This window comes from Ovis aries, chromosome 3, assembly GCF_016772045.2.
Source record: "Ovis aries strain OAR_USU_Benz2616 breed Rambouillet chromosome 3, ARS-UI_Ramb_v3.0, whole genome shotgun sequence".
NCBI classification, from domain to species: Eukaryota; Metazoa; Chordata; class Mammalia; order Artiodactyla; family Bovidae; genus Ovis; species Ovis aries.
This window is the reverse complement of record NC_056056.1, coordinates 90,281,419-90,557,690: the sequence shown is the minus strand read 5'-3', so window position 1 is coordinate 90,557,690 and position 276,272 is coordinate 90,281,419. Positions and strand designations below refer to the sequence as shown.

The 276,272-nt window shown below is 39.9% G+C and overlaps 2 protein-coding genes across 14 annotated transcripts; one reads left to right on the top strand and one right to left on the bottom strand.

Annotated features, from left to right (window-relative positions):
* The first annotated feature begins 51,308 nt into the window (after positions 1–51,308).
* Positions 51,309–166,720, top strand: RASGRP3 (RAS guanyl releasing protein 3). Of its 13 annotated transcripts, none has more exons than XM_060412272.1 (18): positions 51,309–51,544; positions 120,632–120,764; positions 125,430–125,464; positions 125,554–125,744; positions 126,993–128,980; positions 129,727–129,858; positions 131,397–131,544; positions 133,027–133,200; positions 133,588–133,704; positions 135,676–135,951; positions 143,513–143,590; positions 147,853–147,969; positions 151,722–151,837; positions 154,579–154,726; positions 160,355–160,391; positions 162,566–162,691; positions 163,031–163,395; positions 164,938–166,720. In XM_060412272.1, exons 5-18 carry the CDS (start codon positions 128,976–128,978, stop codon positions 164,944–164,946), a joined length of 1,848 nt encoding a protein of 615 aa, XP_060268255.1. In that variant the 5' UTR covers positions 51,309–51,544; positions 120,632–120,764; positions 125,430–125,464; positions 125,554–125,744; positions 126,993–128,975; the 3' UTR covers positions 164,947–166,720. The 13 variants fall into 13 exon arrangements, with proteins under 13 accessions (XP_060268255.1, XP_060268254.1, XP_060268259.1 ...); XM_060412276.1 differs by lacking the exon at positions 51,309–51,544 and adding an exon at positions 72,060–72,138; XM_060412275.1 differs by lacking the exon at positions 51,309–51,544 and adding an exon at positions 85,350–85,409.
* Positions 166,721–183,050: 16,330 nt separating this feature from the next.
* FAM98A (family with sequence similarity 98 member A) lies at positions 183,051–198,581 on the bottom strand. Its single transcript, XM_027966936.2, has 8 exons — positions 198,454–198,581; positions 195,095–195,243; positions 192,829–192,963; positions 189,130–189,314; positions 188,027–188,107; positions 187,373–187,489; positions 184,939–185,106; positions 183,051–184,843 (listed from the first exon to the last, which is right to left on the bottom strand). Exons 1-8 carry the CDS (start codon positions 198,504–198,506, stop codon positions 184,175–184,177), a joined length of 1,557 nt encoding a protein of 518 aa, XP_027822737.2. The 5' UTR covers positions 198,507–198,581; the 3' UTR covers positions 183,051–184,174.
* Between the last annotated feature and the right edge of the window lie 77,691 nt (positions 198,582–276,272).

Genomic DNA, 276,272 nt, shown 5'->3' with positions numbered 1-276,272 from the left:
CTTAGATATCACTCTGTCTCGCACTGAATTCTTTCTGGGATGAGACATCAAGAACCTGAGCTTCATTAGGTTCTGAAACTAGGTATTGTGGGTTTTGGCTGGGTTCAAGTCCCAGCACATGGGTTCAGGTCCCAGTCTGAGGTAAACAGTTTCATACCCCTGACACAGGAGTTTCTGCGAGAAGTACAAAACCATTTGTTCTTATAACCTCTAGAATGCCACTCGTTAAAACCTAGGGAAGATCTTCAAAAGTGTTTGTAGATAGATCTACAAAATGGGAAGCCATGGGTCTAAGCATAGCTAATATTCAGAACCTGATAGGAATTTCAGAAGAAGTATTCTCCCCTAAACTAAATGAGGAAAACTAAAACTTTGCAACATAAGTAAATGGGTCCTTGAGTATCACTGAGGTAGCCTCCCAATTCTTTGGGAAAAAACAAACCTATCCTTTGTTTACAAATGTAGTTATTTACATGACCAGAAGTGTATCCCCAAAACTAATCCAAAGCCCACCAATCTTTCTACCACTCCCAAAACCTTCTCAGTTAATCTCAAGAGGCATGTAAGTATTAAACAAAGGAAAAACAAAGTCATCCTAGAAAAAGCTTACATGTATCTTTGAGATACAAACATCCTGTCTGGTCTTCAAAAGAACCCTCACCTCTGCTGTCCTAAAATGCAAATTTTAAAAAGAAAGTAAAATAAATCTTGTTTCCCATAAATATTAGTTTAAAAAGGTTTGGCCATCTCAGTCCATAAGAATGGTTATAATTTTGGGGGTTTCAAGCTAAAAAAATATTACTGGCTTAAATCTGTGTTTTCCGGGTATTAAAAAAAAAAACCTTCTCCTTAAACCAATTATGACTTAGAGTAATTTGGTAAATTATACTTCTGTAAGCAGAATTTAAACATTTATTTTTTTCTCTACCTATCTGATCCTGCCAGTGGCATATGCTTATCTCAAAGCCACACATGTCCAGGTATGCACGGCTGGTACAGTGAAACTACAGACAGGTCATTAAATCAGTTATGGCTCCTTTGATCACTCAATTATTGCAACTGGATTACAACCAGTTATACTAATCATTGTTTTAATTTGTTCTTTGTTTCCAAACTTTGCATTGTTATCTCCCTGCTACACTGTGTTTTTGTCAGTGTTGTAAGCTGTATTACTTATATCCTGTCTAATTTATGAGTGTTGTTTCTTACAGTACCCAGTATGTAACCAAGCCTCCAATAAAACCTCTATGGCTAAACATCTTGAGGAAACAGATCACATGTACAACATAAGATAATTGTAATAGTGTGATTCTAGGTATGGGAAAAGGCAACAAGGGGAAATGTCTCCTGGATCATAGACAAGATCCAAAGAATCCCTATCAATAGGAGGCTAATCCAAAACTTAGCACCTGGAGTGGCATATCAAAATTTTTCTCCTGATCTGGGATGAACCTCCCAGTGACACAGGACAAAATATGATCATGAAACATCTCCCAAATCTTGGTTAAATTTCTTACCAAGAGGACAGGATCTGAGGTAGCCCTCTAAAATGAGCCAGTGAGCCCTGAGGAAACTCAGAAAGGAGAAAAGTACCTGGTATCCAGCAGCCTTTAGACTACTGCTACTCCCTATGGTGAGCCCTGAGGAAACTTGGGATACAGGCCCCAGATAGCAGAGGTGCATATCAAGGAAATGATTTCAGTAATCCCAGATGCTTAGATCTTCCCATACATAGAAAAGCACTGAATTCCTTAACTTGAGGTATTGCCTCCTGGGGTTGAAGTCCTCAAAATTCCCACCAAATAAAACCTTAACTTTTAGGTTTTAAATATTTTTAAAGTCTACAGGTATAAAATAGAAACTTCCCATATAGGATCAGAAGAAGTAACATTGGGAACACTAGCACCAATGGCAGACATTGCCAGGGAGATTCATCTGATAAGACACAACCAGAGACAATTAGAATGGTCATTGGCCCTTTTTTTCCCCACAAGATTATGGGATGGACAGTGACAGTGGGGAATTGTTATAAGGAAGAATTGAGTCCATGTTGTACCTGTTTCTTTCATTAACTTTTGCTTCTCATTGCTTTTGTTCACTAAAAGGATGCTGTCCATACACAATGGCTTGCCTTGGGGAACCCTATCCAATCTGCCTGACTGTTACACCAAAATGCCTTTGTTTAGAGCCCTGTCCACCTGTGGATGGCTACAGGAAGTAAGAAATTAACACCTCCCTGTCCCAAGGCTAGCTATTCCAGGAGATGTTTTTAAGATTCATGGCCATTTAAACTTTACCTCCTCACCTCTCCCCAGCTCCCACCACCACACACACATCATTCTATAAAAGATTCTGGCATCCAGACCCAGATAAGATGGTTATTTTAGACATGAGTCTGCCATCTTGGGAGTTGGCTTTCCAAATAAAGGTGTCTTCCTTGCCTCAACATCTCATCTCCGATTAATTGGGCTGTCGTGCAGTGAACAGAATGAGCTCAGACTTAGTAACAGATTTACAGAAATCAGTTGTATTTCTTTACACTAACAATATCAGAAAAGGAATGTGAAAAAACAATACCATTCAAAATCACACCAAAAAATGCTTAGGAATAAAGCTGACCAAGAAGATTGAAGACTTATGCTGAGAACCATAAAATATTAACAAAGGAAATTGATGATTCAAAGAAATGAAAGGATACCCCATGCTCTTCTATTGGAAGAATTAATATAATTAATATGGCATACTACCCAAAGTAATCTACAGATTTAATGCTATCCCTATTAAATTGCCCCTGACATTTTTCACTGAGCTAGAGTAATCCTAAAGTGCCACAGCAATCCTGTAGAAAAAGAACAAAACAGCAGGTATAACCCTCCAGACTTCAAATACTTCTACAGAGGTACAGTAATCAAAACAGCATGGTACTGGCACAAAAACAGACATATAGTTCAATGGAACAGAATACAAAGCCCAGAAATAGCCCCAAGAATATACAATGGAAAGATTCTATATTCAGTATCCTATGATAACCATGGAAAATAATATTAAACAATAATGTGTATATATGTAAAACTGAATCACTTTGCTGTACAGCAGAAATTAACAAAGCACCGTAAATCAATGATACTCCAATTTTGAAAAATAGGAGCACCTAAATATATAAAAATAGTAACAGACATAAAAGAAGAAATTAATAGGAATACAATAATAAGAGAATTTAACACCTCACTGACAATAATCTTCCAGAGAGAAAAATCAGTAAGGCAGAGACCCTAAATGACAAAACACTTAGACTTAATTGGTATCTATAGGATACTAGGTCCCAAAAAAGCAAGAACACATTCTTTTTAAATGCACGTGGAACTTTCTCTAGGATAGACCACAAACTAGGGCACAAAACGCTCACCAATTAAAGAGGGTAGAAATAATTTAAAGAATCTTTTCTGGCCACAATGGCATAAAACTGGAAATCAACCACAGAAAGAGAAACAAAAAAACAGCAACGTGAAGATTAAACATTCTACTAAAAAACCAATGGCTCAAAGAGGAAATTAAAATTTTCATACTAAACAAAACCCAACAAACCTCTAATCAAACCTTACCAAGAAGAAAAGTGACAGGACTCAAATACTGAAATAAGAAATGAAAAGGAGAAATAACTGATACTGCAGTAATACAAAAAAACACTATGAATACTATGAACAGTTATATGCCAACACAATGGACAACCTGGAAGAAATGGACAAGTTTCTAGAAACATACAGCCTGCCATAACTGAATCAAGAAGAAAGATAATTTGAACAGACTGATCACTAGATCTGAAATAGAATTGGTAATTTTTTAAAAATTCCCTGCAAACAAAAGTCTGGAACCAGATGGCTTCTTTGGAGAATTCTACCAAACATACAAAGAAGAACTTATACCTATCCTTTTTGAATTCTTTCAGAGGATTGAAGAGGCATCACCATCACCCTGATACCAAAACCAGACAAAAGCACTCCCCCAAAATTATTACAGGACCATATCTTCATGAATATAGATGCAGAAATCCTCAATAAAACACCAGCAAACCAAATCCAACAGTACATGTAAAGGACTATACACCATGATCAAATTGGATTCAACAAGATTGCAAGGATGGTTCAATACACGCAAAATCATTGAGATACACAACATCAATGAGACAGAAACCACATGTTCATCAACAGATGCAGAAAAACCAGTTCATAAAATTCAACATCCATTCATGATAAAAACTCTCACCAAAGTGGGTATAGAAAAAATATGTCAATAAAAACTGTTTATGACAAACCCTAGCCAATATACTACTCAATGATGAAAGCTGAAACACTCCTGCTAAAACCTGAAATAAGACTAGGATGCCCATACTGCCCCCACTTCTATTCAACATAGTAATGGAATTTCTAGACTTAGCAATCAAACGAGAAAAAGAAAAGATATCCAAATCAAAAGGGAAAAAGTAAAATTGTTAATACAGGCAGGTGACAAGATAATCTATATAGAAAACCCTAAAGACTCCACACAAAAAGTATTAGAACGGATAAATGAATTCAGTAAGGTGGCAGAACATAAGATTAGCATACAGAAATATGCTTCATTTCTTTACACTAATAAAACATCTGAGAAAGTGTTTTAAAAAACTCCACTTAAAATCACATCACACAGACACACACACAAAATGCTTAGGAATAAACTGACCAAATAGGTGAAAAACTTATATGCTGAGAACTATAAAACATTGATAAAGGAAACTGAAGATGATTCAAAAGAAATAGAAAGATATAGCATGTTCTTTTGAAAGAATTAATATTATTGAAATGGCTATACTACCCAAAGCAATCTAAAGATTTAATATGATCCCTATCAAATTACACATGACATTTTTCACAGAAATAGAATAATCCTAAAATTTATATGGAATCACAAAAGCCCCAGAATTTCCAAAGCGATCTAGAGAATAAAGAACAAGACTGGAGGCATAACCTTTCCAGACTTCAGAGAACACTACACAGCTATAGTAATCAAAACAGGATGGTATTGCATTAAAAAAAAATAGATTAATGAAACAGAAGAGAGAGCCCCCAAATTAAAGCCTCACCTACACAGTCAACAAAGGAGGCAAGAATACAGTAGGGAAAGTCTCTTCATCAAGTGGTGTTGGGAAAGCTGGACAGCCACATATAAATCAATGAAGTTGAACACTTCCACACAGCATACACAAAAATAAACTCAAAATGGCTTAAAGACTTAAAGACATAACACCATACAACTAGAAAAGCAGTAAAACATTCTCTGACATAAATCATAGCAGTATTTTCTTAGCTCAGTCTCCCAAGACAAAAGAAATGAAAGCAAAAATAAATAAATGAAACCTAATCTAACGTATAAGCTTTGCATAGCAAAGATTAGGAGAAATATTTGCAAACAGTGTGACCAACAACAGTTTAATCTCTAAAACACAAAAACAGTTCATACAACTCAGTATCAAAAAAACCCCAAACAACCCAATCAAAAAGCGGGCAGAAGTCCTAAACAGATATTTTCCCAAGGAAATATACAGATAGTCAATAGGCACATGAAAAGATGCTGAACATTGCTATTTACTAGAGAAAGGCATGGAGAAGGCAATGGCACCCCACTCCAGTACTCTTGCCTGGAAAATCCCATGGATGGAGGAGCCTGGTGGGCTACAGTCCATGGGGTCATTGAGGGTCGGACACAACTGAGCGACTTCACTTTCACTTTTCACTTTCATGCATTGGAGAAGGAAATGGCAACCCACTCCAGTGTTCTTGCCTGGAGAATCCCAGGGACAGGGAGCCTGGTGGGCTGCCATCTATGGGGTCGCACAGAGTCGGACACAACTGAAGCAACTTAGCAGCAGCAGAGAAAGGCAAATTAAAACTGCAATGATGTGTTGTCTCATGCTGATCCAAATGGCCATAACCCAAAAATGTACAAATGATATATACTGGATCGGGTGTAGAGAAAAGGGAATGTTCCTACACTTTTGTTTGGAATGTAAATCAGTACAACCATTATGGAGTAATGGAGTATTACTCATAAAAATAATGAAATACTGCCATTTGCAGCAATATAGATGGACCTAGAGATTATGATACTAAGTAAGCCGTACAGAGAAAGACAAATATGATATTGTTTATAAGTGGAATCTTAAAAACATGATACAAATGAATTTCTATACAAAACAAATAGACTTACAGACATGGAAAACAAAATGATGATTACCAAAGGGGAAAGATGAAGGAGGGCTAAATTAGGGGTTTGGGATTAACATATACACTACTATGTATAAAGCAGATAACCAACAAAGACCTACTGTATAGCATAGGGAATCATACTCAGCATTTTGTAATAACCTATAAGAGAAAAAGATCATGGCATCTGGTCCCATCACTTCATGGGAAATAGATGGGAAAAGAGTGTCAGAATTTATTTTGAGGGGCCTCCAAAATCACTGCAGATGGTGACTTCAGCCATGAAATTAAAAGACGCTTACTCCTTGGAAGAAAAGTTATGACCAACCTAGATAGCATATTGAAAAGCAGAGACGTTACTTTGCCGACTAAGGTCCGTCTAGTCAAGGCTATGGTTTTTCCAGTGGTCATGTACGGATGTGAGAGTTGGACTGTGAAGAAGGCTGAGCGCCAAAGCATTGATGCTTTTGAACTGTGGTGTTGGAGAAGACTCTTGAGAGTCCCTTGGACTGCAAGGAGATCCAACCAATCCATTCTGAAGGAGATCAACCCTGGGATTTCTTTGGAAGGAATGATGCTAAAGCTGAAGCTCCAGTACTTTGGCCACCTCATGCGAAGAGTTGACTCATTGGAAAAGACTCTGATGCTGGGAGGGATTGGGGGCAGGAGGAGAAGGGGACGACCGAGGATGAGATGGCTAGATGGCATCACGGACTCAATGGATGCGAGTCTGAGTGAACTCTGGGAGTTGGTGATGGACAGGGAGGCCTGGCATGCTGAGATTCATGGGGTCGCAAAGAGTCAGACACGACTGAGTGACTGAACTGAAATGAACTGATAAGAGAAAAGAATCTGAAAAAGAATAGATACATATGTATAACTGAATCACTTTGCTGTGTACCTGAAACTAACACAACATTGTAAATCAACTATATTTTGGTTTTAAGGAAAGGACACTGCGGAACACTGCACTAGAATATGACTGCACGGGATGAGCTGTAGACACGAGGCTGGCAAAGCAGTCTGAAGAAACTTAAGTTACAGTGTTCTGTGTTGCTCTGCTTTGTGGAAGATCAAAAACAGAGAAAACATGAATTGGGAAAGATTTTAGATGAAAGATGAGAATTAGTTGAGCATATGAATTTAAAATTACTGTGGAATGTGTAAGTGAAGATATTAATATTAAATAGGCAGTTAGGAAATGGCAACCCACTCCAGTATTCTTGCCTGGAGAACCCCATGGACAGAGAAGCCTGGTAGGCTACAGTCCATGGGGTCGCAAAGAGTCGGACACGACTGAGCAACTTCACTCACTCAGGCAGTTAGAAAGAAGGTTTGGAGAGCAGGAGAGAAGCTAAAAGATTCAAGTTGCAGGTTTTTTGGAGTCCACCTAACATTTTACGTGGTAGAGGCACAGTTATAACATTACATAAGAGTACAGTTGACCACTGAACAATGAGGGATTGGGGTTGTAACCCTTCTGGAAGTCAAAAATCTAAATATAACTTGTAGTTGGTCCTCCAAACTTGTGATTCCTCCATATTTGCAGATGCAACCAACCCTGATGGTGTAGTACTGTAGTATTTACTACTCAAAATATATATGAGCAGACCCATGTGGTAACTGAGTTTTTTAAGGAACCTCCACACTATTCTCCATAATGGCTGCACCAACTTACATTTCCACCAACAGTGTAGGAGAGTTGCCATTTCTCCACACCCACTCCAGCATTTATCGTTTGTACACTTTTGAATAATACTCCTTAGGCTACGTTTTGACAGACATTCCTATAGGGAGAGATTTCTCCTTGACCCACAAAGCCTTATCTCTGTCTCCTCGATTATCCTTAAACACCTAAGATTTTTATTTAACTTAGCTTTTAATGAGTTTTACTATGAAAATGCCTTTGTGCTTTTCTAATTATAAATATTTAAATCACAAACTGCCCATCCTCACCCCACCCTTTTTGGATCACTGCAATCTATCGCAAATATTACAGTTTCTTCCTCAACATGCTACGTCTTTTTTTTTTTTCTTCCCAATATCCTTTATAGTGAAGTTAAGTAGCTCAGTCATGTCCGACTCTTTGCGACCCCATGGAGAGTAGCCTGCCCCAGGCTCCTCTGTCCATGGGATTTTCTAGGCAAGAGTAGTGGAGTGGGTTGCCATTTCCTTCTCCAAGGAATCTTCCTGACCCAGGGATCGAACCCAGATCTCCTGCATTGTAGACAGATGCTTTACCATCGGAGCCACCAGGAAAGTCCTAGTATCCTTTATAGACCTTGTTATTTCTGTCCAGATGCTCTGCCCTTCTCTGTGGCCAAGTGAATGCCTACTTTAGGACTCAGCTCCAGTGATATTTTATCCATAAGGCTTTTCCAATTCTTTTCAGTCAAAGCTACCATATATGTTCTTTGCCTCTGCTCCCTTAGCTGTCCCCTCCCATGTTACCACACTGCTTTATAATCATTTTTCTTATGAGTTGGCAAACTCCATGTTTTAAAATTTTATTTTTATACATTCAGTTCAGTTGCTCATTTGTTTCTGACTCTTCGTGACCCCATGGACCATAGCACATCAGGCATCCCTGTCCATCACCAACTCCCCAAGTTTATTCAAACTCATCTCCATTGAGTCAGTTATGCCATCCAACCACCTCATCCTCTGTCATCCCCTTCTCCTCCTGCCTTCAATCTTTCCCAGCATCAGGGTCTTTTCCAATGAGTCAGCTCTTCACATCAAGGGCCAAAGTATTGGAGTTTTCAGCTTCAACATCAGTACTTCCAATGAACACCCAGGACTGATCTCCTTTAGGATGGACTGGTTGGATCTCCCTGCAGTCCAAGGGACTCTCAAGAGTCTTCTCCAATACCACAGTTCAAAAGCATCAATTTTTCGGCACTCAGCTTTCTTTATAGTCCAACTCTCACATCCATACATGACCACTGGAAAAACCATAGCCTTGACGAGATAGACCTTTGTTGGTAAAGTAACATCTCTGCTTTTCAATATGCTGTTTAGTTTGGTCATAACTTTCCTTCCAAGGAGTACGCGTCTTTTAATTTCATAGCTGCAGTCACCATGTGCAGTGATTTTGGAGCCCCCCAAAATAAAAAGTCAGCCACTATTTCCACTGTTTCTCCATCTGTTTGCCATGAAGTGATGGGACCGGATACCATGATCTTCGTTTTCTGAATGTTGAGCCTTAAGCCAACATTTTCACTCTCCTCTTTCATCAAAAGGCTCTTTAGTTCTTTACTTTCTGCCATAATGGTGGTGTCATCTGCATATCTGAGGTTATTGATAGTTCTCCTAGAAATCTTGATTCCAGCTTGTGCTTGATCCAGCCCAGCGTTTCTCATGATGTACTCTGCATATAAGTTAAATAACCAGGGTGACAATATACAGCCTTGACGTACTCCTTTTCCTATTTGGAACCAGTCTGTTGTTTTATACATTAGGCTTAATGAAGAGTGCTTGTGCTCAGTCACTCTGTCATGTCTGACTCTTTGGGACCCCTGACTCTGTAGCCCTCCGGACTCCTGCTTGTCTGTGGAATTTTTCAGGCAAGAATACTGGAGTGGGTTGCCATTTCCTCCTCCAGGGGATCTTTCCAACCCAGGGATCGAACCCATGTCTCCTACGTTGTCAGGAGGATTCTTTACCACTGAGCCACCCAGGAAGCACCTTTTAGTGAATGACAGGCCCTTAGTAATGTTTTTTGAATTAATAAGAGACATTCTTAAGGGACAAACTCTGCACAAAAGGATTACTATTATTGGATTCCAAACTGCTGTGCCCTCTATACCAATGGTTGACAAGGTAAGAGGGAATTGCTCCTGAGGAGTAAACTATTATTTAGATTTAGAACTTGAGAAAACAAGAGAATTCTCTCTTCAGATGTTGCGAAATCTATTTTAATTTCACAACCTTTGTGAACTACTTGGGGCACTGATGAGGGTACTGTTGGGTGCTTTTGGTTGGGTGTTGTTGGGTAAACTTTTTCACCCCCCTGCACAATTGGAGAATAATTTGTTGACCATAACAGTTATAACGCTTTTAACCCTGAAGGATTAAAAATTTTAAAAAAGAACAATCACCAAAAAACCTAGAGTTATGATCCAGCAATCCTACTCCTGGGCATTTATGAGAAAATAGAAAAACTAAAAGATACATGCATCCCAATGTTCATAGCAGCATTACTTGCCATAGCCAAGACATAAAAATAAACTGAGTGTCCATCAACCAATGAGTGAATAAAGAAGATATGTTATATACATACACAAAATGGACTATTACTCAGCCATAAAAATGAAATATTGCCATTTGAAGCTAGGTGGATGGACCTAGAGGTTCATACTAACACTTCTTATGAAGTGAAGTCAGAGAAAGACAAATATAATAGGATATCACTTATAGGTAGAATCTAAAACATACAAATACACTTGCAGTACTTAAAGAACAGAAACAGACTCAAAGAAAATGTTATGGTTACCTAAGGGGAGAGGGGGAGGAATAAACTAGGAGTATAGGATTAAAAGAAATACCTTATATATAAGAGAGATGAACAACAAGGATTTACTGTATAGTATAAGGAACTATATTATCTTGTAATAACCTATAATGGAATCTGTAAAATACATATATAAATATAACTGAATCACTTCACTGTACACCTGAAACAGTACTGTATGCCAACCATACTTCCAAAAAAAATGTACAAAAAAATGGACAGAGGACCTGAACAGACATTTCTCCAAAGAGGAAATGCAGATGGCCATGTGCCGTCTTTTCAGGCACATGAAAAGATGCTCAACACAGCTAATCATCAGAGAAATGCAAATCAGAAGCACAATGGGGTATCACCACATATCTTTCAGAGTGGCTTTCATCAAAAAGAATAAAAATAATGAATGTTGGTAAGGATCTGGATATTCTGTTGGTGGAAATGTAGTAAATTGTTGTAGCCACTGTGGAAAACTGTATGGATATGAATTAAAAAGAAAAAAAAAACAACACTAATTCAAAAAGATACATGCACCAGTGTTCATAGCAGCATTTTATATAATGCCAAGGTATGGAAGAAACCTGTGTCTATCAACAGATGAATGGATAAAGATGCAGGGGTGTGTGTGTGTGTGTGTATATATATATATATATATATATATATATATATAATATATATTGGAGGAGGAAATGGCAACCCACTCCATTACACTTGCCTGGAAAATCCCATGGACAGAGGAGCCTGGTAGGCTAGGGTTCAGGGGATCGCAAAGAGTAGGACACGACTGAGTGATAGGTTCTAGGTTCTATAATGTGTATATTGTCAAGGGCCAGCATGAGGAACTCCGCCCATGGCAAAGGTCATGAGGAAGGAGGCTTGGCATACGCAAAGGCATGATCAAGCCTCAGGAAACCCCCTGTTCCCGAGCATCTACCCCCCAAACCAGAGTCTGTTTTATGCTCTCATCTACACCTCTGACTTTACGGGGGGCTCTCCCCCATCACCATTTCTCTCGGAGAAGGAGTTAACGTGCAGCTCCAAGTCAATAAAAATTCCTGGGCGTGACAAGAGTGTTTCAGCTTACGGACTCCTCTGAAGGTTATCTAGCCTGCCTGTATAGGTTCGTCCGGCCACATGTGATTGTTTACAGCCTCCCAACCTGAGAGGCATGAGATGTTTTAGACTTACTAAAGGCAAATTCCTTTGGGAAGTTGGAAATTGTCAGTATAGTAGGTTGGTTAGGAATTATATTGGTGAAGGGTTTTTTCATTTGTTGTGCCAATAATTGCTGCTAACTACCTGCCCTGCCCTGGGTGGGACAAGGATGTTTCAGGTCAAACCTCTCTGCTGACAGACTAGCTTGTGTGACAGGATTATCCATATTCCTGCCACTACACGATTGTTTACTACCTCTCAACCATAAACAGCACAGAGAGTTTGAGTATTTTGAGAGTCTTAATTAGCATAGAATGTGGTCCACTGGAGAAGGGAATGGCAAGCCACTTCAGTATTCTTGCCTTGAGAACCTCATGAACAGTATGAAAAGGCAAAATGATAGGATACCAAAAGAGGAACTCCCCAGGTCATTAGGTGCCCAATATGCTACTGGAGATCAGTGGAGAAATAACTCCAGAAAGAATGAAGGGATGGAGCCAATGCAAAAACAATACCCAGGTGTGGATGTGACTGGTGATAGAAGATCTGATGCTGTAAAGAACAGTATTGCATAGGAACCTGGAATGTCAGGTCCATGAATCAAGGCAAATTGGAAGTAGTCAAACAAGAGATGGCAAGGGTGAATGTCGACAATCTAGGAATCAGTGAACTAAAATGGACTGGAATGGGTGAATTTAACTCAGATGACCATTATATTTACTATTCCGGGCAGGAATCCCTCAGAAGAAATGGTGTAGCCATCATGGTCAACAAGAGAGTCCAAAATGCAGTACTTGGATGCAATCTCAAAAATGACAGAATAATCTCTGTTCGTCTCCAAGGCAAACCATTCAATATCACAGTTATCCAAGTCTATGCCCCAACCAGTAATGCTGACAAAACTGAAGTTGAATGGTTTTATGAAGACCTACAAGACCTTTTAGAACTAACACCCAAAAAAAGATGTCCTTTTCATTATAGGGGACTGGAATGCAAAAGTAGGAAGTCAGGAAACACCTGGAATAACAGGCAAATTTGGCCTTGGAATGCGGAATGAAGCAGGGCAAAGACTAATAGAGTTTTGCCAAGAAAATGCACTGGTCATAGCAAACACCCTCTTCCAACAACACAAGAGAAGACTCTACACATGGACATCACCAGATGGTCAACACCAAAATCAGACTGATTATATTCTATGCAGCCAAAGATGGAGAAGCTCTATACAGTCAACAAAAACAAGACCAGGAGCCGACTGTGGCTCAGATCATGAACTCCTTATTACCAAATTCAGACTCAAATTGAAGAAAGTAGAGAAAACCGCTAGACCATTCAGGTATGACATCAATCAAATCCCTTATGATTATACAGTGGAAGTGAGAAGTAGATTTAAAGGACTAGATCTGATAGAGTGCCTGATGAACTATGGAATGAGGTTCGTGACACTGTACAGGAGACAGGGATCAAGACCATCCCCAAGGAAAAGAAATGCAAAAGAGCAAAATGGCTGTCTGGGGAGGCCTTACAAATAGCTGTGAAAAGAAGAGAGGTGAAAAGCCAAGGAGAAAAGGAAAGATAAGCAACTGAATGCAGAGTTCCAAAGAATAGCAAGAAGAGATAAGAAAGCCGCCTTCAGTGATCAATGCAAAGAAATAGAGGAAAACAACAGAATGGGAAAGACTAGAGATCTCTTCAAGAAAATTAGAGATGCCAAGGGAACATTTCATGCAAAGATGGGCTTGATAAAGGACAGAAATGGTATGGACCTAACTGAAGCAGAAGATATTAGGAAGAGGTGGCAAGAATACACAGAAGAACTATACAAAAAAGATCTTCACGACCCAGATAATCATGATGATGTGATCACTCATCTAGAGCCAGACATCTTGGAATGTGAAGTCAAGTGGGCCTTAGAAAGCATCACTATGAACAAAGCTAGTGGAGGTGATGGCATTCCAGTTGAGCTGTTTCAAATCCTGAAAGATGATGCCGTGAAAGTGCTGCACTCAATATGCCAGCAAATTTGGAAAACTCAGCAGTGGCCACAGGACTGGAAAAGGTCAGTTTTCATTCCAATCCCAAATAAAGGCAATGCCAAAGAATGCTCAAACTACCACACAATTGCACTCATCTCACATGCTAGTAAAGTAATGCTCAAAATTCTCCAAGCCAGGCTTCAGCAATACGTGAACCGTGAACTCCCTGATGTTCAAGCTGGTTTTAGAAAAGGCAGAGGAACCAGAGATCAAATGGCCAACATCCGCTGGATCATGGAAAAGCAAGAGAGTTCCAGAAAAACATTATTTCTGCTTTATTGACTATGCCAAAGCCTTTGACTGTGTGGATCACAATAAACTGTGGAAAATTCTGAAAGAGATGGGCATACCAGACCACCTAACCTGCCTCTTGAGAAATCTGTATGCAGGTCAGGAAGCAACAGTTAGAACTGGACATGGAACAACAGACTGGTTCCAAATAGGAAAAGCAGTACATCAAGGCTGTATATTGTCACCCTGCTTATTTAACTTCCATGCAGAGTACATCATGAGAAACGCTGGACTGGAAGAAACACAAGCTGGAATCAAGATTGCCAGGAGAAATATCAATAACCTCAGATGTGCAGATGACATCACCCTAATGGCAGAAAGTGAAGAGGAGCTAAAAAGCCTCTTGATGAAAGTGAAAGAGGAGAGTGAAAAACTTGGCTTAAAGCTCAGCATTCAGAAAACGAAGATCATGGCATCCGGTCCCATCACTTCATGGGAAATAGATGGAGAAACAGTAGAAACAGTGTCAGACTTTATTTTCAGGGGCTCCAAAATCACTGCAGATGGTGATTGCAGCCGTGAAATTAAAAGACGCTTACTCCTTGGAAGAAAAGTGATGACCAACCTAGATAGTATATTCAAAAGCAGAGACATTACTTTGCCGACTAAGGTCCATCTAGTCAAGGCTATGGTTTTTCCTGTGGTCGTGTATGGATGTGAGAGTTGGACTGTGAAGAAGGCTGAGTGCCGAAGAATTGATGCTTTTGAACTGTGGTGTTGGAGAAGACTCTTGAGATTCCCTTGGACTGCAAGGAGGTCCAACCAATCCATTCTGAAGGAGATCAACCCTGGGATTTCTTTGGAAGGAATGATGCTAAAGCTGAAGCTCCAGTACTTTGGCCACCTCATGGGAAGAGTTGACTCATCGGAAAAGACTCTGATGCTGGGAGGGATTGGGGCAGGAGGAGAAGGGGACGACTGAGGATGAGATGGCTGGATGGCATCACGGACTCGATGGATGTGAGTCTGAGTGAACTCTGGGAGATGGTGATGGACAGGGAGGCCTGGTGTGCCGCGATTCATGGGGTCGCAAAGAGTCGGACACGACTGAGACACTGAACTGAATTGAATTAGCATAGGGCTTTTCTCATTGTTGAGTCAACGACTGCCGCCAGGCCTCCATATCCTTAGGCACCTGGGAATACATTAATCAATGTATTTGGAATATAGAAAAGGAAATATAGTAGTTTTTAAGGTTAGCAATACTAGACTTTTTGAGTTAATAAATTTTCTCTTTTGTAATAGATCACTGTACTTTGTGATAAAAACTGTGTCCTTGCTATGTAAAAATGTAACTATCACCATCTTAAGACTAAATAGATCTTAAGGGGAACATTGTGGAAAGGATTTTCATTTGTTGGGCTGATGTTTGCTGCTAAATCTCCATAGTCCCTGTCCTTATAATGAATATAACTAACATATAGGAGAAATAAGTATTAACCTTTAAGCATATAGGAGAAATAAGTATTACCCTTTAAGATTAATCATGTTAACCTTGGGTTAAATAAATTCCTTTCTTCATTGTAACTCGCTATACCCTAACCCTATAGGAATGCAACTTTATTTGGAGGGTGGTGCCTGGTTTAAGAAAAAAATACCTTTGGAAAAAATATGTTTTTTGCTTATCAGAAAGAAAGGGTCGTAAAATGTCAGCAGGTCTCATGGCCAGAAGATGATGTAAAACCCCTAAGACTTTTTTTTATACATTTATGTGAAGCACCTGATTTTGATAAAGGTCAGGAGTGCTGACCCCTGCGTGACTCTGTATTCATCCCTATGTGTAACAAAAGGTATATAAGCAAACCCAAAAATAAAGAAATTGGATCAGTTTCCAGAAAGACTGATTCCCTCATGTCACTTCTTTCTTGCTCCCCGTTTTTCTGGCTGAATTCCCATCTGGTGCATGGGTACCCACCAAGCCTGCTAATTTTGCCTGGGCTTCAATGCCTCCTCTCCTTCGGGAGAACAGGAAGACGCCTGCGGCCTACGTAGGTGGTGATTGGTATTCCATGTAAACCAAGTTATTCAGCCTCTTTTTCTCTGCTAATTTTCTAATCCCTCTCTATCTGTAATTAAATAAGTTATTTCCAAGGACGCCGACTCCGTCCCCACCTTCAAATCACCCTGGATCCACCGGGGCTGGACCCTGGCAGTATATATATATATATGACACAATGGAATATCACTTAGCTGTAAAATAGAAATTATGGTATTTGCAACAATGTGGACGAACCTGGAGGTATCATGCTAAGTGAAATAAGTCAGACAGAGACTATATGATGTCACTTTGATGTGAAATCTAAAAATACAACGAACATGAATATAACAGAAAACCAGCCAACTCACAGGCACAGAGAACAAGCCAGTGGCTACCAGTGAGGAGAGGGTTCAGAGGTACCAACTATCGTTTCTAAAATAATCTACAAGGATATATTGTTCAACACAGGGAAGAAAGCCAATATAACTTTAAAAACTTAACTTAAAAAATTGTGAATTAAGTATAACTTGAATTGTGAATCACTGTACTGTGAACCTAAAACTTAAATATTGTAAAATTATAACTCTAAAAAAGTTAAAATTTAAATAAAAATAAGAAACACAGATGTACAACGTATGTTTGCTAGGATACAAACAGACTGTTTTACTTAGTATAAAATTCAAGTTAAATCATGTGTAAACTGGAATGACTTTCCCATACCTCAATATGTCAAAATGTCTTCCATCAGTTCAAAACTTAAATATTATAAAACTAAACTTTAAAAAATAGTTAAAATTTAAATAAAGATAAGAAATGCAGATGTACAACGTATGTTTGCTAAGACACAGACTGTTTCACTTAGCATAAAATTCAAGTTAAATCATGGGTAAACCAGAATGACTTTCCAATACCTCAGTACATCAAAATTTCTTCCATCAGTTCAAAACCCAAATACTTGAGAGGGCTGAGACATCTGTACCTTTTTCTTTAGCACCTTATGGCCTCATTAAACCAAAAAGCTTGAAGTCAAAACTGTATTTTGGGAAAAGATAGGATAAATTGAGAGAGTAGCACTGACATATATACACTTTGTTGTTGTTGTTGTTCAGGCGCTCAGTCGACTCTGAATCGCGTCTGACTCTCTGTAACCCCGTGGACTGCAGCACGCCAGGCCCTCCTGTCCCTCATCATCTCCCAAAGTTTGCCCAAGTAGTGGTCAGTCAGTTCAGTTAGTCGTGTCTGACTCTTTGCGATCCCATAAATCACAGCATGTCAGGCCTCCCTGTCCATCACCAACTCCCAGAGTTTACCCAAACTCATGTCCATCAAGTGAGTGATGCCATCCAGCCATCTCATCCTCTGTCATCCCCTTCTCCTGCCCCCAATCCCTTCCAGCATCAAGGTCTTTTCCAATGAGTCAACTAAAATAGCTAGTGGGAAGCTGCTCGGTGCTCTGTGATGAACTAGAGGGGTAGGATGCGGGGTCAGGGAGGAAGGCTCAAGAGGGAGGGGATATATGTATACATACATCGGATTCATCTGTATATCTGTATACATACATCTGTGGTATACAGCAGAAACTAACACAACATTGTGGAACAATCATATGCCAATTAAACAAACATGCAAAAAAACTAAAAAAAAAAAAAGAAGAAAACACTGTGTTTTGGTCTGAGGTGTCCTTGTCTTACCAGCAATCAGAATATCATCCACAAACTGGAGCAGGGCTCCCTCATTAAGTGTCCCTCAAATCTCTTGCCAGGAATTCTCCAAATATTGTTGAGGAACTCGTACAGCGTTAAAGTGAAAGTTGCTCAGTCGTGTCTGACTCTTTGCAAACCCATGAACTATACAGTCCATGAATTCTCTAGGCCAGAATACTGGAGTGGGTAGCCTTTCCCTTTTCCAGGGGGTTTTCCCAACCCAGGGTTCGAACCCAGGTCTCCACATTGCAGGTGGATTCTTTACCAGCTGAGCCACCAGGGAAGTTCAAGAATACTGGAGTGGGTAGCTATCCCTTCTCCTGACCCAGGAATCAAACCAGAATTCCTAAGTCCCCACAGTACTGTTTACCTTTTGTATCTAGACCTTTCCATTCAAAAGCAAACAACTCCTGGGATTCAAAACTGAAGGGTATACCCAAAAAAGGGAATGGGGGATTTCCTTCAAATTCAATATGAAAAACCAACAAAAATCTCTGAAGAGGGTAGTGAGCAGAGTGCATGGTTTAGCAACTACTGGATGAAATCTTCTAGAATTTGATTATTTGGTCTCGAGTCCTGCAGAAACTAATATTCATTTGTGCCTGGTTTCTGGACTGGAGTACAGTATTGCAAGGTGACCAGCAGGGACATATTAAAACATATTCACGCCAGTCTATGTCTGACGCAGGATACAGCATGCTTGGGGCTGGTGCATGGGGATGACCCAGAGAGATGTTATGGGGAGGGAGGTGGGAGGGGGGTTCATGTTTGGGAACACATGTAAGAATTAAAGATTTTAAAATTAAAAAAATAAAAAATTAAAATTAAAAAAAAAAAACATATTCAAGAAAGTTGGTTAGCAGGGGTTAAACTCCAAGCTTTGCCTGCTCCTTTAAGTTTGGAATTTTTGCCCCAGAGTTAAGTGTAACTTGCACAGACAGAGTCTCATTGATCTCCCTGGACTTATCTTTATTTATTTTTTATTTTACTTTACAATACTAGACTTATCTTCTGTAGTATCTCTTTGAGAGTGGTTGCTAACTGTTTTCTTTGTGGCTGGAGCAAAAGAGTCCATGATGCATAAGCCTGCTCTGGTGGTACTTCAATGTCCATTCATCCAGGTACAAATGTTAACTTCGCATTTAGTTAGTAAATCTCATCCCAGAAAGGGAATGGGGCATTCAGGCATGTATAGAAAGCAAGGTTTCAGATGGGTCTCCCCCTTTGATGGTCTAGCAGCTGGAAAAAGGGCTTTTGCAAGATTTATCTGGATACTCCAGTTACTAACAGTCACAGAAATATAGAAACCTGGGTATTTACTGATAAAACCAAATAAGTGGTCCCCCAATGGATTGGAAAGTGCAAAAATTGATTTTCTACTATCATAGTCACCTAGGGGGCCGTATGAGAGGTACTGATATACTCTATGGGATTTAAAGGAACCCCTGGACCCTGCTGTCATTCCTGATCACTTTCGTTTTCATTTATGTGGGTGTCTGATGGCTTCCCCAGTGACTCAGTGGTAAAAGAATCTGCCTTCCATGCAGGAGACAAGGGTTCAATCCCTGGGTTAGGAAGATCCCCTGGAGGAGGGCATGGCAGTCCACTCTCTAGTATCATTGCCTGAAGAATCCCATGGACAGAGGGGCTTCGAGGGCTACAGTCCCCAGGGTCACAAGGAGTCAGACATGACTGAGTGACTAAACAACTGATGTGCTACCTGTTGTTTACCTTCGAGAATCTTATTTAGGATGGGACAGTCTCCTTCCCAGGGTTCCTTCAGTTTGGAATATGCACTGCCCCTATGGGCACCCCATTCCAGTGGAATTGAGGGGCTTGGGGCCTCCTACTTTTACTGAGTCCCTTGTGGGGGTCCCTAATGGGATCTGGCTCTACCCTGTGTTAAGACAGCTGCAAACAGAGTAGCCTATTTTTTTCTTTTGCTCCTGAAACTGATGGCTGCCATTAAAAACTTTGAAGGCAGTTTCAACAAACTGAGATGAGACAGGCTGAAACCTGGGACCCTTTGCTGTTGTACTGACATCTGGACAAATGTCTCCTCCAGCAAAAAAAATACAGAGAAACTATAAGGGACTAAAAATAATTTCAATTGGAGCAAATTATAGGCAACACATAAAAAGACCAAAAGAACCCAAATGCCTCTTCTGAAGAACCAGGAACAAGAGCAGGGTACAGTGAATGCCCCTTGCACACATTACCACCAAAGGCATGGGCAAACCACCCAAGCCACCCCTCCAACCCAACCCCTGGGCACACCCCTACCCTCATCCCATATAAAGAACCAGCTCGCCTCTTCTTGCTGCTGCTGCTAAGTCGCTTCAGTCGTGTCCGATTCTGTGTGACCCCTTGGACGGCAGCCCATCAGGCTCCCTGGTCCCTGGGATTCTCCAGGCAAGAACACAGGAGTGGGTTGCCATTTCCTTCTCCAATGCATGAAAGTGAAAAGTGAAAGTGAAGTCCCTCAGTCGTGTCCGACTCTTAGCAACCTCATGGACTGCAGCCTACCAGGCTCCTCCGTCCATGGGATTCTCCAGGCAAGAATACTGGAGTGGGGTGCCATTGCCTTCTCTGTGCCTCTTCTTGAGGAGCAAGTAAAGGAACCTGTTACTTGTTTTTACTCCTTGGAGCTGCAGCAGGAGTCTTAAAAAGCGCTGTCTCAGGGTGCAGCATGCTTGGGGCTGGTGCATGGGGATGACCCAGAGAGATGTTGTGGGGAGGGATGTGGGAGGGGGGTTCATGTTTGGGAACGCATGTAAGAATTAAAGATTTTAAAATAAAATTTTAAAAAAAAAGCGTTGTCTCAATTTCTTATCTGGCCTCTTATCAATTTATACTGATTAAGGAGGCCAAGAACCTAGTCGGTAAGAGACACAGGCAGTCCTAAAACCCCTCCACCTTGTGCAGTTTCTTCTGTGTATGGGGTCCTCTCTGGTGAACAAAAGTCATTAACCATATTGAAACTCTCTAGTTGCCAAGGAGAAGAGGATGGGAGGGTTGGATTGGGAGTTTGGGACCAGAAGGTGCAAAAACTATTACATATAGAATGGATATACAACATGGTCCTACTATATAGCATAAGGAACTATATTAAGTACCTTGTAATAAACCATAATGTAAAAGACAAATATAAATTCTCTGGGCTTCAGGATCTAGATCTGTATATTGCCTATAGGATTTAAAGACTTTTCTAGAAATTCTGCAAGATCCTAATTTGGTTTCTGTTTTACCTACTGTACTTTATTAGGATCTGTTAACACAGCTACTCTTGCAGCAACCAATATGGGTTGCCAGGAGTTTCTTTATGAAGCCGTCTTGCCTTTGGCTTTATCTAGCACCGTTATACAATCTTCTGAATGGAGGAGGAGGTTATTTAATACAGTTTGAACATTTGCCTAGGTTGGGTTGTGGTTTGAAAAAAAAAAAAAAAAAAAACAGATGAAAATAATGTTTTCCATTCTCTTTGGGTCTCTTGACATGTTCTTCCAATGAAATAAATCTAAAGCTGAAAAAGGGGAGCGGACCCAGGTCAATACCATCAGCTGCTCAGTCTCAGCATTCATGCTGACTTAATGGATACCTCCCCACCTGAGTTTGGGTAGCTCCCTAACAGGTATGAGGGGACAAGACCACTCTTTCTCCCCCTTCAGAGACTAGGGTGGGAGTAGGGGATACTCAGCCTTAGGTTCAGGCCCTTGCAGCAAAGTAGCATTGTGTAAGGTGGGAGGAGGAGCCTTCTGAGTGTTCAGCTGAACAAGCAAGTCATCTTTCTTTTCATTAGAATCAAGAAAAATAGATTTGCCTTTCCTTCCTGTTGGATCATAACCTTACCTTCTTTGCACACATTAATTTTGATACAACATACAGGACTGTACATAAGTATTTCATCCCATTTTTCTCCCCATTTGCAAAATACCTGTAGTTGTAAAATTGTATTGTAATTTAAGGGCCCATTTTCAGAGGGTTTTGCTCTGGAGGCCAAAAGTTATTGTGGCCATGCAGTGTTACCAGAAATACCATTTTTCTCTTTGCCCCAGATTTATAATTGAACATTCCAGTTTTGGAGAATGCTGCAGAGAGGGCTGCAAGAGGAAACTGAATGGACATTTCCCTTCTTGAAGGAGCTCTGCTTCCAGATATCTCGGCAATGAAAGCTTTCTAGTGGGCCCAGCCAAGGCTATTTATTCCCCAATAGCCAGTTCTTAACAATTCAAGCAGACACAAACTGACACATAAAAACAAGCTGGAAACCAAAAAGCAGAGCCCCAGACCTTTAACCCAGGTAATAAGTAGCTCAGCAGCTGTAATCTTGTATGCTGTCTGCCAAAATCCAGGCAGAAACAAACTTTTTGCCCAGTTGGGCCACCAACCTACTATGTAGTCAGAACTGCAGACATTTTAAAAACAGGTGCGATTCTTTAACGAAGTTACTCACACGAAGGACGCTTCCAAACGCGCACCCAGAAACCCGTTTCTCTGCCCCAGGACGAAACCAAGCTCTGAAGGTCCACAGGAAGTCACCGGAGAAAGCCAGGGATGGCTCCGGAACTCATGGACGAGGCAGCTCCTCCAACTCATTCGCAGACTCTTGGTACCGGCCAGGAGCGAGGAGCCACGGGTGAAAGGTCCCTATGAACTTCCCTCCTAGACTTGCCCTCACCAGACCTATCACCAAACCAGGTTAGTTTTGCACAGCAAGTCAAAACGTGGAGACACAGAGCTCTGCAGCAAAGGGGCCTTGATGGCAAGGCAGCCAAGCAAGGAAACTGGAGAACAAATCTCAAATCCGCCCCCGGGAAGACAGACGCTTGGCATATCTGACATAATGAACAAAGAATCAGAGAGCATAGGCAACATCACCAGCGTGGGGAGCAGCGATTGGGGAAAGGTGCGGCAATCATGGTCATCTTTCTGCGCAGGCCCAACTAAGCAAAACCCTCCGCACTTTCAGCCCATCAAGTGAACGCTTGCGCATGCCTAGTTGAAGGATCAGTAGTCCCATCCTGTATTAATCAGTTCAGCTGACAAGTTTCTGGAAAACACCTCGGGCAAGCAGCTTACTATCAGGCTACTTGCCACTTGCAGGGCATGCCGAGTATTCTGTGGCAACAATTAAAATGGCCTTGATTGATCAAGGCAGGTTACATGTGGAATAGATATAACTAGTGCTTACCCTCATTTCATCACCAGCTTTTCACCTGTCTTTGAGAGCGGAGGCCAGCGGTCATTAGATGCGTACCAGTTATCTTCCAAGGCATTTACGAAGAGGATTTTTCTTTTTTATAGGAGATTCTAGCAGAGTCGGGCATGACTGGGTGACTGAAACAACAAAAGCATAACTAGAACATGCTGTGCTTTCTTGCTGTGGGCAACACAGAATCTTTAAAAGGACCCTGTGATTATCCTGATGCTTCCTCCCCGCAGACTATCCGCTCCACACACGTATTTACATACGAATTCACTGAAGACTGCCCAAGAATTTAGATTTATCCCCCCAAAATGACTCTGAAGCCAGGCACACTCCCAATGTGGGCCTCAGACCAGATATGTTTCCTGAAAGAGCTTTAGAAATGCAGAGTCTCAGGCCTGCAAACAAGGTTCCCCAGATGATTCCTCTGCATATTACATATTCAAAAGCACTGTTTTAAAGAAGTGGGTTGTTTTGTTTGGCTGCGTATTGGAATCACTTGGGAAGCTTGAAAAACTGATGGCCCTATCACCAGAAATTCTTAATTAATTGGCCTGGGGTGCAGTGGGATTCTTACTCTTAGAACTGTTATTCTTTGAGTGATGTTCCTTTGCTATGAAATAGGGATAACTTGCTGGAGAAGGTGATGGCACCCCACTCCAGTACTCTTGCCTGGAAAATCTCATGGACGGAGGAACCTGGTGGGCTGGAGTCCATGGGGTTGCAGAGAGTTGGACACGACTGAGCGACTTCACTTTTCACTTTCATGCATTGGAGAAGGAAATGGCAACCCACTCCAGTGTTCTTGCCTGGAGAATCCCAGGGACGGCGGAGCCTGGTGGGCTGCTGTCTGCGGGGTCGCACAGAGTGGGACACGACTGAAGCGGCTTAGCAGCAGCAGCAGGGATAACTTGCACTTACTACTGCACAGGAGTGTAGAAGGGATCAAAATAAGATCATATAGGAAAAGCTTTAGAAAGAAAGATTCATTGTGTGCAGATAAGGAATGATTGCTCTTTGCCCCATGTCACTAAACACTTTAAAACCTCAACTCTTCTACATGATCCTTTTACTTCAGCAAAGAATTAGTCTGGGTTTCTTCTTCTCTCTTCCCTTCTTCAGCTGATTTCTTCCAAATCTGAGGGCTCCTTTGGATACACTTTCATTTAAACTCCGCGTATCTCTAGAATCTGGAAATGCTATTCCTAACCCCGAGACTGAAATGATTTTTTTGGAGGAAATTGCTGCAATGGAGCATCAGAAACAGTAGATCTTGGAGGGTCAAATGAGAAAAGTTATATGTAAATTTAGAATTCATCTAAACCTCCAGAGAAAAAGACATGGTGTAGCACAGGGAACTCTGATCAAAATTCTGTAATTGATGGGGAAATTTTCTAAAATGGGAAAAGAATTTTTTAAATAATACATGTATATGTATAACTGAAACACTTTGCTCACACCTGAAACTAATACAACATTGTTAATTTCAAAAAAGGCACGGGATTTTGGAGGCAGAATCAGTGTTAGTAGGTGTGGGAGAAAAGTAAATTGACTGCATGAGTTGGCTGTGTCATTTGAGAGTTTAAAGTATTTAAAAGTATTAAATGTTCAAGGTTTTCTTGGATCCTCTCTTTCCTGGAGAAAAATGGCCACGCTAACTCGTATAATCTCAAGTGTACCCAAGGCTTTATTCTCCCACCCCGAATGAGATCCTGAGGCTCAGCTAGGGCCCCTAGGAGGTTGGCCTTCCCAACAGCGTAGCAAAGTCCTGGTGACTGAGTGGGAATAGACCAGAAGCCCTGCTCCACCATGCAGCCACACCGAGCTAATGGGCAGGCAATTCCTGGATAGGTGATAGCCTCTGTCTAAGGACACCCACCTACTTTTCCTGGGACACCCTTCTTCCCAGAGAAGCCATGACATTGAGTTCAAGGACTAATAAACTGTATGAGAAACAACATGTTGACTAGAAAAGCAGTCAAATCATTCAGTCCAAGAGCCAGTTATGCTTTTCAAGCCCTAATTGCAAAATGACTTAGCTGGACAAGGGCTGGGACACCTGCAGACTACTTTCGCTTTTGGACATTGAATTGAAAACACTGTAGTTTATACAAATTGACTACAGAGTAGTTAAATCTCCTCCAAAGTCTTCCCAGCCTGGTTGATGGAGCAGAAACTCACTTCTTGAGGTATATCACTGCTTCCCTCCTTCTCAATGCTTTCTCCACCTCCTCATTAGTTCTCTGGACCAGCACTATCTCATAGAACTTCCTGCCGTGATGGGAAGGTTCTACATCTGAGCTGTCCCGTGTGATATCCACTAGCCACATGTGGATACTGAGGATTTAAAAAGTAGTACAACTGAGGAATTGAGTTTGGGATTTTAACTGCTATTAGTTAAATTTAAATAGCCACATGTGGCTGAGAGTGGGTAACACAGACCTAGGGTCTGATCATTCACTGGCCCTCACACTCTGAGATGATCCATTCTCTCCCAATTCTATTCCTCAACCTGTGGTTTCCCAGTGAAACATGGGAAGAAAGTTGTTTATGGCAAAGAAAACAATGTCACTGTGGCTACAACTGCCCTCCGAAGCAGATTTACAATCAATGTTCAAGAAAAATAATAAATGAGCACACATAAATCATCTTGCCTTACCTTCAGAGATCACTGCATACATTCACTTCCTGCCATATGTAATCAATCATCTTTGGCCCAGCAGCAAAGAATGGCAAGAAGAGGATTAGATTCCTGAACCCTGTAGAATGAGAGCCAGAGATGCCTGCCGAGACAGAGAAAACTCCATCTCTAGCTCTTCCGGCCGCTATTGCCATAACTCAGGTGTTCTCCAAGTGTGAGCCCCAAACAGGGGCATTGGCATCACCTGGGAACTTGGTAGATACGCAAATTCCTAGTTCTACCCCATACCTACTAGATCAGAAAGCCTGGGCTTGCAGCCAGCAATCTGTTTTAGCAAGCCCTCCAGAAAATTCTGATGCATGATAGTTTGAGAAACGCTGCCATAGATAACCCATCTGTTGGGTGCCCACCAGGCTCCAGAAATTGTGGGACTTCTTTCAGGAAGATGCCCTCCTATGCACACATATTGAGATAGGAGCTCAGTTTCATTCTCTTTTTCCTATTTTTCTTCCCCACTCCACCATCTTTTTGTCAGTTAACTGGCCTAAACTTCGCCCCCCACCAAGTGGGCCTAAAATAAATACCTTTTTTGGCACCTCGTCCAATAGGTGTTTTATTTACTGATGCTCTACTAGAGCACACCACTAATTATTTTTCATACATTTCACATTTAATCATCGTAACAACCCTGTAACCTGAGTATCAAGAGGTGTTGCTGGAGCCAGCTATTACCAGCTCATGAGAACTAATTGTGTATGTCTATTCCCAACCCACTGGTGGCTAGAAATTGGCCATGCTGAGAGTATTTACACCACAGAAATTGGCAAATGGAGAGTGAATTGTTAAGCATTTACCAGTGTACCACTGAATTAGCCTTTCTTATAAAAGAGGGAAATAGGATCAAGGAGGCTGAGTTGGCCAAGATTGCATATATAGGAATTTTAACCCAGGTCCTGTAACTCTCAAACCACCCTGTTTTTGGTACAAGGCTCTCCTGGGGATACTTGAGTTTGCGTCAGTCAAATGGGAGTCGGGGGCATCCAGAAGGCACCAGGCTCAAAGTACCCTTGTGTTGGGCAGAAAGGGCTCTAAAGGCTCAAACTGATACAATTTGGTGGGGGTAGAAGGGGAAATCTATTAGTTAGAAAACAATAAAGCCCTGCTTTCAAGGACAGCCTTAACTGTTTTTCCAATCAGTCCACTTTAAGAAGGTCTTTTATGCTGAAGTTTTTCTTGGCTTCTCTCTTAGAAAAACTGGCCACACTGACCTGCAGTGATCTCAAGTTTAACAGGGATCTGCTCTCCCATCCTCAACAGGATCTGGAGACTTAGACAGGGATTTTGATAGGAATTGCACTGAAGGTGTAGATTAATTTGGAGAGCAAATTAAGTCTTCCAAACCATAACTATGAGACATCTTTCCATTTATTTAAATCTTTAATTTGTTTCAACAATTTTATGTAGTTTTCACAATGTAAACTGTACACTAGTTTGTTAAATCATTCTTAAATATTTTATTTTTGATGATACTTAAATGAATTGTTTTATTAAGTTCAATTTCATAGAAAACACAGTGTGTTTTACCTGTTGACCTTATTGACGCTACTCCCAGCAAAACACTTTCAGTCCCAGCACATCTGCATTAACTCTCCCTTTCTATGCTATCCACTTCTGATCTCCTTTTCCAAACAATAAACTTGCTATCTATTGATTCTTTGTTCTGTGTCAAGCCTGACATCCAATTTTCATGAGACTGTAACTCCATCTCCATGTTACAGATGAGGAACTGTGGTTTGGAGAGGTTAAAGAAAGGCCCAGGTATCCACAAGAATATTACCCAGAATATCACCTGTATTCCCAGGCCATAGTCCCTTCCACCATGCCTGAATAGCCCACAGTCTTGCATACTCTTGCTTAGAAGGAAAACATACACTTCTCATTTACAGCAGGAAATTTAAGTGAGTGTAGAGGAGATTCTCCTGCAGAATCCCTTGTTGTTTAATCACTCAGTTGTGTCCAACTCTTTGCTACCCCATGGACTTTAGCCCACCAGGCTCCTCTGTCCATGGGATTTCCCAGCAAGGATACTGGAGTAAATTGCCACTTCCTTTTCCAGGGGATTTTCCCAATCTAGGGATCAAACCTGCATCTCCTGCATTGACAGATGGATTCTTTACCACTGAGCCATCAGGGAAGACCTTCAGAATCCCTTAGGACAAGTCTTCTATCAGACTCATGGTTACTTAGCATTAATGAGTCCCAGGTCACAAAGGCTGAAGCAGGAAGTCAGGCTCAAGTGTATATATCTTACTCATTCATTCCTTCAATAAATATTTACTGAGTACTGGTAGGTGCTGGGCAGTATATGAGGTGCTAGGATCCAGCAGCAATCTTATAAACAACATTCCTTATTTTCTTAGAACTTCCATTCTAGTGAGGAGACAGTAATATCAAGTATAATGTCATGTTAGTGAAACTCTCTAAGGTTAGGTGGAGAGTGATGGAGAGAGGTTTCCCATAACATTAAGGAAGGCATATCCTGGAATTATATTTGAGCAAAGGCCTCAGAGAAGTAAGGGCGTGAAAAGCCTGCAAATATCTTGGGGAAGGAACTCCTCTGTCTTAGAGGAAGTACAAAGAACGTCTGTTGTGGGAGTCTGGGGAACTTTGGGGCCAGCAAGGCCAGTGTGGCTTCAGTGGAAGGAGCGCTGGGTGGGGCAGTAGGTGATGGATGGCTTCAGAGAGGCAAAGGGAACTCTTATCCTGTAGGATTTCAGGCCTGGGTAAGAAAGTGTTCCTAAGGAAGCACCTAAGATTTTTAAAAAATTCTCCTTCAACCTGTAGGCATCTCAACTTTTCATCCCATTCCCAGACTCAAATGCCCTTAAATGATGAATCATTTTTCTGCTATTTGTTGTCAAACTCCTCTTCCTCTCTCAAGGGGTGATCCCTGCTGGTTCCTTCCCCTGTGGCTTTAATAGTCCCCTACAGATTATTCTGAGCTATAAAAACCCTGGGGCCTCCTGCGGCACACACACAACAGGATGTCACGTTGCTCCTGAGCCCCAGGTGGAATGTCCCGCTCTTAGAAGAGAAAACAGCCCTTTCCTCCCACCCTTTGGAAACCCAGAGAGAAATTGCAAGGGGTGGGTCTTGGGAAACACACCCAGCAGGGTCCATTTTAGCCCCTTTCCTTTGAGAACCAGAAGTGCCTACCAGGTGGTATCCTTGAGGGGTTGTGTCCGTCTCCTCCACAGGTGGGCAAGGAACAGAGGGAAAGCAGTTGAAAGTGGGAAATGATTTGTATAGATTTTATCCACATAGAATTGGAATGACACTAATTAGCCTCAGCTAAGATTTTAAAGGCCAAAGAAAATTGTCATTATTTCATCTTTCCAATAAACATGGGCTCAATGCTTATTTTACCAGGCACTGTGCTTGACCCTGGGAAGACAGACATGAGTAACTTGTAGTGCTTGACTCCACAGCTAGCTCAGAAGATGTGAGCCAAACTAACCGTGTTACAACAAGGTAAGTAATTCAGTAGAATCTAGACCGCAGTGCTGTGGAAACAAAGAGGACCCAATTGATTCGGCCTGCTATGCGGGTGGGGTGGGATGGTATAGAGACTCTAGGCAGAAGATGAGCTGATTGGTATTGTACTGGCCTTAAATTTCGCTAGGGACAAGAAAGCAACATCACAGCCACTTCACCTGCCCTTCCTTAGAGCTCTGAACTTGGAATCTTAGACTACCTTCCTGATCCTGATATCTGGCTCTTCCACAACTAACTACGAGACCTTGAACAAGGCTCTGTACCTCTTATAGCTTTGTTTATTTCATCAGTAAAATGAGCTCTGAGGTCCCTACCATGTCAGAACTTGTCTAATTCTTTGATTTCGAGAACAAGATGGCAGAGGAGTAGGTGGACATGGAGTACATCTCTCTTCATGGATACATAAGGAATATATCTTTAAAAACAGAAGTGCATGCAGAACACCAGCTCAGAATGGACAGGAGTACCTGATCAGAGAAAAATAATAATATAGACCCACGCAAAACTCGAAGGACAAAGGAACTGGTTGGGGGGGGGGGGGCGGGGAGCATGAGTGTTAGCAGGACTGGACCTGCCCTCAGCAGGTGGGGGAACTGAAGCAGGGGTCTGGTCCCCACATCAGGACAATTGTCTGAGTCAGAGGAGAAACATTTAAGGGGGGGAATAAAACAGCTGATCTGTGGCAGCCTAAATGGAATGAGAATCAGAAGTCCTTGCCACAGCCATACATACCCTAGACAGGGATGCAGGTCTCCTGGAAGGCACAGCAGCTAGGAGCTGGAATTTAGGGATCGTGCAGCAATCCCACGGAGAAGGCAATGGCACCCCCACTCCAGTACTCTTGCCTGAAAAATCCCATGGATGGAGGAGCCTGGTAGGCTGCAGTCCATGGGGTCGCTAAGAGTCGGACACGACTGAGCGACTTCACTTTCACTTTTCACTTTCATGCATTGGAGAAGGAAATGGCAACCCACTCCAGTGTTCTTTCCTGGAGAATCCCAGGGACGGGGGAGCCTGGTGGGCTGCCGTCTATGGGGTCGCACACGACTGAAGCGACTTAGCAGCAGCAGCAGCAGCAGCAATCCCAGGGCGAGGGCTGCTGTTGACTGCTGAGAGATGGATCAAGGGGATATGAAGGAGGAGATTGTTGTGCAAAATGCCTGTGGAGGAAAGCCAGGCAGCCATGGAAGCAAGGCGATACTGCTGAGTCATGTAGAGGGGGTGGAGCCATCACCTTAGCCTCTCTCTCCCTACATGCCAGCACTGGCAGCTGAACAATAGAGGCTGGCCTGCCAAATGCCTGACTCTCTGAACTACAGAGTAGGACCCCACCCAGGGTGCTTCTTTAAGTGACCGATGTGCCAAACTATAGAGTAGGACCCTATCTTTGATTTCCTTTTATCAAAATGCCTTCTGTTTCCCAGTCTGAGTTTTTGCTCATGTAAGGTGTGAGCACATCCAAGATTCCCTATTGGTTTAGAACACCTTAACCAATCTCAAGTAAAGTCGATAGAAAGCTGGGTGTTTGTATGCTCCATAGATGCATAAGAACAAGTGATGAGTGTTCTAACAATACACAGGCATCCTGAAGATTAGACCTTCAACATTTAGAAGACTTAATCTGAAAAATATTGGTTAGATCCTAAACCCACAACTTTATGATGAAAAGTTTCAACTTTGCATTTGTCAATGTGAGAAAGGAAGAGCTTCTTTAAGTACAACTTAAAGGGTCAAATTTTTGAATGATTTTTAGAAGATTTAAACATTTTTGGCTATCTGTGCAAATTTTTCACTGAAGGTGACTGTTACAAGTCTGAGAGATCAAAGTAAAAGTCTTGATAAGAATTGCAGGCTGTAATTTAAAAGATAAAACATGAAAGTTTACAGCTGCAAGCTCAAGTTCCTCAGTGAAACTTTGAACAACATTTTATTAAGAATGGTTAGGAAAATTGTTCTATATACTTAATATCATACCTGCCACTTCATATTTTATCTTTCTTAAAATGAATACATGTATAATATAGAAAAATCCTAATGAGTTTTTTTTTCATCATGCTCCACTTAGAGGCCTCAAATTTCCTCCCTCTTATACCAGAGTGCCAAATAAATACCTGTGAAATAGGCACGATGCGTGGCTCTATTTCTGACCTCTCCATTCAATTCTGCCACTTTCAGTTTATCTTTGTGTCTGTGCCATAGTGTTTTCATTACTATAGCTTTTTCTTAAAGCCTTCATTTTTGGTAAAGTCAATTCTTCCACCTTTTTTTTTGGGAGTACGTTCACCTTGGCTTTTTTTTTTAAATTATTATTATTAATAGACTTTAGGAGCAGTTTTATGTTTATTGAAAAATCGAGAGAAGGACATAGGCTTCTTGTCCAGTGAATTAGTTAAGACCTCCAGTACAATACTGAACTGTAGAATGGTGGGAGCAGGCATCCTGATTTGAAAGAAAATCCTTTTTACTGTCATCCTATTTAATATGATGTGTGCTTAAATGTTTTTATGTATGTCTTTCATCTGGTTAATGTTCCTTCCTATTCCTATTTGCTAGGGGCTTAATATGAATATACATGTTGAATTTTATTGAATTATTTTGCCACTGAAGAAAATATCCCTTTTGGTTTTGTTATCAACAGAAACCTCATGCAACTTAGGAATAAATCTCTAAGTCTGAAATATGTCTGAACTGGCCTCTGTTTGGAAGGAATATTCAGTAGGTCATCCAAGAAATCCAGGTCCCATAGGATTCTAAAAATGTTCATTGATTGATTGAGATAATAAAATCTTTTATTATTCTTCCTTTAAGCAGGTAACTAAGTTAGCCAATTACTGGATGTTATAACTTGTCTTCTCAAACTGTATACAACTCCAAGTATGTACTTTGGTGCAAAATTAAAAGCATGATTACACTGCATTTCCAGAGGGGCTTGTCTAGGAAATCTTCAGTTCAGAGGCATAGAACAGCCAAATGTAGTGTCCTAGCACCCAGGAGGCACAGAGGTACTTTATTTCCTCTGGCAGCATGTATCCTCCCCACACCATCCCTCAATGTACGCATATGAAAAATGAAACAGCCAACAACATAGAGAAGAAAGAAGGAAGGGCAGAGTAAAAAAGCAGAGAGAGACTAGCAGCAACGAGATCTCTTAGGAGAAGAACACAGAGATACTACCTCAGAGCAAAGTGGATACTGTCCATCTAAGAGCCTTGCTGTAATGTTAGTGTCAAGCGTTTGCATTAGAATCCATTAATTTTTCTTCTGTTGTTTATAGCATACAGTCAGCCCTTCATATCCACAGGTCGTGTATCCTAACATTCAAAAGTTTAATCCTCTGGGATATGGGACCCACAGATATGGAGGGCCAATGGTCCTATGTCATTTTATATAAAGCGTCTGAACATCTGCCAGAGTCCTGGAACCAGTCCACTACGGATACAGAGGGACAACTGTACCAATATTCAGTGAAATGTTTTCTTTTACTGTAGATATGAGTGTAAAGTGGGCATTCTTTCCCATTTATTTTCTTGTTTTACGTTTTGCACCAAATTCTTACTGACTCCTTGGCTACTGTAAAGGAAATTATTCTTAAGTACTCTGTTTTGCTAGTTGATTTGTATTCGTTTGTGTAAAAATTTATTCAAATTTATTTCATGTTGTCGTTAACATTTGGTTTCCAGTATTTGTTGGAAGACTGTATTGATATCCTTCTATACAGTATTCCATTTGAGATATGGGATTTCATTTACCAGTAAATTTGTTGTTTTATAGCCTACTCAGTACCAAATGTCACTGATATATTTCTTTTTAATCGTGTGAATGTATACTTTTTCAGTTTTAGTAGAATATTCATGCATAATCAAAATCAATCATTTTCATCTATTTCTGTATATAGACTACTGTGGCTACAGAACCCCTTTACAAATCTTTTTAAAACAAGTGAGATGAAAACAGTTTCAATTTTTTCTCCCACAGTCCCCTCCACCAAATTTTATTGTAAAATTGGCATATGTCATCTGTCAGTAAATAAATGCATACTGACCTTTTGTTGTATGCCAGCTTCTCGCTTAGGTCTTTACACCATTATGAATGATATAAGTGGAGCTTACACAGCATTCTCGGGAGGTGGTTTGGGATTTTTTTTTTTCGTCTGTTTGTTTTTTGTTTTTCATTTTTTAATTTTCGTCTGGGCTGGTTCCTGGAAGCCAGCTGCTCAAGCCTGTGGATATAAGCAAAGCCCGCTGTCTCCTCCAGCCCTTACCCACTGGCACCTCTACAATGGACTACGAACCTGCAGGAGAAAGGACACAGATCTGGGTGGTGCTTGTTTTTAGAGTCAAGGAATGACATCACTGCCAGTGATTATGACTTTGGACAAGCCAGTGTGTGGGCTTGGATTTACAGCACAGAAAGGTCAAACTTTGGTTAACAGGCCACATCATTAGCACACAGAGAGCACTATATGTAAGGTTTAAAAGTAGCAACATTAACACTTTTATGAGCTTCGTGTAAACTGGATGGTGTTCGTCAAGACCAAAAAGTTTGCTTTATATAAAACTTACATGATATGCTTAGGCCAATTATTTTTTCTTTTATTCTAAATCTTGTGATAGCATTTCTCTTTTTTTTTTTTCCCTCCAGTGGGCAAAGGCTCTTGCTAGGTTAAAATCAATGAGTTGGGCTTTGGCCAATTCCCTATCTTTTTTCCCATGGGCTCAAAATAGTCGGTCAGGGTCTTCCCTGGTGGTGCAGTGGTTAAGAATCTGCCTTGCAATGGAGGGGATGTGGGTCTGATCCCTGGTCAGGGAAAAAAGATCCCACATGCTGCGGAACAACTAAGCCTGCACATGCCAACCACTAAGCCTGCATGCCTCAGCTAGAGAGTCTGTGCATCACAACAAAAGATCCCACGTGCTGCAACTAAGACTCAATGCAACCAAATAAGGAAACATTTTTAAAAAATAGTCAATGTAGGAGGTCACAATTAAAAGAGCACAGATAAAAGGATGACTTGGAAATGTCCAGTGGGACTGAAAAGTGAATCAGTGACGTTCACTCTCTGTAATGGTATGTAAATGGAGTGAGCTAGGGAGAACAGAGCAGGTGATTGGGGTGTTACCAAGGCAAGGTCTCTAATGGGCCAGATTCTCTCCACATTGAGCATACTCTCAGAGTAAACTGGTTGTTATGGAAGCTTATGAATTCTTAAGGACCACAAGAAGACAAAATGAACTTATTACTTTAAAATCAGGAAAACATAATACAAATTTCATGGCAAGTTAGCATTGCAGTTTAATCGCTAAGCTTGAATGAACGGTATTTGGGTCTTTGCAATGGAAAACAGGGATTAACGATGGGCTTTGAACAATCTTTGTCTGAGAGCATGACCACTGGATGGCAGTAACAATTCTTGGATGCCCCCCGCCCCCCGCTGACACCCTTTTTCCTTCTTTCCCTTCTACTCATTAGCTGGTCATTCTAGTCCACTTAAAAATGCCTTCCTTTTAGAGTTAACTTTTCCCACAACACCTTAATGTGATATGCTTGTGACTTACTAGGCTGAAGTTCAAAAATTTTTAAATAGAAAAAGGAAAGACAATTATGTGTATTATGGTCAAAACAGGATAAAGAAATCTGGATGCCAACAAAAGTCAGGCAATTTCTCCATCATTTAAAGTCAATATCCAGTCTCATTTAAAATATCAAATTATTTCAAAAGTGATGAGATATTGTTTATACGAGGTATCATAGGGACTTCAAACTTCTAAATGCTATGGAGAAAAAAACGGCCTCAAAAAAGGACACAGGAGTTATCTTTTTACTGGTTACCTTCAGAATTGAGCAAAAGGTTATACAGTCCCTAGAGTAGACTTTCAAAATCGGACTCGTGGGCCCTCAAAAGTCTCCATATCCAAAATTGAATTCATTATCTCAATTTACAAGGTCACCTATTGACTCATTCATTTACTAAAATATTTGTTGAATACCTACAGACTGGGGCTGAGTACTGGAAATATAATAGTACCCAAGGGATTCTGAATCTCTTGGAATGGTATTAGGTCTGGTCATTTTACTTTGGTATTTTTAAATTTTGATATAAATTCAAACTTTCAGAAAAATTGCAAGAAGTCTATAAACTCCATAGTTTTTACCCAGGTTTTCCAAATATTTCCATTTTGTCCTATTTTCTTCTTTTTCTCTGATCCTCCACCTCTCCGTGCACAATTTTTTAAAATCATTTGAGATTGAGTCGCATATATCATGTGCCTTCATTCCTGTTTTTGCCAGTGTATTTCCTAAGAACAAAAACATCCTCTTATATAAACACAATATATTATGATCAAACTCTTGAGAGTCCCTTGGACAGCATGGAGATCAAACCAGTCAATCCTAAAGGAAATGGAAAGACTGATGCTGAAGCTCTAAAACTTTGGACACCTGATTCGAAGAGCCAACTTAATGGATAAGACACTGATGCTGGGAAAGACTGAGGACAAAGGGGATGACAGAGGATGAAATGGTTGGATGGCATCACTGACTCAATGGACATGAATCTGAGCAAACTGCAGGATACAGTGAAGGACCAGGAAGCCTGGCTTGCTGCAGTCCATGGGGTCGCAAAGAATTGGACACGATTTAGGTATTGAAGAATAGTTAAAAAAACAATTAAAACCATTTTTAAAAATCAGGAAATTTAACACTGGTACAATCCCATTATCTAATCAAGAGTCCATATTCAAATTCTATGATCTGCCCCGATGATGTTTTTGTAGTAGGTGGGTTTCTTAGGAAGCAAACTCTGGGTTGGATATTAGTGTGGAGAAATTTTTATAGGGAGCACTCTCAGGATTGGGCTTCCCTTGTGGCTTAGCTAGTAAAGAATCTGCCTGCAAAGTGGGAGACCTGGGTTCAACCCCTGGATTGGGAAGATCCCCTGGAGAAAGGAACGGCTACCCACTCCAATATTCTGGCCTGGAGAATTCCATGGACTGTATAGTCCACAGAGTCGCAAAGAGTCAGACATGACTGAGTGAATTTCAATCTCAGGATCAACATCATGGAAAGGAATAGAAGGAAGCAGAATTGGACCCGGGAAAAACTTGCACTGTGATGTAATCTCAGCAAAGGCTAGGCCAACCCTTTAGGGACCCTGAAGCTGTGATGCCCTTTAATGTTGTCCTGGAATAAGGTGAGGGATTTGGGTCTTTATATTATACATTGATTAGTTATCAGATTTGAGCTGCCCTGACAAAAGAAGCATGGGAAATTTGTGCAAGCAGAACTCTCCAGCTTATGATAATTTCTGATGACCATCAACCAATGGTGCCATCAGTAGCTGGAGGAATGTACTTCAGTCTTCTAGTGGACAGAGTGGCAGATCAGATCTTTCCCTACGGCTCACCATTTGCACTACTCAGATCCACTTCATATAAATTCTGAGAAGAGTTCTTCCAAGATTCTGTTGTATCTCTTTTCCTCGGGGAAATAGACAGACAGTTAGGGATAAATTATAGCCCTGGCTATAAGCAGTCGGAGCCCAAGCACTTGGGACCAGAACTAATATTCATCATATACTACCCATTCTAGATTGCCTCATTCTCAGCCACTGCCTTGCTGAGTAGATGGTTTCCCTGTTGGCATGACTCAGATCTTGTTTTGAGGCCTCTGTGCTCCTGATCTCCACACCTTTCTGATGTATGACTGCTGTGCTTATCCATATATCATCAAGATGAGCAAAGGAATGTCAAGAGGCACTGCTTATGGATCGACCATAAGTACCATCACCTTCTTCTCTGTTGCATTATGTAGAGCAGCCCTCCTCCTTCTGATGATCAGGGTCCTCACTTTGAGATGGCTGGCAACTTCAGAATCCCTCATGAGCATCTGTTTTCTTGGACCACCCCTGCCACTAATGCAGGTTAAGTTTCCCAGGAAGCAGACCCATCACACGGGAACTGAACGGGGCCATGTTCTTGGGAAACATGCCTGTAGAAGGGAAGAGAAGAAGGTGTTATCAGGCAGGAGAAGAAAATGGATTTTCAATCTCAATAGACTTCCTATCTCCTTACAATCTTGTAAAGTTCTACTGTTTAAATGTTTTCAATCAAATTAATCACATCAGTGGCATCAAGTAGTATCATGGGCACTTCTAGCCTCAATTTCTTCACTACCTTAGCTATCCAAGGGATGAACACTGCAGAGATGAACATCCTTGTCAAGGTTTCCTAAAATCCTTATTTTATTCCTCGGCAGGAATACCTTCATTCTTCTGAATTCAGTGGCTCCACTTCAATGGGTTTCCCATAAAATCTTTTTTTTTTTAAATTTATGAAATCATTTATCACTAGGATAGCAATAGGATTTTTCAGTACTATATTTTAAGTGCCTCACCAAAAAAAGAAGTTCTTTGGGAATGTAACTATTGAAATGGAATCTAACAAGCACCATAAATGGAGACATGTTACAAACATTTGTACTATCACCCAAATGCATGGCCAATCCGTTCTAATGTTCGTTTCTTCGTATGTTCAGCAATGTTTCTATGTGACTTCCCTAAAAATGTGCTGACAAAGAAATGCTTTTGAATTTGTTGGTCCTTTGTTTTATAATTATTTCAAACAGTTTTTACTGTGGCAAGAACTAGAGACCCCGATGGTTCGTGACTTTTGTTCCTTAATTGTTAATTGAAGGGCCTCAAGAAAGGCTTCTAAGCAATTATTAGTAGGTTTCATGAGATTTGTCAAGAACTAGGTTTGTTCCATATAACTTTAAGTATCTCTGAAAAACCGCTGAAGTTTGTCTTCCTGTTCTGAATGCTTAGCTTTTAAATGTCTGGCTAATCACCGGAATTCATAGTATTACTATTTAATATCTCAGGACATAATATGCTAACCAACTACCATTAATGGAGAAGTCCATTAATATAAGTGGATGTAAACCATATTTCAAATGGTTTTCTTGAAAACTTTAGATTTGGAGGGATTCCTTCTTATATGTGCTCAGTCACTCAGTTTTGTCCAACTCTTTACTACCCTTTGAACTGTAGCCCACCAGGCTCCTCTGTCCATGGGATTTTCCAGGCAAGAATACTGGAGTGGGTTGCTATACCCTCCGCCAGGAGAACTTCCTGACCCAGGGATCAAACCCATGTCTCCTGCACTGATTCTTTACCCCTGAGCCATAGGACTATTCTAATTACAAATGTTACTTCTTTTTTTTAAACCATAATGCAGCTGATTTGTACTCAAAGTAGAAAGGTTTGCTCTGCCATTTTCTTTAAGTTCATTTAGCCGTTAACCTTCTATTACCTGTTTCTTTTTTGAAGAAATATTTTAAAGCCATTTTTCCAATGTGAGTGTTAACTTAGTTAAAACGGAGTTATTAGCTGAAACTCCCCTTACTGGGCAGACATTATTGGAATGTCTGGAAACCTGCTAGAAGCAATCAATTGACTGAGCCAGGACTATCATCCCTTTGGCACTTCTTCCTCCCTAGGATACCTTAGAACCACTGAGTCCTGGGAATTAAAATTATAGTCATTAGCATACCCTGACTAACGTAACATCAACAGCAGGTTTGAAACTATGGGGTCCTGTTAAGCCATGTCTCCCCATTCTGAACATGTGCAACTGGGTTTGTTAACATCAGTGTAGAATTTTACTTTTGTGCCTACTCATTTCACTTTCTGTCATTTGTCCTTTTACTTTAGCCTATCAAGATCTTTTGAAATTCTGATTCTATCATCCAGTATGGTTGCCATCTCTTGTAAGCTTGCATACTTTCTACATCTTTATTCAAGATTTTCATATGTGTATTAAGAAGGATATTTCTTTAAGACAAAAATAAAACAGTACCAAAAAAAGCAACTTCCTTCTGCTCCAGTTGCTCAGCCCCTGGGGCTGACAATGGCAGGATGGTGTAGTCTGTATTCTCTACACAGGGTTTCCTGTCAAAGGACTTCTGCATTTCAAAATCAGGCAACCGAAGTCAAACAACTCTTCGAATTTTTGTTCTCAAACTCCTGCAGTTCCGAGCTAGAGTTCTTCAGAATTCTCTCTCCATGTTCCTAATCACCAGCTCCACCCTCCGTTTGCTCACAATTCCCTTCTAAGAGAGACATTTGAATATTATAAAAGTCTTTCCCAGATTTGCCTTTTAATGATTTTTTTTTTCCAATTAGGCAACAAAGCTTCTTTAATTCACTGATATTCCACATAGATTCTCTAAGCGGTCTGAAGCCAGTAAGACAAAGGAAAAGGGAAAATTCTAGGATGACACCAGATTTCTGATTTCAGGGGCTGCTTTGAAGGGAGCTAGTGCTTCTCACCTACTTCCTATGAAAAAAAATGAATGGGAAAGAAATGGAATCCAATCTTAACATGATGAGCTTGAGATGCCCAGGAATACCCATGTGGAGATGTTGAGCCTCCATGAGATGGACCAGTCTGGAGCCAAGATAGCCACCAGGATTAGTGCTCTGCCGTGTGCAGATGGTAATTCTGAAGACACGTTGAGTATGTGCTCTCACAGCTTTGGTCTCAAGGCAGTTCTGGTCCTTGCAGTAGACATGGTGGGCCAGAAAGGGACACAGGCAAAAACTGCCCTCTTCTTCAGATATATCTCACTCTGTGACCACAGACAACATACATCAGGAATCGTTTTGCAAGCTGCCTTTGGAATTCATCAACCCCAAGTGTAGACAAATGGGGATTGCTACCAGAAGAGTTAGTTTCCGTATTCAGCCTACATAGCTCCAGCGGCCAACTGTGAGCTTCAATAGCTGGTTGTGGTCACTGCTCTCTGCTGCCACCTTCTGGTGGGCACATTGTTGTTCAGTCTGTAAGTCCTGTCTGACTGCGACCCCAGGGACTGCAGTATGCCAGGCTTCCCTGTCCTTCACTATCTCCCTGAGTTTGCTCAAATTCATGTCCATCGAGTCAGTGATGCCATCCAACTATCTCATCCTCTGTCACCCCCTTCACCTCTTGCTGTCAATCTTTCCCAGCATCAGGGTCTCTTCCAGTGAGTCAGCTCTTTGCATCAGGTGGCCAAAGTATTGGAGCTTCAGCATCAATCCTTTCAATGAATATTCAGGTGGTCACAGAGTTGTTTGTGTATTGTACAGGGGCATGTCACATTACATATGGGTACTGGTCTGAGCAGCGCACATCTGCTACTGGGAAAATGAGACTGGCCAGCCAACACCCACACAGATCAGAACAATCAGTGCCCACCTCCAGGTTTAAGCCATAGTAAAATCAGAGACGCCTAATAGCATCAAATTTTTCATATATGATTTGGGAGTAGCAATTGAGTTGGGAGGGGGAGCTAGGGAGTCTCTCATTTAACTGCTTTTGTATACCAAGAATTCTATTTTTACTTAGATGGTATGCTCATTTGGAATGACTTTGGGTGTGGAGGCTAATAAACGTCCTGGGAGCTTAATGGCCCTCTTAAGACACCCTTTGTTTCCATGACTTGGACCACCACTCTGCTATGAAGGCCAGGCCATAGCTTAGGGAGCCCAATAACCTTTAGCCAAAGTTACAGACCTCTCAGGCTTCCATATACTTCCCAGACTTTCTTTTTCCTTCTCAGCCTTAAGATCCTTACCACACCCAATTTTTAGCAGGAGGCTTTGGTGGCTTAGATGGTAAAGCATCTGTCTACAATGCAGGAGACCTGGGTTCGATCCCTGGGTCGGGAAGATCCCCTGGAGAAGGAAATGGCAATCCACTCCAGTACTATTGCTTGGAAAAACCCATGGACAAAGGAGCCTGGTAGGGTACAGTCCATGGGGTCGCAAAGAGTCGGACACGACTGAGTCACTTCACTTTACTTTACTTTTTTCATCACTGAGAGGAGAGAAATGCGCCTCTGCACCAGGAGAGCATTTTCATGTTATATGGCATTTGACTCATGTCCTTGCCCGGTAGGAAGTTATTGTTAGAATTTGAGTATAGATAGGGAAATTGATATTTGGTTTAAAGGTCCTCCAGATGGTAAGCAGAAGTAGAATTTGAGGCCAGGTGCCTCTGGCTTCAAAGTATAGGATCTTTCTGCTTTTTCCATGCTTCCTTTCCTGAAGCAGGGCTCAGATGAGCTTCAGAGCCACCCCAGCATATACAGTAGAAGATGTGTCTAGTCCTCCAGATTGATTAGTTTAATGCCTTGGAGGACACCTGCATATACCTTCTTGACTTCCCTCAGGGCATCTCCCAACCCTCTTGGATGCATGCATGCTAAGTTGCTTCAGCCATGTCCAACTCTTTGTGATCCCATGGACTGTAGCCCACCAGGCTCCTCTATCCATGGAATTTCCCAGGCAAGAATACTGGAGTGGGTTGCTGTTTCCTTCTCCAGGGGATCTGCTCACCCCAGGGACTGAACCAGCATTTCTTACATCTCCTGCATCAGCAGGTGTTTTTGTCTTTTTTTGTTGTTGTTTTTTTTTTTTTTTACCACTAGCACCACCTGGGAAGCCCCACCCTGTTGGATAATCATGGTCTGCTGAATCCATTAACCATGGCCCTTTATAACTGCTAACGGCTCTGTATTTAGACTACTGCCTTTGACATTTGGGCTTCCCTGGTGGCTCAGAGGTTAAAGCGTCTGCCTCCAATGCGGGAGACCTGGGTTTGATCCCTGGGTCAGGAAGATCCTCTGGAGAAAGAAATGGCAACCCACTCCAGTACTCTTGCCTGGAGAATCCCATGGATGGAGGAGCCTGGTGGGCTACAGTCCACAGGGTCGCAAAGAGTTGGACACGACTGAGTGACTTCACCTCACCTCACTTTTGACATTTAATTCTACTGACACCTGTGCCAAGAAAGCAGAGACCCGCAGTGCCCTGGGGCCTGCCTCAGCCACTCCAACCTAGTGAACTATCCCGGTGAGCTTTATCACAGATCTGCTTATCTCTCAAGTCTGCCGCAAATTTTGGAAGTGGCAAATATCCCTTAGTCTTCATCCCTAGTCTTCATCCTCTGACCTTCTTCTCAGCTACTTTCGTCATAGCCCATTTGTTCCCCAGAGATGTAGGAGGATTATCTGGTATCTGACAGTGACTTCCAGGTGGTATCTGGCTTCGGAGAGCACATGTCTCTGGCACCCAACACCCATAGCCAGAAGGCCAAACTGTATCAACTCACTTCTGGAAAATGCCTCTGCTTCTGCATCCATCTGTCTTTGCTTTGCTCCTTCCTTCTGCTTTATGATCTCATTTGAAAAACCTCATTCCTGGTTTTGGTGTTTGGATTCAACTCTACTTGCTGTCTTTTCCTTAAACCCAACACCGTCATAGGATCATGTTTTAAGAATGGCGACTTCATTTTAGAAAGCAGCATGGTGGTTGCCAGGGCCTGAAGGAAAGCAGAAAGGGGGAGTTGTTGTTTTAAGGGTGTAGGGTTTCAGTTTTACAAGATAAAAATTTTCTGGAGATCTGTTTCATGACAATGTGAATATATTTAACACTTCTGAACTTTACACTTAAAAATTGTCAAGTCTGTAAATTTTATATTAGGTGTTTTTTACTGTAATAAAAAAATGCAGAAAAAAAAATTTTTTTTAGTGCCCAGAAAAACCAAATGGTCTCTCCATCCTTACTTTTTCTGAGAAATACAAATTCAATTTGCTACCAGTAGGCACACACTGGGCTTCCCTGGTGGCTCAGATGGTAAAGAACCTGCCGGCAATGCAGGAGACCAGGGTTCTATCCCTGGGTTGGGAAGATCCCCCAGAGAAGGAAACGGCAACCCACTCTAGTATGTTGCCTGGAGAATTCAGTGTACAGAGGAGCCTGGTAGGCTGCAGTCCATAGCGTGGTAAAGAGTCAGACACGACTGAGTGACTAACACTTTCACCTTCAGGCACAAATTAGAACTGGTTTTAAGGGAATTTTATGCTGTAGCATGTATTCCATATGGAACCTTGATGTTGGCTACAACTGTAATCAGAATTCACACAGTAATTACATAACCTGACCCTTTGGGTCACTCTCTTGTTTTAGTTAAAAATATATGTTTTGACCCCTGGATCATGGGTTCTGAAATTTACAGACTTATTATATATGTGTATTCCATGGCTTACTCTAGACCTATAGAATTAGAAATCCTCTGAGTCTGAGGCCCAGAAATCTGCATGTTAAATAAACTCTACGTTACGTTGAAATAGGCTGTTACTGTATCACAGTTTGAGAAATTCTGCTTTAGAAGGTATGCTGCTTTTAAGGCAAAGACCAAATGTTTAATTTTTTTCTTCTGTAGGCTCAAGCTCAGAGCTTTGTACTCAGTAGGGACTTACATGTGGTTGCAAAAATACAGTTAAAAAAAAAGAAGCATTTTGCTGGACTTGTCCAAATAAAATACAATCTGGAGCATGTGGATTATTTCAGAATTAATTATGCATTAATATGTATTTGAGCAAGCCATATATAATAATAAGGAGCTATAATGTGAAGCTATCTCCAAAAATGTGGTTTTAGTGTTTTGAAATCCAGCCTCTCAGAGCCTCTGATCTCATAGAGCTCTAAAAAGTCATTTCCTTTTTTGAAATTTTTATCCCTCTTCAGCCTCTAGATGGAAATGAAGCATTCCTAGTTTCAACCTGACTTACAACTTTCAGTGTGTTCTCAATGAAGTGTTAGAGAACATTTATAATGTTCATTTCATTGTGTAGTCTGTCCACACAACTGTGAAGATACTTTTTAACTCCATATGTTTTAGAATTTAATGTTTTGCTGAAGGAAAAGTTTCATTTATCTAGTCAGCAAAGCAATTCGGAGTTGCCTCATTCAGATTAAATTCATAATTTTATTTTTAATAGCCATTTACATTTTGATATCACAAGTAGATACAATGGCAGTCTTTTCACTTAGAAATTAATAAGACAATTTCTTCTTCATATTCTGGAGAATTTTTGCCCATTAGATGGGTGGTTAGATAAACGTCTGTAAAGGATCTCTCTAACCCCTGCTAAAGTCTGTGAATTTATATTGCCAAAGTAATTTTTTGATACACTCAGTATTACTTGGATGTAATTTGAAATGTAGTTTGTTCCCCAGAGAGAACATACTTTTAGCCCCAAGTTTGCCTGTACAAAAAGAATTGCCGATAGTTTTATCTTTATGTGTTTTTAGAATGGCATCATGCTTTAGAAATATAAACATCCAAATAGAAAATCAAAAATTAGATCAGATAGTAACCCCCCAACTGATCTATCTTTTAACTTTTCTAATGGACTAATCTATTATGCATGCTCTCTTCCCCCATAAGTCAACAGTAGTAACACAGTGGTCACCAAACACCTTGTATGCATGCAACCAGGACTTGTGGCATTCCAAAGTCACAGAAGCTTAGAACTGAAAGGACCTCAGAGATGGAGCACGGCTTCTGTGCTGGCTCAGATGGTAAAGAATATGCCTGCAATGCAGGAGACCCGGGTTTGATCCCTGGGTTGGGAAGCTTCCCCAGAGAAAGGAATGGCAACCCACTCCAGTATTCTTGCCTGAAGAATTCCATGGACAGAGGATACAATTCATGGTGTCGCAAAAAGTCAGACACGACTGAGCAACTAACACAGCAAACAGCAGAGATGGAGCAGGAAATTAATTAGGTTACTGAATTGCTGAATAGCGTATAATAGTGGAGAGATAACATGTTTCTCTCTTGAGGTAATGTATTTCTCACTGCTTTGAAGAAGGAAAAATTATGAAATTGTTTTGTCAGGACTTCCCTGCTGGTCTGCTGCTGCTGCTGCTAAGTCGCTTCAGTCATGTCCGACTCTGTGCGACCCCATAGACGGCTGCCCACCAGGCAAGAGTACTGGAGCGGGTTGCCATTGCCTTCTCCACCCCTGCTGGTCTAGTGGTTAAGAATCTACCTTCCAATGCAGGGGAAGCAGGTTTGATCCTTGGCTGAAGAACTAAGATCCCGCATGCCCTGCGGCAACTATGCCCATGAACCGCAACTACTGAGCCCACCACTAGGGCAGCCCATGCTCCACAATGAACGGCTTGTGCACTCAATGAAGTAAAAAAAAAAGAAAAAGAAATTGTTTTGTCCATTCTGCCTGTGAATGACACTGTGCTCACTCTCCTTTGGAAATCCACCTGGTATTGTGTCTACTTACTTCGTCTTTCTTGGTTCGGTATCCACTGTGGCAGACAGACTAGGGCAGCCCCCATGATCCTCGGCCTCTTGGGATTCACACCCTTTTATCCCCTTCCCCTGAGTAAAGTCAGAACTAATAGAATGCAGCAAAGACGACACGATATACTGGTTGTGTGTACGTGATGACCTCACACGTGACCGTAAAACATCTTGATAATAGACCTCCTATAGCTTGCCTGGTCAGATATGGTTTAGCCCGGTCCACTGATTCAGAGTCTTACAAGGATCCAATCAAGTAATCAGCGGAAGCTTTGGTCTCATCTGAGGCTTGATTCTGGGGGAAGGGGCTGTTGACAGCTGCTCTGATTGTTGGCAGCCTCCAGTCCTTTGCATGCTCTTGGACCTAAGGCCTCTGTAGCTGGTTGTTGGCGGGAGACTACCTTGCCATGTGGTGCCCTCTAGAGGCACTCACAACGTGGCAGCTTGCTTCTTCAGAGCCAGCGAGGGAGAGTCTTTGGGTCATACTGTATACAACCAGAAGACTCAGTTATTTTAACTTGCTTCATCTAACTGGGGTGAATTTGCACCTGCAATTTATGTTAGGATTCTAAAACTTGTGACTGTGTTTACCTTGACAACATCAATATAAATACAGTTTTTTCATTAATTGCATAATCATACGGTTCACACTGACTCTTTTATGAATTCAAACTAACCTATTGTATAAGCAAGGAACCTGTATAAACTATTAAATCAGCCACCAACCTACCACTTGACCTTCCTTAGACCAGAGTGTCTGCCAAAGCAATAAATTTTACCTTGGAGGGGTAAATCAATTTCACTGCCATGTTCTATCTCCTACTTCCTTCCCTTCTTCTTTCCAAATGTTGCGCAAAAATGGTATTTGGGCACCAAATCTCTTGGGTCCCATGATAACCTCCTTCTGTCTTCAGAAGTGTGCTGTGCATGGTGCCTACACTGACCTGCATTCTTGTCTACACATGTTCCTCCCAGGGATGGCTTTGTTCATCCTGATTCCATCAGTGATCAGCTTCACAAACACAACTGACAGAAACCATAACATGAAAGTGTCCGTATTTTTAAACTAACAGAAAAAACTTTACCACAACACCAATGAGAATTTCCTTTGGCTATTATGATATCAGATCTTAGCCTTGACAAAACTGTAAACTCCAGGCATTCATTACTGGAAAGGTTCAAGATCCATCTTTCTGTGGAAACTAGGGTTGCTTCATCTTAGGTGCATGGTGAACTGACAGAAGAGCAATCAAGGCCAAAGTCAAATTCAGTGAGGGAAGTCTGGTTTAGATTTCCCCACTGAATTTTTAACCAAAGCTGCACTTCTGCTTGGAAATATTGTGAATGGTTTGATTTGTGCCAGGATTACTGTAATTTTGCAAGGTAAATTTAACATTGTTAGATTAAGTAAAAATAAACAGCTGACGAACAGAATTTACAGAGGTTAATGGAAAAGGTTCACGTTTATCCCCTTAAATCTTATAATTCCTTCAAAGAGTTGTTGACTTTTCTATTTTATTTTCATAATGTAGAACTCCTTCCTGACTTCCCACCATCTTTTCAATATTCCTGCTAAAATGTATAAACCCATCCTTTACTTATGTTCTTTGGACTATTCATTCCAGCAGCTCTGATATATTTTTTATTAGTTTAATACAACAATTCAAGTCAAAGGAACACAGTTCCCCACAATTTGATAGCACCTAGAACTTCACTTTGTGAACAAAGATAGAATACTTTAAGAAATACCTACAAGGCATCGAGACTCAGATCCATGCAATGCATTGGGTCATTTGAGAAATAATATGCAGGCTTTTTTCACATCTTCCCTGAGGACTTTTGTTTGGGTTTCCTTTACACGGTATACATTGAAATTCTTTGTATTTGACTGCAATTAAAAAAAAAAAAGTATTTTCCTCCACTTGCAAAACCAGAAGAAATTGGCACATTACTTTTCCTCATGAGGTCTTTGACTTTCTCCCCTAATGCCTGTTAAGAGAGTCTACTGCTAATTTTAGATTAAGAGTACAGAGCTTTTCTGTTTCCATAAATGTTTTAATGCTTCATTCCCATAGACAGGCTATTTGGGGAGCTCTGTGAAGCTGTTCTTCTTGAGAAGTAAAATATTTCCCCACAAAAAGAGAAGGGAGGTTTCCAGTGAACAATGAAAGCCTGGTGAGTGTACTTGGAGCTCCTTAGAAGAGTTCATTCTCACATGGAGAATGGTTTGCTCCCAGAAACTTATTCCCTGCTTGCCAGTCCTTTTCCTGCCAATGTCAACGCGTACACCTTTCAGCCACTTCAATACACTGCAGCTGTTATATCCTGACCACCATGGACTTCCTTCTTCCTTTCTGCTACCTCAACGAGGTCATTCACTCCTTTCTCTCTCTCTTTTTAAAAGAAACCTTTTCCTCTCCATCTGTGCCTGGGATGCAGACACTCTTGCTTTTCCCTCATCACTTCTGGCTGAGCTCATTGTTCAATCTATTGTTTCTTACGGATAGGGGTTTGCATTAGAAAACCATAATCAAATCACTAAACAAAAACAGGGAGTGGAATGTTTTGTTTGCATTTAAGAGGCTTTTCATTTACTTTTGTCATATTTTCTTTATTTTGTTAACATTCGTATTTTCAAACATCCATATTAGTAAAGTCTGCTTTGAATTCGTCCATTTTAACTATGGGTGCCCACAATGAGACAGAGATTTTGTCTCTCCCTTAAATACCATCAGTTTGCTCTTTCCACTGCTTTTGCCCTGCTTCAGGTAGCTCCTCAAAATTAACTGGGAAATCAATTCGACTTTTTAACCTTTATGTGTAAAAACTCTTATGGTATTATTAATCGGAGTCACTGGTATGGTGTTTAAAGTTACCCTTATTTTTCCATAAAACGAAATCATTTGCCTCAAATCTTTTTATTTGTATTCATGTCTTATTTTAATTGAGGTATAATTGATATTTAACATTATATTAGTTTCAGGTATACTACATGGTTCCAAATAGGAGTATGTCAAGGTTGTATATTGTCACCCTGCTTATTTAACTTATAAGCAGAGTACATCATGAGAATCGCTGGGCTGGAAGAAGCACAAGCTGGAATCAAGATTGCTGGGAGAAATATCAATAATCTCAGATATGCAGATGACACCCCTCTTATGGCAGAAAGTGAAGAGGAACTAAAAGGCCTCTTGATGAAAGTGCAAGAGGAGAGTGAAAAAGTTGGCTTAAAGCTCAACGTTCAGAAAATGAAGATCACGGCATCCAGTCCCATCACTTCATGGGAAATAGGTGGGGAAACAGTGGAAACAGTGTCAGACTTAATTTTGGGGGGCTCCAAAATCACTGCAGATGGTGACTGCAGCCATGAAATTAAAAGACGCTTACTCCTTGGAAGAAAAGTTATGACCAACCTAGATAGCATATTCAAAAGCAGAGACATTACTTTGCCAACAAAGGTCCATCTAGTCAAGGCTATGGTTTTTCCAGTGGTCATGTATGGACGTGAGAGTTGGACTGTGAAGAAGGCTGAGCACCGAAGAATTGATGCTTTTGGACTGTGGTGTTGGAGAAGACTCTTGAGAGTCCCTTGGACTGCAAGGAGATTCAACCAGTCCATTCTGAAGGAGATCAGCCCTGGGATTTCTTTGGAAGAAATGATGCTGAAGCTGAAACTCCAGTACTTTGGCCACCTCATGCAAAGAGCTGACTCATTGAAAAAGACTCTGATGCTGGGAGGGATTGGGGGCAGGAGGAGAAGGGGACGACAGAGAATGAGATGGCTGGATGGCATCACTGACTTGATGGACGTGAGTCTGAGTGAACTCTGGGAGATGGTGATGGACAGGGAGGCCTGGCGTGCTGTGATTCACGGGGTCGCAAAGAGACACGGCTGAGCGACTGAACTGAACTGAACATACTGGTTTGATATTTGTGTGTATTAGGAAATAATCGCCACAATCAGTCTAGTTAACAATCTGCCAACATTCATGGTTACAGAAAATTTTCCTGTTAAAATAAAATGTTTGTTTGAAAAATATGTAGTCCTAACACAACATTATAAATCAAGTAGGTTTCAATAAAGAATTTAAAATATGAAAAAAAAAAGAAAGAAAATTTTCCTTCTTGTGATGAGGACTTTAAAGATCTACTCTCTTGGCAACTTTCAAATATGCAATATGGTATTAACTCTGGGCTTACCTGGTAGCTAAAGAATCTGCCTGCAATGCAGGAGACCCCAGTTTGATTCCTGGGATGAGAAGTTCCTCTGGAGAAGGAACAGGCTACCCACTCCAGTATTCTTGGGCTTCCCTGGTGGCTCAGAAGGTAAAGAATCTGCCTGCAGTGTGGAAGACCTGGATTCTATCCTTGGGTTGGGAAGATCCCCTGGCGGAGGGCATGGCAACCCACTCCAGTATTCTTGCCTGAAAATCTCTATGAACAGAGGAGACTGATGGGCTACAGTCCATGAGGTCACAAAGTGTCAGGCATGACTGAGTGACTAAGCACAGCACATTATTAACTCTGGTCACAAAGCTGTAATCTCAAATACTTTTTAGAGGGTGGGATATTAATAAACAAAATAATTCTGTAGACTGATGCTTCTTATCCTTTAGTGAGCATGAGAATCATCTGGAGTTAAAACACAGATTGCTGGGCCCAGCCACGGAGACTTTGATCACAAAGTGCCACTGCTTCTTGAAGTGTTACCAGTGGAAACCAATGTAAAGAGAAGCTTGTTGAGGTGTTAAGTGTATAATCATTAACATGATAGGTAATCGAATCCTATGAATTCTATGTTACTACTTATTATTTAAATAATAGCAGTTTTAAAAACTTTATCCCTTAATAAGTTTTTAAAGCATGGCATACACAATATAAACGTTAAAAAAGGCACAAAATATGTATATCAGAAATTAAACTGTTCCTTCTTTCCAGATCTCCACACCCACTTTGAAGAATCAAGCATGTTTAATATCTTGTTAGAGTATGTGCACTGAACATTTTGCAAGAAGCTGGGAACTGCCCTCTATCAAATAGTTTATGCCAGTTTCTACTTCCATCTACTATTATATGGATGCTTATTTCTCCACACTTCAATAGTATCGAACAATATCCAAAATTTTGATCTGCCAATGTGACATGTAAAAAATGGCATCTAATCTTTATTTTACTTTGTGTTGCATTAAATTATGGCAGAAGTTAAACAACTTTGAGTAGCAAGACTGTGGGCAATCTATTAATTTTGTGCAAAAGCTGATTGGTTTTTAAATTCAACTTCATGCTTTCATCCAAGCAAAAGTATCTGCTTTTCTTGTTCACCTCTGGTTGAATCTTGCTTCAAAAAGTGCTGCTTCACCTCCTTTTGAACATAAAGAACAACTATGGTAACCCTCCTTGTCTGCCCTTTTCCTCCTTTCCCCCAGGAAATTTGATTTTTTTTTTCAGACAATCTTTTGAAAAATGAAGGCTTAGATGTAATTTTTTTATGGTCTGTATAGAAAATAATACATCTCCAAACCCAAGCCCTGCTTACGGAAAATGACAGCTGACAGCTAAACGGAGGTTATAGGAAATCAAAGAAAATGTTCACTATGGTGCAATGTACCAAAGCTGAATTTTCCTTAAATTGTTTATTGGTGCTCACTTGAAAGAAACACACGCACACACACCCCTAAGACTGCTTTTTGAAATCAAATGTATTTCCTGCCTTCTTCTTTCCTCTGGACTCTTACCACCAGCCTATTTATAGCCCAGGAAAGGAAAAAGCACCCCTGGAGGCAGGAAAACTAAGTTCAGAAAGAATAGGAGGAAGTGTGCCTGCCATTTAGCCAAACAACCTTTAATTCATTGAGCTCAAAGCTTAGCGGCTTCGCTGTTGTCGTGAGGCGTAAACAGCTCGCAAATTAGAATTTTTTTTCTCTCCCCACGTTTGAATTGGATTTGGGCAATGGAGATGAAGGCAGCATTTTAGAAGAGAGAACAGAAATCTCTAGGTGTTTAGACACGTGCAAGAGGAACTGGTGAGGGGTTGGTGAAGCAGACAGGAGAGGATGAGCTGGAAATGATTCCATGCCTGCGAGTTAAGGTAAGTGTTCTTTTCAAGGCAGTCTGCTGTTGCGTCTCCGTGCATATCAGGTGCTATGGAGATTAGCCGCGGATGGTGTGTATAATTTGAGGGCAGAGTCTCTTGAAGAGCTCATGAGCTTTGCTTTTATCGCTGAAGAAATGGGGAAATTTCTTTCAGCCTTAGTTGTGACATCTTCGGTTTTTAACAATGTTTTAAAGTTATTGTTTCTTTAAAATAGTTTTGTCTCCACTAAGTTTTCTTTGGTTTCTTTGTCACCAGAGGATTAAATAGTATAAATAATTTCATTGAAGGTCATTTTTGAAAAATCATTTCTTGATATTTGTCTGTTTTTCTATCCTTTTCAAAGTACCGATTAATATTCCACATACCAATTTTTTGGTTTTAGAATACATTGAACAGAGAAGCCCTCAATCAAAAGTGGTCTATTTTAGAAAAGTTATTTTAACTAAAATTTAAACTTTGTATAACATTCAGTGAAGATTGAATTTTTTAATGCAAAGCTTTTCCTAAACATGCATTTTCAGACTAAGGAAAACCCTCTAGAAGCATTAAAATAAAAAACCCAGCACTTAATAGCTCCAGTGATAGAAAGTGTTCACAATAATTACTTACATTTAAATTATTATTTCAAAATATTCATTCAACATATATTTTCTGAGTGACCTGAAAAATCGTTCCTGGGTTTGGAAGTGGAAAGGTCAAAAGGGAATGGATTATATCCAAGAGCAGCTGATGCCGCCCACAAAAACTTGGAAAGCTCCTAGGGACATTCCAACTCTTTTAACATTTTTTTTTTGCCATCACACAAGTACGTTTATTTAGATGATCCACCGTATTTGCATCCCCCACTGATTATATTCACAAATGTCCTGGAAAAACTTGATTAATGTTTCTATGATGTCAAACAAAGGAATAAGGTTCTGGTGGTTTATTGAAAAGAAAAAGCAGAAGGAAATGTGTCGCTGTTATTTTGGTTTATCCCCGTTTGAGATTGGTATGTTTAGAATCTGTCCTAAGAAGATAGCAAAACTGGAAGCCAGAAAAGCTGAGCCAGCCAGATTGAGACTAACGCAGGAGGCCAAGGCTGAGTTCTGTCTCGATGTGGATTTTATTGCCTGTTCTCCTTCCTGGAAGAATTTAAGGGTTATTTTCTTCTGATTAGAAAATTATAATTCATTCCATGGAAAGAGCAAAGTATAATATCCTTGAGTAGAAAGAGCAATATTTCTTAGTTAAAGCTAGGTAGTAAAAAATAGAGGGAAATAAAATTAATCTGGACAAATATGATGAGTCTGAAGAAACAGAACAAACTCTTAGCCCTTGTTTCCGGGACACTCTAATTCTGCAAAGTCCTGAATTCAGTGCTGAATCCATTTTATTATTTCCGCAACATAAAGTCTAAGGTAACCTAATTAATTGCCATTCCATGCGGGTCTAGTGATAAACACTGCTTACAGTGATTCTGATTTCTCTGTGTATGTTGAACTTTTTCTTCTTGCAATTTCAAAACAACATTCTCATTTGACATATTCGTATGTTTACATTATGAGAATAAAATTGTTATAAACACTGTTGAAGACTTAAATAATAAAACTATGAGCTATGTATTTTATTCTAAGAATATGTATCTTTTCCAATTTTAAAAGTTCTGTTTTTAGTCGTTAGTTTCTGGATGCCCATAGATGCTTATAAATGTATCCATGAAGTGCCAGCTATTTAAAATAGTTATCTTGAGAATTGCTTAATAGTTTCACAGTTTTCTTGATGTATTCTCAAGTTCCTGAGACTATAGTATATTATTGTTGTTTACTCACTAAGTCATGTCCCGCTGGGACCACATGGACTGTAGCCTACAAAACTCTATTCCTGGGATTTCCCGGACAAGAATACTGGAGTGGGTTGCCATTTCCTTCTCCAGGGGATCTTCCCTACCCAGGGATTGAACTCGCATGTCCTGCACTACAGGCAGATTCTTTACTACTGAGCCACCAGGGAAGCCCATAGTACATTACTAGAGTTAGCTAATTCTGAAAACAAACAAACAAACAAAAAGCCAACTCTTTTAGCTTCTCTATTAATTAAACAGCCATTTATTTCTTGGCTTCCAGCATAACTCCTACAACCACTATGTGTTTACAGGTTACATAGTATAGCCACCACTTTGAAATGTAAATGAGATCAGATTGCTGAAGAGATAGAGTGGAGTTTTAAGAAAGGTAGATTTCGCAAAATCCACCACTTGTAATCCACAATTTGTAGGACGTATTGAAGGAGGACGTGGGGAGAAGCGTCCCACGGCCAGGCAGCCATACCCACCTGGCCTGATGCTATGGGAGCGTCATGGGTCTGTGAGCACCTTAAATCCAGATTAGTGACCTCTGGAGTTTCTTTTTCTCCTATACTCTTACCCCTTCACATCCTATATTACAGATCAGCAGTAGCACCACCAAAGCATATTTATTAAGTTCTTCTACTTATAATCTCTACCTTTGATAAACTCAACATTAACTTGGAGAGTTGGAATTATACAGAACACAAGGCATCCTGTATATGGAATCAAATGAATGATGTGGATAATGGTTACAGGTAAGGAAGTTCTGATCCTGGCAGGCTTCTTGGAGGGAAGAGGTTGAGCTGAGACTTGAAGGGCAGATCTGATGGGTATGGCTAGAGATAAAAGCCTCCAAGAATGGAACCTTGTGCATGGGAAGAGATAGGAGAGTACTTGGGTTGCCAAATGAAATATAGGATTCCCACTGAAATGTGAATTTCAGATAAACAACATATACTTTTCCTAGTAAGAATATGTACATGAGGTCTGTTGCATGATATATACAAAGTATATTTGTTGTAGGTCTGGTTCACATTTAACTGGGAGTCCTGTGTGTTTTATTTCCTAAATCTAGTCACCCTACCAGGGAACTCTGTGTCAACCAGCTTGATAGGAGCAGAAGCAATGCACATATGGAAAAAGTGAAAAGTGTCTGGAGGAGATTGAGGTCAGACTGTGGTGGGACAATAACGCTAGACTAAGGAATTTAGAATCTAATTTGAGGATACTGAGGAGACACTGAGGGTTTTGAAATGGGAAATGACATCAATAAGATCTGGTCATTCAAGTCAGGACCTGCTGGGGTAAAGAGAGCAGCTCACCGAGGTCTGGGTGCTGGTGACGAGAGAGAGAAAGAAACCAGTCACATGAAGACATGTTAGAGAACAAATCCACGTGTCTTGTAAACTAATTGGGTGTGGATCTGGGAGGAGAGGAAGTGTTAGAAAGGATATTATGTTTAATTTAGAGTCCATTCAGAGAGACAGTCAGAGATAGCAGCAGGTCAGGGAATTGGTGAGGGAGGCAAGGATTTTGGTCTCAGACATTAAATTTGAAGGAATGGTCGGATAATCAGTAAGTGAACACTGGAAATGGGAAGTAGCTTAGGAGAAAGGTAAAGGCTGGAAAGAATGACAATGCCAACACTGATGGAGATTTTCTTTATGACAAGCCTTTTTTTTTTTTTTTTAATATCCATTCTCTATTTAATGCTCACAACTACCTATGAGCAGACTCCATTGCCAGCCACATTGTACATATGAGAACACTGAGGCTCAGAGAGGTTAAGTGACTTGTCCACAATTGCCTGGTTAGAGACAGACAATAGAACCCAGGTGTCCATGTGCTCAAAGCCATGTTCCTGCTTATTCCCATGGAGAATGTTGAGTATCTTCTGTGGATTCACTTCCTCCATCTACAAAGATCTAAAGGCACAATTGTTCATGCTGTAACGCAAATCTTCTTCTTCTTTTTTAAAAGTTTATTTATTTAATTGGAGGACAGTCACTTCACAACACTGTGGTGGCCCCTGTTGCATGCACATCAACACGGATCAACCAGATGCCTGGTCTTTGTGGCTCACTGCGGTAGCCCTCAGGATTCTGCACCTTTTGGTTAATCTCTCTGAGGAAAAGGGAATAGCTGATACACAGAAAATTTATCATTTATTTATTTGTATCTTTATTACCCAAATTGTTTTTCCCTTCAGTGCCTTGTTTTTAGATGTTTCCTCGGTTGTTTGGTGAAATAAAAATTACCCTGAAGGGAAAACAGGACGAAGGGTGTTAAACTCCTCTCCCTGTCTCGGGCTGCCCTCTAGTGGCAGAATCAGGTAACAACTCTTAGCTCAGGTCTGGGTACCTTAGCTCCTTAGGAAACCAAGTCAGAGTTAACAGAAACATCTGTGGGCTCCTGAAAGGTTTGGAGGCTAGTTGTGCTAAGGGATTCTGGAAATGGACTTCATAGAGTTACTTACACCCTTCCGGATGGCTGGCTTGAAGGGTATCCTGTTCTGGATTTATTAAACTTGGTAATCATTAAAGGTATTTCACTTGTTTATCCTGTTAGGAAAGAAAAAGCTGAAAGTCTCTCAGCCATGACTGACTCTTTGAGACTCCGTTGACTGTAGCCTGCGAGGCTTCTCTGTCCATGGCATTCTCCAGGCCAGAATACTGGAGTGGGTTGCCATCCCCTTTTCCAGAGGATCTTCCCAACCCAGGGATCCAACCAGGGTCTCCTGCACTGCAGGCAGATTCTTTACCATCTAAGCCACCATCAAGTTTGGTTATGAAATTTTTAATACACAATTGTGCCTTGATTGTTAAGAAAATTTCCTAGACCTTTTATTCTAAATGTTTATTTAAAGATACGTCATATGTTTTCTATTAAAATATAGTCTATCTTTTAGGAATGTATCCTAAGGAAATATTCATATATTGAGACAAAAATATATGTAAAAGAAAGTTTGTCTACTTGAAACAGAAAAGTTTTGGAGAATATAGAAAGTTGGGGAATTGACAAATAATAGTCCATAATATGGAATTACAAATAGCCATTAAATTACATTAAAATATTTAATGGCAACTGTAACTGTTTGTAGTAAATGTATATATGAAAAAGAAAAGACAAAAATGTTATATTCGTGGCACGATCCCATTTTCTTACAAATTATAAATGTATATATGAAAAAGAATTAAGAACTAAAAATCTATATACTAAAATGTTAGCAGTAAGAATCTCTGGTCAATGGGGGGAATGGTGATTTTTATTTTCTGCTTTCTCTCTGGGATAAGCATGTACTACTTTTATAATCAGGTATGAAAACCAATATGTTTTGAAACAGTGGAGAACTAAGTCCCGATGCTCTAATTTCTTGCTTTCATGACTGACAACCAGGTTTGTGCTAATTCAGTCCCATTTAGGCTTCTCTGCCCAGCAAGGAGCTGTATCCTGTTTGTGACAGCATAATTCATTGTAATGGAAAAGATTATGATGCACTAGTCTGGTCTATGACTTCACTGTATTCACTGGCAACGGAAACAAAGACAGACACTTGTTTTTTTTTCATAATTGTTTTAGCAATAATTGACAATTGGAGGAAATGAATGGCAGAAAACAATTATGGGCAGACAAGACGGTCAGCAAATCAGACTGGGAAATGCAATGGGGCCCGTCTTAGTTCTATTTGTGCAACAATTTCAGAACATTACAAAGATATTATTGTTTTGTTTTCAGCCTACTTCTGAAATCACTATTGTTTTTAGTAGCAGTTACACAACTCTTTGCTGGCAGCAATGACCCCCAATGTGTTTTAAATTCAGCAAACTGGTAATCGCACATCAGGGATTTGGGACTGAATTTTTTATCTATGTTAATATTCAGGATCAGTGTGAACTTCTCAATGTGCACCATGTGTCAGTACTCCTATAATAATAACTAGCCCCCTGTTGCCCATACACAGGCTCTGACAAGCCTTATTTTCCAGTAAATTAAAAAAAATCAAATTCGTGTTTCTATTTTCTGTGAAAAGATCGCTTGTCTTTGTTTTAGCAGCAATGGTGAGGGAAACAAAGTCAAAACAAATGAATTCTTGATTCACTGTCTTGTTTCCGTGCTGTGAAATGAGTACAATTAACAGAGACTGAGATGAAAATGGATGTGTTATCAGCCGGGAAGGGGCTTCAGTAAGGCAGGTATTACATACACTGCAGTGACGTTTATCTCAACCAGTGGCTTGTGTAGCTAGACATGACTTAACTGTCCTGTTGGGTATTATTAAATGTTCGGATGAAAACACTAAACACGAAGGAGCTGCTTTAACCTTTACTCCTTTACTATTCTCCTCTGATTAGTCTGATTTGGAGTAAAATTCTGCAGCAGCTCTGACTTCCAGTCTGAAAGACCAATTATTGGTCACGTGACTTAATGAGGCCGCCTCTAGACCAGACAGTGTCCACTAGAAATGTAAAGTGAGCCCCAATGTGGGCTGCATGTGCCGGTTTATGTTTTCTGGTGGCCACGTTAGGAATTTAAATCGAGTCAGGTAAAAATTAATTTTAAGAATCTCATTTGTTGAACCCATTATATCCAAAACATTATCATTTTGACTTGCAATCAATATAAAAGATTAGCAATGAGACACCTTACCTTCTTCTTTGGTACTAAGTCTTTGAAATCCAGGGTGTATTTTATGCTTGCTACAACTCTCAGTTCAGATGGGCCTATATCATGTGCTCAGTGGCTTCAGGTGCCCTTGTGGCTACTGTATGTAGTGGGCAGTGCAGATCTCAACAGCAGAGCTTCCACGGCTTCATAAATGGCCTGTGAGTTTTGGACTGTGAGATTCCGCTATCTGTTCAGGACTCATAGTCTTCTCCGTTCTGATGCACTCATTAGGCCAATCTCACATGGATCAGCTGAAAATGAATAACTGAAAAGCAAGCAAAGGATTGACACTTTCTGACTTTTGTCCTCTTAAAACAATCCAACTGTTTGTTGCATCAGCTGGAATGTTGCCTAACTATAGATTCCTCAATTGAGAATAAGGGTGAGAGGTTTTAAAAAACTCTCAGACTTTGAAATCTGGATTATGTGATTATAAGAAACTTTATTTTATCATGATGTTTCCAAGTGAATTTAGGCATGTGAACAGATGACATTACACAGCTTAAAATAAACTTCTAGAAAGCATTATAGATACTCTCTTAATAATGTGTACAACAGGACAAAGAAAGAAATCTTTAGCAGTTCTCATACGCACGCATACACAGACTTCTACCATTGTGACCATTTCTGATGTCTTCTCTGCATTCTGCATTGTCTTATTTGAAGGGGAGGAAGTGTGCTTAAATAATCTTGTATAGCTACTATGCCCTGGGGACTCTCATGCCAGTCAGCTGGAGTGATAAAGATAGCCCTGTGTGCTAAGTATGGAGATGCAAAAATAGAACTGATGGAAGTGGATAGAACTAAAAGACACTGTAGTTTTTTAAGGCCCCGCCAACGGCAGAGACCTGGAAACAAGGGCTTCTGAAGTCCTGGCAAGGAGTCACAGTCAACTGAAACCATCATATTTTAGGTTCATTGCTTACCCCATGAAGGTTTGGTTATGCAGCTAGACTTAAGACAATCAGAAAATTCTAAAATCATGATAAAAGTTAAAGACATTTAAAATATAAGTAGTAACCATCCATTGCATGATATATAAATCAGAAGTGTTTCAAAAGCGTATTTTTTAAGAATGTTCTCGGTTCCCTGAATTGACTTTCCATTTTTCCCAAAGAAACAAAGTTACAAAGAGTGACTGGTATGTGCGCCTAAAATATCAGATGGTTACCGTGAAATCATTACAGTGTATTTAGAATGTACTGCATTAAATTATTGTGCGTTATTTCTCCAATGCATTTACAATGAAATATAATTATTAACATTTTGTTTCTACATTAATACATTATACCATACAGCACTATGTTGATAATTATCTTAATACAGTAATAATATATTAATAATTAACCCAAACAGGGCTTTCCAGGTGGCACTAGTGGTAAAGATCCCGCCTGTCAATGCAGGAGACATAAGAGATGTAGGTTTGATCCCTGGGTCAGGAAGACCCCTGGAGAAGGACATGGCAGCCCACTCCAGTGTTCTTGCCTGGAAAATCCCATGGACAGAGGAGCCTGGTGAGCTACGGTCAGTAGGGCTGCAAACAGTTGGGCATGACTAAAGCAGCTTAGCATGCAAACAGCAAAATAGTATACCGAATCAATTTACAGTCTCCATCTACCCAAAGCAAAAGCACTGATGGAGAATCTAGGAAGTGTCGGGAGCTCTATCAGGTACCAGGACAAGCATAAGAGATAAATTGTATTTATTTTGTTTGCCGTTGTCAGTAGGACAGCAGCTTCACTAGAGAAGAATGAGGAAATAGATGGAATTCTTTCCTACAGAGACAGCCTTGTTATCTGCGTTAGTCCTAGGTGGAGAAGACCATTTCATTTCTGTGTCTAATTTTAACTTCTTAACTTTGGATTTGCCTTTTTTTTTTTTTTTTTTTCCGTCCTTAGGACCAAGGACCTCTCTTCAGGGTGTAGCCACAATTAGGAGCTTTTTTGGTTCCCATATAGGGCGTGATTTTCCTAAGTCACATTTGGCAGAGAGGTAGAAGAGACGAAGGTGAGAGGAAGGTTGTGGTGAAAGAGAGCACGGGGCCGCATGAGGAAGAGCGTTCGCCAAACTGGCTCGGTTCTCCTTGCGGGGTGGGGGCAGGGGGAAGGCAGAGGGGAACCAGGATTTGGATCATTCTGTGAATTTTCCTCTGCAGCTTCCAGAAGGGGAAAAGCAGGGGTGGAGGCCTGTGCAACTGACCTTTGCGTGTAGAGCGTGCTTTCCAAGTCAGGGTTTTGTATCTTGGTGAGCGCCATAAACTGCTGGATTCTGAGTACTGCCGTTGCTTTTGGTCATCACTAGCAAATGAGAAGCAGGTGCAAGGTCAGGGATTAACTGGCCTTTAGGTGAAGTCAAGGAGTCTGGGACGAGTGGGGCCACTGATTGTGCCCACAAACCAGCAAGAGAATTCAGGGAAGTACGGGTGAGTTGAAATTACCCTGTTCCTCCCTTCCCGTCAGCACTGCTTCTGTGTTTGCTCCTTTTCACAAGGACTCACTCCAGGGGACTTCCCTGGCAGTCCAGCGGTTAAGACTTCGCCTTCCAATGCGGGGTGCAGGCTTGATCCCTAGTCGGGGAGCTAAGATCTCATATGCCTAGGGGCCAAGAAACCGAAACATAAGCAACAGAGCAATATTATAATTCAATAAAGACTTAAAAAATAGTCCACATTAAGAAAAAAAGTCTTTAAAAAAAGGTGGGGGGACTCACTTGAGCTGATTTCCTTTCCTCAGAGTCTTCTATCCACAGGAGATTGGTTGCAAGACCCCTCTGAGGTACCTCAAGTCCTTTATGTAAAATGGCATAGAGTTTGCATTTAATGTAAACATCCTCTACTTTAAATCAACACCTCTAGATCTTGTAATACCTAATACAGTGGAAGCGCTGTGGAAGTAGTTGTTGGTTTGTGGCAAATTCAAGTTTTGCGTTTTGGAACCTTCTGAAAAAGTTTTTTTGAACCCACAGATACAGCATAACTGACCGACTGTAATCTGTCTTGGGGGTTGTTGTGACTTTATTGAATTAACATTTGTTAAGTAGAATCCCAGGTGTAGGATGGTAAGCAAAACACAAGACCATAAGAGAAACTGAAATAGGTTTATCATGAAGATGTACATGGCAGGCCTGAAGGGAGAGGTCAAGGAAGGGGGCAGGCTCACGACCTGGGGCACAAGCTTTTATTAGGGTGGAGTCTGTGGGTAGACTGCTTTGAGGTTCCTGAGCTAAGCTCAATCCAAACCCCAAAGGCAGGATTTTGCTAAATTCCACGGGGTGTCTTAACTTAGTGACACGGAGGAAGGCTCTTGGAGGCTGGGGAGACTGCTGATCACAGGGGTTATTGGGGAAGTTATATGGGCTCCCTTGATAGCTCAATTGGTAAAGAATCTGCCTGCAATGCAGGAGACCCTGGTTCAATTCCTGGGTTGGGAAATCTGCTGGAGAAGGGATAGGCAATCCACTCCAGTATTCATGGGCTTCCCTTGTGGCTCAGCTGGTAAAGAATCCACCCGCAATGCGGGAGACCTGGGTTCGATCCTTGGGTTGGGAAGAGCCCCTGGAGAAGGGAAAGGCTACCCACTCCCAGTACTCTGGCTTGGAGAATTCCATGGACTATATACCCCATGGGGTCAAAAAGAGTCGGACATGACTGAGCGACTTTCACACTTACCAGGAAGTTACATTTGCCTGTGGCTCTTTTGGCTGTTTTCTAGGGCACACCCTTGCGTGGGGGGCTAGTGTGAATTTAAGGCACCCTGCAGGCCTCTTTAGCCAAGCAAAATGGATGCCAAGGCAGCAACACCATGGAATAGCTTTGGTGAACACTTGCCAGAGGACAACACACTACCTGGGGTCTTAGCCAAGTTACGATGAATAGAAATACATTCAAAATAAGCTATATTGGTTATAAGAAAAAAGTGTACCTCACAGAAGCACAGGAAATGAAGCTGAGGCTGCCGGGGCCTCCACCCAGAAACCAGCTGACCAGGGGCCTGGGACCCGACAGGAGAGCTTGATGGTTCCGAACCTCCAGTCCTCCTGGGAGGTTCTGCTTCTCTCTCCCTCTGTCTCTCTCTCTCTGACTCCCTCTCTCTCTCTCCAGCTTTCCCTGTCTCACCAAGCACAGGGAGGAAGAGGATGTCCATCTGTGTGAATGTCCTCTGAATGTTCAAGTGCTGGTCGTTCTAAATTCCAGACTCGCTTGTAAAAAAAAAAATCTGATTATCCGACTGGCCTATACTTGCCTCAGGTTTCAATATCTTGTCTAGTCATTGATGGCTTTGGGAGTGGAGGTCACAAGACTAATCCTGCGGATGGGGGCAGTTTTCAGCAAAAAGGGGCTTGAGCTGGGATGCCCCAAAGCTGTTACACACCTGGCATTGAGGTGTAACAGGGCTCTTGATTTTTTTCTGACCTCTCTCTCTCTCAGGCCCTAACCAATGTGTCTCCTAATTTTCCATGAAATTGCCATGTATTTTCCCTCTCTGTAGACTTTTCCTGTGCTGACCTGGCCAGTTAGGGTTATGCCACCCCTGTCCTTTCTGTCAATCCAAAGCCTCTGTCTGTTTCCAGACGCTGCACAGAATCGCTCTCTTTGATAAAACTATTACCAGTCTTATGTGACCTCACCCACTTTCAAAATACTGTATCACACGGTCTATTGTCTAATATATTTCATCACATGATGTTTACTGGTATTTCTTTCACTTATTCAGCTATTATTTGACTTTATAGTTAACTTTCCAGGAATTTCTTCTCTCTTCAACCTAATTATGAATTCCTTTAGGTATGAGCCATGTTTTGTTTTTGCTTTTCTAAAACTCCCTCTGGAGTAGGTCAGTGTTCAGAGAAGCATAATTCACAATAGCCAAAGAGTGGAAACAACTCAAGAGTCCACCAATAGATGAATGGATAAACATATAATGGTATAAAATGTTTGATGGAATATTCTTCAGCCATAGGAAGGAATCAATTTCTGGTATATACTGCAACATAGGTGTATGTTGAAAAAAATATGCTAAGTGAAATAATCCAGATGCAAAAGGAGAAATATATAATTTCACTTAGGTTAAATATCTTGAATAGGCAAATCATAGAGACAGAAAGAAGTCGTTGGAGGCTGAGGACAGGAATGAGTGGAGAATTATTCCTTAATGGTTATAGAGTTTCTAATACGGGTGGTAAAATGTTTGTGGAAATAATGGTGGTGGTTGCACAACATTGTGAGTGTGGCAAATCCTACTGAACTGTAAACTTAAAAATGGTTAGGGTCAGAGTAGCCATTTTTTGTTCCATATATCTTACCACTATTTAAAAATAATAACAGTGCAATATACTGAAGTCATGAGTTGTATGGTATTTAAATTATGTCTCAATAAAGCTATTTTTTAATAATAACTTCTGGGAACCAGATACTATGTATAATAAGTGAGTGCTTAAGTAACACTTGTATCATTTGTTGTGAGTTAACATAACATTATTATTTGCAATGTGAGATTCATTAAGACACAAATTTACATGTGATGGAGAGCAGGTGTATTTCCTCAGTTATATATACACCAGATATAACACGATTGCTCTGCACTTGGTTCTAAGGTAGGTGTTGAGACACATGTCAAGTGCTGTCCAGGTATGATTTGAGACCCTAAATTCTTTCAATCATTTTTACCTTTTGTGGAGTACCTGCTATAAGGATTACACACCAATATATGAATTTTATGTTTGGTGAAAGAATAAAAATATTAACAAAGTATAAAGTAATAGAATTTCCACTCATACATATATATTTTTCTGCCACCAACCAAATATATATATTTTACCATCTCTAGGGATTCATTCTTTAGGGATGAGACATTGTTTTCCAAATATCTGCTTTTATGACAATATATTATAGAAGAAGTTGATTTGTGAACTAGGTTCCTGCTTCTCTATTCTCTGGTCATTTAATAAAGCTTGTGTGGTTTCAGTCTCAAAAAAAGACATATTGTTGGTAAGATGGAACATTGTGCAGCCATGGGAAAAGTCATGTTTTAGAGGAATATTTGATGACATTGGAATCTTTAAGAATATTGAATGATGTTGAAAATATTTATAATACTTAAAGAGGCAGACTAAAAAGCTATCAGTTCAGTTCAATCGCTTAGTTGTGTCTGACTCTTTACAATCCCAGGCACTGCAGCACGCCAGGCTTCCCTGTCCATCACCAGCTCCCGGAACTTACTCAGACTCATGTCCATTGAGTCAGTGATGCCATCCAATCATCTCATCCTCTGTCGCCCCCTTCTCCTCCCGCCTTCAATCTTTCCCATCTTCAGGGTCTTTTCAAATGGGTCAGTTCTTTGCGTCAGGTGGCCAGAGTATTGGAGTTTCAGCTTCAGCATCAGTCCTTCCAATGAATATCCAGGACTGATTTCCTTTAGGATTGACTGGTTGGATCTTCTTGCTGTCCAAGGGACTCTCAAGAGTCTTCTCCAACACCACAGTTCAAAAGCATCAATTCTTTGGTGCTCAGCTTTCTTAATGGTCCAACTCTCACATCCATACATGACTACTGGAAAAACCATAGCTTTGATTAGATGGGACTTTTGTTGGCAAATAATGTCTCTGTTTTTTAATATGCTGTCTAGGTTGGTCATAACTTTTCTTCCAAGGAGCAAGCATCTTTTAATTTCATGGCTGTAGTCACCATCTGCAGTGACTTTGAAACCCACCAAAACAAAGTTTCACTGTTTCCACTGTTTCCTCATCTATTTGCCATGAAGTGATGGGATCAGATGCCATGATCTTAGTTTCCTGAATGTTGAGTTTTAACCCAGCTTTTTCACTCCTCTTTCACTTTCATCAAGAGGCTCTTTGGTTCTTCTTCACTTTCTGCCATAAATGTGGTGTTATTTGCATATCTGAGTTTATTGATATTTCTCCCAGCAATCTTGATTCCAGCTTGTGCTTCATCCAGCCCACCAATTCTCATGATGTACTACTCTGCATGTAAGTTAAATAAGCAGGGTGACAATATACAGCCTTGACGTACTCCTTTTCCTATTTTGAACCAGTCCGTTGTTCCATGTCCAGTTCTAACTGTTGCTTCCTGACCTGCATACAGATTTCTCAGGAGGCAGGTCAGGTGGTCTGGTATTCCCATCTCTTGAAGAACTTTCCACAGTTTGTTGTGATCCACACAGTCAAAGGCTTTGGCATAGTTAATAAAGCAGAAGTAGATATTTTTCTGAAACTCTTTTGCTTTTTCCATGATCCAGTGGCTCTTGGCAATTTGATCTCTGGTTCCTCTACATTTTCTAAATTCAGCTTGAACATCTGGAAGTTCACGGTTCAGGTACTGTTGAAGCTTGTCTTGAAGAATTTTGAGCATTACTCTGCCTGTTATAAATTTTATAAAACACAGGAAAGATATGAATTATTTGCCTGTCTCTATGTAACAAGTCACTCCCTAACCAAGTGCCTAAAGGGTGGGTTGCAATCAGGCATCAGGTGAGGCTCCAGTCATCCAAAGACTTGATGGGAACTTGAAGACCTACTTTTGAGGCTGGTCATGCCCATGGCTGAAAAGTTGGTATTTACTGTTGGCTGGGACCCCCAGGTCCTCTCTTGTGGGATTTCTCTGTGGACTGCTTGGATATCTTCATGACCTGGCATGTGACTTCTGAGTGAGAAATCCTTGACTAAGATGAAAGCTGAAATGCTTTTTATGACCTTGCCTTGGGCATAACACTCCGCTATGGCCCTTGTATTCTAGTAGTCATGCGGGGCCAGCCCTGAGACAGCGTCAACAAGGACTACAGAGGGCATGTGAGGATCACTGGGACCATTGGCAGGTGACTGCAAATACACACTGAAATAAAAGTTTTAAGAATGGTTAGAATTGATCTTATTTTTGGGGGGAGCTTTACTTAAAAAAAATTTTATGGTGAAGATACACAAGTTTTGGAATCACACACATCCAAATCAATGCAAGTTATTTTTTCAAAACCACAACTATTCCAGCGAAGACAAACTCATCCCTGATACCTTGGTATAAAGTTGGGTTATCTATGCTTTTCTTTCTCTGATATAATCCTGTAATTAAGGAAAGGAAAATCTATATCGAAAGAGGAGTAGTTTTGAAATATAGGGCACACGACTGGGAAGATGTGGCCAAAGTAGAGAGCCTGGGGTAAGCATAGCAGTACAGGGGTCCCAGAGCCAGAGAGACATCACAGAGGGTTAAGAATATTATAAAGAGTGACAAGTGCATTGAAGAGACCTTGAGCTTGCAGGTAAAGGTGGGTTTAGCATACACTTTTACTTACCTCTGCTTCCTTCTGAGAGCCTGTTAAGGCAAGATCAAAGGATTTGGGTTTCTTAAAGTCACAAATACACTATGACAATATTTTGGAAGCTGGAAAGTAGATGATGACTAATTCAATAGTGGAAACCAGATAATCAACCCAATTTGCCCTGGTTGTGGTGGTGGTTTTAGTTGCTAAGTTATGTCCAACTCTTGCAACCCTGTGGACTGTAACCCACCAGGCTCCTCTGTCCATGGGATTTCCCAGGCAAGAATACTGGGGTGGGTTGCCATTTCCTTCTCCAAGGAATTTGTACTGGAGAACTCTTCAAAGACTTGAGAATTAGTGGCACCAAGTACTGTTAACATTGTAGGTGAAGGTGAGACTAAAGGGAGGGAAACTGGTTGAAAATCTTCCTAGGAAACAGTTAGATTCCCAGGTCCTCTCCCCTGCTTTACACAGTACCATGATACCGGAGGTTTACTCTCTCAAGAGGATAAAACATAGGTGTTTATATTGCGGGACCCTGGTCTTGGGATGAGGTCCAGCTGCAGGTAGACACATTCTAGGTAAAACCAGAGAATTATTTAAAAGTTGAAACCCAGCCCTCTTCTCCCACTTGACTCCCAGAACACAGTAGGCAAAGCAGAAAATATGATTGCTAATAGGTTCTGGGTTTTATATCTTAAGACTTGGCGAAAGAAAAAGAATGTTCTGGCTCCATGTCTGAAAAATATGGGGAAGGGATCCATTAGGTTGGGGAATCAATCTGCCTGAATCAGGTGCCTACCCCTGAAACACTCCAATTTGGCCAAAGTGAGAGAGGTACTATGACTAGCCCGGTTAGGATCACATGCCCATCCCTGGGCCAGTGAACCTTGCTCAAAAGATCAAGAAGTTCCAAAGGTCATAGGGCCAGATGGGTTTGTGGTTGAAGAGGGTGATAGAGAATGGGCATATTAGAGAGACAGTGTCCTAGATGACAACTAAAACTTCTCAGCCTCCTCTGTAGGAGGTGATGTCATGTAAGGAAAGGACCACAGCTTAAAATTCTTAAGTAGTGAGAAATGAGTACACTTTACATTTCTACAATACATTATGGGTTTTCAAAGTACTTTTTCTCTATATTTATTTCCTTTGTTTTCCAAAAAAATCTGTGAGACAGATATTGCTATTCCCACTTTCTTGATAATTAAGGGGGACTCATCATGGTAAAGGTGGTGGCCTCACTCACTATACCTTAACTAGATGAAGGCAGAGCTGGTATGAGAAATCCTGTCTTTTGATTCTTAGTCTTGAGCAGTTTATTTTTTAGCATCGCAGCGATCAGCCCAACATCACAAACTCCTAGATGACTGAGCAGGGAAGGACATTTGGAGATGCTATGTACGGGCAATAAACTGCAAGACTGTCCACAGTCTCCTATCGTCTGACCCACAATTCCCCTGCACATCAACCCCAACAAGTGTAAGATCAACAGAGGCTGGGAGAGTATAGCCAAATGCACACAGCTTGAAGGAGCCACATGACCTCCTTTTGGAACAAGACTAAATAATTAACTTCTGGGGAGAATTTTCCATCTGTTTTCCAGATAAGATTGATTAAAACGCAGTTTCAAAGATTCCATGAAAGGATGGATGAGCTGCGCCTTCTGGCCTGGTTAAGTTTGGTTCACACTCCTCTGCAGGGTTCCAGCTCCACCACACGAGGAAGGCCACTTCTTTACCTTCAGACCTCCTGGGGAGAAAAGGAGTGGAGGTCCCGGATGTGAGCCCTACCCTGCACTGAGCACTTTGCTCTAAGTAGGAAGGGTGGCACCTTTGCTGCAGACCAGCTGGGTAACAACCTCATATGCATTTTATTTACCGTTTTGATGAGGAAAGAGCAGGGAAGTGTATTTCTCTTTGCCAGTTCTTGTCTCCCACTTCACTCATGCTCTTTCCTCCTGATCTAGTTTTTTCAGTTCCCTTTGTTATTTTTAGTATGAAGAACTTTCATTCAATCACTTTTAAGGCTTCAGAAAAATAGTTAAAAGAAGTTGAGTTGGGGAGCATTGTCTGATCCTCTTATCTGTGTGTGTAAACTCAGTCCTGAGTATTCACTGGAAGGACTGATGCTGAAGCTGAAACTCCAATACTTTGGCCACCTAATGTGAGGAATTGACATTGGAAAAGACCCTGATGCTGAGAAAGATTGAAGGCAGGAGGAGAAGGGGACGACAGAGGATGAGATGGTTGAATGGCATCACTGACTCGATGGACATGAGTTTGAGCAAGCTTCTGGAGTTGGTGATGGACAGGGAGGCCTGGCGTGCTGCAGTCCATGGGGTTGCAAAGAGTTGGACACAAATGACTGAGTGACTGAACTGAAACACACACACACACTGTTGCACACACATATCCGACACCTGGGGAACTGAATGGATTAAAAATGGATCCATCTCTTGTTTGTTATTTAATGATAGTCTTTGCATTTTCATGGTGAATTCAGACAATTAACACTGTGGTTCTTTAGGTATTTCTTATTTTCTATTTACCATTCTTTTCCTTTCCTGCTTTCCTTTGGATTTTTCAAGTTTTCTGTATTCCAGTTTCTCCCCTCTAGTGTTTTGAGCATAATGTCGTCTATTTCTTTTCTTTTAGTAGTTATACTTAAAACTTTAAAAGCATATATTTGATTGAGCAAAGCCTAATGTGAATATCTTCATATTAACATCCTAACATCTTCTAAATAACATAAAGATATCTTCTGAATATCATGTCTTAGAAGCTTGTAATTATGCTCTCATGCTCCCATTTCTCATGTTATTACAGTTGAAAATTTTAGCCCAATATGAAAAACCAATTTTGTTGAGGTATAATGGATATATAATAAATGGCACATAATAAAAATATACAATTTGATGTCTTGGCATGTATATATCCATAATATGTATCACCACAATAAAGATAGTAGTCATTCACTTGAAAATAAAACTCTGATCGAGTTCACACACGAACTTACCTGGTTGCATGTAAACTTGTTTTACTTAAGGAGTTCTGTCACTTCTGAACAGAAGGAACTGAGATAATCACTGTTCATCCAAGCCCACTAGGCATTCTGCTAAATTCTTTACGTCAATTGTTTCTCATTTTTTTCTTTCTTTTTCATTAAAAAAACTTCTTAAAATTATGAAATATTATAACACATTTACAGAAGACTTGGAATAAATGGAACAAAGTTACATATAGTTCCACTATATCATTTCTTTATTGTCATTACTTTTTAATTATATAAAAAAGCAGGTTTAGTATAAGTGAATATACTCAATATCAAATGAATAGTATAAAAGAGGGAAGACTTGCAATCCTCTTTTTTTGTTCAGAATAGTTACATGTTTATTGCTGGTTGTTACTGTAGATATTTTCTATGCAGTTGAAAACACAAGTACATTATGGAGATTTTTTTGGCTTAAAAAATAATTTACGCATGCTGTTTTTATACGGCTTGCTTTTGTCATTCGTTACATCAAAGCCATCTTCCCATCCATCCTTCTCATGGCTGCATGATTTATTCAGTGTTGAATTAATGTATTGTGATTATTTTGATCAGTCATCACCAACTCAATGGACATGAGTTTGAGCAAGCTCCAGGAGATGGTGAAGGACAGGAAAGCCTGCTGTGCTACTGTCCATGGGGTCACAAAGAGTCAGACTGAGTGACTAAACAGCAACAACCCCTTGGTTTTGGTTGTTTCCCTTTTATTGTTGTTATTATAGGTGTTGTATTAAACTTGTCTTATGTCTAGAGACGACAGGAGACTTCCCTGTAGCTCAAACAGTAAAGAATCTGCCTGCGAGGGAGGAGACTAGGGTTCGATCCCTGAGTTGGGAAGCTCCTCTGGAGGAGGGAATGGCAATCCACTCCAGCATTCTTGCCTGGAGAATTCTATGGACAGAGAAACCTGGCAGGCTATAGTCCATGGGGTCGCAAAGAGTCAGACATGACAGAGTGACTAACACAGTATGTCTATCCTTGTGCATTTATTGAATATTTTTATAGGATAAAACTCTGAAGTGCAATGCATTATTCCAACCCACATAGCCACCCTTTGAGCTGGGTATTATCATTTCCTTTTTACAATTGAGGAATCTTACGCAGGTCTTCCTCTGCTTACAATGGGGTTATATGTCCCAATTAGCCCAATATAAACTGAGAATATCACAAGTGGAAAATGGATTTAATACACTGCACTTCCTGAACATCATAGTTTAGCCTAGCCTAACTTAAACGTGCCGAGACCACTTACATTAACCTACAGTCAGGCACAATCATTTAACACACAGCCTATTTTATACCCAAGTGTTGAGTGTTTCATGTAGTTGATTGAATAGTGTATGGAAAGAGGAAAATGAATGGTTGTAGAAGTTCAGAATGGTGTTAAGTGTATGGGTTATTTCCTCTTGATCACTCAGCTGGCTGGGAGTTGCACCTCGCCACAGCAGCTCAGCATCACTAGAGAGTATCAGAGTGCATACTGCTAGCCTATTGTTGTTCAGTCACTAAGTCGTATCCAACTCTTTGCGACCTCATGAACTGCAGCACACCAGGCTTCCCTGCCCTTCATTATCTCCCAGAGTTGGCTCAAACTCATGTCCATCGAGTCGATGATGCCATCCAACCATCTCATCCTTTGTCACCCCCTTCTCCTGCCCTCAATCTTTCCCAGCATCAGTCTTTTCCAATGAGTTGGCTCTTTGCATCAGGTGGCCAAAGGATTGGAGCTTTAGCTTCAGCATCAGTCCTTCCAATGAATATTCAGGGTTGCTTTCCTTTAAGATTGAGTGTTTGATCTTGCAGTCCAAGAAACTCTCAAGAGTCTTCTCCAATACCACAGTTCAAAAGCATTAATTCTTCAGCACTCAGCTTTATTTATGGTCCAACTCTCACATCCATACATGACTACTGGAAAAACCATAGCTTTGACTATGTGGACCTTTGTCAGCAAAGTAATGTCTCTGCTTTTTAATATGCTGTCTAGGTTGGTCATAGCTTTTCTTCCAAGGAGCAAGCATCTTTTAATTTCATGGCTGCAGTCACCATCCACAGTAATTTTGGAGCTCAAGAAAATGAAATCTGACAGTTTCCACTTTTTCCCCATCTACTTGCCAAGAAGTGATGGAACTGGATGCCATGATGTTAATTTTTTTGAATATTGAGTTTTAAGCCAGCTTTTTCACTCTCCTTTTTCACCTTCATCAAGAGGCTCTTTAGTTCCTCTTTACTTTCTGCCATAAGGTTAAAACTTAGAATTCAAAGCATGATTTCTACTGAATGTATATAGCTTTCACAACACCATAAAGTCAAAAATTTGCAAGTCAAGCCATCATAAATCAGGGGGTGCCTGTACTTGAAGGGTTAAGTGACTTATTCAGCTAGTGAGTGACTGATTAGGGAATGAGCATCCTGATTTTCCAGTTCTCCAATGTGCCAAAATCCTCACCGCTCACTGTACTGCCTCTCCTCCTACTTTGGAAAATGGCTAAAAAAGAAAAAAAACTTATTAATGTTGGAATTGTCAGGAGGAAAACTGGGGATTTTCAGCTAATAGTAGTCCTATGGAATTAGATTGCAGGGGACATATTTTAGGCAACTTAGAGTTTCACTTGGCTGCTCTGCTGAGGACACTAATGTCAGAGTTGCGGGGCTATTTTTAGCAGGTTACTTTTAAGCACCCCTGGAGGGGTTGTGAAATAACCTGTCTTTCATAGGCAGCTAGGAATTGCTTGCCTACATTTTTGTTCTCAAGGAAAGGACACAGATCATCTAGGCCAGTAAGTTGGGTCAAAAATTGGACTCATGTTTATTTTACTTAACAAATGTGTTCTTGAATAATATGAGTTGAATTTTGGTTGGTCGAATGCCATTTTTAATGAACCAGGGCACACACATTTCTTGTAATCCTGCAATGAGTGGCTTTCTAAAACAAAGAATGCTTTGGTAATGTGAACAATTTTCCTTTAATTCATGTTGAATAGAACTTTTTTTTTCTTTCCGTTGGGCAAGGAACTCTATGCTCAGTTGCTGGTATCTTAAATTGTGTTGGCTGGATATTAGTTAATGGTCATGTGGAATATTTATGCTGTTAAAATACAGACTAACATAGTCCAAACTTTCACTCCAAAATCCCAAACCAAATGACATGGTGAAACTATACAATTTAGAAGAGGTGGTTTGTGATAAACATCTAATGCCAGAAAGAGTGTAGTTGTAGACCTGGGGTGCTCCTACTGTTCTATTTGGATTGCGGGCCCCATCCCTCCCTCACTGAGATGGCATGTGGAAGAGCTGGCCCTTCAGTTACTAAGGCCACAGTCCAGAAAACAAGATAGAAATAAGTGAGGGCGCTCCTGACCCTTTTCCACCAAGTGCTAATTTCTAGTCCAACATTAACATTTATGTTCTTCCTAACATATCAGTTCATTTTTGCTCATACATTAAAAAAAAATCAATCAGCAAGAGATTCTGCAACTGGAATGGGCTCTAGAGTTCATGGAATTTTTGGTGTATGCAGATAATAAGGGTTGAAGTGAAGTGAAAGTCATTCAGTCGTGTCTGACTCTGTGACTCCCTTGGATTGTAGCCTGCCAGGCTCCTCTGTCCAAGGAATTCCAGGCAAGAACACTGGAGTGGGTAGCTGTTCCCTTCTCTAGGGGATCTTCCCAACCCAGGGATTGATCCCAGGTCTCCCGCATTGTAGGCAGATTCTTTACCAACTGAGCCACCAGGGAAGCCCAAGAATACAGGAATGGGTAACCTTTTCCTTCTCCAAGGGATCCTTCCAACCCAGGGATCAAACTGGGGTCTTCTGCATTGCACTCCAATACTTTGACTACCTGATGCAAAGGACTGACTCATTGGAAAAGATCCTGATGCTGAGAAAGATTGAAGGCGGGAGGAGAAGGGGACGACAGAGGATGAGATGATTGGATGGCATCACCTACACAATGGACGTGAGTTTGAGCAAGCTCCGAGAGTTGGTGATGGACAGGGAAGCATGGCGTGCTGCAGTCCATGGGGTCTCAAAGAGTTGAACAAGACTGAATGACTGAACTGAACTCAACTGCATTGCAGGCGGATTCTTTACCAGCTAAGCTATCCAGGGAAGTGAGAGAAATAGATTCTAACTCTTAACTTTGGCCAGTTTTAGTGATTTGGCTTAATATGCTTTGGTTTTTTTTAAAAAGTTATTATTCTACATGAAAATCAAGCAAAATATTCAATACAAATGATTTAGTTAATATGCCTGGTAGGACAGGATTCTGCAAATGAATAATCTTGATCCTCTAAGTTTACAATTATCAGTCTTTTAAAGGCCTTGACCCTTGCATTGCTTTCAGTTTAGTCTTGGGAAAATAAATGAGAGTTCAGAGCAAAATGAATAACTTTGAAATCCCAATAATTCCATTCTGGAGATCTATACTTTGGAAATAAGAGCACCAGAAACTAAGATGTATGTGCTAGAGTGTTTAGTGCAGCACTGTTTATAGAGACAAAACACTAGGAGCATCTTTAGTGTTCAGCAATAAGGTGAATCGGAGAAGGTAATGGCACCCCACTCCAGGACTCTTGCCTGGAAAATCCCATGGACAGAGGAGCCTGGTAGGCTGCAGTCCATGGGGTCACTAAGTCGGACATGACTGAGCGACTTCACTTTCACCTTTCGCTTTCATGCATTGGAGAAGGAAATGGCAACCCACTCCAGTGTTCTTGCCTAGAGAATCCCAGGGATGGGGGAGCCTGGTGGGCTGCCATCTATGGGATCGCACAGAGTCAGATGCAACTGAAGTGACTAAGCAATAGCAATAAGGTGAATAAACTATATAATTACAGTATGAAGGAGTACAAAACTGTTAAGAAAATAAAGTATGTTACTGATATTGAAGCCAGTATATGTAACCATGATACACTGTGATGGGGGAAAATAAAATTACAGATTATTTTTTAATGGACAAATAGAGCCCTATGTGTGTATGTATGCATCAGATGCATTTCTCATAGGTGTGTGTCATCTCAGCGAGAGAGAGGAGTTCTACAATAACATATTTTATTTATTTTTTGTAGTATTTCCCTTACATATATCTGTATTTATCTGTGATGGGCATTATTGCTTTTTTAAGTTTAAATATTTTGTAAGTTAAAAAATTCACACAGGCATCTGTTTCTCTTATAGTGTAAAAGGAAACAAGAGCATTCTTCCAAGTGATAAGGTAGTTTTCCTGACCATTAGAATATATATTTTTAAAAAAGTGTTCATAAGCATTCAAATACCTATTGAAGCCTCACCACTTAGGTTGCTATTTTCAGCTATATTAACCTATGCTCTCCTGCATTGATTGCTCACTACCATGTGTTTATTTCCACAAGCCAAGACGCTGTGGCTGACTTTCTTACTTCCTATGGTTCTATTAAGGAAACAGCACCCGCCTCTCAGCTCTGACCCTTCCCCTGTACTTGCCTCTCAGTTTGAGAGTTTACCACAACATAAATGGATCTATTGCCTTTCACTAATAAGAATGGCAATCACCAAGAAAAGCCCTGAGAACAAACACTCCTTATTTAATTAAAATATGAAGGAAAACTGGAACCGTTGCTACCACTTTTTAATGTGCTTCTAAAAGGGCTTTCTTAGTTGACCCCCTGTGATCTGCAAATAAGAAAATCCTATAGCAAGAATGTTAGATCCTCATTTCGCAGCAGGTTCCCACTCTTGTGGTTGCCTTTTTGTTTTTCCAGGAAGTCCTAGAAAGGAATATCTTATCCAAAGGCATTCTACGCACAAAGGGTATAAGTAAGCCTGAGATGCAGTCAAAAGTTTCAGCAAAGAGAGTGCAAGTAAATCATGGCAATATTTGATCAAGCGTATGATAAATGGAAATGAGGTTAGAAGCTCAGGCCTCACAGATTTAGAACCTACAGGTGGTGGTGGTTGGATTAAAGCTTGGGCAAGTAGTTTGGCACTAAAGACTGGAAAATAGGACTTGTAGTCAGCCAGCTGGGTTTGGGTAACATGGTAAAGTAAAGAGCAGAAGTGATTTAAGTAAAACATTGACACTGGTTAGAATTATGTATAATTTTGAGCAAATGGATTTGGTATCAAAATAGTACGGCTAATGTATAGTATAACCATGGTGTAAAAATAAATTCATTCATTCATTCCGAAAGTGTCCACTGACCATCATCTTCCAGCCCAGGCCAGCGGGCTGTGATGTGAACTCAGGACAGCTTAGCAGATTTACAGGAGTCCAGCAAGGGCAAAACAACGAGAGAGTAGACAGAAGTGGGTCCGAGGGGTCCTATAGTTTGCATATAAGAATAAAAGGATTTGGAGTTTCTAACTATGCTTTTCCTGTGATTCCTAGGAAGATCAAATTGTGCCCCACTTCGTGCATTTGGCTATCACATAACAAGAAAAACAAATAAATTTGAATATTTTCTTTGCCTCATTCATCCCTGAATCAGCTTTGTGTTTTATACTTTGATATAACAATGATGCTGACACAAATAGGAAGGAAACCATAAATGTGAAAACGGCCCTTTTATTATTTTCTACATACCAAATGGTTCTCAGGAAAATGCATTGGGACAGCCTTGGGGATTTTATCTATTTATATTTATTTATCTGCTTATTTTTTACTCTAAACAACTTTTTTCAAGAACTAAAAAAATTCTGGAAACTGCAGTGGCATTTTAGAAGATTTAAAGTTAATATTATCATTAATCTGTGGTATATAGTGATGAGAGCTTCAAAGACTGATGAAATTTGCTGTCAAGTCAGGGTTTTGAAAGAAGACTCAGTGGGGGAAGTTATTGTATAAGCAGTTATGCTAAGTAAGGTATTTCGTGCCACAAATACTTAATTTTCCTTCCTGTGTTTTTTTTTTTTTTTTAACTGAATATAGCTTTAGCTAGCATGGTCTAAGAAGCTACACTAAGAGATCCGAGAAGCTTAGATGGAGGGGAAAATGTTGCCATTAAGATAAATTTAAACAGATTGAGTTAATGCAACTCTACCAATATGTAATGTGTTTTTAAAAAGTAAATGAAATTTTATAGAAAAGAGGGAAAAGAGAGAAGAGATTGGCAGGAAAAAGAGATACTTAAAGGGGAAGGCTATTTTTAATCTGGATTGATTTGTACAGAAATTCCTCCTGGGATGGTGCGTAAAATGGGGGCACAGGGGATGAGGTTTGAGGGCACCTTCTGTTGAGGCCTCCTCTGCTAGAGACTGTCCTTATTCATTCTCCTCTTTGTTTTTCTACAGCCCTATCTCTAGTTTATGAATGGCTGGCTTCCAAAGGCTCACTTGTAAATCAGTTATTGGGAACTCAAGATATTTTCAACCCAGAGAAGTATTATGCACAGAAACAATGGTTTTAAAAAATATTTCTTTTACTTATTTGGCTGTGCCAGGTCTTAGCTGTGGCACTCTGGGTCTTCACTGCTGCATGTGGGATCTAGTTCCCTGACCAGGGGTTGAACTCGGGCCCCCTGTGCTGGCAGCATGGAATCTTAGCCACTGGGAAGTCCTAGAAGCAATGTTATAAATGCCACTCAGTCTAGCAGACTACCTCACGACCACTGAACCACTATCACTGGCTGAAATAGCACACGTTTGCAATGCACAAGGGTAGCAGGCTACTGTTGTGATGCCAATGATTAGATCTTAAAGTGCCATGCAGTTTACTTGGCTATAATGCTTGAGGATAAGCAGGGTAAGCTAGAAAAGGACAAGCAAGTCTCTGAAAACTTCTCTGACTGCCAAATCATTTTGTGGGGTAAATGTGCAGGGTTTGGAGTCAGACGGTCACATTCAAAATGTCTCTTTCTTTGCTGCTTTCGGAGAAGGCAGTGGCACTCCACTCCAGTACTCTTGCCTGGGAAATCCCATGGACAGAGGAGCCTTGTAGGCTACAGTCCATGGGGTTGCTAAAAGTCGGACACGACTGAGCGACTTCACTTTCACTTTTCACTTTCATGCATTGGAGAAGGCAATGGCAACCCACTCCAGTGTTCTTGCCTGGAAAATCCCAGGGACAGAGGAGCCTGGTGGGCTTTCATCTATGGCGTCGCGCAGAGTTGGACACGACTGATGCGACTTAGCAGCAGTAGCAGCAGCTGTGGGCAGGCTAGTTAATCTTGTTAAAGGTCCTCTGGGGATAATAGTATCTCCATAGAGCATTGCTGTGAGAATTAAAGGAGCATTTTAAGCAGGTGATAATTTGTTATAAACTATTAACAATATTAAGAGATGCTGATTGTTGTGATAAATATTTGTTGTTATTCCTTACATATGGCTTTCTACATGTTCCACTTTTCTCCTGGAGGTATTATAAACCTTGAAGGTAAGAGATTTTTGTCACACACTTTGATGAATCCCTAAATGCAATGCACATTGAACACAAGACATTTTATTTTCTCATTTATTGACTATGGTTTACTTAGTTCAAGGGCTTTGGCAGTTAAAAACTCTACTCTGATTCTTCACAATTTCCTTCTACTCTGATTTTTCACAAGTTCTCTCTGTAACTGGCATGTAGTGTGCGTGGTTCTTACAGCTGATTGTGATTATCAATGAAAAAAGGGGGAAAAAAGGGAAGAACAAGGTGAAAGAAGATCCCCTATAATTCTTAGACAAATGGTGGAAGGGAAAAAAAGGAGATAAAGGGCCCCCAAAGTAAATGTATCTGAGGAAGCAATGACCAGGTAGAATTTACTAAACCCAAGAAATACAAGAGTAACATTGCATATGAGGTTCCCTGAAGATAAGGTGGGGTGAGGATGCAGCATGGCGGTGGGACCTCAAGTTGACCAGCAGGTGGTGTGTCACCAGCTTGGAGCAGCTTGTATGGAGCCTGGCACCTAGCAGATGGATGGGGGGCAGCTGGCAGGGCTGAGTAAGTAAGGGTGGTGGTGGTTCATGCTCTCTGATCTGGGCATGGGATGGATACCATCTGGGAATTTCTGCTTGTGGGAATGCCTCTAATAGGCACAAAGGCCCATCAGGATGTCTCTGAGAAACTGAATCCAAGGTGCTTAAGCCAGGCCATGTTTCCCTCCTCTTCCTTCATCCTTTGAACCTCCTTTGAAGTAGTTCCACCACTTCCGGTGACTTGCTGTCAGTTATTACATCCAGGAGCACCAGTTTAGAGAATCAAGACTTAGTTGGGAGGAAGTGGCAGGCTTTGTTAATGGATGGGGAGGCTTTCCTGCTCTGGGTCCTTTCTTCTTAATCATGTTTCTTATCAAAGGCTTTCTCTTGTTCATGTAGATGATTAAAATACTTCAGTATGTTTATAAGCCTAGTATACTTTTTCTTATATAAAAAAGATCTCATTTGAAAATGAACAACTGCTACATATTTATCATGGAAACACTAGAAAAGAGCTGATAAGCAAAAGAAGGGGGGGAAACTGAATGTGACCTCAACTCCCAAAGAAAACTGCTGTTAAAAATTGGGTGTCAAAAGTTTCAGTTTTCTATATGCTCACATATTTTCTTAGAAAAGTGACATCACACTGAATAAATTGTTTTGTAATTTGTGTTTTTCACTTAATCTATACCAAATAGTTTCCCACATGAACATATATTGACATTATTTTATAATGACTCCATAGTGCTGCATGTTATGAATGTGTTATAATTTATTCTACTACTTTTGGCACATAGATTGTTTCAAAATTTTCACTAGTAGAAACAATGTTGTTAAAAACACGCTTATATATGAATATCTATATTTTGGGGCTATATCTCTAAACACAAACTGAAGAATTTTAAAGTATACATATTTTAAAAAGCTTTTTCTACATATCACAAAATTATCTTCCTCAAATGTTGTAGCAATTTATATTCTTGCCAGTAGAGTATGAAGGTGCCATTTTCTAAACCTCCTGCCAACATTGGAAAGTATCAATAATCCATCTTTGTCAAGTTTTTAGAAAATAAATGGTATCCTATTATTGTTTAGCTTATATTCATTTTTAGGAAACAGTATTTTTCAGATGTGTATTGGCCATTTATATTTCTTCCCTTGTGTATCATTTATAATATCCTTTGTCTTGTTGTTAACTGTAAGTGCTATTCATACGTTAAGGCTCTTAACCCTTTAACATACAGGTTTCATTTTTTAATCTCATTTTGACATTTCTGATTTAATTTTGGTTATGGTGGGGTTATTTCAGATGTATACAAATTTTATTCATTTAAATAGTAAAATTTTTTCTTTATGATTTCTGCTTTTCTGATCATAGAATAATTTTCTCAATAAACATATTTAACCATGATTTACATGATTTTTAAGATTATAAAAACAATTACATCATTTTCTCCAAGTGTGTGGTTTTATTCTCATGTTTCACTCTTTGGTCCACTAGGCATTTACTTTGTGTATGATGTGAGGTAATAATTACATCTTTATTTTTCCTAATAATTAACTATTCAACCATAATAATTTCTCCCCACTAAGTTTAAACACCATATTTAACAGATAGACATTTTATTATAGTGCTTGTATTTATAGTTCTGGGCTTTCTGCTCTGTTCCATTGCTCTGCCTCCCTTGGCATCAGTAGCAAACTATTAAATTCCTGATTTTTTCTTGTTAGCCTATTTAATATCCAGGACACACCCCTTCATTGTTTTCTAAAAATTTCTTTACCATTCTGTATTTCATTCTTTCAAATAAACTTCAGGAGTTCTTTTTTAAGCTGTTTGAAAAATCTCTTTTGAGATTTTAACCAAAAATTAATTATATTTATAAATTAAATAGGGAAAAATTAACATTTTGACAATGTTGAATCTTCTGTTCCAAGAAAATCATATAACTTTACTTATTGAAATATTTCCTCAATATAGTTTTATAAATTTTAAAATATAAGTTATTCACTTTTTTGGTCATTTCTAGAAACTTTGCTGCTATTAAGCTTTTTTCCTCCATTATGTTTCCCAACAGTTTTTGTCTGTTTTATGGGAAGTTCTTTTATTTTGTGAATTTGTTTTTTAACTGTTCACCTCACTGACATTTCCAGTTATTTAAAAACTTTTTAAAAAGCTAACTCTTTTGAGTAAATGATAACATGTACAGTTTAGATAATTCTGTCTCCTGCTCTTTCATGATTCTTTTTTTAGTTTCTTTTTCTTATCTGGTCCAGAATAGTATGCTAAAATAAATGACGGTAGTGATAATGAGCATTCTTTTCTTGTTTGTTTCTGGTTTTAATGTTTATACTCCTAGTATTACACCTTGAGGTATGATGCCTGTGTTTGGTTTGGGATACACAATCTTTATTGTGCTAAGAAAAATTCTCCTATTCTATTAATTTAAAAAATTTATAGTTTTATCAAAAGACTTGTTATGATTATCTATTGTGCTAAATCAAAAGTTTTTTTCTGTTGACTTATTTATGTTACTATGCTAATACATTCCTTAATTTTGAGATATTTTTTTCATCTCAAAGGTTAACTATGTTTACACAGGAATTTAGCTGTGGTTTCCTTTATTATGTTCTATCAGTTTGTTTGTTTGTTTTTAAATCAAGAGTATTATGTTAGCTTTCTGTTATTTTTGTCCACTTGAACATTTTGTAAAGCCTGGGAATTGTCTGTGGCTTCAAGCCACAAGAGAACTTGATTGTATGAGTAATTTGGACCAAAAAGTTTTCTTGGAACAATTTCTTAATACCTTTTGCATTTTCCCATGATTATTGATCTATTGTTTTTTAACTTCTTCTTAAGTCAACTTGTCTCTGATTAACTCTTTTGCTTTGTGCATACTGTTTGATATGTGGTGTACTCATTACTGAAATTTCTAAGCGTTCTGTAATTGTTTTTTCTTCTTTTCCAATCAATGATTCTTTTTAAGACAAATTATAAATCTTTCCAAGAGCTTGGCTCTTTTCTGGCTTTTGTAATTGTTTTACAGTTTTACTACAGTGTTGTCAAAGAATGTGGAGAAAATAATTTCTTTTGGGAGGAAATTGCTTAGGATGGTTTGATGAACTAATATAAAATCTATTTTTGCAAACTTGAAAAATTATCTTCTCTTAAAGGAATAGGCAGATGACCTTTCTCTTCAGTCATTCATTTATTTATTCAGCATGGTTACAGCCACATATCTCTTATATATCAGACACTGTACTAGGCATTGCAGGATATAAAATGAGTAAGTTATACGCTTTCTCTAAGGTAGTTGAAGTTTGGATGCAGCATAGACACGTGAAGACCTAACTATAACACAGAGTAAGAAATGAAACAGCAGTGGGAAATGCAAGAGAAAAATTCAAGCCCAGTCACAGGTTCTGGTAATATAAAGGTACCAAAGCCACCGCCATGGCCCCTGAGAAGCTTTTAGTGTAAAAACAATAAATAGACTGAAGGTAGAGACAGGCTTTTGAAGGCAATGCAACTAATTAGGAAACTGGTAATCAGTGAAGACGCATGCAAGATGTAAGAAAACAGGAAGAAAGGAGGGGATTTTCACATTTAAGGGGCAAGTAGAAGAAAAGTCCACACAGGAGGCTGAAGGAAGCAGGAGTAAAATTTTATAGAAGTCACGGGAGAAAATTTTAAGGAGTGTTTGGTGAGTTGTGTCAAATACAGCTGAGAAGTTGAGTAAAATACAAGGGAAACCAATAACTTTGGTCTTTGGTGACTTGGGGGAAGATTTTATGTGTTATGTATGTTTTTACTAAAAGTGAAACATAGGCTATTTTAATGTTGGAGAAAGATAACTGACATGTGTACTTAACGATTTGCTGTTGTTACATTAAAACTGTAGATTTGTATATTTATGTAGTTTCTCTATCAACATTCCTGTTTATAGCTTTTTTCTTCTTGAGCTATATAATCTTTCTGTACTTTGGATTGTCTTGATTTGGTCAGAATTTTGATACATATTAGTCACTTTTAACAACTAATTTTATTTGATTTATATTATAAGCTTTTATAGTTTTTGAATAAATCTAGCCTGCTTTCCAAGGGACTCTCAAGAATCTTCGCCAACACCACAGTTCAAAAGTATCAGTTCTTCACCACTCAGCTTTCTTCACAGTCCAACTCTCACATCCATACATGACCACTGGAAAAACCATAGCCTTGAGTAGATGGACCTTTGTTGGCAAAGTAATATCTTGGCTTTTCAATATGCTATCTAGGTTGGTTATAACTTTCCTTCCAAGGAGTAAGCGTCTTTTAATTTCATGGCTGCAGTCACCATCTGCAGTGATTTTGGAGCCCCCCAAAATAAAGGAGATCCAACCAGTCCATCCTAAAGGAGATCAGTCCCGGGTGTTCATTGGAAGGACTGATGCTGAAGCTGAAACTCCAATACTTTGGACACCTCATGTGAAGAGTTGACCCATTGGAAAAGACCCTGATGCTGGGAGGGATTGGGGGCAGGAGGAGAAGGGGATGACAGAGGTTGAGATGGCTGGATGGCATCACCGACTCAATGGACATGAGTTTCAGTGAACTCCAGGAGTTGGTGATGGACAGGGAGGCCTGGCGTGCTGTGATTCTTGGGGTCACAAAGAGTCGGACACGACTGAGTGACTGAACTGAACTGAGCCTGCTTTCCCTAAAAAAAAAAAAAAAAAAAATCATTTCAGTGAAACTGATGGAAGAAGCCAGACTGTAAGCAGGTTGAGACTTAAAATGGGATGCAAGACCATACAAGTATTTCTCCAGAAGTTTAGTCATGAAGGGGATGAATGGATTAGTGCAGGAGTTAAAGAAGCAAATGATCAAAAAGGATTGTTTTTAGGACACAGAAAACCATGAGCATATTTAGATAATGAGGAGGGTGAGAAGGTAAAGTTGTTGGTGAAAGCATCCTGAACAGGTGGGAGTTGCCCAGTGAGACCCAAATCCAGTAGGTAGATGGCCTCTGATAGGAGGAGGGCACCTCTCTTTGAGTTGAAGGAAATGATTGGTACCTGTAGACAATATGGGCATGGAGGTGGGATCTCCCCACTTCTCTTCGAGGCTGAAAGGTGTCATTGGAGAACCTTCCATCACACTCCTGGACCCTATTGGGAAGGCGTGTTTGCGATCCTGGTCTGCATCGACAGTTTGCTTCAAGGCTGTGACTTAGGGTCCATCCCTTTTGTTCCTCTCTGCCAACAGAAGGATAAAAGTATTTCCTTCTTTTGTTTTTCTGGAGTATAGCTGCTTTACAGTGTTGTTTGTGCTTACCTTTCCTGAAGCTGTTTTTTCTATTGGTTATTGAAGGGTTTCTCTCTTTCATTGACCATGTGATATGCAATAGATCACCAGGACGATTAAGAAGTCAGTTACAAGTAAAGTAACTGATGGATGCCATCAGGTCACAAAAGTTTCTATAATGATAAAGTAATAATAAATCAAAGTAATATTTCACATGTTCAGTAGGCCTCCTTTTCTGTTTCGGGTTAATGATGGTCATATGAACTCATGAGGAAAAATTGCTTATGAAGCTAACATGTAATTCAGCACATTGTATTCTGATGTCTTATTTCTGTTATTAACTTTGAACCCTTAAAAAAAGATACATTTTGAAGTTTAAAAAAAAATTTCATTTGGACTTTGGGCTCTCACATGTTGCTAACAAATGAATCCTCTGAAAGAATGGCAAAACTGATGGGTTTTTTTTTTTTCATCCTTTTCTGATTTTCTGGAAAAACATTTTATCTTCTGTACAGAGGGAAATTTCTGGTTTGACAAACATTGTAAATAATTATGAGACAAAATCCAGATTTGAAAAATGGCCTACACAGGCTCTTCTATTGAGTAAGATCTTTTTTATTAAAAATCAAGGTTGACAGTTTAACATACTCATTATGGTTCAGAAATCCCCTGGGGCATTTTAACCTTTTAAAAATCTTTTTTGGATGTTCACTTTGCCGAAAGGGCTGAATCGCCGTCATATCTCTCCTCTCCTCTGCTCAGGCACAGATTTGGGTAAGTGTCACTCTTACCACAGCTTGGGTCAGATGCCCAAGGTCAGAATCTGTCCAAAGTCAGATAGCTTAAAGGCTTTCTTTGCAGAGAGGGGCAAAGAAGAAGGGGGGTGGGGTGGTGGGAAAATCAGCCCAGGTGAGAAATATGAATTCAACAAAGCACTCAGGATGGTTTGCCACTTTCGTGAGCAGCATAGGAAACAGCAGGCTGGTCCCATTTCCTGGCATAGCAAAGGGGGCAGCAGTACATCTGCAGAGTGCTTTGTGAATTTCTATGTCATTTCTGTTTCCACTCTCATTCCCTCACTGATAATCTCAACAGTGCCACCAAATGTTGACACAACCCAATAGATAACTATGCGGAAGTTTGGTCTCAAGTGCCTGAAATCATTTCCATTCGCTTTTTAGATAAAGCTGCATTTGCTATTCCTCATTAAGCCTCCACACATCTGCCCCTCAGCATCACGGGACGTAGCAGCCCTGTCCTTTAAAATTAAGCCTAAGCTTTCTTAGACTGCTTGTCTGCCCTCCTCGGAAGAGTCCACTCAGTTTGTGGCTCTTTCAACAAACTGGAGCCTGGGATGCTGAGAAAATAAAACCAAGATGGAGCAGCAGATGGATGTAGACTAGGGACACGTGGAAGAAGAGCAGCTGCCACCAGCTGCACTGCTGGGGTCCCTTCCTCTTGCTGTTCAAGTGTCCCATTGAAAACCTGAGGGAGGTAAGAGAGCAGACGGACTGTCAGCCTACCCCCTGCCACCTCTTTCCCAACACAAACACATCAACTTTCCACTTGCAGTGACCTGCTCTCCAGGGTGAGTTATCAGCTGCTCGTGTTTTGTCACAAAGGAAAACAAATGATGGAATGTGCTGCTCTACATGCTAATGCACTGGCTGAGCCAGCGCACGGGTTATGAGACGGTGTGCGAATTAGGAGAATAATGATCTTCAGTTTCTGACCTCCTGGCACGTAGTGGTATTTATCAGGAGGTGCATGTGACTGGTTAAGACACAGCCACAGCTTGAAGGAAACAGCTGCTCGCGGAGTGCTCTAGCACTTGGCAGCTGAGCAGGCAGGGCTCTCATGTGAAGTATACGCGACCAACCATCCTGGTAAGTAACTGGAGAACTTTCTTCTGTATGTGTGTGTGTGCGTGTGTGTGTTTGTGCGCACACGCTCCTGTGTGTGTGCAGCTACACACATGTTTTGCAAGCCGCTGACAATTTTTAATTTTGGTTTCCCTCTGGTACTAAAGGAGATATTTTATTTCTACCTGTTGCTAATAGCCATTTGTATTTTTACTAGTCTTTTTTTTTTTTTTAAAGAAACTGTTCTTTTCAGCAGCATTGTTTTCTAACTTTAAGGATTAGTGAGGCATATGGCTTGATTCCTATCTAGGAAAGAGCAAGTTTATTTCCTGGAATTTATAGTTTTAATGGTACATGACATTTAGTTTCAAAGCCAAGATTCAGTTTCTGAAGTAGAGACTATTGACGTGAGTTGATAACTAGATTGGATTTTCATCAGTTTTTACCACTGACGCTTGAGTCTTAGCATTGAAAATATTGTTTGAGAAACAGCTTGTGAATCAATTATATGTGCAACTGGACGGTTCTTAGTCAAAGTTGAAGACTGTCTCATGTAACTGTATAAAAATCTTCAATACAGAAAGCTAACAAAATAAGACTTAGATTAGAAATCATATTTAGATTTCAGACATGCTTTCTAATTCATGGAAAGATAAATTTTATAATTCTTTTAATTTTCATTACTTTACAGCTTTTCTAACTCACTTCTATCACTTTACAGCTAAAATTTTTAGTCGTCCCTAGTCTTCCTTATTTTAGATAAGGGAAAATTCCTGTGTTTTTGATGTAAACAGCCGTTCTTCCTTGTTTACGACCCAGATTACAAAAGTGTTTTCTGAAGCTAATTATCAACTCTAGGGGGCCTGGCATCCAACACTGAGAGAACTTGTTCTTTCTTTGGTTCATTTGGCAGTAATGGGACTTGGTTTCGGGAGGGCAGTGGAGCAGGCGCAGTCCTGAAACAAAGCTTCCGTTTCGGGGACTTGTCCTTGCCTTGTTGTCCCCAGACAGCGATTAAGAAAGGGAAAGGAGAACAGGAGAAGGCAAAACCTCTGGAAGTGCCAGGTCTCTGACTCAGACCCGTGGGGGCAGGTAACCAAAGAAGTTCCTTTTTCTGGATTGCCTGGACATTAAGGGGGGTGGGGGCGGGGGTGCACAGAGTGGTGTTTTGATTTGAATTCTGACCAAAGAGTCAGTTTTGCTTGTGAGAAACCCAGGCCACCCTGAAGTGTGTTTCTTTCCCTAAATGACTGGCAGGTTGTCATATAGGCTCAAGTTCTCACGGAGAATGGATTGAAAATGACACGCTGATTCTGCCCAAGCTTCCCTCAGTGCGTTTGGCCTTGAGTTGCCACATCAGCCAAAGACCTGGGGTGGAAGCAGATTCAGTCGCCTGGCTAGTCTGGCATTGGGAGAGTTCCCCCTTTATTTCTTTCGAAATATAGAAGGATTCACAAAACCTGGAGTGTCCAGTAAGGAAACAATGTTTCCAACTCCTTTGTTCCTCTGTTTGCCAGTTGTGCAAGGTCCTTGGGTCGGCGTGTGGCCACATGGCCCAGCGAGTTCTGTCTGACTCTGGGGCACAGGCTACCCAAGGAGCCATTCTCTAGGGAGTTTGTTTCTGGTGTAGTTCCCTTTTTCTGAAGACTGACAGTAGAAAGCAATACTCAGGTGAAGTCAGAGTTATAGAGCCACCCACCTTAAAGTGCTGCTGCTGCTGCTGAGTCACTTCAATCATGTCCGACTCTGTGCGACCCCGTAGACGGCAGCCCACCAGGCTCCCCCATCCCTGGGATTCTCAGGCAAGAACGTTGGAGTGGGTTGCCATTTCCTGCTCCAATGCATGAAAGTGAAAAGTGAAAGGGAAGTCTCTCAGTCATGTCTGGACTCTTAGCGACCCCATAGACTGCAGCCTACCAGGCTTCTCCGTCCGTGGGATTTTCCAGGCAAGAGTACTGGAGTTGGGTGCCATTGCTTTCTCCGACCTTAAAAGTGAGGGGTATCTAAATGGCAGTCTGATTATTCTTTGAATTATGAGTGCTGAATTTTTGAAAGCCTACAAATTATTGTATAAACCAATGATATCTTGACTTTCAAAATAGTAATATCAGAAAAATAGAAATAATTCTTTTGCATGAAGACAGTATGTCCATAGAACCAAAGTTTTGTGTGTCTCTGTGTGTGTATTTAGTTAGTTAGTTTTTAATCAGAGCATAATTCCTTTACAGTGTTGTGATAGTTTCTGCTACAACAGTGTGAATCAGTTATATGTATACATATTTCCCCTCCCACCTCCCCATCCCACCTCTCTAGGTCATCACAGAGCACCAAGCTGAGTTCTTTACACTAGACAGCAGTTCCCACTAGCTAGCTATTTTATAAATGGTAGTGAATATATGTCAGTACTGCTCTCTCAGAACCAAAGCTTTTAATGTGCAATTTAATGCCTTCATTTCAAAGATGAGGAAACTGTAGCACATTTATCTAGGTTCCAGAACTAGTCAGGGGCAGAGCTTGAAAAGATGTCAAGGCTTCTACTATCACTACCGTCCTAATATTAGCACTAATGATTATAGGGCTTCTCAGGTGGGACTAGCGGTAAAGATCCCGTCTGCCAGTGCAGGAGATGTAAGAGTTGTGGGTTAGATTCCTAGGTGGGGGAGATCCCCTGGAGGAGGGCATGGCAACCCACTCCAGCATTCTTGCCTGGAGAATCCCATGCACAGAGGAGCCTGGTGGGCTACGGTACATGGGGTTGCAAAGAGGCGAACCCAACTGAGCCACTTAGCACCCACAGTACAAAACTTATAACATAAATTTATTGTGCACTTGCTGTGCCAAATATTGTGGTGAGCAACTGTGTTTATGTTCATATAATTCTCACAGTAAGTCTACGTGCTTTATATAATTATTCCAGTTCTATAGACAGAGAAACTGAAGTTCAGAGACTGTAGTCACTTGGAGATACATGATGCAGGCAGAAGTGATACCAAGATCTGACTCCAGAACCTGCACATGTTAAACAAACAAAAAAAAAGGGCAGTTCATCTGCTAATCTCACACACTGAAGCGTAAACCTCATGAAATGCAAATGAGACTATTTCAGCACAACACGATTAGACACACAATGTGCGTTATGGCCTTTTCGAACTCTCCGTGGCAGGAAGGGTGAGGCTTCCCGTTGTGACAATCCAAGCACAGGCAGCGTAGCAGCTCTGACTGGCAGCGTGTTTTTCTCCAGGAGAGTGGTTCCCTGATGGCCCGCGCATTGGTCAGAACAGCCACTGGGAGCTTTATTATTACCCAGGAATGCACTGCTCCCGCTGCCCTTGCTGGCCTTTTCCTCCGTTTTTCCTGTCACTCCTTTCCTTTGGGGGACAGCCACTCCACCCCTGCCCCACCCCGAACAGCCAGCTTAGTGGTCATAACGCTAGTGTCAGTCCTGTTCATTGTGCGGCTCAGCCTGGAAGGCGGGTTGTTCAGAGAGTTCAGGACTAGAAGGCTGTTCAGGACTAGAAGCAATGCAGTTCTTCCCTCTCTTTGCTCCATTTGGAGGGTGGGGGAGAGGAGAGAGGTGCTTGTCTCTGCTGATTGGAATGCTCCCTGGCACCACCATTTGCCCGAGTGCACACTCCTCCCCCCACCTGCCCCATTTCTAAAGACTGACCTTCTCACTTGTGGCCCATGAACCTGTGGTTTTCCTGGGTCATCAACCAGAGACAGAGCCCCGAGAAAAACCTGCTTCTCAAACGCTTCTGAAAATTTAACTCTCCATATCCTTCCATGTGGTTCAATGTCCAAATGAGGGCTGGTGATGAGAAAGATCACTGAGTGAGGAGCAGAAGGGTCTTTTGGTTAAGCCGGAGGAAAGTGAAGTAAGCAGACCACTCAGGCGTGTCTTTGAGAGAGTCGTCAATGTTTTTTCACGGTGGTTATAACAAGATTATATCTTTTGAAGACCAAGCTATTTGTAACAAGAAGAGGGAATTTTTCACCTACTTCTCACCTGCCTGATCCTTCTAAACCTAAGGCCAGTTCAAGAGCAGTCAGCAATACAATCTGCTAACCCAGAGCCACTGGAAATCACCTCCAGTTCTTAGCAATCGGTGTGGTCTGGTGGGTGCCACATGGGGACTCCTGAGATGAACTTAGAGGTGCAGCAGAATCTGCAAGTCACACTCCAGAGACCTGCTTTGAAGCAAAATAAAGTGATTATTTTCCTGGGGTCTTTTACACAGAAACCAGTTTGGTGATGGCAGTGCTTGTTTCGTCTTTCTCTTTCTGTCTGTTTTTTTTGCCAGCTTGTGTTCCAAAGAAACTCTTCCCAAAGAGTTAACGCCCTTGGATGCCATTTCCGTTTGTATTGGTTGCTCATTTGCCCTCCCTGGAGTTGTTTAGCTGTTTGTCTGTCACATTCACTTTGTTTTTATGGATTTGAAAGTCTGGGATTTTTGCTGCTTTAACGGATCACAGTGGCGTATGTACCTCTGGAGTCTGGTGTTATGCGGATTCCCTGTGTTTGCCTCTTCTTTGAGAGGCTTTGCTGTATCGAGAAGGCAAACTCCTGCATTTTAATGGAAATCTTCCAGCACTAGACACTTTTCTTACACTTTGCCACAATCCTATGAAAGCAGGGGTGGGCACCATCACCGCTGATTACAGTGAGGAAACCGAGAATGAGAGAGAGTGAGTGACTTGTCCGTGGTCACAGTACCAGTAAGTGACCAAGCTCAACTAAGTCCCCCGTCTTCTGACTCTGGATAGTATCCATTGTTCTTTATAATCATAGGAATATAGCTTGTGCTGTATTCTCATGGGTGGAAGGTAAATGGATGACTGATTCCTGATGTGGCATTTAACACGTCAATGATTATGTTTCCAAAGTCTTTGGATATTTGGCTTCGGCAATAGGGTCAGCTTAGTTACAGACACAATAGTGTTTGTTTTGGTCGTATTTTTTAAAGGAACTTGGTGGTCATTTTCCTACCCTGCAGACCCAGTGTGGTTAAGGTAGAGTCATATCAATTATAGGAGAAGGCAGTGGCACTCCACTCCAGTACTCTTGCCTGGGAAATCCCATGGACAGGGGAGCCTGGTAGGCTGCAGTCCATGGGGTCGTGAACAGTTGGACACGACTGAGCAACTTCATTTTCAGGCATTGGAGAAGGAAATGGCAACCCACTCCAGTGTTATTGCTTGGAGAATCCCAGGGACGAGGGAGCCTGTGGGCTGCCGTCTCTGGGGTTGCGCAGAGTCGGGCACAACTGAAGCGACTTAGTAGCAGCAGTAGCAGTATCAACTATGGCTTGATGTCATATTCAGCTTTTAGGAGGGCTCTTGTTGTTTTTTAGATTAAAAAGTATAGTCTGATGTCCGCTAGGCACTCCCTTTACCCAACGAAACATCAGCTTTCTTGGAAGTTCTACCTGGTTATATAGTACCTTTATTCTCATGAGAAAAAGATGTACTCTGACCACCAGGCACAGTGTCCCTGTGATCATTTCCTTCTGCCCACAACTGAGAGAGTCTTAGTTTGTTAGACTCAGTGAGAATCCTCACTACTAGTTAATTTTCTGTGATAGCAATCCAGTTCACTGTATAATCACTATGTTCTCAAGGTCTTAAAAATGACAGTGTATGGTGTGTGATGACTTTACTGCACAGCTCTGCATTTTGATGGCTTGAGCTTAGAGGCAGAGAATGGGGAAAACAAGTGAACAGCTTTTCGACAATAACAGCTATTATGTCGTTTCTTTCCATAGTTGCTTTTTAAAATTATGGGTGTGAAAAATAGCCTTCCTCAAATTAAAACATCCTGAAAAACATTTAATTCATAAACTGATTCAAGGATATTTTTCCTTGGTAACTATGGTGTAATACTCAATTTTCTGTACCTTTCAATAGGAGGAAAGGGGAAATTTTGTTTTCAAGAAAAGAAAAACATGAAAAAGTTGATTTAAAGGCTTACATTCTTGGGTTTCAGTCTATGGACTCTGAAGTAATATATTGATATTAATAAACCTTATATATATTAGTAAACCTTAATGCTCCTATTGTAAGTGATGAACTTAAAATATTCAACTCAATATATAAATGACATATGTAGCTGCAGTTATTCCCAATGTATTTTATGTTTCTACATGGTCAAATTAGTCATTTTATTTTCTGAAGACTTCTTTATGTGCCAACTGCTGCCCTGTCTTCGCCTCACTTAGTGTTGCTTGGGTGAACCTGTCCCTACCTCACAAAATGTTCCAAGACCCTTGCATAGATCATTAGTCCATTGGTTTTCTTTAGTATCATAAGTATACTTAGAGTTTTGTCTTTGAATGTGTTCCAGGTATAATCTTTATTTTTTTTAGTTGAAGGATAATCACTTTACAGAATTTTGTATAATTTTGTAGGTACAATCTTTGATCGAGAACTAATAAGGGAAAAAACTAAGTTCACAGTTAATTACAGAATTTCATTTTAATCACCACTTTACTGATGCTTAATTGCTGCCAAAGTGGCGGACAAATAACTGCATTTGAATGTGTCTAAGTGATTTTAATCGGTTCTCTTTTCCCCCTCTTGAGGTATTTGTGGTAGTGACTTTAGCGGTTGATGAGCAGGCTAAAAGGAAGGAGAAGAACTCAGGCAGAGTCCATCAGTCGGGCATGGGATCAGACTCCATTTTTTTTTTAATAAAAAAGAAAAAGGGACTGTTTAGTTACACCTCTGATTTGTTTTGAGAAAGTAATATTCTTACTTTCATCCAGCAATTCAAAATGGGCTGAACCAAATTTCTGTGGAGTCTTTTGCTTAACTTCACTTTCGGAAGATTCCACTTAAAGGATTCCTTTTTAGGAACTGATGTCCTGGTTTTTTAGAACTCTTTAGACCTAGGATCCAAAGAAGGCGATGGCACCCCACTCCAGTACTCTTGCCTGGAAAATCCCATGGGCAGAGGAGCCTGGTAGGCTGCAGTCCTTGGGGTCGCGAAGAGTCGGATACGACTGAGCGACGACTGAGCGACCTCACTTTCACTTTTCACTTTCATGCCTTGGAGAAGGAAATGGCAACCCACTCCAGTGTTCTTGCCTGGAGAATCTCAGGGACCAGGGAGCCTGGTGGGCTGCTGTCTATGGGGTCACACAGAGTCGGACAAGACTGAAGTGACTTAGCAGCAGCAGCAGCAGCAGACCTAGGATCAAGGAGCTAGGAAAAATGAATGTTATTTTCCAGCTACACTCTAAAAACTTGCCTGTGACTTGGAAGAATGAATGCTCTCAAATCTCAAGTTACTGTAGATTTCTGAAGCTCACAGACTCCACAGCAGTTTAAAGCAGCTTTAAAAGAGAAGAACTGAGTATAATTTCCTTATTTGGTTCTGGAAAACTCATACCATGAGTTCAATTTGACTAAACTTTGGATTCTGCTCCACTTACAGTTCTGCTTTTTAGAAGTAGAAAGAATTTCATTTATGCATGGAACCACTGCCATTCAAAATCCTGTGAGCTGACAGAATATTTTAGAGATCATTATTTTCTTATGGCCAGGATAGGGCTCAATCTGAATGGTGCTGTTCGAGATTTCTCTGTAGTCTCTTTCCAATCATGTCACTCTGATTCCAAGATGAATATGTCCCTTCCTATTTTCCTCAGTAGTAGGTATTTAAACTGAATCTGCTACTGCCAGAAGAAAGAACCTGGTGTTTATTTTCACAACACCCAGAGGTAGATAGTATTGCTGAGACTTACAGAAGAGAAAACTAAATTTCAGGGAGGCTGAGGACCTTGTGCAAGGTCACAAGGCAGTGAGCAGTAAAGCTGGAGGCCCCAGTCTTCCTAGAAGCAAAGTGCATGCCTCTTTTTAATCTATCATACTGTCTATATCTCTATGTTTATGTTAAAAACTGATGCTCACTGTGGAAAAGGCATCCATTCTGGAGGGTCCAGGTTCTGCAGTTTTGGTCGTGCCCAATGCGTAAGTATTTCTGTTAGAAGCATGCTGCAGGACAAAGCAACATCCTAGTAGTCTGGATTCAAGCTTGCGTTCTGCAGTCTCATCCTGTTTCCGTTGTTGAGGTATTCCCACAGCTGTGGTGCTCTGTACCTCGGGCAGGGTGCCCTGCAGAGCTAAGCCTCTGGTAACACTCAAAAATCATTGTATAATCTCAGATGATGACAGGTTTAAAATAGATCATGACCACAGGACCTAGCTAATTAACCAGCAGTGACAGTCTGCTTTACATGGTATTTGGTTTTTATGAGAAATGACATAATATTGGCACCAAGAGGGGCATTCATATTCACTCTATAAATTGTTTCTTGGGGCCATGATTACAAATAGAGAGAAGGGCCAAGCAGAACTTGAAGCAGGACCTGTGGAACACATAATATCTCACTCTATTGTAATTCTCTAAGCTTTAGCAGAAATACTACCTTCAAATTCTCTTTGGAGGCTGAAAGAACTCTGATGGACGTAAGCCGCTGATGGAGTTATTGTGTCAGAATTGAGTCACTGTCTTTTTAGCTACAAGGATGGCCAAGAAATGTGTCAGGCATTAAATCCTGCAACTATTTGGAATATTCTTACACATCAAGCTTGTGGAAGAGAGGCTAAGACATTTGAAAGATTGTGTAGAGTTGTAATCCTCACATTTGGAAATTTCACTCAACTAGAAGTTATTAAAACATGACTAAGAACATTCTAGTTTATGGGACCTCTTATGTGAAAGTCAGAATCCACATCCGGATAACAAAAGTAAAAGAAAAATCAAAGTGTGTTTTCCTGTGATTTATTTGGCAAGTATTTTTACACATATGCTTTGCACTGCATATTGTACAAACATACATTAACAGCATACACTTTACCCTACAGGATATTACCACCTAGTAAAGCAGACTGATATTTAAAAAAAATTATTCCACCAAACATCTTACAACACACAAATATTTGTTCTAGAAAAGAGGTTTCCACAGAGTTCAATAGAAATCTGGGAAAAGGAGATGACTATATCAGATTAAGTCAGGGAAGGTTCCTTAGGGTTAGTGACTTTTGAAGAGGGTATAAAAGGATAAGTAGTCATTGTTCAAAAAGGAAAAAAAAAAAAACCCTATATTTTGAAAGACTCCTTTCAGGAGTTATATTTCCAATTTTTCAGTTATATTTCCAATTTTCAGTTATATTTCCAATATTTCCAGGAATAACATGGAACTTGGTAGAGCTGAATCATAGGGTATGTGTTGGAGGAGGAACTGGATTCAAGGCTCAGAGATAAGGTAGTTCCAGATGGTCAAGGGTAATATTTGCCCTTGTGAAGCATTCAGATAGTTTTGAGGAGAATTTAAAGTTAAGAAGTATTTTTATTATATAAAATTTCCAACATTACACAAAAGTAGGCAAAATTATATGATGAACCTCCATGTGTTCATTATTTCATGTTAACAATTTTCAATGGCCAATCTTGTTTGATATATATCCCTACTCATGTTCACTCCTTCTTAGTTTTGAAGCAAATACCAGACATCTCATCATTCTACCTGTAAATATTTTAGCTTATATTTATAACAGGTAAGTTTTCTTTTGAAAAAGCCACATTATCATCAATACATCTAAACTAAGTGACGAAATTGAAGCTTGTCAATAAATGCCAAAGACCAATAAAAGGCTCCAGAGAGAAGTGTGAATTAAACTAATGGCGAGGATGGAAGAATTTTCAGAATGTTTAAAAAGTGAAGTTGATAGTTCCTGAGAGCAATTGGATATGCGGGTGAAGGAGGGGAGGGAATTGAGAAAAAAAATTTGTGGCCACATGGCATCTGGGATATTAGTTCCCAGAGCAGGAATCATATCTTAACCACCTGACTACCAGGAAAATCCCTGAGAAAATTTAAACTTGTATTAAACTTGTGTGAACCTGGAGATTTTAAACTTAGTGCAGGAGACACCGGAGACAATGGATTGAACCCTAGGTCAGGAAGATCCCCTGGAGGAAGAAATGGCAATCCACTCCAGTACTCTTGCTGAGAAAATCCCATGGCAGGCTACAGTCCATGGGGTGGCAAAGAGTCAGACATGACTGAGCATACGCACACGCACAATCGGCGTATGAGAGATGTGAGAGCTGGTCCACAGAAAAGGCTGAGTGCCAAAGAATTGACAACTTCAAATTGTAGTGCTAGATATATTTCCTAAAGGAAATCAACCCTGAATATTCATTGGAAGGAGTGTTGCTAAAGCTCCAATACTTTAGCCACCTGATGCAAAGAGCCAAGTCATTGGAAAAGCCCCTGATGCTGGGATAGATTAAAAGTAAAAGAAGGGGGTGGCAGAGGATGAGATGGTTTGATTGCATCACCAACTCAATGGACATGAGTCTGAGTAAACTCCAGGAGATAGCGGAAGACAGAGAAACCTGGCATGCTGCAGTTCATGGGGTCACAAAGTGTAGGACATGACAATGACTAAATAACAATGATCAGCATATGAATATGCCAATAACTGATACAGTTTAGGCATTCCATGAAAAGCCATTTAGACTGATTCTTCATTCACCGGAGACTATTGGAAACAAATACAAAAATGTTTTCCTATTACTCTAAAACAAAGCTTTGAGACTTGGAATATTTGGAGTAATTTTGATTGCTTCACCTTAAGAGAATCATTAGCAAAAATTAGGAAACAAGAGAATAGCATCTAAACTGACACCTCTTCAGTTTATCTATGATTAATAGTTATAATATCATAAAGACTAATGTATGTGACTTATTCACCAAATCCCCAAACACTAAAAGTTTGAAAGGTGTCAATTTAAAATAATGGGAATACCTAAAAAAACAAAAGTTTAGGACCAGACAACTTCACAGGTGAGTTCTACCAAACATTTAGAGAGGAGTTAACATCTATCCCTCTCAAACCATTCCAAAAAATTGCTAAGAAAAGGATACTTTCAAACTCATTCTATGAGGCCAGCATCACTGTGATACAAAAACCGGACAGCAGTATCACAAAAAGAGAAAATTAGAGGCCAATGTAACTGATGATCACAGGTGCAAAAATCCTTAACAAAATATTCAACAAACAAGTGGGATTATCACAGGGATGCAAAGGTTTTTCAATATCTGCAAATCAATCAATGTGATATACCATATTAACAAACTGAAGAATGAAAAGCATATGATCATCTCAAAAGTCGCAGAAAATGCTTTTGGCAAAAGTCAACATTCATTTGTGATAGAAACTCTCCTGAAAGTGGGCATAGAAGAAACACACCTCAAGGAAGGCCATCTAAACAAACATATGTAACACACCCACAGCTAACATCATATTCAACATTGAAAAGCTAAAAGCATCTCCTCTAAGGTCAGGAACAAGACAAGGATGTCCACTCTAGCCACTTTTATTCAACATAGTGTTGGAAATCTTAGACATACATAGCATTCAGACAAGAAAAAGAAATAAAAGGAATCCAAATTGGAAAGGAAGAAGTAAAACTTTCACTGTTTGCAGATGACATGATATCATATATAGAAAATTTAAAGATGGCACCAGAAAGCTACTAGAGCTCATCAATGAATTTGGTAAAGTTGCAGAATACAAAATTAATATACAGAAATCCGTTGGATTTCTATACAATAAGAAAGTGAAATTAAAGAAACAATTCCATTTATCATCACATTAAAAAAAAATACCTAGGAATAATCCTACCTAAGGAGGTAAAAGCCCTGTGTTTGGAAAACTCTAAGACTCTGATGAGGGATATTGAAGATGACACAAACAGATGGAAAGATATACAGTGTTCCTGGATTAGAATCATGAATATTGTTAAAATGACCATATCACTCATGGCAATATACAGATTCAGTTCAATCCCTATCAAAATACCAGTGGCATTTTTTACAGAACTAGAGCAAATAATATAAAAATTTGTATGGAAACACAAGACTATTAGTGGAAATGTAAATTGGTACAGCCACTGTGTAAAGCAGTATGCAAGTTTCTTACCAAATTGAAAATAGAACCACCATATGATCCAGTAATTCTACTCCTGGGTATATATCCAAAGAAAAGCAAAAACACTAAGTCAGAAAGATAAATGCACCTTAATGTTCATAGCAGCATTATTTACAATTGCCAAGAAGATTTGGAAGCAACCTAAGCATCCATCAACAGATGAAGGGTAGAGAAAATGTGGTGTGTGTGTGTGTGTGTGTGTGTGTGTGTACATATCTATACATGGTGGTGGTGGTTTAGTCACTAAGTCGTGTCCAACTCCTGTGACCCCACGGACGGTAGCCTGCCAGGCTCCTCTGCCCATGGGATTCTCCAGGCATATAGATAAATGGACTATTACTCAGCCTTAAGGAGGAAAACATTTTGCAGCAACACAGATGGACTTGGAGGGCTTTATGCTGAGTGAAATAAGTCAGACAGATAAAGACAAATACTGCATGACACCACTTATCTGTGGAATCTAAAAAATACAACAAACTAATGAACATTAAAAAAAGGAGCAGACTCAGAGATATAGAAAACAAACCAGTTGCTACCAATGGGGAGAGGGAAGAGGGGAGGGACAATACAGGGATACAGGATTAAGAAGTACAAACAATCATGTATAAAATAAGCTATAGGGATATATTGTACAACACGGGGAATATAGGCAATATTTTAAATAACTATCAATGGAGTATACCCTTTAAAATTATGAATTACTGCATTGTACACTTGTAACATAATATTATACATTAATATTACATATCAATATAATATTATCCCTTTTTTACTTCAATTAAAAAATTAGTTGACTGTAAAAGACACAAAATAAAGTATAAAATAATGGAGAGAATTTTTCACATTTTATGATGACAATGTTCAAACAAAAAAAGTTGGAAGAATGGTATAGTGAACATCTGTGTGAGTGTGTTAGTCGCTCAGTCATGTCCAACTCTTTGCAACCCCATGAACTACAGCCCACCAGGCTTCTCTGTCCATGGAATTCTCAAGGCAAGAATACTTGAGTGGGTTGCCATTCCCTTCTCCAGGGGATCTTCCCCTGCCAATTCAGTTTTACCATTAATAATTTCCTAGGTTTGCTTTTTCACATATCTACCCAAATACTCATTCCTCTGTTCATCCATTGGTCCATCTTTCCTTTCCAGTGTAATTGTAGACAGCAGTTCACTCCACTCCTCAACGCTTTATCATACATATCACTAATGGGAGTTCAGTGTTTGTTTATGCAGAATTGTATTTTACACAAGAGATATTGAGCTTATACACTTGTTTTGCCAGAAGGAAAGGCTGTGATTCAAGAAGGATTAACACAATTCATGGCTGATTGTTCTTGGGTTATTTATAAAAATGAAAACACTTTGAGAACCTCTTGATCCTCAAAAGTTGTTGCCGTATGGATCAGACACACCCTCCCACAAAACAGCCTTTGAGGCACTGTCAAGTATTGACTTGGCAAGAACACCTGCCTCTTAGTAACTGTTAATTGGATTTGAATGAAAAAAAAAAATGACCCCCAGAAGCATAAGCTATTTTCCAGTAACTGACAGAGCTGGTAGGAGAAAAAAAAAATAGTTCTAATTGTTCTTCTAATAGTTTCACATTGAGCATCACTCTCTGCCTGAAACAACTCTGCAGAGTAACAAGGCGACAGAGTAGATGATTTATAAGTAAAAACTGTAACACAAGCAGTGCATTCTATGTAGCGTCATTCTGAGAGTATTCAAGGGGAATCAGTACTGGGACAATGGGAAAGGAAGCCAACTGTTCTCATAAAATAGAATTCTTTATTCACATATTAAAAAAAATGCCTTTGTTCATAAATGTTTATCCTCTGATATCCTCCAAAAAGAATTAAAACAGCTTATGATAAGCAGCAAAAAGAAAATGAAACTGAAAACGATTAACATAGGAATAAAACAAAGGCCAAAATAATGCCAGTCTAAACCAACCTAGATAGCATATTCAAAAGCAGAGACGTTACTTTGCCGACTAAGGTCCGTCTAGTCAAGGCTATGGTTTTTCCAGTGGTCATGTATGGATGTGAGAGTTGGACTGTGAAGAAGGCTGAGCACTGTGGTGTTGGAGAAGACTCTTGAGAGTCCCTTGGACTGCAAGGAGATCCAATCAATCCATTCTGAAGGAGATCAGCCCTGGGATTTCTTTGGAAAGAATGATGCTAAAGCTGAAACTCCAGTACTTTGGCCACCTCATGCAAAGAGTTGACTCATTGGAGAAGACTCTGATGCTGGGAGGGATTGGGGGCAGGAGGAGAAGGGGACGACAGAGGATGAGATGGCTGGATGGCATCACTGACTCGATGGACATGAGTCTGAGTGAACTCTGGGAGTTGGTGATGGACAGGGAGGCCTGGTGTGCTGCGATTCATGGGGTCGCAGAGTCGGACACGACTGAGCGACTGAACTGAACTGAACTGAACTGAATACTCTTAATGAAATACCACTGTGCCAACACCAGGGCAAAAATGAGATACAAAATGACTAGCCCTTCAGAATAAGGTTCAGGAAAAGCCAAACTGAGTGGTTCACAACACAAGCTGACAATTAGTGATGTATCGACTTGTCCGTCTACTTGTGTGTGGTTGGTTTCCCTCAGTAAACAGTGCGCTCCACTGGTCAAGGATCTGGTCCATTTCATTCATCACTGGATACCCAGGCCCCGGCACAATGTCTGGAAGGTAGAGGTGTGTATTCAGTTGATATTTGTTGAGGCAATAAATAACTCAGAATTTGGATATTGAACCTAAACAAACATTCTTTTTTCCTGACAAGCGTCAGGCCCTTATGCAGTTAGAACCATACTTTTAATTAGATTAAAAGACAACATTTAAACATCAGTGGGGAGAGGAGGGGAGAAAAAAAACCTGAAGATATTTAATAAATATGTGCTGATTAATGGATAGATTAACATTTACTTAATTTATTTGTATTCTAATTTATTTAGTTATACAGAAATAGCACTATTAACTATTTTTACAGAATTATTTTATAAGGCAAAGTTAGATTATTGCCTTTTAATCTCCTTTGAAGAAAGACATTAAATATGTACAAAGCCTCATTTAAGATGGTGCACAGGTTACATGTACTATCAATTTTTTAGCCTAAGAACTGCATTCCACTAATGTCCGAACTCTTGAGGTTTGTGAGCCAACAAAATGTCATTGGTCTAAATTGTTATACGCCCCATTTGAAAGGACACCATTTGACAGTGTTTTTGTGAAGTGGCTGGAATTATATCATAGTGTATGCAGCCTTAGAGCCCTCTTCTCTGCTGCCCTGCCCTGTGGGGAGTGTCCTGTGAAGCAGGTGGACCCCCAGCACAGAGCCCACCCCCACTACCCTGGCTGATGGCGTCTGACCAAGGTACTGAAGGGTAACAGAAGTGAACGAAGTGGTGAAGGAAGCAGCTTCACAGAGAGGAGTAGAGGTAGTACTTCTAAACCTTGATGGGGCATAGACGCTTCTGCAGAAAGGAAACCGAATGTTTTTAAACTGGATTCTAAGCCTAAGGTTGCTCGTGGACTCTTAGGAGAAGGTGAAAATTTCTACTAATATACCTCAAAGTTTTGTGACTCTAAAAAGCTGGTGGTGAGAATCAGGGAATGATTTTGTGTTTTCTCTTCTTTTGCATTGGACTACTTAATCTGCTTTAAGATATAAAAAATAGCATCAGATGGTGGATCCTCAGGGAATATTGATTTTCCTGTGTCTTCTGAAATCCTCTGGGCAATCAGTCTCTGTGTGTTTGAGCAGTGATTCTTAAACTTTTATTGATCAAAAGCCCCTTTTAAAGCTCGTGGACAAACACAAAATTCTACATATGATGCCAGAAGTTTTATAGATCTCTGATTCTTGGTTAAGAGCCAAGAATGGACTGAATGTGTGTCCACCTCAAATTCATATGTTGAAGCTCTAACTCTCATTGTAAGTATATTTGGTGATGGAGCCTAGAAGAAGGTAATTAAGGTTGAATGAGGTAATAAGCATGGGGGCCTAATCAATAGGGCTCTACCCTTATAAGAAAAAGGTCCTCTGTCTACCATGTGAGGACATAGCAGAAGATTGCAAGTCAGGAAGGGAGTCTCACCAGGAATTGGACTGGCAGCATCTTGATCTTGGATTTCCTACCTTCTAGAACCATGAGAAATTTCCTTTTCTTACCCCTGTTTAGTCATACTACACAGCTTGTAGAAACTTATTTCCCTAGCCAGAGATTGAACCGGTGCCTCTGGCAGAGGAAGCATGGAGTCTTAACCACTGAACTACCAGGGAATTCCTAGAACTATGAGACCTTTCTGTTTAAGCCACCTAGTCTGTGATATCTGTCATAGCAGTACAAGCAAACTAAGACAAGTCTCTATGGTAGAAACTGGTTTTCCCCTCAAAATGTCTATAGTCACTGGTCCATGAAGGAGTGGGCTGGGGGAGGGGGCCTCCCTAGGGAGCTCACTTTCTGTGTGTGGAAGAACCACACTTTGGGGTGTATGGAAGAGGCCTGGACGCACAGGGACAAGATCAGCTGGCAGCACCATGCCTGGCTCTCTTTGTGCTCTGGGCTTCATGAGTCCACACTACAGAACAAAGTCCAAAGGCCATGCAGAAAAACCACAAGCTCATGCTGGGCGTGGGCCTTTTCTGTAGGCGCTCCTTCATATCACTGGGCATGTTGTCCATCTTAGCCCAGCAGTCTCCTTGGATTTCTTTTAAACATTTCATGAGGCAGGTATCCTCCTGAATACAACAATCTCATTTTGTAAAGTAGAGAAATCTTTTTCCCCAGAGTTAAATTTGGGATCTCCTGAGCCAGGAACAAACTGATAGGAATGTGGGAAGCATTTGCTTCTTTAAAGTCCACTTGCCTTGTCATCATCCCTCTTGAAAAAATCTGCTGCTATCTGCTGTGAGTGGAATCAGAGGACAAGGACAATGAGAGCTGTTTGGTCCTAAACCTGGGAGAGCAGAGACAGTCTCAAAGCCTGTCGTGGTGTTGAAGGAGTGAGTTTAGACTAGAGGAGTAGAGCATGTAGAGTTCTTTTCTGGAAGAACTTGAAAAGCCAGGGACTTCCATGGTAGTCCCGTGGTTCAGAATCTACCTGCTAATGCAGGGGAAATTACCTGGTCTGGGAAGATCCCACATGCTGCCGAGCAGCTAAGCCTGTGTACCACAACTGCTGAGCCTGTGCTCTAAGAGTTACAAGCTGCTACTACTGAAGCCACTGAAGTAAGAAGCCCCCGCATGATAGTGAAGAGTAATCCCCGCTCTCTGCAACTAGAGAAATCCTGCATACAGCAACGAAGACCCAGCAAAACTAAAATAGATAAATAAAAATTAAAATGAGAGAGAAGCCAAAGTTTGAGTGACCAAAGGTAACCAAGAAAATACATGGGGTTCCATGTGATAAGAGTAAATGGCTGGACAGTGTTCAGGATCAAGGCATCAGAGCCAGAGAGCCAGCTGTTTGTACCAAGATGAATTTTGAGTTCCAAGACTCCACCTTCTCAATTTCACTTTCACTACACATGTTTACACCTGATCTCTAAGGTACCCAGAACTGCTTCTGATGTCCGGTAGCCACCAACTGGGGATTTTAGCTTCCTACCAAAACCCCCACATCATTTTAGACCCCTGAATACAAAAACTAATTTCACAAAGGGAGACAATTACATTGGAATAGTTTTTTGCAAAGTTCAAGTGTCAAATTACCGTGAAATCAGAATGGTGAGCAGAAATTCCACAACTCACAGCAACATCCATGCTGATTCGTTTCTTCATATCGACATGGCAAAGAGCTGCTTCTTATCAGAAAACTCACACTTTCTTAAGCAGATACATTAGTTTAAAACAGCCTCTGACGCATGTACTTTTTATGTCCCAGAGAACCCGACTCACTATGAATCTGGATTCTATGGAAGCTCTGCTATGATGGTGTCTTTTCCTTTCTCTCATTATCTTACTGTTAAAACTTGGGTGAATTGTGCTATCTTTTTGACCCTGGGCTTCTCCTTTATAAAGCGCGGTCATTAACCTGATAAATAAGAGGTTCCCTTGAAAAGTGGAAAAACATGCCTCTGTCTTTCCTGCACCACAGTCTATTTCTCTATTAGAACTAGAGAGTTTCTCTGAATAGACAAAAAAAAAAAAAAAAAAAAAAAACTCTCTCAGAAGACTTGAATGAGCAAGATGAGGAAATCAGGTGTTTAGAGGTCAACCCTTGCAGCTGCACTGACTAGTAAATAACCCTCGCCCGGTTGCTGGTTTCTCTGTTTAGAATCATAAACAACAACAAAGGAAGAATACCAGCTCAGCTTGTATCATCACTAGTTATCCAGGTGATTCATTATCTAAGGACTGCAAAAGATCTTGGAAATTATCCACAGGAAATTATCTGAAAAGTCTACAGTGACCTGTGAGTTACTCAGATCTGACAGGGAGGAATACGCTGTTGCTGGTTGTAGTCAACAAATCCAAAGCAACAGAGAGAGGAAGTGGGAAAGAGTGAAACTGGATACTTGCTATAGTGTATGGAATCTGAAAATGCATTTGCCTCTAAGCATGTGTAGATACATAATTTTTGTATAGATAGCCCTGTATACATTCTATTTTCCTGTAATCGTTCCAGAATCTACAAAGTAAAGTGTTGAGAGGCCTTGGCACCAAGTTGCCATGCTCTTTGGGAATCAATAGTGTACATCTATTTTGTTGATTATGAGAACTTTTTGGTAAAAGAAAATCACAGAAGTCTGACAGGACTTCTCTGAGTTTGGTCCCTGGTCAGAAAGAAAAGATCCCGCATGCCTCATGGCATGGCCATAAACAAAAGAAAGAAATAAAAACACAGAAATCTGAGGAAATTGCCAAAGTTGGAGGTAATCTAGATATTTTAAGCACATTGTAAGTGAAAATAAAGAAGATTTTATTAGCCTGACCACCCTTGACAAATGCTGTAGAAATCCCTAAACTTTTATTTGGGCAAGGATTGTCTTGCAATCTGAACTTACTTTTTGAATGGAAATAGGCCAGAAGGCATAGGAGGTGTCTTGTGATTCTTCCTTGTCCAGTCCACGAATAGGAACATTCTAGAGTCCTTCTTAGCATCTGTGATGTCAGTGAGTAGCCTGGTGAGCCTGAGATGGGGACTTGCAAAGGCAAATGTGTGCAGGGCCAAGAAGGGACCAGAATGAGTGAAGTGGATGAGGGATAAAAAGAATTATTTCTGTCTGGGACAAGTGGTATTTCACTTTCCTCTTAAATGTCTTAATATAGTGGGAAGATAAATGGCCGTGACACTTGGCCTCAGTTTGGGGAGATGGTAGAGGGTAGTGGGAACTTTAGGGAACTTTACTCCTCAGCTCCAGCTACATGTTGCCTGGTGGGAATGCAGCCCTAAAACCAACAGATCTGATTTTTCCATAAGAATTGAGAAAACTGGATTTTTTAAAGTGAAAGTCTGGACTTGTACATTTTTACAACTAATTCAACATATTTGCAACTTTGTGAGAGCCAGTCCTGTGTGCAGAAGCCTAACAAAACTACACCTTCCAGTTAGATCTCTGTAGGAGGTCACTGTTTTACAACCTGCTGATGCTGAGTGATTAAGAACTTGTTAATGCACACCATCTTCACTTTGGAGGAAGAAAGCCTAACACTGTGGTTTATTATTTACATGTCTTTAAGTAGGTTTTTTATAGGTAATGAGAAGAATGCAAAAGAGAAGGGCATTTGAGGGACTTCTCTGCTGGTCCAGTGGCTAAGACTCTGCACTCCCAGTGCAGGGGGCCTGGGTTCGATCCCTGGTCAGGGAATTAGATCCCACAGGCCACAATGAAGATGGAAGATCCTATGTGCTAAACTAAGATCTGGTGCAGCCAAATAAGTAAATGTAAAAAAAAAAAAGGGGGGGCATTTGAGAACAATATTTATAATGTGTATATGGCCACTATACTATCATATTTAATTGTTGTAGCATCAAAACCAGAATTATTACAGAAAGGATCATTTTCTGTTAGGACGTGCAGGCACATCTATGTGAGATATTGCTGATGTCACACATGGCACTTGATCAGTCACTTTGATGCTAGTATGAGTCTCAGTAAAAAAAGAAAAAGACTAAAAAACTTACTGGAAAGACTCAGTTTCTTCCACAAAATATGGAGATTTAGATACATCTAGATGACAAAAGGAATAGTAGATGTTTGGCACTCTGTAGACAACACATTATTGATTTAAAAAATTCTTGTTCTTATCCAAAATCAAAATTAGATATTTGGAAAGAAACTATAATACCTAAAAACAAAGACACTTTTTAAAATAAAATCTGGGCTTCCTCCACGTTGTTTTAGATGCATGAAAATAATACATTTTGGGTCTTGAGCATTCTTTGATTTTTCAGTGAGATACTGCTTCAGACATCCCAGTATTGTCCCCCAGTCAATGATGGGTTTTTGCCTTTATTTCCCAAACTAAGTGTTACTACATTATTATGAAGTAGTAAGTTAATGAGAGATTTAACCATTTTCTTCTGTATTTTTCTGCTTTAAAAATGCCATAAATAATTTATGTTGCATGTAATAGGGAGAAAGTATCTTTTTGCCTAAGTTCTTGGTAAATACCTTCAGGTTTTATGTGATTAATAGTTAAAGAGTGTCTAAGATAAATAAATAAATACATGTCCAGCTTCCTGGACTAGTAATAAGAAGCAAGTGTTGAAAAAAGTCACTGAGTATGAGATATTGTGGTGAGATAAAGATTAACAAGTGCATAAAACTATGTGAGCACGCGGACTTGTGAAATCCCCACAAATTACCGCAGAAGCCGATGAGGTTCTCGTTCTAATTTTAGCTCCCCGCTTGGTTTTACTTACTATTTCAGCTCTTCAGCACCCTTCTTGTGATAAGTAGATCCATCAGCAAAAGTCTGGGTGGAAATGTTTTTGTGTAATAGCCACTCTCAAGAATTGTTTTTAAGGAATTAGTAATCCAACATTTATTTCCATTCTGCAGAAGGATGAATGCAATGTGAAGACCTGGGTCCCATTCATGACTCTTTGGTACATGCAAGATATTGCTGGCATTTCTATGTGTGTCTACTAAACTCTCCTGGCTCTTTGGGGACATGTATATATCTTTGTGGGGATTCCCAGGTGGTGATAGTGGTGAAAAACCCACCAACCAATTCAGGAGATGTAGGTTTGATCCCTGGGTTGGGAAGATCCCCTGGAGGAGGGTATGGTAATCCACTCCAATATTTTTGTCTGGAGAATCCCCTTGGACAGAGGAGCCTGCCGGGCTACAGTCCATGATGTCACAAAGAGTCAGACATGACTGAGCATGCGTGGACACATTTGAAGCCTACATAGACATACAGAAAAAGGCTACATTAGATTATTTCACATGAACCATCAGAGAGGCTTTTAGTTCTGATCCTGAGAACATGGTATTCTCTCTCCCTCTCTCCATGTTTGTTGAGTGAGGAAATAAACACATAGGGACTTTAACTCCAGTTTTAAGACCTCACCATTCTGTTGGCATTCCTGCTCTTTCCACACCTATCTGCTTTTTTCAATGTCCTTTTCTCTGCAAACAGTGCTGTTTTCTCTGATCAGTGAAACCTCACTTATGCTTTAAGGCACAATTTAATTCTGTGAGTCAGAACTTGTTTTTACTTCTCTCGTGATTCTTTCACAATGCCCTGTGTCATAATTTCTGTTCATATGTATCCCCTCTTTAGACCCTATGGTCTCTGTACCTGACATATACTTGTACCTCTGCCATGGTGTTAATCACACTGTCTGGCACAGAAGTAAGTATTTATGAACTAGATGAGAATGTGACTGGAAGAAATATTGGGTGTATTTTTATTCTCTCTAACATAAATTTGTACTACTACAAATCTGGAAGCATGTCTTGAAATTTCATTACAGGCATGATAATATAAAAGAAGTAAATTCATTCAATAGTCCAAAGAAAAAGCTTGAGACAAAAGTAAGATTAGAGAAGAAAACTGGAGAAGAAACAAATTTGAAGCTTAGAGACCATGTTGGAAGACTATGGTAGCAGAGAAAGATAACCATATATGTTATCAGACATGCTTCTGTGTTGGGGGCTAGAAAGGCAAGAAGACAGGGCCTACTTCTTAAGAATTACTGGGGAGACAGAACTACTGAGTAACATAAACCATACAAAGCCTAAAGGAAGTCAGTATGTTGGATGCCATAGTCTGCCTGGAAGAGTTGGGAGGGAGGAGGAGAATTCAAATAGGCATCTGAAAAGTGAGTTTGTGATTGCCATGCAGACATACTTGGAGGAGGAGAGCCATTCTAAGAAAAAACCAGTATGTGAAAAGCATGATGTTTTAGTTCAAGCTGCTGTTAAACCATATCTTAGACTGTGAGGCTTAAATAACAAACCACACTCATGAGTTAATTACCTCCCAACAACCCCATCTCCAAAAACTATCACTTTGAGGATTAGGGTTTCAATATATGAATTTGCTGGGGGATTCAAACATTCAGTCCCTATCACATGGGCATTAGGAAAAAGAAGTTCATTTTACAACAAAAGGTAAAGTGGAGGTGAGGAAAGAAGAGTGAGGGAATAGGTGGACAGAGTGAGGGCCATTCATTAAAGGCTTTGTATACCAGGGCTTCCCTGGTGGCTCAGAGGTTAAAGCGTCTGCCTCCAATGTGGGAGACCTGGGTTTGATCCCTGGGTCGGGAAGATCCCCTGGAGAAGGAAATGGTAACCCACTCCAGTATTCTTGCCTGGAGAATCCCTGGCTTCTCCATGGATGGAGAAGCCTGGTAGGCTACATACAGTCCACGGGGTCACAGAGTCGGACACGACTGAGCAACTTCACTATTCACTATACCAGGCAAAGACTTTTTATTGAGCAGATAGGGAATGGCGGAAGAACTTTGAATAGGGGAGTTATGTCGTCAGTCTGATAATTCGGAAAGATTGATTTGGCACCAGTAGAAAGGAGAGAGAAACAGGAGGTAAGAACTGATCTAGAAGCCTGATGAGGAAGCTTTCTGTGGACCAAGGGAAAGGTTGAACCCAGGAGGGGCAGTGGCGAGGAGAACATGTGGAGGTATATGAGAGAGCGTCTGGAGGTACATGATCAGTCTTGGATATGGAGGGATGATGAAAGGAGGCACTAGGCAATCTAGGGTGAATCCCAAGTTTCTGGCATGGAATACTGGAAGCAGGTGGAGCTATAAATCAGGGAAGGAAATACAGGAAATACAGCAGTTTAGGAAAGTGAAGAGGACATATTTTTAAGTAATTAAAAATTAATTGGTATAATTCACATACCGTTAGAATCTACCTTTTGTTTTTTTGTTGAAGTATAATTGTTTTGCGATGTTGTGTTTGTTTCTGGTGTATAAGGAAGTAAGTCAGCTATGTGCATACCTATATCCCCTCCCTCTTGAGACTCCCTGCCAGCCCCCGCCCCGCCTCTGTAGGTCATCATAGAGCACCGAGCTGAGCTCCCTGTGCTAGACAGCAGCTTCCCACCAGCTGAATCTATTTTCTAGAATCTACCTTTTTAAAGTGCATTTTTAGCATATTCACAAGGAATTTAGAATATTCCAGAACATTTTCATCACCCCCAAAATGGAACCCTGAAGTCTTCTCTGTCACTCCCTCCTCCTCCTTTCCCAGCCCCCGGCACCTGCTATGAATGGTTTACTTTCTGTCTCTACCTGCTAGATTTGCCTATTCTGGACATTTCATACAAGTTAAATTTACAGTATATGGCCTTTAGTATCTGGCTTCTTTTACTTAGCATTTTATTTAGGTGGTTTATCCTTATAACTTGTATCAGTACTTCATTTCTTGCTATGGCTAAATAATGTTCCATTGTATAGATATACCTCATTTTGTTTTTCCATTCGTCAGTTCATGGACATTTGGGTTGTTTTTACTTTGGGGCTATTGTGAATATTACTTCTATGAATATTTGTGTACGAGTTCTTTGTAGACATACATTTTCAATTCTCTTGGGTATATACCTAGGAGTGAATTTTCTCGACCATATGGTAACTCTATGTTTACGTTTTTGTGGAACTGCAAAACTGTTTCCAAAGTGGCTGCTTCATTTTACATTTCCACTGGCAACGTATGATGGTAAGAAATGCAAACTTACCCTGAGGTTAAGTAGAACTCTCCTGGAGTCACTCATTAATAAGGAGCAAAGCCTAGATGTTACCTCAAGCGTGCCCCTCTCCAGAGTCCCCTCTGTCCTCTATAGGAGGTGTCCCCAACCTCTGGGATCCGATACCTCTTGGCCCGAGGTGGAGTTGATGTAATAATAATAGAAATGATGTGCACAATACATATAATGTGCTTGAATAATCCCCACACCACCCCTCCCACCACCACATCTGTGGAAAAATTGTCTTCCATGAATCTGGTCCCTGCTGCGAAAAAGATGGGGACTGCTGCTGTACAGTACACCACATAGCTGGAGTCACTGATGCAGAGGTGCTGGCTGAGCCTTGTGGTTGTGGATGAGTTTACATGGAGAGTTTCAGGCAAAATGGAAAGGCATGGAGACTGCAAACCCCCAGCAGTAGAAGATCGTGCACATCAGACTGGGAAGGTGTGACCAGAGGCATAGGAGGCAAATCAGGGAAGAGGAGATGGCAGGAAAATCATCCAAGGGGAGAATTTCAGGGTGAGTGCCGTCAAGAGGTAACACACGCGAGACAGCAAAAGAGACACAGATGTATAGAACAGTCTTTTGGACTCTGCGGGAGAGGGAGAGGGTGGGATGATTTGGGAGAATGGCATTGAAACATGTATACTATCATATAAGAAACGAATCGCCAGTCTAGGTTTGATGCAGGATACAGGATGCTTGGGGCTGGTGCACTGGGGTGACCCAGAGGGATGGTATGGGGAGGGAGGTGGGAGGGGGGTGCAGGATTGGGAACACGTGTACACCCGTGGCAGGTTCATGTTGACATATGGCAAAACCAATACAATATTGTTAAGTAAAAATAATAATAATAAAATTTAAAAAATAAAGCATAAAAAAAAAGAGGTAACACATGGTAGCTGAGCCTTGCTATAACTTGTGACAGAACGGACTGACTTCTCTACCAGAGTGTTTTTGGAGAGGTGTGGGGGTGGGGAGTGGAGGGAGAATTGATTTTGACTGGCTGAAGAGGGGATGAAATCAAGCCAGCAAATTCTACTTGGCCGTGGAGGATGGGGAAAGAGGAGAGATGGCCAGTGGAAAGCTTGTGTTCTTTGAGGCTGGGAAAGACATTTCATGTTTACTTAAACTGCTAACGATTTAGTTCCAGTTCATCAGTTCCTCTCTTGTTTTATAACTGTGCCAACAAAATCCTTACTCCCATTTCTTTGCCTCTTCTAACTCTTTAACAGTGACTTTGTAAAAAGCTATCTTCCTCTCCCTCTTTCTTTCCCCTCCTTTGTCTAACTAAATATATTTATCATTTTCATGTTTCCAGAAGTTACACAGTTTCTGAAGGTTGATTTGGCATACAGAGCTTCCCTTGTAGCTCAGTCAGTAAAGAATCTGCCTGCAATGCAAGAGACCTGGGTTCGATTCCGATAGGGAACCAGTGCTGTCGACCTCTAAACTTCTTGAGAATTCCAAAAGTTCTTTTTAGTATTTTTGACAGATCCCCACCAATCTCCTTCTCCCCCATGTGTAAATCTACTAGTAATCCATTTGTGGTATTGTTCTAAGGTGGAAATACATTCTAAATTCTGAATAACACCTTTTCAAATATAGCTTAGGACATTTCATAATTTTAGGACTTCTTTTTTTTTCCTGTTTTGTTTAATGCCCTTAAAATCTTTTCAAATGAAGGTAATTTTCGGTCTGATGGGGAAGGCAGAGTAATGTTATTTCTCTCATGTTAGGGATGATGAAAGTGAACCTTCGAGAAATTAAGTGGGGCCAAAGATAGGACTGAAATTTACTGTTCACTTATGTTTTCTCTTTTGTTGGTATGTACTGAAATTAGTTAATGTCTTAGATGGGAGGAAGAGATATCACCACCTCTTGAGATTTGTTTTTCTTTGACAGAAAGAAAGAAACATTTACTGTAGCAGAAAAATCTGAAACAGAATCATTAAGTGGTGCCTTCTAATTATGGGCTTCAAGCTGTTTATATTTGATTGAGAATACAGAAATAATTCTTTTAAAAGCATTTTGGGGAGGTTGCAATAGTTTAGTTTTAATTGGTTCCAATAAAAAGTGTACCTCCAAATCCTTGATTCGGGAATAATTTCAAACTGAGACTTGGAGAGAGTGGGACAAATTAAGAGAAGAGCATAGAAACATATACGTTACCATACATAAATAGATAGCAAGTGAGAATTTGCTGTGTAAAACAAGGAGCTCAACCCAGTGACAACCTAGAGGGATGGGATGGGAAGGAGATGGGAGAGGGGTTCAGGAAGGAGGGGATATGTGTATACCTGAGGCTGATTCATCTTGATGTGCGGCAGAGGCCAACACTAAAGCAATTGTCCTCTAATAATTGTATTTTGTTTTATACTTCTTAATATTGTACAGTTATAATCTTTGATAATTAAAAAAATAAAAATAGAAGTAAAGTTTTCATAACACTAAAAAAAAGAATGCTATAAGCATATGAGTTTCTGAGCAAGTGCAAAATGTTTTCACATATACATATAGCTGATTCACGTTGCTGTACAGTGGAAACTAACGCAACATTGTAGAGCAACCATACTCCGATAAAAATTAATTAAAAAATAAATATAAACCAAATGGCAACCCACTCCAGTATTCTTGTCTGTAGAATGCCACGGACAGAGGAGGCTGGCCGGCTAAAGTCCATGGGGTCACAAGAGTCGGACACGACTTAGCGACTAAACCACCACCACCAAAGTTTTAAAAGAAAATTTCACTTGTATGAGAACATTGTACAGTTCACTTGAAAAGGAGAAATTAACACTCCATCTTCAAGTAGGTCTGTATCTCTGTAAACAAAATTAGCATCAAAATGGTATACGAAATCTAGTTTTTAAAGCTTATCAGTGTAAGTAATAAAATTAAATAAATAATAATAATGATAATGATCAAACGTTGTACAGTCCCTATCTTTTTGTGGTACAGTCATTACTTACATGTTTTTTAAATCTTCAAAATTCAACTCATACCTGCCCAGCCTCAATCATTTTACTCTTAACAGCTCTTATTCCAAATACTGTCTTCTGTGTGTTCTTATTCTTTTTTCATGTGATGCTAAGTTTTGATAGCAGATTGGTAATATCCATCTCCTGCGCAGTTCTAAAATCATGCTCGTAATCCTAGCCACTTTGCTATCTGACACCAGTGAATTTTTCTGGTGTTTTCTGTTTTCCTTTTGTGACCCATAAACTTAGTACTCTCTGGTGTCCCCTCTTTGAGGAAGCCTTCCTGAATCTCTCTGGTTAAATTTGGCCCAATTCCTAGGCTCCTATAATGTCTTGGGCATATGTTTTTGATACGGGGCTTAACACTGTTTTATAATAACCAGTTTATAATGGGTCTCCCTTACAGGGATGTGGGTCTTTATGAACAGCTCTTTATACCTTCAGCCCATAGCACAGTGCTGAACATTTAATAGGTAAGTAGTAATCACTGGCCTTTTTGCTCAATCAAACACATGCCTTTCTGTGAAAGCATGGAGACAATTTGAAGGCAATATTTCATTGTGTTATCTTCTTGCTGCATTCCTTTGTAACAACTTAGGACTCAGGTTTTGAAATCCTCTCCCAGTCCCTTCAGAGACAGGCAGCTTCCACTCCCACCTTATAGGTAAGAGAGAGATTTTGTCCTCCAGGCCGTGTCTTCTGTTCACATTCTCTTGCTCTCAGTGGTGGTCTGTGCAATGTCTTCATTCCTTTGGAGGCTCTTTTGTATAGATTCTGTTTCCTGAGATTGTCAGTTGAGTCCCAGTGGGAAGATACCTGAGTTTCACTTAACCCATGCCAGTTATTGAGAATGTCCTCCTGCTCCTGGTGGGTTCACAGGTATGAGGATGTTAGTGTTGGCACCAAGTACTAAATGGAAGTTAATAACTAGCTCAGAGCTCACCCCACAAGACCTCCTTGCATTTTCTTTTGGTAACAAATAACAAAGTTTTGTTGTTGTTGTTCAGCCGCTAAGTTGTGTCTGACTCTTTGCCACCCCATGGACTGCAGCACGCCAGGCTCCTCTGTCCTCCACTATCTCCTGGAGTATGCTCAAATTCATGTCCACTGAGTCAGTGATGCCATCTAACCATCTCATCCTCTGTTGCCCCCTTCTCCTTTTGCCTTCAATCTTTCCCAGCATCAGGGTATTTTCTCAGAGTCAACTTTTTTTTTTTGGCTGCATTTTATTTATTGCTGGATTTCTGTGGTGGGGCCTGGCCTTCGAGAATTCATTGGGTAAAGTGCTCAGCTCAGTGACTGGATTGTAGTACCCAAAAAGATGACTTCCTCTTCCTCCTCCATCGTCATCATCATACACTCACTCTAAGGTAAATAAGCAATTAAAGGGTAAGGGAATATGACTTTATTTCAAGGCATTTGGAACCAGGTCTTTCCAAAGTACTAGTGCCACAGACAGGATTGGTATGAATTATTGGCATCTTTAGGAGAAGAAAGTATTGATCTTCAAAGAAAAAACCCTATTTTCCCAAAGTTTAAAGTGTTAACTTCTGAGCTAAGCATCTCCTATTTCTGGGTCTTATTTGGGGGATATTTACAATCTGAATACTAGAGTTGCCATAACCCTTCTGTGTGGGTGAACATGTCCATCTAGAAACCATCTGACTGCAAATGCCTAATATGTGTATATATTAATACTCTTCCATGTTCGTCTACAGCCAAATGCAAGGAAAATACCCCCTTGGTTTGGACTTTGGAGTTTACTGCATTTTTTAAAGTTTTGGTTTTTTATTGAAGGATAATTGCTTTACAATATTATGCTGATTTCTGACAGACATCAGCATGAGTTAGCCATAGGTATACCCATATCCCCTCCCTCTTATCACCGTATCCCACCCCTATAGGCTGTTGCAGAGCCCCGGTTTCAGTTCTCTTCCATTGCGTTTATTGCTAGAACTTCTTCAAGACTTTAATTTCTCATTCAACTCATGTCAAGTGGCTGCAAATACGTTAGTCTGGTTGTCAGTACTAAATACTGTTAACCAAGAAAAATAAATAAAATACAGTTTAACCTTTTTACCAATACTTATTTGTCACAGAAAAATGCTATGAGGTCTTGTGAGATGAGCTGAGATGGTCATTGACTTCTGTTCGGTGTTTGGTACCAGTGAGTCCCTAAATTGTCGAGCTTGCTGTAATAATGATTGTTATTCATTTTCAGACAATAGTGCCAGCGACAGAATGCTTAGAAGCTAAGCAAAGGGAACAGTAAACGTTTGTTCTAGATAATGCCTAAAAATGGATCTAATAGGCAAGCATTAGCAACAGCTAACATTTGTCTGGATAGTGAAAAGAATATAAAATTTTGGAGTCAGATGGACTTATCTCTGCAACTTAACTAGTAATATGATATGGACAAATAATTTCACCTCTCCAGGCCTCAATTTCCTCCTGTATGAAATGGTTATAATAATACCTAGCTTTCAGGGTGTTATAAGATTTAAACCTAATATAGGTAATTTCCCCAACATTATGTCTATCACATTATACACTCCAACAAGTAGTATTTGTATAAGTTATTATTATTTTGCTTTCTAAAATCCAGGGCAACACTGATTATTAATGCTCCATTAATTTAGTAAAAGCTCTTTGTAGGAAAAAAATAAACAAGCAAAACAAATAAAAATTTAAAACCCAGGAAAATCTCATTGTGACATTAAATAAACCTATCTAAGTCAAAAATGAAAAAAATTGCTGTTATATCTGAGAGATTCAATATTATCCATGACTATTGCTTCTGGTCAGTCTTTAATAGAATTTAAGGGAATATTGATCCACTATCTGTAAATGTGGGATACTTTCTTCTATGGGTCATCATTATGGCCCATTTGAAATGCTTTAACTTTGCTATTAGCACTAGGCTCATTTTCTAAGCTCATACTATCACTTTCTAAGTTGCTTTATGATAGAATCAACCCTGACCATGCTGGCAATGAGACTTTAACAGAGCACTCAAGGAAAAGTAACTGATTGGAGGAAATAAAGTAGAGAGATAAGTTCCAAGAACTCAGAGTTGACGTTGAAAGAAATGAAAAAGAAAATTAAAACAAGACCAGCACAGAAATAACCAAAGAATGCTAAATCTGAATAGTGAGCAACAGTAAATTAGTCTTGTGACACTATTACCTTTTAAAAATAATGTACCCCAGTGGTGGATTCATGTCAATGTATGGCAAAACCAATACAGCATTGTAAAGTAAAATAAAGTAAAAATAAAAATTAAAAAAAGAAGTGATTGACAAATATAAATAAATAAAAATAACAGATAATGAAACCACTGGAGATTGTGCATGGTGGGTCTGAGACACACAAATCTTGACTAGAAAGGTAGAGAACATGGGAATGAGTGGCTGAGGTTGAAGTTGCCAGAATGAAATTTCCTGGAGCAAGTCAACGTGTGGTAGGTAGATTATTTCTTTATTATAGTTTCCTTTCCAATAGTATCTGTCTCCATCTTCCCTGTTGTAAGCAAAGCTAGGTGAGATGAGAGTCCCATGCCCTCATGTGGAAACCATCCAGAAAATGCCAACCATGCTTTAGCTCTGAGGTTCATACTTACAGAAACTTATGTGACTAGATAGCAGTAGAAACCCATAATTGCCTGCTACATACAGAAGATGATCAATACTTGATCTTCTTGTATTGACATGAGTAAGTAATGTCACCCAAGGAACAAGGAGCACTAAACTTCCTCTCAAAACAAACTCCAGAAGAGAAAATCAGCCTTTTATTCTTGATGAAAATAATCCCAATACTTCTGGTATCTTTCTTCTGATCTTATACAGTATCTTTTGCTTATTTTCTCCTCTGGGTAAACCTCAAATCTGCTTCCATCAGACCTTCCAGTGGATGACCTTTTCTCCTTCTTTTAAAGTAAATAGAAGTCGCTAGACAGGAACTTCCTTGACTTCCTGCTATCAGAACTGTATCTATACCTGTTTTTTCCTCTTCCATGCCTTTACATTGAAAGAGGCAATCTTCTGTTTTATCCAAGGTAAATCCCTCCACCTGGGCACAGTCCATCACTGTTGTCTTCCCAGAGACCTTGTTATATAAGTTCTTTTTCTCCTGCCACTTAAATTTCCCTTTCCACTGATGCTTAGCACTTAAGCATGTAACAGATATCCAGAAGCTAACTCAACATTCCCCTTAGGATGTCTCAGACATCTCTAACTCAACACATTCAAAAATGCACTCATTGATTGCTGCCCTCTCCATGAACTTCTACTCCCTCCCCCATTCCTTAGTTTCTCAGTCTCAGGGAAATGGCCTGTAACCCAACCAGATGTCCAGCTGGAAATCTGGAAATTATCCCTGATTCCTCCTTTCTACTCATTCCCCATGGCCAACAGATCAGCCAATCTTGTTGGATCTATCTTCAAAATATGCTCTGTGACCAATCACGTCTTTCCATTTTCACTGCCACACATTGGTTTAGATAACCTCTATCTCTTGCATGGATAGTTATAACTGACTATGAACTGGTCATTAGTGTAGGTCTTTACTAATTTCTCCTCCATATTGCATCTGGAAGAATCTTTTAAAAAATCCAGATTTGATCATACCATTCTCCTACTCACTTTTAAAACAATGGATTCTCATTACCCTTCAGATAAAGCCCAAACTCCTTAATATAGCTAACAGTACTGTTCATGAGTTATTCCTATTGACCTTTTTAGGTTCATCTCTTGCCCCATCTTCAATACATCAGTCATTCTAAATATCTTTTAACTTTTCTTAATTGCTATCATCCTACCCACACTCGGCCTGGCTAAAACTCCTCTGACTCTTAGACTGTCTTAGTGCTCCAGCCCTTCACAAGATACTTAAATTTCTTATTTAATTCTTTGCTGGAGTATAAGAGCAAGAATTTGAAAAGACCCTGATGCTGGGAAAGATTGAGGGCAGGAGGAGAAGGGGATGACAGAGGACAAGATGGTTGGATGGCATCTCTGACTCAATGGACATGGGTTTGGGTGAACTCCAGGAACTGGTGATAGACAGGGAGGCCTGGCATGCTACGGTTCATGGTGTCACAAAGAGTCAGACATGACTGAGCAACTGAACTGAAGAGCAAGAATTATTTTTGTCTTGTTTATCAATTTATCCTTCCTTTTGCTTGTCTCCAACTTTTTCTACCAGCCACTCAAGTGTACCTTGCTTGGTATCTGGTGTCTAGTAGATACTCAGTAAGTATAGGGTTAGCCACAATATTCATTTGGGTTTTTCTGTGCAATCCTACAGAGAAACCTAAAAGAACTTTTGAGCCAATGCAATATTTGTCATGATTTCCCTGGTGGCTCAGATGGTAAAGAATCTGCCTGCAATGCAAGAGCCCCAGGTTCAATCCCTGGGTCAGGAAGAGCCCCTGGAGAATCCCCATCCACTCCAGTATTCTTGCCTGGAGAATTCCATGGACAGAGAAACCTGGTAGGCTTACAGTCCATGGCGTCGCAAAGAGTTGGACACAACTGAGCAACTAACACTTTCACACTTAACACTTACTTACAATATTTGTCAAATAAATTAACTATCTTTCATAGTTTTGTCATTTCTCTTATTGAACTCAATAATCTTGATTCTACTGTGGAGTCTCAGTGAATATAATCACAGTACTTTTAAAATTTCATGTCTCTGTAGAGAAAGGAAGATTAAGCTTGAGTGTTGCCAGAATTACAATTGCCGTGACACCTTAGTTGTTAAAACTTAAAGTGTAAAAGTTTGTAATAACTACTGTTCATTTTAGCAAAGGATTTAGGCTTTTGGAGCAATTCCCTTGTCTCCATATGAAGGTCATATGAGTGTGGGAACATACTTATGGTTACTTATATATTAAGACCATATCTGCCATTAGGAGGGAAGAATCTTCAAGAGATTTCATTTGTCTTTTCTTGCAACAGAAGTAGTGCTATAGACAAAACTGTCTTTGGAAGTTCTAATATGGCCAGTATAATTGCAACACTATTCCTTGAATACTTACTAGATGTAATATTTCACCTTATAAATTCTGCAATCCTACAGCTACAGGCAACCAACCTTTGCTGTTATTCTGGCATGTTTCCTAGACGCTGTCTGGGAGTTTAGTCTACCACATCTTTGACAGTCATTACCTTACTTTAGCTTCAGCACTTTCAGGAATGGGATTCCGTTGCTGATGAGGCCACCTGCCCCTGGATGCCCTAGCGTCACAGTATTTTTTTTCTCCTGTTTCCTTCTCCTTTCTCTAAATTAACATCTTTCTTCCTGTACTTCTAAACATTGATCTTCTATAATACTTCACATTAAGTCCTCAACTTAAATGCTTTTCAATATGAGAAGGGAAGAGGAACTGTGTACAAAGGGAGACACCTTCTTGAGCACCCAGTTTTTGCAAGATTGACGGCCTTTTATGTTACTAAACTTCTAACTTCTTACTAATGGTATTTCACTCAGAGTGGTAATTACATTTTACTCAAAGTAGTAAAACTCGCCCCATTTGTCTGATATTGAAACACGATTTTGGAAAACTAAATGCTCTGAGTCAAGGGTCTGGGACTCTTAAGATCTGTCCATGTATAGCTTCATGGAGTTGGCTCCTTTGCACAGTCCCTGACATTGAGAGCATCATTCTTATTGCCCTAAGCCACCTCACAAGGATTTTTTGGGTCTTCACAAGTCACATTAATGAAAATCTTTTGCTGCATGAAGACATCATGGCCTTTGGAAATCACACCCAACAGAAGTCTATTGTTCTTTTGAAGTGAGACTTTCTCTCTTAGAAAGAATTCAAGCTCTGGGGAAATTTTGACTTACTGTGTCCTTTTCAAACTTGTGAAAAATGTTTATGCTGGGGAGCAATGAATTTCACTGAAGCCAGAGAGTACCTATCAACACAAAAGCAAGTCCAAAACCATCAGAAGACTAAACAACATGGAATAAAATAACACTGACATTCTCACTGAGACTGTCAAGAGTGATTTAGAATCAGTTTCATGATTACCATAACAAATTGTTTTAGAGATTTACTAACATTCAAAAGTCAATGTTTGGAAATTCTTTTTTTTTTTTTTTTTTTAGTTTTTTTTTTAAATTTTAAAATCTTTAATTCTTACATGCATTCCCAAACATGAACCCCTCCCACCTCCCTCCCCATAACATCTTTCTGGTCATCCCCATGCACCAGCCCCAAGCATGCTGCATCCTGCATCAGACATAGACTGGCGATTCAATTCACATGATAGTATACATGTTAGAATGTCATTCTCCCAAATCATCAAAAGTCCGTTATACACATCTGTGTCTCTTTCCCTGTCTTGCATACAGGGTCGTCATTGCCATCTTCCTAAATTCCATATATATGTGTTAGTATACTGTATTGGTGTTTTTCTTTCTGGCTTACTTCACTCTGTATAATTGGCTCCAGTTTCATCCATCTCATCAGAACTGATTCAAATGTATTCTTTTGATGGCTGAGTAATACTCCATTGTGTATATGTACCACAGCTTTCTTATCCATTCATCTGCTGATGAGTAACCTACCCATAGATGTATATCTGAAATAAAACAATATTTTATGTTGGGCATAAATTTTGGTTTTGTCACGCTTTAGGTGTTTTGGGCTGCATAAGGTCTTAGTTGCAGCATGCTGGATCTTCATTACTGCGTGGGCTTCTTTCCAGTTCCCTCAGGGGCTTAGTTGTCTCATGGCATGAGAAATGTTAGTTCCTTGACCAGGGGTTGAACGCACGTCCCCTGCTTGGAAGGTGGATTCTTAACCATTGGACCACCAGGGAAGTTCTCCATACTTGTAGCTTTTAATTGGCTGGAATTTATTTTATTTTTAAAAAACAATTTGATCTTAAAAATATCATGGCACCAAATAACTACTTCAAATGTATTGTCTTTTTAATTAATTTTGTGGGTGATGTTTAGACAAAAATCTCAAACCCACTTATAACTGAAGGGTTTTGGAAATGCTTTCACGCAATGGATTATTTGGGGCTCCCATTATTTAACTCTGGGGATTTATTTCTGTTCTTTTATCAGGTTCTCCAAAGTACTTGTTATTTGTGTTGGATAAACCAATTCAGCAGACTGCATCCTCAATGCATTTGCCAGTGATGAAAACTGCCCTTAATATTCTTTCAGGTCTGGATATCTATCTGTGTAAGACCAATAGGTAAGTATTTCTTTAAGCTACTATAGATTATGTAAGAAACTTGCCAAAATAATTATGAGAGGAAAAGCTGAAAGAAACAGTTGTTTGGATGATGAAATTGTGGATAGTGATTTTTCTTTGCTTTTTCATTACTGTCCTATTTTAAATGATGAATGTATATTGCCTTTGTAATAAAGAAACTTTACTTTTGAAAAAACAGTTGTAGACACAATAATATCCACACGAATGAAATGAGATCTCAGGTACGTATGCAGGTGATAGAATTCTAAACAGGGACACAGGCACATCTACTGATTGCAGAAACAGATTTTAACTGGAGAGCCTTGTCCATCTGGCTTTCATGTACTGATTCTTTGCAGATCACAAATATAACTCCAAATATGGTGACAGGTTTTTTGGTGCCAGATTACTTCTAACCCTCTGGGGAAAGTCAATACCTTCCCCAGACAGATTAGCTGAATAATTTTGGTTTTGACCTCAGAATTAGTTTAATTAATCTAGGTTGCTTGGTTCTAAGTAAAATATTTGCTCTTCATTAGCAAGCATTAACAAGATAAAAGGGAAAAAAGCCTGTTTATTGAGGGCAGGAGGAGAAGGGGACAACAGAGGATGAGATGGTTGGATGGCATCACCTACTCAATGGACGTGGGTTTGGGTAGACTCCAGCGATTGGTGACGGGCAGGGAGGCCTGGCGTGCTGCAGTTCATGGGGTCGCAAAGAGTAGGACACAACTGAGCGACTGAACTGAACTGATACAGGAAGGTAATCAAACTTGTCAATTGTCCAGTGTTGACTTTTTGTGGGTTTGACAGAATTTGCATTAAGAAAATCAGAAAAATTCTGCTGCAAAATGTCCTGGAAGAGGTACCAAGTTCTTATTATCAATGGAGTATAGGCAGATACTATCATGTCTAGAAAGCTGCAGAAAATCTAGAAAACTTCTGTTCCAGTAATGTTTACTAAAAGCTGCTACTAAACTAGCTATAGTTTAGTAGCTTTTAGTACTAAAACAAACTAAAAAACAACCTCTTAAAATTTTATGGTATCCACTCTTCCAAATATATACATATTCAAAGACCAGCTTTTTATCATTTTTATTTTACTCTTTCTTTATGCATCCATTCACTCATTCATTAATTCAGCAAATTCTTTTTTTGAGAGGTAAAGTCTTAGGAATTAGGGAAAATACCAGAGAACTAAGACAAAAATTCCTGTACTCATGGAGCTTATGTATATAGTGCTAGAAAGATTTAAATGCAGATGAACAAATGTATAGCATCTCAAATGGGGGTACATGTTATGAGGAAAAATAAACCCAGGAAGAGAGATGCTGCTGCTGCTGCTGCTGCTAAGTCACGTCAGTCGTGTCTGACTCTGTGCGACCCCATAGACAGAAGCCCACCAGGCTCCTCTGTCCCTGGGATTCTCCAGGCAAGAACACTGGAGTGGGAGATAGGGCATGCCAATTGGGAGGTGGGCATGGAGAGAAAGTGTTGTGTTAAATTATGGTGTTCGGGAAGGGTCTTACTGATAAGGTTACTTTGTTAAGAGATGTAAGAGTTGGTTCTGCACTACTTTAACAATCCCATTTCACAAACCCTTTGAGTATCAAAGTGGCTCAGCACTGAACCAGTGTTTCTGTTATTTTTATGACATGTGAAATGATTCTTTTGATGCTCTAAGAGTGGTACCTTTAGCACAAGACTGTGTTTCCACTGGATTTATTTAGCTGGTGAATAGACTCATTCAGATGCCAGTCTTCAGTGGCATCGTTGGACCTTAGGCTTGTTTTTTTCTTTTCTTTTCATTCATGTGTTTGCCTTCTGAAGTTGACTGTGGGCCCACCGAAGGCAGGGATGAGGTGATGACGAGTTCATCTTGGTAGCCACAATGCCTTGCCTAGTGCCTAGCAATTGTCAGGTGCTCCGTGACTACCAAGGAATAAATAAACTTTGAGAGTAAAAGAGACATTGACTTTAAACAGTTCAAGAGGTGAAGCCCAAATGGCCACATTTACCTGCTAAACTGTCCAAAGTGGATAATTGTCTTACATCATGATGACGTCTCCATTTCTCTAAGCCTTGTATGGAGCTGGCATCAAGGACTTGCTCTGTAAAATAAAATGATGGTGTGTTTCCTACAGGGACACTTTTGGCATAAGCATCTCTGAGAGGTTGTTTCTAATCCCACTTTCCCCATGCCGTTGCTATAAAATGGACAGTTCTCAGGACCACGTTTTCCTTCTACCTCTGTGACAAATAACCTGGTTTATATCCTCTTTTTGAGATGGTGTGGAGTGCTATTTTTCACACTAGATTGGGGGGCAAAATTATGACAGCTCATGATGTCCGCACTTGGGAGAGCAATAAAAGGGACAGAGGGAAGCCAAAAACTATTTTATAATGGAGTTCTGATTCAAGGCTTTAATAATTGTATGGCTTTAGACCAGCTGTCAAATTTCTGTGAATCCCATGACCTTGTGTCTATACTGGAAATCATAATTACTACCTTATAGTATTGCTATGAAGGTCAAGTTGGATAATATATGCAAAACATCTGATATAAAACCTGGTACATAATGTGGATGTTCAAGAGATTATTGTTAATCTTGTTATTATTGTTATAGTATTTTAATACTTTTAATAACACTATTAGAAAAGTTATGCAAATTACCAGTTGTTCAACATTTACATGATCACATTTATATAATCCTCATTAATATATTTGTACTTTAAAGTTTATCTCTCTATATATACTTGTAGGGGCTTCCCTGATAGTTCAGTTGGTAAAGAATCCACCTGCAATGCAGGAGATCCTGGTTTGATTCCTGGGTTGGGAAGATCCTCTGGAGAAGGGATAGGCTACCCACTCCAGTATTCTTGGGCTTCCCTTGTGGCTCAGCTGGTAAAGAATCCACCTGCAATGCAGGAGACCTGGGTTCGATCCCTGGGTTGGAAAGATTCCCTGGAGAAGGAAAAGACTACCCACTCCAGTATTCTGGCCTATTTAATTCCATGGACTTTATAGCCCATGGGGTCGCAAAGATTTGGACACGACTGAGCCACTTTCACTTTCATATACTTGTAATAAAATTAATCCAAGTAATCAGTGAACCATGAACTTCCAGATGTTCAAGCTGGATTTAGAAAGGGCAGAGAAACTAGAGATCAAATTGCCAATATCCACCGGATCACCGAACAAGCAAGAGAGTTCCAGAAAAACATTGATTTCTGCTTTATTGACTGTGCCAAAGCCTTTGACTGTGTGGATCACAATAAACTGTGGAAAATTCTGAAGGAGATGGGAATACCAGACCACCTGACCTGCCTCTTGAGAAACCTGTATGCAGGTCAGAAAGCAACAGTTAGAACCGGACATGGAACAACAGACTGGTTCCAAATAGGAAAAGGAGTACATCAAGGCTGCATACTGTCACCCTGCTTATTTAACTTATATGCGGAGTACATCCTGAGAAACGCTGGACTGGAAGAAGCACAAGCTGGAATCAAGGTTGCTGGGAGAAATATCAATAACCTCAGATATGCAGATGACACCACCGTTACGGCATTAAGTGAGGAAGAACTAAAGTGAAAGAGGAGAGTGAAAAAGTTGGCTTAAAGCTCAACATTCAGAATACGAAGATCATGGCATCTGGTTCCATCACTTCATGGGAAATAGATGGGGAAACAGTGGAAACAGTGGATGACTTTATTTTTCTGGGCTCTAAAATCACTACAGATGGTGACTACAGCCATGAAATTAAAAGACGCTTACTCCTTGGAAGAAAAGTTATGACCAACCTAGACAGCATATTCAAAAGCAGAGACGTTACTTTGTCAACAAAGGTCCATCTAGTCAAGGCTATGGTTTTTCCAATAGTCATGTATGGAGGTGAAAGTTGGACTGAAGAAAGCTGAGTGCCGAAGAACTGATGCTTTTGAACTGTGGTGTTGGAGAAGACTCTTGAGAGTCCCTTGGACTGCAAGGAGATCCAACCAGTCCATGCTAAAGGAGATCAGTCCTGGGTGTTCACTGGAAGGACTGATGTTAAAGCTGAAACTCCAATACTTTGGCCACCTGATGCGAAGAGCTGACTCATTTGAAAACCCCTGATGCTGGGAAAGATTGAGGGCAGGAGGAGAAGGATGAGGATGAGGATGAAATGGTTGGATAGCATCATGGACTCAATGGACATGGGTTTGGGTAGACTCCGGCAGTTGGTGATGGACAGGGAGGCCTGGCGTGCTGCGGTTCATGGGGTTGCAAAGAGTCGGACATGACTGAGCGACTGAACTGAACTGAATGTTTATTATAATATGCTCCTGAATGTCTTTATCACTTAAGAAAATAAAGAAATTGTAAAATGTTGTAAATTCTTTTCAACTGAAAAATAAGATGTTATTTAATAGGGACCGTTCCCATAGTCTGGAGAAGGAAATGGCAACCCATTCCAGTATTCTTGCCTGGAGAATTTCATGGACAAGGGAGCCTGGTGGGCTACAGCCCATGGGGTAGCAAAGAGTCAGACATGACTGAGTGACTAACACACACACACACATTCCCATGGTCTCAGAGCGTTATACATGCTAAGGAATAGTTTAGCAGGCATTTTGCCATCATGGTGATTCACACAATCTCTTACCACTTTGATAATTTTCTTGCAGAAATACAGAGTAAATGGAAGTCATTATCTTTTCAGGTAGGAAAGCCATGCTTTAACTCTAGTTAAAGATATGTTAACTAGTCTGGCAGAACTCTAGTCTGATATTTTTTCTTCTTGTTTTTTAGATCCCTGAGACTTTAGGACGGAGACCACCACTAAGCACAGACATCACCCGCTTGCATAATTATGGAGATGATCTGTATGATGTTGAAAATGCCCCTAGTTTTTTGACGGCAGCACATAACCATGGGGTCAAGCGGACTTGGGAAAGCAGCAACATTAGATGAGCTGCTGAGCACTTGCATTGAGATGTTTGGTACGAGCCTTTCTCCCTTGTGTACATCTTGCTACTCTACCTCCCTCAGTTGAGTTGCAAGTGTTGCTATGGAACAGAAGTCAATCTCCATACATTGGTATTTGGGACTTCCCAGGTGGTGCTAACTGTAAAGAACCCACCTGCCAGTGAGGAGACGTAAGAGTCGCAAGTTCGACCCCTGGGTTGGGAAGATCCCCTGGAGGAAGGCATGGCAACCCACTCCAGTATTCTTGCCTGGAGAATCCCATGGACAGAGGAGCCTGGCAGGCTACAGTCCATGGGGTCGCACAGAGTTGGACATGACAGAAGCGACTTAGCACGCACTCACACACCTTGTTATTTAAGGCCTTTTTATTAACCCCAGTCTGTCTCCCCAGTATCATCGCCCCATGCGTTTCCTTCCTTTTACTGTCCACAGCTAATACCCAGACATACTATTCACTTAATGTTTCTGGAACATTCCCTGAATCTTTCTGCCTTTCTGCCTGTATCATACTCCTTCACTGAAAGTCTGCTTCAGGCCTCATTTAAGGTGTCATCTCAAATCTTCATAGTATCATTTCTGTACTCCCCAGTCAGGAATGCTGACTGTTTCCTCCACTCAGCATAGCCCTTTGCGATTTTTTAATGGACATGGTACATGCAGCTGTGATCCTTTCTTGGTCCTTTGGCTTAGACATGTGTGAATAGCACAAATCTCCTACATTCTGTGTTTGTCTATAAGTCTTATATCTCCTCCATAGTTGTAGACTTTACAGCTATCTGCTTTTCATGTTGTCTGACTACCTTAGCATTTTGGATTATTCCTTGTACAAACAGAATCACAAAGAAGTTGTTTGTTGAATTGATTGTTTTAGGAAGAGTTAAACCAGACAGAGTAGGGTTGCCAGATAAAATACAGGATGATCAGTTAAATCTGAATTGCAGATGAGACTCATTTTTGGTATAAGTATGTCGTAAATAGGGCATGGGACATACTTGTACTAAAAAATTCTTTGTGGTTTGCCTTAATTCAAATTTAACTGAATCTCCTATATTTTTATATGTGAAACTTGGCAACTGTACACCAGAGGAAGGATGAGACCTACCCACTTAATTTGCAAGGAAATACCAGAAGTAGGAGGAAAATGATAATTGAGTCTACAAGAACTTTTTGACACTAATGTTTCTCTACTGATATTAGAAAAAGAGAAAAGTAGTATGTGCTATTGTCTCCTCACCTCTTAATCTTCTTTTATTTTTTAACAGATGACAATGGAGAGCTGAATAATAGTTATTTGCCAAGAATAGTTCTACTCATGCACCGATGGTATTTGTCTTCCACTGAATTGGCAGAAAAACTTCTCTGCATATATCTTTTTAACTACTGTGTAATTTTTACAATCATAAATCAAGTTCTGTACTTAGATGAGGTGTCTAACCAAAGCCAGTAAATTAAGATGAATAAACAGTCTTCAGTCAGTTATCCAGCTGTTTTGTGAATATATATAGCTGTCTAGACAAAACATCTGGATGGCTGACCAAATAGTTGATTATCCATCTGAATGTTTTGGCTCTACTTGAAAATAACCACTTGATATGAAATGAAACAGGAGCTGTAGCCTGAATGTTTCTAACTTGTCTTAAACATTTCTGCTGTTAGTATAATGAAAGAATATTTAACACTGATTCAAGAGTTACTTTATTCCTTTTAGGAAGGCAGAATGGTGGACCTAGAGGATACAGTTTAGACACATGGAAATGCCGGCCAGAATAATATGATCTGGCTCAGGCATAAACACCACCTAAATTTTCACATCGTCCCTTGCTGGTGAGACACAAGGAACATTCTAGCAGGTTTATTATAATCTGTTGATTGACGTTCATTTTAGATTTTCTTCTGATACAAAGGCAAAGGAAAAAACCATAGTTAGAAACCCCATTCTATAATAAGGACTTTTAGCAATCCACCACTTTTGTGCATGGTACAATTCCTAAAAGGTGGCTAAAAGCCAAATGACTGAAAAATGGCTACAAAATAGTTACATACTTATAGGGAGGTTTTAGTCCCTGAGATCTAATGTTTACTACGGGTTCCTATAGTCTCTGCCTGCTGCAAGCCCAGGGGTCCTGCAGATGAGTGAGAAGCCTTGCAGGGCAGGGAGAGCCTGAGAGGGCGTGGGGCCACTGAGTGTTACTAGGGCTAGCGGGGCTTCCATCTGCTTCCTTAAAGTTTCCTCCACTTTCTGCTTCTTCACTCCATCATCAACCATCCCCTCAACCTCAGACAGGGAGTAGGTGTTAGAGATGAGAAGGGAACATTCACCCTGAACAGAGGTCCCTGGAAATGAGCAATATCTTAGTACCTTGTGGTCCAAGGATTCCACAGGTCCTGTTATTGAAAGGTGGTATGTAGAGAAGGATGGAGGGAACTATTTTAGTCTTGCCCCATTCCCTCCTTAGGGTCCAAAGACTGTCCACAAAATGTGCCCACAGACAGTATTCTCATCATCAGTATGTCCACTGCTATATGAAACACAAATAGAAAGGGGTATTTAGATACAGTAAAGCTTACTATCTGAAAGCACAGATTGTATGAAAGTTGAAACCACCTGTGAATTTACATTTCTCTAGATTTTCCTCTCTTTGGATTCCCTGCTCACTGCATATCCATGGTACTTGGCATTTGCATGAACTCAATAAATATTAGCTTAAAAGTATGAATAAATAGACTTGAGACTAAATAACTGCAAGATGCGTATATTAATATACCCCAAAACGACGTTTTCAAATACTAAAGAAATTAGAGTACTTACATACGCCATTAATCCTACGTATAAAATCTTTTTGGCTAAAATGGTGTTTCTATGTACTATTCATTTTAAATTATCTATAGTTAGTAGTATATTTGTCATTACAGTTGACAGTCATCATTTGGCAAGTGCTCAGGAAGGTAAAATTCACTTTGTAAGTGGCTTCTCTTCCAGACCAAAAAAATACATCTCAGAGCAATAATACATGGCGCTAGTTATTTAGCACTGATGTCATCAGAACCCACTTTTCTCCCCACGTGAACATCCATGTCACCCTAATAGTATAGTCCTCTTCTTAAGAATTCATCTAAATTGATTAAACAGCCACAGATCTGTGCAAAGGAAACAACGTGCAAGGATTTTTTTCCTTAACTAGTGTACCTATCGAAATGCCAGTGGAGAAAGCTGTGATGAATTTCGATTAAAGATCTGCTACTTCATGAGGTACTTAGAAATTTAATTGTCTTGTTTCTGGTTCTGGAATTATTGACAGTTTTCTTTTCCCTAAACTACAGACCTAATCTGACAGTAAAATGGACTCAAATCCCCCTTTTGTTGATTTTATTAAAAATGGCTCTCCTCTGTTGCTGGTGGCTTCTCTGATGGCTCAGACAGTAAAGAGTCTGCCTACAATGCGGGAGACCCGGGTTCAATCCCTGGGTTGGGAAGATCTCCTGGAGAAGGAAATGGCAACCCACTCCAGTACCCTTGCCTGGAAAATCCAATGGATGGAAAAGCCTGGTAGGCTACAGTCGGGGTTGCAAAGAGTCAGACACGATTTCACTTTCACTTTCTGTTGCTGGGGGCATAGAATTTATCTTTCTTTTGGACTATCAAGCAGTGGTCAGTGTGTTTAGGGGATGAAAGCAGCTCTGAGAAAGAGTGCATCCATTTTTTTCTACTCCCTCGCTGTACACATTCCCACCTACTTGCTATGAGTTGGGAGAAGGGTTTCTTCTCAGCTGTGGTTCTAGAAAGAAAGAGACTCTCAAAGTAGGAGTGGGGGACTTGGGTCCTTGATTGAAGCAGGGAAGAGCAAGACTCAACACGATGGATGGGGGATAAGAGATTGCTAATTTGAGGTATGGTCTTGAAGCATTGTTAAATGTAATCTGTAAAATGACACCATAGTTTCCACAGAGATCTAGCTTGAAATCTTCTGGTTGTCAAAAATACTTGATGTCTTTCAGGTACTGGATTGTGAAATTTCCTGCAGAGTTTAATTTGGACCTTGGTTTGATCCGTATGACTGAGGAATTCCGGGAAGTAGCTAGTCAACTGGGATACGAGAAACACACCAGTCTCATCGACATATCCAGCATGTAAGAATGGTGCAAGCTTCTTTCAAATATGATGAGTCTGCTTTTTGGGGGAGGGAGTAGTGATGATCCCACTTGACCTTAATCAAGGTGTGCTTCTTTGAGGAAAGCTTTGCTGCAAAGAGCACAGTCCCGCTGGACATAGTTTATCTCTCCAAGCTTCAATTTCTGTGATTGTGAAGTAGAAATTGTACCTCTCTCATGGGGTTATAACCCACTCCAGTGTTCTTGCCTGGAGAATACCAGGGACGGGGGAGCCTGGTAGGCTGCCGTCTATGGGGTCGCACAGAGTCGGCCACGACTGAAGCGACTTAGCAGCAGCAGCAGCATGGGGTTATAATGAGCATCCAAGAAGTACATGAGATAATATGAGAAAGTATTTGACACCTAATAGATGCTCAGTACTTGGTTACTGAATCTCGTCTCCTATGCCCTTGCCACTGTGGATCAGCACTCTTGCCACTATGCCCTTGTTCTGTGGATCAGCAGCTCTGCATTACCAGGGGGTGGGGGCTCAATAGAAACATAGAATCTCATGCCCCACCCTAAAGCTGCAGAATTGGAAGCTCCATTTTAAGAAGATTCCCAAGTGGTTCATATGCTCATTCAAATTCGAGATGCTCCGTACCATGGTGCTTCTCATGTCAGCCTGAGGCTGTGCAAATGTGGACCATAGCTGTGCCATGAACTGATTAGCTCAGTAATCAGGAACTTGGTGCTAATTAGGCTAGCATTTCGTATTACTAGCTAACTTTACAGATAAAACTATTTTAGGGTTGTAAGTATTATTATCCGTATTGAAAAAATATATACTTTTGTGTCCTAGGCATTCATACTCTAGTCTCTTTTCCTAAAATGCTTCTTCAAGAGTGATCCATGGTGAATGGTCCTGGAATTATTAGGGGTGTTGTTAAAAATATAGATTGTTCAGCCCAACTCCTCTACTTACCAGCTATGTAAGCTTGGATAAATTTTTAACCTCTTTGTGCCTATATTTTCTCATCTATAAAATGGGAGTAATAATAGCAATACCTGATAGAGTTGTGAAGATTTAATGAATTAATACCTGTGATCATAGTGGTGCCTGGAACATCAAGTGTTTGGTAAACATTGATGTTAAAAAATAGATTATTCAGATTATTCATTCCTAGTAAATCAGAATGTCTGGTTCTAGCCCTCTGTTTTTATAACAAGCTTTTCAGATAATCTATGTGTTGGGGACCATATGGATTTTGGTGGTTTCCATCCCAACTACATATTGACAAAATCCCTCATGATTCAGACCTTACTGCTCACAAGAAAGACCAAGTAAGAGATTCTGGATCAATCCATGCAAACCAACCCTGTCTGGAGAAACAACTCGAAGATTATGTTCTACTGGCAATGGGTCAGTGGGTTTCTCTTCAAACACGAAGGATAGGGCATGTATTTTGCACAAGTCCCTGGAAGCAGGCAAAGAGTTAGAGAGTCAGTAGGTTAATAACTTCCATTGAGTGAAATGGGCTTTCAGCACATTGACCAGACTTGCTTTTCTTTCATAGTCCTTCCTATGACTGGATGAGAAGAGTCACACAGAGAAAAAAAGTATCCAAGAAGGGAAAAGCCTGTCTGCTGTTCGACCATCTGGAGCCCATTGAATTGGCCGAGCACCTCACTTTTCTGGAGCATAAATCTTTTAGAAGGATCTCAGTAAGAAACTGGACATTTATTCTTCCAAGGATAACAACCTCCATGCCAACTTTCCCAAGAGCTGCATCTTCATACTCTGAAGTGTTGGCAGCCTCTGTCACTGTGCTCCTCTGGAAAAGTGCCCTTAATTCATAGGAACAATCACTTTTAACCAAAGATAAATATTATCCTGTCTTTCTTTTATGGCTCAGGAGCTATATTTCTGTCGCTATTTTCAATGTCTCCTTTCATAGGATTAAAGCATGATTTTCTAAATACTTGGTGGAGATTTAACCATTCAAGGTTTATTTAGCTCCATTGATGTCTCCCAAGTGAATGCATTTGGCTGGGCCCTTCATTTTGGGGGGGGGGGGGAAGAAATATTTATTTAGGTTGGGATTTGTATAAATGGCTAATTATGGGTATAGGTTGAAATTAGGAACTGTAAGCTTCCTGAAGAATCTTAACATTAGGCTGTTTCTTTCTCAGGGATGGAGATCCTGGATTAAATATTTCTTTCTTACTTTGTCTTAATAGAGTTCCTTCTCTACGACCCCTTCCTTTCGACTGTGGTCTCTTCCTAGCCACCTAATCACTTACTCGTTTTCCATTTGTTATACTATTTCCACAATTAGTCACAAATAGCCTTTGTCTTTGTCTCACCAAGCTTTGGGCATGTCACTCCTTTTCCAAGATGCCAAAGAATGAATTACATTATTGCTTGCAAAGAAGAACATGAGGTCGGATTTCTGAAAGACTGATTCTTTTCACTGAGTAATCCTCCTTGGAGAGGACCTTTTGGGTCCCCACAGGCAAGCCCTGAGAGGAAACCTTGTGCTCTGTTTATATGATAGGAGGCTCTTGTGTATTAATATCTGATGACTCCCATGCTGACTTCGAGAAAATGTGTCTGTTTTGCAAAAGAGTGGCCTTACTTCAATTACTATTTTTTTCTCTTTTCTTGAAAACAATTTTGCAAACTTATTCTGACTTGAAATTATGATCGTTATGTTCATTTCCTCTTCTTTAATGCATGCCATTGTATCTCAAACTTGCCCAACCACTGAAATTACCAGTAGTGGTGAAAAATGGAGATTCTTAGATTATTCCTCTGGAACAGTGATCCTTTAGGTCTAACAAGTTTCCTGAAACTAGTGTTTTAGCAAATGCCCCATGTGGATCTTAAGACCCAGCAAATTTTGGACTCACTGGAATGTGACTTTGAGTCTTGTCCCTTGCCCTCCCCACCAACACTATGGTGTGTAATAATTGTGTGTCTGTGTATGGGAGAGTGAAATGCAGTGAAATAGCATGTTAAAGGTACAGATATAGTCATTATTCATAGTATATTCATATGTGTAAGATGCCATTATAAGTGTGAAATGAAAGAAATAGTGATGTTGTTGGGAAACATTGTCTCATCTATGTTCCGTGCAACATTCTAAGTTATGATTTTTCAAAGACTCCATTGTAACTCAGAGTCTCTGAATCTTCCTTTACTAGTTCACTGATTACCAAAGCTATGTCATCCATGGCTGCCTGGAGAATAACCCAACCTTGGAGAGATCTATTGCTTTATTTAATGGAATCTCTAAGTGGGTCCAGTTGATGGTTCTTAGCAAACCAACTCCTCAGCAAAGAGCAGAAGTTATCACAAAGTTTATCAATGTTGCCAAGGTATGTATGTCTGTTAATTAGACTGGGATTCTTAAAGGATTCTAGATAGTTGTTCACTTGGTTGAGAAAAGTCATTGAAGAAATTTGGAATTCACAATGTAGAAGGCAATTAAACTACCCATAAATGTCTAATGAACAAATATACTTCTCTCACACAAGAAGATTGCTTTTAATTGGCAACACTTGGAAGTATTTAATGTAGCTATTTTCTGTGAAAGGATTGGTATATGTTTCTAGTGAGTTTTGTTTGTATTTCATTTTGAATTGATATTGTTTTTCCTACATCCTTGTTATTAAAATTGTATATGACTTCATCTGTACCACCAAAAGGTGAGAATAATTCAAAAATTGTTACACAGTATTGAAGTTAACATTTTTTAATTGCAGAAGCTCCTTCAGCTCAAAAATTTTAACACCCTGATGGCAGTGGTGGGAGGCCTTAGTCATAGTTCCATTTCCCGGCTCAAAGAGACCCATTCTCATCTTTCTTCAGAAGTTACAAAGGTACAGTGAACCAGATAATAATCCCAAGTAACAAATTTGCTTGGAAATTGTTTAGAGGTAGGATGATCCTAACAAATGTCACTCAGAAGGGGACAGTTTTTTTCTTAGACAATAGGAGGTTATAGCCATACCTCCTGGAAAAACAGAATAGAAGTGACAGCAAGCGTTCAATACAAATGCTTTTAAACCCCATTAACATATTGTAGTTGTAAATATTCAAAAAATATGTATTTGGTGCTTACTATGTGATCAGTATTATGAAATACATGAAGGTTATAAGGCAAATAAGACAGATATCATTCCTATTATCCACTCCTCAAATGAAGTCATTGAACACTTGCTCTCTTCATAGCACTGGATTCAACATGGGGGAAGATACAAAAGAAGAGGGAGGGGACCGAAAGAAATCTTTTGTATAGAAAGCCTTCATTTATAGCTGAGTTTCCAGGAACAAAAATAATTTAAAGCAATGATTGTTTCCCAAACTGAACTTTTTCCAGACCACAATTAAATATTTCCTTATGAAGCAAAAAAGAACATTTCATCCTTATGAAAATATTTCTCTGTAAAAGTGTACTTTGCTGTATCATTAAGGACCCTTTCAGCTATAAGTTAAAAAAAAAATCTTGAAATTGTCTAAATAATAAGGAAATGGATTGTGTCACATACCTGGAAAGTCCAGTGGCAAGGCCAAGTCCATGCATGGGCTGATCAGAACTCTGGCTCAATTGCTCTGAATTCCGCTTAGTGTGAGGTTGTTGTTTTTGGTTTTCATCGGACTGATTTCCCTCCTGACTGGGTTGTCTGCAACAGTGGAAAAATTTTGCTCTTTTGTTTATGAAAGTTGGAGGTAGGGAAAACCCCTCTTTAGCTTTGTCCTCATGGAATAAAGGCCTTCTTTTTTTAGGCAGATTGGACCATCTCAAATCACACGCCCACCCCTGGGCCAATAACAGTATCCAGAGGAATGCAACATGTTGATTGGCTTAACTCTTATTCCTGAACCAATCATAAATCAAGGGGATGAAATTATGATGATGGTAGATCAGAACCTATGCTTGGACTTGGGCATGGAAACAGCTCCATCTGAGACACATGGGAAAGAGTATACTAGTCACCTTAGGGTCTATTAGGAAGGTCTGGTTGCTGTTAGACAACCAACAATAACTTGTTCATATGAACAGGAGAATTTAAGACACAGAAGCACTGCTGACTGACCTCAAACACTGTACTCATTTCAAGTATAAAGGGGCTCATTATGTGTTTCATTTTCCTTTAGATTAGTACTGAATTTCCAGTAGAGAGCAAAACATGTTTTAAATGTGAAAATAAGAACTCAATGGAAAAAAAATTGAAAAAAAAAGATAATTCAATGGAGGCTCATAGAGGCTTGGAACCACCAGTGTATACTGAAAAATTTTTTATTCAAACTCCTCTTTCTTGCAGAAAAAGAAAGCTAATGTCCCTAAAAGTGAAGTGACTTGCTTAAGGTCACCTTCTTACTTAGTGGCAGAGTCCAAAACCACAGCTATCTCACCCATCAATATGACTGTTCCTGCCCCTGTCCCTGTCCTGTCCCCTTCAAGTTATATCTCAAATGCAACTTTCTTGGAACTAGGAAATTTTAATATACTGCATATGTTAATATAATATATGCTTATTTTTCGGATTGTAATATTTCCATGAATTATTAAATACTTATATACTGATGCCATTTAACATCTCAACATCCCTAGTAGGTAGGCAGAGGTGTGGGCTATTTCTAGTTTGTAGCAGAATGGAACAGGCTGTGCAATTCATAGTCAGGTTTTCTAACTTTCTTTTTCCTGGTTAGTATCTCCCTGCATCAATGTTGGTGCAATCCATACTTCTCTTGGTAGCAGAGGAATTTCCTAGCCACACACTGTTGGGCCTGGTGGTGGGCAGAAGGGAAGGCCGTCTGAAAAATCTATTTTTCCATCTGTTCCCCAGAACTGGAATGAAATGACGGAACTGGTCTCCTCCAACGGCAATTACTGTAATTACCGCAAGGCTTTTGCCGACTGTGACGGCTTCAAAATCCCAATCCTTGGCGTCCACTTGAAAGACTTGATAGCAGTCCACGTCATTTTCCCAGACTGGACAGAGGAGAACAAAGTCAACATTGTGAAAATGCACCAGCTCTCCGTTACCCTGAGTGAACTGGTCTCCCTGCAGAATGCCTCCCACCACTTGGAACCCAACCTGGATTTGATCAACTTGCTCACGGTGAGTTCAATGGGCTGGAGCTTGTGCTCCAATAGACTGGAGCTTGAACCTCACCTCCCAGGGGATGCAGGAAGATCCATGCCAGCAGTTCACAATGAGGGCAGGGGAGGGGTTGGATGTGGGGTCAGTGGTTGGGAAGAAATCTCAAAGGAGGAAGGGTGGGGAAGCTACACCTATAACCTGCGTAAATTCAGACTGTTAAATATGGTCTCCAAGCACAGAAAATTCCGTTTGCTTTGAAGGTCCCAGTCTCTGCCCCCACAGCTCTGGTTTCTGGAGTTCTTAGAGAGGCCCCCCAGCTCTGTCCTCAGGGCTTCACAATCCTGCATCACACTAATCTAATTCATCACCCCCTTCGCTATGCCCTCAGCTCACTGGCTTCTCTGGATCCTCACCACATTGCTGTAGCTGAAGCCTGGAGTAAAGCAGGAACCTCCTCCAAGATCTCCCTGCCCCGACTCCCACCAGCCTCCCCAAATCACCAGAGGCACTTCCCAGTCTGGCCCTGGAGGCCCTTCCAGACTTGCTTTCTGACTCTTAGTCTCTCCTCGTTTCTGATCACCTGATCCTGCATCACACCTGCCTTTGAGGAGTATGGGGCTTACACTTTCCACCAGTAATTGCTGCCTTCTACTTTCTGGCTACTGCATTTTCTTGGAAAATTCTTTCCTTACCCCTCCATCCCACTCCCTACCCTGCATCCCATGACTAGCTTAAATTTAAATGCCTCTCTCTTTATTTAGATGTTCTCAGGGAGCATTCTGTTTCCCTCCAAAGCAGTAATGCATCTGACACCTGTGTTGCCCTTGCACTTTGTACTTTCTTATCTATAGGAGGTACCACTTGACATTAGATTTTTTTTTTCCTGTCTACTTGCCTTATGCATTGCATGTCCCCAGCACCTTTCATAGTACCTGGCATATGTAGGGGCTCAACAGATGAACTGAATGCTATAATTAGGAATGATGTCGGTTGGAAGAAATTAACCCACTTCTCATCATTTTGGGCATTAGTGGCACACACAGTTAGCTGGTCTCTAGGTCCTAGCACTTTTAGATACACAGGTGTGTAGAAGAGAATATTTCCCATTGGCTGCTTCTTTGTCAGGGGGGAAAGAGGCATAAGCAAATTCTCTCAGCTTAGCTGAAACAAGTGGAGGAGTAACTTCCTTGTTTGGGTTTATGACACTGTAACATTTGAAACTTGGCTGCAATACTGAATTAACTACTTCCTTCCAATGGCCATAGGAAATGAAAACAACAATCCCTCTGAAGCTCTGAAGGGCTAAATCCTCTAGGGCTGCTGCACTGGAACAAGAGTATGGTTCCTAGACCTTCTCACCCACTGTTCCTAGAACACATAATTGTCTACCAAAGAGTTGACCCCCTAGGTGTAGGCAATAATGGCAGCTGCCTTCTTCGTATAAAGCAGAAGTGGTCAACACACAGAAACACAAATCTCTTGGGGTTCAGATTGTGTGACAAATAATAAACACACAGACATTCTCACTGGGTGTGGGGGGAACCTCACAATCATCCAGGCACCTGCATTTATTAATCATTTGCCATGTAAATCTGTTTCTATGAATAAGTGACCAGAGTTGCAGCCCCAATCAGACTGTGTAAACCCCCATACACAGGTGATGTCTGCAGACCAGTCTCAGGGTGTAGCCGAGGTTTCAGGTGTCTGTGTTCAGACTGTCTCCCTGAGGTAGAGGATAGCTTCACATAGCAGGTGCCTATACCTGGGCAGATTCTCATCTGGAAGAAAGATAATGATAGAGTAGGGGAAATAATTTTTAATTGTAAATGCAGCAAGCAACATCATGACAGAGAAATCTTAAAGGATTTTGAATGAAATTTTGGGATGCTGATGGAAAATCTGAATTCCAGAAGTAAAAGCTAAGAAATAATTGGATTTTTGCTGAGAAGGAAAGAAAAAAGAAAAAACCTCAATCTCTAGTTATCTCTCTCTCTCAGAAATTGAAGGAAAATTTAGAAGCCACCAGGCATCATATTTAGTCAGAACAGTGGTAGTAGAGTGTAGTATCCGGGCCAGAATCTCTGATGGGAGATAATAGCTGTTGACCTTGCCTCTGCAGTTTTTTAGCTTTGTCTCCTTCTAACTGACTTTGGGTTTTTTTCCTAAAGAGTTCTGTGCTCATTTGTGAGGTCTCACCCAGTTCTAAACTTCTGTGGTTCTAGATGTAAGGAATGGTGGAGCCTTGGGACTAAGGAACCAAATGTCAGCCTGATCCCGTGGTTCCAGCCCAGCACGCATCAGGATAGCAGATTTCCAGAGATGAGCACAATCATCAAGTCAGTTCCTACCTAGAGCCAAGAGCCTTACTCTCTCCCCACAACCAAGGAGAAAGTTCAGTGAGTTCATTCTTCCTGGCCATAGGCAGCTTAATCTCCTCAGAATCAGGGTGGAGGAGGCTCCCAGGAGGCGTTCACTGGAGCCCAGTGAACATTTCATGAACCACATTCATGTTGGGATGAGAACCGTATGATTGATCGTATGATTGATTGGCAGCTGCCCAAATGCATGTGAGGTCATTCTTAGGCACAGCATTGAAGGAGTGATTCTTTCTGCTCCAAGACCCTAGCTCAAGTTTCTGCCTGAAGTGACTGCTTCTAAATATGGCCCCTGGTGAGGAAGCTGATATCAATTGAGAGCTCCAAAATAAGGAAAAGTAGAACTTTTAAGTTCGTCAGCAATTCCTATGTATCTGCCCGCTCTATGTATAGCAATGCTTGAACTTTCTGTAGTAATTGATTCCAGTTTTCACAGCACTTTTCACATATATTGCCTCAATAGATTCTCACACACACCCTGTGGGTATAACATCACCCCTGCTCCTTCCTGTTTTAGAAATGAAGAAGCTGAGAATCATAAAGGACAAAAAAGCTTGCAAATAACCAACTTCTGAATCCCCAGTTTGGATGTTTCTCTCTCTCACGCTCTGATGGACATTTACTCAGTAATGTGGGAATATTGCTGATATTTATTTTATTTTGCATCTTTGAAAATTAAATAATCTCTCTTTTCATAGGCTTCAGTCATATCCAACTCTTTGTGACCCCATAGACTATACAGTCCATGGTATTCTCCAGGCCGGAATACTGGAGTGGGTAGCCTTTCCCTTCTCCAGGGGTTCTTCCCAACCCAGGGATCAAACCCGGGTCTCTCGCATTACAGACAGATTCTTTTCCTTTTTTAATATAAATTTATTTATATTAATTGGAGGCTAATTACTTTACAATATTGTGTTGGTTTTGCCATACATCAACATGAATCTGCCACAAGTGTACACATGTTCCCCGTCCTGAACCCCCCTCCCATCTCCCTCCCCACACCATCCCTCTGGGTCATCCCAGTGCACCAGCCCCGAGCATCCTGTATCCTGCATCGAACCTGGACTGGCGATTCATTTCACATATGATATTATACATGTTTCAATGCCATTCTCCCAATGTAGACAGATTCTTTATCAGCTGAGCCACAATGGAAGCCCAAGAATACTTGAGTGGGTAGCCTATCCCTTCTCCAGGGGATCTTCCTGACCCAGGAATTGAACCTGGGTTTCCTGCATTGCAGGGGGATTCTTTACCAACTGAACTGTGGGGGAAGTGTGTAAAGAACAAGTTAATTACAAAACAAAATCTATGTGAGCAGGGACTCTGTCATTTTTTTAATCGTAACTTTAGCCCCCCAAACAGCACTGGGCACATGAAGGAAAGGCGACCATACCACCAAACTGCTGTGATTTGGCTTATTCCCTGTTTGAGGGAAGATCTAGAGAAGACCCTTTCCATTGTGATCCTAATTCATGTAACCAGGAGCTTTCAGACTGAGGCTTCTTGTTTCACAGTACATGAAATAGTCTGATTTTTTTTCATAGTATTTTTAGATCTATCAGTTACATTTACCATTCTGAGTATATGCAAATAACTGGAAAGCCCCTGTATTTTTACAATCGAAGAAGAAGAAAAGAAGAAGAGGAGGAGGAGGGAGAGGAAGAGGCAGAATTGTAAAAATTGTGAATGGAGATAATTTGATGATCAAGTGTGTGTTGTTTTACAATTCTCCAGTCAAGGCAATGTCAATCCTAAGATGCAGACTAAATCCACAGCTATCTCTGCTGATAGGCTTGGATGTAAAAGCAACAACCTGAAACAGTGACTCAAAACATTTTTCAGAAACAACCAAACTTAAAATGTTAGATGCAAATAAAGATTTTTGAAATCCCATTGACAAGCTGCCTCTAGTATTAAAAAGGTGTGTAGAAAGTAGAACAGGGCCATAACACCCAGCGGAGATCCAAGAAAGCAAGTAAGGTTGTGACTGGGAAAGCAGAGAGATGGCAAGACTGACCCAGATGGCAGCTCTGTATTCGTGGTTGAACACTGTGGCATTTGGCTGCTATAGTTATTGGAAGCCAAACCCTGCAGTTCCCTTCTGTGTGACCCTCTAAAACAAACCTCAGTGGACACATACTATCTTGTTTAATCTTCCCAACAAACCTGGGAGGGAACTATTATTGATTCCCATTTTACAGATTGAGACAGACCCTAAAGGCTAAAACTAACACAACATTGTTAATCAACTACACTCCAGTAAAAAAAATAAATAAATAAAATAAAGAAAAGGTATTGACTCTCTTAGGTTCATACTGCCACTAATAAATGGAAAGCAAACCTTGGAAGAAGACCAAAACATTTCCATCATGGAGTCAGGTATCTGTTCATTGACACAAAAAAATCCCCCAAAGTGTTCTGTATCTTTTGAAAGAGCATCTCCCCTACTTGGTGTGTGGCATATTTAGGTGTTTGGTTGGATGTTCTTGCACTGCCATCTTCTCTTCTCCAGCAGATGCCAGTGCCATCGTTACAGGAGGAGTCAGAAAGACAGGAACATACTCATTAAAGCCTGGGTTAACTCCTGATATCAAGTAATTCAGAAGGAAGAAGTCACTCAGTTTTCTAGGTAGCAGTCACAGTGCAAGGTAGCAAACTAGGACAGGGATTATGGGGGTAGAAAAGACAGGTATGCTCTTTGTTTTCATGAGGCTTAAAGATCAGGAGAGTCTTCTATTGTGGAATTTATAAAATGGTCAGCAACTTTTCATGGCAGATGTGCTTTATTTGACCCACAAGAATCATAAAAAATTTTTATTATTAGATGCCCGTGCTTAAAATGGTAGTATTTCATATAATGGTCCAGATTTGTGACTTCTTTTGGTAAACTGGAAGATGTGGCAATTGTTGTCAGACTGATGACAATTTGCCTTAGCTGAGTAGTGGCTGTCTCCCATTCATCAGAGTTCACACCCACCCCCTTGCTTCCCTAACCCAGAGATCCAGTGTCAAATTCCACTTATCAGCACAAATTTTTCTTATTGTTGGGCTAAGAGGAAAGATCTCCAAGTTAATCACATTGCAAAACTTTGTTGCCAAATACTCCATCGTACCAATGTCTCTACCATAATCTCCCTTTCACACATCTTCTTTCACTCAGTTATATAGTAGTCTGGCTCCTAATAGCATTTGTTTGTGACATGGGGCTAGTTCCTCTCCAGCAAAAACTCAGGGCCCCTAAAGGTAGAAGTGACTGCTTTTCAGGGGAAGGTGAATACAGAGTGCATTCTTTGTGAGCAGGATTTTCCTGATCTGAAATGATACTAGGGTAATTTTGTAGTAAAGTCAATTGTCAATTTTATTATGCTTGGAAAAAACTTTTAGATGACAAAGTTTAGCTAAAGCAATACATGATCAGATGTGTGAAATTCTTAACTTAAATGTTATGTTTAGTAGGTAGAGTAGTGACTAGAATGGTCCTCACCATGTATTAGGCAGCCGATAAATATTTGTTCAATGAACGATGCAAGAATGCCGTTTTATAATGCCAGCTGCTTCTTTTTTTAAAATGAGATAAAACAGAAAGATAAATTCTTCAAAGATATCCTTTGTCTCTGAGTTTTCTCTTGCTTCCTTCTTTCTCTTCCCTCTCATTCCATACCCGTACACATTAAGCCTTTATCTAATTTATCTAAGCCTGTTTTTAATTGAGTTTTTAACGTTTGAATTTTTTCGTAAGTAGAAAACTATTTAACTGTTTTGGCTGTGTCGGGTCTTAGCTGTGACACCTGCGGGATCTTTCTTTGTTATGTGCGTCTTCTCAGCCTGGGTGGACTCTTTAGTTGTGGCATGTGGGCTTAGTTCCCCAACCAAAGGTCGAACCCGCATCCCCTACGTTGGAATGTGGATTCTTAACCACTGGACTACCAGGGAAGTCCCTAAGCTTTTATTTTTAGATGAAATATATTAAAGGAAAATTTCATGCTTAAATGGTCAGAGAAAGGACAGGGCACATGGTTCTCTTCCCTGATGATGCCATCCATGGTAGGATTCATCTTCCCAGTGAAGGGCATGTATGGGAATTATCCAGGCGTATTTAATTCTTATGAATTCTGTTTTAGGTGAATGAGACCATGCATTTTAAGGTTTTGTAGATTTTTATCTGTATTCTTCAGTCTTGGTGTATGTTGTCATCCTTGCCTACCCTGTTTTTTCTCTGTATTTTTCTAAGTCTTCCCTTGGAAGGTCCCAGTTTACAAATTCCTCTGTGAATCCATTCTGATCTTTTCAGCCTTCAGTGGTCCCTCCACACAGTAACAAGAGTAGTTTTAGTAGTTGTTACAATAACAATGACAGCGACAACATCGGATTACCTTTCCTGAGATTTTACTGCGTACCAGGCCCTGTGTGAAGCCCTTTACCTGCAGTATTTCACTTGATCCTGATAAAAATCCAATTAGATAAGGGATTTTTGTGATCTTTCCCATTTTACAGAAGTGGAAACTGAATGTCAGAGAGAAAGTAACTGGTTCAAGGTCACAGAGTTAACCAGAGACAGGCTTAGAATTTGAGCTCAGATCTCCAAAACCTCTCCGCCGTGCTTATACACACTGCTCCATGAGAACTTCCTACAGCGCTTGGGGTGGGACAGCTTCCTCGCATTTAGCTTGTATTGCCTTTTGTTGATATGAATATATCTTTTTGTGTTCAGGTCCTAGTTATTCAAATAAAGTGTCAGGCCTTTGAGGGCATAAATGACTTTATACCATTTTGTACCACCAGAACCTAGCACAATGCTCGGAAATAATAGAAATCTTTTCATTGCTGCTTTATTTCTACAGTTCTCTAATCAAACCTCTTAAGACAGTGCTGATTCCATTTCCAAGTCTTATTTTATGCACTTGTCCTATTCTGTGATATCAAGGATTCCTGACCTCTGGCTCTGAGGAGCTTGGTTCTTAGTAGCTGCTCAATAATTATTGAGAAATTGAGTCCATGGTTCTTATATGCTGATGACCACACTAGGTTTAACTTTTTTCTTTTTGAAATTTCATTTTCCACCTCTGCCATGCTATCTTTTTAATGTTCTACATTCAGCTGTCTACATTGACCCCAAGCATTTGGTTTGAAGAAATTTCGGCAATGTGAATAAGTAAATAAATAATTCAGCATTCTGATTTATCCCTTTTAATTTGTTGTAGCTTTCTCTGGACCTCTATCACACAGAAGATGATATTTACAAACTATCACTGGTCCTGGAGCCTAGAAATTCTAAATCGGTAGGTATTGTTTTCTCTCTGAGGATTGGTGACAAACACCATTATTTGTCATTTACAATAATTGCCCATTACAATAGTGCTATGTGGTCTAAAGATTGAGGAATTTAAAAAATCTATATTCTCATTTTACCAGTGGAACAGCTTAGCCTTGACAGATAATTATCTCTTCACTTCACAGGCTAACAAAGAACATCATTTCCAATTACTCTGTTTTATTCTTGATCTTCCATGTTCCCTCTGAGAACTACCAGCATATAGGGCTAAAAAAAAAAAAAGTGGTAACAATAACTCGACTTAATGTTAAAGATCATTCTGAGCCTTCCAGGCTCTTTTAAAAGCCTATTCAACATAAAATTATCATAATTCACAAATTTCTCTACTAATGATTGACCCAACTCAGAATTTCCATATCTTCTTTGGATAGCGCCTCACTTAATTGATAGTTAACTCTTAGTAAAGAAACATTATACAATGAGTTGAAGAAATTGCATTACTGAGTGTACACTGCTCATTACTTTTAGCAAGAAGACTGTAGCTCAGCTATGTTTTACACCAGGAAGAAAAATATCAGGATGAATATGAAATTTACAATAAGGATGAGGTTTGCGTGATGAAGAAAAAATTTGTCTGTTTCTTATATATATATCCTGAGATCAGTTTTCTTACAAATGTCTCATTCATTACCTCCATTCCAGTTGAGTTCTGTGGTGTGTTGCCAGCAACTCTAGGCTCTAAGTCTGTCCATCTATTAATACCCACTACAGTTCTGAACCACTGAATTGAAAGAGGCAGAATGACTGTGAATGCTGTCCACAGGGAAGGCCAGGTGGGAGAGCATAAACTTGAGTCTGAGTCAGTTGGCCTAGTAGCATCTGTTCTTAAAATAATGAGTGGTGTTTCCATCACTGTGTTCCTCTCGCTGCCAGTCCCAAGAGGCTCATCTTCTGGGGACACTGCAGAACACAGCCTTATGGGAAGATACAGCAGAGACAAAGGGAAGGGTTAAGGCCAGACCCTTCAAAATTAGCATGATAAAGAGAGCTCAAAAGAAAGGTGAACTTCCCAGGTGGTGCGGTGGTAAAGAATCTGCCTGCCAATGCAGAGGACGAAGGTTTGATCCCTATGTGGGGAAGATCCCCTAGAATAAGAAATGACAACCCACTCCAGTGTTCTTGCCTGGGAAATCCCATGGACAGAGGAGACTGGCAGGCTACAGTCCATGGGGTCGCAAAGAGTCAGATGCAACTGAGCGCAAATACAAGCAGGAAAGAAAAGTCATGTTATTGAGAAAAGGGAATTTGTACTCTTCTCTTTCATTGCATAGCTCTGGTGTGATGAAGCTGTCCTGTACATGCACACAGCATTGCTGCCTCCTGACACCTTCCTTTAGCTGTAACCGGGCGTCTTAATTGCTGCCTGTTGGTTGTTGAATGCCTGGCAGGTCATAATATGTATGTTATCTCATTGACTCTGTTAAGCAAACAGAGTCTAGTGAGCATAGGTATGTTTGACACAGCCAGTAAGCGGGAGACTTTGGATTCCTCTCGGGACTGCCTGGCTTCATCGCCAGTGCTTTTTCCTATGATGCTTCCCATCATTTCCGCACCATCTCTTGTTCAGAAACAGGGTAGGAATGACCATGTTGGCATACATGCCTGATTTATGCCCTTTAGATTTACTTTATTTTCAGTCTCAAGTTTTGCCAATTTTAGGAGATATTTCCATACAATATAAAAAAATCTTTAAAAAGTATTCATTTATTTGATTGCACCAGGTCCTAGTTGTGGCAGATGGGATCTTTAGTTGCAGCACATGTGATATAGTTCCCTGACCAGGACTATATAGTCCCCCACATTGAAAGCATGGAGTCTTAGCCACGGGACCACCAGGGAAGTGCCAAAAGAGTCTTTTTATCTCTTATCAAAGCAGAAGCTTTTGAAAACTTTCCCAAGTGCTAAAACCCTATTGTTTAGTCGCTCAGTCGTGTCCAACTCTTTTGTGACCCCACGGGCTGTAGCCCGCCAGGCTCTTCTGTCCTTAGGATTCTCCAGACAAGTATACTAGAGCAGGTTGCCATTTCCTTCTCCAGGGGAATCTTCCTGACCCAGGGATCGGACCCGTGTCTCCTGCATTGGCAGGCGTATTCTTTACCACTGAGCTACCAGGGAAGCCCGCTAAAATGAAAACTCTATGAATACGCATTTCCCAATCCCTTTCTGTCTCTTCTCTAAGTGGAATGTCACCCTATTTGTATTTAGTGTTTGACGCCTGTTGGGAACTAGAGAACAATTTCCAGTCAGGATTATTACTGAGAGCCTGTGGCTTTAGCGTGCTTGCAGCTAGAGCCGGCCGACCTCGCCTACTTAGTCTCAGAGCTTCTCGACCTTTTTCTGTTCACAGTGGCATCCTTTGTGCCTCCCTATTTTTTGTGTTTTACTTCGTGCCTCAGTTTTTTCATGCTACCTCTAGGTCAAAAGAAATACCTAACATTTCTGCTTATAGAATAGTTAGGTCCAAGCAACTAAGTATGTATAAATATTGATATTCTAATGACTTAGTACCTGCTTGAAAAATACACACTGAAAAAGATATTATTTTTATTTCATTCTTAAATAACCACAAATACTAATGTGCGTTCGGCATTGTACAATGTCTTAAATCTTGGAATCATGTTGATACTGTCACCTTTATTACTTGTTCCAAATTGATTTTTTGCTTCACAAAGATATGATATCATTGGTAGAAACATAGAATGATTTAATGGGTGAACTTTGTAGTTTCTGTGGAGTCCGACAAATATTGAGTATAGCTATATTTCCCTTGGAAGTTTGAAATATCTTCTGGTATCCCTCTGAGTTTATGATAGTGCTTTGAGGAGATGGGGGTGCTTTACAAAGTACCAAGAGAACCAAGGGTTTAGTCCTTTGTCATATCAACAAGAGGAAAGACTTGACCGAAAGAGCCGAGATGGGAGTGTGTGTGTGTGTGTGTGTGTGTGTGTGTGTGTGTGTGTGTGAGAGAGAGAGAGACTGTGAAAGGGTGACCATATTCAGATGGCAGATATTTTTTGTTTTATTTGTAGCCCACGGGATATCAGAAACACCCACCTTACAAGATTAATAGAGGGGTAAATCCATATAGTTACACCTCAGCTCCCCTTGCAAGAATGTTTATTCCAAACTCAGTGTCCAATTAAAAAAAAACAACTCTGCTAATACATGTGTGTATGTAGGCACCAGAAAAAATATTTCACTGTGTGAGAGTCCAAGGGAGAGGACACAGTGTGCACAGCACTCTTGGCTGGTCTCCTGATAGGACTGTGTTTTGTGCTTGTGTTGTATAAACGTGTTATGCATTATTGCCACCATCCTCTCACATTCTTAAGTGAAAATATCTCGCAAGAACGTAGTAACACCTGTGGAGAAAACAAGTTGCACTGAAGAGGGCTCAAGGGAGCCAGTGATTATTCAATCCATCAGGAAGTGATTAAGCATATTGAGAGAGATGCTGGCAAGATGACACAAACTTGGCTGTGCACCGCTGCCTGCTTGCTGCACACACCTAATTTATCACTAGCACTGAGTATTAAAGAATTAGATAACTGGTGTTTCATAGGCTTTCTATTATACAAAAAAAAAACAACCCTAAAACTATATGGAGTGTTATAGAGATGTTTACCAGTGTTTTAGTATTATTTAGGGAACTTGGGTAGGATTTTTGGATGAGCTGGATGAGTAATGTTTTTTCCCACCTAAAATAATGCAATCTAGGCTCCTGCTAAACAAAACGCACTATCCAAATATGTATTTGGTTACAGATTAGATTCTACCGACAAAATATTCCATTAACATTTTCACTGATGTTTGTTTCAAAAACATTTAAGTGCTACACAAATATAACTTTCTACTGATGTGAACATGAAAAACGTAAATGTCTTTCTCAGTGTCCCTGGTCCAAATTGCTCAAAGTCCCAGATAAAGTTGAAAAATGTGTGTGTTTTCCATGTGTAAAATAGATAGCTAGTGGGAAGCTTCTGTCTAGTACAGAAATTTAGCCTGATCCTCTGTGATGACCTAGAGGGGCGGGCTGAAGGTGGAAGGTGGAAGGTGGGAGGGAGCCACAAGAAGGAGGGGATATATGTACACATATAGCTGATTCACGTTGTTGTACAGCAGAAACTAAGACAACACTCTACAGCAGTCATACTCCAATTTAAAAAATAAATTAAAAAAAAAATTTTTAATGTGTATGTCTTCTGTCAGCAGCCTACCTCCCCTACAACGCCCACCAAGCCTGTGGTGCCCCTGGAGTGGGCCTCAGGAGTGATGCCAAAGCCAGATCCTACAGTCATCAACAAGCACATAAGGAAATTAGTTGAGGTAAGTGAGCACTAGGAGGCCCCTTTCTCTTTCCAGAATGTTCTCTGGTACCAGCCTACGTATCAGCTGGAGTCCATCAAGACAGCCCTCTGGCAGGTAGGAGAAATTCAACAGACACTTAGTTCTGCCTGGCCATGGCTTCTGGGGGAAGAATCTCTCAGGAAGGCCCCCTTTCCCCTTTCTTTCTGTGGGTTCTCACTTGTCCAAATGCTCATGGCTACTTAGAACTCCTGTCTTCCCCAGGCATTTGATACATTTGTCATTGCCCCTGCAATCTACTCACTAAAAATCCACATGGGGGGACTTTCCTGGTGGTCCAGCAGTTAAGAATCCACTTCCAATGCAGGGGATGCAGGTTCGATCCCTGGTGGGGGCACTAATATCCCACAGGCCGCAGGGCAGTTAAGCCCATGTGATCTGTAACTTCTAAGTCCGTGTGCCACAATGAAGACCCAATGCAGTCAGAAAACAAACAAGAAACAACCCACGTGGATCATAATAAAATGCTTGATAAATTGGTTACCTGAGGCTAGGAGGAAAATCCTGCAAGTTAAATAGTCTCTTCAGCATTGTATGTTTGGAGGTCTGTGACACAGCAGCACAATGCTTTAGGTCATAAACATCACTTAATGAAGGGCAAGATGATGTCAGAGTTTTCCATGTAAAAAAAGAGTAGATGCACCATTGTGGAAAAGATGGCAAGCACCTTTCTCAGGCACTAGAAACTGATTATTGATTACTCATCTACCTTTGAGGATCAGTATCTCCTCAGGTGCAGTAGAAACAAGTCTTTGGTATATAATGTACTCTTTGCTGGGAAAGAGTGTTTACAGAAAAGAATGTTCTACATCTTGGCTCATCCACAAAACCATGAGGTGCTGATAGAAAAGTTTCATGGAGCATGTGCGGCAGAAAGGGAGGAAAGGGTGAGGGAAGATGATGGGAAAGCCAGAAGGTCCAGTGGGGGCCATATGATGGTGTGGTAGTGACAGACCCCACCTGGAGCCAGGGACAGTCAGCAGAGGGTCCAGGGACACGGAACTGTGGCTCAGGAAAGTCTAGAATCAGGAGATAAAAGAGGTATTCTCTCTCCTACTCTTAAGTGGTCACTGCATTCTCTGCAGACAGGCCTTCTTTGCTGCAGGAGTCTATTTTGCTCCTCAGTACTTTATCTCTTTTCTCTAATTCCAATTTCATGGGGGAAGGTTGACCCAGTTTTGATAGGTTAAGTACCACTAATTTAATCAAATAAATGGCTGGGTTTTACATGAGTTTTATTCCACAAAAAATCATATACTCTCAGTATAAATATGGGTATTAAATGATAAGTTGTAAGAACTCCATAATAGTTAAGTTTTAAGCAGTTTTGATTTGGATAAGTATTGAAAGTAAAACTTACAAAAATAGTTCAGTTATCTATGGATAAACTTATAATGACTGTCATATTTTAATGAAGTAATTTGTTCATTTATACATTGCCTACTTCCCAAAATACTCCTGAAGCAGCCTGTAACCTAAGGCAATACAGATAAAATATAATAGACACCACAAGGGAAAGAGAGATAGATTCATTACAGCTAGACTCGAAGTCAAGTATGTGCATACATGTGTTTGCAGGGAGAACTCACAAATTTTTTTTAAATCTTAAGAGGACAATAGAAAATTCTTTTTTATTTTTCTCTGATTAGAAGGAAAGCCAGGGGAATTCCATTGGAAGTCCAGTGGTTAGGACTCAGCACTCTTACTGGCCCCAGGTTCAGTGCCTGGTTGGGGAATTAAAATCTCATAAGCCACGCGGTGAGGCCAAAAGAAAAAAGGCAGAAACGTTGTGAATATTAATGCATTACATAAAACACAGAAAGTAGAAAGTTTTACTTTCAGGTCTTGGTATTTCTTCTGCCTAGGGATAATCACTGATAACTTGTAGATGATCTTGTAAGACTTTATTCCACTCCCTCCATACATACACACACACGCGCGCATATATACATATCTTTGAGCAACCTTGTTTGAGAATTCTGAATTCTTACATATATATATAATCTGTTTCTAGACTGTACTGTCTCTACTAAGTTATAATAGCATGTTGTTTTGGCTAATATAGCTTTGATTTCTGATAAGGTACACTATCTCTCATTACTCCCCTTTTTTTATTTGAAGTATAATTAACCTTCTAGGTGTTCTAGGTATTTGACATTTCTACACATTATAAAATGATCACCATAATAAGTCTGGTTACCAACTGTCACAATACAATGATATTAAAATATTATTGACCGTATTCCCCAAGCTGTGCTTTCCATCCCATGTCATTTGCAACTGGAAGTTTTCCCCTCTTAATTTCTCTTGCCTATGCTTTCATCCTCCCACTCCCCTCACCTCTGGCAACCACCTGTTTGTTCTCTGTATCTATGAGTCTGTTTCTGTTTTATTTTGTTCATTGGTTTTTTGAATCCTACATATAAGTGAAATCATATGATATTTGACTTTCTCTGCCTGACTTATTCCACTTAGCATAATATTCTAAAGTCTTTCCATGTTGTCAAAGAATGGCAAGGTTGCATCCATTTTTTATGGCTGAATCTATTCCAGTTTATTCATAGGTCACATCTTCCTCATTCATTCGTCTCTCAATAGACACTTAGATTGCTTCCGTCTATTGGTTATTGTAAATAATGCTGGAATGGACACAGGGGATATATACATCTTTTCAAAAACAAATATTTTTGTTTTCTTTGGAAAAAATACACAAAAAGGAATTGATGGATTGTATGATAGTTCTATTTTTAATTTTTTGAGGAACCTCCTCACTGTTTTCATAGTGCCTACACCATTTTATAATCCCACCAAAACAGCACATGAGGGTTCCCTTTTCTCCACATCCTCAACAACAGTTGTTGTTTGTTGTCTTTTTGATAATAGCCATTCTGACAGGTGTGAGGTGGTATCTCATTGTGGTTTTTATTTGCATTTCCCTGAGATGAGCCATGAGTGATATTGAGCATTTTTTCATATGTCTGTTGACCATCTGTAAATCTTCTTTAGAAAAATGTCTATTTAGGTCCTCTGCCTTAAAAAAATTTTTTTTGGTCAGTTCTTTGTATGTTTTGAATATTATCCCCTTTTAAGATGTATCATTTGCAAATACCTTCTCCTATTCAGTAGGTGGCCTTTTCATTTTGTTGACATTTCCTTCCCTGTGCGAAAGCTTTTTAGTGTGATATAGTCCCAGTTGTTTGTTTTTGCTTTTGTTTCCCTTGCCTGAGGTCATTACTCCTCATCTTTAACAATTTTAGGCAATTTTCAACATGTTACTTCTATCAGAACTTTATAACTAACTTGTTCATTTAAAACAAATTCCCACTTGGATTTTTATTGGAATTGCATTACATGTATACTTTAATTTTTGAGATGATTTAACATTTAAAGTTTCACTTTCTAGTGTCATGATGTTGGTATTTGTAAATTCACCAGCCTCACTCTTACTCAGCCCAGAGGTCTCGGTTTAGACCTTGCTTTCTTCAGGAAATATTTTAAAAATTCCCTCCCCATCTCCCTTCATAGCATTCTGCCTTTATCTTCAGCACTGCACTTACTCATTATACCATAAAGGCTTCTCAATTTTGTTATCTCCCACTAGATTTCAAGCTCACTGATAGAAAAAGTAATATGCTAATTATGCTTTCCCAATAACAAGTTCAGAGGCTGCCTCATAAGTAGTAATTCAATAAACATTTGTCTTTCCTTTGCAGTCTGTGTTTAGGAACTACGACCATGACCATGATGGGTATATCTCCCAAGAAGACTTTGAAAGTATAGCTGCCAATTTTCCCTTCTTGGATTCCTTCTGTGTGCTGGACAAAGACCAGTAAGTTTAATTTGGTTATATTATAATGCAGCTGTCCTGAAGCAGAAAATCACTATCAAAGGAGAGCAGAGAACTCTATCTCTAATTTATATCCTGAAAGCATTGATCCTAGTGATTTGATGAGATGTGTCTAACTTTTTGCTGATTTTTTCTTGGTGTCCATGAACATGACTGGTTGGATGGAATCACAAGTTAGTATTAAGCAGAAGTTCACTTGCAAATTAGCCAAGCTCTCCATTTCACATATTACTGCTACTACTTAGCAGATGAACTATCATCACCCAAAACCTCCATCAAAAAAAGAATAGAGGCTAATTATAGTTAGGTCTAGGATAGTAGAGTCTTCATCATCACTGGACCAGGGAGTAATCTTAAAAATCATCAAGTAAGTAAGATTTTTTTTTTTTAGATTACTTCTGGTGTTCAGCTGCAGGTGACAGGTACAGATAGCCAGAAAGTGTCCCTGCTTTGTTTATTTCTTTGCTAGCTCAAATGCTGTCTTGAGAAACAAAGGAAAAATATGTTTCTCTTTAGCTTCAAACGATTTGTGAGAGATTAATTAACTTTAGTGGCCAAAACCTGGATCATTAATTTAAAAAAAAATGGCAAGAAATTCTGACATTAATAATATCATCACTTCATTTTTAATTATGTGAAATTAGTTCCTAGTTTAAAAATCATCTGTAATGAAATATTGGATTTTATATTGTCTAAATATCCAAATTCTATCATATTAAAAGCCTTTAATATTTGTGTTGATGTGAGAAATTTTTAAAAAGTTGAACCTGTAAATAATTCAGCACAAGGAAAGCCTTGGTAATTTATTATAAACATCTTAAAACCTTAATCTATCTTCACTATATAACTAAATCAGAAAAATACTTTAAAAATACTTATATACTTTTAAAATAAATTATTAGAAACATAAACTTCTCTTATGAAATCAAATTTAAATTATCTGCTATCTACTTCCTCTCTGTTTCTGTCAGTAACATGTATGTAGAATATGAACTTAAAATCACTTTCTAGTCTTCATTTTCTTACTCTGCCATTCTTTAAATGGAACTGAGTCTGTCCCAGTAAATACATATAGTTTTTCCTAAAAATAGAATAATCTTCCCTAAAAATGAAGGTTTAAAGTGTCCCTACATGATTTCTTGCCAGACATGCTTAGATAGTTGATTTTGAGAGGAAAGTGGACCATCCAGGAGAAGATTCTAGCAGGTTGTTGAAGATATGGCAGCAAGATTCAAGAGAACAGTCAGGGCAGGAGACATAGATTGTCAGGTCTTCAGTCCAGTGGTGTGAGTTAGAGTCCCAGGAGTGTGAGCACATTCTGATGGGAAAGTTTATTATTTTAATTTTTTTAAAAAATTCTTATCTTTGGCCCCACTGCACAGCATGTGGGATCTCGTTCTCAGACCAAAGATTGAATCCACACCCCCTGCAGAGCCAGCACAGAGCCTTAACCACTGGAGCATCAGGGAAGTCCCTCTGATAGGAAAACTTAGAGGAACATGAGCATGGGGCCTGGGAATGTGGCTTCAGGGACGCCTCTTCCCAAGTGCAGAAGCTGAAAGACATGGATCCTTCAGAAGAGCTAGAGAAGGAGGAGCAGAAGAGGCAGAAGGGAGCCATGGCTATATGGAATCACCGGAGAGCATGGAGAAGGGATGTCAAAAGCGGGGAATCCTGTCCCCATGACATGCGCTGCCAGGAGGTCAGCAAGTTCAAGGAATGAGAAAAGGCCACTGCGAATGTTACTGTGACAGCTTCAGTAGAATGGTGAATTAGAAACCTGATTGTTTGGAGGAAAAGAGTAATTGAAGGAAATGGAAAAAATGTCTACTGAATACTCCTCCAAAAAACTTCAGGAGTGAGAGGACAACTTCAGGAGTAAGAGAGAAGACAAGTGTTGGAATGGAGGCAGGAGTAAGGAAAGACCTTTTTAAGGAGAAGTCCTGAGTGTATTTGTAAACAGAAGAATGAGTGGCTGACAAGATGGAGCAGAACTTAAAAAGAGTAGTGTCCTGGAGAGTGGGGGTCGGCAAGGAGGTGGAGGTGGGAGAATGACCCCAAGAAAGGACAGATGAGAGATAAAGGAATTCTGAATTGGCACAGAAAGGTGTGATCTTCAACACACGCTGATGTAGCGAGAAGGCAATATGACGTTCACCTATGTCAATGAATTTGATGGGGTCTTTTGGTAAACAAGGAGTCAGGGTGTGCAGTGGTAGGTGGAACCAGAGGTTCTGTGTGAAGAAGATCTGGGAGAATCACTCTAGTGAATGGTCTGTGTGCCAATAAGACATGAATGAAAAGGTTACCAATGGTAGTGATCTGGACAACATCAGGTGGAAAAGTCTGAGAATGGTGGGTTCAGTTATCATGGTTTTCTGCCTTTCTCCAGCAACAAGATTCTTGCAAACCCTATTATGAGGCAAAGGCTAGAAAGGAGATGTCCTTCTGGAAGCTACTATTGGTAATGAAGAAGACTTTCTGTGCTACAGTGCACAAGTCACCCTGCCCCACACCCCCTCCACACACATATTCTGTTTACTAAGAAAGCCTTGGCACTGAAAGTTGTCCTTTGAGGTCCTCTCCTTCCGGATGTGAACATGTGAACAGGATAGTTAACATTCCTGCTTTGGTACAAAGGTTTAGGAGGCGAGTGATTTAAGTGTGGTGACTGCTGAGCGGCATGTGTTTAAAGAGCCCTCTGTTCTTGGTTCTCTTCACAGGGATGGCCTAATCAGTAAGGATGAAATGATGGCTTACTTCTTGAGAGCTAAGTCCCAACTACACTGTAAAATGGGACCGGGATTTGTCCATAATTTTCAGGAGATGACCTATCTCAAGCCAACCTTCTGTGAACACTGTGCAGGATTTGTAAGTCTGGTTTCCAGTGTTTTCACTTGGATGTAGTGATTTGTGCATATTCTGAGAATGTGGGAAAATGGCCCACTAACAGAGTCTATGGTCTGTCTTAGAGCATGTAAACCACGATGGCTCCCTGAAATGAAACAATTGATTAAAAGCAAGATCTGCAGGTTTAGCTACACTCTTTCTAGGAATGCAGGGCTGACAAAGACACGGAAGGTTGGTGAGGCCTATTAACTCGAGAGAGCAGTTTGACTGTTCTTACCTGCCATGGAAATGTTCTGCCCAGTGAGCCCTGGCATTCATCACTAAGTGGGTACAACTAAGTGGGGTATTTCTCATAGCCAGCTCCTCCTAGTTCTTGTTTTATATGGTGTCAATCACTAGAAATCGATCATGACATGGCTCAATAATTCATAGCTCAATAATTCATAGCTCAGAAAGGAAAAATATCTTTACAAAGATAAGATGTTTATAATAATAAATAATATTTACTTGGCATTTGACAGGAATGAACTATTTAGAGACATTAGTGTAATTGATCCTCATAACTAGCCCACGAGGTGGGCATTTTACTCTCCCCACTTGTATGTGAAGGGAGGGAGGTCCAGAGTGGATAACCCAATTCTCCCCAGATTTCACAGCCAATAATGACTAGCTCTGGGACTCAAATGCAGGTATTCTGGCTTACCTACACCACTGCAACAAAGGAAGGTTGTATACATCATTTCCCACATTTGATGATTCTTTGGCAATTAAGATCAGGTTTGGCCTTGGTATTAAACAAAGACCCTTGAGCTCTGAACGTCTTCTAGTTGATATCCTAGTAATAAAAGATGGAAAATGTGGTACCTACACGAGGGTAGCCCAGCAGCCAGGTGAGTGGCATTTGTTCAGGTGCCAACTCAGTTTTGTTAGCTTCATTCAGCAGTCACGTCCCACTGTGGACCCATATGAAATTCATAGCTGATATCATATAAGCTCCCACTAAATGATACTTTTCCCTTTCATTCTTTTTTTAAAAAATAGTTTAATATTAATTTATTTGCTTTTTGTCTGTGTCAGATCTTGGTTGAAGCAGGCAAGTACTTCACGCCACATGTGGACTTCTCTCTAGTTGTACCGCATGGGCTCAGTAGTTGCAGTGAGCAGGCTAAGTTGCCCTGGGTCATGTGGGATCTTAGTTCCTTGATCAGGGATTGAAACCTCATCCACTGCATTGCAAGGCAGAGTCTTTAGCACTGGACCACCAGGGGAGTCCCTCCCTTTCATTCTTGAATAACTGGCTTTGAGGAGCCGAAGGGCAGGAGTTTCTATTCAAGCATCCCTCTGAGAATGGATAAATTAGAGGCAGTGGGGTTATATTAAAGATGGTCCCATGTGATCATAGCAGCTGCTGTGGTCAAGGGGCAAGGCCAGCCTAACAGCTCTCTCCACCCACCCCAGGGAAAGAGAGGTTCTCCTACCAGCTACGCCACTGGCATTGTGTCACCTGACCACTTGATCATCAAACAAATACGTCTCCTTTTTCATGTTTCTGTCTTCTGAGGGGGACTTTTGCCTGTGTCTAGACCTGAAAAATGCTTGAGTTGGATGGTGCTGTGCGCAACTCTCTGCTGCAGAGGGAGGCCCAGGGAATTTCTTTGGCCAGGGCCAAAAGTCAAGTTGAGGCTTCTGACCCTGGCATGGTGTGAGAGTTGGTAGGTCCTTATCAGATCTCAAGGTCTTATCTCTGCTCCCAAGTGCTTCTGGATGTCTCTCCCTTCCATGGAGCCACAGGTTCTGTAGAAGCAACAAGGTAGGATTCTTGGAGCTTCCACACTCCCCTCCTCAACTCATCACAGTGCATTTGCTGCACTAGGTTTTAGATGCAGCTGTGATCAGGTAGAATGCTCTGGACTTGGAGTCCAGAACTCTGAATCTCAATTCTGCCTTTAACTCTATGTCCTTGACCAAATTATTGATCATCTCGGAGTCTCTATTTTCCTATTTGTAAGAGAGGGTTAAGACTTACCTGTCATGTTGCTGTGATGATTAAATGATATCAGACATTGCATGCCACAGAGCTCAAAGTGAACCCTTCTCTCTTTGTTTTTTAGTGTGCCTTGATACTTTTGGAGTTTAATTGAAATGAACTCATTTATAGTTTTAATAGCCCTTTTTACTTTCCAAAATATACTTAATTTCATTGCTACAATGAGTTGATCTTTACACAGGCATATTAAACAAACAAACAAACAAACAAACAAAAAACCTCATTGGTTTTCAAAGGGATTTATAAAATATCATGTTCTAGATGGGCTTTGAAGGGAATTATGGGGGAATAGAAGGAAACATTTTTTAGTGCCTGTACCACATACTTTTGAAATAAATTCCATTTTGAGGGTAAGGAAGGCAAACAGACACTGCTTGAAATACATTGATTTTAGAATTAGAATTCCAAAGCTGAAAGAGTTTTGCTAATTCCCTTACTTTGAACTCCGGAGAAGTTAAGTGACTTCCCTAAGGTCACATGGATCATGAGCAGCAGAATCATGACTCATATTCAGGTCTCCTGATGCTCAGTCCAGCACTCCTTCCACCACAAACAGTCACTCCTACAGGAGCCTGAGATCTCACAGGCAAAGGGCTATGGGAAGTATCCTCTCCTGTCCTTGGCTTGTATGCTGACCCAGAGCCTCTTTCTGCCTCGTGTTGTCTCCTGGTTCTTAAGTAAGCATTAGCAAGCAATGCTCTGACTTACCCTCCTCATGGGTCTCATGCTTGACTTTATCTGTTTCAGCAGTTTAGCAGTTTCTGCAGCTGTGCTAATAACATGCTATAGCCAGATAATCAAATGCTTCTTAAACCTTATCCTCTCTTGTCCTAGCTCAGTGGCTTTTGCTCTGATCTCATGCAAAACACCCAGGATCCATGGCATCCTGTCTTTCCTCAAGTGACACATTCTTCACCTTCTTTCCCTACTGATTAGCTATGAGATCTTGTCAAGTGACTTCACCTCCCTGTAGCTCAGTCTCCTCGTCTATAAAAATGAAAAAATTATCATTACCTATCTCATAAGGATCTGGAGGAGGGCATGGCAACCCACTCCAGTATTCTTGCCTGAAGAATCCCCATGGACAGAGGAGCCTGGCGGGCTACAGTCCATGGGGTCGCAGAGTCAGACATGACGAGCAACTAAGCACAGGGATATTGTGAGCATAAAATGAATTGCTACACATAGCTTACTCATTACTCACTCACTTTGTGAAACTGCCTTTTACATAGCAAGAGTTCATTCAATGCTGTCACTGTTATTTTTGTTATTACAAAGACCAAGGGCTCTGTGAGGAAACATTTTCTCATACCCACAAAGTTTCCCAGATGTGGGACCTTGCACATTATTTGACTTCCTGCATCATGACACTCGCCTTTTATAAAAGGGAAGAAAACTTGATGATCATAAAGATCCTTACAGCTCTGAGAGATGTGATTGGCCTACCTACCCACTTCCTTTTCTGCAGTGACACCTCCCCATCCCTCTTCCAGTCATCCGAGACACCTGAGGCCTTGCTTCCAGTTAGTTGTCTTAATAATCCTTCCTGTCTCCGAGGCAAAATGTTACCTTGTCCCAATAGACATCTGTGATGTTTTCTGAAGGAACAAATTACTTTTAAGGCTCAAAGGAATCACTCTCCACTGGTGGGATTTCCTTGTCAGAAAGAGTAAGGAGCAACCTTCCTACCGCCTTGAATCAGCAGCTATGTATTCTTCTCCTAGGGCCATGATGCCCACGCTCAGGGCATTGTTCTATAACAACATTGTGCACGACACCCCCGTCAGTGTCAATAGCCCCTACCAGCCCTGTTTCTATCAAAATGGTTTTATTAGGTAGATATCAGTCACTCAGCCTAACCACGAAGAAGTTAGGAATGGAGCTTCTCCAACTTTAGGGCTAAGCCCATTTAATTCATCCACGTTCCCTGCTCCTGAAGTCCCTGGTTCCTGTATGCAAGTGCTGCAGGAGGCCTGAGAAAGAATGTGGGAAATGCCCTTCACGGAGGTTACAGCGAGGCAGAGGCTTGTGAGAACACTGTCACCACGATGATAATCTTCAACTGCCTGGGCAGACACTCCCTTGTCACTTCCTACATCGTACTTCTACCTGGGTTGGCACAGCCCTGGCACAGACCAAACACTGGGCACATGGAGAGAATAATGACATGAACAGATGCAAGATCTTGTCCTCTTTTGTGTTCCATCAAGGCAGAAATGCTTCCCAGAAAGTAACCAAGCAAAATTCAAATGCTTTAGTAGGATGGTTTGCTTGGGTTGCTTAATTTCCTGTGCTGTGTGCTTTGCTGTGCCTAATCGTTCAGTCGCATCCCACTCTTTGTAACCCTGTGGACTGTAGCCCACCAGGCTCCTCTGTCTATGGGGATTCTCCAGGCAACAATACTAGAGTGGGCTGTCATGCTCTCCCTGCGGGATCTTCCCGTCCCAAGGATTGAACCCAGGCCTCCCCATTGCAGGTGGATTCTTTACCGCCTGAGCCACCAGGGAATCCCAATACTGAAGTGGGTAGCCTATCCCTTTGTCGGGGGAGCTTCCCCACCCAGGAATTGAACTGGGGTCTCCCGAATTGCAGGTGGATTTTTTACCAGCTGAGTTACCCGCTGCTGCTGCTGCTAAGTCGCTTCAGTCGTGTCGGACTCTGCGACCCAATAGACGGCAGCCCACCAGGCTCCCCCGTCCCTGGGATTCTCCAGGCAAGAACACTGGAGTGGGTTGCCATTTCCTTCTCCAGTGCGTGAAAGTGAAAAGTGAAAGTGAAGTCTCTCAGTCGTGTCCGACTCTTTGCGACTTCATGGACTGTAGCCTATCAGGCTCCTCCGTCCATGGGATTTTCCAGGCAAGAGTGCTGGAGTGGATTGCCATTTCCTTCTCCAGGGGATCTTCCCGACCCAGGAATCGAACCGGGGTCTCCCGCATTGCAGGCAGACGCTTTACCGTCTGAGCCACCAGGGAATCCCTAATTTCCTGTAGGGGGCGCCAAAGCAGTGTGAATTGGAAGGGTGGGACTAGATGTGTGTGCACTGCCATGTGTGAGACCTACGGCTGATGGGAACCTACTGTACAGCGCAGGGACCTCAGTTCGGTGCTTTGTGGTGACCTAGTTGGATGGCATGAGGAGTGGGGATAGGAGAAAGGCTCAACAGGGAGGGGATATATGTATAAATATATAGCTGATTCACTTCGCTGTAAAGCAGAAACAAGCATAACTATGGTTGTAAAGTAACTATACCCTAATTTAAAAAAAGAAAAGGAAAGGAAAGCAGAGAGATCTAGGGCTTCCAAAGGCAGAGGGACAAAATCTTTCTGTGAATTTGCTGAGAGCGCATTACAAAAGAGTCCAATACATTCACCAGTGTCAGCTTCCCACCCCAGCTCCCGTTTGGCTCCCAGAAAAAAAACGGAAGCCAAACTCCTGTTATTGCTCCAGCTGCAGTGGGCCGGGAGAGGGTCCTTCTATCTGACAGGAAGGGTGTCAGGAGCAGCTACATCCTGTTTGTGCGCCACCAGTCACCACGCTTCCCAGGACTTCCTTCTCTGCGGCGTTGTCAGGTTCCCTGACATTCCTTTGTCTTTTTGTTACAGCTCTGGGGCATAATCAAGCAAGGATACAAATGCAAAGGTACGTAAACATTATTTTGTTAAAATTTTTAAATGTGACATTTGGGGCAGAAGTCATAATTGTCTGATGGAAACTTTAACGCGTTCGGCATCTTGGAGAACCAGGGGCTTTGGGGCTACTGGCAACTGAAGAGTTAATGTGCCCAGGAAAGGACTCCCTGACATTTCGTTTCCGAGCGCCCAGGCTGGAATTTTATCCCAAGCAAACTACACTCATCATCCCACACACATCTAACCTCTATCTCTAAGATGTCCTGCTCATCATTAGCACACATTCAAGGTGGGAATTCTGAGGAGAGCAAGCCCAGCGGAAATACTGTATATAAGAACTTAGTCCTTCAAGGGAAAAAAAAGAACCCATGCTCATTTCTGTAATACATATACATCTCTTTCGTCTCTCACATAGCTAGTCTTGTCTCTACTAAATCACAGATGACGATGAGAGAAGAGGAGACACTTTTGCCCTTTTCAATGAATTTGTTCATATACTCCCCCCATTTAATTGAAAGTTATAGCAATTGCATAAATATATATTTAATAAATACAAATTGTAGATACTTTTGTTGCTACTTGTAGATAAAAGATTATTACATAATATTATGTAATATGTATTATGCAGACTGTTCATACTGGTTCTTTTAAGAATCTGATAATGCTCTTGAAAAATATAATAAAACCACAAAAGGAAATATTGTAATCACAAAATGCCTTCAGATTAATAATGTTCCCTGTGATGCCTTTTTTTCTCTAGCTGTCTTTCAGTATTTGGCTCTCATTTTACAAAGAGTAAACCTCTTTGGGCTTCCTTAAACCTCTATGGGAGTCACCCTTTAGTGCTCAGGGAAAAAAAATCCCTTTAGTTTTCTGAATCAGTTGTCTTAGTCTAACTCGAATTGTTCCTTGATTTCAAGCAGCAAAGATACTGGTTTCTCCCCCTTATGCCCTAGACAGACAGACAGACACACATACAATTTTATGAAGATGAAAACCAATTAAACCCTAAGATCTCTGTTCATATGGTATTTTCTCTTAAAGATACGTAGAGTGAAAAGTCTAATTAAAACAGACCAAACATCATTACAATTTGATCTTTCCATGATATCATTACAAAACCATTTGAAACTAGACCACTTAGGACTGGAGTCCCCAGTCTCCAGGCTGCAGACCAGTACCTGCTGTCAGATTAGGACAGCATTAGGTTAGAAATAAAATGCACGGTAATGTAATGTGCTTGAATCATCCTCAGACCATCTTTCCTACCCCTGGTCTGTGGAAACATTGTCTTCCATGAAGAAATTGGTCCCTGGTGCCAAAAAGTTTGGGAACCACTGATTTAGAGGGAAACGGTTTTGAAAATAATGAGAAAGCTCCTTTTTGGTGGTAAGAGAGAAATACACCCTTTAAAATGATCGTATCTGTCCAGTGATTCTAAGAGGAATGTAGAACTCTCATCCTAGGAAATAACTGTGCTGTTATCTTCCAAAATGGCCAAAATTTTCTACCCCAAGTAGCAATTAACATCTACTTTCTTAACTAAAGCATCTCATGGGACAATCACAGGGTCTGCTGCATGCCATTTCCAAGCCGCAGCCAATGAAACATGTTTATTGAGCATAAGCTCACCTTGTCTTCTGTTTCTGTGCCAAGAAAGGAAGTGAAAGATGAAATCACCTGCTCTGAAAAAGGTTTGGGGACATGAAGAAGAATAGAAAATGCAGACAAATCCTGAATGGAGGGAGGCCTTGCTATTAATAATGAGAGGCAGCAGTAGGTCCTGGGAGAGAGTAGACGCTAAGGCTTCTCACCCTCGTTCTGGCTCAGGGAGTGCATTTATGGAGATGGGTCTTGGTCTGGAGAAGAACCCCAGTCCCATGTAATTTACAACTAGTTTGAGGACAAAGGCAACTCCTCCCCTCAGACTGCCCCTGCTTGTTGCTCCCTAGCACTTCAATGAACTGTGTAGAAGAAACAACAGAACAAATAAAAGAGAACTTTAGGAACCCCAGGAAGGGCCCTGTTACTGCCCCTAGACACACCCTGTGGATGTGAGATTAAACACAGAAACAAGGGTGGGGGAGGGGAGTCCCGACAGCCCAAAGACCACCCTGGAAACCTGGTCAGCACCCAACACACGAGGTTCACACTAATCACCTGTGATGCTTTGGGTTGTTTCAGATTGTGGAGCCAACTGTCATAAACAGTGCAAAGATCTCCTGGTTCTGGCCTGCAGGAGGTTTGCCCGGGCACCCTCCTTGGGCAGCAGTCATGGGTCACTGCCTGGAAGTCCCTCGTTGCCCCCAGGTAATGTCCTCTACTTTCTTTCCTACTGTGCTTTCTCTCTGCTCACCTTCCAATCCTGCACCTTGGTTGGGTTTTAGATCTAAAACTGGTCAGAGCCATTATTATAAACACAAAGGTCTTCTTCAGGATGAGCAGCAGTGGCTAAAAACCCTTGAACCCTGCACGCTCTCTCTGCTTTCAGGTCTCAATAACCTGAGGCCAGTTTCACTCCGCCTCTGATCTGTTCCTCTAGGACCTTGCCCTTCGGACTCCTGTTGTCTGCAACCACTTTGACCGTTTGCTATGAAGCAGTTGGATGTCAAATAATCACAATAATCACAGTAAGCTTTCCCCTTCCAGTGCAGGATGAGGTGTTTGAGTTCCCTGGTGTCACTGCTGGACACCGAGACCTGGACAGCAGAGCCATCACACTGGTCACAGGCTCCTCCGGCAAGATCTCTGTGCGGCTGCAGCGGGCCACCACCAGCCAGGCCACCCAGACCGAGCCTGTGTGGTCAGAGGCTGGCTGGGGGGACTCAGGGTCCCACACCTTCCCGAAAATGAAGTCCAAGTTCCATGACAAAGCTGCAAAGGACAAAGGCTTTGCCAAGTGGGAAAATGAGAAGCCCAGGGTGCAGGCTGGTGTGGATGTTGTTGACCGAGGCACCACGTTCGAACCTGACCAGGATGAAGCAGACATGGATGAGACCAAACAGGATGGTGAGGTCAGTGCTGGTCAAACCACAAAGAAAATCAGAAGAGGGAAGCAGAAAGGGACTGAGATGAGCGTTATATCGAATCCACAAGGCACCCTGGTAGTTTTGAAAGCAGAGTGGTTGGGAATGAAGATATATCACTTTTGTTTTTTTAAAGACATATCACTTTTAGTCTTGCTGTTGGTTAATTTTGTGACTCTGGACAAATGGTCTCTTCTCCTTGGACCTCAGTTTCATCATGTATAAAACTGAACCAAGGGACTTCCTGATGGTCCAGTGGTTAGAATTTCACCTTCCAATGCAGGGAATGTGGGTTTGATCCCTGGTCGGGGAGGTAAGATTCCACATGCCTCTTGGCCAAAAAAACAAACATAAAATGGAAACAATATTGTAACAAATTCAACATAGGCTTTGAAAATGGTCTGCATCAAAACAAACAAACAAAAACAAAAAAATACACCTGAACTGAATGGGTTCTAAAACTCAGTGAAGACTTTCTTGTCTGTGTACTGATTTGATGTCCAGGGACCCTTGTGTGTCTCCAATATATCAGTACACTATACCCACCAGCTTAGTTTTCCAACTAGAATCAGGGCACAAACTCAGAGAAGGCAGTGGAAGCAAAAAATTTGTAGACAGAGGAGAATTGGAAACTCTTGCTCATACTTAAAAAAAAAAAAAAAAGCCTTTTGACAGCATCATGGGGGAGAGGGTGGTGAATATCAGAGGTGTGAGGGCTTCAGGATTCTATAAGAGTCTTTGCCTCCACACAAAAATGATGTTCAAATCATCCAAAGCAAATTGGGAAGCATAGGGAATGTGTTACAACAAGCTGAAAATATAATTTGATTCAAGATGGACTTAAATAAATTTATTAGTCAACAGTCTTTAGTATATTAAGAAAAGGATTTGAGGAAATTGGTGCCATATTCCTAACCTTTAAAGCAATGTCATGGAAGGCAGCCATTGCCTCCCTACTGATTCATAAACAGAATATTAGGTTAGGCAGAGATCCTACTGGATCAAGCCGATGCTCTTTATTCTTATGACTGGACCTCCACATTCCATTTGTCATCAGATCTCAGCACAGTCTCCATAGTTATCTATGATGAGAAAAATGTCAATGACCTTTATCCAAAATTCCTTCCTCATTGAAGACAGTAAGGTTGCTACACATGATCGTCAGTCATATGAAGTTTATTGTAAGTTCCTGCTGAGCCATTGTTTCCCTCTTATAACAATAACTTTTGAAACGGCTTTATTGAGATATAATTTATATACTATAACATTTCCCCATCTAAAGTATACAATTCAGTGGGTTTTCGTATATTCACAGAGTGGCACAACCACCACTACAATCTAATTTAAGAACATTTACACCATGTGCTGGGTGGACTACATGATCTTTTAATTCTCTCTAAATCTTGAGAGCACAAAATACTGGTCACTTGCGATGTTCCCGCAAAATTATCTGATAAATTGCTTTCTGGGGATAGTTTTATTTTACCAAGAGAGATCCCGTGGTACAACAGGTTCTGATTCATATTGCAGGATGGCTGACTTCAGCTGAGGACACTGAAGGCAATTGTGTTGGCATTTGGAAGGAGCAAGATAAGAAACTCTGAAGAACACTCCAACGCTCAGGAAGTTATCTGAAAAGATACCTGGACATTCATTGGCTTGTGACACTGTGGGATCTATGGCTGAACTATGGGCCAGAGGATTTACCCTATGAACTATTTATTTCCTCCTCCCCTGCTCACAGACAGATGTGTTATATCGTTGGTGATTTCCTCTCCTTTCTCTGGAGCCATTTGTATACGGGTGAAATGGAAGCTTTTGGGCATGTACTTGATATTCATTTTCTAAACTCAGACTACATTTCTGTGAGAATGTTACTTCAGTGTTTTTATAAACTTCTGAGGTGGGTGTTTAATGAGGAGTTGATTTAATGGTCTTTTTGGGTGCTTTTCGGACAGGACCAGGACTTAACATTTTCTTGAGAGACAAGGAAGCTCTTCCAGGCTTGGAATGCAGTGGTTCTTCTCATAATGATCTGTTGCAAGGAGAAGCTGTTTACATTGTTCTTACCATACAATGTGCAACAAACCGCATTTTTATAATCATTTGTCTTACCAATTCTGTATCACTAGGTAGCCATGATACATCCATGAAAACTCTCCTAATATTTATAATTGCCATGGGGAAAAATTCACTAAATACTTGTCCCATCTGACTAGGTGTAGTCATCTTTCCTAAGACTGCTATTAATAAGTGTCAATAGCAATTTAAAAAATCAATTCAAGTTTTCAGCAATAAAATTAAGGAGAAAAACAAACCATCCCTCCAACCACATACTGAAATATTTTTAAAACTCAACCAGCAATTTTTAAAACCTCAAAATAGTTTTAAGAATTTTGTTTGTTGAAAAAGAAAAAAAATTTGGTTGTGAAAGAGAGCTGGCATGTTCTTCCTAAGAAATTGCCATCCATGGTTAAAAAAAAAGAGAGAGATAGAAAGCAAATCACTGCAAACTGGTTCTGATTAACATTTCATTTAAACTTTTAAAGTATCAGTATTTTGAATATCTTCCTTTGACTCAGCATTACTAGACACGGGTCTATTTCTTACATGATGAATTAGGAGAAAGCACTTGGTTCAAGATATTGAAAAATAGAGATGGGTTTGAGCCTAGGGGTGAGGGGAATGACCTGCTACAAAGTGACCAGTCAGAAACTGGATCCACAGAGGCACACTGGTCTGCATCTGGGAGCAATCCATGTAAGACTGAGTTTCTTTGGGGGCAGTCGCTTCAATAAAGAAATGCCTTTCTTCTCACTTTCCATTAGGTAAATGAGGACAGTCCTGTTCAGCAAACATTTGTTGAGTACCTGCTCTGGGCAGGTCCTGTGTTAGATGCACAAAGAGGAGCACCCCTTCATCTCTCCCCTTGGAGATGAGAGTCTGTGCGTGTTAAAGCAAGTTGATGCTCTAAAATATGTTTCAAATTCGCTAGAACTGACTTAATTAGGCCAAACAGATCCAGAGATCAATTTGCAAAAATAATGCAAATTAAATAAAGTTATTAGGTGAGGGCTTGTGATTAAGCTAGAAAATAGAAGAACTCACCATTTGCAAGCACCTCAGAAAGCAAACAGCCATTCTCAGCATTGGTTCTATGTATATGCACTCTCTATTCCTATTCATAAATGCAATGAAATACATGTTATCAAAATTAATAACAGAAAATGGCAATTTAAGTACAAGAAAACTTTCTTGTGTGTATATCTTGTGTTCTTGTTAAGGAATATTAAAATTTATTTTTCATCTCAAAGCAGTTATTTCACTTGCCACTTAGTTTGGGTTATTTTTGAGATTTCAAATATACAGAAAGTTTTACATGATCAGCCTTCCTATGACAAAAACACTAAATGAAACTGGAGTGAAAACAAACCAAAAAATAAATAAATAAATAAATAAACAAGCATATTTGTGTGTATGCTGCTGCTGCTAAGTCGCTTCAGTCATGTCCGACTCTGTGCGACCCCATAGACTGCAGCCCACCAGGCTCTTCTGTCCCTGGGATTCTCCAGGCAAGAATACTGGAGTGGGTTGCCATTTCCTTCTCCAATGCATGAAAGTGAAAAGTGAAAGTGAAGTCGCTCTGTCGTGTCCGACTCTTAGCGACCCCATGGACTGTAGCCTACCAGGCTCCTCCATCCATGAGACTTTCCAGGCAAGAGTACTGGAGTGAGGTGCCATTGCCTTCTCCGATTTGCATGTATATATGTATATAAATTGTTTTGTATATGTGTGTTTATATATATACATGGCTAGTGGGTAAGGATTCAGCACTTTCACTGCTTCCATGGCCCAGGTTCAGTCCCTGGTTGGGAACTGAGACCACTCAAGCCGTGTGGCAAAAACAAAAACAAAACCAGTGAGTATTATTAGATACCAGTGAGCTTCCCTGATGGCTTAGCAGGTAAAGAATCTACCTGCCATGCAGGAGACATAGGAGACACAGGTTTGATCCCTGGATCAGGAAGATTCCCTGAAGGAGGAAATGGCAACTCACCCCTGGAGGGCTACCATCCAAAGGGTCACAAAGAGTGGGACATACTTGAGCAAACACACACAAAGGAAATATTAAATATAGCAACTGATTCTTCATTGAAAGATGTGCAAACTGGATTGATGCTTTTCCAGATCTGTCTAAACAAGAGTGATCCTAATTGATATTTTGAACACTTTATGTGGAGTGACTATTTCCTGAAGTAATAATGTCCCCAGATTTCCATGGTAACAGAGTCTCCAAAAATCAAAGAAGTTTGTTATTTGACAATGAAGGGAGGACACCTACAGAAGGAAGTGCCAAACTGTTACTGATGGCAGGAAGCTTAAGCATCCTGAAGATAAATATTTGGATTTTTGACTGAGGAGGTAAATTCAATCAAATGAGATTCCACAGCACACTTTTGGCATGCAATCCACAGCCAGATTTAAATCCCATCTCTGCCAATTGTAGTCGTGAGATCCTGGGCAAGTTATGTACATATCTTTGAGCCTCAGTTTTCACATTTGAAAAGGAGAGATTTCACTACCTTCTTCAACTATCTGTGTATGTTCAGTTGCTCAGTCATGTCCAATTCTGTGACCCCATGGACTGTAGCCCTCTAGGCTCCTCTGTCCATGGGATTTTCCAGGCAAGAATACTGGAGTGGGTTGCCATTTCCTCCTCCAGGGGATCTTCCTGACCCAGGGATCAAACCCTTGTTTCTTGCATCGCAGGTGGATTCTTTACCCCTAAACCACAGGGAAAGCCTTCTACCTTACAGAGTTTTAAAGCTCAAGTCTAATAATACATGTAAAAGTACTTTGTAAAGACCTTATAAGAATATTATTTTATAGTCAAATAGGGTTCTTTTCTAAACTTGTCTTCAGACTACATACTTACATGACTCTGTTCTTTGGAGGCTCTAAATTCAACTTTTAACTAAATTTTGTGTCAAAGAATTAAACAAATATTCAGTGTTTTATTTTTATTCCTGGCACTGTGTGTGTATAGAGTTAGCTCTGTTCTGTTTTCTAACATTGGTTATTCTCACTCTGTTTGAAAATAGATAGATGAGATTATGAAACCAAATGGGTAAAATGTAAATAAGCTTAGAGAAAAAGATTAAAGTATAAAGGTGCTTAAGAGGTTGACCTTTTGAAAGAATTTATTTTACTACAGGGATACAAAAGAAACATAAAACAACTTTTTAAATAAAAAGTATTCCATTTATTTGACATCTGCAATGTATTCCTTAACTACTGCAGGTGGTAATGATAGGAAACTACTTGAATTTAAGGTTCATCAGAAAACTGCTTCCTCCATGCTTCATCCAAAGCTTGCTTGCTGAAGTTTAGAGAGTACTCAGACCTCGAACAAAAATATTTATTCTCTTCTTAAGAGGTTAATGGCAACCATGTTGGAATTCACATCTATTCAGAATCTAAGTGACTTGCAGTTTACACAAAATAGCATAAGGAAAGCATCACATGGGGCATTCTGCAACGCAGTGGACCCTAATGCTTCAAAAATAAAATAGCTTAAAAAAAAAGTAAAAGGAAGGACGGAGCAGTTATGGCTCAACCAAAACCCAACAACAAATTGAGGTGTTGTAAACCTTGATTGGATTCTGGACCAAAAAATAAATAAAGCAGACATTTTGGGGAAGGCAATATATTTAAATATTTAAATTTGGGGAATTAAATGACATACGGAAAGAATGTTATTAATTCACTCCAGTCTGAGATTTTATGGTTATGTAGGAGAATGTCTCAGAGAAGGCAATGGCACCCCACTCCAGTACTCTTGCCTGGAAAATCCCATGGGTGGAGGAGCCTGGTAGGCTGCAGTCCACCGGGTCGGGAAGAGTCGGACACGACTGAGCGACTTCACTTTCACTTTTCACTTTCATGCATTGGAGAAGGAAATGGCAACCCACTCCAGTGTTCTTGCCTGGAGAATCCCAGGGGTGGGGGAGCCTGGTGGGCTGCCATCTATGGGGTCGCACAGAGTCAGACACAACTGAAGCGACTTAGCAGCAGTAGCAGCAGGAGAATGCCTATTTTTAGGAGATACCTACTGAAGTAGTTAGGGATGAAGTATCAGTATCTGCAATCTACTTTGAAATGGTTCAGTGAAAAAAAGGAAAGCTTTTTCTGTAGAGTGATAAAGCAAATGTGGCAGGATGTTAACAATTGTTATATTAGGTAGAGCGGTGAGTAATAGGGAAGAACCTTTGTATTCTATTAGAAGCTAATCACTAACGGGATGTTGCCTATAAGCTTAAATTATATATAATGGTGCATCTCTGGGGAACTTGCCTCCCAGGTAATGAGCATTAAGTTAAAATACCTTTGTTTAGCTCACAGGAAACAACCTGACCAGGCCCACCTGTGAAAGACTACAGGCAGGAAGAAATTAACATCCCTTTAGGAGGCTGACAGGAACCAGGACATGTTTGACTTTACTTTTCCTCCTTTTAGTAGAAAAGAAGCGTGAATTCTAACTCAGGCAAGATGGTTCTTTGGGACATGAGTCCACCATTTTCTCAGACTGCTGGCCTTCTGAATAAAGCCGCCACTCCTTGCTCCAAAAACTTATCTTTTGATTTATTGGCCTGTCATGCAGCAAGCAGTACAAACTTGAACTTGGTAACAAATTTTGTTGTAGTCAGTCAAAAGCCTTGTTGCTCATGGCTAGCCAGCCCTGGTTGGGGGATTTTCAGGTAAGGCCTTAGCAGATGCTGGCGTTCCTCATCCTGAGGATCTTCCCTTTGAATTTCCCTGAGGCAGCACCGGCTGCCCCAGTGCTTGGCAGTCAGAGCAAAGAATCAACATTTGGGAGCCAATGGGATGCATACAGTATGGTAAGTCAATCTGGTGTGAACAGTCGGGCCTTTATTTCCTCTCTAGGGCTTTTTCTCTGGAAGAGTCAATTTATTTTGAATTTGAGTAGGGTACCCTTTTGGAGAGAGGCAAGAGTGGTTGGACTTTTACCTGATTTATGAACTGGTTCATTTGTTTCTTTGGAGGCATCTGTGTGTATATTATGTATTTTGCTTGTCTTGAATTTCCTGTCTTTAAAAATGGAGAATTTTAAATGATCAACAAGTTTCAACTATCCCTAAAGCAAGTCTTCTGAGGCTTATTTTGAAGGAGACAAATGCATGAGTGGGAGGAGGATGATATTTTATTGTAACAATATGTGGCCATATACCTGTTGGGATCTCCACAAGGGGTTTAGGCAGGGTTATCTTGGGGCCCTGTGCCCCAAGTACTGTGACCTTTCTTGTATTAATTATGTCATTTATGGTCTCCTGTGTTGTTGGTATTTGTAAAACCCCAATACCAAACTTGAGGATTTATTTAGGATTTTGTGTTTGTTCTTTGGGTTGTTCATTTTGTTTGGTATTGTTTCTCCATTTACAGACAAAGAAATTTTGTGATATTTAAGACTTATACTGATGTCAAATGGAGGAAAGGATCAAGAAAAAAAAAAGGAAAAAAAACCTGTCTGTTCTTGTCCAAGACTGGGACATCCCCAAGAAGAAGAGAAAGGTTCCACTTGGCTCCTAAAATCACAAAAATGTATGAGTAGAAGTGTCTTTTCCATAAATATTATTATAAAAGGGTATTGCCATCTAGACAAGTTAGCTTGATTTCTCACATCTGCCAGAAACCCAATTTGAATCTCTTTTGTAACTGATGGGCTTTACATTGCTGTACCTGATGCATGACTGAATCTTTGGAATGGGAGCTTTGAGGTCCCTGTGTTTGTGTGTTTGTATGTGTATAATAGATGTGTGGCACTGCCAAAATTAATTTGTAAAAGAGCTCTATTTAATTAGTTTAAAGGAAATTAAGCACTTACATAAATAATCAAACATATAAGACATTGGCCAGAATACATTTTAGGTTCATAAATACTCAATATTGAATTAATATCTGGTATATCTGAGGTTCATGACATTGTAGAGGAGACAGGAATCAAGACCATTCTCATGGAAAAGAAATGCAAAAAAGCAAAATGGCAGTCTGGGGAGGCCTTACAAATAGCTGTGAAAAGAAGAGTAAGCGAAAAGCAAAGGAGAAAAGGAAAGATGTAAGCATCTGAATGCAGAGTTCCAAAAGAATAGCAAGGAGAGTTAAGAAAGCCTTCCTCAGCGATCAATGCAAAGAAATAGAGGAAAACAACAGAATGGGAAAGACTAGAGATCTCCTCAAGAAAACTAGAGATACCAAGGGAACATTTCATGTAAAGATGGGTTTGATAAAGGACAGAAATGGTATGGACCTAACAGAAGCAGAAGATATTAAGAAGAGGTGGCAAGAATACACAGAACTGTATGACTCAGATAATCACGATGATGTGTTCACTTACCTAGAGCCAGACATCCTGGAATGTGAAGTCAAGTGGGCCTTAGAAAGCATCACTAGGAACAAAGCTAGTGGAGGTGATGGAATCCAGTTGAGCTATTTCAAATCCTGAAAGATGACGCTGTGAAAGTGCTACACTCAATATGCCAGTAAATTTGGAAAAGTCAGCAGTGGCCACAGGACTGGAAAAGGTCAGTTTTCATTCCAACCCCAAAGAAGGGCAATGCAAAAGAATGCTCAAACTACCGCACAATTGCTCTCATCTCACATGCTAATAAAGTAATGCTCAAAATTCTCCAAGCCAGGCTTCAGCAATACATGAACCGTGAACTTCCAGATGTTCAAGCTGGTTTTAGAAAAGGCAGAGGAACCAGAGGTCAAATTGCCAACATCCGCTGGATCATCGAAAAAGCAAGAGAGTTCCAGAAACACATCTATTTCTATGATTTTATTGACTATGCCAAAGCCTTTGACTGTGTGGATCACAGGAAACTGGAAAATTCTGAAAGAGATGGGAATACCAGACCACCTGACCTGTCTCTTGAGAAATTTGTATGCAGGTCAGGAAGCAACAGTTAGAACTGGACATGGAACAACAGACTGGTTCCAAATAGGAAAAGGAGTACATCAAGGCTGTATATTATCACCCTGCTTATTTAACTTCTATGCAGAGTACATCCTGAGAAGTGCTGGGCTGGAAGAAGCACAAGCTGGAATCAAGATTGCCAGGAGAAATATCAACAACCTCAGATATGCAGATGACACCACCCTTATGGCAGAAAGTGAAGAGGAACTAAAAAGCCTCTTGATGAAATTGAAAGTGGAGAGTGAAAAACTTGGCTTAAAGCTCAACATTCAGAAAACGAAGATCATGGCATCGGGTCCCATCACTTCATGGGAAATAGATGGGGAAACAGTGGAAACAGTGTCAGACTTTATATTTTTGGGCTCCAAAATCACTGCAGTTGGTGATTGCAGCCATGAAATTAAAAGACGCTTACTCCTTGGAAGAAACTTATGACAAACCTAGATAGCATATTGAAAAGCAGAGACATTACTTTGCCAACAAAGGTCTGTCTAGTCAAGACTATGGTTTTTCCAGTGGTCATGTATGGATGTGAGAGTTAAACTGTGAAGAAAGCTGAGCACCAAAGAATTGATGCTTTTGAACTGTGGTGTTGGAGAAAACTCTTGAGAGTCCCTTGGACTGCAAGGAGATCCAACCTGTCCATCCTAACGGAGATCAGTCCTGGGTGTTCATTGGAAGGACTGATGCTGAAGCTGAGACTTCAATATTTTGGCCACCTCATGCGAAGAGTTGACTCATTGGAAAAGACCCTGTTGCTGGGAGGGATTGGGGGCAGGAGGAGAAGGGGATGACAGAGGATGAGATGGTTGGATGGCATCACCAACTCGATGCACATGAATCTGGGTGATCTCTGAGAGTTGGTGCTGGACAGGGAGGCCTGGTAAGCTGCGATTCATGGGGTCGCAGAGTCGGACACGACTGAGCAACTGAACTGAACTGAAGTCTGGCTCTAGAGTCTGTATTCTAAACCATGATATTAAAATTGATGCATATACATATTAACCCTGTCCTCTAAAAACAGACTGTCTTTAGTTCTGTCTTCTTCAATGAAACAATTACAAAAATCGTCCATACGTTAGGTCACAAGGAAATCAGTAAATTTCCAAAATTTGGAAATAATAGAGATAAAACTGTATCATAATACTATAAAATGAGAACTTGATGGCAAAACTAGAAAAATAAATTCCCCAAAATCCAGAAGTTAAAACAAAACTTACCTCTTCCAAATCTTTAAGAAGATATTGAAGAATTTATGAGAAATGATCATGAAGACATTATATATACTTCCTACAAGTTCCACATAAGCACCGTCCATAAGAGGAAAAGTCAGTCTTAAATATAAGAATACATTAATATACAAGAATGAATAAAAATAAAGGACTATTTAAATTTAGATCTAAAACAAGGGGAAAATAGAAAACCTAGTTAAAATGGATAATTTCTAGGGAAATACAATCTGCAAAACCTGACTTAAGAAAAAAATAGTGGTGTCATTGAAGAGTTGCTGTCCAAAGTCATCATCAGACTCAGATAGTTCTACTAAAAACTGTTATCAAACTTTCAAATTATAGATTAATTCTGTATAATTTACATAGTTCTAGAACATAATAAAGACTTCTAAAAACTTAAGTCAAACATAATACTGACATCAACAAATGGGAAAAATCATTTATGAATATCAAGGCAAATCTGAACTATTTTAAGTGCAGTGGAAAATATACAGGTTAGTACTAGGAATTTTAAAATGGTTCAGTATTCTTTTATCTATGGATATGTGATTAGGTTAAAATCTAAAGAGAAAATTATATGATTGTCTTAATAAATGCTTAAATATTTGACAAAATTCAATACCCATTTTTATTTAAAACTCTTGAAAATAAAAAAAAATTACAAAAATAGATGAAAACTTTTGAATGTGATTAAAACGTATTTATCTCAACTGCCAAACCAGGAAGATACTTAGAAAACACTGTAAGCACTGTGAGTAAAGACTTGCCGATGATAAGAAGGCCTACCATCATTTATTATCTAACATTGCCTTTGAGAGGTGTTCAGTAATACATAAGATAAAAAGGGACAGAGGAGTATAAATATTTTAAAGTAGGCAAAAACAATTACCGTGAAGTGACTACACTGAGAAACTACAAGTGAATCAACTGAAAACTTACTACAAAGAAAAAGAAAAACCAATAAGGTATTAAATGAATAGAAATAACAGTCATTAATACAGACAGTAATCAGAAAATAAAAGACCTCTTATACAAGTGACAAAATAGTTAAGAGATCAAGGAATAAACTTAATAAGAAACAAACAAACTAAGCTTTAAAATGCTCTTGATAGACACAAAACAAGATTGAAATTCATGGAAAGGTACCAAGTTCCTGGAGAGGAAGGAAACATCATGAAGATTTCAGTTTTCTTCAAGTGAACCTTTGAATTCTTTACTGTGAACTTCAAAAAACACCAAGATAATTTTTGTGTGTGTGTGTGTTAGCAAACTGACTTTAAAGTTTACAGGAGGAAAAACATATACATAAATAGCTAGGAAGTATATGACAAAAAGCAATGAGTGAGTACTAGTTAGCCCTGTCAGATATTAAAGCATAAAACAGTGTATTGAAAGGGTATGAATCCATAGAAAAGGACTAAGAAGTCTGAAACAGGAGAGAGAATACAGTAATTAAGTATACAATAAAGTAGCCATCTCATATCATTTCAAAAACAGATATTACTCAGTAAAATAATTTGAGACAACTGGGTAGCAACCTTAAATTTGGATCAATAGCTGAAAATTTCTATCACAATAATTTCCAAATGAGTAAAAGATTTAAATGGAAAACAAATCAAACCACTATGTAACGATGGAATGATTATAAACTATGGAATGTAAACTATGGAATGTAAACTATGGAATGATTATTTTAAATTGTTATCTTGGATAGTGAATGCCTTTTTAAACATGACAGTATCCAGAAATCATAAAAGAGAAGACATAAAAATCAGCTATGTAAAAAATAAATAAGTCTGAGTGGCTGTTCCCAGCAAAAGTTGTCAAAAGATAAATTTAAAAAATGTTTTAGAATATTTGCAAGTCATACCACTAACACACGGTTTATTTAATATAAAGAGCTACAAATTCATACAACAAATTCAACATCCTGGTTTCAAATAAAATGGGCAAAGGAACTGAACAGGTAAGTCACACCAAAAGAAATCCAAAGGACTCATAAAACCGTATTACCCTCCTCACAAAAAAGAAATAAAAGCTTTTAAAAAGTTTTTAAACTACTATGCAATAACTTGTTTTACTACTATGTAATAATAGTTTTCACTCGTCAGATTCAAAATTTTTAAATACTTTCTGGGCATGAATGTGGAGAAACATTCTATTCACACATCATTGCTGGTAATAATTTGTAGAATCTCGATTGAAGACTATTTTGGCAATACCCTTCAAAATTAGAACTGTATTTTCTTTTTGACTTAGTAGTTCCATGTCTGGGAACTTACCCTAAAAATAATGGTGATAGTAATACCAATAACACTAGCAGCAGCAACCAAAACATCATTTACTGTATGTCAGGCACTCACTCAAGTAGTTTATATAAAGGGATTCTTTGAATCTTTTCAATACCCTGAACTCTTACAGATAAGAAACGTGAGGCACAGAGAAGTTACCTCACAGGCTCAAGGATGCACAGCTACTAAATGGTGCAGCCAGGCTTCAAATCCCAGCAGCATGTCTTCAGAATCCAGGCTGTTACTTATGACCTCTCAAGATACACTTGCACATAAGAGAAATACAAAGTGAGCATGTTTCTCACAACAGCATTGTTTGGAATGGGAAACAACTGGAAATAATCCAGTATCCATTAATAAAGCTTCGGTTAAATAAATGGCTATATCCACATAATGTAATACCATTTAGATGTAAAAAAAAAAAAAACTATGAAGTGATAATGGTCTCAAAAATATTCAATAAAAATCAAAGTGAAAAATGGTATGTATTGCAGCCATCATTTGTGTACAAATGAGGGGAAAGAATGAATAATCTCTTTAGGTTTAAATCTCTCTGAAAGAGAGCACATGAATGCACACACCCCTAACAAATTAGATGTCTGTGAACCATATGGCTGAGGGGCAAAAGTGAGATTTCTTTGAATAACTTTCTCCTACATTTTAAATTTTGATCCATGTTATTACCTAGTCAAAATTTAAATAATCAAAATAAAAGAATGGCACAGACCCTCCTTGGGCTTCTCTGGTGGCTCAGTGGTCAAGAATCTGCCTGCAATGCAGGAAATGCAGTTTCCATCCCAGGGTCAGGAAGATCCCCTGGAGAAGGAAATGGCAATCCACTCCAGTACTCTTGCTGGGAAATCCCATGGACCCAGAAGCCTGGCATGCTACAGTCCCTGGGGTCACAAAAAGTCAGGCAAGACTTAGTGACTGAGCACAGGAGCATGGACTAACCCTCCTTAGGGTCTGTGTCACACAGGAACAAATTGGGGCAAGGTGAACAGTGACAAGTGCCCCTTTGCAACAAATTCCTAAGAATGACTACAGAAGAACGCATAGTTATGCTTTTAATAATCACTTAAAGAAAAAGAAAAATGATAGAAATAGGTATTAGCAGAACTGAGACAAGAACCATTTTTTTCCAGCTCCTGATATGCTTCTCTTTCCAGTATATCACACTATTATCCTTATTTTTCCCATGGCTAAAATGACTTTAAAGGTAGTGTTCTATACACTCCAAAGACAGAGCTTATATTTTCAAATAGGGGCTGGTCTGGTATATAATATATAAGGAGAGATTTATTTGGTTCAGGACGATGCATTAGAAATGAATTATTCCTCAAACACACATGAAGACATTTATCAATCAGAAATTAGTTATCAATTTAAGCCTTTCTGATCATCTGGACATTTTTAAGTTTATATATGTTTTATCGTAAGTTTAAATGTTTTTTGTTTTCTGTAAAATAAAACGAATATTGATAGTGATCAGAATACATATCTCATGATGATTTGATAAAATTGGTTCTATCTTATTTAAGGCATAAAGACCCCTGAAAGTCACTTAACATTTTTCCCATGAATTTTACTCCAATGTGTCTCAATAGATTATGCAAAATAGTCTATTTATATATTTAAAAGAATCCATATGATTAACCAGTACTCTTTCAGTTGCTCTGAACTGTGTCTCCAGATGGGTCAATTCATAAGAGGAAGATGTGGGATGTATTCTGGAATTTTTTATTTTTGCAAAGTGGGAAAGCTTATTTTCTCAGCTCATTTTAAGAAAGAATACTTGTGAAAAATGAGGATTTTAAATTTATTCTTTTGCCTAAAGCAATCCGTTCAAGCAGCACATCCCTTGCAATGACTGTTTTCTTGCTTATTCCATTTTGGAAAAACATTATGCTAAATCACAGACATCAACTTACCTTCTTTAGATGGATTTTTGATGGGAAAAAAAAAAAGATGCTCACCTAGAGGGAACACTCGAAAGAGATATAAAAATAATTCTGTAACATGAGCCAATGAACAATGAGTCTCCTAATTTTCAACTCACTCCCTTGGTTTTCCTTGATGATGCTGTTACAAGGCTGTTCTAAACACACACTAAATACATTGGAAAAGAATTCTCATGTCAGACCAAAAAAAAAAAAGAACAAAAACCTAAAAAGCAAAAGGATGCATAGTGACTGTCCATCATAGACTCTGTATGTGCAGGCAATTGGGATATTTTAGGCTGTTTTGAAATTGTAGAAAAGAGAGAATGCTAGGTACTTCTTTGCAATATTTGTTTCAAAATGAAACAAGAAGAGAAAAGAGATATAATCTCTTAGGTTCCGTTGAAGGTATTCTGGATATTAATTACCTCTGTAGTGATAACTGCTAAACACTGAATGCCTATTATGTACCATACACTATGGTAGGCACTTAACACAGATTATCACACTTAAACCACATACTTGTCCTATGCAGGTGGGAACTGCTATCCAGATTTTCCAGATTGGAAGATTATTTATGGTTTGTTGGTGATGTTCAGTTGCAAAGTCATGTCCTATTCTTTGTGACCCCGTGGACTGTAGCCCACCAGAATCCTCTGTCCACAGGATTCTCCAGGCAAGAATATGGAGTGGGCTACCATTTCCTTCCTTTCTTTCCTCCTCATATTTCCTTCAGGGGATCTTCCTGACCCAGGAATTGAACCTGCGTCTCCTGCACTGGCAGGCAGACTCTTTACTGCTGAGCCACTAGGGAACCCCAGTATAGTTTAACTAAATTAAATAACTTGCTCAAGGTCACAGAGCTAGTGTACCAGGTTCTGAATCCAGATTACCTGCCTCTAGGTGATCTAAATAAATCATTAGATAAGTACTTCTTGCAACCAGCCACTGCTTTAGAATTTTAACAGATACATATTCATAGCTCTAGTTTGTTACAGAGAAAGTGCCTCTGGGGAAACATGTTTCCAATCACTTTTGTTTTTCCATAGCAAGCACTTCAGTAACTGGATAAGAAGTTAACTGATAGCAGCCCTACAAGGTATCAAGGGCTTCTCAGGTGGTGCTAGTGGTCAAGAAACTGCCTACCAATGCAGGAGACATAGAGATGCAGGTTCAATCCCTGGGTCAGGAAGATCCCCTGGAGAACGGCATGGCAACCCACTCCAGTGTTCTTGCCTGGAGAATCCCATGGACAGAGCAGACTGGCAGGCTACAGTCCATAGGGCTGCAAAGAGTCAGACACAACTGAAGTGATTTAGCATACAGCACACACATATAAGATATTAAACTGTTTATAGATCATCGTCATTGTATTAAGATTATCGAATAGCCCTTTCTCATCCCTTTGGGTTAGGGTTTACTTTCTGCTTGTTTCATTTGAAATGTTTAAATAAATTTCTGATAATTGGAAGATTAGCTAGAATGAAACAAATTTTTCTGCAGTTTCATGTTAGTGTAGTCGACTTGTGACTGGTCTTCTATACCACACAACTGGTCTCCACTGAACCAATTAAAAGAGAACAAATTATTTTAAAAAAAGAAAATACAGCACACACACACACACACACACAAACTAGTCATATTGATTTAAGCAAAAAAAATCTTATAATTTTACTTCCTAAATATTTCCTCAATTTGTCCTTCTGCTCTATTATGCTATATTAATTTAAGCTCTAAGCTCCTCATTCCAATCTTTTCCTCCCTCCTTAAATTGATTCTCTACTTCTTAGCCAGTGATTATTATACAGAATCCAAAACTGACCAGGCTACAAGCCTCAGCATACGAAGGCACATACATTAGATTCAATTTACTTAGGAAAGTATATAGAGCCATCCATAACCTGAACCCTGCAACCTTCCCAACTTCTCCAGGCAATTTCCACCTCATATGAGCAATTCTGACCCTGTGCTAGCCTAGCACCCTGGTACAATATTCAGTTTTTATTATCTTATGATACAATCATCTATTTCTGGCTCTGCCTCTGGACATTTTCCAAGGCAGGGACTTTCTGACCTTTGTGCTTCAAATATCCAACATGATGCCTGAATAGAGCAGCATTCAAGTGTTTACTGAAGTGCAGGCCTCTCTTATTGAGGAAAGTATAGTAATTTAACAGGTACTGGTCATTTTCATAGACTTTCCCCGTAAGGTTTTCCCTCAAATTCCTAGGAAATATGTTAAATTTCTTTTTTTCTCCATTCACACCCTAGGCTTCTGCATTTACATTTAGTGGGCAGTGAATGATTTACTATGGAAGTTCTCACACCAACTGTTAAGTTTATGCAACGTCTTTAGCAACACAATTTTGCAGGCGACTCAAAACACCCAAGGTGAAGGAGAGTTTCAACACTGATATACATACCTGGTTAAACACTGACCTGAACCCTTGGAACTCATTAACCTATACAAATGTGGATGTGTAGCACTGACTGAGCAACACATAGCATTCCTAGTGACTACCATCATATTAATGGAAAATGAGAGAAACAAGTAGGGGGAAAAGAGCTTTAGGTAATATTAGATACCCTGTGATGAATTTATTTTTAAATTAGGTAAACTGAATAGTGCTATTTAAAAAAAAATTTGAATCAAATACCATCCAGGTTACCTAAAGGGGGAGATGGTTAAGTAGTATACACACATTAAAAATCTATTTTCAAAATAGTGTAACACAGGCAAATAAAGTGTCCAAAATGGTAGGATGGGCACAACAAAAAAAAAAATCTCAGTGTAAGAATGTAAATGACCTGGGCAGTGGAAAAACATCTAAGTATGCAGGTTTGAATAACACAGGTCCACTTAAATGTGGATTTTTTTTCAATAAATATAGTGCTATACAATCTGCAGCTCAATGCACAGTGCAGAGGGTCAGCAGCCCTAATTCCTGCATTGTTCAAAGATCAGCTGTACATAGAAATGAACTTAAATGCTTTCCCTCAGCATGAATTTATTTAACTCTATTCTAGTTGGATGTCTTAAGAAAGAAATTTCCACCTCTACCCTCCTTGAGTTCTTGCGGACTAATAATAAAATTGACCTAAGACAGATTAGTAGGAGAAAAAGAAACAAGTTTTAATTTCTGCATGCTGAGGTCTCACAGAAATGGAACCCAGCCAAAGAAGTCAGCTTTTATGTTTTGGATAAAAGAAAAAAAATTTTTTTGTGTGAGGAACTAATAGGACAAAGAAACTCAGGTTTTGGGCACTTAATTAGTGAAAACTCTAAACAGTTTGGGCTTGGGGTAGTAAATTAAAGAAGTAACAAGGTTGTTTCTATGGGCTTCTCAACCTGAATTCCCTATCTTCCACAAGCAGGGTGTCCTTCTATCTTTAGGTGCATGCAGTGTATGTTTCACAAGAGAGACTCATTTCTTGCTTTCTGTCAGACAGAAAGGAGGGTCAGTGTCCCTCCTTTGTTGGCAGTTTCTTAATTTAAAATAATCAATATGCCATTGTGGTATATTTTGGGGGTAGCCAACAGATACTAGCTCTGTTTGGACGTAGAGCAAGAAATGGAAATGGTAGTGGCATATCTCTGGTAATTTTCACAGAAAATGTTGACATCCTGTTCTAGCTCCTGGTAGAGGTGGAAACAAAACACCAACAAAAGTGTACTGTCTGTCTCAGTCTATTAAGAAACAGTATTTTGAGACTTCCCTGGCAGTCCAGCAGTTAAGGCTCAGCACTTCCACTGCAGGGGGTGGGTTACATCCCTGGTTGGGGATCTAAGGTCCCGCATGCTATGCAGTGTGGCCAAAAAATATAATTATATTTTAAGATTTCACATGTCAAAAATTCCCTCCTAAAAATTGTTTCTCCAAGGAATTTCTACATTCCCTATACCAGTAAGTTATTATTTTCTACAAATAAAGGTTAAGAACATATGTAAAATCAACACTCTAAATAAACCTAAGAACTTTAATATAACAAAACTAACTAGTGGTTTGAAATATCCTCTTTCTAGAGTACTAAAATATATGTCAAAGAAAAGAAACTAAAAGACAATTCTTTTATGGATTTATAATCTGAAAATACAGTTCTGATATGAAACAGAAAGTATAGTGCATTGTCAAGAAATATATCATGTTTTCTTATATGCTCACACATGAAAAGTAATCACATAAAAATGACATAAGAAATGTAAGCTATTAACCATAAAAACAAATCAAAATTCTATTTGTCGAAAGAATGAAACACGTTCATTAAGTACATTGTGGAGTCTGATGCTAGAAAACAGATTAAAGCAAACACTAAGGTATGTGTTAATACATTCTAAGATACCATCTTAAGATATAAAACCTTGACAATTTCATTTCTAATAGGAAACTCCTATACATACTAAACATTTAACAGCATAAAGCAGAGACAAACACCTAAAACTTTCAAGATAGAACTTAAAATCTTTAATGATAAATAAACGCATGTTAAATTATCTTCAAATCTGAACACTTTAGAATGGTAAATTCCAGTTGAAAAATCTAATAAACAGGTAAAATTAACAAAATGATCAAGGCTTTTAAAAATGGTTTAGGCAATCAAAAGAATGTGCTTATCTCAACAGCAAATGGAGTATTTTTAATGGTAAGTTGATTCTTTACTCTAAAAAGCCCAATTTAGTAGGAAAAGGAAATACTATTTCTTCTTATAAACATATTTATATTTTGAATTCACTTCATTCAAAATGTCTCTCATTCTAAGAATGGAGAAACAAAAAAGGCCTCTAAAAGATCAGGGCTATTAAAGGATCTTTGCCTAACATACTGCGTAGCAACAGCTACACCTAGTGGTCAAGGATGAGTAGTGACGTCATCCAGCTCTAAAGTGACAGTAAAAGGTAAATTCAGATATAGCTCTTTTTCAACTTACTTAGGGTAAGGTTTTATCTTTTACCACAAGCTGTATGTTTCAAGGAAACACTTGAGAATCTTTGGGGAACAAAGGCCTTAGTTCATAAGCTTGAAGCAAGCGTCCAGAATCAGTTCAGTTCAGTTGTTCAGTCGTGTTCGACTCTTTGCGACCCCATGGACTGCAGCACGCCATGCTTCCCTGTCCATCACCAACTCCTGGAGCTTGCTCAAACTCATCAGTTTGAAAAAAGTGGCTAAAATAAAACTCAAACCAAAGAGAACATACAGATACTTTATTGCTCACCTTTCACACAAAGCACACCTCCAGCCGTTTTCTTTCACAGCTTGACAATATTTACGTGTACAAAAACCCAGCAAGAAGCGTCATGTAGATTTCAGTAAAGGTGAGTGTCAAACATCAACTCAGCCAGGCTTTTGTTTTCTGCAGCAATAATAAAGGGCCTCCTGCTCTAAGCAAAAGTCTGTCCTCTTACTCGGTAGTGCATTTCTTTCATTACAAAAAGTCTCCTGCCCAAAGCAAACCAACTTGTATCTGCTGAGCCAGTGGTATTAACTCGTGCATAAAACAAATTTCAGTTTGCTGTTTCTTCTAGCAGATTTCAAGTAAAAATAAAGTTGAAAGAGGAACTTGTTTTGAACGGATGCAGGTCAGTTTGAATTGCTAAACTAAATGACTACATGTACTATAGGTTCACAACTTAGTTTGCTTTTATAATCTTTATGGATTTTGGCCGTGTTCAAGGTTTTCAGAGTTGAGCATATGGTACAGTATTCTGTCAAAAGGATAAGGCTACTGAATGTGCTATCTGCAGAAGAGCTCATTTAATAGGAACTGACCTTAAAGTTCTATCATGAAGCTAATGTTGCATAACCTCTCTGAATAAAAAGCCAATCAGGGCAGAACTGTGCTTGGAAAATAGGCATTAGAATACTTTAAGGAAAACACATATAAATGGATTGTTAATATGAGGAAGGTTTCCTAGTTGTAAATCTAAAAAAATCTAGAAGAATTCTCATTTTTCAAAACTGCATATTGAAAACATGAAAACTACTTGTTCAAGTAATTTCTTCAGAAAAATACGCATGTTCTGACTGTGGAATTAGTCTACTGGTCAGTTGAAGGCAGTTTTAATTACCTTTTAAGAAATTCTTCAAAGGAGAGATATTGTATGTGTTTCTCAAATAAACAGCATTATGTAAGTCCATTTAAAAAAAAACACAAAGTAACAGTATTGTATGAAGACCTACAAATTCTTATGCCAAGCAGGAATCTGCCTGTCACTGGTGGTCTCACATTAATTCAAAATCAATGCTGAATTCAGGATTCTGAAACTAGTTTCTATTACTTGAGCTCTAGCAAAACGTAAGGTTCTATGTAGCCTCAACTAGTATAATGTCTTCCCTGTCCAAATCCAGAATGATTATACTGGTAACCTCCATGCTGGAAGTGCTGTTCAAATTGCCCTCCTTGATGATAATTCTGGCTCCCTCTTCCTCCCCAACCTCCTCCTTGGCCAGCGCGTCCGCCTCGGCCTCCACGACCCCCTCTCCCTCCACGACCCCCGCCTCGATCACCGTGATGCCCACCATCTTGGTATCTATTGTCCTGCTGATATCCACCACCCTGGTATCCACTTCCTGTGTATGTAGATGTCTGGAAGCCACCATAACCCCCGCCCTGATAGCCGCCACTGTGGCCACCGTGATAGCCACTGGACTGGAAACCCGAATCGCGATAACCGCCATCTTGGTAGCCGCCCCCTCCCCCGCTCCCTCCGTCTGTCCAGCCTCCTTGGTGCTTATTTCCTCTTCCTCCCCCGCGGCCACCGTGGTCGTAGCCGCCGCGTCCACCTCTCCCTCCGCCTTGTTGTTCATGACCTCCTCGTCCTCCTCCGTACGAAGAATGTTCATAGCCCCCTCTCCCGCCTCCTCGTCCTCCTGCTGGTTGCTGGGGGCCATCTTGCCTTTTCTGCCACGGTGGCATCTCTGGGGGTGGAGGTTCGATTTCATTGGGCCTACCCCCTCTGTCAGGAACTCTGCCCATCAACACCTGTGGGATAAGAAAGATATTTTAAATTTTAAATTACTGTATTTTAAAAATATAAATAAATGAGTTTGAAAGAAAATTAAAGGTAGTCTTGTCACCTTATTGATGGCACAGGCAGTCTTTTCTCTTATAGAGCCACTGCTCGTCCTTAAGATCTTTGACAAGTCTTGTCTTGCAGCCAAAAGGTGGGCAACAGAAATAGTACTTTTAGGAGATAAGACTGAGCGTTTTGGCTGGTAAACCTTCGCCAATTTTTCTGTTTGACTCTGAAAGAAAAGTGTTCAAAGACAAATGTTGGTTTTCAAGATGACACAGAAACATTGATACTAAACAAGTAAAGATTTTCGAGATGTTTGATGATAGTATTTACTAGGCTCCAAATGAGAGAAAAAGTTACATACTCACCACTGCTCCTATCTAGTGAAGAACTATCTTAGAGTATAGCTGTCGGACCTGCTGATACAACAAGGAGTGATAAAGGGGATAGAAGGGGGTATGGAGATAAAGGGGCTTCCCTTTAAGACTGTGGAACAAAAAGGTTTCCCATGCCATTGGTCTCAAATGCCTTCACTTTATCTGTATCTTTTAAACAGATAAAATGAAGGCATTTATATTATAAATAAGAAAAAGAGAGTCTACTTTATAACCACTTAGTAGAAGTACATTTAATGTATTTGTAACATAAGATCACAAAAGATGAATGAACAAAGGATATAAAGAGCAAGTTTACACAAGATAAAATAAAGTTGCAATAAGTATAAAACATGTTTTCCATACAGGATCAATAAATGCAAATTAAAGTAACCTAAATGCGAGGACACAACAAATTCTTACCTATTAAATTTTGGAAGCAACAGCTACAGCTACAATACATAGGAAAATAGCACAAGAACAAAACATAATTGCTCAGTCTGTTAGTTACATGCAGGCACTCAAATATTGATGGTAAAAGTTTAAATTATATTATGTGAAAAGGTATAAAAAGAGATGTTTACTATGATTATATATGTAAAGAAGATAATGCTAAAAATGAAACAGCTATCGTGGTTAAGACAGTGGGATGCTAAATGACTTTTTATTTTAGAAAAATTTATTTAATAATTAAAAGGCTAAAGAGATTAGCTTGTCTGGGAAACGTTTCCTGAGTATCTTATGTTTCATTTCCTTGTGGTCACTATTATAGCTACAGTAAGGGCTCCATCAATCTTTAGGTGAATAGAAACAAACAAGTTTGAGAAAATAGTTTCATATCAGCTTTAAGTAAAACTGATTTTATAATATAATTTCAAAGTGAGATATAAATACATAAATTTCATTACATGAAACAAAAGTTCAAAGAGTAAACAGAAGCTCAGACATACTGCATCAGAACCCCAGAAGTAGAGTCTACTAACGGCAGTGTTAAGACCAGAGTTGCAGTGTTAATACCTTCGGTCAATGCACATCCATCAATCATCGCATGCTTTTCTAGCTGAAAGCTGCAGGTTTTTGTTTTTGAAGTACAGTACTATGCCAAGAGTGAAATGACTGTTATCATCAAAGATATTTTAAGAAAGGACTGGTATTTCCTCAACAACAGGCCCCAAAAGAGAACAATTTATTCCCTGTGTTACTACTGACTCACTGTGAGATCTCAGGCAAAACCTTCCATTCACTTGGGTCTCCATTTGTTTTCAGTTGCAAAATGAGGGGAGTTAAGACTGATCTCTAAGACCCTTTTCCAACACTAAGATATTGTAGTTCAGTAAATATCTACCCCATCAATTTAGCAGCTAAATAGGACTATACTATGGTTTAAAGATTTTAGTTGAAACTAACATCTATTGTATTAGGAAGATAATGGGAGAACTAAATAAAAGCATTTTCTCAGGAAATTAAAGTTCAGAAAAAATCTACTTTTAAAAATGAATGCACCATTAAGGGAACTTCTAACATTTTGGATCAATCTCCACATAAATTCAAGGAATTAGTTCTATTTCAGGGTTCTAAGAAGGTCAAATTAACCAACTGTGCCAATTAATTACCACTTACTGATAAAACAGTAGATAATTTAATAAATATCTGTTGGAATGACCAAGACCTTTACCTGGATTATCTTATTTAAGCTGAAATAAAATGAAGTCTTACTGAATTCTCCAATTCTCTATAAATGGGTCACAATATTTGGTCCTCCAAAATCAATATTTTAAACTTAATTTATTTAATTAGCAAGTTAAACTGTTAGCTTAAAGTATAGTAAACAATTTAAAATTTTATTATTTTTAGTAATTTTTAGCTACTCTACTTTCCTCTTACAAATGGATACTTCCAGTAGGGTTTACAACATATAGCTTTGCTGAGAAATATTAAAAAATTGAAAAATAAATGTTTTCACTATTGCTGAATGGTTCCTCAGTAATTCCCTAAAGAAAAACCCCTATGTGTATCTCCTACATATTTCTCTTATAGTCTGCACTATGTCTAAGCTGTGTTAAGTATGTTTAAAGATCATGTCCAGAAATACTCTGCTCTTTTCAGTGATTTTATGTGTACCTTGGCTCTGTCAGACCAGCCAAAAGACTGGACGGTGACATCCAAACGTTTTATTAGCAGCTTTCTCCGAACTTCATATTCATTGGCCACAGCTTGGTTAATTGCTTCTATCTTTTCCTGAAACAAAATTAAAAAGACCAGTTAGAATTTAAATCTGCTTGACCCCCTAATTCCAAAAGGGGAGAAACTGCTTCATTCACAACCGAATGCCCAGCACTCAGCACAAAATGATTTATATAATAAAACAGAATAATAAGTTATAATAAACTAACGAAATGACAGGCATAATAATGTCATCTCAAAATAGAATAAAGAATATGTAAGTACAAAATTCTCATTTAGTGTTCCTGTAACTCACTGCGTGGAGCTCAGCCCAGTGAAGCTTTTGGCTTGAAGGCAACCCATTTGGCAATTAGAAACATGCATCATATTGAACTTCAATTTAATCAGCTGTGTGAAATTTTTTACAAATTATGAAAGAAGTACTTTTAACGTTACATAAATAAAATTATTTTGGATAAATCTTAAGACTTACAAAAATGATTCTAAGGATGTCCACCATATTAGAGAATATAACTTCAAAGCACAAACATAAATATCCTGAGACAGGTAGATGGCTCCTTACAAAGTTTACTCAGGATGCTCACTACTCACCCAGTGGGCCGGTCCCATTGGCTTCTTCAATAAAGGCTTTCCCACATGATTAGGTGGAACTTTTGCTAATGTTTCCTTTAACTGACACAAAAACATAAATGAATGAATAAACAAATCTAAAGGTAAAACACATCCTCCTCATCTTCCCAACTCCCATCATATCCTGCCATCAAAAGAAGATTCCTGACAGAGGCAAAGGTGGAGGATGTTTTGAAATGTACAAGACCCACACGATAAAGACACTCACTTGACCCACTCCTCAGGTGTCTATGGAAGTATGAGTCCTTCACTGCACCTAGAACAGTGCCTGACAACAGTGGGCACTCAATATGTATTTGCTGAATGAATGAATGAACACACAGAAAAATATGGACTATGGATACACTGCTGCTCCCCGGTAGAGTTCAGCCAAATTTGTGCATCATGGCGTCCATCTACCCCACAAGGCAAATGTACCAATTCTTAAGAGTCCAGCAGATATGCATATAGAGAATAACTCTGCTATAATAAGTATCATTCTCTTCTGTTCATTAATTTTTTAATTGAAATTGCTTGTTCCTAATCAATTATATAAAGACTCTTAACTGTTGAAAATATGTGGTATAAAAACAATTCTGACTTATTTTCATGTACTAGATTATATTAGCAGTTAACACAACTAGTTTGTCAAATGAAACATGTAAGACTTAAAGTGACTGGATTAAAATCCCAAAACATTTACATCCTTTTCTGTCCAGTCAATGGGGAGAATGGTGGTAAAATTTAATGATAAAGACCTTAAAATTAATTGTATTGAAGTTCAATGATAAAATAAGTTTTAAATGGACATAAGTCCTAATTTTCTTTACATTATTTCTAGTTTATTTCCGTTTATAAATCAAGGTGCAAAGGTTCCTTTTTGAAAAAGAAACATGTTTTAAAACAATAGTAAAATACCAATTTTTCTTGAAGGTATCTAGGATTTAAAATGCAAAACTCATTTAGTAACAATCACTTAAAAATATGTACATTAGGTTCCCATTAAGAGAAATTAACTTGCTTCATTTCAAACAACTGTAGGACTATGCCTTTAATACACTACAATCTGGTACTAATGGTCTTACTTTTTTTTCAATCCCGCTGAAGAATTGGAACATAGTTATATTGGCTGGAGGTTTGGACATTCCTAGAGCAATACATATGCCTTTCAACTCTTGAAAGACCTCACTACCGCCTCCTTCTTGAGCTTTTTTTGGAAGAGTATTCACACAGAGCATTCTGGCAGCTTCTAGTTCTGAGATGAGGTATGCTGAAGTAAACAAAATAAGATTTCAAAATGAGATACAGCTACAATTAATAGTCATAAGTCTGGAGTCACAACTCTATAGACCTAATGATATGTAATAAAGCTGCAAGAATGGATAAAAACAAGAAAGGAAAACCATTTTTTTACCTGCAAATTATGTAACACATAAACTGGTTCTGTAATTCAGTGTTTAACCAATATATGTTCAGAGCCTGATTTAAAAGCAAGCAATTCTTTTTTGAAACCAGAAGATCAAGGTAGATCACATCTTAAAATCTGATTCTTGCATTTCACTATTAAGGAACCTCCAGAACATGGGTTGGCATCTGTTAGCAAATTGGCAAAAGATGGCAGGTGGCTAATTTTCAGCAACAGTTTAAAAAGTTATATATATACATATATCTATATTGTACTTCTCACAACTGATACACACCAGTGATATAACTATCTTGCCCTCTTACCTTCCAATACTCAAGTAGTCTGTTTAAGACTGGAGTAAAAGAGTATTTTAAGTAGTCAAAGCTTCACTTACAAGAGAAGGGGAAGGTACTAAATTTACAAACATCCCTTTTTCATACATGTTCTCCAGTAGCCTGTCACCTTCTGGCAGGGCACACAATACCCTCTTTCATCTATATTCTTCTTAACATTCCCTTTCCTCCTACATTCCTCATTCTCACCCCCTCCCCTGGGGGAAAAGAAAAAACAACCCAAAACTTTCTAATCATTTCTGGGTGGAGTCGTTTCATATCAATACCATTCCCTTGTTTGTTGACTTCAGCCAGGTATAATGAGGGCTGTAATCTGCTTCAGGTAAATCAGTTGAAGGTAAAAATATTCAATCTTATTCCTTTTTCCTTCCAAAGGGCATTTATATTTTTAGATGTTTAATAATCATTTGGATCATAGGATTTCAGGTTATGTGACAAAGTGAGAACCTTCTGACAATATTAGGAAGAGAGCTGGAAAAAGACATTTTCTGGGCTCTTAAGCCCTACAGTAAGTATAAAAGAATGATCAGCTTGAATATCTCATTTCCTACACCCAAGGTGTAATGTGAGAAGTACAGGGGTCATAATTTTAGCAGACCATTTCTGAAAAGCTGCCAAATCCTGTTCTAGAATAAACAACTAAGTTTCTGGAAAGGTCATCCTAAATGGGTTTGATGAATCTTAACATGTTCTGTATAGCAAACTGCATGAGTTAAAAGATCAAAACAGTAAAATCCCACTGCCATGAAAATAATCAACTGTTTTTGCAAATAAGGTTTTACTGGAATGTGGCCACACTCTAAAATTCATTTACATGTCATCTATGGCCACTTACATGCTACAAGAGTGGAGTTAAGTAGTTGCCAGACAGCTTATGGCCCACAAAGCAGAAAATATATACTATGTGGCCCTTTAAGAAAAAGTTTGCCAACCCTTGCTCTAGAAAATCATATATATGATTTAATAAATTGGTCTCTAAATTTGGGACAACATAGCTCAGGCATTCCCAAAATTAGTTTACCAACACAATTACCATCAAAAAGCATTAACTGTAACTGGTGTGTTCATAAAATCAGAAAAGGCACTGAAGATATAAAACACAACAAAAAAAGATTATCTCTACTGACAATCTTATTAGAAATAAATAATATATGCATACAAAGATATCAGACTTATATACCTAAGGGAAATATTAATATCCTGACAACCACAAAGGCCAATCAACAGCCACAACAGTTCTTAACCTGACACATGAGAGTTTTTCAGCCACTATAGACTACTAGAGAATACACTATTCTGTTTTACTAACAATTCTAATGAGGTTTAGGACACAATGTATTAAAAGATTCAATTCAATAAGGTAGGGTGCTACAAGAAGCAAGTAAAATTATAGCACTGAGATGTGACAACTGAGACTTGGAAAGATGAGAAATATTTATACAGAGTGGAAAGAGAATGAGTACATGTACATAAATGCGTACTAGCATGAGAGGGGATACAAACTGGGGAATATTCAGAAAGAGGAAAGAGCAGAAGCAAAGATAAAGAGAAGGAAGGGAGCAGTGTGTATCTGTGTATGAAGAATTCCAAAAGCAGAGTAAGCTTTAGTTGATTTAGTCATTTAGTTGAGGAGCAAACAGTTGTATATTCTTGAAGAGCTTTTGAGGTAACAGCACATTACAATATAATGTTCAGAACAGTCTGCTTAAGAAACAGGAAAGAGTTAAAGGCATTTTTATAAAACACTTATATTCCAAGTGGTTCTGTATAAGTATCAGGAACAGAAAGACCAAACTCTGAGCTCTCGCAATGAGTTAATTCAGGGTCCTTACTGAGCTTTCCACACAGCTGTTGTCTTCCTATGTAAGATAACATATTCTAAGTGCCAAATATCAGGTATTGGTAAGGATAAGCAGTGCTACAAAGGAAGATTCAGTGAGTATACTGTGGCTGAGCCAGTTATTGAAATTATACGATTTGAAGGATAATGAATGCATGTATAAGAACTACATGCCAGCAATATCAGTATCTAAAGCAATATCTAACAATATGCACCCATCCACCACCCCTATACCTAGTAACAATCATTTGACAAAGGGGAAGTTAAAGTGATTTTAGAATACCTTAGTTCCTAAATATAATGGCTATGAACACACGCTTTTTTAAAAACTTAACATTCAAAACTGGAGTTGCATCATTTTTCAGAAGCCAAAGTTAAAACTGTAAAGACAAACATTTGAAAGATGCTCTGAACGGTGTTTGTCATAATAAGAACTATACTATTCACTTAACCAAAGCGTAATCTAAGTGCGTCTCAGAATGCTACAAAAATTCTGAGTTTAAGATGACTGGAAGTTATTTATTGTAGAGTTTACATAAGGCAATAAACTTTGTCAGTCTACTTACTGTTTCTCAGGGTGAAAAGAAAAATAGTAGTTAGTATATTTAAAAAATAACATAGAAGGAAATAACTTTTCATAAAAATTTACTTCCCAACTGATCAGTAAGTACAGAACAATCCAAATAGTATTCTAGAAATGCTTACATTGTAATTTGACATCTTTACAAACAAAATCGAAATCCACAAATAATTACCCAGCCATAAAGAAATAACAACACAAAATACATTAAATAATTACATTTTCCATTTACTGTGCCTAGAATGGTTACTGTCCACAAATTAAAAAAAAAAAAAAAAAAACTTCATTATTTCCATAGTATCTTCCTAGTTGATTTTAGTGTGCTTCTGGTCTAAAACACTGATGTTTGCATGATGCCACACCTGGATAACCCTCTAGCACTAATTTTGGTCATGTTAGGTGAAGAACAGCAGGCTGAGCACCACACACACCGAATTTAAACTGTAAAAGAGTAGCAATTACGAAAGGATACTGCTACCAGTGCACAAACCCACCATTAGCTTCTTAGTTAGAAATTTTAAACAATGTTTTCTTTAAACCTGTTTTATTAGTCATGGAAAACATAAACAGAAAATAATAGCTACATTCTAGTAGCCATGAACTTACTGAGCAAAAGGAGGCAGTTCTTCTGAATGAGAAGGCGCTTGGTCACATCCCCAGATGTCAGTGAAAGATATGGACAGTTCATCTCCCCTAGTAGCCCACTCACCTCAAGCTGGAATTCTTCAGCTTCACTCGGGCCTTTTAAGAATTAAAATAATCTTATTTAACAAAAATTACTGTTTTCCCCATTGGCATAGTAATTATCTATAAATTGAAAAATTTAATAGTATTTTCCTAACGAAAGTTCCTTTCTATTCTAATCCATCCTTTCTCACACGACTGCCTATTTGCTTTCTTCAACAGTTTTCATTAGGTTACTACCTTTAATGGATTTCTAAGTTCCACCTCATCCAATCTAATTTTTTCTGTTTGCCTTTAAAGATTCTTCATAGCCTCTCTGCTTGCCCTTTCCAGTATATTGGTAGGAGTAATTCCTATTACTCGTATATAATAGTTACCTATAACCTCCAGAAATTTTCCCTCTAGTTGTGCCAGGCTGGTCTCCTTACCATCCTGGAAATGGTCAGTCTCATTTCTACCTACATGTCCTAACTTAAGTGACTCCCTGTGATTGATATGCCCTCTACCCTCTCTGCCTCTATTAAACCCCAGATATCCAGCAAAGTCCAATGGTCTTGCTCCTTGATGAAACCTTCCCCAAAGCCTGCTACACTCACCGAGTTTCTTTCCCTGTGAACCACAAAGTGAACCATTTAGCTACTGTTCTAATCTCCATTTGTTTCAGTTGCGTCTAAAATTCCCATTTGAAGATGGTGAACATGATTTGGATTTCTGTATTCTCATAACATGTCAGATACAGCATTTACTTGGTGAACCAAGAAAAAGCAATGCTCTTCTTCCTTACTGTTTTGATAGTACTCTATCCAGTATTGCAAATGGGTAAAATTTAACTAATACACTTTGAGAGACTCACTTGATTTGATTCCATTTTCTCACCTATGAAATGGGAAGAATGCATTATCAGTGTTTTGCAAGCTGTTCTGTAAATTCTAGAATTTCAAAGAACTCTGTTAGAGGGAGCTGGAGAAGAGACAGCTGTGCTCAAAGCACTCCCTTTCAACTTCAACTAGAACACCATACTTTCACCTGCTTTGTATTGACTTCTGTATGTTTTCATCTGAACAACAGGGCTCCTGGTTATAAACAGTTACCGTCTAGTATCAGGTATTTTCAAAGGCACCCACAGTCTCTGAAATGTCAGGGAAACAGGCAATGGAAAGAACACTGGCTCCCAAACCTGACTGCTGGGGACTGAAGCCTGCCTGTATCACTTACTGGTTGTGTGACCTCAGGCAAGGGATTTAACCTTTGTGCTTCCTTGTTTGATGTATAAAAGGAGGAATAAAAGCAGCCTGGTAGGGTTGCCCTGGGGTTTAAATGAGTTAACACTTGTAAAGTGCTTAAAATATGGCTAGTGCTCAGTAAGTGTAACCTGTTGCTACTACTTTTACACTATACTCTCCTTACTACTTACAGTTGGATGCAACTAACTATACACATTAAATATACTAAATACCTAAGAGTAAGCTCTTTGGCATGGGATTCCGTAGGAGGAGATTATGTGTATAGTTTTCCACAAGGGTGGATTAGCAAGTGAGCATTTCTCTTTGTTTCCTATTATGGGTTTACCTATGATAGGAGGGAACCAGGTTGTAAGCGTCAGGTCCCAAGCTTTTGATTCTTTCACAGCATCTAAACTAGTGCTAAAGCAGTAACAAAACTGGCAAATACCAAACAGCTCTCCCCACCATAAATCTGATGATGATGGATCTGATTGTGATGCACCTAGTGATACATTCCTATGACACAGAAAGTTCCTTAATAAGGTGTTTTTTCTCCTCATGTAGAACAGAATTATAATGTATTTACATGTTACATATACTTCTGGAATTTGGTAGTCCTCAGAGAAAAACACTCCAATTTCTAGTTTGGGCCACCAATTTAAGATCTTGTAATTTTTACAAAGAATGAAAAGTTCATATATACTCTGTCTCCATTTTTTTGTATCTCAGTAAAAGGGTCTTTTCAATTTCCACAAACATCTGTATGACTACATTCTGGTTTTTCAACTTTAGAATCACCTTATCTATAAAAACAATGGAGGGGGAAAAAAAGCATTCTGTTTCCTTATGAATTATTTTTTTTACATTTATAAAGAATTTGAAATTTCAGCTGTAATACTGATAATGTTCACTCAAAATACAAACTTATTTTTATATTTGCCACCTAAAACTGAATGTTTACTTACTGTTAGTTGCTTGCACATTTTCCTCTAGTTTACAGAGCACTCTTAATTCAGACACCAACCAAGCACAGAGTTTGGTAAACTCAGGGGAACTGGCTCCAGCAGTGACGGCCTGAGACAGAGCGCCATCTTCTAACAATGGACCCTTGTAACTGGTGAGTAAGAAATTACACTTCAGAAGAACATAAAATCACATCTAATATGTTATAAATACAATATACTCACATTTTATTGGTTTAATTAAGGAATGGCTTAATAAAGCTACAATGACCAATCTCTAAACTTGCATATATAAATAAACCATTAAAAAAACAAGCTAACCCCTTCAAAATATGTGAATACTGAATAGACTCACATGTACTAGTAAATTATGTCAACCTCTCTACATTTACTGACGCTCACTGTACAAAGGTTTGCTTTCTCACTTTAATTGAATCAGAATTAAAACTAGATTATAAGTGATAAATTATAATATAGTTTGGGCTTCCCTGGTGCTCAGTGGTAAAGAATATACCTGCAATGCAAAAGACATGGGTTTGATCCCTGGGTTGGGAAGATCCCCTGGAGAAGGGCATGGCAACCTACTCCAATATTCTTGCCTGGAGAATCCCACAGACAGAGGGGCCTGGTGGGCTACAGTCATAGGGCCGCAAAGCATCCGACACGACCGAAGCGACTGAACATGCACACATGCATGCTATAGTTTACTATTTGAGAAATAAAACTTAAGGTCTTTTCTAGAAGATATCCCAGAAATTAATTAGAGGTTTTAATGATTGTCTTTAAAAGCAAAAACTTGCCAATTATTATCTCCTTCTATATTTAATGATAGTTAAAATTAGTAAGATGTACTAGTAGCAGAGAAATGTCAAGATTAATTTAATAATTGCTGGCAAGTTGATGTTTGGGTGAACTGGTGCAAATGAATCCCAATCCTTTGTAAGGGATTCAAATATAATTTTAAAAAATTATTAAATGTTTAAATATTCATAAAAGACAATAGTAACCATGAACCTCAATCTAGAAAATAGCTAGAATTAAGTATTTTGTCATCCTCAAAGTCATTTTAAAATATACATTTTTCAGAAGGTTATTTTATTTTTTAAATGTAATATTGATAAATACTTATTAAATATGCTCAAGGTAATTTGATATTTAGAGGTACAGATATGCCAGAGAAATAACATTCAGTTATTTTTAAAATATAACTATATGCTTACATATTTAATGGGACAGAAGAAACCTTACACAAAAAAATGAGGTTATATATAGCACAGTCTGGCATCTAGATTTAAAATCAAATTATTATTAGACAGTGAAATAAAAAAAAAAAAAAAACAGGCCTAGAAACTTCTCCTCCTGTTACACATTTAAACTTTACTAAGTTTTCCCTGCAAGTAATTACTGAATTCCTATTGTGTACCAGGCTAAAAATAAATGATTGTCATTCATTTCTAATTGTTGTTGTTTTTCACTCGCTCAGTCACGTCCGACTTTTTGTGACCCATGGACTAAAGCACTTTCCTGGTCCTTCACTATCTCCCAGTGTTTGCTCAAACTCACGTCCATGGAGTCGGTGACGCCATCCAACCATCTCATCCTCCAACACCTACTTCTCCTGCCCTCAATCTTTCACAGCAAATCCTTGAAAAGTACATGTCATTTAATTAAGGCTAAATTTTAATGGCTGAATGCCACCAAACTAGGCAGTTATATGTTAAAATTTATAGTCAAATTTTCAGAGAATCCCACGGTTTACATTACAACCCATCTCCATGATTTATTTAAATAGAGTTATTATAGTGACAATGACTTTTATAGTACCCAAGAGAAGAAAAACATAGTTAACAGAGAATAAAAGAACAATAATGGGAAGAAGAGGCATCACTTAATTGTTAAGGGACCTCTATCCCCTCTCTACTTCTTCATCATTGATTTCAAATGCTCTTCCAGGAAGCTTAGGACTTGTTTCCTTTTCCAGTTTTCCTTCCCCACTTCCTCTCCTTTTCCTGGTTGTCCTCCGTTCTCTTCACTGTCTTTTCACAGTGTGAACTTCTCTTCTACCTCACTCTCTACCCTTAAGTGCTCAGACCAACACTGCCAACAGAACAAGTGTTCCTCAAAAATGTTTACTGAATGGTTTCATGTCTGACCTCTAGCAGTTTAAAGTTTGAGAAATCCACCAAAAAAACACCATTTCACCGTGTTGACTTTTCCATAGGCCCTCATCAAAGAAACAAGCCACCTAAAGCCTAGAATATTCATGAAAATTCAGAGCAAGTTCCAAAGAAAAGTACAATGACAATTCACGTTGACCAAAAAAAGATGATAAGCACTACCATTTCCTTTCCTAAAAATCCGTGCCAGGACAAGTTACTTAAACAGGCAGACGTTGGGAAACCTCATGGTAACCATTCCTATATAAGAAAGGTTTTACACAGCAAGGTAAAACCTAGGGGAAGGTTTTGGTAACTTACCTAAATCTGTTTTTCTTTTCTTTTTTTCCTTTTTTTTGGGGGGGGGGGGATACCATATCTATAAGCAAATATTTAATCATACAGTTTGTTTCTGGAACCACATTTGGCCCAAGAAATTCTAAGTTCTCAAGTTTTAATTGAGCACCCTGAACTGGGTGACCCAGTGAGATAAGAAACCCTAATGAATTACGGTTCGGTAACTGTCATGGGGAGAGAAAAAATGCACAACACAGAGACTTGGTGGGTGAAGATGCCCCTAAGGGAAAGGGCTAATGGAGCTCAATGAAGGACTGTCAGAATCAGGGAAACTCCCCATGATTCCCAAGAAGGTGGCGACAGGTTAGGTGCACAAGTGAGCTGGCAGGAGGAACGGATGCAGCGCACAGACTTGTGGCTGAGGCAAGCCTGGGTGCATGCAGACATGACTGGGCAAAGGAGATTTTTTTTGAGAACTGGGGTGGTGTAGGAGTAGGGGTCCAAGACAGGAGCAGGAAGTTTGGAGGACTAGTAGGAAAACAGAAAATCAACTTTGGCAACCTCCAGAGTGAGGGGGTAGGGCAGGAGGATAGGGAGCAAGGAGAGGAGCTCAGGGAGGGTGGTGGCGAGAGCCAGAACCCAGACAATGACACGCATGACTGACAAATGCTGCGGGTAACTCGGCTGCAGGGCGCACAGGGCAGGCCTAGGGGCGTCGTATCTGGAGGACCCCGACCCGACAGGGCAGGCAGTGGACGTAGCATTGGGGTCCCGGAGCTACATGGAAGCGACAGCCAGGAGCCACGGGATGCGGCGCGGAGAGGCAGGTGTCTCTGACTGAGGCGGAGAAGGAGTTCCCGAGAGGTCTGTAACGTGGGGTTTGGGAAACCGGTGCCCTGGCAGGCTTACCCGAGATCTTCCAACGACTCCAAGATGTCAGTCTCCATGAGGTCACACTCCATGCTACTGTGGTATTCAAATTTCCGAGTCGTCAGGCTCCCCTCTTCGCCGGCAACGCGTACACTCGCGCATGCGCTGCCTCTCCGGAACCTCCAAGTCAACAGCTGGCGCCTCAGCCCCTGCACTGCGCATGTCTGGAGCGTGCGCAAGAAACTTGGTTCCGCCTGTCGCCCAGCCCCGGCGGCTAAAGGATGGCCAGGAGACAGCTTTTGCACATGCGTGTTGCTGAATAGTGAAGCCGGCGGCCCCAAGAAGGGCAGGAAGTCTGGCTGCGTGGCAGCTGGGCGTGGGGGCTTAGGCGAGGCGGGGAGCGCGCTAACTTTTTCTAATTGGTGTACGCATGTGCGAGTCATTGGGTGAGGCAGGTGGGGGAGGATCGTCGGGGGTGGGAGTCCAAAGATTTGGGTGAGTGCTGGCTGAGAATGAGTCTCTGGGTCTCAAAGAGTCACCAGAGTGGATGTCTGCAGCCAGCTGGCATTTTGTAGCTTTAGCTGTGGGTCATCAGTGCGCTCCGAGAGAGTTCCTTAGCTTAGGGGTAGACGAGCCAAGTGCCGAGAGAATGGGAGAAGACTGGATTTCCTTGTGGCTGCAGTAGTTATATTTCCAGCGTTACGGAGGAGTTGACTTTCCCTTGACACGGATTAAGAAAGTTGTTTCATTCCCTCACTTTGCGTTCTTGACTTCTTAAGCCCTTCCCAGACACTAAGCATCTTATTTTAAAGCGGGGAGGGAGGTAAGAGGAGGTCTTCATTCCATATCAATCTCAAGTAGACTAAAATATCTTTAAATCCGCGCAGTTTTAAAAGTAAATACATTTTTTTTTTTGTACTATTATTGATTTGGCAGAATGTGGCAAGGTTCACAATTGGTTGTTTCTTGGCATGTACTGGTTGGGTATATGCTTAGAAATTATTGAAAAAACATGAGAAAAATTGTATTCAAAGTGATATATTTGGAAAATTATATTTAACTATAAATTGGCATGTGGCACACTACGTAGGCATTTAAAGAGTTTTCACATTGGGACTAGTAGATTTAATTTTGCAATTCTTTAACGTTTTCGTGTCTGATGGATAAATGCTTCCCACCCTTAATAGTAATTTTTAAAGTTCTTTATTTTGCACCATCTGGAGTGGAGGGAAGGAATTAACATTTATTATGTACCCCCTGTGTTCTTGACGTGGTATTAATGCAAGCACAGTAAGTCTATATGAGTATTACTCCCATTTTACAGATGAGGATACTAAGGGCTAGGTGAACTTAATGGTCTGTCAAAAATGGTACCACCGATAAGGAACTGGCTTTTGAAATGGAGTTATCTCTAAATCCATAGTTCTTACCTGAGTAGTACAATAAGGATTTACAAGCAGGATATGAAAAGAGGAATATCTAGCTAGTTGAATAAACAGATTATGTATGATTGTGTATCTTATATGTAATTACCTTAACAATAAAAATGGAATAATTATTCTCAGTGGGTTGTTGAAGGTGCTAAACAGAAGTAATTCTCAGTGCAAAATCAGTTTAAGGGGAAAAAGTTTTCATTCTTGACTCACTTTTCTTTTTATAATTATTATTTTATTTATTTGTTTGTTTGGCTGTATGAGCCTTCATTGCCATGTGGGCTTTTTTTCTAGTTTTGGTGATCAGGGGCTACTCTGGTAGAGGTATGTGGGCTTCATTGCTGTGGCTTCTCGCAGAGCACAGGCGCTAGGGTATGCGGGCTTCAGTAGTTGTACCTCCTGGGCCCCAGGGCTTCAGTAGTTGTAGCTCCCAGCACAATAGTTGTGGTGTAGGGGCTTAGTTGCTCTGCAGCATATGAAGACTTCCTGGATCAGGGATTGAGCCTGTGTCTCCTGCATCGGCAGGCGTATTCTTTACCACTGAGCCACCAGGGAAGCCCTTGACTCACTTTTCAGTGTAAGTGGGAACAAATACTATTAGTGAGTGAACAAGTGATAACTCCTCTACATATATTATTTCTCTCTATCTAAGGCAAACTGTTAGAGTAAATGAAGGGTAGCCAACATAAAGTTTTTTTTTTTAATAATACATAAAATAAATCTATAAGGGACTTTATTGCAATACTTTTAAGAGTAAATATTGCTGTCATTTCTATAGGATCTAATAGGACTCTATTGCATTTTGTTTTGAAAATTTTATATTTGTATTGTAACCTGGCTATCTAAGAACATCATTTGAGCTGAATTACATGAAAAAACTGATCTGGGAGGAGGGAACCCTGGTTTTTGCCTCAGTTCAATTTAAGAGTTTTCTTTAGAGTTTTCTAAAGTCCATCAGATTATCTTTAAGAGATAAGTTTTCTGTTTAGAAGGTGTTCAACTAGAAATTATGAATAATCATAGTTTGAAGTCCAAACTTTCCAACGATCCTTATAAAGAGTAAATATATTCTATACTTGTGGGAAAAAAAATGTAACAGGGAAAATGGAAATGAAAATTGGATTTAGTTTTCAGAGGAACATCTTTATGTCACTACCTTAAAGATGATTATAGGTGAGGTTCTGAATTATGTAGTAGTTAAATTATTTGCGGCTGAGATTTGTTAGAGTTACTTTTAAAATCCATACAAGGGTAGTTTTTATAATGACAAATAAATTGCTACTAATTAGAATATGAGATTTGTCATAGGATGGTTTCTCAAAGCTGGTTAAACAGGCACCTAAAATTAAAACTGTTTCCCCTCAGTTAAAAGAAGTTGAAAAATTACAGCATTTTCCACTTTTGATGAATTTGCCTTTAGAATGACTCTCCAACAGGAGAAAATAAGAAAAACCCTAGATTTGCTTATGTTGCTCATGAAATTAAAGTTTGTATATGGTATTTAATAAATAAAGTCCTTTTCAGAATGCATACTGAAAACAGTACTCCCCTCCCCTAAATATTAGCATGTAGAATTAATCTTGTAGAGTCTCAAATACTCTTATAAGTATGCCTTAGAGAGGTTGCAGGTTTGGTTCCCAACAACAGCAATAAAGTGGATATTACAATAAAGGGAGTCTGAATTTTTTGGTTTCCCAGTGCATATAAAAGTTACATTTATACCATACCATAGTCTATTAAGTGTGCATATTATGCCTTTAAAATGTACATATCTTAATTTAAAAAACTACTTTACTGCTAAAATATGTTAACCATTATTGAGCATTCAGTGAGTCGTAACCTTTTTGCTGGTAGCAAGTCCTGCCTTGATGTTCATGGCTGCTGACTAATCAGGGTGGTGGTTACTGAAGTTTGGGGTACGTGTGGCAATTTCTTTAAATAAGACAACAAAGTTTGCCACATCAATTAAATCTTTCTCAAATGATTTCTCTGTAGCATGCAAAATTGTTTGATAGCATTTTACCCACAGTAAACTTGTTTCAAAACCAAAGCCAATTCTTTCAAGCCCTGTCATTGCTTTATCAACTAAGTTGATGTAATATTCTAAATCCTTTGTTGTCATTTTAGCAATCTTCACAATCTTTTCCAAGAGTAGATTCCGTTTTAAGAAAACACTTTGCTTATCCATAAAGAGCAACTCCTCATCTGTTAAAGTTTAACCATGGGATTGCAACAATTCAGTCTCATCTTTGGGTTTTACTTCTAATTCTAGTTCTCTTGCTTTTCCCACCACATCTGAAATTACTTCCGCTGCTGAAGTCTTGAACACCTTGAAGTCATCCATGAGGGTTGAAATAAACTTTTTCCAAACCCCTATGCATGTTGATATTTTGACCTCTTGCCATGAATCACAAGTGTTCTTCATGGCATCTAGAAGGGTGAATCCTTTTCAGAAGGTTTTCACTGTAATTTGCCCGGATCCTGCAGAGGAATTGCTAAGTCAACCACAGCCTTACAAAATGTATTTCTTCAACAGTAAGACTTGAAAGTTAAAATTACTCCTTAATCTATGGGCTGCAGCATGGGTGTCATGTTTCCAGATATGGAAACAATATTCATCTTATTGTACATCTCCTTCAGATTTCTTGGGTGACTAAATTCATTTTCAATGAGCAGTAATATTTTGAAAGGAATCTTTTTTTTTTCTGAGCTGTAGACCTTGATAATGGGCTTAAAATATTTAGTAAACCATGTTGTAAACAAATGTACTGACATCCAGGCTTTGTTATTCCTTTGATAGAGCACAGGCAAAGTGGATTTAGCAAAATACTTACGTGCTCTAAGATTTTTAGAATGATAAATAAGTATTAGCTTCTTAAAGTCACCAGCTCCTTTAATCACTAACAAGACAGCCTGTCCTCTCAACTTTTAAAGCCAGGTGTTGACTTCTCTCTAGCTGTAAAAGTCTTAGATAGCATCTTCTTCCAGTAGAAGACTGTTCCCTCTACACTGAAAATCTGTGGCTTATGGTAGCCACCTTCATGAATTATCTTACCTAGGTCTCCTGGATAACTTGCTGCCGCTTCTACATCAGCACTTGATACTTCACCTTGCACTTTAACATCATGCAGATGACTTTTTTCCTTTAAACTTACGAACCAACCTCAGTTCACTTCAATCTTTCTTATTTCCTTCCTCATAGAATAGAAGAAAGTTTAGGGCCTTGCTCTGGATCAGGTTTTAACTGAAGGAGATGTGGCTGATTTGACCTACCCGGATCACTAAAACTTTCTCCATATCAACAATAAAGCTGTCTCACTTTGTTATCATTAGTGTGTCTCTAAAGTAGCATTTTAATGTCCTTCAAGAACTTTCCCTTTGCATTCACATCTTGGCAAACTGTTTGACACAAATGGCCTAAATTTTGAACTTTTGTGGCTTTAGATGTGCCTTCCTCACTAAGCTTAATCATTTCAAGCTTTTGATTAAAGTGGGAGATACATAACTCTTTCTTTCATTTGAACATTTAGAGACCACAATATAACACTTACAGGCCCACACAATAAAGGAAGGATTATCAACAGGCCTAATTTAGTTAGTGTTGTGTTTCAGAGAATAGGGAGGCTGTAGGGAGAGACAGGGAACAGCTAGCTGGTCAGTGGGGACAGTTAGAACACACAGCATTTACTGTTAGCCATAGTATATGAGCATAGTTTCTAGAGCCTCAAAACAATTACAGTAGTAACATCAAAGATCACTGATCACAGATCATCTTAACAAATAATAATGAAAAAATTGTTATCTGCAGGAATTACCAAAGTGTACAAGACACCAAGTGAACAAATGCTTTTGGAAAAATGGGGCTGGCAGATTTGGTCAAGGGGCTTCCCAAGTGGCTCAGTGTGTAAAGAACCTACCTGCAATGCAGGAGACCCCAGAGATATGGGTTCGATTCCTGGGTTGGGAAGGTCCCTTGGAGGAGGGCACAGCAACTCATTCCAGTATTCTTGTCTGGAGAATCCCATGGACAGAGGAGCCTGGCGGGCTACAGTCCATAGGATTGCAAAGAGTCAGCCGCAACTGAAGCGACTGAGCACAGCACAGCACAGACTTACTCGAGGCCGGATTGCCACAAACCTTCAAGTTGCAAAATGGTGAAGTGCAATAAAGTGAAGCCCAATAGAATAAAGTAGGCCTGTTCATCAATTAAGAACACTTGTTTTCAAAATCATGTCCCTGGCTATGTTAGCATATTTTCTAAACCCTGGCAACTTTTGAAGAATATTACAAAGTTCGAGAATAATATCTTGCTTATAATTAAACTGAGAAAGATATAGATATAAATCATATTGACACATATATATGGATATATATACAGAGAGAGAGAGCGCAACAGGTCTTTCCAGAATAAAATCTCCAAACATGATTTTTTTTTCTTTCCCAACAACTCTTCAGCCTAGCTGCCATGTTCTGCTAACCCATGAATTAGGCACATGGTGAATTAGACAGACACTGGTCTAATTTGGATGTAGTAAGAGTTTATTAGACTCTAGCTCGGTAATGATAAACTAGTATCGATATCAGCCCCATAGTTGTAGGGCATTTTGGCCTGAAAAATAACTTGAAGAATTTGAGTCATTATTTAAAGTTTGGGGATAGTATCTAAAAATTTGGGTTTCTGGGTTTTCTTGAAAACATAAATCAGATGACTTGGCAGCACCAGGCCCTTCATGCCCAACAAGGCAGCAACTGGCTTGGGTTGAAGAGGCTGCCTCCTCTATATGTGACATGAATCTACCTGTTCTTTGTGGATCCTATCACTCACACAGTATACCATATGCATGTGTTTCCAGCAATTTACTTTTTCCCCTGAGGGTTTGAGAAGCTCGGTTTTATTCTTTTACTTCTTAATCATGTCAACCACTTTTCCTACCCTCCCTCTCAGATAGGCCTCTCCTTCTTCTGCTGCCCATTCTAGTATAGGGGAAGAAAATCTTTTCCTCTGCCCCCTTAGGTTTATGAATGGGGCCTACAAATTAAACTCACAAGAGAGATTAACAGGAGAAAAGGCATCCAAATTTTTATTGATATTATTATTAATGTTCATGATGCTTCACAGAAATAAAGTGAAAACTCCAAGAAGATCGTTGGACTTCAGAGTTTATATACCACATTTAAAAAAATTATGTATTTTTACATTAATTAATTTATTTTAATTGTAGGCTAATTACTTTACAATAATGTAGTGGCTTTCACCGTACATCGACACGAATCAGCCATGGGTGTACATGTGTCCCCCATCCTGAACGCCTGAAGGATAATTGCTTTACAGAATTTTGTTATTTTCTGTCAAATCTCAACATGAATCATCCATAGGTGTATATATATCCCTCACTTTTGAACCTTCCTCCCATCTCCCTTCCCATCCCACCCCTCTAGGTTGATACAGAGGCCCTGTTTGAGTTACCTGAGCCATACAGCAAATTCCCATTGGCTATCTAATTTACATATGGTAATGTAAGTTTCCATGTTACTCTTTCCATACATCTCACCCTCTCCTCCCCTCTCCCCATGTCCATAAGTCTGTTCTCTATATCTGTTTCTCCATTGTTGCCCTGTAAATAAATTATTCAGTACGATTTTCCTAGATTCCATATATATGCGTTCAGTTCAGTTCAGTTCAGTCGCTCAGTCGTGTCTGACTCTTTGCGACCCCATGAATCGCAGCACACCAGGCCTCCCTGTCCATCACCAACTCCCGGAGTTCACTCAGACTCATGTCCATCGAGACAGGATGCCATCCAGCCATCTCATCCTCTGTCGTCCCCTTCTCCTCCTGCCCCAAATCCCTCCCAGCATCAGAGTCTTTTCCAATGGGTCAACTCTTCACATGAGGTGGCCAAAGTACTGGAGTTTCAGCTTTAGCATCATTCCTTCCAAAGAAATCCCAGGGTTGATCTCCTTCAGAATGGACTGGTTGGATCTCCTTGCAGTGCAAGGGACTCTCAAGAGTCTTCTCCAACACCACAGTTCAAAAGCATCAATTCTTTGGCGCTCAGCCTTCTTCACAGTCCAACTTTCACATCCATAGATGACTACTGGAAAAACCATAGCCTTGACTAGATGGACCTATAGAGCAAAGTAATGTCTCTGCTTTTAAATATGCTATCTAGGTTGGTCATAACTTTTCTTCCAAGGAGTAAGTGTCTTTTAATTTCATGGCTGCAGTCACCATCTGCAGTGATTTTGGAGCCCCCCAAAATAAGTCTGACACTGTTTCCACTGTTTCCTAATCTATTTCCCATGAAGTGATGGGACCGGATGCCATGATCTTTGTTTTCTGAATGCTGAGCTTTAAGCCAACTTTTTCACTCTCCTCTTTTACTTTCATCAAGAGGCTTTTCAGTTTCTCTTTACATTCTTCCATAAGGGTGGTGTCATCTGCATATCTGAGGTTATTGGTATTTCTCCCGGCAATCTTGATGCCAGCTTGGGTTTCTTCCAGTCCAGCATTTCTCATGATATACTCTGCATAGATGTTAAAGAAGCAGGGTGACAATATATAGGCTTGATGTACTCATTTTCCTATTTGGAACCAGTCTGTTGTTCCATGTGTGGTTCTAACTGTTGCTTCCTGACCTGCATACACATTTCTCAAGAGGCAGGTCAGGTGGTCTGGTATTCCCATCTCTCAGAATTTTCCACAGTTCATTGTGATCCACACTGTCAAAGGCTTTGGCATAGTCAATAAAGCAGAAATAGATGTTTTTCTGGAATTCTTTTGCTTTTTCCATGATCCACCAGATGTTGGCAATTTGATCTCTGGTTCCTCTGCCTTTTCTAAAATCAGCTTGAACATCAGGGAGTTCACGGTTCACGTATTGCTGAAGCCTGGCTTGGAGAATTTTGAGCATTACTTTACTACCATGTGAGATGAGTGCAATTGTGCGTTAGCTTGAGCATTCTTTGGCATTGCCTTTCTTTGGGATTGGAATGAAAACTGACCTTTTCCAGTCCTGTAGCCACTGCTGAGTTCTCCAAATGTGCTGGCATATTGAGTGCAGCACTTTCACAGCATCATCTTTCAGGATTTGAAATAGCTCAACTGGATTCCATCACCTCCACTAGCTTTGTTCGTAGTGATGCTTTCTAAGGCCCACTTGACTTCACATTCCAGGATGTCTGGCTCTAGATCAGTGATCACACCATCGTGATCATCCGGGTTGTGAAGATCTTTTGTACAGTTCTTCTGTGTATTCTTGCCACGTCTTCTTAATATCTTCTGCTTCTGTCAGGTCCAGACCATTTCTGTCCTTTATCGAGCCCATCTTCGTATGAAATGTTCCCTTGGTATCTCTAATTTTCTTGAAGAGACCTCTAGTCTTTCTCATTCTGTTCTTTTCCTCTATTTCTTTGCATTGATCGCTGAAGAAGGCTTTCTTATCTCTTTTTGCTATTCTTGGGGATTCTGCATTCAGATGCTTATATCTTTCCTTTTCTCCTTTGCTTTTCACTTCTCTTCTTTTCACAGCTGTTTGTAAGGCCTCCCCAGACAGCCATTTTGCTTTTTTGCATTTCTTTTCCATGGGGATGGTCTTGATCCATGTCTCTTGTACAATGTCACGAACCTCATTCCATAGTTCATCAGGCACTCTATCTATCAGATCTAGTCCTTAAATCTATTTCTCACTTCCACTGTATAATCATAAGGGATTTGATTTAGGTCATACCTGAATGGTCTAGTGGTTTTCCCTACTTTCTTCAATTTCAGTCTGAATTTGGCAATAAGGAGTTCATGATCTGAGCCACAGTCAGTTCCTGGTCCTGTTTTTGTTCACTGTATAGAGCTTCTCCATCTTTGGCTGCAAACAATATAATCAGTCTGATTTTGGTGTTGACCATCTGGTGATGTCCATGTGTAGAGTCTTCTCTTGTGTTGTTGGAAGAGGGTGTTTGCTATGACCAGTGCATTTTCTTGGCAAAACTCTATTAGTCTTTGCCCTGCTTCATTCCGCATTCCAAGGCCAAATGTGCCTGTTACTCCAGGTGTTTCTTGACTTCCTACTTTTGCATTCCAGTCCCCTATAATGAAAAGGATATCTTTTTTAGGTGTTAGTTCTTAAAGGTCTTGTAGGTCTTCATAGAACCTTTCAACTTCAGCTTCTTCAGTGTTTCTGGTTGGGGCATAGGCTTGGATAACTGTGATATTGAATGGTTTGCCTTGGAGACGAACAGAGATCATTCTGTCGTTTTTGAGATTGCATCCAAGTACAGCATTTCGGATTCTTGTTGACCATGATGGCTACTGCATTTCTTCTGAGGGATTGCTGCCCGCAGTAGTAGATATAATGGTCATCTGAGTTAAATTCACCCATTCCAGTCCATTTTAGTTCGCTGATTCCTAGAATGTCGACGTTCACCCTTGCCATCTCTTGTTTGACCACTTCCAATTTGCTTGATTAATGGACCTGACATTCCAGGTTCCTATGCAATATTGCTCTTTACAGCATTGGACCTTGCTTCTATCACCAGTCACATCCACAGCTGGGTATTACATTAGAATATGATATTTATCTTTCTCTTTTTGACTTTCTTCACTCTGTATAATAGGTTCTCATCCACCTTATTAGAACGGACTCAAATGTGTTCCTTTTTATGGCTGAGTAATATTCCATTGTGTATATGTACCACTACTTCTTTATCCATTTGTCTGTTGATGGACATCTAGGTTGCTTCCATGTTCTAGCTACTGTAAATAGTGCTGCAATGAACAAGGGGATACATGTATCTTTTTCAGTTTTGGTTTCTTCAAGGTATATACCTAGAAGTGGGATTGCTCTGTTATATGGTGGTCTTATTCCTAGTTTTTAAAGAAATCTCTGTACCATCTTTCATAGTGGCTGGATCAATTTACATTCCTGCCAATAGTGCAAGAGCGTTCCCTTTCTCCACACCCTCTCCAGAATTTATTGTTTGTAGACTTTTTGATGAGAGCCATTCTGACCTGTGTTAGGTGATATCTCATTGTGTTTTTGATTTGCATTTCTCTAATAATGAGTGATGTTGAGCATGTTTTCATGTGTTTGTTAGACATCTGTATGTCTTCTTTGGAGAAATGTCTGTTTAGGTCCATTTCCCACTCTTTGATCAGGCTGTTTTGTTTTGTTTTTTTCCCTGGCATTGAGTCGTATGAGCTGCTTGTATATTTTGGAAATTAATCCTTTGCCAGTTGTTTCATTTGCTATTATTTTCTCCTATTCGGAGGATTGCCTTTTCACCTTGCTTATGGTTTCCTTTGCTGTGCAAAAGCTTTTAAGTTTAATCAGGTCCCCCTTGTTTACTTTTGTTTTTATTTCCATTACTCTAGGAGGTGGGTCATAGAGGATCTTGCTGTGATTTATGTCATTGAGTGTTCTGCCTATGTTTTCCTCTAAGAGTTTTATAGTTTCTGGTCTTACATTCAGGCCTTTAATCCATTTTTAGTTTATCTTTGTGTACGGTGTTAGGAAATGTTCTAATTTCATTCTTTTACAGGTAGCTGTCCAGGTTTCCCCAGCACCATTTAGTGAAGAGGTTGTCTCTGTCCTATTGTATATTCTTGCCTCCTTTGTAAAAAATAAGGTACCCATAGGCACATGGGTTTATTTCTGGGCTTTCTATCTTGTTCCATTGGTCTATATTTCTGTTTTTGTGCCAGTGATGACTGTAGCTATGTAGTATAATCTTAAGTCAGGAAGGTTGATTCCTCCAACTCCATTCTTCTTTCTCAAGATGCTTTGGCAATTCAGGGTCTTTTGTGTTTCCATATGAATTGTAAAATTTATTGTTCTAGTTCTGTGAAAAATGCCATTGGTAATTGGATAGGGATCACATTGAATCTGTAGATTGCATTTGATAGTATAGTCATTCTCAGAAAATTGATCCTTTCTACCCAGGAACATGGAATATCTCTCTATCTGTTTATGTTGTCTTTTGATTTCTTTCATTAGTGTCTTGTAATTTTCTGTGTACAGTTCTTTTGTCTCCTTAGGTAAGTTTACTCCTAGATATTGAATTCTTTTTGTTGCAGTGGTGAATGGGATTGATGAAATGCAAGTGATTTCTGTGTATTGATTTTGTTTACTACAACTTTGCTAAAGTCACTGATTAGCTCTAGTAATTATGTACAGTATCATGTCATCTGCCAACAGTGAGAGCTTTACTTCTTCTTTTCCGATCTGGATTCCTTTGATTTCTTTTTCTTCTCTGATTGCTGTAGCTAGGACTTCCAGAACTGTGTTGAATACTAGTGGTGAAAGTGGACACCCTTGTCTTTTTCCTGATCTTAGGGAGAATGTTTTCAGTTTTTCACCATTGAGAATAATATTTGCTGTAGGCTTATCATATATGGCCTTTACTATGTTGAGGCAGGTTCCTTCTATGTCCATTTTTTGAAGAGTTTTAATCATAAATGGGTGCTAAATTTTATCAAAGGCCTTTTCTGCATCTATTGATATGATCATATGGTTTTTATCTTTCAATTTGTTAATATGGTGTATCACATTGATTGATTTGCATATATTGAAGAATCCTTGCATCCCTGGAATAAACCCAACTTGATGATGCTATATGAGCTTTTTGATGTGCTGCTGAATTCTGTTTGCGAAAGTTTTGTTGCCTCTATGTTCATCAGTGATATCGGCCTGTAGTTTTCTGTTTTTGGTGCTTTCTTTGTCTGGCTTTGGTATCAGGGTGATGGTGGCCTTGTAGAATGAGTTTGGAAGTGTTCCTTCCTCTGCAATATTTTGAAAGAGTTTTAGAAGGATAGGCATTAACTCTTCTCTAAATGTTTGATAGAATTCTCCTGTGAAGCCATCTGGTCCTTGACTTTTGTTTTTTGGGAGATTTTTGATGACAGCTTAAATTTCAGTGCTTGCAATTGGGTTGTTCATAATTTCTATTTCTTCCTGGTTTAGTCTCGGAAGATTGAACTTTTCTGAGATTCTGTCCATTTCTTCCAGGTATGTATCACATTTTTTATCTTAATATCTAAGGCGATTTTTTTTTAAAATTTTATTTATTTATTTATTTTTGGCTGTGCTCGGTCTTCATTGCTTTGCAGGCTTTTCTCTGGTTTCAGCAAGCAGTGGTTACTCTCTAGTTGTGATGTGAGTGTTTCACATTGTGGTGGCTTTTCTTGTTGCAGAGCTTGGGCTCTAGGGCGCACAGGCTTCAGTAGTTTTGGCACATGGGCTCAGGAGTTGCAGTTTTAGGGCTCTAGTGCATTGGCTAAGTATTTGTGGTTCATGGACTTAGTTGCACCATGGCATGTGGGATCTTCCTGGACCAGGGATCAAACCCAAGTCTCCTGCATTGGCAGGCAGATTCTTTACCACTGAGCCACCAGGGAAGCCCCACACAGTTTATATACCACTGTAATGAAGAGTGATACATTGTGACTACTGTGGTATTAAATGGTTTGCCTTGGAAACAAACAGAGTTCATTCTGTCATTTTTGAGATTACATCCAAATACTGCATGGTTTTAGAAAAGGCAGAGGAACCAGAGATCAAATTGCCAACATCTGCTGGATCATGGAAAAGCAAGAGAATTCCAGAAAAACATCTATTTCTGCTTTACTGACTATGCCAAAGCCTTTGACTGTGTAGATCATAATAAACTGTGGAAGATTCTGAAAGAGATGGGAATACCAGACAACCTGACCTGCCTCTTGAGAAATCTGTATGCAGGTCAGGAAGCAACAGTTAGAACTGGACATGGAACAACAGACTGGTTCCAAATAGGAAAATGAGTACATCAAGGCTATATATTGTCACCCTGCTTATGTAACATCTATGCAGAGTACATCATGAGAAATGCTGGACTGGAAGAAACACAAGCTGGCATCAAGATTGCCGGGAGAAATATCAGTAACCTCAGATATGCAGATGACACCACCCTTATGGCAGAAAGTGAAGAGGAGCTAAAAAGCCTCTTGATGAAAGTGAAAAGGAGAGTGAAAAAGTTGGCTTAAAGCTCAACATTCAGAAAATGAAGATCATGGCATCCGGTCCCATCACTTCATGGGAAATAGATTAGGAAACAGTGGAAACAATGTCAGACTTTATTTTTGGGGGCTCCAAAATCACTGCAGATGGTGACTGCAGCCATGAAATTAAAAGACGCTTACTCCTTGGAAGAAAATTTATGACCAACCTAGATAGCATATTCAAAAGCAGAGACATTACTTTGCCGACTAAGGTCCATCTAGTCAAGGCTATGGTTTTTCCAGTAGTCATCTATGGATGTGAGAGTTGGACTGTGAAGAAGGCTGAGCGCCAAAGAATTGATGCTTTTGAACTGTGGTGTTGGAGAAGACTCTTGAGAGTCCCTTGGACTGCAAGGAGATCCAACAAGTCCATTCTGAAGGAGATCAACCCTGGGATTTCTTTGGAAGGAATGATGCTAAAGCTGTAACTCCAGTACTCTGGCCACCTCTTGCGAAGAGTTGACTCATTGGAAAAGACTATGATACTGGGAGGGATTTGGGGCAGGAGAAGAAGGGGACGACAGAGGATGAGATGGCTGGATGGCATCACTAACTCGATGGACGCAAGTCTGAGTGAACTCCAGGAGTGCTGATGGACAGGGAGGCCTGGTGTGCTGCGATTCATGGGGTTGCAAAGAGTCGGATACGACTGAGCGACTGAACTGGACTGAACTGAACTGAACTGCATTTTGGACTGTTTTGTTGACTATGAGGGTACTCCATTTCTTCTAGAGGAGTCTTGCCCACACTAGTAGATATAATGGTCATTTGAGTTAAATTCACCCACTCCAGTCCATTTTAGTTCACTGATTCCTAAAATGTCAGTGTTCACTCTTGCCATCTCCTGATTGACTACTTGCAATTTACCTTGATTCATGGAACTAACATTCCAGGTTCCTATGAAATATTGTTCTTTACAGCACTGGACTTTAGTTCCATCACCAGTCACATCCACAACTGGTGTTGTTTTTGCTTTGGCTCCATCTCTTCATTCTTTCTGGAGGTATTTCTCCACTGTTCTCCTGTATATTGGGCACCTACCGACATGGGGAGTTAATCTTTCAATTTCCTATCTTTCTGTCTTTTCTTATTATTCATGGGGTTCTCAAGGCAAGAATACTGAAGTGGTTTGCCATTCCTTTTTCCAGTGGACCACGTTTTGTCACCTGATAGTTTCTTGGACTACAAAGGAGATCCAACCAGTCAATCCTAAAGGAAATTAGTCCTGAATATTCATTGGCAGGACTGATGCTGAAGCTGAAGCTCCAATACTTTGGCCACCTGATGACCCTTATGTTTGGAAAGATTGAAGGCAGGAGGAGAAGGGGGAGACAGAGTGTGAGATGGTTGGATGGCATCACCGACTGATGGACATGAATGTGAGTAAGCTCCGGGAGTTGGTGATGGACAGGGAAGGCTGGCGTGCCTCAGTGTATGGGGTCACAGAGTCAGACAGGACTGAGCGACTGAACCGAACTGATACACTGTGAAGAAGTAACTAAACAAAGGGAAGGGAAGTTGAGTTTCTTGCTGTTGTTTAATTGCTAAGTTGTGTCTGACTCTTTGCAACTTTTTGTTGAGTTTCTAGGGGTGGTAAATTGTGGGAAGGTAAATGTATTGGGGAAACTAACGAAAGATCAGCATTATTTTAGTAAGGTGTTTTTTGTGTGTAAATTCATTTCAGTGCCAACTTTCTTCTTCATGGCCATAAAACTTCAGAGTGGAGATTTATGACACTCCTAGTTTCTTAGAAGTTTCTGCTTATAGTCATTTAATGCAAACTCTGAGAAGATTTCTTTCTGCATCTGTTGATTCTCAATTGACTTCAGCTCCAAATAATCTATATGCCTGTCAACTGAAAAAAAAATTGCACAACCTAAAAGTTGAGAATTATGTTTTATTCAGGAGACAGCCTTTCAGATAGCTCTGAGGGACTGCTCTGAAGAAGAAAGGGAGAAGCCAGGACACATAGGAGTTTTTGCAACAAAAAGCAGGTATGTAGTCAGAACATCAAAATATCACTGTTAATTAAAGAAAAAGCAAACATCTCCAGTTAATGAATTGAGTGTTTTTCTATGAATGGGAAGGTGCAAGAGTCTGGACCTGATGAAATTATTCCTTTGATGCACTCCTTAACTCTCCAGGGCCAGTATCCTGTTCTTTTTCACCCTGAACCCCCTCAGGGCATACCACTGGGGGCAGCCGCAGTAATTGATGACCACAGCATCCTTTGTTTGCTGATACTATGGCAGGTGGCATCCTTTGTCCACTTGCCAAGCTAGCATATTTTGGGATGGCAAAATTCTGATCCCCTTCGCTAGTCATATGAAACTTCTGTCATTCACTTAACACAGTTTGCCTTTCTACATCTCTATACTTTGTATAAGTTGATTCCTCTGCCTATAATACCCTTTCCCTCTGTTTGACAGATTCTTCCTGCCAATCTTTTAGGCTCAGTTTGGGCAAAGCCTCCTCTGACTGCCTTAGGCTCTCATTCTCTCCTTTTCAAAGCTTCCCTCACTTTGTCCCAGCTAACATTCCTGCTTCAGGCAGGTGCCAAGATGTTCTCTGGTCTCTCTCTTGCTTTCTTTACATTCTACCCTGTCTTCAAAACTGAGCTCAGCTTCACTGTGCCACAGAGGTGTTCCCTGATTGTAGTAGTTGAGATTAATTTTCCTCTTCTGGGTTTGGAAGGTGCAAGGTACCTAGCTTGACTATCATAAACATCTGCTGCTGCTAAGTCACTTCAGTCGTGTCCGACTCTGTGTGACCCCACAGACGGCAGCCCACCAGGCTCCCCCGTCCCTGGGATTCTCCAGGCAAGAACACTGAAGTGGGTTGCCATTTCCTTCTCCAATGCATGAAAGTGAGAAGTGAAAGGGAAGTCGCTCAGTCGTGTTCGACTCTTCGTGACCCCATGGACTGCAGCCTACCAGGCTCCTCTGTCCTTGGGATTTTCCAGGCAAGAGTACTGGAGTGGGGTGCCATCGCCTTCTCTGATCATAAACATCAGGAAGACGTAAATGGGCCCTGAGGCTCATCCTGGGCCCTGCCTCTGATAAGTTTTATATCAACATTTCTAGGATTGGGTATAAGAATCCATTTTTCTTAAAAGCCATATCAAATGGTTTCATACTTCATCCTTCACAAGTTAATATTAATGTTATATTTTTATGTTGCTTATTTCATATGTTCTGATCATTTCTATGCAGTTGCTATAAACTGCATGTCCTGAACGTGCACATCCTACATAGTTCTTAGTACACTGATGGATACACAATAAGCATGAAAAATGTTGATTAGTTGATTGACAAGAAAATTTTCCCTTTCTCATGACTGGATTTTGCTTTCTTCTGAAAGAATAAAGTGATTCTTTGCAGGGAATAAATAAGTATACAACAATGAATTATGCTCTGAGCTCTTGGTTCATCCTGGAACTCAGTCAATGCCTATTTAAAACTAGGCTATTCTGGTAGGACGATATGTTCTCTCCTGACTTAGATTGTTATTAGCAACTTTGTCTTTCATCCTAGTGTTGGGATCCATTATTGTATGGGGAGGCTAAAATCCTCAAGGAGACTTTTCAAGCTCTCCCCTCCCTGCAAAAGAGTCCCCATGAGAATAGCAACATTGTGATGAGAAATGATACTGATTGGGAGTGTGCTGTGAACAAAACAGGGTGAAAGGAGGATTAAGGCTCTAAATCACTGTCCTAGGGAGAACTTGTCAATATGGCATTATGTGTCAGCAGCAAATCTTGTTTTCCAGTTCTTGATAACAGTTATATACTTAATTTCTTTATTATCACAATAGGATAATTGTTTAGAAAACAATAGAAATAAGAAGAAACTATTTTGAGCAGAAACAGTTATATTCAAATCTTTGTGTTGGATTACTTTATGTTTTGGAGAATTTAGGTATAAAGTCACATAGATTTGACTCAACAGAAATTTGGGATATTAGACCGGTCCTTCTCAACCACCTGCAAGAGAGAATTAAGCACTAAACCCTTAAGGCATCCATTGTTTGTTATAATTTGGTTCTCTCTGTATCTACAATGCCAGCTGTCTATATAACCATACTGGGAGAATAGAGTCACATTTTCTCTAAGGCTCATCATATCTCTCCTTTGATTAAGAAAGGCTAAATTATCTAGATCCACGTGGTTTTCAATTTTTTGTGTCTATCAGAACTACCTGGCGGTCTTTTAGAACACAGATTGTTATGCCTCACCACTAAATGTTCTAATAAAGTACGTCTTGGGTGAGGTGCAAAAATTTGCATTTCTAATGAATCTCCAGGTAATGGCTGACACTGCTGGTATAGAGACCACAATTTAAGAACTATTTAAGATCTAGAACAACTTTTACATTGTTTAAAAAGACTGATGTCTCTTAGTAAGAAAGCTGCACATATACAGCTGAAACAGTTTAGTGAAACAAATCATACACTTTGCTAGCCCTGTTTGTTTTTTCTTTTCTTTCCATTTTTTTATTTTAAGTTATTTCATTTACTTGAAAATGCTGGTTGGGAGCCACTAAATTGATCTTTCAGGTCACTGATAAGCAGCCTGAAAAAAAAAAAAAATGGATGAGGAAATCTGTCTTTTCCAGGTTTAGTATTTCACTTTTTGGCTTTCTGGGCACATTACAATCCCCTATGATGAAAATTTTTTTGATATTTGTTCTAAAAGGTCTCGTAAGTCTTCAGAGAACTTCAGTCAACTTCAGCTTCTTCAGCTTTAGTGGTTGGGGCATAGACTGGATTACTGTGATGCTGAATGGTTTGTTTTGGGAATGAACCCAGATCTTTCTGTCATTTTTGAGGTTGCACCAAGTACTGCATGTTGGACTCTCTTGTTGACTATGAGGGCTACTCCATTTCTTCTAAGGGATTCTTTTACACAGTAGTAGATATAATGGTCATCTGAATTAAATTCACCTAGTCCTGTCCACTTTAATTCACTGATTCTTATGCCTATGTTCACTCTTGCCATCTTCTGTTTGACCATGTTCAATTTACCTTGATTCATGGACCTAACTAACATTCCAGCTTCCTATGGAACATTGTTCTTTACAGCACTGGACTTTCACCACCAGACACATCCACAACTGAGTGTCATTTCCACTTTGGCCCAGCCATTTCATTCTTTCTGGAGCTATTAGTAATTGCCCTCCATTCTTCCCTAGTAGCATATTGGATACTTACCAACCTGGAGGGTTTCATCTGCCAGTGTCATATCTTTTTGCCTTTTCATACAGCTCATGGGGTTCTTGAGGCAAGAATACAGGACTGGGTTGTCATTTCCTCCTCCAGTGAACCATGATTTGTCAGAACTCTTCACCATGATCTGTCTGACTTGAGTGGCTCTGCATGACATGGCTCATAGCTTCATTGAGTTACACAATCCCCTCTGTCACAACAAGGTTGATCCATGAAGTAGGAAGTCAAGAGATACCTGGAATAACAGGCAAGTTTGGCTTTGGAGTAGAAAATGAAGCAGGGCAAAAGCTAATGGAGTTTTGTCAAGAGAACATACTGGTCATAGCAAACACCCTTTTCCGATAACACAAGAGACAACTCTACACATGGACATCACCAGATGGTCAATACTGAAATCATATTGATTATGTTCTTTGCAGCCAAAGATGGAAAAGCTCTATAATTTTCTGTTAGCAAAAGAAGACCCAGAGCTGACTGTGACTCAGATCATGAATCTCTGTTGCAAAATTCAGGCTTAAATTGAAGAGAGTAGGGAAAACCTCTAGGCCATTCAAGTATGACCTACATCAAATCCCTTATAGGTGACAAACATTCAATAGATTAGATCTGGTAGACAGAAAGCCTGAAGAACTATGGATGGAAGTTCATAACATCATGTAGGAGGCAGTGGCCAAAACCATTCCAAAGACAAAAATGCAAGAAAGCAAAGTGGTTGTCTGAGGAAGTTTTACAAAGCGCTGAGGAAAGAATAGAAACAAAAGGCAAGGGATAAAGGGAAAGATATACTTAACTAAATGCAGAGAAGTGAACAATGCAAAGAAATAGAGGAAAACAATAGAATGGGAAAGACTAGAGATCTCGTCAAGAAAATTGCAGTTATCAAGGGAATATTTCATGCAAGGATGGACATGATAAAGGACAGAAGCAGTAAATACCTAATAGAAGCAGAAGAGATTAAGAAGAGGTGACAAGATTACACAAAAGAACCATACAAAAAAGATGTTAATGACCTGGATAATCACAATAATGTGGTCAGTCACCTAGAGTCAGACATCCTAGAGTGTCAAGTCACGTGAGCCTTAGGAAGCATTGCTACCAACAAAGCTAGTGGAGGTGATGGAATTCCAATTAAGCTATTTCAAATCCTAAAAGATGATGCTGTTAAAGTTTGCACTCAATATTGCCAGTAAATTTGGAAAACTCATCAGTGGCCACAAGACTGGAAAAGGTCAGTTTTCATTCCAATCCCAAAGAAGGACAATACCAAAGAATGTTCAAACTACTGTACTATGCTGTGCTGTGTGTAGTCCCTCAGTCATGTCCAACTCTTTGCGACCTCATGGACTGTAGCCCTCCAGGTACCTCTGTCCATGGGGATTCTCCAGGCAAGAATTCTGGAGTGGATTGCCATGCCCTCCTCCAGGGGATCCTCCCAACCCAGGGATTGACTGTGGTCTTACCATATGCTATCAAGGTTATGCTTAACACTCTTCAAGCTAGGCTTCAGCAGTATGTGAACCAAGAACTTCCATATGTATAAGCTGGTTTTGAAGAGGCAGGAACCAGAGATTAAATTGCCAACATTTGTTGGCTCATGAAGAAAGCAAGGAAATTCCAGAAAAAACATCTGCTTCATTGATTTCCCTAAAGTCTTTGACTGTGTGGATCACAAGAAACTGGAAAATTCTTATAGGGTTGGGAGTACCAGGCCACCTTACCTGCCTCCTGAGAAACCTGTATGAGCGTCAAAAACCAACAGTTAGAATGGGACATGAACAATGGACTGGCTCAAAATTGGTAAAGGAATACATCAAAGCTGTATATTGTCTTTTTGCCCTGCTTATTTAACTTCTCTGTAGGGTACATTTTGCGAAATGTCAGACTGGATGAATCAGAAGCTGGAATTAAGACTGCTGGGAGAAATGTCAATAATTATCAGATATCAGAAATATCAATATTAAATATTAAAAAGCAGAGACATTACTTTGCTGACAAATATCTGTATAGTCGAAGCTATGGTTTTTCCAGTAGTCATGTATGGATGTGAGGGTTAGGCCAAGTGCCAAAGAATGTGCTGGAGAAAACTCTCAAGAGTCCCTTGGACTGCAAGAAGATCAAACTAGTCAGTCCTAAAGGAGATCAGTCCTGAATATTCATTGGAAGGACTAATGCTGAAGCTGAAGCTCCAATACTTTGGCCACCTGATGCACAGACCTGACTCATTGGAAAAAGACCCTCATACTGGGAAAGACTGAAAGCCAAAGGAGAAGAGGACAACAGAGAATGAGATGGTTGGATGGCATCATTGACTCAATGGACATGAGTTTGAGCAAATTCCCAGAGACAGTGGAGGACAGAGGAGCCTGGCGCGCTACAGTTTATGGGGTCACAAAGAGTTGGACATGACTTAGGGACTAAAGAACAAACAAGAGAGTCCAAACACAAAAGCCTAAGAGATGGTTACTCGTTAAGGATTCAGGCATGTCTGCTGAGCCTAATGGGAAGATGTTTGGGACCCAGTCAGCAAATACCTGAAACTGAAGTCTTGCCTTCAACATCCTTTAGCAGTGAAAAACCAACATCCAGGCATTCAGCCAAACTGGGTAAAGATCTCAGCCTAAGCAGGGGGCATGGCTCTGTACACATTTAATCTGAGACACTGACCAGGGTTTGTCCAGGAAGAATGGTCCTGAGCGTGTTACAGGGCAGTAACATTTAAGTGGACTTTTGATATGACTCAATGGAAAAGTGGGCCTAAGCTTAGAGTAGGAAAAGAGAGGTAAAGGAGAACTCTAAGGAATTTTTAAACAACTATTATAGGGGTATGACAGACATTTAGACCACAAGGAAGCTTTTTTTTAAAATGATCTGAAGACATGATAGGGTTGGGGAAGAGGAAAGGTATTTATTCTTTTATTTGCTCACTTTATTACTGTGAACTTGGACATGAGAAAACTATGGATGATAGTATCAGTAGTATGGGAACAACTTCTCCAACAGAAATGAGGTTAGGAGTTATGCTGACAGAGGAACAGAGTACTCCCCCGACTCCACTAATGAGGAGTGTTTTAAGATTGAGGAGTTTTTCAAAGGGAGATTCAGAACCTGAGATTGTTCGCTAGGCTAATGTGCCCTGGGCAGCATATTTATTTAGGAAAGAGGGTTTTTAGTTTGTGTGAACTGACCTGCTCCAGACCGTGAGTAATGGGGAATTGATACCTGAACCCATTTTCCTCTGATCCTCAACTTTCTGCATATGCATTGTTGTTGTTGTTTGTTTACCTTTTGAGCAGGATGGACCGCACCAATCAGCTTGTCCCCCCGGAAGTCCCTGACTGTGGCTAAGTCTACCCCTCGGCGTTTCCGAACCGGTACTGAACCCACAGAGCCTGGAAGCTGTGTGGGCGCGGCACGCGCCTGCGCAGTTCCGTCAACGCGCCCCTGCCCAGGGCGTCCGGCACCTCTAGGTCTGTGAGAACCCAGGCTGCCTCAGCTCTGCCAGCAGCGTTTGTTGAGCTGCGCATCAATTGCAGAGTCCTTATAATACGGAGTAGAGAAGGTCGTTGGAGCCCGACCTGTTGGAGGACACACAGAACGTTTGTGGGGGTCAAGTTCCCGAACGTTTCTCCTCAGAGGACTATTAGGCCTTGCGGGGGGGATGGCAGATGTTCAGGCGTTCCGGTGAGACGTGGCTTCAGGCTGCAGGGAAACAGGTAACTCTTGTTTTGAAGCTGGGTGGACCTTGACCTCGCCGTGTGTCCTGCATAAGTCCCTGCTCGTGGCTAACTCTATTCCTACGAGGCCTGGGCCCGGGCACCATCCCGGGATAGCCTGAACGCCAAGGCCCGCAGCCCCTGACGTGCACCTCACATGGGATAACCTGTCTCAGGCCCGGGCCCTCCTGGCTGCTGCAGAGGGCCTGCCCTTGTCCTCCAGGCCACCCTCCGGGCCTTCCAGGGGTTGCGGGTCCCCTCAGTGCGCCGTGGATGGGGAAGTTTGAAGGAGAGTTACCGGCAGGCCCATGTGGGGATCAGGAGCCTGCCTGAGAATCCTTATGTTTTTAATCCAGGGTGTTTTCCATAGGTAGAAATACTTCTTTGATTGTGAGGTATAATTTATTGTAAGACACTCCGTTAATATAATAATAGATTTTTTGGAAAGCGTAACAGTATGTGACAGAATGCAGAGATCTCTGGTGATAGCTTGGCTGCAGGAATAGGCCTTCTGTCTACATTCTCTTAGGCCTTCAGAGGGGAGGTCTCAGTTTCTTCCTGAGTGGTTTGGGCCTTGATTATTTTCAGCCCGAAATAATCCACAGCCCAAAGAGGCATATTGGGGTGGTAAAATTTTCCCCCAGCACCCCGATGGTACTAGTTCGCCTGAATAAAATCTACCTTGCCATTGTGACAGGTGTCACAAAAAATATTTTCTTTAGCAGTACTAAGGTGTGGAGGAGCTTTGCAAGCTGGGAGAATGATAATGATAACATAACTCCATGTTATGCAATAGTGAATCAGTTGATAAAACTATTTCCTGTGATAACTTTGGAGACATATAAATAAAAAAGTTTAGCTGTGGGGAATAAAATTGGAAAACAGAATGTTAGAAGCTTATTTAGGTTTTTATTGGCTGCATTTGCAAGGTATTATTTGAAAGAGATGAACTCAGGAAAGAATTTCTGTGTGGGCCATCAGGAGCAGAGAAAGGCCTCTAATTCAGGGACTTAGTCTTGGAAGAAACACTTGCTTCTTAGTCTTCACTAGAAAAAAACAGTACTGAAAGGCTTCTGTGCATTCAAAGCTGATTAAAATTCGATCTTGTGTCAAGTGTTAAACTCTCCATATTAAAACAATGGAATGAACTAAGATATTTCAGAGTAAGCATCCACCTAAATTCGCTTGCCCAGTAAATCCCTCCAGTGATTCAAGGAAAAGAGATTGAATGTAAGGTGTTCCCCCTGAAACCTTATAACCAAGGTACATGCAGTTAATTCACATGAGAGTCTTGAGGGCTAGAAAGCAAAGGAATGTAGCTATTCTGAGAACTCTGCCTGAAAAAGAAAAATCAGAGCTATAGAGCTGACAGGAATCACAAAATGGGAGACCTGTTTAAAGGAGTTAATTTGGCAAAGGAACCGCAAACTTGGTCAAAGAAGCTGTGATTGATTTAGACTTAACTACGATTTAGGGTCCTGAACCTTTCATGGGCAAGAAGCCGCCCGGGAAAGCTGCTCAGTGCTCACGGAAGGACTTCTATCCAATCCTATGTCAGATGTGGCTAAATATGATGAATAGGAAGAGTCTCCAGAGGGTGGAAATCAAGGTCATGGAGCACTTTCAGGGGTTTCTTCTGTACCTTTCCCACCATAGTGACTCTTACTCTGCAGTTCAGAGAGGCTTGTGATTCTTTCAGCTGGTGATTATATTCATCACTGTTCTACATTCAGAGGCTGGGAAGATGAGTAGAAGGCGGGTCTATTTGGCAAATTGGAAGTAGACTTGAACTATGACTCCATGTGCTGCCACCCTGAAGGGCAACGGGCATGACAGCATTTTGGTTCCCTTCATTTTGTTGTCAGCCAGTGCTCTGTATATTGCAAATCGGGGTATTCCCTTTATTCTGAGTAAAGTTATTCTAAAATGCTATACATTGGAATGCTTCCCTGGTGACTCAGACAGTAAAAAATCCTCCTGCAATGTGGGAGACCTGGGTTCAATCCCTGGGTGGAGAAGATCTCCTGGAAGAGGGCATGGCCACCCACTCCAGTATTCCTGCCTGGACAATCCCCACGGACAGAGGAGCCTGGGGTCTCAAAGAGTCAGACGACTGAGAGACTGAGCACAGCACATACGTTGGAATACTAGACAGAAGCAAGAATGTGCAAACCATAATTACTCAGGGTATTTTTTTTTTTACACAGCATTGATGAATCCCAAACATTGAAAAACAGAAGCAAGACAGAGAAAGAGTACAGTAGTGTGTGAGTCTATTTATAGAAAGATCAAAACCAGGCAAAACTAATTTGTCATCTTTGATGTCAAGATAGTAGTAAACTTTGAGGGGTTAGAGACTGAGAAGGGAAAAAAACCATGGTCTTCTTAGATGTTTGTAAAGATTCACTAATCCGTACATCATAACTTAATTTGTGTTTCAGTTCAGTTGCTCCATTGTGTCTGACTCTTTGCGACCCCATAGAGTGCAACATGCCAGGCTTCCCTGTCCATCACCAACTCCTAGAGCTTACTCAAACTCATGTCCATCGAGTCTGTGATGCCATCCAACCATCTCATCCTGTCATTCCCTTCTCCTCCTGCCTTCAGTCTTTCCCAGCATCAAGGTCTTTTCGAGTGAGTCAGATTTTCATATCAGGTGGCCAAAGTATTGGAGTTTCAGCTTTAATATCAGTCCTCCCAATGAATAGTCAGCACTGATTTCCTTTAGGATTGACTGGTTGGATCTCCTTGAAGTCCAAGGGACTCTCAAGAGTCTTCTCCAATACCACAGTTGAAAAGCATCAATTCTTCAGCACGCAGCTTTCTTTATAGCCCAACTCTCACATCCATACATGACTACTGAAAAATCATAGCCTGGACTAGATGGACCTTTGTTGGCAAAGTTATGTCTCTGCTTTTTAATATGTTGTCTAGGTTGGTCATAGTTTTTCTTGCAAGGTGCAAACATCTTTTAATTTCATGGCTGCAGTCACCTCTGAAGTGATTTTGGAGCCCCCCAAAAAACAAAGTCTGTCACTGTTTCCACTATTTCCCCATCTATTTGCCATGAAGTGATGGGACCAGATGACATCATAGTTTTCTGAATGTTGAGTTTAAGCCATTTTCACTCTCCTCTTTCACTTTCATCAAGAGGCTTTTTAGTTCTTCTTTGCTTTCTGCCATAAGGGTGATGTCATCTGCATATCTAAGGTTATTGATATTTCTCCTGGCAGTCTTGATTCTAGCTTGTGCTTCATCCAGCCCGGCATTTTGCATGATATACTCTGCATATAAGTTAAATAAGCAGGATGACAAGAAACAGCCTTGATGTACTCCTTTCCCGATTTGAAACCAGTCTGTTGTTCCATGTCCAGTTCTAACTGTTGCTTCTTGACCTGCATACAGATTTCTCAGGAGGCAGGTCAAGTGGTCTGGTATTCCCATCTCTTTAAGAATATTACACAATTTGTTGTGATCCACACGAAGTCATATTTTGTGTGTGCTAAGCTATAAATGTTACACAAATCTTTGTGGGTAGATCTATTGCTATGAGTTTATTTCTTTAGGATACATACTTAGGAGTAGTATTACAGGATCATAGAATATTTGTTAGTAACTACCAAGTTTTCCAAAGAGGTTGTAGCTTTTTACATTCTCATCAGGAATAAGTGAGAATTCTGGTTCCTTCACTTCCTTGTTATTGTCAACCCTTGTTATTGTTTGTCTTTTTCACTTTAGCCATTCTGCTAACTGGCCTTGGTTTATCTCATTGTGATTTAATTTTTATTTCCTTCTTGGCTAATGGTATCAAGCACTTGTCTACCATTGTGGATATTTAAAACCAGATCTGGCACAATGTGAATATTAAATAAATATTTCTTTAATGCATAAAGGAATTAGATATCACAAAGTTCAACTTTATGCCTTTTATTAAATATATTTGTCTCTTAAACCACAAGTAATAGCACAGTGCAACATAAGGCTTTTCTTCCTTCTTATATGTGAAGTTCCTGAAAGCAGGATAGTCTTAACTGTCCTCTTTATATCTATGATAGTTAAAAGTCTAGGTTTTAGTAATAGACTCCCTATTACTAAATAATAGTATCCCTAATATTCTTATCCCTAATAAAGGCTCTTTCCTTTATTAAATGTATGATTTTAGGAAAGTTACATGATATGTTTGGGCCTCAGCTTTCTCATCTATACAATGGGTATCTATCTCGTGCTGTTTTGAGGCTTGAATGACACATTCTATGCAATGTGTTTAGAACACATATCCTGGCATATAGTAAGCAATCAGTAAATATTTTTATTATTATTTTGAAGAAATGTAAAACAAAGCTTGTAGCTCTTTTCTAATATAAACTGTTGAATAGTGAAATTGAATAAGAAAAATGGTCTTTTTTTTTTTTTTAATAAGAAACTGAAGCTTAAAGAGATACTGTTCTAAATTTATACAGGGTGCCATCACTAAACATTTATAGTAAGAGTTTCTTTTGAATCACAGAGAATTCACCTGGCCAACTTTCTTAGCAGAGAAACTTGCCAGTAAAAGTGTTCACTGATAGGGTGTCTTGTCAGATCATATTTTAATCTATAAAAATGCTATGTGAAGAGAAGTCAGAAAAAATAGTAGCAGTGGAGAAAGAGACAGTAGAATATCCATGCTTGGCTTTCAAGCTGGCAGCGTGTTTTATGGGTGGAATATACATATAGCCTCCTGTTCTCAGAGGCACTGAGTTCAAGCTTGCCTTCCAGTCTTCCCGTTGTCCACTAAGAGAACTGTCTGAGATGGTAAAATTGAGTTTGGGCTTTTGTCCTCTGAAGCCTTTTTAAGTTGGGTCCAGTTTGAGAGGACAAGAAGATGAACATGTGATGCTCAAACACCTTTTCCATGTAACCAATGTTAGACCTTTATTCCAAATGTCAGAATACCATTATTGAATGTATTGAAGACTCATGATGTTCCAGGTACTGTTCTTAGAGCCTCACAAGTATCATCTCACTTGTGCCTTGAGATTGGTACAATAATTATCCTATTTTACCAATGAGAACATCAATACATAGGGAGGGTGAGTAACCTCTCAACAGGCATTGAAAGTCAGAAGAGTAAGAACCGTGGCCAAATGACTCCAGAAGTACACTTCACTGCCTTACTCGCCGTTAACTAAAAGATGGTAGAGGACAGGGTTGGGAGAAGGGGTAGCTACAGCAGCGTGGAGATACAGTACCTGCTTCGACCCCTAGATCCTGTCCTTGAGGGCACATAGCTGCCCAGATGGCCTGGTTGTCTTTGCTGGTTATGCAGAGGTGTCCTGAGAGTGGACTCTGGGTTCCCAGAAACTACTAAGGAACTGAGGCCTAGGCTTTCTAAATACTTGGAAGTAATATTCTTTGGTAAATTCATTCACACTAAGAAAAATCCAAGTAAGGCCACACCTCCTATCTTTGCTCAACCTGTACTTCTCCACTTGGGCCTGTCTTTGCCTAGTTAAAACCACCTCTTCTGTTTGCATTGTAACCCATCTTTAGAAAATACTTCGCATTAGCATCTTAATTAAAACTACCTAATTGCTTTCACTTTGCTAAAGTGGTAGAAAACCAAAGCTTTGGTTCATTAATACATTTGAGAAACGTTTACTTGTCATCCAGTATGTGACATACTGATCTAGAGCCTGAGCTATTCTGGTGCTCCCCTCCCTCCCTATCTCTCTTCTAGAAAAGACCACTAGTTATTCACAGATTACTGGGTGACATTTGGTACTTGAGACTGAGAGCAAAATCTGTCCCAATAAATGTCTTGGTGGTTTGTTTCATCATCATATTATCTATCAGATCTTAGACTGTCATATTCTAAAGTGAATAAAGTTCTCAAAATTTGTTTGAATTGATTTGACTTTTCCTTCTGCATTTGAATTTTATGAAACTTCATTTTTTCATTTTACTCTTACCAAAAAAGATACTTCAGAATTTGTTTAGTATTGAAAAGTGATAAAGAAACCCAGGAAGCATGTATGTAAGTGCAGTTCTAAGGTATTTTAATCGAAGCTTTAAAATAGTTTATCGTTAACCCAGAGTTATTGATCATTGCCTGCCCATTTCACTTCCTCCCCGTTTTTTGGAATCCGCCCCCCGCCCCCAGATGGCATGTAGGATCTTAGTTCCCCAACCAGGGATGGAACCTATGCCCCCTGCATTGGAAGCATGGAGTCTTAACCACTGGACCACATGGGAAGTCCTTCCACCTTCTCTTTTATTGAAATTTTCTCTGCTGTTGCTAATCCAACAGTGGGACTTTGTGTCTTCCTACATCCCTTTGTGTCTTCCTACAGTCACAGTGGTAGTTGACTGTGTGAGGGGAGAATACGTGACTTAAGAATAATGTCCCCCAGATCTATAGCCTCCTGTTAAAAGATGAGCTGGGCCAAGCATTTTTCTCCTTTGTGAATTTGCAATCGGACAATTGAAGAACGAAGACTGAGCCATTTGGCCATAGAGACAGTGGTGTAAAGGATGTGCAGAGGGCTCCTTTGGTGTAGCATGGCCAGGGTGCCTGAAGTTAGCAGAGAGAAGTAATCTTAAAATGTCTAGCCTTGTAAAATGAAAGATTAATGCTTTATTCTCTTTAATCCACTATTCATACTTATTTCATCCACTTTCATCTATATCTAAGACTATTTGTTTCTCAACCCATTTCTATGAATAAAATTAATATCTACAGCCTGCTTTTGCTTATAGTTCCAGTGAGTGCAAGTCTTTCTGTTTAATGAAGAAGGCCCAAAAAGAGGAGAATGAAAGGTTCTTTCTTTCCTGCAGCTTCTGGGGGAGAGAGAGCTTTCTGTATCATTGAAAGGGGTCAAATAACCGAACTTGATAAAGCACTAGAAACATTCATTAGACTTATAATCTCGGTTTTCTGTGCAGTAAAGAGATTTCTGTGAATATTAATAATTGTTGCTAACTTGTTCCCTGCTAATATAAATCTGCCCTTGCAAGCAAAATTGAAACAAAGGGAACTTGTAAAATTCCAAAGACTTTAGAAAACAGTGTCATGTCCTGTGAAAATAACCTTCAAAGAGAAACATGAAATTCAGATAGTTTTCTTATTCATTGTTTTAATTTTTTTTTGTTCTGGTTAGAATGTTGAAATTGACATCTTTATATTTCCAAAAAGGAAAAATAATTAGATGTTTTTCTCAAACTGGTATCCCTTTCTCCTCCCTCATGTGGTGGAGAGTGGGTATGACAACTAGTTTTCATTGTTTAAAAATACAGTTTAAAACTTCCCTGGTGCCCTAGTGGGCTTCCCTGGTGGCTCAGATAGTAAAGAATCTGCCTGCAGTGCAAGAGAGCTGGGTGCCCTAGTGGCTAAGAATCTGTGCTCCCAGTGCAGGGGGCCTCAGTTCAATTGCTGGTCAGGGAACTCGATTCCACATGCTGCAAATGAGAGTTTGCATGTTGCAACTACAGACTGAAGATCTGGCGTGCCACAACTAAGGCTCAGCACAGCCAAATAAAATAAAGTTAAGAAATGAACAGTTTTACTTAATTTCTATTATTAGATGTGCATAATTTATTAATTCATGATCTTTCTTAAATGAATCTGACCTGTTTCACCTGCTTCAGGAAAAGCATCACTTCATGCTCTTTATCCTCACATGCCTTATTTGTCAAGAAATCAAGTATCTCCCACTGTGGTTTTTTTTTTTTTTTTTTTTTTTTTGCCCTTCCCAATTGTCCAAGGACCCTTTGACCAAAGTTTCAGTCTTTTCTTAACATCAGGCAAAGAGCATGGTGGGAAGTCCTGACAGTCCATTATCTGTCTGTTCAGATGCTGTCACTGAGTTTTGCTGCTAAGTGTCTTGGATAGCCTGATGGACTCTTGTCTATTTCTTCACTGATACCTTTTTTTTTTTTGCCCAGATCCTTATAAAGGCTCAGGCTTCAGGCTTATGTTGACGTGATCAGCTGTTTTCTCCATAGACTAACGCTGTGGCTCAGTGGATATGGATGGGCTGCACAGTCATCCCTCCTCTGTGCTAGGATCAGTTCCCTATGTTGGCTGAAAACAAAAACAAAATGCATAACTTGAAATTTGAGGGTTATGTTTCTTGTGAGGACCTTACTAAGGACTATAACCCAGGGTACAGCCTGCCAGATAACTCTGAGGAACTGTTCCAAAGAGGTAAGGGAAGAACCAAGATATAGAGGAATTTTTGCTGAAAACAAAACAAAAGCCCACATAATCAAACAAAAAGATTACTGCAAATCACAAAAGCCAGGCATCTCAAGTTAATGTTTTTGTGCTTTTCTATGTATGGGAAGATACGAGAGTCTGGGGTAGTTGAAATTATTCCTATGATGTGCATCTTAACTTTCTAAGGTCAGTATCCTGTTTTCCTCCATCTTAAATTTCCCTAAGGGTGTACCATCAGAGTGGCTGCAGTGGCTGAAGGCTTGGTGGTAAGCAACATTCATTGTTTACTAGAATGGCAGGCAACATTCTTTGTCCACACTAGATTTTGGCTTTTAGTCAAACCTAGACGACCAGTCCATACTCCTGTGCCCTATAGTGATTCCACTTTGGGGCTCTTGATATTGAAACAGGATAGAAGGGGGGAGGGCACAAGTTTTAAAAGAATGGCATAGCTGAGGACACGGCATAAACTGATTAGAACCAAATAGGTCCAGGATGGCAGATAAGTAGACTTCCACTCGACCTTGAGCCTCAGTACATCCTCAGTGTAACACATCAGCAAGCTAAATGACACAGCTACAGGTGCCAGGACAGTCCTGAAGTTAATGAGCAAAGATCAAAAAGTGGATGGTGGCCTAATTCCTGGAAGTCCCTGCCCCGTCCCTGATACAGTTGGAATAATCCCCTCACTCATTAGTCTATGAAATCACTCAACCCATAAAAAATAACTGCAACATATTTCAAGGCCACTCTCACCTTCTGAGATAGCCTACAGTCTGTTTGTGGAGTGTGTTTCTCTCTAAATAAATCCATTTTTTACCTATCATTTTGTCTCTCACTGAATTCTTTCTGCAATGAGATATCAAGAAACTGAGCTTCATTAAGTCCTTAAACTAAGTGTATGATCTCAGTTAAAAGACTGTAGGTTCAAGTCCTAGCCTGAGTTACATGGTTTCAATATCTTTTCCCACCAGTGAACTACCCTCTAAGCCACTCTGATCTGCTTGGGTCATGGATCAGGCTTAAGCGTCTTTCCTCCCAGGGGTCTTAGAATCCTTAAGTAAAATGGCCAACTGCTCCTGAGTGCTGCATACAGGTGGGGTCTTAGGTGGGAGGGCCTTTATCAAGCCTCACAGGTTTCTTCTAGGACTTGGCTACTTGCCTGCCTTTTTCTTGCATCACAGAAAGAGCTACCATTCAAATGATAGCCGGCTTAACAAGAGTCTGCTCCTATATAAGTTATGCTTCAACCTTGGATCCAGAGGCAGCTTCCATAATTTAATTTTTTCCTCATTTGAGACACCAAACACCTTGGCCATGTGCTGCCAATAATAGGGGATTTGAGGGCATGCAAAAGGAGGTATGAACTTTTGAATCTGTGTGTTCTTGTTGAGTAGAATTTCCCCTAAATTCACTCTAAAACAAATTGGACCTCTGTCCTCTACCCTCTCCTATTTAGTTCTGAAGGCCTGCAAATTAAACTGACAAAAAACAATTAGTAAGAGAAGAAAAAACATGCATACTCATGGGATTGCCCAGAATGAATAACTCAAAGGAGTAATCAGCCTTTAGGGTTTATATATCCTGTTAATTGGGGAAGGGGAAAAAAGCATTGGGAAAACAACTGACTTATTAGAAGGCAGGCAGGAGAAAGGAAATTTATTGAATGGAAAAGACTTTTTGGAAGGATAAAGGGGCTCTTAGGGCAATACATGGGAGGTATGACAGTTCTGTGACATCTTGTTGGGTGTAGAACCCATTTCTTAAGTTGTAAGTATCAAGATTAGAGTTGTCTCTAGGGAAGGGACTTTTGACAGTTGAGTTCTTTTGGAAGTCTCTGCTTTTAGCACATGAAGGGTTTCAGGAACTCACATGCCTTCAGTCTGAAATAATTTTTATGCCACAGTGGCATATTTTGGTGTGGCATGTCCTGATCCCTTTCAAAAAGGATCAAATAATGTGGATATTATAAACTCTGAAACTTAGAAACTGTAACTTAAAAAATATATAGAGGATAATTTCCTGTTCCTTCCAAGAAAAATATAATTCACTTTAAGAAAGTTCAATTAGAAAAATACCCCCAAATCCCCTAATCTCTCTAGAAAGTCAACCATAATTAATTTTAATCCTAGATAAATGTTCATCATGTTAATTTAAAAAAAAGTACAGCCTAAAAGTTGAGAATTATGTTTTATTCAGCAGACTTGTTGAGGGTTTAAGCCCTTAAGGAGGCAGCCTCTTGGATAACTCCAAGGGACTCCACTGAAGAGGTAAGGTGAGGAGCCAGGATATACAGGAATTTTTGCAACAAAAACCAGGTAGTCAGAACATCAAAAGAATATGTTAATTCCTAGAGGGTGGGATGGGGAGGGAGATGGGACGGAGGTTCAAAAGGCAGGGTATATATGTATACCTATGGCTGATTCATGTTGAGGTTTGTCAGAAAACAACGAAGTTCTGTAACGCAATTATCCTTCAATAAAAAAATAAAAAGATTTTAACATTGAGAGAGGCTAGCTAAAGATTAAAAAAAAAAAAGTACTGTTAATTAAAGGAAAAAGACTCAATGAATATAGTGCTTTTCTTTGGGAAGATACAACAGTCTGACCTGCTTGAAATTACTCCTTTGAAATGCATCTGGACTGTTGAGGGCCAGTATTTCTCCCTTAGGGTGCACCTTAGGGTGCACTGTAGCGGGCAGCTACAGTGGTTGGTGGTTTGTTCACCACATCTTTTGATTGCTGATAAGACAGACAACACTTTGTTTGTTTGTTTGCTGATAAGGCAGACAGACACAATGGATCTTGGACAAAGAAGCTTTGTGATTTTAGAATTTCTTTACTATGAAACTTGAGCCATATTCAGTTCACTTCAGTTCAGTCGCTCAGTCATGTCCGACTCTTGGCGACCCCATGAATCTCAGCACGCCAGGCCTCCCTGTCCATCACCAACTCCCGGAGTTCACTCAGACTCATGTCCATCGAGTCAGTGATGCCATCCAGCCATCTCATCCTCGGTCGTCCCCTTCTCCTCCTGCCCCAAATCCCTCCCAGCATCAGAGTCTTTTCCAATGAGTCAACTCTTTGCATGAGGTGGCCAAAGTACTGGAGTTTCAGCTTTAGCATCATTCCTTCCAAAGAAATCCCAGGGTTGATCTCCTTCAGAATGGACTTGTTGGATCTCCTTGCAGTCCAAGGGACTCTCAAGAGTCTTCTCCAACACCACAGTTCAACAGCATCAATTCTTTGGCGCTCAGCCTTCTTCACAGTCCAACTCTCACATCCATACATGACCACAGGAGAAACCATAGCCTTGACTAGACGGACCTTAGTCAGCAAAGTAATGTCTCTGCTTTTGAATATGCTATCTGGGTTGGTCATAACTTTTCTTCCAAGGAGTAAGCGTCTTTTAATTTCATGGGTGCAGTCACCATCTGCAGTGATGTTGGAGCACCCCAAAATAAAGTCTGACACTGTTTCTACTGTTTCCCATCTATTTCCCATGAAGTGATGGGACCAGATGCCATGATCTTCATTTTCTGAATGTTGAGCTTGAAGCCAACTTTTCCACTCTCCTCTTTCACTTTCATCAAGAGGCTTTTTAGCTCCTCTTCACTTTCTGCCATAAGGGTGGTGTCATCTGCATATCTGAGGTTGTTGATATTTCTCCCAGCAATCTTGATGCCAGCTTGTGTTTCTTCCAGTCCAGCGTTTCTCATGATGTACTCTACATATAACTTAAATAAGCAGGGTGACAATATACAGCCTTGATGCCCTCCTTTTCCTATTTGGAATCAGTCTGTTGTTCCATGTCCAGTTCTAACTGTTGCTTCCTGACCTGCATACAGATTTCTCAAGAGGCAGGTTAGGTGGTCTGGTATTCCCATCTCTTTCAGAATTTTCCATAGTTCATTGTGATCCACACAGTCAAAGGCTTTGGCATAGTCAATAAAGCAGAAATAGATGTGTTTCTGGAACTCTCTTGCTTTTTCCATGATCCAGCAGATGTTGGCAATTTGATCTCTGGTTCCTTTGCCTTTTCTAAAACCAGCGTGAACATCAGGGAGTTCACGGTTCACGTATTGCTGAAGCCTGGCTTGGAGAATTTTGAGCATGACTTTACTAGCATGTGAGATGAGTGCAATTGTGCGTTAGTTTGAGCATTCTTTGGCATTGCCTTTCTTTGGGATTGGAATGAAAACTGACCTTTTCCAGTCCTGTGGCCACTGCTGAGTTTTCCAAATGTGCTGGCATATTGAGTGCAGCACTTTCACAGCATCATCTTTCAGGATTTGAAATAGCTCAACTGGAATTCCATCACCCCCACAATTTTGTTCATAGTGATGCTTTCTAAGGCCCACTTCACTTCACATTCCAGGATGTCTGGCTCTAGATGAGTGATCACATCATCATGATTATCTGGGTCATGAAGATCTTTTTGTACAGTTCTTCTGTGTATTCTTGCCACCTCTTCTTAATATCTTCTGCTTCTGTTAGGTCCATACCATTTCTGTCCTTTATCGAGCCTATCTTTGCATGAAATGTTCCCATGGTATCTCTAATTTTCTTGAAGAGATCTCTAGTCTTTCCCATTCTGTTCTTTTCCTCTATTTCTTTGCACTGATTGCTGAAAAAGGCTTTCTTATCTCTTATTGCTATTCTTTGGAACTCTGCATTCAGATGGGTATAGCTTTCCTTTTCTCCTTTGCTTTTTGCCTGTCTTCTTTTCACAGCTATTTGTAAGTCCTCCCCAGACAGCCATTTTGCTTTTTTGCATTTCTTTTCCATGGGGATGGTCTTGATCCCTGTCTGCTGTACAGTGTCTCAAACTTCATTCCATAGTTCATCAGGCACTCTATCTATCAGATCTAGGCCCTTAAATCTATTTCTCACTTCCACTGTATAATCATAAGGGATTTGATTTAGGTCATACCTGAATGGTCTAGCAGTTTTCCCTACTTTCTTCAATTTAAGTCTGAATATGGCAATAAGGAGTTCATGATCTGAGCCACAGTCAGCTCCGGGTCTTGTTTTTGTTGACTGTATAGAGCTTCTCCATCTTTGACTGCAAAGAATATAATCAATCTGATTTCGGTGTTGACCATCTGTTGGCACCTAATGACCTGGGCAGTTCCTCTTTTGGTATCCTATCATTTTGCCTTTTCCTACTGTTCATGGGGTTCTCAAGGCAAGAATACTGAAGTGGCTTGCCATTCCCTTCTCCAGTGGACCACATTCTGTCAGACCTCTCCACCATGACCCGCCCGTCTTGGGTTGCCCCGCAGGTATGGCTTGGTTTCATTGAGATAGACAAGGCTGTGGTCCTAGTGTGATTAGATTGACTAGTTTTCTGTGAGTATGGTTTCAATGTGTCTGCCCTCTGATGCCCTCTTGCAACACCTACCATCTTATTTGGGTTTCTTTTACCTTGGACATGGGGTATCTCTTCACGGATGCTGCAGCAAAGTACAGCCACTGCTCCTTACCTTGGACGAGGGGTATCTCCTTTCCGCCGCCATTCCTGACCTTCAACATGGGATAGCTCCTCTAGGCCCTCCTGTGCCTGTGCAATTAGCAGGAATAAATACTTCTATCCATGGACCTTGGCTGAGTTCTCTTACTGGCCAATTCCGTAGTGCCTCACAGTATAGGAGTGAAGAGGGGGCTGGTGGCACACATGGTGCACTGGAAGTGTAAAATGCAGTTGCCTCACATGATAAAAATGTGATTTTTTGCTTTTAATTTTTCTACTTGTTGGATTTTAGTTTGTTGTCACCAACATCTAATGATATTTTTTTCTGCTTGATAATTTTTATCAACTTGATGTCTTACCAGATTGGTTTACTCTAGTTTCTACTGAGAACTAATTTAGAGAAAATATCATTTTCATGTTAATTGTGTGCTTGTGGATCCAGAGAAAACAAAAGATGAGTTGACTAAACGCTAATGAAGTAGAAATATGTGTATTTTGTAATAACTGTAAGCCTCAGAGCCTGTGTGAACACTTGATTTTTATTCTTTGCTGTAGCAGGTACTCAGCAATGGCTTTGGAATAGTCTCTTTGTTCTGTGGCCAAAGAAGTTTTCCTGCCAGTGGCAGATGGCAATTTATTTTTAAATTGACCTGGACAGGACTATTTTTTTCCCGCTTGATTCTGGTGATGATTTGGGGGAGACAGAGCTCTATGGAATCTTAATTCTGGCAGGTTGGATTTTTCATGTAACCCTAATTGGAAGAATTGGGAATAATTACTATAAACTGACCAATAAATACTTCCCACAGGGGAAAGATCTACTCAGAGTTGTTGCTAATGATGTCAAGGTCTCCAGCATCTTCTATAGCTGATGACTGTTATAAATTCAGACCTCTCTCTCGAGCCTTATCCTGGTAGATATGCTTTGAAGCCCCTTCTCCTTTTGCTTCCACAAGGCCCCTAAACATTCCTGCATAACTGCTATTTCATATTTATGTTTCCTTGATGGCTCTCCTGAGCCAGTAACAGCATCTGCTCCCACAGTTTGCAGGGCATTAAAGCAAGAGCGCCTTTCAGCACTCTATGATCTATGACGGACACTTCTTATTGACTGCATTTTAATCAGGTTCTCTCTCTCTGCTTCTAGGTAGCGGTGTTTTCCACATTGTGGCATTGACAGAATGTTCTCTTCAACTCTGTTCAGAAATTCGTAAGCCAATTAGTTTACAGCTATAGAATAATACATTATATTTTCTTTATTCAGGTTTGTTTTTATCAGAAGAGGAAGATTTGTTATTTGCCTAGGAATGTCTGAATTGGTTCTGTTCTTTGTTAAAACACTGACACTTTGGCAGTGCCTCTGTGTGTGTGTTTTATTCATTTTTCAGAGAAGAAGACTTTCATCTGTTATGTAACTTATACTACATAAAAAGTTTTATATAATATGATTCTGTAGATCCTAGCTGTGCTTTAAAATGATCATTCATTTTATGGGGATTTTATTTCTGAAATGACATTCATCATCTTATATTAAATGACTTCTTTTAAAGTTACTTCACAGCACGGAAGAAATAAGTCAGGGCAAGAAGTAATTTAAGTATTAGTTCAGTTCAGTTCAGTCGCTCAGTCGTGTCTCTTTGCGATCCCATGAATTGCAGCACGCCAGGCCTCCCTGTTCATCACCTATTAGTACCTTTTCTTAAATCTATCCAAGAGCCATTGTATGAGTATTGCTGTGGAATCTTATGTAACGAAGGAATGTAAGAATATTCATCTTGGAAATTATCTTAGGGTAGTGTTAACAGACTGAATGTGTCCCCCTCAGATTCATATGTTGAAATTTTAACCCCCACTATGATGGTATTATTACATGGAGCCTTTGAGAGGTAACTAGGTCGTGAGGGGTAGAGCTCTTATTAATGGGATTAGTGCCCTAATGAAAGGAATCCCAGAGAGCTCTCTTGCCTTCTTTCTTCCATGAGAGGCCCATAATAAGAGAATAAAAGTCTGCAATTTGAAAGAGGGATCTCACCAGAACCTGACCAAGCCAGCACCCTAATTTCAGGTCTCTAGCCTCCACACTGTGAGAAATAATTATGTATTGTCAATAGTTACCCCATTTATGGTATTTTGCCAGAGCAGCTTGAATTGACAAGAAGAGGTGGTGTTTCCTTATGTTTCTCACAGAACAATAGTTTAGAGACCTGTCAAGAGGGTTCCAAGGGGAAACAAGGTGAGGAAGACACATGATCCAAGAGATTTATGAAGGTTAAAAAAATAGAAAGTTTTCTTCATTATAAGATTTCACAGCCCCTTTAAAATGTTAATGTGTATCAATGTTTCCAAGAGACAGTTTAGTTATATTGTGCTTCCCAAAGTTATTTGATCACAAATTATTTTTTTCCAGTGTATCATTTTGTGGGACTCATGATTAATCAAACACATGTAGGTCGAGTATGACTTCTTAGTGCCTCAGTGGAAGAATATGTACCCATGAGAGGGAATTGATGTATCCAAGATGTACCCAGATGGTGAAGTATTGACTCAAGGCAGGACTAAACTCCCTAGTCTCTGTTCTGACTCCCCACTGGCTTTACCTGGTTATACTTTCCTATGTAAAGACACTATTAGAGTAGATCCTATGTAAGTTTTTCATGCCATGCTTTTTACAATAGATGTTTTTTAAAAATCACTATTTTTTAGAGTAGTTTTAAGTTCATAGCAAAATTGAACAGAAGGTACAGAGATTTCCCATATACCCCCTACCCCCACACACGCATAACCTCTTTCATTATCAACATCCCCCACCAGAGTGGTACATTTGTTACAATGGATGAGCCTGTCTTAACACACCATTATCACCCAAAGTCCATTGTTTATATTAGGCTTCACTCTTGATGTTGTACATTCTATGGGTTTGGACAAATGTATAATAACACAAATCCACCGTTACAGTATCATGCAGAATAGTTTTCCTGCCCTAAAAATCCTCTGTGGTCCTTCTGTTCATCTTTTTCTCTCCACTAACCTCTGGCAATCACTGATTTTTTTTAGTCTCCACAGTTTTGTCATTTCCAGAATGTTATTTGGTTGAATCATACAGTTTGTAGCTGTAGGAGAGGAAAAACTTAACTTTTTCCCCTCTGCCCTCCTGGGTTCTTTAGCTGGGGGCTGTAAATTAAACTGACAGAAGATAAATTAGGAAGAGAAAAATAAGTTTATTAGCATATGCATTGTGCATGCACATGGGAGCCCTCAGAAATGAGAAACTCTAAGGGGTGGTTAGAATTTGGGCTTATATAGCATTTTAACAAAAGACCAATAAATTTTTAGAGAAGTGACAAGACAAAGGAAAATGACTTTGTGCTTCTAGGGTGGCAAATTGTGGGAAGGCAAATATATGGGGAAATTAATGGAAGACACAGACTAGTTTTAGCAAGGTTTGTTACATAGATTTCTCTGGTACAGTCTATAGTTTTATCCGGTGATTAACTTCTGTCCTTCTTGATAGAGAAAGAAAATTATGGATTTTGGCCATTCTAATAGATGTATGGTCCTTATATAATTTAAAAATTTTATTTTGCTTTTCTAACTGGAATTTAACATTTAAATAAAGCAAAAGACTTTAAGGGAAAAAAAAAATCAGGCTGTTGGATTAATCCTTCCTAGTCCCCAGTCCAGTTTCCCAGAGGTAAGCACTTTTAACTCTTTTGCCTATTTCTTTTGGTATCTTCCTTGATAGTTTAAAATAATACTGCAGTGTCTTAATATATTATTTCTGAGCATTATCTATTCATTTCCTATTATGAGAGATGAGGATTTAACTCTTTGAAGCATAGTTCTCCCTCAGCCTGATTTCATGGTTCACTTTCCCTATTTGTTTATTTTCTGTTTTCTGTATTTTTTTTCTTTTTTTTGTTTATCCTAAAGTTAATAATTGTTGCTTTCTCATTTGCTTTATTTTTAATGTATGTGGAAATATATAAAAGTACTTACACAGATATATTTATGTACATTTGTATATGATATACATGCACAAACTTACATAGGAGAAAGAGAAGAAGAGAGAGGGTGGTGGAGGTGTTACTGAACTGAAACTGTCCATTTGCCTGTCTGTCAGCAAAGCCAATTCACTGACACCAGTTTGTGAAGTGTTTATTGCAGGACCTATCAAGGGGAATAGGCAGTGTATGATGAAAAAGTCATGAACTCCCTGATAGCTTTCAAGGAAGGGTTTTTGAAGGCAAAATTTGGGGTGAGGGCTTCAGGATGCCTGACTTTCTTCTGATTGGTTAATGATGAGGTAACAGGGTGGTGGTTTAAGTATCCAAGTATCTTAATTATCAGCCTGTTGATTCCAGCCAGTCTGGGGTCTCTGTGCTTGTGCTCAGTATGTTGTCAACATCTTCCACCTGAGTGGGGTCTTAGTGTCTGCAGAACAACTCATTGTTACATATATCCCCTGAGGAGGAATTAGGACTCTGAACTATTGTTTCTTGATTGTTTTTTCTTTGATTTCGCATTCTCTCACCTTCCTAATTAGCAACTGCTTGAATCTGCTTGTTGGACCTCAGGGAAGGCCTAGGGGACTAAAGGTTGTTTCTACAAAAAAAAAAAAAAAAAAAAAATGGGGGACATGGCAGGGTTCTTGTACCTGGTGGGCTCTGCAGGGTCTTGCTTGCTTTCAGAAGGAGATGTAAGAGAGATATCTTTTCAACAGATATGTGTAACTTCTCTTAATACAATTTTGTATATGACGAGCTCATCAGATGATTCATCAGATCCTCTTTTTCTCTGGAGATCTTCCTTGCGCCCATACATTTCCTGTCCCTATCTCTAGGCCTGTTGTACAACCATCCTCTAACAGTGTTCTCTGTCACCCTTTTAGATTCCTGCTTCATTGGATACTAAGTTTGTTTTCACATTTTACTTACTTTGGTAAAGGACATTCTTCAACCTGTCTTAAATATCTTAAATGTACTCTTGTACTTGATTAATACTTCAGCTAAGTATAAAAATCTAGGTTGAAGGCAGTTTTCCTCAGAATTGAAAAATACTGCTTCCAGATTCCATTGTTTTTGAGAAGTCTAATTTAATCATTCTATATTCCAAGCTGTTATAACTGATGTTTTATATAATATTTTTGTCCTGAAAGCTTTTATAATTTTTTAAACCTTGATGTTCAGGAATTTCATAGTGACATAACTTATTGTGGCTCTTTTCTCATTCTCTAGTCTGACTCTTGGTAGCCTTTTCCAGTCTTTGGATTAACGTTCTTCATGAGTGCGCATCCTCTCATCTGTGTTTTTTTTCTTAAATTGTGGTTTTGTTGTTGTTCAGATGCTCAGTTGTGTCCGACTCTTTGTGACCCCTATGGACTGCAGTACACCAGGCTTCCCTGTCCTTTTGGAGTTTGCTGAAACTCATGTCCACTGAGTCGGTGATGCCATCCAAGCATCTTGTCCTCTGTTGTACCCTTCTCCTCCTACCTTCAATCTTTCCCGGCATCAGGGTCTTTTCTAATGAATTGGCTCTTTACATCAGGTGGCCAAAGTATTGAAGCTTCAACTTCAGCATTAGTCCTTCCATTGAATATTCAGGGATGATGTTTTTTAAGATTGATTGGTTTGATCTCTTTACAGTCCAAGGGACTCTTAAGAGTCTTCTCCAACACCACAGTTCAGAAGCATCAATTCTTTGGTGCTAAGCATTTTTATGGTCCAGCCCTCATATCAGTGCATAGCTTGCATGTGAAAAACCATAGCTTTGACTAGATGGACCTTTGTAAGCAAAGTAATGCCTCTGCTTTTTAATATGCTGTCTAGGTTTGTCACAGCTTTTCTTCCAAGGAACAAATGTCTTAATTTCAAGGCTGTAGTCACTGTCCACAGTGATTTTGGAGCCAAAGAAACTAAAGTCTGTCACTTTTTCCATTGTTTTCCCATCTATTTGCCATGAAATGATGGAACCAGAAAGTTCTTACTCCTTGGAAGGAAAGTTATAACCAACCTAGACAGCGTATTAAAAAGCAGAGCCATTACTTTGTCCACAAAGGTCCATCTAGTCAAGGCTATGGTTTTTCCAGTAGTCACATATGGATGTAAGAATTGGACTATAAAGAAAGTTGAGAACTGAAGAATTGATGCTTTTAAACTGTGGTGTTGGAAAAGACTCTTGAGAGTCCCTTGGACTGCAAGGAGATCCAACCAGTCCATCCTAAAGCAGATCAGTCCTGGTGTTCATTGGAAGGACCACTGTTGAAGCTAGAACTCCAGTACTTTGGCCAGCTGATGTGAAGAACTGACTCATTGGAAAAGACCCTGATGCTGACAAAGATTGAGGGCAGGAGATGGGGATGACAGAAGATGAGATGGTTGGATGGCATCACTGACTCAATGGACATGGGTTTGGTTAGACTCTGGCCGTTGGTGATGGACAGGGAGGCCTGGCATGGTGCGGTTCATGGGGTCGCAGAGTCAGACACAACTGAGCGACTGAACTGAACTGATGGAACTGGATGCCATAATCTTAGTAAAATATACATAGCATGAAATTTATCATCTTGGGACTTCCCTGGTTGTCCAGTGCCTAAGATTCTGTGCTCCCAGTGCAGGGGGCTCAGGGTTCCACCCCTGGTCATGAAACTAGATCCCGCATGTTGCAACTAAGGCTTTGCATGCTGCAACTAAAAGATCCTGTATGATACAATGAAGATCTATGATCTTGTATGCTATAACTAAGATCTGGTGCACCCAAATAAAAAAAATATTAAATTGTTTGCCATTTTTCAATGTAGTGTTTGTAGTGTTAAGTACAGTCACATTGTTGTGCAGTCATCACCACCTTGTATCCACAGAACTCTTTTCATCTTTTGAAGGGAAGCACTGTACTCTTTAAGCAGTGCCTCCTCATCCATCTTTCCCTTCAGCCCCTGGCACCTACAATTATATCTTCTGTCTCTATGAATTTGACTGTTCTAGACACCTGGAGAAGGCAATGGCACCCCACTCCAGCACTCTTGCCTGGAAAATCCCAAGGACAGAGGAGCCTGGTGGGCCGCAGTCCATGGGGTCGCTAAGAGTTGGACAAGACTCAGCAACTTCCCTTTCACTTTTCACTTTCATGCACTGGAGAAGGAAATGGCAACCCACTCCAGTGTTCTTGCCTGGAGAATCCCAGGGACAAAGGAGCCTGGTGCGCTGCCTATGGGGTCGCACAGAGTCAGACACGACTGAAGTGACTTAACAGCAGCAGCAGCAGTAGGCACCTCATTGTGTTAGTGTTTTCCAGAGAAATATAACTGGTAGGGGTGTGTGTGTGTGTGTGTGTGTGTGTGTTTGTAAGAGTTACATTGAGAGAAATTATTTTAAGTAATTGGCTCACGTGATTGTAGGGGTTGGTAAGGTCAGCTGGTGGGAGGTTCAGTGAAGAAATGATGTTGCAGTTTGATTCTGAAGGCTGTCTGGAGGCAGAATTTCTTCTTCCTTGGAGGAAGTCAGTCCTTGTCCTCTTAAGGTCTTCATTGAATTAGTTGAGGCCTACTCACATTATGATACATTTAATCTTATCAAAAAATGCCTTCACAGCAACATCCAGACTTTTTGACTAAATATCTGGGTACTGTGGCCTAGTAAAGTTGACATATAAAATTAACATTTAATTCTGTATAAGTAGAATCATACAATATTTATCTTTTTGTTTTTGTCTTATTTTACTTAGGATAATATCATCAAGATTCTTCCGTGTTATAAGCTGTGTCAGAATTTCATTTTTAAGGTTCAATAATATTCCTTTGAATGTATATATCATCTTTTGTTTATCTAGTCCTTTGTTGGTGGAAAGCAACTTGGGTTACTTCTGTCTTTTGTCTGTTGGGAATAATGCTGCTGTGAACTTGGATGTATTATATCTCTTCAAGTCCCTGCTTTTAATCCTTTTGGGAGATGTGCCTAGAAGTGGAATTACTAAATCATATGGCTGTCATTTGATTTTAATTGTGAAATTCTGTTAGTTGGATGCTAGAATGCTTAGATTGATTCTCTAGTTTTCTTATCTTTGTTCACCTCCTGTTTGATTTTCTTTTTTATTCTGTTTTTGGAAAGTTTTCCATTCTGTGGTTTAAACCACTCTTCTCCCCTTCTAGTTTTCCTTTCCTTCTTACTTCCATCCTTCTCTTTCTTCCTCCCTTTCTTTCTTGAGCTTCAGCTATATATCTTCTATTGAATAAGTGCTGCTTTGGAGTTGAATCATGAAGCAATTTTATTTTTGTCTACTACTCTCCTTTTATTATTTTGTGAGTCTAGTGGTTTCTTTGCCCTTGAATGAAATTTAAGGCTATTCCCATAACTTTTCTCATCATTTTTAGAAAACCAAAGATGCTTTCTAGTCCCATGTCATAGTTAAACATTTAATCTTGATTTAAAGTTAAGTCTTGTTTCTTTCTCCAACTTAGGCTGCTTCAGATGGGAAATTTGAAGTCAGGAAAGGGAGGCTATAGTCACTTCTTTTCTCCTTTAAATCTGGCCCTTTTATTCCTTTGCATCCCCCCCTCCCCCATCATTCTAATAACATTTTTTGATCTCCATCCCCATCCAGGGTAGGAATCTTGTGAAGGGATAGGAGAAGGGATTAGAGACCTGTCTATGATGACAGTAGGGTCAAGGTGTATATGGTTTCTTATAGATAATACTCTCTGATATGCTTTTATGAGAAAACATAATCATTGTTAATCATTTAAAAAATTTTACAACCTCATTAACAGATATGAAATGTTATTTCATAACATAATACAACATAGTACATCAGGTTAATGGTGCTGAAGCATCTTCTGAGACCCCTTCCATGGAATCTCCTCAGCCCCACCTATCTCCAGCATGGTTGACCTTGCCCACATCCTTTACCACAACTTGTGCCCACTTCTGTTTTACTTGTAACAGATTGTATTAGGATCATCTTTTTCCCTCCCAGACAGTAAGCTCATTGAGAGACCTCATTATTTCTCCAGTGCCTGGATTATAGCATTATTACAGAAATTTATGTCAAATTGAAAGAATTCAAAGATTCAGCAAAAGAACCTGCCAAACGTTTGCTACCCTAAGTTGTGATCTCAGGTCCCATTCTTTCCTCCTGCTTCAGTAAGTAGGGGTAGGGGCTGACAGCTACTGTAAGCTACTGTAAGCTCGGGGCTGCCTCCACTTAGCAGGTGTTAGACAACAGTGCAAAGAACATTTTCCTCCTAATAAGGAAATTTGGATTACAGTCATCTAGCTCAGATACCTTAAAGCATTGCTGGACTCTGACCTATAGAAACCCAGGGAATTGCTGTATTGTGAAAAAAATCAGTATAAAAAAGTTAATGAGATAGTCTTGTTTGTAAATATTTTGTTCACCTTTCTGAGAGACAGATCTTTAAGCTATAAAAGTGTACAGTATGTTTTATGGGTTTTATCTTCCTTCATAGGTATATAAAATCAGAGCTTTATTGGTGTGAGCCCTCTGTATGAAATAAATGATAGATAAGCAGATGATCATTTTATTTCATGGTTGAGACAAGATGTGTTGGGCTTTTATTGCACCTAATTCCCCACTGAAAGGAGAGTTTTAAAGTGCATAGTTGTTAATTCTCTTTGGCAGAAATGGGCTATAAACATGTTTTTATCTGCTTTCTCTCCTTATTAAATGAGAAATTTTTAATGATTATAGGTTTTTACCTCTCTTGTGGGGAATTTGCAAATAATTTTTCTGTATCCATCTTTCCTATTTGTCTGGTGCAGTTGCAGTGTTACCTGGAATGGCCTGGGATACCAGTGTTGATTAGTTTCAGTATATCACTGCTATCGGTATAAACAACTTTTTTGGCTTGAACACAAAGATTAGCCATCTTCACCACTGTCAAAACAGTGATTCCTGATAATAGCAACCAGAAAAGAGCCATCTTGGTCCTAATCTCTTTCACTTTTTGTGTGCACTTAGTAAATAATGTTCCTTTACTTGGGAGGCCTATATAACAACATAACTAATTTTCACTCTCCTTATCCCTTCTATTCCTGCATATAGGACTGTCTAACTGGGTTAGATCCCTGGGTTGGGAAGATCCTCTGGAGAAAGGGATGGTCACTCACTCCAGTATTCTTGCCTGGAGAATCCCCATGGACAGAGGAGCCTGGTGGGCTACAGTCCATGGGATCACAAAGAGTTGGACATGACTGAGTGACTAAGCACAACTGTGAATAATATAGGACAGAAAATTGATTTCACTTTTCATACCAAGTCTGAAAAAGTTTTTGGCTTTATGGACCCTTGAGCCTAGAAGATGGTGAGGCCGCACCTAGACTGAATATGAAACAGTGGTTAGAGATGGCTTCCCAGATTCAGGAGTGGGATCCCAGTCACAGCTCACATTAATACATTACAAAAGAGTAGAGGGGAAGGGAGTTGGATTTTATTGAATTTTCAGGCAGGCTACCTTTCATAGGAACACCATGAATCCAAATGTACCCATTAGGAATGGACTTCGGTTTTATTGACAGGTAGCCTCATTTCTCCCTTCTGAATTTTTCTAAGCCATCTCTACTTTCCAAGTCAAAAACACTCAGTCAAAGTAGAATATAGAACCATGCTAGGAAACTTTACATCAAAAATGTTTTAGAGGAAAAGAGGCTGATATACAATGCAATATCTTATGGCAGGAGCCTCTGCTTCATCCTAAACCACACCATGAAGTGGGCAGTCCTGTGAACACAGGCTACTAAAAGGTCTGGCCCCAGCTTCTTAGAAGAAAGAGGGCACAGTGTTTGACATGGAGGAGAGAGAAAGAAAGAAAGGGAAAGAGGGAAGGAGGGAGGCAGGGAGGGAGGGAGATATGGTTTGGAAAAATAGGAATATTGGTTTAAAGATACTATTTACATTTGTAAGTTTTTCCTTTTTCATTCTTTATTTTGATTTCATAAGGAAGCTTTAGTCATTTATTGAATGGAGATATTCAAGGCAAGCATGACCTGTTTCTTCTAGGTTCATAAACTTTGGCTTATAGACAGACAAACCTAGTTTCCTTGCTGACTCGTGACCCCATCTTTCATTATTTTATACTTCAATGAATAGCTCATAGTTTTTTACTCTCTTCCTAGTCTTTATGCTTTTGTTCATTCTGCCACCTTCTCCTAGAATGCCCTCTCTCCCTGCCTGCTCTTCAAGCTACTCCTTCCTGGGTCCACCCAATCTACCATATATCTGCTAGCATGTTAAAATTTAGCTCAGGGATTGCCTTTTCTGGATCACGTCCTTTTTTCCCACTATGGCAGATGTTGGTTGCTTCCACATATCTTATCTTCTTCCCGCCAAACAACACTCTGATTTTTTAGCATCATGGGTACTAGACCTCTTCCTGACCTAGGGGTTGAATCTTGACTGCTTTAAGCCAATAGTAGGAAATCTGTTCTTACCAGTGATTGTTTTGGGAATTACCAAGTGATGTAATTATGATTACCAGCACATGAGGGAAGGTCTGATGGAAACTTCTGGGAAAGTGTATCTAACTCTTCAGAAGGAATCCAAAAGGGATATTCTCTCTTCTAGTATGTGACTGTTGCTGGTGAGGAAATAACATGTGGAGCTGTGTCAGCCACTTTGTGATCATAAAGGGACAGGCCTGAGGACAAAGGCCAGTAAGAGAATGGAGGAACAGAAAGATGGAAATAATTGGAATCCTAAAGATGCCACTGAGTTTCTGACTTTACTACCCTGGAACTATCCTTCTTCCTGACTCCTTGATGTATAAGACGATAAATCCCTTTGTTTTTGAATCCAGCTTAAATTGGATATTCTCTCATTTGCAGCTGAAATCATCCTTACTTATACCCACTGTACCCCTCATTTTAGAATCTCGTGCATTTTTCTATCACCCGTGATGTAGCGTGTACTAGTTCTTCATTTACCACATTTTTAAAGTCATTTATAAGGATGGACATTTGAGTTGTTTCCACTTTGGGGCTATTTTTTTCCCCCGTTTTGTCCTTCACAGCTTGCAGGATCTCAGTTCCCTGACCAGGTATTGAACCTGGGCCATGGCAGTGAAAATCTAGCATTCTAACCACTAGGCCACCAGGGAACTCCTTTGGCTATTATGATAATGCTGTTAAGCACATTTGTGAACAAATTTTTGTGTGGAGATGTGTTTCATTTCTCTTGGATATATGACTAGGAATAAAATTGCTGGGTCATATATAATTTTATGTTTAATATTTTGAGGAACTGCCAATATGTTTTCCAAAGTGGCTGTACCATTTTACAGTCCTTCTAGTTATGAGTGAGAATTCTAACTTTCTCTACATCCTCACCAACACTTAAAAAAAAAAAATGTTATTGATATATAGTTGACTTACAATGTTTCAGGTGCACAGCAAGGTGATTCAGTTATACAAATACACATATATTGTTTTCTAAATTATTTTCTATCATAGGTTATTATAAGGTATTGACTATAGTACCTTATGCTATACAGTAAACTCTAGTTGCTTGTTGCATGCCTAGTTTTTAGTTAGAAATCTAGCATTCTATTCATACTAAGTTTCAAACAAGTGGAATCAAAATGTCATAATGCTTTTGCACAAAAAATCCATATTTTTAATAAAATATATATATAATATGTATTTATATATATGTATACAAAAGCTTTTCTACTGCACTTGATAAAGGCTTGAGAAAGAACATCAAAAAAAAGATGAGATGGCAATATTAGAAAACATAAACTAAATGAAATGGAAGCACTGAATATGAAATTGAAAAAGTGGAACAAACTAGGTAAAAGTAAAAGATCATCATATAGTCCAGTTGTTTTTAAACATGACTGCTCATTAGAAACATATCTGGAGCTCTGGAGAAACAAAGCAAGCAATACCTAAGCATTTATATTTTTCAAAAAAATTCAAGAAAATTCTGATATGCATCTGGATTTTAAAAGTGATTCCAAGTTTTTCTGTAATCCTACTTTTGGAGTTCTATTATTTTTCTGTTGATCAATCATGATACAATGGTGTTAAGTGAGTAATAGTTATATAATCACAATAATAAAAGATGTTTATCAGTTTTTGCAATCAATAGGCAGACAAAAAATAAAATATAATTACAATTGCAAGGCATAATGGGAACATGATTAACTTAACAATATAAAATATTTGCATACAATTTCCGGGGGGCTCAAGCAGAGTGATGTAATAAGTGGAAATGCACACATGCACGTTTTCATCCACCCAGTCAGTCTATGGCTTTTGGTTGGTGCATTTAATCTATTTACATTTAAGATAATTATCAATATGTATGATCCTATTGCCATTTTCTTAATTGTTCTGGATTTATTTTCTGTAGGTCTTTTCATTCTCTTCTGTTTCTTGCCTAGAGAAGTTCCTTTAGCATTTGTTGTAAAATTGGTTTAGTGGTGCTGAATTCTCTTAATGTTTGCTTATCTGGAAAGCTTTTGATTTCTCCATCAAATCTGAATGAGAGTCATGGTGGGTAGAGTAGTCTAGATTTTAGGTTCTTCCCTTTCATCACTTTAAATATATTATGCCATTCTCTTCTGGCTTGTAGAGTTTCTGTTGAGAAATCAACTGATAGCCTGATGGGTGACATTCCCTTAAATGTTATTTGTCATTTTCCCCTTGTTGTTTTCAGTATTCTATCTCTGTCTTTAATTTTTATCAGTTTGATTACTATGTGTTTCGGTGTATTCCTCCTTGGGTTTATCCATCCTAGGCTGTTTGTGCTTCCTGGACTTGGTTGACTATTTCCTGTCCCATGTTAGGGAAGTTTTCAGCTATTATCTCTTCAATATTTTCTCAGGTCCTTTCTTGGTCTCTTCTTCTGGGACCCCTATAATGCAAATGTTGGTGCGTTTAATCTTGTCCCAGAGGTCTCTTAGCCTGTCTTCATTTCTTTTCACTCTTTTTTCTACATTCTGTTCTGCAGCAGTGATTTCCACCATTCTGTCCTCCAGGTTGGGCTTTCTCAGTGGCTCAGACTGTAAAGAATCTGCCTGTAATGTGGGAGATCTGGGTTCAATCCCTGGGTTATAAAGAAACTCTGGAGGAGGGCATGGCAACCCACTCAAGTATTCTTGTCTGGAGAATCTCCATGGACAGAGGAGCCTGGTGGGCTACAGACCATGGGGTCACAAAGAGTTGGACAGGACTGAGCAACTAAGAGAGCACATGGCACAGGAGTTCTCCAGGTCATTTATCTATTCTGCCTCAGTTACTCTGCCATTGATTCTTTCTAATTATTATTCATCTCTGTTTGTTTGTTCTTTTGTTCTAGGTCTTTGATAAATATTTCTTGGATCTTCTCAATCTTTGCCTCTATTCTTTTTCTGAGATCCTGAATCATCTTCTCTATCGCTATTCTGATTTTTCTTTCTGGAAGGTTGCCTACTCTGCTTTATTTAGTTGTTTTTCTGGGGTTTAATCTTGTCCCTTCATCTGGGACATGACATTCTGCTTTTTTTATTATGTTTCAGTTTGGTTCATTCACTCAGTCATGTCCAACTCTTTGTGACCCCCTGGACTACAGCATGCCAGGCTTCCCTGTCCATCACCAACTCCTGGAGTTTACTCAAACTCATGTCCATTGAGTCGGTGATGCCATCCAACCATCTCATCCTCTGTTGTCCCCTCTCCTTTTGCCTTCAATCTTTCTCAGGATCAGGGTCTTTTCCAAAGGGTCAGTTCTTTGCATCAGGTGGCCAGAGTGTTGGAGTTTCAGCTTTGGCATCAGTCCTTCCGATGAACATTCAGGGCTGATTTCCTTTAGGATGGACTGGTTGGATCTCCTTGCAGTCCAAGGGACTCTTAAGAGTCTTCTCCAGCACCACAGTTCAAAAGCATCAGCTCTTCAGCGCTCAGCTTTCTTTATGGTCCAACTCTTCACATCCATACATGACTACTGGAAAAACCATAGTTTTGAAAAAAACCAACCTTTTTCTGCAAGGTAATGTCTCTGTTTATTTTTTTTTAATTAATTTATTTTTTATTGAAGGATAATTGCTTTACAGAATTTTTCTGTTTTCTGTCAAACCTCGGCATGAATCAGTCATAGGTATACATATATCCCTTCCGTTTGGAAAATCCCTCCCATCTCTCTCCCCATCCCACTCCTCTAAGTTGACACAGAGGCCCTGTTTGAGTTTTCTGAGCCATACAGCAGATTTCCGTTGGCCTATTTTATATATGGTAATGTAAGTTTCCATGTTACTCTTTCCATGCAACTCACCCTCTCCTCTGCCTCCCCAAGTCCATAAGTCTTTTATCCTTGTCTGTTTCTCCATTGTTGCCCTGTAAATAAATCCTTCAGTGCCATTTTTCTAGATTCCGTATGTATGCATTAGAATAAGATATTTATCTTTCTCTTTCTGACTTACTTCACTTTGTGTAACAGGGTCTAGGTTCATTCACCTCATTAGAACTGACTCAAATGCGTTCTTTTTAATGGCTAAGTAACATTCCACTGTGTATATGTACCACTACTTCTTTATCCATTCATCTGTCGATGGGCATCTAGGTTGCTTCCATGTTCTAGCTACCGTAAATAGTGCTGCAATGAACAATGGGACACATGTGTCTCTTTCCTTTTGTTTTCCTCAGGGTATATGCCTAGGAGTGGGATTACTGGGTCATATGTTGGTCTTATTCCTAGTTTTTTAAGGAATCTGCATACCATCTTCCATAGTGGCTGTATCAATTTACATTCCCACCAACAGTGCAAGAGCATTCCCTTTTCTCCACACCCTCTCCAGCATTTATTATTTGTAGACTTTTTGATGAGGGCCATTCTGACCTGTATGAGGTGATATCTCATTGTAGTTTTAATTTCCATTTCTCTAATAATGGGCGATGTTGAGCATGTTTTCATGTGTGTGTTAGCCATCTGTATGTCTTCTTTGGAGAAATGTCTGTTTAGGTCCTTTCCCCATTCTTTGATTGGGCTGTTTGTTTTTCTGGCATTGAGTTATATGAGCTACTTGTGTATTTTGGAAATTAATCCTTTGTCAGTTGTTTCATTTGCTATTATTTTCTCCCGTTCTGAGGGTTGTCTTTTCACCTTGCTTATGATTTCCTTTGCTGTGCAAAAGCTTTTAAGTTTATTCAGGTCCCCCTTGTTTACTTTTGTTTTTATTTCCATTACTCTAGGAGGTGGGTCATAGAGGATCTTGCTGTGATTTATGTCACAGAGTGTTCTGCCTATGTTTTCCTCTAAGAGTTTTATAGTTTCTGGTCTTACATTCAGGCCTTTAATCCATTTTGAGTTTATCTTTGTGTATGGTGTTAGGAAATGTTCTAATTTCATTCTTTTACATGTAGCTGTCCAGTTTTCCCAGCACCATTTAGTGAAGAGGCTGTCTGCCCCATTGTATATTCTTGCCTCCTTTGTAAAAATAAGGTACCCATAGGCATATGGGTTTATTTCTGGGCTTTCTCTGTTCTTCCATTGGTCTATGCTTCAGTTTTTGTGCCAGTGCCATACTCTCTTGATGACTGTAGCTTTGTAGTATAATCTAAAGCCAGGAAGTTTGATTCCTCTAGCTCCATTCTTCTTTCCCAAGACTGCTTTGGCTATTTGGGGTCTTTTGTGTTTCCATATGAATTGTGAAATTTTTTAAATCCAGTCTGTGAATTGGTAATTTGATAGGGATCACATTAAATCTGTAGACTGTGTTTGGTAGTATAGTCATTTCCACAATATTGATCCTTCCTACCCAGAAACATGGAATATCTCACCATCTGTTTATGTTGTCTTTTGATTTCTTTCATTAGTGTCTTATAATTTTCTGCGTACAGTTCTTTTGTCTCCTTAGGTAAGTTTATTCCTAGATATTGAATTCTTTTTGTTGCAGTGGTGAATGGGATTGATTCCTTAACTTCTCTTTCTGATTTTTCATTGTTAGTGAAAGGGTAACAGGCAGGAAGGCCAGGGGTCTCCAAATGGAGGAAATAGGCTGCAAGTGTCAGACATTTTTTATCTCTCTCTTAAGCAGCAGGAGGAAACAAACTAGTGTTACATTTCTTCCCCTTCTCTATACAAATTTAAAAGAGGTTTCTCTTAAAATTTCTATGTTGCCATGACACCTGGTTCCACCTGAACTTAAGTTTTCTCAAACCTTGAGCTAACCAATGCATTTTTCTTATGGAAATGTTTGTCTTAGGCTATGTTAATGTACTATGCATTTACCCCACACTGTCTTCAAGTCAGTTCCCTCTAAAGGCTCAGAACCAACTTGACAAACCAGTATGTTATACTCATACATTGTTCTCTTAATCTATGTTAATGAAACTGTATATTTATATGGAAATCTGCCTTTCTTCAAGATTGAGGTCAATCGTTTTATGGCCCGGGATGACTCACCTGGTGCCAAGATTATCTCAAAATGCATCTTGTGGGTGAGGAGCCTGGTGCCATTCTGAGTTTTGAGACATTTCCTTTCTTTAATTATCAGACTGCTAGGAGGAGCCTGGTAGGCTGCAGTCCGTGGGGTCGCTAGAAGTAGGACAGGACTGAGTGGCTTCACTTTCACTTTTCCCTTTCATGCATTGGAGAAGGAAATGGCAACCCACTCCAGTATTCTTGCCTGGAGAATCCCAGGGATGGGGGAGCCTGGTGGGTTGCCGTCCATGGGGTCACACAGAGTCGGACATGACTGAAGCAACTTAGCAGCAGCAGTAGCTATTTAACATCCAGCTAAAGACTAGCAGGGGGGTACTCATTCTGCCCCCTTCTGATGTCTATGTCAGAAGCTTTCTCTATCTCTTTTATACTTTAATAAAACTATATTACACAAAAGCTCCAAGTGATCAAGCCTTGTCTCTGGCCCTGGATTGAATTCTTCTCCAGAGGCCTAGAATCCTGACATCTTCTGTGGTTCAGCAACAACCTTTTATTAGTATATAGAAATGCAAGTGATTTCTGTGTATTGATTTTGTATCCTGTAACTTTGCTAAATTCATTGATTAGCTCTAGTAATTTTCTGATACTTTCTTTAGGGTCTTCTATGTACAGTATCATGTCATTTGGAAACAATGAGAATTTTGCTTCTTATTTTCCAATCTGGATTCCCTTTTATTTCTTTTTCTTCTCTGATTGCTGTAGCTAGGACTTCTAGAACTGTTTTGAATAATGGTGGCAAAAGTGGACACCCTTGTCTTGTTCCTGATCTTAGAGGGAATGCTTTCAGTTTTTCACCATTGAGAATAATATTTGCTGTAGGCTTATCATAAATGGCCTTTACTGCATTGAGGTAGGTTCTTTCTATGTCCATTTTTTGAAGAGTTTTAATCATAAATGGGTGCTAAATTTTGTCAAAGGCTTTTTCTGCATCTATTGAGATGATCATATGGTTTTTATCTTTCAATTTGTTAATATGGTGTATTACATTGATTGATTTGCATATATTGAAAAATCCATGCATCCCTGGAATAAACGCAACTTGATCATGCTGTATGAGCTTTTTGGTGTGTTACTGAATTCTGTTTGCTAAAGTTTTGTTGAGGATTTTTGGCTCTATGTTCGTCAGTGATATTGGCCTGTAGTTTTCTTTTTTTGTGTTGTCTTTGTCTGGTTTTGGTATCAGGGTGATGGTGGCCTTGTAGAATGAGTTTGGAAGTGTTCCTTCCTTTTCAATTTTTTGAAAGAGTTTTAGAAGGATAGGCATTAACTCTTCTCTAAATGTTTGATAGAATTCCCCTGTGAAACCATCTGGTCCTCGGCTTTTGTTTTTTTGGGAGATTTTTGATGACAGCTTCAATTTCAGTGCTTGTAATTGGGTTGTTCATAATTTCTATTTCTTCCTGGTTCAGCCTCAGAAAATTGAACTTTTCTGAGAATCTGTCCATTTCTTCTAGATTATCTATTTTATTGCCATATAGTTGTTCATAAATAGTCTTTTATAATCCATTGTATTTCTTCATTGTTTGTTGTAACTTCTCCTTTTTCATTTTAAATTTTGTTGATTTGAATCTTCTCTCTCTCTCTCTCTCTTTTTTTTTTTTTTTGATGAGTCTGGCTAAAGGTTTATCAGTTTTGTTTATCTTCTCAAAGAACCAGCTTTTAGTTTTATTAATCTTTACTATTGTTTCTTTCATTTCTTTTTCCTTTATTTTTGCTCAGATCTTTATGATTTCTTTCCTTCTACTAATTTTGGCACTTTTTTGTTCTTCTTTTTCCAGTTGTTTTAGGTGTAAAGTTAGGTTGTCTATTCAATATTTTTCTTGTTTCTTGAGGTAGGATGGTATTGCTATTAACTTCCCTCTTAGAACTGCTTTTGCTGCATCCCATAGGTTTTGAGTTGTCATGTTCTCATTGTCATTTGTTTCTAGAAATATTTTTATTTCCCTTTTGATTTTTTTCAGTAACCTGTTGGTTTTGTAGAAACGTGTTGTTTAAACTCCATGTGTTTGTATTTCTTACACTTTTTTCCTTGTAATGGATATCTAGTCTCATAGCATTGTGGTAGGAGAAGATGCTTGATATGATTTCAGTTTTCTTAAATTTACTGAGGTTTGATTTGTGACCCAAGATGTGGTCTGTCCTGGAGAATGTTCCAATGTGCACTTGAGAAGAAGGTGTATTCCTCTTGAAGAAGGAATTCATAGGGCCTGGACTCCATCTTAGGCCTGTTTATGGTGATCATGCTTGGCCACCTTTCCAATGGACTCTGAACTGTGTTTAGTGCCTATGAAAACAACAACAGAAGGATAAGACCCCTCCAGACAGGGGAACCTTGAAGATCGTATCTAGGTTACTCATCGCCTAAGAGAAAAGATACACTAATCACCCCTTCCTCTAGACAGGCCATAAATTTTTCTGTATCAGTCAGAGTGTAACCTCGGGTTTATTGATTATTGGCTAATTGTTTGACTATTTGAGCACATGAGCACATAGCACATGAATGATGGGGTTATTGGGATTGTATTTTCCTTGTGAGTGTGATTAGTGTGAAGTCGCTCAGTTGTGTCCAACTCTTTGTGACCCCGTGGACTGCAGCCCACCAGGCTCTTCTGTCCATGGGATTCTCCAGGCAAGAATACTGGAGTGGGTTGCCATTTCCTTCTCCAGGGGATCTTCCCGACTCAGGGATTGAACCCAGGTCTCCCGCATTGCAGGCAGACACTTTAACCTCTGAGCCACCAGGGAAGCCCTGTATTTTCCTTGGTTTATGTAAGTCTCAAGGAATTTGGAGTGGTGGGTTCAGACACATACACATGGGGTATAGAAGATTTTCACAAATGCTGGTCGGGGTCCTTTGCTAAGAGGAGACTCTGCCTTGGGCCTGCTGGTGTAATAAACTGCACTCCACTATCTGAATTGTCCTTCTGAGTGAGTTTGTTTCCTGGAATGCATGGCTACAACACTCTGCATTTGGATGGAATGTCCTGAAGATATCAATGAGATCCATCTCATCTAATGTATCATTTAAGACTTGTGTTTCCTTATTAATTTTCTGTTTTGATGATCTGTCCATTGGTGTGAGTGGGGTGTTAAAGTCTCCTACTATTATTGTGTTACTTTCAATTTCTCCTTTTATGCCTGTTAGGGTTTGTCTTATGTATTGAGGTGCTCCTATGTTGGGTGCATAGATATTTACAATTGTTATGTCTTCCTCTTGGATTGATCCCTTGATCATTATGTAGTGTCCTTCCTTATCGCTTGTACTCTTCTTTATTTTAAGGTCTATTTTGCTGATATGAGGATTGCTACTCCAGCTTTCTTTTGCTTCCTATTTGCATGGAATATATTTTTCTATCCTCTCACTTTCACTCTACATGAGTCTTGAGGTCTGAAGTGGGTTTCTTGTAGACAGCATATATACGGGTCTTGTTTTCGTATCCACTCACCCAGTCTGTGTCTTTTGGTTGTAGCATTTAATCCATTTCCATTTAAAGTAATTATTGATATATATGTTCTTATTGTCATTTTCTTAATTGTTTGGTGTTGATTTTGTAGATCTTTTTTTTCTCCTATTGTATTTCTTGACTATAATAGTCCCTTTAACATTTGTTGTAAAGCTGGTTTGGTGGTACTGAATTCTCTTAACTTTTTCTTGTCTGAGTTTTTTATTTCTCCATTGATTCTGAATAAGATCCTTGCTGGGTACAGTAATCTTGGTTGTAGATTTTTCCCTTTCAGTACTTTAAATATATCCTGCCATTCCCTTCTGGCCTGCAGAGTTTCTGCTAAAAGATCAGCTGTTAAGTGTATGGGGTTTCCCTTTTATGTTACTTGTTGCTTCTCCCTTGCTGCTTTTAATATTCTTTGTGGTTAGTCTTTTTTAGTTCGATAAGTATGTATCTTCAGTACTTTGGCCACCTCATGTGAACAGTTGACTCATTGGAAAAGACTCTGATGCTGGGAGGGATTGGGGGCAGGAGGAGAAGGGGAGGGCAGAGGATGGGATGGCTGGATGGCATCACTGACTCGATGGATGTGAGTCTGAGTGAACTCCAGGAGTTGGTGATGAATAGGGAGACCTGGCATGCTGCGATTCATGGGGTTGCAAAGAGTCAGACATGACTGAGCGACTGAACTGAACTGAGTATGTATCTTGGTGTGTTTCTCCTTGGGTTTGTCCTGTATGGGACTCTTTGTACTTCTTGAAGTTGATTGACTATTTCCTTTTCCATATTGTGGAAATTTTCAACTACAATCTCTTCAAAATTTTTCTCATACCCTTTCTTTGTCTCTTCTTCTGGGACCCCTATAATTCGAATGTTGGTGAGTCTGATATTGTCCCAGCGGTCTCTGAGACTATCCTCAGTTCTTTTCATTCTTTTTACTTTATTCTGCTCTTCAGAAGTTGTTTCTACCATTTTATCTTCCAGCTCACTGATTCATTCTGCTTCAGATATTCTGCTATTGATTCCTTCTAGAGTATTTTTAATTTCAGTAATTGTGTTGTTTGTCTCTGTATGTTTATTCTTTAATTCCTCTAGGTCTTTGTTAATTGATTCTTGCATTTTCTCCATTTTGTTTTCAAGGTTTTTGATCATCTTTACTATCATTATTCTGAATTCTTTTTCAGGTAGTTTGCCCATTTCCTTTTCATTTCTTTGGACTTCTGTGTTTCTAGTTTGTTCCTTCATTTGTGCAGTGTTTCTCTACCATTTCATTATTATTATTATTTTTTTGAGTTTTCGTGTTTGAGGTCTCCTTTTCCCAGGCTCCAAGGAAAGTTGAATTCTTTCCTTGAAAAAGGTTGAATTCTTTCTTCCCTTTGGTTTCTGCCCTCCTAAGGTTGGTCCAGTGGTTTGTGTGAGCTTCTTACAGGGTGAGATTAGTGCTGAGTTTTTGCTTGTTTGTTTTTCCTCTGATGGGCAAGGCTGAGTGAGGTGGTAATCCTATCTGCTGATGACTGGTTTTATAGTTTTGTTTTGTTTGTTGTTTAGATGAAGCATCCTGCACAGGGTGCTACTGGTTGTGGGTTGATGCTTGTATTCAAGTGTTTCCTTTGTGTGAGTTCTCACTATTTGATACTCCCTAGGGTTAGTTTGGAGAAGGCAATGGCACCCCACTCCAGTACTCTTGCCTGGAAAATCCCATGGGCAGAGGAGCCTGATGGGCTGCAGTCCATGGGGTCACGAAGAGTCGGACATGACTGAGTGACTCCACTTTCACTTTTCACTTTCATGCATTGGAGAAGGAAATGACAACCCACTCCAGTGTTCTTGCCTGGAGAATCCCAGGGGCAGGGGAGCCTGGTAGGCTGCTGTCTATGGGGTCGTACAGAGTCAGACATGACTGAAGTGACTTAGCAGTAGCAGGGTTAGTTCTCTGGTAGTCCAGGGGCTTGGAGTCAGTGCTCCCACTCCAAAGGCTCAGGGCTTGATCTCTGTAGGCTTGACTGTTCTCCAGACTTTTCTCCCTCAGTCTCTTTGCTTCATTTTTTTGGGAAACTACTTCACCTTCAATCGGCAATTTCAGGTAAAGTAATTTTGGACAGAGGCAACTTCTGCATCCCTTACATCTTCCTATTCTGAAAAATTATTTGCCCAGTTGCCATTGAGGAAGCCATATTCAAAGCAGTCACTGCCAGCTGAGCTCACACCTGGCTGCCTCCTTGGGAAGGAAACGTTTTCTTGAAAACTTTCTAAGCCAGTCAATGTGGGCAGATTCTGAAGAAAATGAGATGACTGTGCGTTTCTGTCAACCAATTTGACACTGAGTAGCAGAAATTCTATAAAGGGGTAAGGATATCTGGGGAAAATTTTGCATCTCAATAGCTTGGAGTTGATGCCCCCTCCCAGACCCCAACGGCTATGACAGGTGTGAAGCCCTCCTGGGAGGAGCTTCTGCCATCCGAACTGAGTCACAACCCGTGCAGGGGAACGTCCATTCCCGAATGCCTAGTTGGAGCCCCATGTCTCTGCTTTTCAATATGCTGTCTAGGTTGGTCATAGCTTTTCTTCCAAACAGCAAGCGTCTTTTAATTTCATGGCTGCAGTCAATATCTGCAGTGATTTTGGAGCCCAAGAAAATAAAATCTGTTACTGTTTCCATTGTTTCCCTATCTATTTGCTGTGAAGTGATGGAACTGGATACCATGATCTTCGTTTTTTGAATGTTGAGTTTTAGGTCAGCTTTTTTACTCTCCTCTTTAACCTTCATCAAGAGGCTCTTTACTTCTTTGCTTTCTGCCATAAGGGTGATGTCATCTGCATATCTGAGGTTATTGATATTTCTCCCAGCAATCTTGATTGTAGCTTGTGCTTCATCCAGCCTGGCATTTCACATGATGTATTCTGCATATAAGTTAAATAAGCAGGGTGACAATATACAGCCTTAACCTTCTCCTTTCCCAATTTGGAACCTGTCTATTGTTCCATGTCCAGTTCTAACTGTTGCTTCCTGACCTGCATACAGATTTCTCAGGAGGCAAGTCAGGTGGTCTGGTATTCCCATCACTTGAAGAATTTTCCACAGTTTATTGTGATCCACATAGTCAAAGGCTTTGGCATAGTCAATAATGCAGATGTTTTTCTGGAACTCTTGCCTTTTCTGTGATCCAGCGGTTGTTGGCAATTTGATCTCTGGTTCCTCTGTCTTTTTTAAATCCAGCTTGAACATCTGGAAGTTCACGGTTCACATATTGCTGAAGCCTCACTTGGAGAATTTTAAGCATTATTTTGCTAGCATGTGAGATGAGTGCAATTGTGTAGATGGTCTTGATAGATGCCTCCTGTACAGTGTCATGAATCTCCGTCCATAGTTTTTCAGACACTCTATCATATCTAACCCCTTGAATCTATTTGTCACTTCCATTGTATAATCATAAGGGATTTGATTTAGGTGATACCTAAATGGTCTAGTGATTTTCCCAATTTTCTTCAATTTATTTATTTCATATATTATTTGATATTTCTTAGTTTTACTTTCTTCATCTGCAAAAGGAGGAAAAGCTTATCTATCTCTCTATACTATTGTGAAGGTTAAATGAGACACTACAATAATTTTTTTTTTTTGCAAGAATATTTTTGAGCACGATATCTGGCATGTAATCACTGAAAGGCAGTTCTTCCTTGGTAAATAGATGCTAATTCCTATAGTAGACTGTGCAGTGCCCATCTAGACCCCCTTTACTGTGCCTACCCATCCCCCTGCTCTGTGAAGACCGACTTCTTAGAACTGGTGGCCTCCTTTCTCCAAAGCATTGCCCGGGCAGACTATAGCCCTGTATAGCTCACCCACTCCCAGAGCACACAGCCAATGATTGATCCTCACACAAAAGGTTCTTGGGTGTGATTTCTGCTCTAGAACTCTCTCTCCATGGATCAAGGGAAAGTAAGTCTTTGCCTGAGACCACATACTTGCTTGCTGTTTTCTTTCCAGCTTCACTCCCAGACTTGCAAGCTTTTTCTGAGCACATTCCTTCAACACGTCTTGTATACTACAAATCCAGTCTTGGATTCTGCCCCTTGGGAGCCTGCCCAAGGCAGTGCCCTTGCCTATCACCCGAATGCCCCCCATCCAGCAACACCCCCTTCATCGTCACCCCGTTTTGCCTTACCAGCTCCCTACCCTCCTCTGCCAAGAGAAGGGGAGAAGCAAGTTATAAAAGTGTGAAAGATATAGAAATAATAAAAGAAAAAGAAGTAAAACTATGGTGAAGAAAACAAGGTTTGAAGCGTTGAGGAAGTGCGAGAGAGAGGAGAAATGTCACCATACCACAGAGGGAGAGTGAGTAAAATAAATTCAACAACAATAACAAAATCTATGGCCTAGGTATGGCAGGAGAAAAATTATTATTTACAGCCCTCTCACAGAGTCTTTTCTAAGAAGGATGTATCCTAAAAATGGATTTTTGTTTTAGGAGGTTAGCTGATGCATTTGAAGATGAGAAGCAGGCAGGAAATAAATTACTCTGCATAAAATAGGAAGGCTGGGCGGGCAGGGAGACTGGAGGATGGTATGGAAGGGTAGAGGGGATATCCTGTTGTTGGTGACTGATGGGATTAAAACAGAGATCATTAAAGATGATTTTTATTTTAGTGAATTTTTTTTTTTAACCCATAGGTGTTCAGTGTAAAACAAACCTTCCAGCCTTCTCCAAGAAATACTTAATAAACATCCATTTCTTAGTGTGCTAGGTAGAGGAGTTGATCTATTTTTGGAACAGTGAGTCTTTTTGCAAAAGTAGATGTAGGAGCAGGAAGAGGGATTGCCTCCAGGGAGCCAGTCTCAGGGCTAACAGTGGTATACCTTTCCAGCTTCTAAAGGAAAATTTGGAGAAAAAGAAAACACATACTGAGAGACTGTGAATATGTATTTCTGCCTTTAATGGAAATTATTCACTAACATAGAGCCAGGAGGGAGGAGTATGAAGATAAAGAGGCAAGGGGCAATGCAGTACAAATCCCCCAAGCAAATGCTTGCACATTTCATTGAGCTGCTCTAGGAAACCTGAAAATTTCTGTGAATGAAAATATTTGGTACTGTTTCATGACTCGTATCTATTTCTGGGAACTTTACTGATTCCAGTGGCTTCTAAGTAATTAAAATTTTTTTTGTTTGTTTTCATCATAATTTCTTAAGTCCTATTATACATTAGCATGAGGCATCTGTCTGCAGTTTTTTGATGTGTCTGCAGCCCCAGGAAGAAAGGAGAGTGAGATGAGGACAACATCTACTTCTCTTAGAAGACTCTGCTGCAGCCCCATTTAGTGCCTTTTGTTTCTGTCTCATGGGTGAGAACAGGATCCCCGCAGCCAGCCTGAACTTAAAGTGATATGAGAAAGTAAGTATTTTAGCTGTCCTGCCTCTTTGGTAGAGGATGCAGTAGAGAAGTGGGCTTCCCTGGTAGCTCAGATGGTAAAGAATCTGCCTGCAATGCAGGAGAGCCCAGTTTGAATCCTGGGTTGGGAAGTTCCCCTTGAGAAGGGATAGGCTACCCACTACAATATTCTTGGGCTTCTCTGGTGGCTCAGACGGTAAAGAATCTGCCTGCAATGCAGGAGACCTGGATTCTATCCCTAGGTTGGGAAGATCCCCTGGAGTAGGGCATGGCAACCCACTCCACTATTCTTACCTGGAGACTCTCCATGGACAGAGGAGCCTGGTGAGCTATAGTCCATGGGTCACAAAGAATTGGACATGACTGAGCAACTAAGCACATTACACAACATAGCAGTAGAGAAGAAGGATGCTAATGTCTTTTGGGTAGCAGGTTTATTCCGTCTACCACAAAATGGAACAGAAAACCATTAGGAAAGTGAATAAATGTGTGACAACTGACTTAACTTAGTAGTCTAGGTGCCCTCTGGGAGGATCACCACTGTTGAATATGGAGAATTCTGATACACAGAAGGTTTGAAGTTTCAGAACTTAGAGAATTTAGGCTCTGTAAGGTAGGGGGTGGGGATGTGGGAGAAAGCTGAAGACGGTCAGCATTGTTGAGAATACATACAGTGAGCAAACTGTAAAGATTGCTGCACATGCCTCCCACACACAAGGAACAGTCTAGTCTCTGGAGACGCTTTTCTAGATGGCATGCAGAGCATGTGACACCTGCATTCTGAAACATGGGACCCCCCATCTCTCCTTCTCCCTCCATGACCCCGAAATACTAGAACCAGGGGGATATGCCCCAGAAAGGACGTGAAGGATTCTTCTCTGAAGAAATTATGAGCCCTTGAGAAAATTAGACACTGACATTCAGCTTTTAACCTCTCTGTGGTCTCTACCTCTGGGCAAAATCACCGAGTCACTGTTCCAAAGACAGGAGTAAGGGTAGTTGTCCACATCATTCATAGTGAAGCCCCTGCTTTATGGGCTGTGCTCCAGGTGAGTCAATAGCTTGGTCTTTTTGGTTTGCTTCTACTGGCATTGAACTGCTGCCCTATGAGTAGGTGAGGAGTCTTAGAAGCTCAGTATTCCTGGTGTACTGTGCTTGGAGTGGACTCTTCACCTTGTTTGTTGGAGGAAGGGAGCCCTCAGCTCTCAGGTGTAGTCACCTGGAAGTGAGACTCTACTGCAGGGAGCCAAGAGTGCTGGCAGCATCCTCCTCTTAAGGAGGCACCATGGCCTCTGACCAGGAAGAAACCAGGGGCACATGGACCTATCCAGAGTGGAACTTGCCTCATGCTCTGTGGGGATGAAGGAGGGAGCAGGTCTTGGCTCAAGTGCCACAGATTCTCACTGTTCTTATCAAGATATAGTAGATTTTTGAATAAATGTTTCTTCATTTGCTGTATTTCCCTAGAGCAATTTAAGATTTTTAAATGGTTGTGTTTTTATGCTTTACATCATTTATGTTTGTTTTGCTGGGGAGTAGGTCTACTAAGCTTCTCATGTTCCAGGTCTGGGAATTGCTCTTTATTTTGGCAGTTGTTGGAAATGTTGGAGGGACTTCTTTAGAGCATCTACAGCTCTATGCATGTTGTGGAAGAGATATGATACAGGCAGTTTATTTTTATGGAGGAGACATCCATCTCTGAGTTCCTTTGCCTCTTTCCAGACTTAGAAGTCATTGGGCAGATGGTATGGATGTTACAGTTCAGCTGCAGACTATAAGTGAATGTGTGGGAACAAGATTTATTGAGTGTTCTTTGTCTCCTGCAACTCTTACTGCTGCTGCTGCTGCTAAGTCGCTTCAGTCATGTCTGATTCTGTGCAACCCCATAGACGGCCTCCTACCAGGCTCCTCTGTCCCTGGGATTCTCCAGGCAAGAACACTGGAGTGGGCTGCCATTGCCTTCTCCAATGCATGAAAGTGAAAAGTGAAAGTGAAGTCGCTCCGTCATGTCTGACTCTTAGCGACCTTATGGACTGCAGCCTACCAGGATCCTCCGTCCATGGGATTTTCCAGGCAAGAGTATTGGAGTGGGGAGCCATTGCCTTCTCCACCAACTCTTACTGCTGCTGCTGCTGCTAAGTCGCTTCAGTTGTGTCCGACTCTGTGCGACCCCATAGACGGCAGCCCATCAGGCTCCCCCGTCCCTGGGATTCTCCAGGCAAGAATACTGGAGTGGGTTGCCATTTCCTTCTGCAAGCTAGAGGTAATTTTGTCTTCCCTCACACAGATTCTCCCCTCCCTTTAGTCTCTAGGAGATTTCTATCTTTGTCAGCCTGAATCCAGGCTTTTAAAATTATCTAGAATTGAGAAAACTGGTAGAGCAGGATAGACCAGAAAGATAGAGGAAAAGGAAAAAAAAAATCTTAGTAAGAGGCTCAGAGGAGCTGGATGAGAGTAAGAGAGTGAAGGTGTATGTGTGCCTGCCATACCAAGGTAGCTGGGTGGAGAGACAGTTTGTTAGAGTGGGAAGATGAAATAATTCACAAGAAGAAAAGGAACTGACAAAGTTTTATTTTGAGTTATGCATGATTCTCGAGAGATGGGAGGTTTGTAATACTGTTTTAATTTTGTTTGGCTGGTGATCCATAGTCCGCTATATGCAGCTGGTCTATGTATAGCTCTTGTTCTTATATTTTAATAAATAAACTCTAAATATACTTCTCCCCTGCTTTCTTATTAGATTTCTGCCAGTGGTACTGATTATAAAGAGCACTCATCTTTATATCGGATGCAGGAGAAATGGAGAGAATCGTGTGCTGTCTTAAGAAAAGCACATGATTGTTCTGTGATTCTACAAAAGATATAAAACATATGTATTTTTATTTGATTTACATATTCAATTGCATAGTTATGTAATGCATGTTTTGTTAATAACTCTTAAAACCGGGGTTCTGTTATGCTGTCTCAGCCAACAGAAGTCCAACCTAAAGGATATGAAATGACATTCTGCCCATATTGTTCAAGAAAATAAATGCCATTTAAAGAGTAAATCAAGAGGGTTTTTTTTTTTTTTTCCTGGATTGTTTCATTGACTGATATGAGGGCTGGTGGGGAATAGTAACAGCTGTAAATGACTCCTCCCACTTTACAACTTAGATAGCTGATGACCATGTTGTTTCAATAAGGTATGAGTATGAGAGAAAAGCAATTAAGGGAGGCAGAAGAATGATAATGGCTTTCCAGGTGTCACTAGTCATAAAAAATATGCCTGCCAATCAGGAGAGGCAAGAGACGTGGGTTCCATTCTTGGATAGGGAAGATCCTCTGGAGTAGGAAATGGCAATCCACTCCAGTATTCTTGCTAGGAAAATTCCAAGGGCAGAGGAGCCTGTTAGGTTACAGTCCATGGGGTGGCAAAGACTCGGACATGACTGAGCAGACACACACACAGAGCCACCCCCACACACACCCACACACTCACACACACACATACACAGAGCCACACCCACACACACCCACACATTTACACACACCCACACACTCACACACACACACACACACACACGTTATAGGTGTTCTTGACCAGATGAAACTGGCTTTTGACCTTCAGGAATGAAAATATAGCATCACATATTCTGAATCTGAGGAAGTGCCATTTCCATATACCAATTAAACTGGGGGAAAACAAAACAACAGAGGAAACACCCTGTGAATGCAATTGTTATATTGATCTCAGGTTGATACACTGCTTAGAAGCTCAGCTCATGGGCTCTTGCTGAATAGATCTTTGGCCCCCAGAATTTCTTCTATTTTGTGGACATCCTCGTATAATTCTTCTTCTGTTCTAGGGTGATACTATTCAAACTTTAAAAATCATCCCTGTCTCCAAACCATCTTTTCAAATGAAATTTCACACAGAAGCTGAATGTAAAGTGTAGTTGCTCTAGCTAAGGTGAGGATGTGGAAAGTTTTCACTTTTGGCTGTTGGCTCTGACTGAGTTGCCCTGAGATACTTCTGCTAACCCTAGGGTTTCCAGGAACACAAATTGAAAATCACTACATTTGGGTGATAGCAACCCACTCCAGTGTTCTTGCCTGGAGAATCCCAGGGAAGGGGGAGCCTGGTGGGCTGTCATCTCTGGGGTTGCACAGAGTCGGACACGACTGAAGCGACTTAGCAGCAGCAGCAATATAGAGGACCAGAGAGCAGAAAATCGCATTAGACGGAGTGACTTGACTTGTTTGGCCTGTAGCAAAACAAAGCCACTTTCATTGAGTAGTTGCACAAGGACCCCAAACTAAAATGGGATTGAAGGATATATATTGGATAATCTCATGCACGTACCTGCAGAAGGATGGAATTTTAAGAACTGAGAGACTGATTTCCTATAAATGCCTGATTTCCCAAAGACCCAAGACTTCACCTTTTGACCAGTCAACGTCTGCTAAGAATCTCTTTCCATCCACAAAACAATGAATTTACTCCTTGGCCTCTGGACCTTTCCCTCTTTGCACTCCATGCTCATAAATACAACCTATCCCAGACCCTCAGTGAGATTGCCTTTAGCTTGCTACAGCATACGTTTCCCTATTTGCATTTCCTCTGCTATTCTGGAATAAACTGGAGTTCTGGTAATTAGATTTTGCCTCAGTTTACCTCTTTATTTAGGTTGGCATAGTCAAGGCTACAGAGTCCAACATGCTCAGTGGGAATGCTAGGTATAGAAGAGGCATCAAAGAAAGGAAATAAATGCAAGAGGAGAGTAGCCAGATAGTGTGAAGACTGAAAAATTATACTGTGGGAGATATAGTTGAAAGAACTGGCAGTTTTCAGTTTAAAGAGAAAAATGTGCTAACTCTTCAAATATTTTTAGGATTGTGATACGTAATCAGGAACGAAGCAGTCCTGTATAGCTGCAGAGAGTAGAATATGCACCATTGGGTGGGAAGAAGCTTCAAGGAAAAATTAAATTTGGTTCAACTTAAGAAGTAAGTTTCTTAGAAATAGACTCACAGATATAGAAAAAAAATTATGGTTACCAAAGTAGAGACAGAAAGGGAGAGAGGGACAGATTAGGAGTATGGGATTAACAGATACCAACTACTGTACATAAAATAGACTAGTAACAGGGATTTACTGTATAGCACAGGAAATTATAAGTTCCTGGTGACTAAGATGGTAAAGAATCTGCCTGCAATGTGGGAGACCTAGGTTTGATCTCGGGGTTGGGAAGATTCCCTGGAGAAGGGAATGGCAACCCACTCTGGTATGCTTGCTTGGAGAATTCCATGGACAGAGGAGCCTGCTGAGCTATGGCCCATGGGGTCTAAAGAGTCAGACATGACTGAGCAACACAAACACACAGGAAATTGTATCTAATATCTTGTAATAACCTATAATAAAAAAAAACCAATCCAAATCACTCTGTTGTACACCTGAAACTAACAATATCGTAAGTAAAATATAAAAAAAAATTATTATGGGCCCTGCTTCAGAAATTAACAGGTTCCTAGTCCCTGGAGATGTTGAGCCATTTGACTAGATTACAGAGTCATTTGTTTACTCCTTCCATCCCTCTCACCCTCTCTCATATTCTTGAAGATTCACATTAAGTAAAATTATAACTTTCATCAAATACAGTATCTACTGTATGCCACACTGAGATGGGAAGGGGGCAAGGTACAAACTTTGAAAGAAAGACAGCCTGTGAGGACATTGCATAAACTGATCAGAACCAACATATTCCAAAATGGAAGACAGTTGACTTCTACTAGACCTTGAGCCTCAGTATTGCATCATTGTATTATATCAGCAAGCTAAATGACACACCCCCAGGCACCAAGACTGTTTTGAGGCTGTTCCATAAGAGGCCAAAAAGTGGTGGCCCAATTCCTGGAAATTCCTACCCCTTTCCCAAAATAGTCGAAGTAATCCTCCCACTCATTAACCTATAAAATTACCCACCTGTATAAAAACTGATATTTCTGTACCTCTGCCTTGTAAGATGGCCCACATTGTCTATGGAAGGTGAATCTCCCTAAATAAACTTCCTTTCACTTTACTGTGGCTCACTCTTGAATTCTTTCCTACATGAAGCCAAGAACCCATATTCAGAGGCTGTCCCAAGGACTTGCCTGAGATCTGGGACATGACCATCCTCTCTGGCCCCACTCTTTCTTGCAGTGATACAAGTGGTTCTTCACTGCAGTGTTGACAGAGATATCACAGTTAGCTGTGAAGTGTGTCACAAGAAATTAATTTTCTGTTAATATACTTGTAAATTATTTGCTTTAAAATGAATGACAAATTAGAATGCATTCAGTGAAGTACCTATACCAGAGTCATTTTTATTCTGCATTCTGTGGTGAATATTTTCGAAGAAAGAGATGTGAGTTATTTGCTAAAATATTTAAAATTAATTATAACTTACGTCATATCAAATAATTATAACCTAGAGTAAATGAAATGCAGGGCTGGATATGTTGCAAACTGGAATCAAGATTGCTGGGAGAAATATCAACAACCTCAGATATGCGGATGATACCACTCTAATGGCAGAAAGCAAACTAAAGAGCCTCTTGATGAAGATGAAAGAGGAGAGTGAAAAAGCTGGCTTAAAACCAACATTCAGAAAACTAAGATCATGGCATCTGGTCCCATCACTTCATGGCAAACAGAAGGGGAAAAGTGGAAGCAGTGACAGATTTTCTCTTCTTGGGCTTTAAAATCACTGTGGATGGTGACTGCAGTCATGAAATTAAAAGACACTTGCTTCATGGAAGGAAAGCTACGACAAACCTGGGCAGCATATTATAAACAAAGCCATCAGTTTGCCAGCAAAGGTCCGTATAGTCAAAGCTGTGGTCTATCCAGTAGTTATGTACAGATGTGAGAGTTGGACCAAAATGAAGGCTGAGTGCTGAAGAATTGATGCTTTTGAACTGTGGTGCTGGAGAAGATTCTTAAGAGTCCCTTGGACAGCAAGGAGGTCAAGCTAGTCATTGTTAAAGAAAATCAACCCTGAGTACTCATTGAAGAATTGATGCTGAAGCTGAAGGTCCAATACTTTGGCCATCTAATGTGAATAGCCGACTCACTGGAAAACACCCTGATGCTGGGAAAGACTGAAGGCAAAAGGAGAAGAGGGCAGCAGAGGATGAGATGGTTGGATAGCATCACCAATGAACTTGGGGAAACTCCGGGAGATAGTGAAGGATGGGGAAGCCTCGTGTGTTGCAGCCCATAGGATCTCAAAGAGTCAGACTTGACTGAGAGAGTGAACAACAGCCAAGAGTAAATGACCAGTACTGACTAGCTGTCTCAGGTCTAATAAATAGAACTTTTATTATTAATGTCTGCTTACATTCTTTTGTTGAGGATGCAAGAAGTCTACTAAATATACATACAACAATACCTTTTTAAAAAGAAACTTTCCCTGAACCAAAGCACAGAATTTGTTAGTTTCCTGTGTTGTAGAAGAGAACCCACTAGATGGTAGTGTTACATAAGTGATCATACTTGGAACAGTACATTGAAATTTTCTTCATTGAAATATTTTGTTTTTCAACTCAAACTGTACCAACTTGATTAATAGTGTATCTTGGTCTAGAGTGAGGAAGTAAATTGTCACAATTAAGATTTATGGTAAATCTTGCAAGTAAATGAGTAAGGCAATCAGTTTAGTAGTCTTTTGGCAGTTTGTATGCATGGAAATTTGTGAACCACAACATCCTGTATTTTGTGTTTGAAAACTGAACTTCATTCAGAAGAATATTTTGATTCTTATGAGAAGGAAATTGCATTAGGTATGTATTTAAAATTCCTTGATTTGTAGATAGAAATTTATTGACTCTTAGGTGTTTACAAAGTTTTGCCAGGAAATCCACCGCTAATCAGGGAATGTCTAAACCTTACACATTATGCAGTTAGGAACCTTACACACTGTGCAGTGGAGTAGATACCTGGAAGCCACCTTGTAATATTTCCTGGAGTTCATGCTCTGGAATCTACCTTGGAGTTGGGCCATTTGAAAGCAAGCCATTTTGATACCTAAGTATCTTTGGAAGTAATCCAAGATGAATCTGATTCATATAGAGTTTATAGTATCATTATAGCACAGTGACTATCCAAATAATGAAAGTATGACTTACATGTGGAGAATTCAAAGCTTTGAATGGAAAAGATAATTCTATATTTGTATTAAAGTCGGCAATTAAATGTATTGGCAATAAAGTCATTCAGTTCAGTTCAGTCGCTCAGTTGTGTCTGACTCTAAAACCACATGGACTACAGCATGCCAAGCCTCCCTGTCCATCATCAACTCCCAGAGTTTACTCAGACTCATGTCCATTGAGTCAGTGATGCCATCCAGCCATCTCATCCTCTATCGTCCCCTTCTCCTCCTGCCCTCAATGTTTCCCAGCATCAGGGTCTTTTCCAATTAGTCAATTCTTCACATCAGGTGGCCAAAGTATTGGAGTTTCAGCTTCAGCATCAGTCCTTCCAATGAATATTCAGGACTGATTTTCTTTAGGATGGACTGTTTGGATCTCCTTGCAGTCCAAGGGACTCTCAGGAGTCTTCTCCAACTCCACAGTTCAAAAGCATCAATTCTTTGGCACTCAGCTTTCTTTATAGCCCAACTCTCACATCCATACATGACGACTGGAAAAACCATAGTTTTGACTAGATGGATTTTGTTGGCAAAGTAATGTCTCTGCTTTTTAATATGCTGTCTAGGTTGGTCATAGCTTTTCTTCCAAGTGGCAAGTGTCTCTTAATTTCATGGCTGTAGTCACCATCTAAAGTGATTTTGGAGCCTAAAAAACTAAAGTCTGACACTGTTTCCACTGTTTCCCCATCTATTTGCCATGAAGTGATGGGACCAGATGCCATGATCTTAGTTTTCTGAATGCTGAGCTTTAAGCCAACTTTTTCACTCTCCTCTTTCACTTTCATCAAGAGGCTGTTTTGTTCTTCATGTTCTGCCATAAGGGTGGTGTCATCTGCATATCTGAGGTTATTGATATTTCTCCCAGCAGTCTTGATTCCAGCTTGTGCTTCCTCCAGCCCAACGTTTCTCATGATCTACTCTGCATATAAGTTAAATAAACAGGGTGACAATATACAGCCTTGACATACTCCTCTCCCAATTTGGAACCAGTCTGTTTTTCCATCTTCAATTCTAACTATTGCCTCTTGACCTGCATACAGATTTCTCAGGAGACATGTCAGGTGGTCTGGTATTCCCATCACTTGAATAATTTTCCAGTTTGTTGTGATCCACACAGTCAAAGGCTTTGACATAGTCAGTAAAGCAGAAGTAGATGTTTTTCTGGAACTCTCTTGCTTTTTTGATGATGCAACAGATGTTGGCAATTTGATCTCTGGTTCCTCTGCCTTTTCTAAATCCAGCTTGAACATCTGGAAGTTCACAGTTCATGTACTGTTGAAGCCTGGCTTGGAGAATTTTGGCCATTACTTTGCTAGTGTGTGAGATGAGTGCAATTGTGTGGTAGTTTGAACACTCTTTGGCATTGCCTTTCTTTGAGACTGGAATGAAAACTGACCTTTTCCAGTCCTGTGGCCACTGCTGCTGCTGCTGCTGCTGCTAAGTCACTTCAGTCGTGTCCGGCTCTGTGTGACCCCATAGATGGCAGCCCACCAGGCTCCCCCGTTCCCGGGATTCTCCAGGCAAAAACATTGGAGTGGGTTGCCATTTCCTTCTCCAATGCACGAAAGTGAAAAGTGAAAGTGAAGTTGCCCAGTCGTGTCCGACTCTTAGCGACCCCATGGACTGCAGCCCACCAGGCTCCTCCGTCCATGGGATTTTCCAGGCAAGAGTGCTGGAGTGGGGTGCCATTGCCTTCTCTGGTGGCCACTGCTGAGTTTTCCAAATTTGCTGACATATTGAGTGCAACACTTTCACAGCGTCATCTTTCAGGATTTGAAATAGCTCAGCTGGAATTCCATCACCTCAACTAGTTTTGTTTGTAGTGATGCTTCCTAAGGCTCACTTGACTTCCTATTCCAGGATGTCTGGGCTAGGTGAGTGATCACACCATCGTGACTGTCTGGGTTGTGAAGATCTTTTTTGTATAGTTCTGTGTATTGTTGCCCCCTCTTCTTAATACCTTCTGCTTCTGTTAGGTTTATATCATTTCTGTCCTTTATTGTGCCCATCTTTGCATGAAAATTTCCCCTTGGTATCTCTAATTCTCTTGAAGAGGTCTCTAGTCTTTCCCAGTCTATTGTTTTCCTCTATTTCTTTGCATTGATCACTGAGGAAGACTTTCTTATATCTCCTTGCTATTCTTTGGAAATCTGCATTCAAATGGGTATATCTTTCCTTTTCTCCTTTGCCTTTTGCTTCTCTTCTTTTCATAGCTATTTGTAAGGCTTCCTCAGACAACCATTTTGCCTTTTTGCATTTCTTTTTCTTGGGGATTGTCTTGATCACTGCCTCCTGTACAATGTCACGAACCTCCATCCATAGTTCTTCAGGCCCTCTGTCTATCAAATCAAATCCCTTGAATCTACTTATCACTTCCACTGTATAATGGTAAGGAATTTGATTTGGGTCATACCTGGATAGTCATTCAGATCATGCCTGAATAAAGTCATCACAATTATTTAAATATGGGATATGTACTTTTGTTGTTGTATAGTCACTAAGTCATGTTCAACTCTGCAACCTAATGGACTGCATACCCCCAGGCTCCTCTGTCCATGGGATTCCCCATGCAAGAAAACTAGAGCAGGTTGCCATTTCCTTCTCAAGGGGATCTTCCCAACCCAGAGATCAAACCCCTGTCTCCTGTATTGGCAGGCAGATTCTTTACCACCGAGCCAGCAGGGAAGCCCATATGTACTTTCAGTGACTTAAAATGCAGCAAGTAACTAACATAATATTCCTTTTTTTTTTTTCCTTTAAGCTGTTAAATTCTTCTAATTTGGAGGTTCTTTACCTGGTCCATGGACCCCTTGAGTGTTCATGTATAAAAAATAGAGGTCTAGGAAGTTCGAGTGGAAAAATTACAGTTAACTAAAAGTCAGCATTTTCTCTAATTACAAATGTAAATAACAAATTATGGAAGTATTGTCAGAAACTGTGCTTTATACATCAAAAGAAATAACAGTTATCTTCATATCAGATTACAGTTGTAGCATCTTGAAATTTTTTTCTTGTTCATCACTGAAGTTATGGTGATCATTAGACTGATGGATCTTTTTTTAAAAAATTTATTTATTTTTTTATTTTTTAAATTTAAGATGTTAATAAACTATACTAGTTTGGAAATATTTTTATTACCATATTTTAGTATAATTATTTTCTTTATAATCCTATATGTTTTACCTTATGTATTTAGAAATATTATCTGACAAAGGGTTTGTAAGTTTAATACCAGTCCACCAAAGGGGTCTATAATACAAAAATGTTCAGAAATTGTACTCTTAAATTGTGCCTTGATATAGGACATTCTGGAAAAGCTGCACATTGTTTCTCTTCCTTAAAAACATAGCATCCTTTAGACTGTACAGTTTAAGAGAACTGAATAACCTAGAGGGTGGATGACCTTGGATAGAATTTGAATCAGTGATTACCTTTCCATTTATCTATAGGAACTTAGAAGGTAACTGTTTCAAGTGAGAGAATACTCAGGATTTCAAAATTTTTCAGAAAATGAAACTTTTAAAATGAAGAGCAGTAGATTCTCAACTTTGTTGCAAACAGAATTGAGAATTGAACTAAATAGGCAGGAACCTGGTTTCTTAGTACTCACTTCCCCTCAGCAATTCAGAGTTTGAGGGACTAGACCAATTATTAACTTTTCAATTAACACACATATCCTGGTAACCTCAATAAATTAAGAAACATTTAAGAAACAGGTAGAAAATTTCTACTAGGAATAGAATTGAAAGTTTTTGTGATAAAATATAGTACAATATTCTGGCCACCTGATGTGAAGAGCTGACTCATTTGAAAAGGCCCTGATGTTGGGAAAGATTGAAGGCGGGAGAAGAAGGGGACGACAGAAGATGAAATGGTTAGATGGCATCACTGACTCAATGGACATGAGTTTGGGTAAACTCCGGGAGTTGGTGATGGACAGGGAGGCCTGGTATGCTGCGGTTCATGGGGTTGCAAAGAGTCGGACGCAACTGAGTGACTGAACTGAACTGAACACTATAAAATTGAGAAGAAAATCAAGCTATAATCAATAACAATAGTAATTTAAAATTATTTGATTTTGGTAGACTCTTCAGTAAATGTTATATCTGTGGGCACACTTCTTATATATATAGTAGCTACCAGCTGTGATTAATACCTTAATACCACCATAAAGAAGCTTTCCTCACACATTGCTCACATTTCATTCCCATTTAACTATAAACCTTGGCAAAGGCTTATGTTACTAGTATGTTCACTGTGTTCTCCTGGTTCTTCCCATTTTTTGCTAAAAATGCCAGTGTAGATTGTTGTTTGTTGTTCAGTCAAGTCATGTCTGACTCTTCATGACCTCATGGACTGCAGCATGCCAGGCTTCCCTGTGCCCCACTATTTCCTGGAGTTGTCTAAGTTCATGTCCATTGCATTGGTGATGGCATCCAGCAATCTCATCCTCTGCTGCCTTCTTCTCCTTCTGCCTTCAATCTTTCACAGCATCAGGGTCTTTTCCAAAGAGTTGGCTCTTTGCATCAGGTGCCAAAGTATTGGAGCTTCAGCTTCAGCATCAATCCTTCCAGTGAGTATTCAGGGTTGGTTTCCTTTAAGACTGAGTGATTTGATCTTCTTACTGTCCAGGGGACTCTCCAGAGTTTTCTCTAGAACTGCAGTTCGAAGGCATCAGTTCTTCAGTGCTCTGTCTTCTTTATGGTCCAGCTCTCACAACCATACATGACTACTGGATAGACCATATCCTTGACTATACGGACTTTTGTCAGCAAAGCAGTATTTTGCTTTTTAATATGCTGTCTAGGTTTGTCATAGCTTCCCTGCCAAGAAGCATTAGAATGCTTCTAATTTCATGGCTGCAGTCACCTTCCACAGTGATTATAGAGACCAGGAAGAGGAAATCTGTCATTGCTTTCCACCTTTTCCCCATCTATTTGCCATGAAGTGATGGGACCGGATGCCATGATCTTAATTTTCTGAATATTGAGTTTTAAGCCAGCTTTTTCTCTCTCTTCCTTTACCCTCATCAAGAGGCTCTTCAGTTCCTTTTTCCTTTTTGCCATTAGAGTGGTATCATCATCTGCATATCTGAGGTTATTAATATTTCTCCCTGCAGTCTTGATTCCAGCTTGTAACTCATCCAGCCTGGCATTTCGCATGGTGTACTCTGCATATAAGTTAAATAAACAGGGTGACAATAAACAGCCTTGTCGTACTCCTTTCTCAATCCTGAACCAATTAGTTATTCTATCCAGGGTTCTAACTGTTGCTTCTTGACCCATATACAGGTTTCTCAGGAGACAGGTAAGATGGTCTGGTATTTCCATCTCTTCAGGAGTTTTCCACAGTTTGTTATGATACACACAGTAAGAGGCTTTAGCATAGTCAGTTTAGATTAAACAATATAATTAAAGAAACATTTGAGAACTCAGAATTGAGGGAAGAAGAGAGAGATTGTCTGCTTGATAGAAGATACTATAGCACTTCTCTCAATCTTAAAAGACTGTAAAATTTTATCTATTTGTTAGATGTGAGTGGTAGTCTCTCCCAGTGTTTAAGAAATGACTGATGGTGCTAGTGCTGCTCATTCTGCACATTCACCAGTGGGAAAGTTAGAGCTTCTGGGTGTGGGGTCAGTGCCCTTCATCAGGAAGGATTTTTCACTGGAGGAATCCAGGCATGAATGCATGGATACATGAACACAAGCTCATGCCTGTTTTTTATTTGTTTTCTTAAAATTATTATCTATTTATTTAATTTTGGGCTGCACTGGGTCTTATTGCTGCTCACAGGCTTTCTCTAGCTATGGAGAATGGGGGCTACTCTCCAGTTGTGATGGGCAGGCTTCTCCTTGTGGTGGCTTCTCTTGTGTGCCGGGCTGCAGGAATTGTGGCATATGGGCTCAGTTGTATTACACGGATTTAGTTGCCCTGTGGCATGTGCAATCTTGTGGGACCAGGGATCGAACCAGCATCTCCTACATTGTAAGGTGGACTGTGGATTCTTATTCATTGGACCGCCAGGGAAGCCCTCATGCCTATTATTTTAATGCATTGGATTGGCCAAAAATTTCATTTGGTTTTTTTCTGTAGCCCTCCTGTGATTCATCTGTATGTGGAAAATCAGCAAGTTTGCTGCTAGGTCCCTGATCTCTGTCCTGTTCAGCTAATGGCTCATCAGTAAGAACTGTTTCTACTCCCTTAAGCTTTTCCTTCATTTATTTTAGAAGCTTGTCTCCTCAGTGCCTCAGTGGCAACACTGTTCCTCAGACAAAGCACTTTAGACTCAGTGTTAGCTTTTTTCTTTTTTTATGCCATTCTGGGTATTCAGTCTTCATATCTTGATCAGATAGGGGTTTTCCACCTCTTAATCTGTATTGCCGTGTTAATTCTCCAGTCCCTGGTCACTTCTGATCTCCCATGCTATATAAAATGTGGCTATAGACCAATGAAACTAATTTTGCTTTGTGGATTCTAGAATTCAGTCTTAGCACATTAGCTTAGAGTCATACCCTGCATCATTTTCACCTCATTGATCTCTTTTCAAATGCAGTGCTGGCCATCTTGATTGTCACTGAGATTATGTGACAATTATGATTATTTTTATCCCTTAAATCTTTCAGTGGTTCTCTGTTTTCCTTTTCATTATCAATGTGTTAGTTGTAGTCAGTGTTTTGTCATATTATTTCCTTTATATCCAAAGATAAACTTTCCTGTTTCTTCTGTACCCTTTAGAAGTCTTTGATCTGTAAGCTATTGCTTACCTTTTCTTTGCTATCTTCCTTCCACAGTACTCTAGAAATATGACTTCTATTCCAGACTTCAATCCATATATTTTATTAAATTGTTCTCAATTATTTAGAAGAAAATACAGGCTGATAAACCTCAAGCAGTGAGGGTATCTCCCCTCAGTGCTAACACTTCTGTAACATACAAATGAGGATTCATAATTGCTACCATTTCAAGAAAGGATGAAGTCACCTATAAGTGTTTGGTGGCCTCTTTTGGTGCAGCTAGCTCTACCCCATGAAATATTTTCTGAAGCCAAAGTTATCTTGTGGAGTTAGGTGACAGAACACATCCATTGGGTGGGCTAATAATAATAAAATTATTCTTTTTATACACTCTGAATCTTTAATAGCTTCTCTACATCCAGTTAGACAAATAAGCCAACAGTGAAAAGATATGGAAGTTTGGAAAAATTTTGGAAACACTTAGTTAAAGTGTATTTTCAAGGCTGGTATCTTAACTTAGACTACTGTAACAAAATATTATACACTAGGTAGTTTAAACAATAGACGCTTATTCCTCACAGTTCTGGAATTTGGTAAGTCGAAGATCAAGGTACGA

What these genes read in the sequence shown, in the direction of transcription:
- FAM98A (XM_027966936.2), bottom strand. Translation starts at nt 198,506, where the DNA reads ATGGAGTGTGACCTCATGGAGACTGACATCTTGGAGTCGTTGGAAGAT. An exon ending in TCAGCGGGATTGAAAAAAAA is followed by an intron (nt 188,108 to 189,129) that starts GTAAGACCATTA and finishes TTTTTGTGTCAG; the next exon opens with TTAAAGGAAACATTAGCAAA. An exon ending in CTGCCTGTGCCATCAATAAG is followed by an intron (nt 184,844 to 184,938) that starts GTGACAAGACTA and finishes CTTATCCCACAG; the next exon opens with GTGTTGATGGGCAGAGTTCC.
- RASGRP3 (XM_060412282.1), top strand. Translation starts at nt 125,675, where the DNA reads ATGGGGTCAAGCGGACTTGGGAAAGCAGCAACATTAGATGAGCTGCTG. An exon ending in CTCATCGACATATCCAGCAT is followed by an intron (nt 129,859 to 131,396) that starts GTAAGAATGGTG and finishes TTTCTTTCATAG; the next exon opens with TCCTTCCTATGACTGGATGA. An exon ending in GCAAGGATACAAATGCAAAG is followed by an intron (nt 160,392 to 162,565) that starts GTACGTAAACAT and finishes GGGTTGTTTCAG; the next exon opens with ATTGTGGAGCCAACTGTCAT.